Source organism: Cryptomeria japonica, chromosome 2 (genome assembly GCF_030272615.1).
Source record: "Cryptomeria japonica chromosome 2, Sugi_1.0, whole genome shotgun sequence".
Classification (NCBI taxonomy): domain Eukaryota; kingdom Viridiplantae; phylum Streptophyta; class Pinopsida; order Cupressales; family Cupressaceae; genus Cryptomeria; species Cryptomeria japonica.
In genome coordinates this window covers 674,021,644-674,310,001 of record NC_081406.1, presented here as the reverse complement: position 1 = coordinate 674,310,001, position 288,358 = coordinate 674,021,644, and the positions used below count along the sequence as shown (strand labels likewise).

The 288,358-nt window shown below is 36.4% G+C and overlaps 2 protein-coding genes across 4 annotated transcripts; both read right to left on the bottom strand.

Annotated features, from left to right (window-relative positions):
* Positions 1-70,209: 70,209 nt before the first annotated feature.
* On the bottom strand, positions 70,210-72,569 carry LOC131060606 (F-box protein At2g27310). The gene is made up of 2 exons (XM_057993906.2): positions 72,214-72,569; positions 70,210-71,786 (listed from the first exon to the last, which is right to left on the bottom strand). The coding sequence occupies exon 2, from the start codon at positions 71,517-71,519 to the stop codon at positions 70,428-70,430; it is 1,092 nt and encodes a 363-aa protein (XP_057849889.1). The 5' UTR covers positions 71,520-71,786; positions 72,214-72,569; the 3' UTR covers positions 70,210-70,427.
* Positions 72,570-125,261: 52,692 nt separating this feature from the next.
* On the bottom strand, positions 125,262-259,815 carry LOC131060607 (outer envelope protein 64, chloroplastic). Of its 3 annotated transcripts, XR_009110398.2 has the most exons (14): positions 259,431-259,815; positions 231,338-231,490; positions 224,620-224,744; positions 211,844-211,969; positions 193,534-193,716; positions 193,224-193,368; positions 185,239-185,407; positions 181,489-181,623; positions 181,086-181,286; positions 160,115-160,242; positions 159,961-160,012; positions 159,368-159,525; positions 126,962-127,031; positions 125,262-126,357 (listed from the first exon to the last, which is right to left on the bottom strand). XR_009110398.2 is itself a non-coding variant. In XM_057993907.2 (13 exons), the coding sequence occupies exons 1-13, from the start codon at positions 259,643-259,645 to the stop codon at positions 126,275-126,277; spliced, it is 1,785 nt and encodes a 594-aa protein (XP_057849890.1). In that variant the 5' UTR covers positions 259,646-259,810; the 3' UTR covers positions 125,262-126,274. The 3 variants fall into 3 exon arrangements, 2 of the variants coding, with proteins under 2 accessions (XP_057849890.1, XP_057849891.1); XM_057993907.2 differs by lacking the exon at positions 159,368-159,525 and having other exon boundaries at positions 259,431-259,810; XM_057993908.2 differs by lacking the exons at positions 125,262-126,357; positions 126,962-127,031; positions 159,368-159,525; positions 159,961-160,012; positions 160,115-160,242 and adding an exon at positions 172,484-172,513 and having other exon boundaries at positions 259,431-259,812.
* Between the last annotated feature and the right edge of the window lie 28,543 nt (positions 259,816-288,358).

Genomic DNA, 288,358 nt, shown 5'->3' with positions numbered 1-288,358 from the left:
TTCCAAATGAATATGTGCATTCAATAGATGCTTACAATGTTTAAAAAAATCATGTTCTAGAATGAAACCATCTCATGCAAACAAAACATTTTTAGGTGTCATTATATCCAAGTAATCAACCAAAATGTGAAATAACAACAAACTAAGTAAAAGATACCTAAATAAAATTCTAGAAAAACTACATGGATATCTATGAAGAGATTTTGAATACCTTTCCAACAACACACCAATTGCCATTAGAATATTAGATAATAAAAATGTCAACAATGGTAAGCACTTAAACAACTATGTATCAAGCACACATCAATCAAATGAGAAAGTACATAAACTAGAGCTCACAATATTACAAGTTGGGATCTAATACTAAAAATAATTCTAGGGTCTTCAAGTATTTTTAGGTCCCTTTGAGTACTCCATTTATTATCATGATAATTCTGTAGGGGATTGATACTCAATGACTATTTGTGGATTCAAATTGGGATTGATATGTTGACAACATGAGATCCAATAATGGATATGTTTTCACGATGTTTGGTGGTGCCATCAATTGGATGAGCAAGTGACATGTTGTGGTCGCTTTGTCTACTACAAAAGCAAAGCACATGGAATATACTCATGTTCATAAGGAATCCATTTAGTTTAAGCAATTGTGTTGAAATGTGGGACTAAGTCAAGGGGCTATTATAGTTCTATGTAATAGTGTCATATGTTTAGCAAAAAGTCTAACCTTTTATGCGAGGACAAAGCATATTGATATTCTACACAATTTTTTTCATGATGCGGTAGAGGATGGGAAGGTGATCCTGGGATAATTTGACACTTTGTAGAATGTTGTAGATGATTTGGCAAAGTAAATGAGTATAGAAATATTTAAATTATGTTACGATTCTAAGGGTTTCTTAGTTCCTACTAATTAGTTGATGATGTTGATACTCCATTTGCTCCTACAATGTGTTTAATAATTACACGATCTAATGTTAGAAAATATGTCTCAACCTTGCTCCTAATGTTAAGTATATTAAAAAAAAAAATGGGCTTTGAGACATAAAAAAACAATTTCAAAGCTATGAAGTTGGAATTGGGCCAAAATAAAAAATTCGGGTTGTTTGGCACCACTTCCATGGATGCCTATTACATCGATTTTTATTTATTTTTATCTAAATGCAATTTATGGGGAAAAAGACCCTAATGGTCTTCAAAAGTTGGACCTCCTACATTGAAATGTAAAACCATCTAGAACACAAAAAAGAGTTGTAATAGGGAGTTACACTTATTGAATGACTTATGATGAGTGTTATGACATATCATAACCTGATTTTTGAATGGAGATAATGGAGCCAAAATGGAATGCCCAATTGGTGAATAGATTATAAAAAGTGGAAGGAATAGACTATGACAAGTGGAAGGAAAATGAAAACCAAGTAGACTAACATTTTTGTTGCCTTCTTGCTCAAAGAAATCTCTTTAAGATTGACGTATAAGGTTCTTCCTCTTCTAGTTCACCTTCTAATAATTATACTTATGTATAGATTATCCATATTTTAATTCAAGTTGTGTCTTTTCTAGCTCTTTTATTGGATAGAGGATTTTCAACTTATGTATAGATTACTTTATGACATTTTATTCTTCTTTATTTTAGTGTTCCAAATCATATATGATTTTATACTTTCACCATACCCAATAAATATGTTTTTCTCTACTTTATGATCTAACTTAGTTGTATTTTCCTTTAGAATACAAACTTAAGCATTACAAAAAAAAAAATTAAGATGTTCAAGAAATGGCTTATTACCAATCCATGCTACTAAATATTTTATAAACAAGTGTTGATGTGGGTGATTGATTACAATTGTTAACCACGAGTAATATATGTGATCAATTATTAAATATTTATTACTTGATTAGATTTAATAACAAGGGCTAATGTAGGTGATTAATTGTTAAGTCTTTAAATTACCTTTGTGCAAAATGTTTTTTCTAAGCTAGTGCCTTTAAACATAATTCTTGATTCTTGCATCAAAATCTTATTCATTATCTCTATAACCATTAAATTTTGGTATATGTAGTGTTGTATTTTTCTTTGCTATTCTATGTAGTGTTGTATTTTTCTTTGCTATTCTATGTAGTGTTGTATTTTTCTTTTCTATTTTTTGTAGTGTTATATTTTTCTTTGCTATTCTATGTAGTGTTGCATTTTTCTTTGCTTATTGTATTTTAGTCTTGTAGTGATGTTTAACAACTATTGTTGATGCCAGGAATGGCGTGTGGGCCTCTGCTCCGATGGTGCCCTTTTCTGCTCACGTGCCCTTGTCCACAGATTTCCCCCCCTTCTTGGTGTAGGGGTTGCTAACGACCTTCCCGCGCCCTCCTGCTCTGTGTCGATTCTTCCTAGTTTAGCTTTTGTGGTTGATGGCTCTCCTAGCACAACTTTGGCTGGCTTTGGCCTTCCCCCTCCTCTCGTGGGAGCTGGGTTGGGGGTTCATCCCATTGCTGAGGGCGCTGCTGCAGGGTTTTCTTCGGCTACTGCTATTGCAAGTGGGGGTGTGGATGCCCAGGTCTTGGTCCCACCCATACCTCCTCCTCTTACTGGTGGAAGAAGTTATGCTCATGCGGCTAGGACTGCTACTATTAAGGGGGTTCGTCCCCTTCCCTGTGCCAAATCCTCCCCTGTTGTGATTTGTGGCCAAGATGTTGTGGATAATATTGACTTCTATCAGAGTAATGCATTGGTGTGCAAATTTTTTGGGCTTTGGCCTTCTCTTCTAGACCTCCATCGTTGGGTGAGTGACTCTTGGAAACCCCTAGTTTCTCACAACATAGAGCTCTTTCCTTGTGCGAAAGGTTTTTTCATTGCATCATTTACTTCTTCCTTGGATAAAAACTTGGTGTTGGACAAGTTGTGGGCTTGGGGAGATCACTCTATCTCTGTCAAGCCCTGGACAACCTCTTTTAATCCCCTTACTGAATCATTGTTTGTGTGTCCAATATGGGTCTACCTTCCTAATCTACCTCTCCATTTTTGGGAACTTTCTTGCTACGAGGCCATTGGCAACTCCATTGGTTGTTTCTTGAAGGTGGATGAGGCCACATCTTCTATGGGGCACTCTACCTTTGCTCACTTTTTAATTGGCATTTACATCTCCTCACTTCTCCCTAAGGATGTTGTTCTTATGGTTGGGGATAGGCCTTGGACTCAACCACTAGATTATGAGGGCCTGCCCTTCCTCTGTCAAAAATGCTTCTCAACAGGACATCTTGCTTCAGACTGTTCTCTCCCTCGTCACAGGTGTGCTGCTACTTGGTGGAAAGATGCCACCATTGACCATTTGACTATCAATGTGTTGGATTTTGCTATCTCCTCTCATGAGGATGATGTTTCCTCCCGTGATGAAGAGCCTCTCATTGTTGTTGAACCTTTTACTGATTCTCTCACTACTATTGTTGTTGTTTTGTAGCCCTGTTCTACTTCTGTTGAGCCTGCTTCTGGTACTGATCTGCCTCAACAACCTATTTCTGCATCTGCTCTTGATGTTGATACCTCTACTATCTATGCTCCTTTTGTTGTTCCCCTGTAGTAGTTTGTCGCAGTTTCACAACACCCTGTTGTGGTTCTACAACAACACTCTACAACTTCTTCTGATCACAACCCTACAAAATCACTCCCACTTGATCTCTCTTGGTCCTAATGAATGTATCACCTGGACTATGGTTCATTGCAAGTGGAAGGGGAGGTCCTCCCCCCTTGTCCAAACCTCTCCCTTTCAAGGCTTGGGTGTCTCTTCCCCTCCTTGAGTTGGGCCTAGTTAGTTTTTTGGTCTAACAAGCTTCCCTATTTGCCTGTTTGACCTTGTTGTTGGGGGGCTTGCTCCCTTGGTTAGTTTTTTCTTTTTGATAGTCTCTGAATATGTTAAGGGTCGACACCCTAGTTAACATTGCAATTTTAATAAAAAAACATGAAATCAATTGGTAGACCAAGTGTGGATGGTGATGCCATGGACCATGGTGTGGTTGTTGCTTTTGGGGTTGTCGTAGATACTACTTTCGAGCACTCTGCTCCTTGGGTGGATGGTGATTCTATTTTTCCCCGTGGGATTTTTTCTGGTGTAAACCCTTCTGCGCCCACACCCCCCTAGTTGTGGGTGATGTTGGGAATGTTGGTACTTGAGTTATTGGTGATTCCTCTCGACTGGGTGATGTTGTTGGAAAAATTACTATGGATGCTAATGTTCTACCTCGACCTTCCTTTGCTGGGAAGCGCAACTTTGCTCATGTGACCAGATCTATTGCCCAGCCCTCCAGAGGGGTTCATCCTCTTCCTTGTGCCAAGTCCTCCCTTGTGTTGGTTTGTGGACAAAGCGTTTTGGAAAACATTGGGTTTTACCAAAGCTATGCTTTGGTGTGTTTGGCCTTCTTTACTAGATCTTCATTCTTGGGTGAGTAACTCATGGAAGCCTTTGGTTGATCAGAATATTGAATTCTTTCCTTGTGCTAAAGATTTTTTCATTGCTTATTTTACATCTTCTTCTGATTGTGACCAGATTTTGGGCAAGATGTGAGCTTGGGGAGTTCATTCCCTCTTTGTTAATCCTTGGACTACCTTCTTCAATCTCCTTACTGAACTACTCAATGTGCGTCTCGTTTGGGTTCGACTTCCAAATCTTCCTCTCCACTTTTGGGAACAATCTTTCTATGAGGTCATTGACAACTCTATTGGTCATTTTTTTATGGTTGATGATGCGATAACTTCTATGGGTCATTCCACCTTTGATCGTATCTTGGTGGATATTGAAAATTCCTCACCCCTCCTTGGGGATGTGGTCCTTATGGTTGGGGACATGCCTTGGACCCAACCACTAGATTTTGAGGGCCTCCCCTTACGCTGCAGAAAATATTTTGCAACAAGTCATTAGCATGGGATTTATCCCTCTCATGTCACAAGGGGGTGGCTACTTGGTGGAAGAATGCCACCCTGAATCATTTGACTATTTATGCTATTGACTCGACTAATGAGCCACCCTCTGTTGATGATGATGTGATGGGGAGGTATACTCAAAGAGAGTCAATCCTTTATCAAAGGGAAGTCAAGTGTTATCTTAGTGGGCTCCCTTCATTATTCTCTGGTCTATCAATCAAATTAGGAATCCAAACTCTCTAGGAGTGCTCCTAATCAAGATGTGGTCACTGGTTGCTCAGGCATGGTTGAGATTCACAAGGGTAAATCCAACCTTACACTATCAAACTCCTAACAAATGCTTGCAGAGGTTGTAGTAGGTATTCGTGAGGTTTTCCAAGGCCAATAACTAGTTTTGATTTTGGGTTTGATCCATTTCCCCATTGCTCCTTCCTTTCCCCATTTTCTAGGCCTAGTAGCCCTAGAGCCCCAATCAGCCCTACCTAACCAGTTTTTGTGGATTTGCTCACAATTTCCCCAAAGACCCCAACAAACTCTTTGGTGATCTGAGTACCCTTTTGGAATTACTTCAAGATTTATGGATTGAGAAATCTCAGTCTGACTGTATAGGTATGAAACCCGAGAATGGCTTGTTTTAAGGGGTTTTAGGCTCTTTTTGGTCTTCTTTCAAGGGTTCGGTGTCTTCCCTGATCTGCCACACCTCCAAAATCACACATATGCTCTGCCACACCCCACTTGTTCATGCCAAACACTCTGCAACTCCAACCCTGCTCAACCATGCTCATCCCTGCAAGCATTGGCATAATTTCACTCATTTCTTAACCGGGCTATGACTGAGCTCGCCTAGGAAATGATGCTCATTGGCCTTTCAATGAACTCCAAATGAAAAAAAAGACTATGTACATTGTAAAAAGGTTACATGGCTTGAGTCCCAAGGGTTATTGAGAAGAACTCAAAGGACTTCAAGCTGGAACCATGTTTGGGCCTCTCAAACCCTTACTCAGGCCAAGAGCTTTCAAAATTAAGAACTCAATTCAAACCTGCAACAAAACTAACCAAAATTATTCTTGAGCATTACAAGAACATGGAAAAAAAAATGATCAAAGAACAGAAATGCAATCAATCCATGAAGTACAGACTATTGCTCTAATTTTTAGAAAACACAAGGTAAAAATTGAAAATGGTCTCCAAATTGTATTAAAAAATTCTCCAAGCGTTCACCAGCCTTACTACATTTATGCTCAGGGAATTTATATGCCATTTTTGGTCTAACTAACTCTCCATCGGTTTCCTAACCAACCCTTTGCTCAAAGTTGCAAAAAGTTGCTCAACGTTGCAAAAAGTTGTCAAACAACTTTGACAACTTTTGCCAAAAAGTGCATTTTTGCATTACATGCATTTTTTCCTTCTCCAAACCATCTAGGATGACTAAAAACCACTACCTTAACATGTCCCAATGCCAAACAAGGCTATTCAAGATATTTTACATCAAAATGCATGATTATGTCATTTTAGGCTTACAAGGGCTTACAAGCCAAAATTGAGCAAATGCATGGTCCTATGGACATTCAACCTACCAAAGCATATCACAAACATATGAGGACCTATGAGAAGACTCTTACTCACCATCCAAAACCAAGCAATGAACAAACACACCAAAATGAAGAAATTGCACTCTGTTGGTGTAAATAAATATTCATTTTGGATATTATTACACTTACTTAACTTAGGATAATGCATCTCTTCGTAGTTTGGATTTGAGACACTTAGGGAAGTGTGCACATAGGGATAAAGCTTGTAGGATAAATTCCACCTTTTGTGGTCTTATTTTGCTATTACACTCCACATTCGGTGGGTCATCCACCTCTTGTGGAATATTATATTATTTCTCCTACCTACCCCTAGTATTTCTTACCTACCCTTGTTTCTCATTGAGCCACATGTCATATTTGTGTGCTCATACATCCATATGGCCTTGCCTATATAAGCAGGCCTATATTCATTGTATTGGTTAATCCAGTTGATCATTTGCATATTGATGAGAATACAGTTTGTTCTTGTCATTCTATTGTCTCTTTTTATGCTTTTCATTGTGCCCTTGATCTTGGCAAAATCCTACATGGTATCAGAGCTATTGGGGCTTCATTGATTAGTTTTTTGGAGACATTTTGGAGGCTTCTATTTTCGGATTTGGGGATCTTCATTTTTTGGGGGTGTCGTACAACGATTTGGACATCACCGTTGAATTTGGGAGGCCGTTTCCATAAATTTCGACTATAAAGTCGACCTATTTTGGTGAGAAATTTTTTTTCCCCATTTTGGCTATTATCATTCGGATTTTGAAATTTTTTAATTATTTTTTGAAAAAAAAAATTAAAAAAAATCAAAAAATCAAAAAATCAAAATAAAATTAAAAAAATATATATATCAAAAATATTTTTTTTTTTGTTGGATTTGGGGGTCTGCAGACCCCCCGTACTCTGTAGTACTCTGCGTGTGTTGCAGGCGCTACAGATTGTACGCCGCCGCCCGTACTTGTCCTCGGGCCCCGCTCACCGACACCGGCGCCTAGTCCTCCCAGCTTCCACCGCACCCCGCTGCCACCGTGTCCATCTGCTGCTCACTGTTCTGCGACTCCCGCCGGCCGCCACGCTCCTGCCGCCGGCCACCTCGGCTCCTGTCCCGCCACCAGCCGCCTCGTTTCCAGGCCCGCCGCCGGCCCCCTCGGCTCTCGGCCCACTGGTATCTCCTTCTCCGGCGACGCCTTCCTCCCGCCGGCGTCCACTAAACTGACGAACCCGCGTCCGCCACGTGGCAGGCGACCACTGGCCCACGGTCAACATCGTACGCTTTGTCATTGTGCCACGTCATCCGTATGGTAGCCTAGACAACTGCACAGTCACCGCGCATAGTCAGCAGCCCGTACAGTACGGATGCCCAGTCAGCAGGGAGGCGAAGTTTTCATGACGGTCATATGGCCGTCAAATTTAAGATAGTAAACTATTGATGTCAGCGCCACATCAGTAGACTTTTGAAATTTTTTGACCCCCTCTCCATTGGGCTTTTCAGTTTTGCAGTCCAACTTTGAAAGGCCATATCTTGCTCATTTTTGCTCCTTTTTTGGTGCAATTTTTTTTGAAATGGGCTAAAATTTCGTGATCTTCGCAGTGGTGTGGTTATTTTCTGATTTTGGTGCATAGTTGTTTCAGAATTTTTGGATTCTCTTAGTTGTACCTGTCCAATCCTCAATTTTGCAACTTCAAAGGCCTCGTTTGAGCTCATACGACCTCCTTTTCAGGTGCCGTTTTTTTTTTAAAGTGCATTTTTTTTCATCTACTTTCATAATCTATGATAAGATTTCAGAGATTTTGAGTGGAAATTGTACTTTTAGACATTGGTCTTATTTGGCCTATTAGGTGCTTGTAATGTGCTTGGATCTTAGTTTAGATCTCTTGCATTATCAGTTTGAGTCTCTTTTGGCCTTATTGAGGCAATTGTAAAATTGTAATCAGAAGTCCACTTTGCCATTTTTTGCAAGTGGCCCATTGTATACGCACTAATTATAAAGTGCCAAATCATCACTTTTGGGGGGGTTTCTTTGATTGAGTGAATTTGGGGGGGTGTCTTGTGTTATTGTGCCTCTTTTTGTGCTCTTTCCATTTTTGTTGCAATGAGTCCTAATAAATTTCCACCTTTAACTCCACATAATTATGCATCATGGAAAATTAAAGTATGGAGTAAATTAATGGAAAAGGGTCTCACACATTACATAGATGGAACAATAACAACACCACCTGATCTTTAGGCTGATCCAAATTCTCAGTTAGAATGGCTCACAAAGAATTGCATGGCTCTTGGAACTTTGCGCAAGTATGTATCAAATGACCTCATTTTTCACATTGAGAAGTGTAAAACAATCAAAGAGGCTTGGGATATGTTTCAAAAATTGTATGGTCAAGTTGATGAAATCAGAGGCTATTAGATTGACAATGAGCTCACCAACTTGGATCCCAAGAGTTTTGATACAATCCAAGATTATGTCACCAAAGCAAATGAGCTAAGAGCAAAGCTTAAGGATTGTGGAATTGACAAAAAGGATGCTCAGTTGATATTCAATTTGTTGGACAAGCTTGCACCAGAATATGCAACATTTGTGTCTAGCTTCCAAACTCATCATTTGACAGTGGGGAGTTCTTATGTTATGCCTTCATTTGATGCTTTCACAGAAATGTTAATATTGGAACAATCTAAGTTGTTGAACATGGGGTTTCTCAAGTCTTCAAAGTCCAAGGCTTTGGTGGCTAATCAAGGGAATCAAGGAAGTCAAGGAAAAGATTCCAACAAAAAGAAGAAGCACTCTAAGTCTAAGCCACACCAGGAAAAAGGACAATCATCCTCTCCATCACAAGGCGATTTTTCATCCTATTCCAAGAAGGGGACACCACCTAAGAAGGATAAACCAACTTGTGCATATTGCAAGAAGTATGGTCATGATGAGCATCGATGCCACGCAAAGCAAGTTGATGAGTTAACTAATCTTCTCAAGAAAAACAACATCAACTTGCCATCTGCCTACACAAAGAAGGATTCATCTCCTTCCTCTTCCTCATAGTCTAAGGGAAAAGGGCAAGCATTTGTGGCTACAACAGGTTCTTCACAACAATGGATACTTGACTCGGGTGCCTCATATCACATGGGTTCTACAAAAGAGCAGTTTTCTTCATTGGAGCCATCTAACGTACCTCACATTTACATAAGTGATGATACACAAGTAGAGGTTGAAGGGAAAGGTTCAATTGACATGGATGATGGAACATTTGAGAATGTTCTCTATGTTCCTAACTTGTCTACCAACCTTCTCTCCATCTACCAAATCACTCACTATGGGAATGGGAAAAAGGTTGAGTTTACACCAGATTTAGTTGTGGTAAAGGAACTTGATGATGATGCCTTGGTAGCAGTGGGACAAGTCAATGACAACTCAAGGCTTTATTCATTCTCCCACTTTGTGCCAAGTTCACCTTCTAGGGCCTTGCTTACTCATTCAAATTCAGAAAGTAAGCTATGGCATGAGCGGTTTGGTCACCTCAACTACCGCTATCTTCAGAAGCTCAGCACTAAAGACATGGTCACAGGTCTACCTCAAATCAGTTTTTCAGAGGGCATATGTTCAGGTTGTTCCATGGGCAAGCATCCCGAAGAGAAGTTTGATAAGGGGAAAGCTTGGAGAGCTTTGGAAGTTCTTCAACTTGTTCACAGCGATGTAGCAGGTCCATTTCCAGCACCTTCATTTCGTAAGGCCCGCTATGTCCTCACCTTCATTGATGACTACTCCCGCTTCACTTGGGTCTACTTTCTTATTCATAAGAGCGAAGTATTTGATAGATTTCAAGACTTCAAGACTCGTGTGGAGAAGCAATTAGGGAAAGTGGACAAGATTCTTCGCACAGATAATGGAAGGGAATATGTGAACAAGAGACTTGAGGATTTTTGTACATTTGAGGGGATTGATCTTCAGCATTCTGTAGCATACACTCCATAGCAGAGCGGAGTTGCAGAACACAAGAATAGAACTCTCAAAGAAATGGCTAGTTGTATGATACATGCACGTTCTCTTGATCCCGCCTTTTGGGCAGAGGCTATCAGTTGTGCCACACACATCCAGAATCGGGTTCCTCACAAAGCTTTGCAAGGTATTACTCCTTTTGAAGCTTGGGCTGGTAAGAAACCGATTGTGAGACATTTCAGAGTCTTTGGGTGTCCAGCATGGGCTCGCATACCTCCGCAGAAACGCAAGGCATTGGAACCTCAGAGTCGGCCTTGCATATTTGTTGGATATCCTGAGGGTGTTAAGGCATATAGATTGATGGATCCTGAGACACATGAGGTGTTCATTGAGAGGAGTGTTCACTTTGAGGAAAGCTCTCCTAGCTTAGCCTCTCTACCTCCTCCACCTTCCTCCATTGTGGATAGTGATGTTGGTGATTCAGATGATGAGACTCCTTCAACTCTGACTCGCAAGGTTACACCTCCGCAGGGTCCACTTGCAGTTGAGGAGCCTCATTCTCCACCTCCACCTAGACCTCGTTGGGCTCGACAGACACTTGAGTCCACGGGTTCTCTTGTTGGGGATCCTTCAGATACATGGAGAACTCGATCACAACATCAGGATCTTCCACATGCATTCATTGCTACCGCTTCCGATCCATAGACATTTAGGGAAGCATCAGGGGTTCCTGAGTGGGACCAAGCTATGGAGGAAGAGTATAGTTCCTTGATGAGGAACAACACATGGGATCTAGTCCATCTCCCTAAGGGGAGAAAGATGGTTCGATGTAAGTGGATCTATCGGACCAAGTTTGCAGCGGATGGTAGTGTGGATAAGTATAAGGCTTAGCTTGTTGCGAAAGGTTTCTCTCAGGTTGTAGGTGTTGACTATACTGAGACCTTTGCACCCGTAGCCAAGATGAACTCCATTCGTTTGACACTTGCTATTACTGCAGCTCATGGTTGGGCTGTACATCAGATGGATGTGAAGAGTTCTTTTCTTCATGGTGATCTTGATGAGGAGATTTATATGGAGCAGCCACAGGGTTTCATCTAGGATACTTCTTTGGTTTGTAGACTAAGGAAATATCTCTATGGCCTTAAGCAGGCCCCCAGGGCTTGGTACGCCAAGATGGATTCCTTTGTTCTCTCCGCAGGGTTCACCAAGTGTCATTCCGATCCAAATGTCTACATTTTGCGACAGGATGACTCTCACTTGATACTTGTGCTCTATGTTGATGACTTGATCATTACAGGGAGTACTTCATCCATCATTAGCAGGGTCAAATCTACTTTGCATGACAAATTTGCTATGACTGACTTGGGTCTTTTGCACTACTTTCTCGGGATAGAGATTTCACAGTCACCTTTCGGGATTTCATTATCGCAGCCCAAGTATGCTCTTGATCTACTTGCATGCTTTCATATGGCTGATTGTAAGCCTGCCCTGACTCCCTTTCTTTCAAGAGTCAAGCTTGAGGCTCAGTGTTCTTCTCCACTAGTTGATGCCACTTTGTATTGTCAGCTTGTGGGTAGTCTCATCTACTTGACTCATACACGCCCTGATATTTCATTTGCAGTTGGCATGGTTTCCCGCTTCATGCAGGAACCACATGAGCTTCATTGGAAAGCCGCCAAACGCATCCTTCATTACATCCAGGGTACACATCACTATGGGATTCACTATGCAATAGGCACATGACTTCGCTTGGTTGGTTACACAGACTCCGATTGGGCTGGCGATCTTGTTGATCGTAAGTCTACTTCTGGTTATAGTTTTCACCTTGGTTTGGGCCCCATTTGTTGGTAGAGCAAGAAGCAACATGCTATTGCTCTCTCTTCGACTGAGGCTGAGTATCGAGGCGCTGTTAATGCAGCGACTAAGACCATTTGGCTCTAGCAGATTCTCACTGAGTTTGGGTTCACCACTCCACGGCCGACAGTTCTACATTGCGACAATCAGAGTGTTATTGCAATCTCGAAGAACCCGGTCCAGCACCAGTGGACCAAACACATCGAGATTCATATGCACTATATCCGAGAGTTCATCCAGGAGCAAGTCATTGATTTGCAGTATTGTCCTACAACAGAGCAGGTTGCTGACATATTCACCAAACCTTTCACCGAGAGTAAGTTCTAGCAGTTGCGAGCTCTCTTGGGGGTGCGGGATGTGTCATTAGTGGGGGTCAGCTGACTTCTCTTTCCTCTCTTATGGGGGGGACTTTTTCCTCTTTGAGGTTTTGTCCTTCTTCTTTGAGAATCTTTTGTACATTCATCTCTCTTTTGGGGGGGAGTTTTTTTCCCACAGGGTTTTCTCCCTTTCTTCATTTGTGAGAGATTGCATTGCATGGTTTTGCTTGCATTTGCATATTGTACATGGGCACCTATCATGGCCTAGTAGCCGAGACCCATCTTGCATTGTTGACTTGAGTCTTCATTCCCCTAAGTTGCACTTAAGGGGGGGTGTTGGTGTAAATAAATATTCATTTTGGACATTATTACACTTACTTAAGTTAACTTAGGATAATGCATCTCTTCGTAGTTTGGATTTGAGACACTTAGGGAAGTGTGCACATAGGGATAGAGCTTGTAGGAGAAATTCCACCTTTTGTGGTCTTATTTTGCTGTTACACTCCACATTCAGTGGGTCATCCACCTCTTGTGGAATATTATATTATTTCTCCTACCTACCCCTAGTATTTCTTACCTACCCTTGTTTCTCATTGAGCCACATGTCATATTTGTGTGCTCATACATCCATATGGCCTTGCCTATATAAGCAGGCCTATATTCATTGTATTGGTTAATCCAGTTGATCATTTGCATATTGATGAGAATACAGTTTGTTCTTGTCATTCTATTGTCTCTTTTTATGCTTTTCATTGTGCCCTTGATCTTGGCAAAATCCTACACACTCAAAACTAGGTGCTCCTGCACCATACTCCCTCAATGAGAAAGAAGTCAAGTGACTCCTTTAGGTACTAAATAAAGGGGAACTCCATGCTTAGAAAAGTCTACCTCAGGTATCCAAGTAGCCTCAGATGCTGGAAGGTTCTTCCATTTGATCAAGTGCTCCTTATAGGTGGTATGCCTTGTTTTCTTCAAAACTCTAGAATCTAACACCTTCTCGGCTTGGGGAATGGGGACAGCTGGTAAGGGCAGGTCTGAAAGTTCTTGAGAGACCTCTAAGAATCTACTATCTTCTTCTGGAAGGATGCCCTTATACTGCACCAAATCTGCCACATTGAAAATGGGAGATAAAGTCATATCATCGGGTAAGTCTATCTTGTATGCATTATTGCCATATTTGGCCAAAACTTTGCAAGGACCTATCCTCCTCATTTGAAGCTTACTAGGGACACCTTTTTGAAGCCTTGCCTTGTTTAAATGAACCCTCACCATGTCACCAACAACAAATTGGATATCCTTTCTTTTCTCATCTACTCTTGCCTTGATCCTTTGAGTAGTTTCCAATAGGGTTGTCCTAACCTGCTCATGAACCTCTTGCATTGATTGAGCCATGTCTAAGGCATGTCCACTCCGTTGTCCCATCTTTCCCACATCTCTAAGCTCCAAAAAAATTCTAGGATGAATACCATACACATTCTCAAAAGGGCTTTTACCGATGGACCTATTCACACTGTCATTATAAGAAAACTCAGCTTGATGGATGATTTGATCCCAAGCTTGCCCATACTCTTTTGTCAGGCGTCTAAGAAGATTTACAAGTGTTCTATTGACCACCTCAGTTTGGCCATTCGTTTGGGGATGATAGGCTAAACTAAAAGACAAATTATTACCTAATCTTTGCCACAAAGTCTTCCAAAAATGACCTATAAACTTTGCATCTCTATCTAACACAATGTTGATAGGCAAACCATGGATTCTAATAACCTCTTTGAAAAACAAGTGAGCAATGTGACTAGCATCATGAGTGACCTTACATGGAATAAAATGAGCCATCTTACTAAACCTATCTACCACAATATATATGCTATCAAAACCTGATTTGGTTTTAGCCAAACCAACAACAAAGTCCATACTTACACACTCCCATGGCCAGTTCGGAATAGGTAAAGGATGATAAAGACCAACATTGGAAGATGTACCCTTAGCTCTTTGGAAAATCACACATTTCTCCACATATCTCCTGATATCTCTTTTCATTTTAGGCCAATAGTAGAATCTTTGGACAAGTTCCAAAGTCTTGTTCAAACCAAAATGTCCACTCAAGCATCCATTGTGCTTCTCTTGCATCAAGTTTTCTCTCATAGACCCTTTAGGCACACATAGTTGTCCTCCTTTGAACAAAAGACCATCTTGAAAGGTGTAATCTGCATATTCACTGTGAAAATGTTTTCCAAACTCTTGGCAAACCTTGTAGGCAGCAGTGAAGTTTTCATCTTCTTCATACAAATTCTTGAAACTATCCACTCCAATGCTTTTGAGCTGCACTTCTTGCACTGTTAGTAACCTCCTAGTCAATGCATCAGCTACCTTATTGCATTGTCCTTTCTTGTGTTTAATGGTAAAGGTATATGACTGCAAGTACTCTACCCATTTAATATGCCTATGGTTTAACTTTTCTTGAGAATTAAGAAAGCTAAGAGCTTGATTATCAATGTAAACCATAAATTTCTTAGGCAACAAATAATGCCTCCATTTCCTAAGAGATTGGACAGGTGCATACGATTCCAAATCATAGGATGAATACCTTTTCTTTGCATCATTGAGCTTCTCACTAAAAAAGGCAACCGGTCTATTGTCTTGGCTTAAAACTGCTCCAACCATTATGTTGCGTGCATCACATTCAATGATGAAGAGCTTGTCAAATCTTGGTAGGATGAGTATCAGTTGAGTAGCCACCTTTGTCTTCAAGAGATCAAATCTTTTTACTTCCTTTTTCCATACAAACTTGGTTCTCATACCTCCCTTGATTCTTTCAAGAATGGGTGCACATATTTCACTAAACCCTCTAATGAACTTCCTATAAAACTGATCCAAGTCATAAAAAATTCTTACTTAACTTGTTGTCTTAGTTGTAGGCCAACTGATTATGGCTTCCACCTTAGAGGTATCCATCTTCAAATTACCTCTTGAGACTACAAACCCAAGATACACCAACTCCTGTTTCATAAACTCACATTTCTCCAAATTGATGGTTAGTTGCCCATCACTTAGTTTTTACTCAATACAATTTCTATATGCTTAATATGTTCATCTTTAAACTTGCTAAAAATTAAGATGTCATCTAAGTAAACAACAACAAATTTACCAATGTAGTCCTTGAGTACTTCATTCATGAGTCTCATGAATGTGCTAGGAGCATTTGTGAGCCCAAATGACATAACAAGCCATTCATAGAGTCCTTATGTGGTCTTGAAGGATGTCTTCCATTCTCACCGTCCTTTATTCTGATTTGGTGGTAACTACTCTTGAGATCTATCTTGGTGAAGTATTCAACACCTCCCAAACAATCTATCAAGTCTTCAATTCTTGGGATGGGAAATCTATACCTGATAGTAATCTGGTTTATGGCTCTAGAATCAGTGCAAAGTCTCCAACTACCTCCCTTCTTTGGAGCCAAAATGATGGGTACTGCACATGGGTTGATGCTCTTTCTGATTAGTCCATTGTCTATGAGTTCTTGTATTTGCTTGGCTATCTCCTTGTTCTTATCCAGTGTCATTTTATAAGATGCCTTATTGGGCAATGAAGCTCATGGTATAAAATCAATTTGGTGACTTATGGCATGTTGAGGAGGCAATGTAGCTGGTGTTCCATCACTAATGATGTCCTTAAACTGATTTAGGACCTGCTGCACTTCTTTAGGAATGCACACTTTCTTCTCTTTGTTGTCTTCTTTTGACTTTATAACTATGGCAAACCCCACTCCTTCTCCTTCCTTGAGTGTGTTGATGAACTCTTTCTCACCAACTAGCAACATGTTAGAACCTTTGGATCTGCCCTCTACTTGGTCTCCTATGGACTAGATTTTGTAGGTGGTTCCATCCTTTTGGAAGGTATAAGCATTCTTCTCTCCATGGTGTATTTCTTTTCTGTCAAACTGCTATGGTCTACTGTAAGTTGTGTTTAGAGTCGCCATATTATTTCAAAGGTCCCCCCACCTATCTTATTCGAGGTCTCCTCTTTATCATCTAAGTGTCTATCGTCTTTTGGATAAGTCGGTAAAGGTCGCAAGTTTCCACGGTCATTTGCTCCCCTCCCTTTGAATCGCTTTGAATCATTTCGAACCTCGGTTCGAAGTAGTTCAAAGTGATTCGACCAAATTTTTCATACTAACACTCTTTCTTTGGCAGGAAGTATCTTTATCACGGCGGCCCCTTTTGAAATACTTTGAACCGTTTTGAAGCTTGGTTCAAACCTATTCAAAGTAGTTTTTGGCAAGTACCGACGTCAGGAATTTATTTTTGGAGTATGTTGCGCCGCCTTTCTCTCAGAACAATCAATGATCCCTTCGGCATGTCAAATCAAAAGATTTTATTTCTTTTTCAAGGAAAAGGGCATCATTGTTATGAGTGTGAGTAGACCTTCGTTTCATGCAAGACTGGATATCACACGAAATAAATTATCATTAACTCATGCGGAAGGGTAAATCATTAATCGAGGCATTTATGCATCAACGCCTCGAGCATGTCAATCCTGATGTGAACTGATAAACTATCATTATCTGACCTTCCCATGTATAAATTTCCCCTGTGATAAATTTTCATTTAATTGCCTGGTAAGTTATCCGAAAACAAAGAAAAAGGATAAAGAAGAGGGGGTCCGATTTCGGAGAGAAGGAGCAGTTAGGGAAGCTAGAGGAGATTATTTGCTTTTCAATGGAAAACAGGTGAGAGTTTGGTAACCTTTGTTCTGTTCTGCAAAACTGTTATTTTCAAAGGTTTGTCTAAAAGAGGTCTTGCTTGTTTAAGTTAAGAATGAAGTCGGTTATGCATTTTCTCGGTAATGTTTCTAGCCTTGAATGTAAAAGACTAGTGATTTGTGATATCAATTTAGAAGGGGTAAATGTGGAAAATCTTCAAGCAACTTTTCTGGCGAATACGGAAGAGGTTAAGGGATGTATGGAAATATTAACGAGCGGGTTAATTGAAGCCGCTGCGTTTCCCCTTGCCTTCGTACACCCTGAACTCTTACAACTCTGCATTGACCATTATGATGTAAGAAGTAAGAGCATAGTAAGCAAAAATGGTAATGTCATACTTTCTGTCTCCAGAGAAACCATTTCTTCTGTTCTGAAATTAACAACAAGTACCTTTGCCGCTTTCTCACCCATCCAAGCTGAAGCTGAGTATCGGGAAAACCCTAGTGTGTACTGAAACACTCTTGCCAGGAAATGGACCAAGGTTAACTATGGAGGTGGGTCCAGACTTCCCAAGGTCATTACTAGAAGCCACATGAAACCCCACATACACGACCTGGTGGTATTATTACACAGGGTGAAAGGTTCAGCTGATGTATGTTTGTTCGAAGAATGGATGTATAGGTACATTGAAATTATCCTAAAAGGTGAACAATGGATAGATTGGGCAGAGATTATTGCCACTTCCCTGAGAAGCCAGCTCAAACGCGCCAAAGAATCTAGAGAAGATTTCCGTATGGCCTCATATTTGACTTATTGTATTGCCTGCACCTGTGATCTAGCCGCTCTTCCACATGAGGTATGGAATGAGGAAATGACCATTTTCCAATATTGCCCGTTGTTGCAAAAAGACAGAGTCCTGGAGGATTTCCGTAAAGTGCACGATATATTGTTTGAAAACATTTATTTGGCTCTAGAAGGTGTTCAAATGCCACGGCTCTCTTCTGAATCGCTGAAGCTGGTTCAACATTATGGGAGTTCTTTTATTCAGTTCCCCAGATTCACATATTTGAGAGTCGGAGGGTTTGAGGAAGAACCTGTGAAGTTGCCACGATATGCCCTTGATTGTTTCATTTTAGCTGAATTGTGCAGGCAACTTTCTGCTGTTATTAAGGATAACCTCCCTCAGGATAAATGGGAAACGGTCTTCCCTATTAAGCTGCACTCTCTGGTGTGTAATAACATGAATGACGCTTCTATCATCGGAAGCAATTTGCTGGGATTCAATCTTGGTTTCTACCGCAGCAGGAGAAACTTCGATAGTAAAGGATATGCAACTCTAACCCTCGGCCTTGAAATCAACTCAACAGTTGCTCCCCAGCTAGAAGATTTATGGGAAGATTGTGAAAATGAAGAATAAGTCTTGAAAAAGGACCATTCTAGACTCACCCTGCAGCAAATTAATTCTTTCAATTTGAAGTTCAAAACACAAGGGATCGTCGAGGATGGTTCATGTCTAGTTGAACCCGAATGGGAAGAATCAAATGAAACAAAATTCTTGATAGTTGATTGGAGCAAGGAGGAAGATGATGATATTAATTGGAGAGCCAGGTCCATATTAACTTATATGGATGATTGGCTGCAGAGGAAAAAGACTGGAAACATCACTGAGTCCTCTACTAAGGTGATTTCTCTCTCGGAACCGCTTCAATCTGACATTCCACTTTCTCATGTTGCAGGTGATTCATTGGCCTCAGATAAGAAAATAAAGTTCCCTTCCCAAGTCACGGCTCCTAGAACGAGATCCCATTCCAGGAACAAAGCTTTGAAGCAGCCTAGTTCCCAGAAGCAGAAAATGACATCACCAGAGCGGGATTCAAGTGACAAGTCTCCTTTTCGAGATGAAGCTGACAATGAAGTTCAGTTCATTGAAACACCAAAGGCAGATCAACCCAAGTTTTTGACTCCGACTAAAGACACTCAGATGGTATCAACCACCCCCACTGTTCTTTTATGGTTGTCAAATTCAATCAATAAGAAACGAAGTTTACAACCAGTGGCCTTGCCAGTAAAGGACATTGTCACTAGGTACGCGGCTAGAAGGTCTAAAGCAAAGAAAATGAAAACGGATGCTTGTCTCACTAAGGATCCGGTGACGGGGAAAATCACAGCGGAAGTGGCTACTTATAAGCAGAAAAGGGAGTCAGGGGAAATTGATGAGGAAGGATTCAAAGTCACTTCTATTGAACTAGGTACCCTTAACAGGAATACTGGCAATAATTTCTTTAAGTTTTCTGCTGACCACATGCTCACTCAATCAGAAAAAGATTCTAAGGAGAAGAAAGAATTGAAAACAATGGTGGTGACGATGGCCACATATATCAATTCGCTGACTAATTTAGGGCCTAACTCAATAATTCAGCTGTCCTAGCCATTCGACCCAAATTCTGTCGAAAGCCAGAAATTGATGAAACAAACGCAGAGGGGAAAATTGTTGTCTGACGCTGTGGTTAGTTGGGTAAATAACATATTAGAGCAAGGAAGCAAGTTTATTTCAGAGATTACTAGTATCTATTCCGAGGGTGAAGCATTGCTCGAGGAGATTCAAACTTTAATACCAGTATGGGAGACAGAATTGTCACGGTGTCAAACCATAGTTTCCTGGGTAATTGAGGTTGAAAAGTTTGGAGTTCTCAAATTCTTAGGTGAAAACTCCATGAAGGCCGTGGACCCGTGCACCTTATTTATCCTGAAAAGTAATATGAACTGGAAGGAGTCAATCTACCAAGAAGCCATCAAAGAAGTCCAGGGCATCAAGAATCAAATCACAGACATACATAAGGAACTGGTTAAGGACATGAAGACTGTCAACCCCACAGGCATCCTACAATTGGATGAAGGCAACATGGACATTGAAGTGTTAACTAAAAATTTCACCGAAGCAGTCGAGCGGATTAGGGACAAAGAAACGCCCAAGGTCGATGATTTCACTTCATTGGCAGGTATAGAATCCATGTTGCGCCTCAATGAGAAACTGATGCCATGTCAGAGCCTAAAGATGAAGGAATACAGGTGGCAGAAGGATGCATGTAGAGCCCGGCTGATGAGTTTAAAGAACCCGCACTCACAGGCCACGCAAGAATTCATGTCTTCTTTCCAGAGCTGGAAGCTGGTACGTCAGACCGTCGGAAATGAAGAAGAAGCCGGCGAATATAGCGGAAATTGAATCGTCACCTGTTGGCGTTCTATCTTTTTGTTAACTTCTTTTTAGTTTTATAACGGTTTCTTGTATTAATCCGATAGGGCTGAGTTTTACGGGAGGCCCTATCGAGATTTCAAAAGTAACTATAAATGCTGGGGCATTAAACTGTTTTAGGGGATTTTTTTTTAGCATATAGAACAGTGAGAAAGGATAGTGTATGCATGTTTTAGCTTTCAAAAACTTTGTGCATTGAAGTTGGATATACATATATGAAAGATTTCGAGTTATACTTTGAAACTTTGCGTTCTGAGTGTTGAATTGTTATCACTTTGTGGAGATAATTCAGCGATTTGAAATCTCCTTATTGCTGTTGGTTAGTTGTAAGTTCATCTTTTTCTTGTTTAGATATATGTGGAAAATCTAGCAGAAAATCCATTCTTTGAAATAGATTTTGTTGATTATATGTGTGTGAATTTTTCTATCTGTGATCTGTATTTTGTAATTACCTCATTACCTAGGAGTAGTTGAGAGAACCTTATGCACTTTCAGGAAAAAGTGTGATTGTTAAAAAAACAAAAACTGAATTCATTGTAAATCAGATAAGGGAGCTGTACCTTTAGAAAAATTCAGAGAGGAAGTTAAAGTGAAACTAATACTTTCTCAACTGTAGTGAAAGATTCTGTTCTCTTCATAACATTGGGCATAGAGTAAGTTAAGAGAAATTAAGTAAGAGGACAATCTGTTCACTAACAGATTTTTGGCGACTCTGCTGGGGAAAAAATCGAGTCCTTTGAAGGAAACTTAATCTTTAATGTAATGTATAACCATGGTCCTTCAACATAACGAGATATTTCCTGTATTACAACCCAATCTTCGATTTGAAGATACTCAAGAAGACATAATTTCAGACTTAGCGGCAACTGCTTGGCGAGAACGTAGAAGTGGTCAACACTATCAGTAAATATTAGTGGTCCTGGAAATAGAGGAAGAAAGAGCCGAGTTCTTGAGAGGAGTGCCGGAAGTTCAGGAGGTGGCTGTTGTGAATAGACTAGCCCAGGCACCTGCCAGACCTTGAACACATCAGTAGTTTAGAAACTGGCTACTCGTAGATACACAAGAGGGGAAAGAAAAAAGGGAATTCTTGATGAAAACTTTGAGTTGTTAGAAAACCTAAAACTTTTGCCAGATTTTAGCAACCCTAAAAAGAAGCACATCAAATCCCAAAGCAGGCCAAACTCACCACCAAAGCCTTCCCCCTTCTCACCTCTGGTTCAATCCTTGCTTCCATTGAGTGCCCTTGTTCCAGCCTGTATATCAGTTTCACCCTTGCAAGTTGTACCACCCAACATGGCTGTTAATCAACCTTGGGGACATAACATAGGTCCACTGAATTTAGGCGTGAATCCTGCACCACTTCCTAAAGGAGCTACTGAGGTTTTACCCAAGTTTAGTGGAGATGGCAAAGTCTCAACAGATGACCACTTAAGTGCTTTTCATTCTGCCTGTGCTGTTATAAGCGTCCCTACACAGGAAGTTGCTATGAGGTTGTTTGTGCGAACCTTGACTGATGCTGCTGCTGATTGGTTCAATCATTTGCCCCATCTTTCTATTACTAGTTGGGATGATATGAAAAATGCCTTTGAGAATAGATTTAAAACCCCTGAAAATGAATGTTCTCTATTTGCCCAACTCAGTCAAATGAAGAAAGATATGCATGAACCTATGAGAGAGTTTGTGGCCAAGTTCAATAGACTGGTTCAAAGAATTCCCACAACGTCAAGACCTAGTGAAGAAAATCAGAAATCATTTTTTATTAATGCCGTTCCAGGAGATATAAGTTTTCATCTTATTAAAGATGCTTGTGCTGATTTAGGCGCTGCTCAAAGGTTGGCCATTCAACTGGAGGATGCATTCATTAATGCCGGTAAATGGAAAAGAGAGGTACATACTCCCGGGACTGTTTCATCTGCTACCCCCACAGACCCAGTCTTACAAAAACTGATGAATGACATAGCAATGATGAAGAGGCAGCAGAATAAAACACATAATCAGTATCCTCCCCCTTATCAAGACATTCAAAGACGGCAGCAGTCTCAAAATTTTGGGAGAACTCCCCTATTAACTGCTCCTCAGCCGAGACTACAAATCGAAGAAGCCCCTAAAGAAACAATGCGTTCTTTCCACATGACTTCAGATCATGATGAACGAGAATGTCCTGACTGGCTAAATTATGTTCAGCTAGCAAAGAACGCTCTTATGGCAGAAGCGATAATTGAAAAAAAGGACATAGAAAAAGATGAGTCCAGTAGTTACTTCCTAGAATATGAATCTGATTCAGAGAGAGGAGGTGATGTTTTTACAACACTTCAAGAACCTGCCTACACAGTCATGACTAGAGGCCAAAGGAATCAAAAATTCTATCCTGGAAACACCCCAAACGTATCAAATTCTAAAGGTAAGGAGCATGTTCAGGCTGATACCATGGAACCTAAGATTTTGTTCAGGGCTGAAACGAAGGCTAGTGCCTCAGCTTTTGATATTGTAGAATTCTGTAAAACTTCTTCCATATCCATTTCACCAGCTGAATATTTAAAGCTTAATCCTAAGGAGTTAGATAAGTTGGTTCAATACGTGAAGGGAAGTTCAGTCACTAGCGCACATGTTACGGATAATGTTTTTGAGGATGTAGGAACTGCTGATAAACTCACTTTCGTATCCGAGAGATGCTCAAAGAATATTGAAGCCACTGCTAATTCAGTTCAGAAAGAAACGGAGGAGAAAAAGCCCAATCCGTTTTATATATCTTTGTTGTTAAACGGTCAAAGGCTTAGTAATTGTATTATCGATTCCGGAGCATCAGACAATATTATGCCACAGCCAGTTGCAAAAGCCCTTGGTTTGGAGCTCACAAAAACTTTTGGGTGTTGTTATGCTATGGATGGGAAGCAGGTACCCCTGGTTGGCCAAGTAAAAGATGTACAAGCGGTCCTTTACGCTTGTCCTGAAAAGAGAGTGAAGCTTACCATTCTGGTGGCTGATATTCCAGCTAGCTATGGGATGCTACTTAGCAGAACTTTTTGCAAGGATATAGGTGGAGAAATTAAAATGGACTGGTCCGAAGCATATATTCCCGTGGGAAAGAAGAAAATAAAGTTAGAACCTGAGCCGAAAAACAAATATACTGTGGTACCTTCTGACAATCCCAAAGCACAGATATTATATGAGGAGTGTCAATTCGGGAATTATATCATCTTACCCGAGAAGTCATGTGAAGAGAACACGGTAAGTGCTGAAGAAACCTTGTGGACTTTAGAATTTGATGGAAGCTGCTCGAACTCAGGCTCAGGTGCTGGTGTAGTACTCATATCACCTTCTGGAGAAATTTTCCCTTTCTCTTTCAAGCTGGATTTCCATAATACAAATAATACAGCAGAATACGAAGCGTTACTTCTAGGTTTACAAGAAGCAAGGGAAAAGGGAATACGGCAGCTAAAAGCAAAGGGGGATGCTGAACTCATTGTTAAGCAGGTAAGAAAACAATTCTCGGTAAAAAATGATCGACTGAGGCATTATAGAAATCTGGTTTGGGATGAAATTGAGTCATTTGAAGCCTTTTCTATTGAATTCATCCCTCGCGCTCAAAATACCAAAGCTGATTCTTTAGCTGTCTCTGCATCTTTATTATTGCCCCATCCCGAATTCAAAAACAATGCTTACAGGATTGAGGTGTTATATAGACCAAGAGTCCCAGATAATATTAATCATTGGCAGGTCTTTAATGATGATGAACAATTAAAAGAATTCATGGCTTGCGCGAGAGATTTCGCTGAAATCCTTTTTGAAGGATCTGAACATGGGGGAAAGCCAATCGGTGAAGAATCAACGGAAACAGGGGAAGTGATTCAACTTCAAGGAAATAGGATTCCCAAAGGCCTGGTTTCTTTGGAACATCTTTTTGGTAGAAAAGATGACAGTATTTTAAGGAAAGATGTTGGTTCTAATGAAAATAAAGGGGAACATGAGAAGATCAACATTGGAAGCGAAGAGGATCCTAAGCTGATCTCTATAGGCAAAACTTGTTCTGCAAGGGAAAAGAAGAACTTATCCGAGCTTTTAATCCAATATCGAGATGTTTTTGCATGGGGTTATGGCGACTTAAAAAATTTCAGAAATGGTGAATTCGTGCATCACATACCATTGAAACCAGGGGCTACCACCTTCAGACAAAAGCTTAGAAATTATAACCCTAAAGTCTCATAAGCCATTTTTAGAAAGGTGGAAAAGATGTTGAAGGCTCGTATAATTTACCCAATACATCATTCAACATGGGTGGCAAATATCGTTCCGGTGAGGAAAAAGAACGGCGAAATAAGGATTTGTGTAGACTTTAGGAATCTGAATCAAGCAAGCCTTAAAGATAACTATGCACTTCCTACCATGGATCATGTCTTGCAGTCAGTAGCTGGATCTGAAGTAATGTCGATGCTGGATGGTTACTCAGGATATAATCAGATTAGTGTCGCCCCAGAAGACCAGCATAAAATAGCCTTCATCACTCCCTGGGGTACTTTTGCTTACAACCGGATGCCTTTCGGTCTGATTAATGCTGGAGCTACTTTCCAGCGAGCGATGAATTCCTCTTTCAAAGACCTGCGGGATAAGATAATTGTTATATATCTTGATGATTTAACTGTCTATTCTAAAAGAAGGAAACATCATTTGAAGGACTTAGAGAAAGTGCTGGAAAGATGTAGACAGCATGGTATATCTTTGAATCCGAAGAAGTCTATTTTCTTCGTTGAAGAAGGTAAATTGCTCGGGCATATTGTCTCTAAAGAAGGTGTAAAAATCGATCCAGAGAGGGTAAAAGCAATACAGAAGCTGGTTCTGCCTACAAATAGAAGTGATTTGAAATCTTTCTTTGGTCAGATCAATTTCCTGAGAAGTTTTGTACCTGAATTTTCTGAAAAAGTGAGATACATGCTAGACATGATGAGCGAGAAACGTCCTTTCAGATGGCAAGAGGAGGGTAAGAAAGCTTTTGAAGACATCAAAACAGCTATTGCAAGTGCTCCAATGCTGGTAAGCCCTAATTTTGAGAGAGACTTCATTATTTATTGTTACGCTTCTGAGCATTCTCTATCTAGTATTTTAACCCAACCCAATGATGAAGGAAAAGAAGCTCCAATCGCCTTCATGAGTGTTCCATTAAAGAAGCATGAATTAAATTATAGTCCAACAGAAAAACATGCCTTTGCTGTAGTGAGGGCATTGAAACAATTCAGGTATTACATACTACACTCTCACTCTGTTGTATATGTGCCCGAGACCGCAGTCAAAAGTATCTTGACTCAGCAAGAAGTAGGAATGAATAAACGAGCGACTTGGGTAGCTAAAGTGCAAGAATATGATTTAACAATCAAACCTACTTCTCTGGTAAGGGGGCGTGGTTTGTGCAAAATGATAGCTGAGAATAGAGATGTATCTCCTGGTAAATCCGATGAAGCTCATACGGTTTTGCTGGTCAGTCTAATAGATCCTTGGTTCTCTGACATTGCATATTTTCTTTCATATGGTGAATGCCCATCGAATATGAATTATAAAGAAAGACGGAATCTCAGGCTGAAAGCCGCCAAATATGTAATTTCAAATGGTGTTCTATATAAGAGGGGAATTGATGGAACATTCTTAAGGTGCGTGGACACAGAGCAACAAGGAAAATTGTTAAAGGCGTACCATTCTGAGGCTTGCGGAGGGCACTTTTCATCCACTGTTACTACCTTTAAAATTCTCAGGAGTTGTTTTTACTGGCCAGGTATGTTCAAAGATGCTTATAAGTTTGTGAAAAACTGTGAAAAATGTCAACTTTTTACTGGACGTCCTCAATTAGCAGCATTACCTCTCAGACCTGTAGTGATTGATGAACCTTTTCAACAATGGGGCATTGACTTTATTGGGCCTATAAATCCTCCATCAAGCGCTGGACATATCTACATTCTAACAGCAACAGATTATTTCACTAAATGGGTGGAGGCGATCCCAACGAAGAAATCTAACTCTCAAGTGGTATGTGAATTTCTGATGGAGCAAATTTTCGTTAGATTCGGTGTACCTCAGAAAGTGGTTTCAGATAATGCCACTTATTTCTCATCAGAAGAAATATCACTTTTCTGTTATGAGCATGGGGTATCATTAGCACATTCATCAAATTATTTCCCACAGGGAAATGGACAGGCAGAGTCTAGCAATAAGAATCTAGTGGCCATCATGAAAAAATTGGTATCTGATAATTCCCGAGATTGGCACAAAAGGCTCTATGAAGCATTGTGGGCAGATCGGATCACACCAAAAAGAGCTATTGGGATGGCTCCGTTTGAATTAGTGTATGGGATTGGAGCTCAGGTATCTTTACCCCTGGAGTTATCGGCAGCTAAATTGCAATCAGTCATCGAGGATCAATTCTTTAAAAATTCATTGGAGAAGAGAGTCATGTACCTGCACAAGTTGGAAAATGAGAGGGACAGATTAGTCGATCACATCGCGGAACACCAGATGAATGTAAAGCGCATTTTTGACAGGAAAGCTCGACCAAGAAATTTCCTTAAGAATGATGAAGTGCTCCTGTGGGATAAGAGGAAAGAACCGAAAGGAACACACGGAAAATTTGAATCTCTTTGGAAAGGTCCGTTCTTCATTTCAGAAGTGGTTGGTCCTAACACTTTCCGTTTGAAGTACCCAGATGGAACAATTCTGCCTTTTACATACAACGGGCAGGATTTGAAGCTGGTCAAATTCTAAGTTTTGATGTCCCCTGCTGTGTACATAGTATTTTGTTGTGCCTAGTTTTCTCGTTCTTGTTGTTTTCTTTCTTGTCTGCTATTTTGTGTTCCATCTCTTGCTTCTGAGTTCTCTGTGTATTCCGCATACACAGCCCCCAGTCAGAGCCCCTGTAAGTTGTCTTTAGAGTCGCCATATTATTTCAAAGGTCCCCCCACCTATCTTATTTGAGGTCTCCTCTTTATCATCTAAGTGTCTATCGTCGTTTGGATAAGTCGGTAAAGGTCGCAAGTTTCCACGGTCATTTGCTCCCCTCCCTTTGAATCGCTTTGAATCATTTCGAACCTCGGTTCGAAGTAGTTCAAAGTGATTCGACCAAATTTTTCATACTAACACTCTTTCTTTGGCAGGAAGTATCTTTATCACGGCAGCCCCTTTTGAAATACTTTGAACCATTTTGAAGCTTGGTTCAAACCTATTCAAAGTAGTTTTTGGCAAGTACCGACGTCAGGAATTTATTTTTGGAGTACGTTGCGCCGCCTTTCTCTCAGAACAATCAATGATCCCTTCGGCATGTCAAATCAAAAGATTTTATTTCTTTTTCAAGGAAAAGGGCATCATTGTTATGAGTGTGAGTAGACCTTCGTTTCATGCAAGACTGGATATCGCACGAAATAAATTATCATTAACTCATGCGGAAGGGTAAATCATTAATCGAGGCATTTATGCATCAACGCCTCGAGCATGTCAATCCTGATGTGAACTGATAAACTATCATTATCTGACCTTCCCATGTATAAATTTCCCCTGTGATAAATTTTCATTTAGTTGCCTGGTAAGTTATCCGAAAACAAAGAAAAAGGATAAAAAAGAGGGGGTCCGATTTCGGAGAGAAGGAGCAGTTAGGGAAGCTAGAGGAGATTATTTGCTTTTCAATGGAAAACAGGTGAGAGTTTGGTAACCTTTGTTCTGTTATGCAAAACTGTTATCTTCAAAGGTTTGTCTAAAAGAGGTCTTGCTTGTTTAAGTTAAGAATAAAGTCGGTTATGCATTTTCTCGGTAATGTTTCTAGCCTTGAATGTAAAAGACCAGTGATTTGTGATATCAATTTACAAGGGGTAAATGTGGAAAATCTTCAAGCAAGTTTTTTGGCGAATACGGAAGAGGTTAAGGGATGTATGGAAATATTAACGAGCGGGTTAATTGAAGCCATTGCGTTTCCCCCTGCCTTCGTACACCCTGAACTCTTACAACTCTGCATTGACCATTATGATGTAAGAAGTAAGAGCATAGTAAGCAAAAATGGTAATGTCATACTTTCTGTCTCCAGAGAAACCATTTCTTCTGTTTTGAAATTAACAACAAGTACCTTTGCCGCTTTCTCACCCATCCAAGCTGAAGCTGAGTATCGGGAAAACCCTAGTGTGTACCGAAACACTCTTGCCAGGAAATGGACCAAGGTTAACTATGGAGGTGGGTCCAGACTTCCCAAGGTCATTACTAGAAGCCACATGAAACCCCACATACACGACCTGGTGGTATTATTACACAGGGTGAAAGGTTCAGCTGATGTATGTTTGTTCGAAGAATGGATGTATAGGTACATTGAAATTATCCTAAAAGGTGAACAATGGATAGATTGGGCGGAGATTATTGCCACTTCCCTGAGAAGCCAGCTCAAACGCGCCAAAGAATCTAGAGAAGATTTCCGTATGGCCTCATATTTGACTTATTGTATTGCCTGCACCTGTGATCTAGCCGCTCTTCCACATGAGGTATGGAATGAGGAAATGACCATTTTCCAATATTGCCCGTTGTTGCAAAAAGACAGAGTCCTGGAGGATTTCCGTAAAGTGCACGATATATTGTTTGAAAACATTTATTTGGCTCTAGAAGGTGTTCAAATGCCACAACTCTCTTCTGAATCGCTGAAGCTGGTTCAACATTATGGGAGTTCTTTTATTCAGTTCCCTAGATTCACATATTTGAGAGTCGGAGGGTTTGAGGAAGAACCTGTGAAGTTGCCACGATATGCCCTTGATTGTTTCATTTTAGCTGAATTGTGCAGGCAACTTTCTGCTGTTATTAAGGATAACCTCCCTCAGGATAAATGGGAAACGGTCTTCCCTATTAAGCTGCACTCTCTGGTGTGTAATAACATGAATGACGCTTCTATCATCGGAAGCAATTTGCTGGGATTCAATCTTGGTTTCTACCGCAGCAGGAGAAACTTCGATAGTAAAGGATATGCAACTCTAACCCTCGGCCTTGAAATCAACTCAACAGTTGCTCCCCAGCTAGAAGATTTATGGGAAGATTGTGAAAATGAAGAAGAAGTCTTGAAAAAGGACCATTCTAGACTCACCCTGCAGCAAATTAATTCTTTCAATTTGAAGTTCAAAACACAAGGGATCGTCGAGGATGGTTCATGTCTAGTTGAACCCGAATGGGAAGAATCAAATGAAACAAAATTCTTGACAGTTGATTGGAGCAAGGAGGAAGATGATGATATTAATTGGAGAGCCAGGTCCATATTAACTTATACGGATGATTGGCTGTAGAGGAAAAAGGCTGGAAACATCACTGAGTCCTCTACTAAGGTGATTTCTCTCTCGGAACCGCTTCAATCTGACATTCCACTTTCTCATGTTGCAGGTGATTCATTGGCCTCAGATAAGAAAATAAAGTTCCCTTCCCAAGTCACGGCTCCTAGAACGAGATCCCATTCCAAGAACAAAGCTTTGAAGCAGCCTAGTTCCCAGAAGCAGAAAATGACATCACCAGAGCGGGATTCAAGTGACAAGTCTCCTTTTCGAGATGAAGCTGACGATGAAGTTCAGTTCATTGAAACACCAAAGGCAGATCAACCCAAGTTTTTGACTCCGACTAAAGACACTCAGATGGTATCAACCACCCCCACTGTTCCTTTATGGTTGTTAAATTCAATCAATAAGAAACGGAGTTTACAACCAGTGGCCTCGCCAGTAAAGGACATTGTCACTAGGTACGCGGCTAGAAGGTCTAAAGCAAAGAAAATGAAAATGGATGCTTGTCTCACTAAGGATCCGGTGATGGGGAAAATCACAGCGGAAGTGGCTACTTATAAGCAGAAAAGGGAGTCAGGGGAAATTGATGAGGAAGGATTCAAAGTCACTTCTATTGAACTAGGTACCCTTAACAGGAATACTGGCAATAATTTCTTTAAGTTTTCTGCTGACCACATGCTCACTCAATCAGAAAAAGATTCTAAGGAGAAGAAAGAATTGAAAACAATGGTGGTGACGATGGCCACATATATCAATTCGCTGACTAATTTAGGGCCTAACTCAATAATTCAGCTGCCTCAGCCATTCGACCCAAATTCTGCCGAAAGCCAGAAATTGATGAAACAAACGCAGAGGGGAAAATTGCTGTCTGACGCTGTGGTTAGTTGGGTAAATAACATATTAGAGCAAGGAAGCAAGTTTATTTCAGAGATTACTAGTATCTATTCCGAGGGTGAAGCATTGCTCGAGGAGATTCAAACTTTAATACCAGTATGGGAGACAAAATTGTCACGGTGTCAAACCATAGTTTCCTGGGTAATTGAGGTTGAAAAGTTTGGAGTTCTCAAATTCTTAGGTGAAAACTCCATGAAGGCCGTGGACCCGTGCACCTTATTTATCCTGAAAAGTAATATGAACTGGAAGGAGTCAATCTACCAAGAAGCCATCAAAGAAGTCCAGGGCATCAAGAATCAAATCACAGACATACATAAGGAACTGGTTAAGGACATGAAGACTGTCAACCCCATAGGCATCCTACAATTGGATGAAGGCAACATGGACATTGAAGTGTTAACTAAAAATTTCACCGAAGCAGTCGAGCGGATTAGGGACAAAGAAACACCCAAGGTCGATGATTTCACTTCATTGGCAGGTATAGAATCCATGCTGCGCCTCAATGAGAAACTGATGCCATGTCAGAGCCTAAAGATGAAGGAATACAGGTGGCAGAAGGATGCATGTAGAGCCCGGCTGATGAGTTTAAAGAACCCGCACTCACAGGCCACGCAAGAATTCATGTCTTCTTTCCAGAGCTGGAAGCTGGTACGTCAGACCGTCGGAAATGAAGAAGAAGCCGGCGAATATAGCGGAAATTGAATCGTCACCTGCTGGCGTTCTATCTTTTTGTTAACTGCTTTTTAGTTTTATAACGGTTTCTTGTATTAATCCGATAGGGCTGAGTTTTACGGGAGGCCCTATCGAGATTTCAAAAGTAGCTATAAATGCTGGGGCATTAAACTGTTTTAGGGGATTTTTTTTTAGCATATAGAACAGTGAGGAAGGATAGTGTATGCATGTTTTAGCTTTCAAAGACTTTGTGCATTGAAGTTGGATATACATATATGAAAGATTTCGAGTTATACTTTGAAACTTTGCGTTCTGAGTGTTGAATTGTTATCACTTTGTGGAGATAATTCAGTGATTTGAAATCTCCTTATTGCTGTTGGTTAGTTGTAAGTTCATCTTTTTCTTGTTTAGATATATGTGGAAAATCTAGCAGAAAATCCATTCTTTGAAATAGATTTTGTTGATTATATGTGTGTGAATTTTTCTATCTGCGATTTGTATTTTGTAATTACCTCATTACCTAGGAGTAGTTGAGAGAACCTTATGCACTTTCAGGAAAAAGTGTGATTGTTAAAAAAACAAAAACTGAATTCATTGTAAATCAGATAAGGGAGCTGTACCTTTAGAAAAATTCAGAGAGGAAGTTAAAGTGAAACTAATACTTTCTCAACTGTAGTGAAAGATTCTGTTCTCTTCATAACATTGGGCATAGAGTAAGTTAAGAGAAATTAAGAGGACAATCTGTTCACTAACACCTACCTAGGAGTAGGTGAGAAGCATCCATGGGCAATATATCGCACAAGATTTTGTCCTTGTAGCCTCCTATAGTGAACTCTGCCCAAGTTTTTTCATTTACAAGAACATGTTGCCCCTTTTTGAGCCATGTAACTCTATAGGGATCACTATGTGGTATTCTTGGCAAACCGAGCTTACTCACTGGTTTCTTTGACACTATGTTGGTTGTGGATCCTGAATCCACCACCACTCTACATACCTTTCCCATGATCTTGCATTTTATTCTGAACAAGGATCTCCTTTGGATAGGTTCCTCCTTAACCAGTTCTTTAATCAAGACTCTTCTTATCATAAGGTTCTCTCCAACCTCTGAATCCAAACTCACTTCTGATGCTTTCATGTTTGCTGCATCCTCTTGAGCATAATTTACTCTTCTCTCACCTCCTTGGGATGAAGAAGACTTCTCAGGGCATCTATAGGCCGGGTGTCCAAGTTGATGGCAATTGTAGCACTTCATGGTGGCAAAATAGGACCCTCTTCTTGATCCACTAGACCTTCTTCTACTAGAGTTGCTATATCCCCTTCCTCTATAGCTGCTCTTGCTATTGGAATCCCCACTTTTCTCAACCAACTTGGATTACCCTTGGGATCTTTGGTCTACACTTCTTCCACCAAAGCTACCTCTCTAACCTCTGCCATCTCTTCCCCTACCTCTGCCTCTATTGCTTTTCTCTTGTTTCTTCTTGCTCTTTTCCTCCACCTTCAGTGCCAATTGATAGCACTTATGCACTGTATTAGGGCATAACAAACTCAATTCCTCTTGAATATTCCATCTTAAGCCATTCAAGTATTTGGTTACCTTGATGCTCTCATCCTCTACCACCTGGGATCTCAGACACAACTTCTAAAATTCCTCAGTGTAGCTGCTCACATCCAAGTCTCTTTGTCTCAAGTTTTGTCTCCTCTTGTGCAACTGGATCTCATAATCTTTGGGGATGTATAAATCTTTCACCTTGGCTAACATGCCTTTCCAAGTGGCTATTGGGTTCTTACCCTCTTTTTGCCTCTCTTCTTGGATAAATTTCTACCAAGTCAAGGTTGCTCCTCTCAATCTAGACTTGGCCACCTTCACCTTTTGTGCCTCACTGATTCCATCACATTCAAAGTGATTCTCCAATCCCTCTATCCATTCCAGGACTACTTCAGGCTCCATTTTTCTACAAAAAAGTGGCACTCCTTCTAGGGATTTTACTCCTAAGGCTTTGATTTCTTTAAGGAAATTTTTTTCAGGTAGAATAGGGTCTAGTTCAGGGGTCCTATCCTCTTCTACAACTTCTTTACCCTTCCCTTCATTGACCTTAATTGTCACTTTCTCAGTTTTGTCTTCAACTACTTCTAGTTTGCTCTCCAATTGTAATAATATTTCTCTGAGGAGCCTATTTTCTTCCTCTTAATCTTCTACCTTCTTGAATAACTTTGCATTGGTCACCATCCTTAGACTATTCTCTTCTATTGATTCAGTGTCTGTCATGTACTGACTTCTTCCCAAATCTTGGTTTCTCTGATACCACTATGATGGGGAGGTATACTCAAAGAGAGGCAATCCTTTATCAAAGGGAAGTCAAGTGTTGTCTTAGTGGGATCCCTTCATTGTTCTCTAGTCTATCAATCAAATTAGGAATCCAAACTCTCTAGGAGTGCTCCCAATCAAGATGTGCTCACTGGTTGCTCAGGCATGGTTGAGATTCATGAGAGTAAATCCAACCTTACACTATAAAACTCCTAACAAATGCTTGCAAAGGTTGTAGTAGGTGTTCATGAGGTTTTCCAAGGCCAATCAAGTGGTTTTGAGTTTGGTTTTGATCCATTTTCCCATCGCTCCTTCCTTTCCCTATTTTCTAGGCCTAATAGCCCTAGAGCCCCAATTAGCCCTACCTAACCGGTTTTTGCGGATTTTCTCACAATTTCCCCAAAGACCCCAACAAACTCTTTGGTGATATGAGTACCCTTTTGGAAGTAATTAAATATTTATGGATTTAGAAATCTCAGTGTGCTCGTACAAGTACGAAACCTGAGAATGACTTGTTTTAAGGGGTTTTGAGCTCTTTTTGGTCTTCTTTCAAGGGTTTGGTGTCTTCCCTGATCTTCCACACCTCCAAAATCACACATATGCTCTGCCACACCATTTTTTCATGCCAAACACTCTGAAACTCCAACCCTTCTCTTCCCTGCAAGCATTTGCATAATTTCACTCATTTCCTAATAGGGGTATGACTAAGCTTGCCTAGGAAATGATGCTCATTGGCCTTTCAATGACCTCCAAATGAAAACAAAGACTATATACACTATAAAAAGGTTCCATGGATCGAGTCCCAAGGTTTATTGAGAAGAAATCAAAGGACTTCAAGCTGGAACCATGTTTGGGCCTCTCAAACCCTTACTCAGGCCGAGAGCTTTCAAAATTAAGAACTCAATTCAAACATGCAACAAAACTAACCAAAATGATTCTTGAGCACTACAAGAACATGTACAAAACAATGATCAAATAATAGCAATGCAATCAATCCATGAAGTACAGATTGTTGCTCTTATTCTTAGAAAACACAAAGTAAAACTTGAAAATGGTCTCCAAATTGTATTAAAAAATGCTCGAGGTGTTCACCAACCTTAATACATTTATGCTCAGGGAATTTATATTCCATTTTTGGTCTAACTAACTCTCCATCGGTTTCGTAACCAACCCTTTGCTCAAAGTTGCAAAAAGTTGCTCAACGTTGCAAAAAGTTGTCAAGCAACTTTGACAACTTTTGCCAAAAAGTGCATTTTTTCATTACATACTTTGTTTCATTCTCCAAACCATTGAGGATGACTAAAAACCACTACCTTAACATGTCCCAATGCCAAACAAATCTATTCAAGACATTTTACATCAAAATGCATGATTATGCCATTTTAGGCTTACAAGAGCTTACAAGCCAAAATTGAGCAAATGCATGGTCCTATGGACATTCAACCTACCAAAGCATATCAAAAACATATGAGGACCTATGAGAAGACTCTTATTCACCATCCAAAACCAATCTATGAACAAACACACCAAAACGAAGAAATTGCACTCAAAACTAGGTGCTCCTACACCATGATGCTACTGATGTTACTATTGTCCATGAGGAATCAACCTATGTGGCTCCTAATTTGTATTCTAATCATGTCGCCTCTGACTTGCAACTCCTCTCTATTCCTACTACTTATTCTCATGATGCCACTCCTTTGCAGTAGCCAATTGTTGTACTGCAACAACACCCTATTGTTCTGCAACAACCAACTGTTGCCTTACAAATGCACTCTCCTAAATCTATTGTTGGTACTCTAGAAGGGACCTTACCGCTTGACCACTCTCTTGACGGTCCCAATGATAGTATTGCATGGATGGTTGTTTGTCGTAGGCGGAAGGGGAAGTTTTCACCGCTCCCCAAACCCCTCCTTGTCAAGGCTCGGGTACCCCTACCCCTCCTTGAGTTGGGCCTGAGTTGTTGATGGTTTCTAAGTTCTTTGTTATTGTGTTGGAGTTGTTGATAGTCTCTGACTATGTGTAAATGTTTTTTTGATAGTCTCTAACTATGTAAAGGGTCAACACCCTAGTTAATGTTGCTTCTTTAATCAAAAACATGAAATCAATTAAATTAATTTGAAAAATCTTTCCATTGTTAATTTTTCCTTAAAATAATAATCTTATTTTCTATTTGGTTAGAATTATTTGAATTTATTTTAAAAGCTTTTATTTATATTTGAAGAAAACATAACCACATGTTCGTAAAGAATCTCTATAAAAGAAACATAAAATAGAGACTTTCCTTATGATGAAACTATGATTAATTCAAACACATCATTATGTATTAACTATCAAATCATATCTACTCTAATCATTAGTGGTGAACTTTACCTAGTTTTGTTTAGTATTGCACATTTTTCAAACAAAAAATGTCAAGAATAATAAAATTTGTATTCAAGCATACATTTGGTGTAAAAATGTCAAAGACCTTTCTTTCCAATATTTTTCATTCCCACATGCCAAAGCATTGTCTTGTCCACAAGAAAGAAATGTGTTTTATTTAATACATTGTTAACCTTAGGATCAAGAGAGTTATTGCATCCATCACCCACAATGCTAATCCCAAGCTTAAATAGTGTTTCGATGTATATTTCTCTTGCTAAAACTATTGATTTGTGAACCATCTTGCAACTATATTTGGTAAATATTTTCCCACACACCTAAAATCACACATTTTATATACACATATTGTTACAAAAATTACAGTACAAAATTATGTAGAGAAAACAATAAACATATAAATTTACATGGAAAAATGTAATAAAATTATACTAAGAAAAAACCACGAGCAAAGATCTTTTGTATTATATTTCTCAAGAATTTTCACAATTACAACAATATTCAAAAGTATCTAAAAAACATGACTTCGCATAGTGTATGAGATCCAAGTTGTAGAGTCTTAATTGAAAAGAACTTTCAAAATATAACAATAAAATCGACTTCACATTCCAACACATATGTGATATCTAGCCAAACCTAGAATATGTAGAACCTATATGGAGGGTTTTAACATCTTTAATCATCAACTTAACATTTCAATGACCTAACCATATTCTTCGAGTCTTTGCCCATTGTGTTGTAGTTGGTGACTCCTACCTAGACCAGTTTGAAATCACCCTCCTTTGTGCTAGTGGTTAACCGTTATGTGGGATTCGGTAATGATGCCATGGGTGTTGGAGTTGTGGTCACTCTATTTGGTGTCGTTGCCTCCAAGTTGAAACATTCTACTGTGGGAGTCGATACTGATGTCCTGGGTGTTAGCATTGTGGCTGCTCCGTTTGGTGTCGTTGCCTCTGCTGCCAATGGTGATCCTGTTGCAGGTGCTAAGGTCCCTCCCAGACCTTCTTTTGTTGGTGGTGAAGCTTTGCTTGCGTGGCTATATCTGTTGCTCATCTCCCCAAGGGGATTTATCCTCTTCCTTGTGCCAAGACCTCCCTTGTAGTGGTCTGTGGTCAAGAGGTTGTGGAAAATGTTGATTTCTACCCATGCTATGTGTTGGCATGCAAATTTGTTGGGTTTTGACCTTCTCTCTCGGACCTCCATCACTGGGTGAGTGATTCTTGGAAGCCTTTGGTTGCTCATTAAATTGAGATTTGCCCTTGTGTTAAAGGCTTTTTCATTTCTTCCTTTGCTTCTTCTCATTATTGTGATTTGGTGCTGGGCAAGTTGTGTGTTTGGGGAGTTCTCTCTCTCTCTCTGTCAAACCCTGGACAACTTGTTTTAATCTTCTTACTCAACCACTTGATGTGTGTTTGGTATGGGTTCGCCTTCCTAATCTTCCCCTTCGTTTTTGAAAGCATTTTTTTTACAAGGCCATTGATAAATCTATTGGTCGATTTTTTAAGGTTGATGATTCCACATCTACCATGGGTCATTGTACCTTCGCCCGCATTTTAATCAATATTGACATCTCAACACCTCTCCCTGGAAATGTGGTTCTTATGGTTGGGGATAGGCCATGGACTCAATCGTTGGATTATGAGGGCCTCCCCTTTCATTGTCGGAGATTCTTCTTAATGGCTCACTTAACTTTGAATTATTATCTCTCACGTCATAGAGGTGTTGTTGCTTGGTGGAAGGATGCTACTGCTACTCACTTGATTGTCGAAGCTCCTGATTTTGATTTTGATGACTCCTCCTGGGATGAGGTTGTGACTCCTATTGTTTTTGAAGCTTATGTTGACCCTCTCGTTACTACTGAAGTTTCCTCTTCTAACCCCGAGGCTTCTACACTTGTTGCTCCTATTCTATAACATTGATTTTCTCCTGGTGAAGCTGCTCTGGATGTTGTTTTATAGCAGTCTACTGCTATTGCAAATAGAAATTTTGTGGGGACCTCCCTGCTTGATTCTTCTTTTGATGTCCCTAATAGTAGTATTACCTGGACTATTGTTTATCGCAGGTGGAAGGGGAAGTCCTCCCCACCCCCCCAAACCCCTCTGTGTCAAGTTTTGGGTGTTTCACCCCACTCTTGAGTTGGTTTTGGGTTGTTGTTGGTTTGGTAGGCGTTTAACCTTGATTTGTTTTGGGTCAATATCCTTGTTTTGGTTGTCTTTCTTTTGCCGCATACGAGCTATTGTAAAAGGGGCCAACACCCTTGTTTTGTTGCGTATTTTAATAAAAAAACATTTCAACGACCTTTGACCTTTTTTTTTGTGAAGATTTTACCTCCATCATATCTCTCATATTTACAAAACCATTCATTGTGGTGCTTCTTATGAAAGGAAGCACTTAAGCCAATCAACCATGCAACATGACATTAGTGTGTTCTTCTATTGACTACTATATATACCTTGCTTCTTTAGTAAAGTTATTTTCTTTTGTGGAAGAGCCATCATCAACTAATTTTTTTCTTCCTTTTTAAATTTGCATAATTCTTAAAATACCCACTTTTACTATAATTTTCAAATTTCTTCATAGATATTCCTAGATATTTATATTTACCCTTAAGCTTTGACTGTCCATCAACTATATTTAATTGGCATATGATTGTATCCTCAAGCTTTGATTTGGTTGTTGTACAACTTGAGTTGGCCTAGTGGTGGATAACTTGTGCTCTTGAAAGAGAAGTCACAAGTTCAAATCCCACAAGGGGGTAAGGTACGTATGCCTCGTTTGTAGTGCAATTAGGTACCTCTTGAAAGGAGTACGAAGTAGTCCCATATTGCTCTAACCCATCTATAGACCCATATATAGATTGTTGGCATCATGGACTATAAAAGATCCTTTCCTTTCCTTTCCCATGAATTTGGTACATAACATTACAAAATAAATATTTTTTATTCGTCATATCAACTTGGAATTAGGTCAATTACTCTATCATAGAGTCACCATCATGCATCCTAAGCACATAGAACGTCTTACATAGAGGAACTACTTTTAATACAAAGACACCAACTCATCCCATAGTTCCTTAGCAATTTCTTCTTCTTTGAAGCTCAACAATATTAGATATGTAAGGTCAAATTGAACTCTTCACCTTCATATCAATTTTCATCTAGTCTTCTATTGCTATACTCGATGGCTTCTTTCTTGCCACAACAATCCATTATCTCTATCCACAAGATGGTCTTCGATCATAAACTTCTAGAACCCATTGTTTTGGACATTAATTTCTCCACATTCATTCTTAATTGTTTGCCATTTTCATCCACACAAGAGATTCAACTACTCAAAGATCCTAATTAAGAAAATGTTTTACAAAGCCAAGATGTTATTGCTCCCAAATAATTAATTAAACTCTAGATTTGATTTAAAACATGAAGAGAAAATATCAATAACCTATGTGGGATAAATAATGCTAATCAAATATTATGTAATACAAAAAACTTATGGCACACTTATAATACAAGAACAAAATTTATTTTAGAATACCCTTTCAAAGAATATAATAATAAAAAAATAATACTCGGGTAAAGTACAGACCTGTGTCCCACTTTTGGCTAAGTGGGACACCGAAAATGAGTACCACTCGGCCAAATCCGCGTGGCTCCACGTGGAGCCTACGTGGAGGGAAGGTGGCAGGGGGCTTGACCGAGTCCTACTCGGCTAAGTACCACTCGGTTGTGCTCCCCCTTCGTATATACCCCTCGTGATCTCCTAGCCCCTCATTTCTACAACGAAAAACTTGGAGCGGGTGAGGGGCTAGGACAACCTTCGGCCGATTAAGGTAGGGCCGAGTACCCCTTTTTTTTTAAAAACAAAAAGGTTTTAAATGGTTTATATATATATATATATATATATATATATATATATATATATATATATATATATATATATATATATATATATATATAGAGAGAGAGAGAGAGAGAGAGAGAGAGAGAGAGTGAGTGATGTAAAATATAATTTTTTTTCATGTTTTGTCAAAAAAATTTATTCTCTACAATCATTTAAGTTAAAATTTACTTTTCTTTTGAATATGAGGAATAATTTAAAACTTCTTGAAAACTTAAAACTTCTGCAACAACTTTCCCATGATCAAATTATGCAAAACATAACTTGGATAGAATATGCATTTAAACCCCTTAATCTACCCCTTTGACCCCTAATAGGACTACTATGATATTAAGACCCCTTAATCTACCCCTTTGACCCCTAATGGGGCCTATTATCACATAATAGGTCGTATTACGACATAATAGGTCCTATTATGTGATACTAGGTCCTATTACGACATAATAGGATATATTATCACATAATAGGCCCTATTATGTCGTAATAGGTCCTAGTATCACATAATAGGCCCTATTATGTCGTAATAGGACCTATTATGATATTAAGACCCATGTTTGACCCCTTAAGACTACTAAGACCTCTTTGAACCCTCAAGACCACTATGACCCCCTAAGACCCCTATGACCGAGCTTAAGACCACTAAGACCTCTTTGACCTCAAGTAATAGGTCCTATTACTAGGACCTATTGTCACATAATAGGTCCTATTATGAAATAATAGGCCCTACTATTGTCGTGATAGGGCCTATTATGACATAATAGGCCCTATTATGTGGTAATAGGGCCTATTATGTGATAATAGGGCCTATTATGTGATAATAGGGCCTATTATGTGATAATAGGTCCTCTTACGACATAATAGGACCTATTATGTGATAATAGGTCTTATTATGTGATAATAGGTCTTATTATGTCGTAATAGGACCTATTATCACATAATAAGCCCTTTTATGTCGTAATAGGTCCTAGTATCACATAATAGGCCCCATTATGTGGTAATAGGACCTATTATGATATTAAGACCCAGGTTTGACCCCTTAAGACTACTAAGACCTCTTTGAACCCTCAAGACCACTATGACCTAGGTTAAGACCCCTATGACCGGGCTTAAGACCATTAAGACCTCTTTGACCCCAAGTAAGACCCCTTAAGACCCCTAATACGACCTATTATGTGATAATAGGTCCTATTATGACATAATAGGTCATATTACGATATAATAGGACCTATTATCACATAATAGGTCCTATTACGACATAATAGGTCTTATTATCACATAATAGGTCCTATTACAACATAAGAGGGCCTATTATGTGATACTGTGGTAATAGGACCTATTATGTGATACTAGGACCTATTATGACATAATAGGGCCTAATAATATAATATAATAGGCCCTATTATGTCGTAATAGGTCCTAGTATCACATAATAGGCTTATGTCATAATAGGACCTATTATCACATAATAGGTCATATTACGACATAATAGGACCTATTGTCACATAACAGGCCCTATTATGTCGTAATAGGTCCTAGTATCATACAATAGGCCCCATTATGTCGTAGTAGGGTCTATTATGTGTATTAGGACCTATTATGTGATAATAGGTCCTATTTCGATATTATAGGACCTATTATCACATAATAGGCCCTATTATGTCGTAATAGGACCTATTATCACATAATAGGCCCCATTATATCGTAAGACTCTTTAAGACCACTATGACCCCTTAAGACCACTAAGACCTCTTTGAACCCTTAAGACCAAGTTATGACCCCTTAAGACCACTAAGACCTCTTTGACCCCTTAAGACTGTGCTATGACCCCTTAAGACCACTAAGACCTCTTTGACCCCTTAAGACCGTGCTATGACCCCTTAAGACCCCTGTGACCGGGTGTAAGACCACTATGACCCCTTAAGACCAAGTTATGACCCCTTAAGAACCCTAATAGGACCCCTTAAGACCCCTTTGACCACTTAAGACCCCTTTGACCCCTTAGGATAAATGTTTACATGTATGGGTGCAATTTTTTCATTGTTTATATAACACATAATTCGTCTCAAGTTTAGAATGTTAAATAAACACGTGTATATGAAAATTGTAATTTTTTTCAATGTTTAGAATGTTTACATGTATAAATGTAATCTTTGCAATGTTTATTTAACAACATTTGATTCGTTTAAATGTTTAGTATATTTTTAAAGAAGATTTGTATAATGATTCATCTTGTTTGTAACATATCTATATGAGTTCTTGTTTTTTAATTTTATTTAATGTATGCACACATGCAGATTCATATATATATTCATACATTTGACATCATGGCTTCTAGTGGTTCTGATCATCATTCTTCCGAGCAGAGTGTGCATCCTGATCCTCAACAGACCCCACATAGGTCTGCAACTCCAGGCAGTACTCCCGAGGATAGGGAGAGTGTTTGTGCACAACTTATTGTCAGATTGCAGGCCGCTCTAGCGAAGCTAGAACGAAATTTGTAAAACAATCATGTCCTTCCCAATAGGGAAAAGTTAGTTTGTGTTCGAGATGAGCTTATGCGTATCATTGGCTTGCCCAATCATACAACCCATATGACAACCATCATATTGATCACTTTTATGCCTCTTTATCCCGCACTGTCTCTGACACTGCTAAATGGAGACAAGTAGATGGGGACGTATCCTCTACGAATGTCAAATCCATGTTCCCCTTTTACATGGATATGAGAGTCGTTAGAGGTTATCGAGTCACTAGGTGCGAGGATGATCTTGTCGCATTGTTCATATACCCGAGATGGTTGGTGGCACATCATATGTGGCCGCAAAAGGATGAGCTGCCATAGTATTTCTGCAAATAATTATTTGCAGAATTTCACCTAGGTTATGATGTTGACTACACTAATTATCCATAACATGTTGGCCAAGGTAAGGGGAGATTTGAAGACAAATTCAGACACCTTGATCTACCACAACCTCCTAGTAAGAGGGCAATAGTGGGTCAAAAAAATTTGGTTCTTCGAAAAGGTTTGGATTTTGCCACAGGTGGTGCAGGAGATATGGCAGTTGAGGACGCGCGAGTTGACATGTATTCTAGCATAGCCACCATTGCGACTCAGGTTGATGAGATGACCTTTAATCGCATTGGTAGATATATGATGCGTTCTCATACCACACCTACTGTTGATCCTTCAGATGGATTTTATGATCCTTATATCCGTCATGAGCTACTGTCGTCTGCGTAGATTGCACAGTTACCTGAGGATCATTTGCAAGAGATGAGCTCCTTTTTAGTGAGTGATCTTGTTGATTCATATCAGGCTTTTTCTACAGTACTTGTTATCCCTCCCCAAGAGATTCCAGAGTTTATTAGACGAGTACTCCACAGACCCTCCACTAGTAGCAACCATGGAGGTGGAGATGCATGGCCAGGTGGTAGTTCGAGGTAGGAGGATATTTTGATACCTCCTACAACTCCTCCACAATAGACATGTGTTGATCCATAACCTCCTTAGACTACAATTGATCCTACACCACAGACACCAGGAGTTCAGAGAGGAGGTTTTTCATCTCTTCTTATGGATGAGGGTATTGATCCAGATGCAGTGTCATTACACTCTTCTGAGATATCTGGCATCAGGCGTGCATTAGAGGAGATGAATAAGGTAAGAAACCAAATTTAGAATTTGATTTAATTGTATATATATTACAGTTTAGAATGACATATTTAGAATTTAGAATGACATATTTTTTGAATTTTTAATATATTACAGGATATTATGATGGTTCTGAGCTATAGAGATTTGCAGGCATTTGGTGATCCTATTCATCATGATACACAAGTAAATTTATATAAATATATTTAAATCTAAATTCATGTGTGTCTTATTTTTTTTCTTTTACATATATATTTAGTAAATAACTGTACATGTACACACATGTTTGTACACTATAATTTTTCAACATGGAAATTGTGTACAATGTAGGCACCTCGAGCAAGCGATGGATTAGATCAAGGATCGGGTCAAGGCACAATATAGAGATATATTGTTGTACATGCTCACTTGATATATTCCATATACATTTGTAGATCAGATGTTTCTATTACACATGTTGTGGACATTTCTCTAGATACATTGTGGAAATTTCAGTCATTTTTATGTACTTTTGTAGACTTATTTTAGACATTATATCTAGACATTTCATTTGTTACTCACATTTATTTTACGTTTATAAATCATGTTTTACGTAGAGTTTATATCCAGTCCTAGTTCAAATTAAACATGAGTTCAAACTCTAGTTCAAATATAAAAGTATGAGCTACAAAAACAAGTTAGATAGCCTAAGTTAGCTCCTGATACATATAGTTTGGATCCTCTATCTTTTATTATCTCCAAAAAAAATTCATGTTCTTCAAAAGGTAGCCTCCGCTTTTGGTTGTCACGTCCTTTTTTTGGCAATGTCTCAAATTGCAGCTTTGTCGCTATAACCAAGTGACTAATGTAGAACTGTTTTTCCAGGCATGTATTCAATAAATTGAACACCATTTTTGTCTATCTTAGTTTGCTGATAATAGGTGTCTTCTCTAACAACTGAACCAGTTGGATATGATTGTACATCACCGTCTACAGTTACTTTTGGCAATTTGAATTTTGCTTTCGTACATCTTAGTAGATAATAATCTACACCTTCCACATTGTCAAGATTTGCAACCACAACAAAAATATCACCTATGTATGTACATCCAGATGACACCATATAAATTTAAAACAAAAGTAAGATGTAGATAAAATTTGAACATCACTATGATCTAAATTAAAACTAAATTAAAAGAACATGTATGCACACACGCACCTGTAACGACTAAATCATAAACACGTTCATAATCAACTGAATATATAGGATCATGAATGGTCATTTTCATCATCTTCATAAGGAGGCATTCTGATTAACTCTTTCATATCCCATTGTGAGACATGTCTATTTGCAATATTCTCACATTGACTCATTGGATTGTCCTCAACACAATCAGCACAAAAGCATGATTTTTCTCTTACTTGAATCAATGGAGGCTTGTGGTGTCTTGTAGTCATCACTTGATGTAAACTTCTAATACCGAACAATTGTTTAACAATTGTAAGGATTAGATCGATCAATACATGTTACAAATATGAAATAAAATTTCCACATTTTTAGATCAACAACTTTAGGATAAAAGTGAAATGCAGTTGATGAAATTTTTTAAGAATTCTTGAGAACAAAAATATTTTACCTTTCGCTTCCCAAAAATAACATTTGTTGTATGGTGTGTCCCGACTAGCTAAATGACTTTGACACCATTCAACAATTTTGTTTGAATTCTCTATGCTATTATTTACATAAAAGAACTTAGAGATGTTGTTATGTGCACTTATTTTTAAATGAAATTATATTAAGAAATATATACAAACAAATTGAAAACAAAATTAACAGTACTTGCAAGTTCATGTTGGTGAAGTGCACGCTTCACTCATGCTCCTGCTCCATCGTGCTCTCCTTTTCCATGTCCACTTTCAAAAAAGTTCCACAGAAACTTAACATTGTGTCTAGCATGTTGCATGGATAGCCAATTAAAGGCTTTTGCATATTCAAATTGTCTTGCTCCATAAAGTTGTATGTCATGTACATGTACTATTGAACATTTAAAATAAAATTTATCAAATTGAAATCAAATACAAATTTACATATAAATGAAAATGAATTGAAACTTATGTACTCAGTTGCACAACCATCTAACCAAATCCAGTGTTGCGAAACATTTATCCCACAATTCACAAGATCTTCAAAAAAACATTGCAAAACAATGAGCTACATAGCTCCTATCATGAACCTTATCATCGTTGATATAGAAATGAACCTCTTTGATGATAATGTGTTCATTTGGATCAATATAGTTTTCTACCCCATCTAGATCAAATTGTGTGTGTCTATAGGTCACTTGCACAAATATTGCAACTTGATCAAGATGATAATATTGAGCTTGAATATGTGATTGAGGGGCAAATGTATAGTTCTCGGAGAAATCCACAATTGAAAGAATACAACCAAGTGGAAAACAATTTTTGGAATCACGAAATTGTTTAGCTTGCCATCATGCATCATGACAACGTTGGATATGTGGATAAATCATAGTACAAAATATGTTCATAAAATCAAGGTAGGGCAATTCACTCTCCTTCAATGCATTTTTTTTGGATTCATCTCCCGTCTTAGTTCGATATGTCTCATATTGAAATCTCTTCCACAAAACTGGCATTGAAACATCAATATTCTCAATTTGTAATGGAAATTTTTGCAAATCTCCACAATCAATGCATGTACTTTTTATACACCGTACATTGAAGTCGTCTAAATCTTCTGATTTATCACATAAAATTGATTTCACAAATTGTGTCGTACTTCCAAGGATGACCATATCTGGATTAAGTAATGCCATAACTTTTTTATATGACTCTAAGTATAGATGCAACTCAACATGTTTTTGATAGTAACAAGTTTCACATACCTTATTTATGCGTACAAAGCAAGGGCGCAACCTCTCAAACATTCTCTGACATATTTTCACATCTGAAAAATTCTTCCTTGAATGCTTCAAATAGTTCACTTTGTGTTGTATCTACAAAATGTTTAGGATGTGAAATCTTCATATCGGTCTCTTCATCTTTCATCTGTATAGTGTCCTTTCTATTGGAAGAAACACGAGAGTGGCTGGTCCAATATTCAATGACAAGTCTTCTTACATCTTCAGAAATTTTGTCTTTTCGAGGAAGTCTACAAATATTTACCCAATTCATTTCAATGTTTTCATCTAACATATTTCTCCTCCTAATATATATTTGAGCAGTTTTTCTAGATATATTCAGTAATTGTTTTAACTTGTCTTTTATGTGAGAACCTCTTACTAGAAATCGTAGTCATCAACGCTCTACATGCAACACTTGAATCAGCTACTCGACTTGTGGTATTAATAATGTTCAATGCATCTTGCAAATTTTCAACTATTGTTTCTTTTACATGACCTCCTGAGCTTTTCCTATTATCAACACCCAAGAACTCCAAAACATGAATCATTTATCTTTTCCTGAATAACTTGGCAAATAGTTATGCTCTCCCAACCACATATTTCTCTTCAAAAAATTCCTCCCACATGTTTTTGCAATGCAATTTAATTGTGTTTTCAGGTACCATGTGTTTAGATGTTTGACTGAAAAGAGAATCCTCATTCATCTCCATCAAATTTCTCATGGTAGAAGAAATATTTGTCCCTTGACTACTACTCGGTCGAGTCCTCCTATGTGGCATGCTAAGTGGTTGCCTACTCATCAAAAAATACACTTTTTAAGAACTTTCAACTTCTGCAATGAATTTCTCAATAAAAAAAAACAATCTAAGAAAACTGAAAATACCTTTTTGTAGAGCTCGAAGTCCGAAATATTTTCATATAACTTTTATAGTATTTCGATTAGAATTAGTATTGTATATGGTGAAAAGTGATGATAAACTATTGTAAAACCATAAAGATTCAACCACAAACAATCTAAGTCCTACAATGAAACATTCACCAATACCAATAGAGATACCTAATATCATGTAAATCAACAAAATAAAGCAATATTACCATTCACGTCTACTAGGGTTTCAATCTCCATTGTCTTCATATCTCCATTGATTTTGCTTAATATATTTGTTCTCAGATTTTATGTGTGCACAAGAGCTCAACAAAGAACGAAAATGTGGTTGATAGCTTGATCGCAAAAAGGCTTGATTGCATAGGATCGATTCAAGTATCCAATTAGATGCATTAGAAAATTCGAGTCGATAATGAAGAAGAGTATCCTCTTATATAGAAGACACTATAAGAAATGGAGGGATAAGATTAAGAGGCGTAAAAAATAAATGGTCAACTAGGATTAAAGGGTAGGTAAAAGAAATAATTAAATAATGAGAGGGTAGGTAGTGTAGGAATTAAGAGATGAATGACATGTGTCATGGGTAGAAAAGGCTAATTAATTAATTAAATAAATAAAGATTCATTTAAATTAATAGAGGAAATGGGATCAATTAAATAAATAAATAATATTTATTTAATTTAGGAGAATAACAATTTAAATAAATAAAAGTATTTATTTAAATGAGGAGAGGCTTATAAGAGGATAAATGAATTAATTAAATAAATAAAGCTTTATTTAATTAATAGAAGACTTAGGCTAAAATAATTAAATAAATAAAAATATTTATTTAATTAGACAGGACAATTTTAGGTGTCTACATTTTGCCCCTCTTTGAGACAATGCAGCTTGTCGTGTTGTTTCAAAGAAGATAAAATAAACTGATACAAAGTTGCCCCATGACGAGAATGATATGCCCCCTTGAGAGATTAGATGAAAATGTTTGAAAAGATCGCATACAATCTCTCGATAAGAAAGAAAGGTTAGAAAAGACTGACAAGATAGGGTGATAAGGTCATGTAGGAAAAAGTCTGACTCAAGAGGAATCAACAAAATCGTGTCTGTCTTAAAAGGCCAAAATTGATAGTTTTGTGATGAACATACGCTATCAATTGGATAAGCTACTGAGAGGATTCACTCAAACAGGTGCACTATGGAAGACAACTGAAAACAAGGCTAGAATTGACAATTTTGTGATAAACATACGTTGTCAATTGGATAAGCTGTTGAGAGGATTCACTCAACATGTACCCTAAAATAGGTAGGTTTGCTAAGTTGAATATATGATAAGCTATTGAATTGATAAAATATGGTACCAATACCAATAGAGATACCTAAGATCATGTAAATCAACAAAATAAAGCAATATTGGCATTCACATGTCTACTAGGGTTTCAATCTCCATTGTCTTCCTATCTCCATTGATCTTGTTTGATATATTTGCTCTCAGATTTTATGTGTGCACAAAAGCTCAACAAAGAACATAAATGTGGTTGATAGCTTGATTGCATAGGATTGATTCAACTATCCAATTAGACACGTTAGAATGCTCATTAGAAAATTCGGGCTGATAATAAAGGAGAGTATCCTCTTATATAGAAGACACTATAAGAAATAAAGGGATAAGATTAAGAGGTGTAAAAGATAAAAGGTCGACTAGGATTAAAGGGTAGGTAGAAGAAATAATTAAATAATGAGAGGGCAAGTAGTGTAGGAATTAAGAGATGATCGACACATGGATGATCGACAATCCATCACCACTGGAGTTTCCAACTTACCATCCAATGCCCAAAGAATCCAAAAAGTTTATGTCCTAAGTTCAATGTAAATGACATCAATCGGACAGCTAGAGATCACATCAAGATATTTGAAGACCTCCTATGTAATAGGCAAATTGAGTATGGAGATGCTGCATGTAGACTCTTCCCATACTCTCTTGGAGAAGAAGCATATTCGTTGTTAAGTGCATAAGCAGGAGGAGGAGGAGGTGGCACATTGTGAGCCATCGTGCTTCTTGAAGGTTGGAAACTTGATTGAGTACTTGATGAATTGACTTGACTGACTGACCGTGCAATTGCTTGGATACTTGTCTAAATTGCTACTTGGACTTGTTCTTGAAGGGATGGAGTTTGTGATGAATCAGACGTATCTTCTAACCTCAAATCAGGTTCTCTCGAAGTATTTCCTCTCAGCCCGCTTCGATCTTGAAGTGACCTATAATTCAGTCAACTCCTTTGTACCTGGTGTAGATCTCAACATCCTTTGATGCTTCTCAGGCGAGAAAGAACCAATACGCTCCAGCGTGAAGGTCTTACTTCTTGGGGATTACAATGGGTTCCTTTGGTTACAAAGTTCTCTGGTAACAACTCTTTGACGCTCTTCAGCCCTATCTACTTCTTGCTCCAACACAATTCTAACTCTAGTATACTCAACATCACTTCTCCTTAGGTTCCAAGCAACTGCAAGTATATTAAAATTACAAAATATTGCGAGTAGGTATACTAACATTCGAGAAGAGTCTGATTCGAAAAAACAAAAAAAATAGTAAATCATATCACTAAATTTTTAAAATTATATATAACACTAGAGGAGAGAGTCCTCTTCAAGAATATATAATTTGTTTTGGGATTGGTATAGATTTGATATGGAAAATATGGTGAGAGATGAAAACTGTCAATTTCAAATAAGTTCGACTTTGAATTGTTATAACGGTGAAAATATACATCGAAAACAAATCTTTCTTTTTTTCTACACTAGCTATGCATGTCGTCTAAAACATATTTCATAATCAGAGAAAAACAAGATTATTTACATATAGTTTTTTGGTGGGAGGTGAAACCCCTGATTTGCAGTATTTTTCAGCAATTTAAAAATGGACTTCAAAAATTTTATAAAAAAAAAAAAATCTTGTTCAAATTTTTTTAAAAAAAAATAGGCATAAACTTCATCTAGTTTTACACATTTCATCAGTTTACATCATCTTCAAATATGAAATAGAAATGTCGCTTTTGTGCCGGTGAAGTTAAACAGTTTTAGTGTTGTTAGTCTTTTCCTTTATAAAAGTGGGACACAAGTTTGTACTTTTACCCACTCATTTATTTGATTAATTCAATCATTTACAAAATACTAAGATATTTCACACCTTTGCTTAACCTTAATCCATATCCAAGTATTTGTTAAGACATTACAATGGGAAACCACTAGGTGGTACAATGCCTATAAAACCAAGTTTTAAATATATCCAACATTACCAAGCTCTCATTTGAAAATTGCTTTTTTGGAAGATAAAATGACAGTTGAAATTGGGGATTTACAATTTGGCTAATAGTGCAAACTGTAAAATGATTTATTCATCACATTTTTACAAAAAAAAATTCTCTGTTAAATTGTTAGAACATTTATTTTATTAAACTTTTAAACTCAAAAATTTGCCACAATATTCTATTAGATCATATTTGCCTAAAATTTATGATTGATAGTTGAAGATGAAATTAATTCACCAATAATATTATATAATTATTAGTTACTTTAGGGTCATATCACCAATTCTGAATAACAGCTATTGATTTTATTTATAATATAATTGTTGAGGTTGTATCCCATGAATTAAAATGTACTCACTAAGCTCCAAATCCCATTGATCATGAAATTGTATTTGGGTTGTTCAAGATTTATAATCTAATAACTGGGGTTAAATTCCATGGGCCAAAATAAATCCAAATTGTTAGATTATTAAAAAAATCTACGGTGGTGAAATATAATTTAGGACCAATTTAAAATATTCAATGTTTGATTTAAAATATTAAGGAATTAAGAAATTATAGACACGAGCACTCCACCTTAACACTTAAACTAGTCAAAAACTGCCACTTCAAGTCCTTACTTTTTCCAAAAGAATTTTTTTTAGGAAATATTTGCCACATGATAATTATTTTATTTATCTATTTTTCGTCAAGATTAGCCAAATTTTCTACAAATTTCTAATGATTCAAAAAAAAAAAAAAAAATTATTTTATTTTCATAAAAAATTCACCAATAATTTTTTTTTTTTAATATAAGATTTGCCAAGATTTTATATCTTTCTTTCATAGGGGTTTCTTAAAATTATTTCTAGTTTTCTCAAATATAAGCTATTGGAAAGGGGAGGCTGCCATTTGTTAGCTACAAAGGCCCTACTTATATAAGCTTCCATTTTGGGCATTCCCATGCATATAATGTTAATTGTCAAAATTTCCACTAAAATTTTAGAACATATTATTGTTTTATAAAGGAAGTAGAAGATAAATCTTAATAGCATTGCAAATAAGTATGTTTAATTATGAAATGGAGGATTAGGTTTATGAGGCAACCCTTAGGACCTACAATTTTGTGGAAAATATATTAAGATAAGGACATGTTATGGATCCAAAACTTTGAGATCTTAACACTTTTATGCTACCATGTTCTAGGAATTTTCAAAGATAGTGAGTTTACTTGAAATCCCAATGGTTATCACAGTATCAAAATCCCAGTTCTACATTCAAGAGCCAAATCCCCTCTTATCTTTTATTTGACCTAATAGTTGTCGTTAGCTCAGAAGGTTAACCTTCTATCCAAAATGCTGTTGGCCTTCCTCCATATCAGGCCCTCACACCAACTCTTTCTAACCCCAAAATACTTTCCTCTCTCGATCCTAAGGTTGATTGGAAGATGAGAGTTGGAACAGAGATTTTCTGATAAGATTCAGTAAGCTCCCCAGCATATCAAAATTAAGCTTTGATTTAAAATATTTCAAAAAATAAGCCTTTGATTATTTGATAAGATATAAGTAAGCTCCCCAGCATATCAAAATTAAAGCTTGTCCCAAGTAAAGGCCTAATCAGTATATCCTCCAATGGTATTTAATGCTTTCCAACCCTCTATCTAAATTCAAGTAAATTTTTGTCATTTTGTCTCAGTATATTGCATTTGAATCTCTCTACAAAATGTGTTCAGAAAAAATTGTTCATCATCACTCTCTACACAATGTGTTAAAAAGCTGTGTCTTCTTTTGCTCCCTGTTAATTGTATTTAAAAAACTGCATAAAAAACTTTGTTCCGCACTCTGTACAGGTTGTTCTTTAGAAATATCTTGAAAGTTTCTACTTCCATTTAATTGCATTCCTGCAAGCTATAGTTTTAAACTACCATAATTTAAAATGTTTTATGCAGAAAAGAACCAAGTTGCAGGAAAATAACAAATACAATCAACAAAGCTCTGAAAATAGTGTACAGAATTATTTCATTATTATGGATAACTTTGTGGCACCTTTACATGAGATTGTTGAGGGTATTCTCCACCTTTGTCTTGGCGAATGTTGCATTGACATCATTCAGCTTTTAGGAGCTCGACCATTTGCTGACTAGTATCTTCTCAAATCTCAATGAAAATACTGCGATAGAAGTTTAGAAAGATCTAATCAGACCATACAAGTTACCGAGGATGCCACTTGTAGAGTCTTCATTATAATACATTAGAAAGATGGCAAAGATTGATGCCAAATAATCCAATGGCTGAATCAAGTTAAATTACCTTTTGTTAGTGCAATAAAATCATGGAAGACTCTTGTTTGGAAAGCGCGCTCGCTAGGTCCCTTCAAAAATTCTATTAAGGTTTAGGGTTTAAACCAGACTTTTAAGGGGTCTATAACCCACAAGGAATCTTCCATGTGAGATAGCTCCATATAATTATCAGGCAATTAAGCACACAAGTAGACCAGAACGAGGAAGGTTAGTCAACAAAAAAACTTGAGAGATTTTATTGATGCTACAAGCATTAATACCCGAAGCTATTAATTGGAGGAACTTCTACCAAAAAGCTTCCAAAGCAAATGCAATGAATAAAGTTTCTCACAGGTGGAACAAATGCTTCATAACAGAAATAAAGTTGCTAGAAAATGAAACGTTGATATAGCATGAGATAGGACCTTGGAAAAATGTAAGGTTGATATGGATTTAGGGAACTTTTGGAGATAAAAAGAACTTTTGAAAGTTGGAACAAAGATTTCTTGAAAGATACCTCGGAAGGAGGCTCATCTGATGAAGAAGCTATAGGGGAAGTAACCCCGATGGACCCAGGTCTTGTTCAAACATATACAGTGTAGCCACTCTAATGCCAAACAAAAGGATACATGTGGCAGTGTAAGGACTAACTAACAAGGAATATAGTACCCACCAAAAATAGACTTAACCTAAGCAAGAAGGCGTCAAATCAGTTAGGATACCTAAAATTTTATAGCAAGCAGAAGCAGGTCTGTCATTTGTTACTTCAAGCTCAATCACATCTGTTACTGCAGCAACTCCAGCAGTCCACGTCCGGAGAGAAATATAAACACTGGGACTGAGACAAGTGGATCTGACCTCACAAATATTAATTTCACTATTTTGAGCCACCTACTCCACCCCTACAGGATCCCATGTCCAATCAGCAGCTCTCTCATTGCTTTAGGTTGGATCTTCCTCAGGTGTGCATATATGATGTTACCAACGTTATTTCTCATCCACAGGTCATGAATTTGGACTTTCAGTTTCCATTTGATGACATACTTTCGATGATTGCACACACACTGCAATGCAAAACTTCACTGTCTTAGCTGATCACAAAATGCTCACCACCAAGAACGGGTAAGTTGATGTCCCAGTCACATTTTGTGCAACATTTCCCCCATGGACAACACAAATTGGTGTAAATTGCTCTTAGTATAGTGGACGTGATGCGATAGTCAAATGGACACTGTATTTTATTATGTATTCTTAGAGTGTTCGTACACATTTCTATATCTGTATATAATACTAATTTTCATAAAAGATTCTTAGCATATCTTTTTCCTATCACAAGTTCTATTAGAAACTGCCTTCTACATCCTTTGTACTCTTTACAGATACATAACATAAAGTGTACAGCAGGGGCAATATCTTTGTGCACTTGCTTAATTTCTAATAGATCTTTATAGCTGCAGAGAATTGCTGCAAATGTGCTCATATCACTATCTTTGTAAACCAGACCTAACTTGCTAAAGGTTTTTCTCATTGACATCTCCAATATATATCTTCCATAAAATCTTGTTCTCATTCCAACCCATCACTGGCACACACCTTAGCTTTCTCAATAAAGTGAACATACTGTCTATGACCATACGGGCATTATTATTGTTACAGAGTATGATGATGAGACATAGTTATGTTTTTTATCCCTTTGCTGGAAAGACATTTTGCTTACCCTAGGCTTGGGCAGAATATTGATCACATACATCTGTATAGAATTTATACTCCCTTAGTGTGCATTTGCTGTTCATAAATAAGACTGGACGTTTGATTCTCTTTCATAGGTATTTGGCATAGTATTTATCATTTTCTTCGAATCTTCAGCATTACATCTATGATAGTCAATTACATTCACAGTGAAAGAAACATCTTTGCATTACAGATACATGGACATGTAGGTGACATCCCAATATGTTACTTATCCAGGAGCGATGAAGATTCTTCAAGACTCCTTCCCTTGGTCCACATCCTCATAATCTAAATCCATTATGCCCATTGACGTATGCTTATAAAGGTTAAGCCGGGGATTAAAAAGTCAATTTCAACATAGCTTCAGACTAACCCTTCCAAATTGCAGATTTATATAGTATGCTGAAATCTATATCGGTTCTTAAGAATAGATGGTCCTGAGCCCTTACAAGTAAAAGATTTATAAATTAAATTGGAGAATTGTTGTCAAGATTCCTCAGATAGAATTGGTGAAGTTAAACATAGAATTTTGTGGGATAAACCTGGATTTTTAAATAGGTTAACCAATTCTGGATAGTCATCCACCTTGTCGTATCCACCTTACATCTGTATAATTTAAGTATGCTCCTATCGGAGATTCATCATGGCTTTCCAAAATGCATTAGATTAATCGGTAATCCTTTTATAGGTTATACATTCTCAATATAAGAAACGGGTCCGTTTTCTTTTTTTGAAAAAAGAAAGAGTTCAGGTATCTATCTTGTAATATGGGTTTAACCTATGGTACAATTGGCTATATCTTTTTCTTAGATATACTAATTGTCAATTTAATTCTGGATGAAGATTACTTTCCAAAAATAGAGTCATACTTGTTCTACATGCTAGGCTTTTAAATTATCCTTCAGTGTAGGAAGTGGTCCAATGCAGGAGACTTGAAGATCTATAATTATAGAGCGACATGTCTTATAATATTAAGAAAAAAAGCTGGTAAAGGATAAATTGGAATCTTAATCTTAATAGAAGTCCTTATTTTGAGCTTCATATTTTCATGGGCTACTTGTGAGGTGGAGCTGGAAATAACCAGCACCAGCTTAGAGGAACGTCTAGTGTATTTTTTAGTAGCCACTCCTCAAATTGTATAGGAGTCTTTTGTGGACTTAGCAGTTCCATGAAATTTTATTTTTTCTATTTCTTTTAAAATGTTGTTAAATGAATGGCAGATATGTGTATTTATTTGTGTTGATATAGAAAATCTTGGTACTAAAATTTGGGGGGAAATGTAAAAGAAGAGAGAAGGAAATATGTGCAGCCATGTGGCATATTTTCCACTACACAGTGGCTGCATGTTTTCAGCTTCCCTATTTTTTCACTACTTATTTTCAATCTCTAAACTGTAGCAATTCCACCATTATAAAAGAATATGTCAAATACCTTATGCTATGAGACCATATATGCTGCTAAAATTTAAGTGGTAAACCAAAATAAACAGCTGCATGGGATCAACATATTAGGGATTTTTTATCCATGTGGCATCATTTGAAGGCATCCACTTAATTCTAGGTAATGTTTGGAAGAAATTCTTTCCTTTCTATATTTATGATGTCAGGATGCATTACTACAGTTTTTAAACAAATCATGGGACTACTAACTCCTAAAAACACAGCTAATTTTTTATGATAGGTACTAAAATTAAATTCAAGTGATGACCTGATTGTAGAAAGCTCCTAAATTTTCTTAGCAACGCCTACTGATAAATTTTAGATAGATCTCCTCCAGTGGACCATGACCTTACTGGATGTGGGCTTTCTAAGCTTCGATAACCAAAGAGCAATACACATATTAGTATTACTGGTATAGGTTTCCTAGGCATTAGTAACAGAACAATTATGAGTATCAAGTATATATTTCTTCAAGCATTAAAGATATACTATAAAATTAGCATTTTCAAGCAATCCTAATTTACAAGATATTCTTCAACTTCTAATCATAGGCCACTTCTTAAAAACTCACTTGAATTTCAAATTCTACTCTTAAGCCTTTTCTTCTTCTTTGAGCAAATATGTTGTTCATGTTGGTGTGAATGTATGTTACCTGACTAGTTTCATATTTAGTTTCATATTAGGTCATATTGTCACTTACATACTTAAGCATAATTAGGTCATTAACTTTTTGTGTCTCATATCATAGGATTAGGCCACTTCAATAGTTTCTTTATTGTATATTGTACCAAACTACCAGTTTCATTTTGGATCTAATAATTTCTCTGGTTTTATAGCATTTCCAATGCCTCTCTCTTGTGAGGAAGGTTGTTTTGGTTGCAGGTGATCCTTGGGTTACTGTACGGTTGATCAACAACTCTTACATGGTATTAGAACTCCAAATCTGCATTTCTCTTTTCCTTTTTTGGAGAATTTTGGCCAAGAGTTTTCATACAATGCATCCTAGTGAAAAGGATCTCACAATAGAGCACTCCAGGAACCTACAAATCCATATAAGGCATCATAATTTTGTAGAAAACTCCATATGAAATTGTACAATTATGCGCAGTCATACAATTATCGTACCCTTGTCTGCCATTTTTGCACAAACTGGAATCTCATAGGGAAAAAATTGTTTACAAAAATCGGTACAACAATGTAGGATTGGCGTTAGCACCCACACCAACCACTGGCACGAACACTAGCATGGTTGTGGGGTCCAACCCTCAGTCACACCCAGCCCCAAAGCGGCTAAATCAGTAAACCACCCAAGAATCTGCCCACCCACAGGATCTAGGTGCCTAGTCACATGGTGACTAGCACCCAGCCCATTTTGTGTTTTTTTTCATGCCCTAAAGGAACAATTTTACAAAAATGGCCATAACTTGGGCATACAGTGTTGATTTTTTGCAAATAAATAGACAATGGAAAGCTGGTTCCAAGTACTACACAACCATCCACTTGTTTTTTTCAAATCTTATCCAAATACCTATTATTTCAGTTTGAAGTCAAATTTTGTAATTTAATTTATCTTTTAGAAAATTTGGAAAAAGTGGGCTTTTTCCTTGTATGGTGAAGTTGATTGCTTGTACTATACAGGGTCTTGCTATTTTTTTCTTTCCATTTTTTTGTATTCTTGTGTATACATGATGGATCAAATCCAAATTACTCCTCTCACTCCATACAATTATTATGGGTGGAAAAAAGAAATGGAGATACAACTAAAGAAATTGAGGATATATCGAGTTACAATGGGTACAGAACTTGAACCAACAACTGCTGCAAGAAAAAGAAAGTGGTACAATAGGTGTGATGAAACCTATGGTGGATTATGCATGTTTATTTCTCTTTATCTCCTTTCTCACATTGACTCTTACACATCACCAGATCAATTTGGACAACATTAGAGAGTTTATTTGGGAAGCAAGATACTTTATGAGGGTTTCAATTGGAGAATGAGTTCATTGGTTTGAATCCTATTGACTTTGATATCCAAAACTTCTTCACTAAGCTTAAATCTCTAAAATTGTAGTTGAAACCATGTGGTATTAAGAAATATGACACCTAGTTGATTCTTTCTATCCTCACCAAAATTGCTCCTAATTATTCAATTTTTGTTTCTATATTTTATGCTACTAAGGAAGTTCCTGGTACTACATTCCATATACCTTCACTTGATAATTTTGCTACTTTTCTCACCAAGAAGAAAGCAAAACTAGTACATATGGGTGCTCTAAAAGCTCCAAAACAACAAGCTCTCGTTGCTAATCAAAGCACAAAAGACAAAAAGGCTTCAAATAACAAAGGAAAGAAACAAGAAAAATAAGGACTTGAAGAACAAAGAGTAAGCCAAGGAACCAACATCCCAAGTTACCCCTCAGTCCTCTTGCCCTTCTACAAGGGAACCACCTAAGAAGGAGAGAAACAAATGTGCATAGCGCAAAAAACTAAGACATGATAAGTCTCAATGTTATAAGTTGAAGCACCTTCTTCAAAAGAACAATATCAAATTGCCTTCAACAATGTCATCTAGTTCATCTTCTTCGACATCATCATCTACACAATCAAGGACAGCTAGAGTGGCTAATGGCATAGAAAAGATGAAAGCAAGACACTTTTTGCATCTACGAGTCTTGAGATGGTTTCTTGATTCTAAAGCTTCACATCATATGACTTCATCACAAGGTATGTTCTCTTCATTTGAGCCTTATACTTTACCACTCATCCTAATGGAAAACAAGTAAAACCACATATTTGAGTGTTCATGGGTAAGGATCTATTGATATTGGAGAAGACACTTTCAATGATGTACTATGTGTTCCTTCCTTATCAACCAATCTCATTTACATCTATCAGATTAAACATATTGGAGCAAGCAAGACCATTAAGTTCACACCAGATTCAATGATTGTTAGAGAGTTGAAGAGTAGTGAGATTGTTGTTGTTGGGATGGTTGATCATTCATCACACTTGTACACATTTTCACATTTTCCCCTGACAATCTTGCAGTTCCTTTGATTGATATTCACACACATGCATCTAGTGTGGATTGCATTCTTGAGGAGAAGTTTAGTCACTTGAATCTTTGTGGTTCTTTCATCTCTGTAGTGTCCCCAATTTATAAATACCCAAATTCTGCCCTAGGTCACAAATTCTAATTAAAACAAAACAGGGTTAGAGATACCTTTTACTTTCATGAAGATACTGCAAACAGTTAGAGATTGTTTCATAATCATGTTGACGTGTCTGAAATCGCATTGCTGCAAACTCCATACGGCCAACGCAGAATAGAATAGCCAACTGATTATCCTACTCTCTCTTGAGATAAGGAAGTCTTTAATGCTGTTTTCTAAGTTTGATCAAAGGAGACTACCTCAAGGTTTCTTTTGTCAAGTCTTGACTGCGGGATTTTTCAGTGGCTTGATGTGTTTATGCTGGAAACACAAGGGGGACTTACGTTGAACTGGCAATTTATAGATAGGTTCCCTGGAACTTTTATGATCTTTCTATCGGATGATTTCGGTTCATTTGATACTGTTTTAATAAGACTGCAGATTTTCTGAATAAAAAAAAAGGGGAAAAAAGAGGGAAGGATAAAGAGAGAGAGAGACATGAAATGTAAATTCTAACTAAAATAGCGAATTCAGTCAAGCAGACAGACACCTCCGGGAAACTAGATTAAACATCACCAGTTGCTCGAGCACAATGTTTGCATAAATCCAATGCAATCTTCAAAGGAGAAACTAGATTTTCATATTATCAAGTACAATATTAGAACTTCCACATTCATAGTATGTATTTGATAACCGAACTAAGCATGAAAGGTCCAGATTAACCATGCGGAAAGAAAGGCAATCAGCCGTTCCCTAATGGTGTGGACTGCAAGGATTCTATCAGATGCTTGATTGAAAAACGCTATGTAAAATAAATAGACATAACTGAAAGATTTCTAAATTAAGTGAAGAAGGAGGCCATGCACTCACAAGGAAACTTGAAAACAGTCTTAATTCTTTGCATTAATTCCTGTAAATTTCTCCAGAGCTTTCGCAACAATCCAAGAACTTCTTACAAAAAGAGGGAAAACCAGTCCCTTAAATAGACTTCAAAAAGGATGAATGGCCTAGAATTAATCTAAACAAGTGGCCTAGATTCATCCATAAAGCATGGCTGCCCATACCCATAAATGGGAAGCAAATATCAACAACCACCCCAAAATGGGCAATAACTACCCAAAAAGGGATAATTACAGCAATTTTGAAATAATCCAAAAAGGTGCATCAAATAAAGCTTTACATTTGTTGACCAAAAGTCAACTGTCACCTTTTTGTGCAAAAATGCACTTTTAAGATTTAGAGGGAAAAAAGCACTTTTGAGAAATTACTCTCTATTTCGGTCTCACACTCCTTTTCTAGAAATTGATCCTCGCCATGCAGGTATTCCCGCCATAAATCACGACCTAATGCCCGTTCCTCGCGAACGTATTCTTGGAACTTGATACACAACTGGAAGAGCAGACTGAATGGAGGCATGGGAGGATGGCGAATTTTGTATTGCATGCCCTCGAGATACTGGTCCACGTGCTTTAAACCATCCTTCCAGCTGGAGCGATTACGCTCAAAGCATAATATGTCTGAATGGAACTGACCAGCAAAAATCAAGTCTTTAGTGGAATAGGAAATCTTATCCGTCCCCAATCTTTCTTCCCAGTCCTGCTGGATTGCATTATCGGACAAGTCGTTTATCCATCTTGAAACCATTGATCGGAGGATGGTCTTACCTAGTTCTTGCATGTTTCCCAGAATCACTTCACATGCATCACTTTCTTTATCAATAATTTCTTTGGTGTCATTCTTCATGGTGATGGTCCAGTACCACTCCTTAAGAACACTAATGCTATGAGGATCTAGGATGGCGGATAATGTAGGAATTTGCGCGTGTGTCCAGAAAAGAGCTCTCATGAGGGGAAGGGTAGTGGCTGCCACTTTGTGCATGTGAAGGGATTCCTTCTTTACCTCCAATAACTTGACTAGAGTGAGCTCTCAATGGAGGGCCATTTCTTTTACTTCCTTAAGGATCTGCTCTCCCTTTTTCTTGATGTCTTGCATCCATTCCTTGATGGCCTTTGCGGTGTCCCGTACTCCTTCAAATTCAGTTGTGGTCCTTTGCGCCAATGCTATCGGGGGAATATGGGATTCGGAGGGATTGTGCAATGGCCTTAGGAGTTGATTGATGTATCCTTCGGCTTGCTCAGCACAGGCCCGATACATGTCCTTTTCAACTGTGATCTCTTCGAGCTGCCTGAGTACATTTTGCACTGAATCCTTAAATTCTTCCTTTTCTTGCTCTTTAGTGGCTCGTCCGATGGGGACAGTTGTGATGCTATAATCTGCCAGTGTTATCTGATCTGCTAGCTTGTCTACGGGCGGGGTGGCAATATGAAGAGTGCGGTTCCTTTGTTCGTCTTTACTCTAGAATATGCCCTGGGCTTTTTCTTCCCCTTAGCTTTTGCTTGATCTATACGCGAGAAGATATCCTCTAGATCAATGGGTGGTTTGGTGGCGGCCTTGCGCTGGGCTCTGGCAATCAACCACTCTTGAGGCACTGTTTGGGTTGATGATAAGGTTAAGTCCACATTTTGTTCTCTAATGTTCTCAACCGATTGACCACAGATTCGTAGCTGCCCTGCCACCGAAGGAGTGAAAGAGGTGTGAAGCCCTTTGCTTGCAGCTGAATTCTCCCCTATTTCGCTGAACAACTGCCTGACATCTTCATGTGATGGTCGTTCTTCAGCTCTTTCGAGCTCATGAGTCTCATCTATCCTTTGTTCTCCTTCGACGGTGGAGTCATCTTTGGCTGTATGTTGGAGCAGCAACTCGTGACGGCTCTGTTGAGTAGGTTCATGCACTTTGACCCCCTGGGTGGATGGAATTTCTCCTTCTTCTATTTGGTTACCCAGTTCGGTCAATTCGAGGGCTCTTAGCTCAGTGTCCAACACATCGGGCGTAGGAGGATCATTGGCTTCAAATGCATCGATGTCGCTCTAGGAAGGCGGAGCAGGTATACAATCCAATTCTACAGCATCGTCGGACGAACTGGGATCTTTTGAAGATGAAGTGACCTCTGGCCTCTTTATAGGAATCTTTTCCCTTCTTGTTCTTTTGGACGTCCGAGTCCCTCTGCAAGCCTTAGCCTTCTTCCTTTTCTCTGGTTTCTCAGTTCCTTCCCGGGGTGCACTAGATGTTCCTTCATCTTCTGAAGACTGAGAATCGAGGCTGCCCATTAAGTGGTAAGTGAACTAGACTCCCTCATGGATTAGCCTTTCGATCTGCTGATGCAACCACTGATCTGTGTACCTTGCTGGGGATGCCATGACTGCCTCAAAATCAGTGATTGGGTCCTGGGACCAATCAACGCCTGGCAAGAGATGCCTTACTACTTCAAATTCTCGAACCTGGAGGCAATTCCCTGAATCTGTGAGCTAATCTGGGACCCAATGGTATTCAAAGAGTCGCATCTGCTGCACACTCAGTCTAGAATATTCCCATTGCCTGACCTCGTAGTCATCATAGCAATTCTTCCAATAGTCTTCAACTGATTCCTTTTCTCTGTATCTTCTACCATAGGCTCTTTTTGCCAGATTATCATGATCGAAATATTTTCTTGGAAAATGGTCCTGTAGGCCATAAGAGGCCAGCTCTGCAAGGGACTCCTCTGCTAGGGTAGGGGTCTTCAAGTGGACATCATGGTTGCCTATGATCATAGGAAATGTGAATCCAGCCTGCTTGCTTTCTCGGAGTAAGATGTCGGTCGGGCGTGATTGCCTTGCAACCTCCATAAGAATCACTTTGTCGGTTGGGTACCGTGGAAGTCGGAGAGGGGCACCATCGAAGCCAGCTATTCGGATGTAGAAAAACCTTGGGAACTGAATGAACCAGGCTCCATACCTCTGTACTAAAGTAGTAGCTTGCTCTGAGAGCCTTATGTGTAACCCTCCCTGCATTAGCCTGACCAAGCGCATTGTGAAGGCGTCACTGACGCGTTCATACTGACCAACTGCATAAGCCGGGCTGTTCTTTTCCCTCTGAGCTATATCCTGGTAGTGCAGCTACGGGTAACAATCATAGACCTTCACCTGACCGGGCCCATTCCCGATTTCACCTTTCATTATCAATCCTAGCAGTGGCTGGTTCTTGGCGAACATATAGACCAAATAAGAGGTCATAGTGAAGTACTTCTTCGTTTCGAGCTCAATCAACTGAGTGTGGATGTTATCGCTTATGATCTTGGCCCAGTCAAACTTAGACTTTCTGGCGAAGACCTGCTCTGTAAAATAGAACATCCACTCTTCAAAGTAGTTGGACTTAGGAAGTCCCATGACTCGACTGAGTAAGGTGACCATATCCCCATGTTCATTATGAAAATCACTCCTGGGGGTCTTTTTCACAATTCTGGCGCTTGAAGGCCTTTTCTACTTGAACCATTCTTCGTTGATCAGTGCCTTGCATCGGGCCAGATTCATATCATATGCCCCTTGTGCTTCATCTATGGTTGTAGCTGTGGGATTGTTTGGAAAGGGGATGTCAAATGCATCACCAATGGCCTCATGGGAGAAGTCGACGATGGTCATATTCTCGAGGAGCACTAGTCTGGAATTCGGTTCATAATGTCGAGCAGCCTCTACTACTAATTCATAGTTCTATATTGCTGGAGGAAATCCCGCCGCTTGGGCAATGCCACTTTCCACCATCTGCCTAGGCCTGCCATATGCGTTGGGTGAGAAGACCCGATTCCTGAAGTCCTGAATATCGATATGGCCAAGGTCGGTATCACCAATGTTGTCCCAAACGGTCTGAACCTTCGACTCCCTCAATCCCCCCCTATGATATTGATACTTCATCCTTTCAACCTTACGCGGGATATCTGATTTGGATGCTCGTGAGGTCTCGGCTGCAGAGGGCGTTTTTGATGATTCCACCATCGATTTAGGCATTTATCCTGCACAGCCAAACGCGGATTACGAGGTGATACAAGAAAAGTAATGCGGGTTAGATAGCAAAATGCCCCAGCATGCCGAGATTAATTTAAAATTTAGATCAAATATGGGGCAACGTTTCTAGCTAAAAAGGACTTGATCAATTTTAACCACAGCATTCATGAAGATTTTTTATTGTGAATTTATACTTAACACTTTCAGGATTTTGAATTAATTTCAACAGAGACAAAGCATGAAAAGTTCTCCTAAGTTTGAAAAAAGAAGATGCAATTTCCGGTGAAGCCTTAGGAGTGAATTCTAGATTTCGAGTGCTTTGAACAACGTTTTTATGAGCGAAAGAGATGCAGATTTCAAGAATTCAAGCATTTTGATCAAATTTCACGCATTTGTCTATTCGATTTAAGCATTTTCAAATGATCATACGAGACAAAGCGTACTTACCTGATGAGAGCGGATGGCGAGAGATTGCCCGACCTCGCCGCGTGAAATGAACGGACGATCCTGCAAAGTTTTGAATTCCAACGGTTATCTCTTTAGTTCAAATTTTTTCGCGGTTGTTGGACGAGAGAGAATTTATCATTTTTAAATAGTTTTTTTACCCTGGGCAATTGGCAATTCAAACCTGGATGCTTTGGAAAAGTTTACACAACGCCTTACCTTGAATATGATTTACACAAAATGGCTCTATCTTCGTTTCAAATCTGTCGTGATCTCCTTCGCATGAAATGCAGCAGCATGGAGGGGGTTTATCAAATTTTGAATTTCCCAATCTGGGCCTGCGCGCAGCTATTTTGGAGAAATGGAGGATTTTAAAATTTCGAATGATTTCACCTTTCAACTTCGGACCTTGGAGAGTTTGGAGACCCCTTTGAAATTTAAATTTTGCCTTCCATTCAATCCCAAGGGCAAACTTCGGAGTTCAATAACGCTTTCTTCTTTGCAAGTTTCGCAAATTTCGCGTTTTACATTTCGCGATTTGCGGGCTTCTGGCGAATTTCAGAGGTCACCGCCTTGGCAAAAACTTCGGACCTAACACCTCTTCTTTTGCAATTTGGAAAGCTTGCGATTTTCACCTGCTGGGGCTTTGGGCGTTTGAAGGTTTTCGGAGCACTGGCACTGTTTGCAAGTAAAACTTTCGGACTTAAAAGATGATCCTGCAAATTTCGGAGCTTTGAATGCTTTCGCTACCTTGGAGATATTTTCGGATTTCAACGATTTCGCAAAAACTTCGAACCCCTAACTCGCTGTTGGCAACTTTGGACTAACCTCGAACCTCAACGCACTTCTAAATTTCGGAGCTTTGAATGAATTTAAACTCCCTTTCGCGATTTACAAATAAACATCGAAGTTCAACGCGCTTCTATTTATCGGAATTTCGGACCTCAACGCGCTTCTGGAGATTTATGGAGTTTTCGAGCCTGAGGTATACTTCGCGATTTCAACGCTATGGAGCCTTGGGCGCTTGAAGCGCATTTTGCAAACCTAAACTTGGAGCGTTTCGTGGAGAACTTCAGACCTAAATACCTTCTTTGCAAATTTGATGGGTTTTAAAATATCGCGGCTGGGGTTCGAAAATGGGTGCTTAAAGCGAACTTTGGACCTGGAGGGGTCTTTGCAAGATTTCGCACTTTATATCCTTTTCCGAAATTGCTCCAGGGTCCGAAAATGAGGCGCTTAAAGTGATTTCGGAGCTTAAGGCAGTTTTGGAATACTTTCGACACTTTATGTCCCTTTTTATAATATTCGCTCCAAGGTCCGAAAATAAGGATTTCAAGTGATTTCGGACCTTGAGCCCACTTTTGCAACATCTCGCACCTACACTTTTCGCCCTAGGGTCCGAAAATGGACGCCCAAGTGCTTTTCGGAGTTTGAAACACATTTTGCAAATTTTAAAGAAACTTCGAACCTAAACGTGGTTTCGAAACTTTTTACGTTTTTAGCTTACCCCCCCCCCAGGATCCGAAAATGAAAGCCTAAGGCGAATTTCGGGGCTTGACCCACTTTTGGTGAATTTCGGACCTCAACCATCCTCGTGCAACCTTTCACGTTTGCCATTTATTTCAAATTTCGGAGCTAGGGTCCGAAAATGGAGGTTTTAAGGCGTTTTTCGGACCTTGGAGGCCGCTTGGGAATACTTTGCGTTTTCACACTCTCCAGCTTTCGCCCCAAGGTCCGAATTTGGACATTCTTTAGTGATTTTTGGACCTGGAGCTACCTTTCACAACATTTAAAGGCCTTTCACATTATTTTCGGACCAAATGGGAAACATCAAATTCTGAAATTTTCGCCCTAAGGTCCGAAATTCGGCCCCCTGGGTGATTTTGGCAATTTTAACTTAGTGAAATTTTAACCCCTTTGGGCCAATGGGTCCGAAATTTGGCCTCTAAGGCAATTTTGAACACTTACGTGAAATTTCTGACCTCAGACCAGCCTTCGCTAGATTCCACAAATTTGGATTTTGGAGGCTTCGGAATCCTAAGGCATTCAGGCAAGCTACGCTTTGGTCAGGGAGTTTGATCCTTCATCAGCAAGTGAAAATCATCCTTCATTCAAATCCTTACAAACATTCGCGAGAATAAACCCCATGCAACCCGCTTCGTAGCCCTTGTGCGAAAAACGGCGACTTTGGTCTTCGTGCGACCTTTAGGCGCACTGCTCTTGCTTGGCGGGCTTCGCCAATTCCTACTACCTTACGCTTATCCAAGGCGATTTTTAAAACTTTGAACAAACTCTCGGCACTCACGCTCGAGGGCTAGACTAGCCAGGAGGATTCATCGGCTCACTTCCCTGACATCATCACTTTATGGACCAGTCGCGAACTCGCTCGAAAAGACGCGAAACACTCCACGCGAAACTTAGCAGGGCAAAGACGAAAAGCTCAAAATAGGAAGGGGGACCCTGTCGGCGACAGGGAGCGTGTGCAACGCACAACAAATCATAACTCATAAAAACTTCATTTGGGAAGTAACAACATCAATAAATAAATATATATATTAAAAGTATAAGTTCAACCAAAGATTGCCTAACATAATTTTGAGAAGGTTCAACCATTGGGAAACTAAGATAGGATGACTCGATAGGGTGCCCTGGAGACCCTCTATCCTGGGCCCAAGGGCAGACCTTGTCCCCCTTGGCCTCATGTGGCTCGTGCCATTCATATGAGGTGGCATACTTGGTGAGGCATCTATCACCGTTCCCCTCGATCTTGTCACTTGTATCCTACTTCCTATGGTTGCCTATTCTTTAAGATAGACATTCACCATGATAGAGATTGTGAGGATGGTTTACCATAGGGTGCCCAGAAAGTCCATCCTTCACAGACCCAAAGGCAGTACCCTTCATACCCCTTTGGTCTCATGGGACTCCCCAGTTGTATACCATGAGGTGGCGTGCCTGGAAGGTGACCCCAACACCATCCCCTACTGATAACTTCCTCATCCTCTATCATGGCTGAGAAGCACTCAGATTATAATTAGTTATACAAAAGTCTCAGGTAAAGCAACTTAACTACAGAATATCCATAATCAGATCTATGTTCACAACATATTAAACAATCTTATCAGAAGCCTATAATTTGTCATGAATATGCAGGAGTAGTAACATTATGCTATGTTGAATAATCATAAGCAGCAGTATATATTAATCAGGAGAATGCAGATATAAACATAGCAATTATGCATGTAAACCATACCACAACCAGAATATATGATCGCACAACTGTATGTTAATATCGCAGTAGTTATCCAGTCTCTATCCTCCGATGCTGTTTGTATGAGTGATTGATTGATTCAATGAATTCCTTTGATTGGATGATTTGAGGTATTGGTGAGTTGAGGACTGAGTGATTGTTGATTAGATGATTGATGAGTGAGTGAGTGATCCTTGAATGCTTGGAATGATTTTTCTCCCTTCCCTCTCTTCCTCAAATGAACCTTCTCCCCTTTATATATTCCCATGTGAGGGAGAGGTCACATCTCTTCATCATGCCTGCTCCTTGGCAAGAGACACAACCTATCACAATTTCCACCCTTGAAATAGTACAACCCTTCATAATTCTTGCCTTTTGAAAGGGACACAACCTTATCTACTTCCCATTCCTTCCTTCCTCCATTAATCCTTCCTTGATCCCCATGCTTCATTCCTTTTTCCTTGATCCCATGCTTCATTCCTTTCTTTCCTCCTCCTTCCCTTTCAAATAATCTCTTCTCCCTCTTATATCTCATTTTTGAGAGAGTCGCAACTCTTTATTCCATGCCTTTTGACCATTCATGAACTTAATTACATTTTAATTATATTATATTATATTTTTATTATTTTATGTTTTAATTTATTATTATTATTTATTATTAGATCCTATCTCAAAATAGGGACATTACAGCATGGTTCTTAAGACTTGTGCTAAGCTTCCATCTCCTCCCCCTCTTGCTTTTTCAAAGTTTACCGTTCCCATGGCTTCAAATACTTCAATTCTGCAAGATGTTTCCAGTTTCTATAATTCAACTTTGTGTGATGATTTTTTTATAGGTAACACAAGATGCTTTTGTGAGTCCTATCTTTGGAGGTTTGACAGACATACTTGAGATTATTCAATTCCTCTTTTGATGATAGTTACAACAAACTTGTTATCATGTTATCCTTGTCTTAGGAGATTGTTCTGCATGAGGCTTCACAGTTTTTTTGGACCATTGTGACATCCTTTGCTTCTAATATGTGAGCACGCGAGCAATTTTCAAAGGCACACATTTTGAGACTTCTTCCCTCATTTCTCTACTTGGAGTGTGAGTTTGTTTTTGCATACACCACTGAATTGTTTCTTCCTAAGGGAGAATTTTACCAAACTTAGATCATCTTCGAGCATTCACCATTAGCATTGGAGCTACTTCTTTGGGGGGAGTGGAGTGGAGGGGAGGGGAGAGGGGGTATACATGGCCTCTCTTTTCCTCTCCTACTGGAGGTATATCTATTGTATATTGGTGACATAAGTAATCTTTGGGGAGTCACGTTGAGTTCTCCTCCTTTCACTTGTACATGTTTGTTTGCACTCTCCTTTTTTGGAGAGGATTCTTCCCTACAAGTTCTTCTCTTTTACTCCACTTGTGAGAGATTTGTTTGTACATGGGTACTTAAAATGTCCTTGTAGTCAAGACCCTTCTTGTATCTTTGCATTCTTTCGTGCTCCCTAAGTTGCACTTAAGGAAGGGTGATGATGTGAACATGGTATATTGTCTAACTTGTTTCATATAAGACCCTATTCTCACTTACGTACTTAAGCTTACTTGGGTCATTTACTTTTTGTTCTCATATCATAGGATTAAGACACTTGTCATGATCTTAGCATGTCCTTGGGTTTCATCCTTGTCTTTAAAACAAGTGTTTCTTCATTGTATATTGTACCAATTCCATTTTGCATCTTAGAATTCCCTGGCTTCATAGCATTTCTATTGCTTCTCTCTTGTGTGCGAGGTTGTTTTGGTAGTAGGTGATCTTGGGCTACTATGGGGTTGATCAATAGTTCTTACAATTCATACTATTAGCCAAGTATAGTTTATTGCAATGATTGACCAGGGACTAAGTTCTTAATGGCAATGTCAATGATAAACTTCATAATCCATCTAACACATAATTCATTTGGCCTGAGCAAGAGCAAAGTGAGCTATATACATCCACTACTAAATATTGCCAGAATTCATATTTCTTCTTGGCTAGCATAACCTAAAATGGTTCAAATTCTTTCTCTTGATTAGTTACAAAACAAAATCAGGTATAATTGGGCCCTTTTAGCTTGCACCCAGAAAATTAAGTTTGCACTTTTCAAGTGTTTCATAATATACCGATCGTTCTTTTTAATGGACATACAAAGAAAAACTGAGCTTTGATAAATATTAAATTTCATGATTCTATGTTAGACTGAGATTAGTAAACAAAGTACATATGCACAGATACATCTGCCCAGGAATTTGATCATTAAGGGTAATTCCTTTATATTTAGATTGGGAAGGAAAAAGAATTAACTTAATTAATTTGAATATGAGCGGAGATTTACCTTTGACTATAAAGGACTGTGTATTTGAAAAAAAAGAGAAGAATCCATGCCTGTATAGCAACATCAGTTGATGAAGCCAAGGTAATACAAGATAGTAGTATAAATTGAAACATCAATGCGTGGAAATAAATTGATGAACTGTCACTGGACAAAGAATCCACTGACCCTGTACACGTTTACGACAGTCAAACAAAAATATAGCATTTAGAGATTTCCATCTCAGATGACAAGGAAACAGCAAATGGCAAATGCAGAAATGCCACCTAGAGCACAAAGTGTATCAATCAAGCCTTCATTCCATGTCTTCTCATCTTGCAGTTCATTCCGCACCTTCAAATATCGATGATAAGATTCTGAGACATTAGCATAGTTCATAGTTCTGCAGCAGCTCATAGCTCTTTTAAGGATGAGCAAACTATTCCGTCCATTCACATGGGCACCCTCTATATCTTCCAACTGCATGCCAAGCTCAGTCAGCTTCAAAGTATAAGAGCGTCCCTCAAGTCCATCAAGTGAAATTCTAAACTTCATCACAAGGATACACTGAACAACCCTAAAAGGCAAAATATTCTCAGCGGGAAGTATGGAACCAAATCTTATAAGGAAATCATTATCAGTAGGCCAATGCTTTTGCCCTCCAAGAGGGCTCCAACTTGCAAGGTTGACAGCTTGCTTTTTCCTTTTGTTTACAAGAATCCAACTAAGCCTTATATTCTTAGACAACTCTCCCCAGAGTTTCCCATCCTTCCTCTCACTCTCAATTGAGAAAATTGGTGGCAAACCATCCGCTGAAGAGATATTAACCAGGTCCCCGTCACCCCCAGCTCTGTCAGAAACCACATTGATACTGAAAGGGCAGTTAAAGAACCAACCATGAAGGTCATCTGCACCTGGGATGCCCCACAGTATTTTGGAATAGATTGCTCTGTTTCTGTAATGCACATCTACAATTGAAACAAAGTCAGAAGCTGAAGCAGCATTCAGATCTCCATCATCACTGTCGTAGCATTCCTGCCACCCCTCTTCCTCTTCAGGAAATACTGAACTCCATTCGGCAGCTGAAACCATCTCTTTGGTAAAAATCATAGGGTAGCAATCTGCATAAAACTTCCTAAAACCACCCAACGAAGAAATCAAACTTATTACTTCTTCATTTCTTGTAGAAGGCCACTGTGACCAGCACAGTTCCTCCCAAATGTGTTCTTCCGTTGTCACAGACTTAAAAACAGAGGATGCACATCCTACATTTGCAAGTGTCATGCCATCCACCCGCTTCAAGATTTCATAAATGAGGTCAACATTCAAAGACATGGTCTTCCTACAGAGGCCAGCTCTAGGATTTGATTCAAGATAAACCCAACTTAAACAAATCGGTCAAGACTCAACCACTTACTTGTTTAACCTTCTATCCATGTCTTCCACCTCCTTCAAATAAGAAATAACAGAAACAAGTTTCCAGCCAAAACCAAGCACTCTACCCGCTGATCAGTTTCTTAAAAAGACAATGAATTTGGTTTTGGTTCCAACCAGATACAAATCCTAATGACTCAAACAGGTGCCCCGAAACGGGTTCAAAGTCTAGCAAAGAAATGACAAATTATAGCATTAGTTATAAGTTAAAACTATCATTAGACACAATTAAAACCCTTTGTAAAATTTCAGAACCACAAATTCTACCAGTCTTCAAACTGAGCACTTTAGACGTAGCTCATGAATTTCACAGAGTCCATTCATCTTCATAAATTACCCAACACATTAAAAATGTCAGAAGACAACACCGACATACCCCATCCTTGGCACTACCATACCCAGAACTTACATTCAATTAACTGAACATTATTACCCTCAAAATCTTGCAGGTTAGATATTGACACAAACACGTTTCACACTTCATTTCTAAAGATTGGAATTCACAGGAAAGGTGTAATCTTTTTCATATTCTGAGCACAGAACCCATCAGTGAGACTGAAAGGGGAACTGAAATATTAAAAAGCACAATTCATACCTTGGATTCCAAACACACTATAATATCTTCTGATCCAAGAGTTTAGGGGTAGGATTTCCAGTTGGGCTCCGCATTTTCAAATTGGACCATGCATGGCGATCCAGTTGGGCCTTGTATAACTGTTTGTTTTTCCTTTCCTGTTTTTTCAATTTTCATTTTAACTCGAATTTGACCGTCAAATATAAGTACTATCCGGGGCCGTCAAATATAAGTACTAATATCTTTCTCTATAAGGGAAACTTTTCAGCAGGGGATAAGGCTCACACTTTAGGCAATTCACACCTTAGATGCAACTCATAAGCCTATAAAAAGAAGGCTCCAGTAACTCGGTACTCGGTAGAATGCCTTCTACTTGAATGTATACTCAGGTGGCCGCCTGTGCCCAAGGTAAAGCCTTTTGTAAATGATGATCATAAGGAGGACTCTTCTCAATTCCTTATCTTATGTCCCTATGCAGCTGCTTAAGTCTAGTTTTTGTTTATTTTAAGCAGTGAAGGTGTCCGCATGGGGCCTTGTCTTTAGGACGCATCTATTCTGGCTCCAAAAAGGCAGTACGGAGGGACTAACACGCATGTTAGTCGCGCGTTTTACACCGTTGATTTTTCATTTAATGGTCGCGATTGACTAACCTATCACTAACACGTTGTACGAAAGGTCTGTTTTGGAGCCAGAATAGTCGTGGCCTTGTCTTTAGAGGGTATATTTTAGTGGACCGGCAATGTGTGTCTATATAGAGAATGTGTTGAAAGATACCAAATCTAATGGGTAATAAAATAAAATAAAATTTAATATGAAATAATTAAATCTTTAAAATAGAAACATGTCCATTTTTTTTTTCTTTTTATAGTAGAAATAAAAAACAAACCAAATCCAATATAACATTAAATCTTCTAAAGGGAAACATGGAGTCCATGTTGTCTACAGTTGGCTTTTTGTTTTTCCTTGACTCAACTTTCCCAACTTTCTAGATAAATCTTTTTTCAAGGAAAATAAAGGTTAACTAAATAAATGAACAAATGATTAATTTAGATAGTGATAAGAGTTTGGATTCATAATTACAACATGTATAGAAAAAGTATATGATATTTATAGTGGTCTTAGTTTTAAAGTTAATGATGAAAAATTATTGTGTATGTTATGTTAAATCTATTTGTCACTGTCAAAAAATAATGGTTTTGATTTTTTCAAAATATTAATGTTTGTACAATCTCAAAAAATCATGTAGTTTAATCTAAAGTGATGTAGGGTTAATTGGAGCAATAAAAAATCAATAAGAAGCAACTGTGAATCTAATATCAACATGCATTTCAAAGTATATGGGCATTCTCAATCAAAGTGAAAAACAAATATTCAAATAGTTATAAAAGGATATTGTATCTAAAAAGGATACATTAATTCTTGTTACATTGATACTTCATCAAACTAATAAAATAACAAAAAAGATATGCAATGAATAGCTCCCACATCATAATCAAAATAAGCAAAAACTTCCAAGTAATTTCAACTATCTAAAAAAAAATGAGAAGAGGAGAGAGAATGGTTAGAAAATTCATGTGTAGAAAGTGATATGATAAAATATGCGTGATGTGATAATGCTAAAAATGATTTGTACAAGATGACCATGTGATAGAAACTCCATGCAATGAGGTAATATGATAGTGCTTTGTGTGATATACACATTGTGATAGTGCTCCACACAATGTAGGCAATTTGATCAACACTTTGTTTATGTAATACTATGATCAATCTCCATGTGTTGTGATGAATATTTATCCAATGTGGGAATGTGATAGATCTCTATGCAGTTTGGCAATATAATGTGATCAATCTCCATGTGATATGGAAATGTGATATATATGTGTACGATGTAAACATGGAATACGATAAATCTTTGCATGGTGAGATGGTGTAATTATCTTCAAGTCATATAAGCATATGACACAATAAATCTCCACGCAAAGTGGCAATGTGATAGATTTATGTGTTGCAATAATACGATCAACCTCTATCTAGATCTCTATCTAGCATAGATTGTTATATAAAATCTCAACCATAAAAGTGTTAGTGATAATATATGACTCCTTCAATTGGTTGCATATAATCGATGCAATGAATTAGAGGGGAGGAGAAACAATATTTTTTGATAATGATAAAAAAGTAACATGGTGGTTGAGTAAGATGAAAGCATGTAAGCACATATAGCATGTAAAAAATTATAATTGTACAATAAACATGTAAGATCATAAATTGGTGATAAGCATGAAGGCATAAAGTTGTGCCTAACATAGGCAAGTAATAAGAACAAAGATTGTCCTAAAGGATAGATAAGGTTCATGAAGCATATTTCAATTGTAATTAGTTTGAACCTTAAAACAACTTACTTATAATCCATTAAACTTAAACCAAAAATTAACTTATTTTTGCAAACATGAAACATGAAAGCACAAAGCACAACACACACAAGAACACTATACTTATGCGGAAAACCCAAGAAGAAAAAAACCACGATGAGAATCACACTCACAATATGAATAATTGATTACAATGTTTTAGGTTCAAGGCCGAGGAGCTCATTGCACCTAATTGAACTTGCAAACTAAGGTGCACAACCTTAGGGCAAGATATAAAGAGTTGCACAGGCTACCAAAGGACTCAATGTATTTCGACAAGTATAGGAAATAATGAATTGTAATGAATAAGATTTCTTGATCATGAAATTGTCCTTTAACCACTATTGCAATGCCTCTCCCTTGATTAGACTCGATGTAGCCTAGTTTGACTTAGGGTGACCTTTGTTGTGGTTTGCGTGGCTCTCTATGGTATATGCTTTATGGATCAATGATTATATATGTTGATGTGATTATATGTTGTTATTTATGTTCTAATAGTTAGATGTTTATTGAGATGGATTATATATGTGATGCTAGGATTTATTCATTTATTGATGTTTATTTGTTCTGACATGCTTTGTGATTTATCCTTGACGTGCTTGGGTGAAAGGAAAAAGTTTTTTTCACTGTATGATATTATATGGATTGTATGTGTATGTTCGACAATTTGTTTATGCAGCTCCAGGTACCGAGCATCGACTCCACCTAAATCTTCAAGTCTAAGTGTGCTCTATAACCCAATGATAAAGTAAAAATTGGAGTTATCAGTCAAACCTTTGTCATACCATTGTTCCTACGGGAACAATACCCTATTAGGTAACCTTGTTCATTGTTTGCCAGTCATGTTAGTGTAGGTCATGTTGGTACTTCGAGTGGTTAGTCTTCATCCCTTACCCTTGTGTTAGTGTAATGTGTTTATCAGTGAAAAAGTAGTAATATTAATACTTTTATAGGAAATTAAATATTAATGGTTAATTAATTAATATAGTTGAAATTGTGCATTGTTATATTCAGTTAATTACATTAGTAAGTGATTTAATCTAAGCTATTGTTTAGAAAATAATTTATTAAAAGGGAAATTAAATATTAATTATGGATCTTATGGTGTTAATGGAAATCAAAGGTAATGAATAATTAATTGTTTTCAAATTAAAAAACTTGCATGTGTGGGAGTTACAAGAAAATTAATTAATTAATTAATGAAATTTAAGTGGGGGGTCTTGCATGCTTTTTGGGGGAGTTATTTTAGGGGAAGAAAGGTTAATTTTTTGGAGTTGCTCGTGAAGTTTATTGTATGCAGGAATTTTCTGAAAAGGGGGTTTTGAAAAAGATTTTGTTTGGGAAATCTGCTTTGGGAAGAAGAAAATGGGGAAAATCAATGGAGATCAATTTTGAATTTTTGCAAGGAAATAGTGGAAGGGTTTAAATTATTTTGCTGAAGCTTCTGGATTTGTGTGCATGGCTCATTGTGTTCGGCTACCATGGATCTTCTTGAGGATTTTTGCTTCTGCTTTTGTGCTTGATTTCTAGATTTCCTTAAGAGGTAGGGTTCCAGATTACTTCTCTTGCATGTGGAATTTCTTTTAGTTTTGAATGGAATTTAGTCTGTTGTTTATCTGTAAAGAGAAAATTTAATGGATTGTCTGTTAAATGGGGGTTGTTGGGTTATCGAAGAATCATCAGTGAATCTTGTGATTCTGGAAAATTGTGGGTTTATGAATTTGAAAGTCTTTGAGATCCTTCCTGTAGAAATCTTTATGTGAAATCTTTGTTCTACGAATTCTAATTTTTTGCATTATTATTATGTGTTTTGTAGGGTGTCGTGTCTTACCCACGGTGGTGGGGATTAACCCCACCCACCATGGGCACCCAAGGTGGTGGGATCTCCACCACCACCATGGGGGTCCACGGTGGCAACACCCACCCCGCCCTCACGATATTTTCTCAACCCTTCTACCTGCAATTAATATGTTTAAAACAAAATGATAGTTTATTAAAAAGTTTGTGGATATTAATATTTTATGTGAACAAAATACATATTTATAGATGTAAATACATTTTTATATGTGTATTGTTGTTGATCAAATAAATAGATAAATAAATATATTTTAAACTTTGGATAATGTATATAGTATAATGGATTAAAATAGTTATATTTTGGTTAAATATAGCTAGGTTTGATAAAGATAGTTATAAAGGATTAAACTGGATGTATTTAGATTAATGTTGTTAGATTTGAGTATGGAATATTGTTTGTGAAATGTTAGTTTTATTGTGCTTTTTAATAGGAATTAAAATGAGCATAACAATTTAAATATGGGTTGTTGGAAATTAATGTTAATTTGTATTAATGGATGTATAGAAGTTTATTTAGGACCTTTTGGTGATATGTTAAGATTGGGTTCTTCTATGTTTGGCTTTATGAGACCCTGTGATTGCTTTGATTCTCATCCATTATTGTGGGATACTCGGTTATGTTATTAAATGCTTTTAGGTTCCAGAGGCTAGGACAATGTTGAGTTCCTTCTTTGCATATGGTTTACCATCATCATTTAAGGTGATGTGTTTGGTGGCCTACATGACTTGTATGTTAGTCATTCATTCCTTGTTGCATTGAACCATCTGGTTTGTAATTTTGTTTCTAGCAAGTCAGTCAACCTTGCTATGGTAGAGAGGTCTAGACTCTTGATGTTTTGGGGTGTTGTAGACCTAGCATTGAATTTTGAATTCCTAGGTGCAAGTCAAGGGGGAGTGGCTCTCATTGGGGGTCGGGACCCAAAGTGTTCTCTAGGGTAACTCAATGAGAGTTTTGTAATCAATTGATATCATAATTAATGAATCTTGGGTGGGTAGTTAGTTCACATTAATAAAGATTAATTGTTGTCTCTTTTACTTGCAAATGTTTGTTTAGGTTTGGGGTAAGTAGAGAAGGCCTGGAATAGCGTCCACCAATCTTGTCCCTTCGAAATATTGGTGTGGTCCACTAGTGTTTGTATGGGGGGCGAGGGTCAGGAGAGGTCACAGGGTAACCCAGGATGGGGGTCAGGACCTAGTGAAGACCTACCAGGGTAACTCATGACAACCTAGTGATGACACTCTTCCCTATTGCATACCTAGTGGTAACTTATGTCTTCAGTCCTCTTGTGGGTTGTTGGGGCCTCTGGAATGTGGTTGATTTGTTTGTGAGTCTAGATTATGGTTATAGCCTTGTGAGTCTCTCATGTGTCAACATTCTTCTGATCCTCTTGTGAGTACAGTCTTGTTGGTTCTCTTGTGAGTCATGATGGTACCCTTGTTTGCTTGTCTTCGTCTTGTGGATTTGACTGATACCTCCTAGCATGGGGGGTGGATCTTATGGAACCACATGGTTGGATGGAGTGCTATTCGCACCCATTAGGTTTTGGTTTGTCCTGCTTCATGTTCATGATGGTTCGTGGAAAGATTGAAGACTTTTATTATGTGCTAGATTTTTGTATCGACTCCATTGTTGTACTCATGGAGATTATATCCTTATGAATGCCCTATGATGTATCTGATGATCATATGTATATTCTCATGGCAATGTATTATGTTTCATGGACCTTTGTAAAGGACAGTGTTATCATATTTATGTGGTTTCCTATGCTCTTATATGTTTGGTTAATGTTATCCTTGGGTAACATCGTTGTGGGGCCTTGAGGACTTTTGCTATTTTATTCTTGTACATATTTTCCTTATCATGATGTTTCATGTATCCCAATGCAATGTATGGTACATCTTTAAAAAAAAATATTCACATTTTATTGTTGTTTATTTTGTTTAAGTCCTTTGGGCCTCATAGTGGGGCGTTACAACTATGTCAAAAAAATAATATCATGGCAATCTTCTTTGAATTCATTCACTATCTCAACACATTGTTGCACTAAAGATATGATCATCAAACCTCATCACAAACTAAATTTCACACTTCTACTACTTGCAAATCATTCAAATCTAATTCACAACAATCCATCCACCAAATCAAACATCCACACTTCCATTTATACAATATTACATATTGAAATCCTCAACTAGGTCGGCCACAAATAGAGTATACATGAATTACATAAAGTTAGATACCTAGACCAAAAATGCATAATGCGACCCACCCCAAGAGATAAAGGGGACCTAAACACATCACAACACATTTTCTTAAGTCGATTCCAATGAATAACACACACAAACACTTCACCCAAAGATGGCATCAACTATAATATGTAGAACAACAATGAAACATGTTAACCGGTTGGCCCAAATACATCACCTATTGCAAAATACTCAATGCGGATCTACACACGCCACTGTGAGACCTATATCACAACATTGTAACTCAACCTCCAATGCATATTTGGACCAAAAAGTATGATCCAAATAAGATACACCACCTAAGTTAGCCAGAGACTAACATAGCTGACAACACAAAACAACATAGCTTCACTTACTGATCAAACCAACACTAAAAATATGAACTACAACATTGCACAAACCATATAAACATGTCATTCAATCTGCAACACTTAAGTCACCATAGTGAAGTAATGCAATGAATTCTCCGGACCAGTCCTAACAGACAACCTCATTGTTAGCAAACCGCCACAACCAACTTCATCGACAAAGTAACTAAGGACCTGAAAACATGACAATGTAACATCTATTGAACATGGACATTATATCCAGAACCGTAGGCCATGAACATCAAGAACCAAAGGAATACAAATCATTCTTCCATGAAGACATTTAAATACTCTTTCATGCATATTGAAACTTCCACTAAACTATCCTTCTAGAAACACCTCATACTTACTCAACATCACCACTAGGCAGCATAACAACATATGAACACTCATTTTTAGACCATCTACAACATCTGCAAAACTAGACAATATCAATGACAACCCCACAAGTTTGACATCAATGACAACGCAAAACAAGTTTCCAACAATCTCCCCCTTTGTCATTGATTGCAATACATATACCACCAATTAGCAATAAAATCATTCCAACTGTATCTGCCTCTCCCTTTTTGACATTAAGGACAAAGGGCACAATACTACAAACATTAACTCTCTCCCCAATTGTAAAACTCTCAATCCCCCTTCCAAGTAAAAATTAGATGACCGCAATACTTCCTCTAATAGGGATCGCTACCTTCACTACTCCCCTTGAGAGTAATCACCACATAAATCCAGGAGACAAAATATAAACTGTAATTCTCTTCATGGAATGATGCACCACTTCTAAGCATCTAGTTTAAAGAAAGAGGGGCAATAACCCCTAAATTCTGCTTGATATACTCAAAGGTACCCTTTGCCAGTGCCCTGGTAAATATGTCTACAACTTGATCCTTTGTAGGCACATATTCCAATCTGACTTCCTTCTCTGCAACCTTCTCTCTTAAGAAATAATACTACATGGAAGTGTGTTTAGTCCTTGAATGCATTATCAGATTCTTTTAAATGTTAATTTCCTCCAAACCCTTGAAATTTCCTCAAATATTGACACTAGTTATCTTCTTGACAATTCTCCTTCTTTTGTCTCAAAAAAAAAACCTACAACTTATTTCTAAGCTTCCTCTTGGCTTCCTCCCTCCCCCTTTAACGTCAAGTAGAACTACCAATTGGTAAATTCTATCTAGTCCAAGTTCAACATTGACCTATGCATTTCAAATTGCTAGTGAGTAATAAAATTAGATTCCTTCAAAAGTAACCTCTCTCATACCCATTCTTACATCTTTTGAAACATGTTAAGAAAATTTTATAGGAATGTACAATTGTTTGACTCTATTTCCAAATTGTGTATAATGATCTCCTTTCCATCCTTGGTCACCCACTTGGTTGGAAAACTAATTTTCTAGGATTTGGCACTAATGTGTATCTTATTTTTGAGTCAATTAGACAAGTAATTTGTTAGGGTTTAGGAAGATATGGAGCAAATACGAATTAACAATTATATGCAGATACAAACACACAAAGATGAAGAAAAACACAACACGGAATAACACAGAGATTTAACGTGGTTCACCCAAAATGGGCTACATCCATAGAACACAGTTGTCCAATCTTTTCTTATTATCCAGTAAATCAATACAATACAATTATAATGCCTTATGCATTCCAGCCGCTTATAACATGCAATTTTAGGGCAACATACAAAGTCGGCTAACAAAGAATAACCCTAACCCTAAAGGAATATTCATGTAATCTTTTCCCCGTACTTGTATTCCCGTACTTATACTCGTACACGTATTCTTGTACTTGTACTCGTACTCGTATTGTCGTACATGTACTTGTATTATACATGTTAATTACTCATGTTCTCCTCTTGAAGTTGCGATCCAAAAACTTTTCCCTAGCATTAGTTTTTAGATTAATTCATTAAACCTTTTGTAGGAAACTCTCAAGGTCAACCATCAACTAGCACAAAAGATGTAACAAGTACATGAGTAGATTTACATGCTATAAGCCACTTAGGAAGGAATTACCAAACACATTGATTCCATCACTATTAAAACTTTGTCCTTGGCAACCACTAGTTCTAGGCTCCATGTCAAAACAAAATAAGTCACAACACCTTGAACTACACCCAAATCACTCCTTAGACTATGGAAAAAACTAACTTTAAGCTTAGCATAAACTATCCTACATAGCATAAACTATCCTACATCAAGTAATAAGGAATGGGGAAATATAATATCTTGATTTGCCACTATAAAACTCAGTCTTGAAGTTTTTTTTTTTAATCTCAAGAATCATCAACATATTTTCTCTTCAATATTTACAACAAAAATTATTCAATACACATCAAAACAACTTTTATTTTCAAATGACCCTTATTTTAAAGATAAACAACTCACACAGAACCCACCAAAAATTAAAAGTTTGTTGAATACAAGATTTGCAATCCTTTGTAATAATAAGATTAAAATCTTACCTATAAAACTTTAACATAATAGATACCCTCCCCTCAATTCTAGAGACTTTTACCAAACTAAAGAGACTATTCATGCCCCTATAACTCAAACTCTCATACTAACGTATTGCTAAAATGACTTGTGATTTTCCTATTCTCTAAGTTTCAACGACAAAATGGGTCAAAAAGTTAAGAGGATGGTCCACCATTGAGATCTCAATTTGACTTTTATTTTTAAATGTCTTGAGCTTTAATTTTATAGAGGCAATTTGTATGAAGGCAATTTGTCCCTTTTCATTTTTATAGCATTTATCAAAATTGTCAATGCCTACTAAATGTGGAGAAACAAACACACAGATTGATGTCTCTATCTAATAAAAAAAGTGAAGGCAATGGCTCACCAATAACATATAAAAATTGACCTCTGAAAGCCTTTCAATCTTTTTAAAATACATTTGAAAGTGTGTAAAAGTTCACCTTGTTTCTTGTTGATATTTCAAGTTACTTTCTTTTCTTTTCCTTTTTTGAGATTCCTTTAATAATTGCATTATTACAAATGTAATCATTATTGAATTATTGGATTGCTTGGATCATCAAAGTTGTCAAATTTGAAGTATATTATGAAGTGGTCTGATGTAGAATAAAAATATAAATTTAATAATGATTTTTGATATAAATTTAAGTTTTTTAAATAGAAATTTTAAGTTGGGTTATATATAGTTATTTTTTATATTTTCTATGTTTATTATGAGTGTAATAAAATAATATTTTTTAACTAGAGAAGGGGTTTTATAATCAAACAATTTTAAAAAGATAGTTACAATTAATATTATTATAATAATTAAATTATTAAACAATAAAATAAATTAAAAATTAAACATTTATAAAAATAGAGTCAATCAATTAAAAAATAATAAATAATAAATTATTTTTGAACAAATAGTAAAAAAATAGAACTTTACAGTTATTGATAAATCATAGTTCTTGTGTAGTGACTACTTTTACAATTATGGATTATAAGGTCCAAATTAATGACCACACTAGTTTCGATCTCAACTTGTGAGTACAATGTTAGACTTGTGTGAATATTGTCTTTGTTGTCATTGATGTCAAACCTGGTTATCCGATTAGGACTGGATGGTGTATGTTCTTGAAGCAGTTTTGGTACTGCAATTTTGGTATTGTTGTCGAGCATCAATGGAAGAAAAGGTATGAGATATGATGTAAGGCGTAGATAATCTGTTGGAGTTATTTTCAGAAGATCCTCATCTCTGAAATCCTGAGTTGTGCTTATTTTGGTTTGTACCCTATTCTGGTATCAACTATGTATTTGTTGTATCCATCATGGTTCGTGTTTAGGCATTTGTGGTATCTACATTTTGGAATTAGGAGTTGGAGTTTTGTGCTTATGGGTTCGAGTCTATGGGCCCAGTAGACCCTTGTTTTGTCCTAGTAATTAAGGTGTATGCGTCGGTAAATGAAATGAGTGAAGGAACCATGTAAGAGATAATGTGGAGGCCGACTTTGTTATCATGTTTTTAGTTAAGACTTTATTGGATAACGTGTTGATCTGAGTAGCATATTATTATGTAAATCATTTGTGTTTGGCCGACATATTATCTTGGTGTATGAGCTTACCAAAATATATATACATATAGAAGGTATGAAAGAAAATGAATAGAGAAGAGTGTGTGAAGAGTATGATATAGAAAGAAGAGTGTGTATAATAGATTAAGAAGTGTGCAGATGATAGAGTTGCAGTAAGAAAAGTAGTTGTATGAGCGAAGGAGTATATAGAAGAGTTAGAATGCAAATAGTATTATAGTAATCTTTTACAGGATGTGCTACAAGTAATTGGTTCGGCAGAGTAGTGCAGTAATCCCTTACTCGATTTGTTGCTAGTGATTGTGGGCAATGCAACAATAATCATTTACTAGATCTACCATGAGTTTTGTAAGTTGTTATCTGAGCTTAATCTGAAACTAACCCATGCATTAAGAGATTCAATTTTCCTCGGTTCACTATTTTCTATTGCAATGAGCATTCCGATAGTGAGCCACTTTTTGTAATCTGCCAGTGAGCCATCCAACAATGAGCCACCCCTTTTGTAAACACCATATAACTAGTTATATTATCTTGAGAGCTAACACTCTCCATGGTTTTTTTCATTTGGGTTTTCCACGTATAAAATATGGTGTTCTATTTGTGGTTGTTTTATTTGTTTAGTCTACAGTTTCCTATTTCATGTTGATGAGTTTAATTGATGAAATTAACATATCAATAAAAACTTAAAAATTATGGAAAGTTTAGATTTTGTGGGATTATTGATTCATCGCCCTCTCAGTATTCTGATCCATTCAACCAATTCAACAATTGGTATCAAAGCTTTGGTCCCTTGCTTGAAAGTTTAACTTCTTGAGGGAGATCCTTGTTGGTTGAATCATGGCACTGATGAGTATGATCGCATAATATCATTTGGATGAAGAATTGCAGATAGTTCTTGAAGATCTGGAAAGTGTTGAATCTAAGAATGAAGAATTGAAAGAGAATGTGAAGGTAGCGAATGAGTGTGTGCAGAAGCTAAGAGAACAAATCCAGAAGATCAAGCTGAGACATAAGGAAGTTAACAATCAGTTGAAGCAAGCAAATGAAATTGTTAAAGCTCTGATGCAAAAAATTGAGGAGAAGAACAAGACAGAGGAAATCTTGAAAGAATTAATCAAGCTGAAAATTGAAGAAAATGAGAAGTTAGAACAAGAAGTGAATAATTTTAAGACAAAAAGTAAGGTTCTTGATAGCAACAAACTTTTGGAAGATTTGATCAACATGCAAAAAGCTCATTTAGACAAGACTGGACTTGGATTTCAGACTGGTGAATGTTCAAAACAGAATAACAAAGACAAAAGCAAAGAGGTTGAGGCAAAAGCAGAGAGGAAATCAAAAGATGCATGCAATTCATATTTCAAATCATTCTTGGATATGTGGAGTGTCAGTCTGGTATCTCCTTCTACTAGTTCTGCTAGAGAAGGCTCTTCCTCCAGTAAGAGGAAAAGGAAAGAGTTTGTGTCTACCATTATCCCGGAATTTAAGAAGCAAAAGAAGGATTAGAAGGAGAAAGACATTGTTGTAATTGAGGATCCAGAATCTCATGTGGTTAAGAGAGAAGTGGTTGTTGCTGAGCAGAAAGCAAAAGCATCTGAATTTGATGATGAGTCTAATTTGTTGGAGATCATTGGTAGTACAAATGGGATAAGGAAGATAGGAAATATGTGGCTTACTTCTATTGAGGCAGATAGGATTGAGAATGTTCTAATAAATCATTTGCTCCGAAACAATATAAAGATTGAAGATGTCAGTGACGTGCTTTTGGAATCCCTGTCTAAGATTTTTAAAGAGAAATTGAGTGTGCAACCCGTTAATATAGAAGATTCAGAACAAGATGATGATGATATGCAGAGTATGATGGAGAAGTGCAATGATGCACAAAGGGCTCAATCCATATGCATAAATAAAATAAGATATTGCATCGACCGTGCTAGCAGAGTTTACGGGTACTGTCTTTCATGGTTGTTGCAATGAAGCGTAAAGCAAAAATTGATGTTGTTGAAGATGAGTTGTGTTCCTTGGGTAAGTCATTTGACTTTTTGAGTGACAAAGAAAAGAAAATATTATGTTGCAAAGGCAAAGAAAATATTATGTGAGTGTTTTTAGGAAGGTGAAGGAGATTGTTGAAGCAAAATTGTAACATTCTCAACATTGCTTAGTAGTACAATTGAGTATGAGTAGAATCCGTCTGCTCTGGAGAGTTTCTCCCATGTTGTTGATTTGTTGGTGGAATGTAGAAGTTTATCAATTAGTATTAAATTGGTTGTGCATTCTTAGGAGGTTCTTCTTCCGGAACTGAAGGAAAAATACAAGCAAATATTTCAGAAGAAGAGCAATTAAGGAACTTTTTTTCTTGCTTACATTTTTGGCTTTTTCTTTTTTGTTGGCATCCTTTGTCATTGTTGGAAAAGGGGGAGAGGAATAGAGATGGAGATATAGGTAGAGTATCAAAAGATATTAGTCATATGAGTAAGGGGGAGTTTCGAGTTTCATGTATTATTCTTTTTTATATGTTTTGCCATCAATGACAAAGGGGGAGATTGTTAGATGTGTGAATATTGTCATTGATGTCAAACCTGGTTATCCGGTTAGGACCAAATGGTGTATATTGTTGAAGTAATTTTGGTATTGTAGATTTGGTATTGTTGTCAAGCATCAATGGAAGTAAGGGTATGAGATATGATGTAAGGCGTAGATAATCTATTAGAGTTATTTTAGGAAGATCTTCATCTCCTGAATCCCAAGTTGTGCTTCTTTTGGTTTGTATCATGTTCTGGTATCGGCTATGTATCCATTGTATCCATCATGGTTCATGTTCTGGCATTTGTGGTATTTGCATTTTGGAATTAGGAATTGGAGTTTTGTGCTTATGGGTCAAGTCTATGGGTCCAGTAGTAGACTAAGTTTTGTCCTGGTAATTAAGGTGTATGCATCGATAAATGAAATGAGTGAAGGAAGCATGTATTAGACAATTCAGATAATTGGAAGACAACTGAGAGGGGGGGGGGGTGAATCAATTGTCACAGATTAAAGGAACGTTCAACAATTAAAACTTTAATACCGGAACCCAAAACAATAATACCGGAATAGCAATTAATCAATTAAGCATAAACAATAATCACAGAATAAAAGCCATCCACACAACACCAAGATTTGTAGGTGGAAAACCCGGTAAAGGGAAAAACAACGGTGGGAAGCCTACCCACAGTCAGATAATACTTCTGCGGTAATTATGTGAATTATAATGAAGGGGCATGCACTTGTAGGAAGGCCAACATCCTAGAGCACACTACTCATCACAAAAGGAGCCTCGCTGACTACATATAAATCTAGAATACAATTTGGAGAAGTGTTGAACTGCAAAAGATAGCATCTCCTATGCCTGAGTACAGTTCCGGTTAAGCTCAATACCAGAGGACTAAATCCTCTTATATAAACCCAATTCGATCTCCAATAATCGACTAGCTCCTCTGCCTGAATGATATTACATTATTCGCACATTACATTCCTTGACCATGACCTCTTACATTAACCATGATGATCTATAATGAGATCTTACATCTATATATACAAACCCTCGACCATAAACAATTAGGTCGGCCACCAACCAATAAACCAATTACATAATTACAAACCATGTCGATCTTAGACCAAACAACTAATATCAACACATAAGATATCCCAAAAATACATCAATAGGTCATATCCACATGTTATATTAAAGCCGATCCATAACCTAGATCAACTGGGACCAAGTATAGGTCCACACGCTTCAACAATGATCTCCATTCGCCAAGTCTCGATCATGATCACCAAAAACATGCTAAAACTCCATCAGAAGTTGCACCAACACCACTTATGCAATGCATCAAAGATCTCCACAAAAAGCTCTGTCGGTGAAACCCTCGCCAAAACCAGAAACCAATCTTCTAAGCAAGTAGGATAGCATCCAATCACCAAACCAAAACCAATTGACCAAATATGAGTATGAGTATCATGAACAAGCCAATTCCATCACCAGACTATACTGGAGCCTGTCGGATCATACCAGATCCAAGATAACGAGAAACCACTTAACCTACCGGGACCAGAAGGGTGACGGTAAAGCATCCAAACAACTAGTGTTGACATCAATGAAAAAACATCAATTTAAAACATAATCAATTCCACCAAATGGCCAACAATCTCCCCCTTTGGCATTGATGGTAACATTAGATGTGAAAAACATCTAAGTACCAAGAAATGCCAAACAAGTCTCCCCCTGTGGAAGACAGCCAACAATAACCTGCATATAGCTCTGAATATCTCTCCCATTTACTTTTCATGTCTCTCCCCCTTTGACTTTTTCATTTTCTTTATCTTCTTCACATCACTATCTCTCCTCCTTTGACATCAATGCTAGAAATCTGACAAAAATATCAAAGCAAAAACATAAGCCTCTAACTCACAAAGCTGACTACTCCCCTTGAGCAGTAGCATCCCACATCAGTGCCAGAATGAATAGTATCTCAGATAATGCATGTCGAAGTGATGCCAAACCACATCAATCAAGTCTCTACCAGAGGGGCAGAAACTCCTAATCTGTCTCTCAAGTACTCAAATGATTCCTTGGATAAAGGTTTAATGAAAATATCTGCAATCTACTCTTTAGTATTCACATAAACTAGTCTAACTTCATTTGCTTCCACCTTCTCCTTCAAAAAGTTATACTTGATAGATATGTGCTTTGTCTTAGAATGAAATACCGGATTCTTTGATATATCAATAGCAACAGAGTTATCACAGTGAATAACTACCGGTGCATCACAATCCACCTTTATATCCATCAACATTTGCTTCATCCATAAAACTTGTGTACAGTTAGTAGCAGCAACAACATACGCAGCTTCAACAGTAGATAAAGAAGTTCATGATTGTTTCTTGTTGATCCATGAAACCAACTTCTTTCCAAAAAAGAAGATCCACCCGAAGTACTTTTTTGGTCATCAACATCTCCAACCCAATGAACATCTGTATATGCACATAAAGTAAAGTTATCATCCTTAAGGTACCACAAGCCATATTCTGATGTACCTTGCAAGTATCTAAAAATCCTTTTCATCGCCATCTCATGATTTTCTCTAGGATCACTCTGAAATCTTGAAACAATACAAACAACATTCATAATGTCAGGCCTAGTCTGAGTCAAATAAAGCAGACCTCCAATCATAGATTTGTATCTTGTAAGATTTATCGGTGCACAAATATCTTTTCTTGTCAATTTCTCACTTGTAACCATAGGAGTACTTATCGGTTTAGAATCTTCCATACCAAATTTCTTCAAAAATTCCTTAGCATATTTAGTTTGACAAATGAAAATACCTTTGTCAGTCTGAGTAATCTGCAAACCTAAGAAAAAAAATCATCTCACCAATCATAGACATCTCAAATTCTTTCTCCATATTCTTAGAAAATTCTATGCATAATTTATCTTCACCTCCAAAAATAATGTTATCAACAAATACTTCAACAATCAGTATATCATCATCAGTGATTTTATAGTATAAATTACTATCAGCACTACCCTTAGTAAAACCAAGCTTCAAAAGATATTTATCCAACCTTGCATACCAAGCTCTAGGTGCTTGTTTTAGTCCATATAAAGCTTTCCTTAACCTACAAACCATATCTGTATCATCTGATAGTGAAAACCCATTAGGTTACTCAATATAAACTTCCTCATCAAGTTCCCCATTCAAAAATACACATTTAACATCCATCTGATAAACCTTGTAGTTTTTATAAGTAGCATAGGCAAGAAATAATCTTACAACTTCAATCCTAGCTACAAGTGCAAAAGTCTCTCCATAATCAACTCCTTCCTTCTGAGAATATCCTTTACAAACCAATATAGCCTTATTCCTTATAACTTGACCATCCTCATTCAATTTATTCTTAAAAACCCATTTATTTTCAATAACATTTTTATTTTTAGGCCGGGGAACCAAAGTCCATGTGTTATTTTTCTCAATCTGATCTAATTCTTCTTCCATAGCTTTCAACCAATGTGTTGGTTGAAAATTTTCTACACTTGGGGAAATAAACAAAATTGTGATTTCAACCACAGTGTGTGAGTAAAACCCTCCTAATTAAGGGAAGGTCCCCCCTATCTAAGTACAACTTTAAAAATAAAACTGGATGGGACAACAATCTTTCTTCTTCTTTCAAGAAAGACAATATCCTTTTCTCTTCATAGAAATGTGATAGCGATTTGATATAAAACAACAGTAACAACTTTTGAAATGAAATGAAAGAAAGGAAATGAAGTTTCCTGAAAGCTCAAAGACTTATGTCACTTCCTTCAATACGGGACAACAATATCAAGCTCAAAGTCTTGATTATATGAAGTCTTATCTACCCTTTTCTATATTAACGCTATCAAGAATAAATTATAACAGCTCAAAGACTGGAATATCTTATTTTTTTCTACTTAAAACAATGGGAAGTAGTATAAGCTCAAAGACTCACAAATATTTCTCACAAAATCTACTTCTAAACTCTCTTAAGAATAAGTGCAAGCACAAAGACTTACAACTCCTCTCAAAACAAAATTTATTCTAATTTATATTAACCTCAAATACTTGCAACACAAAGACTGCAAATCAAATTCGACTAAGTTCTTTGAAGAAAAACTTGCAAGAAAGATAATATAGAACACAAACTCAAGTATGTAGCACAAAGACTCAAAGCTTGAGCAATTTCCTTCTATTCCATTCAATTCTTGAATTCACACATGAAAGCTCAAAGACTTCTTTGCTGTAAATTTGGCAGAGTTTTTGCTTTCTTTCTAAAATATTAAAATTACAATAGACCCCTCAAGTATATAAAAATTAGAAGAGGAGTCTTGAGAAAAAGGTGGGAGGATCCCAACTAACTTGAGAAATTCTCTCAACCACCAAGACTTATTCAATAACTAACTATGACTTATTCCAACTACAGTCCTAACTGAACTCAAACTGTAATTGCCTTACATGTAATTACAAAAGTGCAAGTAATGACTTATCTTGCATTTTACGAAAAGGCTTTTACATGTAACTTGTCAAAAGAAAAACTACAACTAAAAGATTACAAATCTGGAAAAATACAACTAAGTGTTGAAAAACACTTAAGTTGCGGCACGTGAAGACATGAATCCTTCAAATTTATGGATGATCATTCATAGTTCATCAGGATCTGGTTCATGGGTGTTCTTGGAAACAACCATGGTCTTCACAATGGTATCATGGCATCGGAGGAGCATAGAGTTGTTCTTCTCCAAGATGGACTTAATTTCATGCAAAAAGATTTGGTGTTTCATCAAAATTTGAATTGAAGCAACTGAGAATTGTTCGCTCCTCCATTCATTATGAATCCTCGTCTATAAATCTGCAAGAACTTCTTCTTCTAGTATCATCTCTCCATCCTAACTTATTATGTTGCAAGAGGCCTTTTCACAATGAGAAACAATATCTTGAAAAATTTCACCCCGTAATCTCATTGCATCATCAATCTCCCCAATGAGGGATTTAAGAACAAGAGCCTTATTTTCCAGAAGCTCTTCAAATTCCAAGTACATGACCCTAGAAGGGATAATGGCATGCTCCTGTAGAATACTCAATTGTTGTTGGGGCATGGTGCGCCAAATTGTAAAACTACCTTCAACACTTTCCAAATTCTTTTTAAAAGCGTCAGAGGTATGACTCAATTTCTCTTCAATAGTCTCTAACTTAGACATCATTTGAAAAATGTCTTTCAACACTTGTGCACATAAATCATGAAGTTGACCAACCCAGGAATCCAATGCTTGTACTTTCTAAGTAGCCCTTTCAACTCCACGAATTGATTCTCGTGTCTCGATAAAACTTGAAGGATTACTCACTTCACCAGTATGTTTTGTGATTTTACAAAGAGCTGCAACAAGTTGTTGGTTATCCTCTTCTAGCTTGTCTTTCTTAGCTAAAAGTTCATCGCACTGCTGTACTAGTGAAGCTACAGAAAATTGGGCATCATGTTTAATCATCTCATGTGTTTGCTTACCCAATTCTACCCTTGTAACTTTGTAATTAGGTGTTGACATCTCTTCAAGTGGCTTATCTGCAAGAGGTTCAACAATTTCAGCTACCTTCATCTTGTTGTGTCAATAGTTACTCTGGAGATAGTCTTGGCCTTTTTAGCAACCTTGGGCCTAGACTGTTTCAGTTGCTGATAATCAAAGGCATCAGGTGAGATTTCTTGCTTCTTCCTTTTTGGGGTAAAAGAACTAAGCCATGGAGGTAAAGCCATTAATTCTCCTTCAGTAACAACTGTAAGCAAAGGAGAAACAGTTTATGTTTGAACAATTCTGGTCATCCTAGGAGGAGTATCTATTTGGATGGCGAGCACGGTTTTCTCAGTAACCAATGGGCATGAAGATTGTCTCATAAATTCTTAAAAGCTAGAAGTGGAGGTATCAATCTTTGACAGCTGGATACATGCAGGAGTATCTTCAAGAACTTCCAACACACTCTCTTGTTGATGATCAGGAGGTGGCTCATATGTTGAAATAGGAATGACATTATGAGGATACTCTTCCACCATTAAGTCAGGAGGAGAAAGGGGCATCTCAATGGAAACTGAGAAAGGGATCTCATGAGGTGAGTCTGAAGCTGGAGACTTAGGAGGATCAACAAATTGCTGCCCTTCTTTTGGATTATCAAGATCGATCACCTAAACATGAAAATGTGACTTTTCCTTTCCACGAACTGTCGCCTCCTCAGGAGGAAGCACTACTGCCCGAATAAATCGCAATTTGATCTTGGTGCCAGAAGATGAAGCGCCTTCCTTGTTGTCAACCTGAATCTTTGAATTACATCCAAGAGGCCCCGTAGAATCATCTTCTTTTCCAACCTTAATTTTGATGAGTCTGACACCATTACTTTTTAGCCAAGTGTTGGTGTTAGCCAAGATAGGCTAAAATCTCTCAAGAATGGATATGCACTCCTTGTGTGACCATTGGATTAAAGGAAGTGGAGCTTCCTCAACCCTTTATGAAATATATTCAGGATCAAGTACATGCCCATCATCAATCATCCCTTGTGGAATATCCACCAAGTTCAAATCAACAACTTGCTCAACTGTAATCCTGCAGTAATCCATCTTCAGAATTTCCACTTCTGTACGGAGATCTACCCAAATATCCTCAATACGATGCACATGCACGAAGGACTTTTTGATCTTTTCCTTCATACCCCGGTAATCAAAATTAGCTCTGGATTTAAACCTTTTGAGCTTAATTTCCTACATCTTAGTCTCCATAGCCTTGGCTTTGACGGATGTGACAAGAGAATACCAACCAATTTCAATGGGTTTGTTGTAGAAATCTCCATTCCGACCTTATGTCTGATAGACTGATGGGTGTGCACAGCCATGATCTGTCTTCCCAACTCCATAAGTATGATCTTATTAGTCGGGTATCTAAGGAGCATGTATGGCTGCCCACTATAGCATTCGACTCTCATATAGGTAAAGGTCAGGAATTGAAGAAACAAGCACCCATACTCATTCACTCTTTCCCATGCCTCATCTGATACCCTTTTGTTCTTCAAAGTTCTGTCAAACTGACACATGAAGTAATCGAAAAATGCATCTTGAACTCTTCTGAAATGCAATCTGCTGGGTCTCAAAGGCAGTTGATCATAATATTTCCATATCGGTATAAGCGAGCTGTCACCCTTGGTAGAAAGACCAAGGAAATGTCTGAGTGACGCTGCCAAATACACTAAGTATGAATTCATATAGAAAGTCATGGTGGAAGGGACTGATGCAAGTTGATCGCACAAGGTATCACTGGTGACTTCTCCCCATGATATATGATGGGACTACCTTATGAACATGACGAACTGGTACATCCAGGGCTCAAAAACATTCGAATGTTCAAGACCTATCATCCTACTGAGGAGAGTTATGATGTCTCCAATCTCCCATTTGAAATCATAGCGCTACAAATTAGCCCACCTTGAGAAGGCAGCTCATGGCTCATTAATCCACCTGTTAATATGATGTTTACAATCCTTTTCCCTTTTTACATAGTACTCAGCTGCACTATCTTTGGAAATTTCCATATAAACAGGTGCAGGTTGTATTCTTAAGACTTTCTCAATTGTGTCTGCGTCAAGGTAGATTATTGCTTCACCATCATCATTTTTAATGGTTCTTGTCTCCTTGTCAAAGTGATGGCTGCAAGCGAGAACAAATTCAGGTTCTAGGGCAGACACTGGAAAAGAAGATGCGTGATGGATATGGTTGTCCAACAACTGCTGCATATTGCTATCCTGTGGATCCTCTACCCTCTTGACAAATTTTGACATGTCCACATGCCCTATCTCTGTATCTTTTATGCGATCCAAAGGAGAAGAGACTTGAGAAGGTGACACGTCATTTTGGTACTTATCACATTTATACTTCATCTTCTTTGGAATTGGAGATGACATCAAATTTGACATTGAAGGACAACCTAGTATACTGCAATGAAGACTTAAAAGTGTTAAGGCAACATCATAATTAGTTGCAACTGACATTTTTCCTTCTTCAAATGGGAAGAACTCTAACCCTTGCACTTCACGATTTTATGAGAGAAAGAGGGGAAATAAATGAGAAATGCCAGGAATCTTGACTTTGACCAATTTCGGATCTTGGGGAAAATTTTACAAGTATACAAGTTTGGAAGAGCGCACATACAATCGGATTTTTAAAACCCGAATGCAAGTATACGTGTAAAACAATAAATGGAGAAATGAGTGAAAAATGAGAATTAGACTTGCGGGAAATGACGTGAACAAAAAGTATGGATATAGGCATTATGGATGGATAAAAATGGGAATATTTTGGGAATGTTATTCTCATGAAAATGGGAAAAAATTTGAACATGCAATCTGGTTGAAAGCCCCCGATTTTGGAAGGATGGGCATTATTCATCTTTGCAACTTGGAATTCCAACAAAAGATGGTTAAAAAATTTAACCGTAAGGGAAGAACAATGATTTTCATCCAACATGTATTCGGGATTTAAAATCCCGACTACAAATAAAGAGAGAAAATGGGGAAGATCAATGCAATTCAAAAATTGCTTTTCAAGGGGGAAAATATCTCTCACAAAACTGATTTTTGGGGCAAGAACAACATATATACAAGTCTACAACTAGAAAGGAAAAATAAGAAAACAAGAAAATGACACAAGAAAAGAAAAGAAAGCATACCTTGTTTCAAACTGAAAATGCCTCTCCAAAAGATGATCATTCTTTGGAAGAGAGAAGAATAGCTCTTAAATAGAGATAAACCGTAATCTGAAACCCTAGCCACGTTTTTATTAAAACACCATAAGCAGCAAAATGTGGCATCAAATGCAAGTTTGAAGAGCCAAAATGCCAAAGAGGAATCACACCTAAGAGTCCCAAAGCAAAACGCCTAAGAGAGAGAAGAAAACATGGCATCAAAACCCTCCAAAACGCAACCTTTGAAGGATCGTGTGGAAAAAACATGGCATCATATGCATCTAAAATGGCACAAGAAGTCACCAAATCTCCTTCTAACTTCAACGCCTAGGTATGAAAGGCAAAAACGCCTTAGGAGATTGCAAGTTTATGGAGTTAAAATCCCCCAAAATGTGGATTCAAGGAACCATGTGGTAAACCATTTTTTACAGAAAACAAGGGTAAATTATCACAAAAACAGCAGCAACGTGTTCTTCAACTCACATAAATTGCTTTGCTACAAAATCGCTTCCTTACTCCTTGAATTCTCCACAAAATTTGCTTCAAATCTCCAACAAAAACGTTTTATCTTGGCTGGTCGGGTTTTTTGGATGAAATAGCAAGTTCAAAATTGCATGTATTTGTGAAAATCGGGTTTCTTGAACGAAATAGCAAGTTTAAAATGCCACTTTTTCATGAACAAGGCAAAATCGGGTTTTAAAAATACAATTACAAGTTTAAAATCCTTCAATTTGCACTTTATGGAGAAAATCGGGTTTTTTGAGCAAAATAACAAATTTAAAATGTCACTTTATTTCATTCCTAGGCAAAATCGGGTTTTGGAGAGAGATGTGCAATTTACAAATTACTTGTAAAGGGAAAATAAAATCCCTACAACAAGTTTTAATAACTTGCACACATGTAATAGGGGTTTAAAAACCCTATTACAAGCAAAAGACATTAAAGTAGGGGTTTTACAAAAGAATTACAAATGACCTTTAAATATGTAATTTAAAATTAACTTGTAACTTGTTCAAAAAATCCCTACAAAGACTAAAAAAGCCAAAAAGCATCAAGGGGGAAATAAAAAGCAAATTATAAGTTCTTATTTCAATAAAGTGCACTTGTATTTAGCCAAAAATTTCCCTACAAACACCAAAACAAAGGAAATCATTAAAACTTGTAATTCAAGGAAAATTTCCCACCTGCAGTCAGGGAGAAAAAACCCAAAATTGAAAGAAAGACATAGAAAACGAACCCAGGATGCGACTAAATTCGAAACGTGGTTCGAGGATGGACTGAGGATTAAGCCAGTCCAAGGATTAGGCAAAATTCTACCTCGAGAAGCGTTCCATAGAGTAAATTTTTCATTTTTTGACAAAAATTTCATGTAATGGTCCTTCATTTTTGAAAACAAAAATGAGGACAACACAATGTTCATCTTTACATGCTTCAATTACTGATACCAGTTTAATTTATGAAATTAAATATACCTCATTAGTTGCCAATCTTCTTCTTGTCATCGCTCCATTGCTCTTATCCCCGATGATTTGATCTTCAAAATGATTCAATCTCACATACCTAGGAGTCTTCTGACATTCTGATCCTCTTCCGTGTTCTTCAGTTACTGTAGAATTCTCTGATGTTGTCGGAGTAACTGGTTCAATTCTCTGTTCCGGTAAAGGTGCTACCGGTTCAGATATAATCATTTCCACTGCCTGTTCCTTCTCATAAACTCTAATTTGACTTATGTTCAGCTCATCTACTTTGACATTAGCACTTTCCACAATTCTCTGCAATCACTTGTTATAACATCTATATGCTTTTCTTTCATTAGAATAACCAAGAATTATGCCTTCATCACATCTAGGATCAAATTTCCCAATAGTATCATCTTTCCTGATATAACATTTACTACCAAAAATTCTGAAATACTTAACTGTAGGTGTATTGCCAAACCATAATTCATAAGGTGTCTTACTAGTTTCCCCTTTAATATGTACTCTGTTGAATGTATAAATCATTGTACTCACTGCTTCTCTCCAGTAGATATGAGGTAGATTAGCTTCCATCATCATTGTTGTAGCAGCATCCAAGATAGTTTTCTTCTTCCTTTCCACAACTCCATTATGTTGAGGTGTTCGGGGAGCAGAAAATTATCTTCTTATACCATGCTTATCAAAAAAATTATTAAACTCACCGGATGTGAATTCTCCACCATGATCTGATCTCAAACATTTAATCTTCAATCATGTCTCAATTTCCACTTTATCCTTAAAGTTTTTAAAATTTTCAAATGCTTCAGATTTTTCTCTCAAAAAAGTAACCCACATCATTCTAGAATAATCATGAATGATTAGCATGAAATATCTATCACCATGAAAACTTTTAACTCTAGCAGGGCCACATAAATCAGTATGAATAAGATCAAGAACATCATTTGATTTATCTTGTATACTCCTAAAAGAGGTTCTGACATGTTTACCCATTTGACATTCTTTACATACCGGATTATAGGGCTTCATAATCTTAGGTATATCCCTAACTGCCTTAGTTGCACTGATCTTCACAATGCAATCAAAATTCACATGACACAACCTTCTATGTCATAGCCAACTCTCATCAATCAGTGTAATCAAACATGTCTTCTCACGGCAGTTCAAATGAAATATATTACCTTTTGTCTGTGTACCGGTTGCAATCTCCAAGCCAAATTTGTTAATGTGTTTGCATTTTCCGTCCTTGAATTGTAATTTTAATTCATTATCTACCAATTGTCCTACATTCAAAAGATTATGCTTCAAACTTTCAACATAATAAACATTGTCAGTATTGTTCTTACCATCCAATGATATAGTTCCTTTTCCTTTCATCATACATGCCTTGTCATCTCCAAATCTAACTAGTCCACCATCAAATTCTTGCAAAGACAAAAACTTCCATTTACCTCCAATCATATGATGTTAACAACCACTGCCAATTACCCATTCATCCTTGTCTTCAATTTTAGCAGCAAGTGCCTTCTCTTCAAGTACATTCTCTTCCAATGCCGGATCATCTTCCTTGATAGCCAGGAACACCCATTCCTTCCCATTGTCGGATCCACTAGCAGAGTCTTCTATCAGAAAATTACAACATTCTGCAACAAACAAACACTTCATGGGTAGTTGATCAATAGTTTATTTTGATGCCTTGCACATCTAGCACATAAACGGGCCATTGAAACCCATTTTGGCTAATCTTTCACCTGTAAGAGGAGCTTATGAGGCCAAGAGGCTTCCCTCATCTCTTCTTCCAACAATTGATAACCCACTTTAATTGAATATTTCCCATTTTTTGCCCCGCACCAAAAAATATCATCTTTTCCACCTATGAAAATGATTTTCTAGTTTGCAAGATGTTGTTTCAACATTGCCTCTTACTGTGAAGACAAATTCAGATCTCTAGTCTCTTTCCATTTCCATTTTATTTCTCCTTCCTCAGGAAGGAAGTTTACATAATCCTTCACATTCCTACCCCATTTATCTATAGTTTCACTCTTTATCTGGTCCCATTCAAGGACATCACCCATATGTTTATATCCTTCCCATGAATCCATCTATAAATCTTCACTTTTGCCATTACCCATCTACCATGAGATGTGATTTGTTATCAAGTGTCTACATGAAATTATAAAGTTCCAAATAGCCGACCCATTTGGTGGATTTTGAATAGTCAAAATTTGGTCATCTCTATCATTATCTAAATACTTCCTCTTCAAAATTTGTGTCCACTTCTAATTTGGCTTCGAATATACATTCCATACTAATTTAGCTCACATTGCTTCATTCATTAAACTCCAATTTCTAAGACTAGCACCTCCCATTTCTTTTGATTTACATATAGCATCCCATGCAAGGAGTGGAATTTTATCTTGCTCATTCTTTCTATTCCAGAAAAACTACCACATTTTCTGATTTATAGTTTTAACGACCTTGCATGGGATTTCGAAACACATCATTGAATAAATTGGAATTGCATAAACTATTGCTTTTAGCATCAAAATTATTTCAGTAGCTCCATCAACCATTTGCTTTTCCACCCCTCTAACTTTTTTAGACAACTATCCACTAGACTATTCTACAAAGTTGCTTTGTTATCTCCTGAGAATGAAGGGGTCCCAAAAAATCTTCCTTGAAGCTTACTTGATTTAATCTCAAAAATTCTCAAAATTTCCCTTTGCTTGTTTATATTTGTATTAAAGAAAAAGACATTTGATTTCTATCAATTCACTTTTTTTCCCAAGACATGATGATATTTGTCCAAAGATTGCTTGATGCATCTAGCTTCCCATAAGGAAGACTCCCCAAAGAGTAATGTGTCATAAAAAAATTGTTGATGCCTGGTGCTTACCATGCTTGGTGATATGCTAATACCTCCCCATTTTCCCTCAATTCTAAGCTATGTAATCAATCTTCCCAACACTTCAACCATTATTATAAATAATAGTGAGGAGAGGGGATCACCTTGCCTCAACCCTCTGTTTGTTATGGAAAAATCCTTGAGGACTACCATTTACAAGAATGGAGAACTTCGGTGTGATAATGCAACTTCTCACCTAAGCAGTCCAACCTTCACAAAACCCAAATCTCCTTAGAACCTCCAAAAGAAAATGTTTGTCCACCCTATCATAAGTTTTTTGAATGTCAAGTTTGATGATCATTCTATCACCTTTGGCCCATTTGATGGTGTGTATCACTTCATGGGAAACAATAATTCCTTCAACTATTGATCTCTGGGAAAAAATCCCCTTTGCTCCTCTGAATTGATTTTGCCAATAAATTTCTTCAATCTATTTTCCATCACCTTTGCAAAGACTTTGTAAACAATATTATGCAAAGATATAGGTCTATAATCGTCAAAATATTTTGATTTCTCCTTCTTTGATATCAAAGCTATAAAGGTGTTGTTTAGATCCCTAGAGCAATAGAAGTTTCATTCCTAGACTCTTCCACCAACAACCATAGATCATTTGCAATAATGTGCCAAAAAAATTGATAAAAAAGGGCAGGGAATCCATTTGGTCCAGGCACCTTATCTCCATTCATTGAGAATATTGTGTTCCTCACTTCCTCAGTCATCGACAAGCAGAGAGTCTCATTTTGTTGTGCAATTATTCTATTTGGGATGTCCCTAATCATCTCCTCCATTAGGTTAGCATTAGCTTGTTACCCATCCGATAATATTTCTTTAAAAAACCTTAATGCTTCCTTACAAATTTCCTCTTCCTTGGATAAAATTACCCCCTCATTGCTTTTAATTTATGAAATTCTATTTTATGAATCTCTTTGCTCTCACTAAATTGTGGAAGAATTTTATGTTTCTATCTCCTTCCCTAAGCCAACACTCCCTAGATTTTTGCGTCCAAAATATCTCCTCTCTAGCAAGGATTTTTGCATACTCTGCATTCAAAGGTTTCTCCTCAACTTAGTCTTTTACCTCCATACTTTACTGAATAATCTTCTTATTTAACTCCTCCATCCCCTTATCTTAAAAAATATTTATAAAACTAAGTTTGTTCCACTCTTTCAATTTTTGTTTCACATACTGTAGTCTCTTACAAAATCCATACACATGTTTCCCTTCCATCAAAGGAGCCTTAATTCCACCACTTATCAACCAAACAACTAATCAATGGGTCTCTTAACCACATTCTTTCAAATTTGGATGGGCATTATATAAGTACCAAATCCATTTGTATAATAATAGAGATGGGAAAATGATCTGGACCCGAGAAAGGAATAATATTTGTTTAAAAAATCAGAGACCTCTTTGCCTATGGACCTAGAACAAAGAACCTATCTAATTTCTTTGTGCTGTGAGCCGAGTCAAACCTCCTATACGATCACGTGAAAGACCCATTTTTGGGTGTTATTTCTAGCAAACCATTCAGAATAATGAAATTCTAAAACTCTTTCTACACTGTTCCAATCCCACCTCTACCCCCTCTTTTGTTTGCAATTTCAAGAGTGGCACTAAAGTCCCCCCCCCCCCCATGATAACCACCCTCTAGTTGAGCTACTACAACACATCTAAAACTTGGCTCCAACATATTTTCTTGTCATTGAGGTTTGCTAGACCATAGAAATTGAATAAGTTGCACTCACTTCCATCCGATAAAGATGTAGCATTAACAACGTGCCAATTAGATGTTTGAATCACATTGGACACAAGCATTGTAAACAAATTCCACATAATTCCCAAACCCCCAACAACACCAGATGCTTTCTCCATAATACCATTCCATTTTCCCCTAATTTTGAATAGGCTACTCTCATATTTCCCTAGTTTTGTCTCTTGCATCATCAAAAAATGTGTTCTCGATTGGTCAACGCATCTTTCGATCAATCTTCTCTTGTCAGGGGCATTGCAGCCCCTGACATTCCAGGTTAAGACTTTCATTGTCCCTTGAGAAGGGAGTTACCCTTCTCGCAATTATTTTTTTGTCCCTTAGTGCACCTTGCTACTTCCAGTTTCACTTTATTTGGCTTCCTACCTCTAGCTTTCTTCTCTCCTACTTTATAAGTTTCAATCCCCAAATTAGATTTAGATATTGTTCTTTTTTTCTTTGATGGCAATATCATCATCGAGGCCTCATATCTCCTCCTCCTCTGACCCTTCCCATGTCAAGTCTTCTTCTAATTCTTCTTCACCGCCCCTTTGGTCACCAACACTTTCCACTGAGTCTCTCCCTTTATCCTTTGTTGGTGACACGGGAATGTCCTTGACCACATCCTCAAAATGTTTTGTTTTGACCCGATCAAACTCTTCCTGAGACATGTTAAAGGCTTACATTTTCACTCCTTCCTTTTTAAGAGCCTTAAGGGCCCCTTCAACTTTTGCCAAAGCTTCCTTTACCAGGTTTGTAACAATATTATTACAATCCCCTTCTTCCCTTGTCTCCACCTCCTTCATTGGGCTTTCCATTTCCTTGCTTGGTGTTGTTGCACTCTCCCTTCTCCATGAAATTTGAGCAACCCGTTGTGGAAGGTTTGACTCTATAAGCATTAATCTCTCCCTGATATTTACCACCCCTGCAAACCTGCTTATTCCCCTCATTGAACAAATTTTGGATATCTTTCTTCATAATGTTTAGGTTGGACGAGAGGTTTTGCAATACTATTCACAACCCTAGGTTGATGATCCTTGACTGAAACCAGTTTTCCTTCCTCCTGCATAGTCCCATATTTACCCTTATCATCCTCTGTGGCCTCTAATAATTTGTTAACTTGTGCATCTAAAGTTGTACATTTATCTTTCCTTATCAAACATTGTCCCTCAACATGGCCCACCCCTTTGCAAGCTTGACAATGTTCCAAAATGTCTTCCACTTCAACTTTTTGGATCCATATTTTGACATTATTTTTTATTTTGATAGTGCTTGGCAAGAGGCATGTAGTTTGATCCTTACGTACATGCTAAAGTCTTTCTCTTCAATAGTCTCATTTGCCTTAATGAAAAGCCCTATTTTCTTTCCAATCCTCTAAAGTGTATCCATATCCCAGTATTCCCTAAAGAGATTCTATAATCTAAGCCAAATCAAAATTTCCTCCATTGAAACCATCATTGGGTCAAAGTTTGGCTCCCATTTTTTAACAAAGAGTCCTCTTCCACCCATAAAGAAAGGGCCATTATCTAGGACCCATTTTTTGAGCTTAACATCTTCTCCACTAACCATGTAGAAGTTATTCGTCATAGTTTTCAGATCACATGGAATTTTCTATTTATCTGCACACCATTGTTTTACCCTACTAAAGGCCGGCCAATCTCAAGCCCACTTGATGAAATAAACATTTTCTCTAAAACATGATACTAAGTTGTTCCATGCTTGAGAATCTAAAGAGAGTTAAATAACCTTATCCTGAGTCGACGAGGGACATAACTTCTTAGTTTTGTCTGATTTCACGCTAGTTTTGGGTTTCCACTCCTTGGAGAATATCCGCTTGTTGTCTTCCTTCACCTCCTCCATTGTTCATGTAGTACCCAGGGCTCCAAGGTGTTATGCCTCTTTTGGGTCAAACTTGTCTTTGCATATCTTGGAAGTTTTCTCGTCTGGGGAAAAAGGTTTTTCTGCCTTTCTTCTGACCCTCCCAAGCCCAACCAAGAGCCTTCCACTCTTATTGTCTGCCTTGGACAAAATTTCCTACAACACTTTGACCTCCATGGCATCTAGATTGATTTGGCCGCTTGTGAAGCCCCAACACTCTCCTCTGCATTCTCGAAGCTTACCAAGATAATTCTAAAGCAAGTGAGAACGAACCAAAATGTTGAACTCATGCAAGTGCCTCCATTGCTCTTCTCCTTCTTGTGTAGTGTATGGTGGCTCTCAGAATCATAGCGTAATTTTGACAAAGTATGGTAGCCAAAAAAATATAAAGATTGTGATATCTTATTTACTACAAATTGTTATCTTATTTTTACTACTTCTAGAGTGGGGTAGTTGTATTCTGACAGTATGATAGCTCTCCAAAGATACAACTACCCCACTCTAGAAGTAGTAAAAAAATCTAGAAACCATAAGCCCCATAATTTCATGCAAAAAGATTTGGTGTTTCATCAAAATTTGAATTGAAGCAGTTGAGAATTGTTCGCTCCTCCATTCATTATGAATCCTCATCTGTAAATCTGCAAGAACTTCTTCTTCTGGTATCAACTCTCTATCCTGACTTATTATGTTGCAAGAGGCCTTTTCACAATGAGAAACAATATTTTGGAAAATTTCACCCCGTAATCTCATTGCATCATCAATCTCCTCAATGAGGGATTTAAGAACAAGAGCCTTATTTTCCAGAAGCTCTTCAAATTCCAAGTACATGACCCTAGAAGGGATAATGGCATGCTCATGTAGAACACTCAATTGTTGTTGGGGTATGGTGCACTAGATTGTCAAACTACCTTCAACACTTTCCAGATTCTTTTTAAAAGCGTCAGAGGTATGACTCAATTTCTCTTCAATAGTCTCTAACTTAGACATCATCTGAAAAATGTCTTTCAACACTTGTGCACATAAATCACGAAGTTGACTAACCTAGGAATCCAATTCTTGTACTTTCTAAGTAGCCCTTTCAACTCCACGAATTGATTCTCGTGTCTCCATAAAACTTGAAGGATTACTCACTTCACCAATATGTTTTGTGATTTTACAAACAATTGCAATAAGTTGTCGGTTGTCCTCTTCTAGCTTGTCTTTCTTAGCTAAAAGTTCATCGCACTACTGTACTAGTGAAGCTACAGAAAATTGGGCGTCATGTTTAATCATCTCATGTGTTTGCTTACCCAATTCTACACTTGTAACTTTGTAATCAGGAGCTGACATCTCTTCAAGTGGCTTATCTGCAAGAGGTTCAACAATTTTAGATACCTTCATCTTGTTGTTGTCAACAGTTACTCTGGAGATAGTCTTGGCCTTTTTAGCAACCTTGGGCCTAGACTGTTTCAGTTGCTAATAATCAAAGGCATCAGGTGAGATTTCTTGCTTCTTCCTTTTTGGGGTAAAAGAACTAAGCCATGGAGGTAAAGCCATTAATTCTCCTTTAGTAACAACTGTAAGCAAAGGAGAAGCAGTTTCTGTTTGAACAATTGTGGTCATCCTAGGAGGAGTATCTATTTTGATGGCGACCACGGTTTTCTCAGTAACCAATGGGCATGAAGATTGCCTCATAAATTCTTAAAAGCCAAAAGTGGAGGTATCAATCTTTGACAGCTGGATACATGCAGGAGTATCTTCAAGAACTTCCAGCACACTCTCTTGTTGATGATCAGGAGGCGGCTCGTATGTTGAAATAGGAACGACATTATGAGGATACTCTTCCACCATTAAGTTAGGAGGAGAAAGGGGCATCTCAATGGAAACTGAGGAAGGGATCTCATGAGGTGAGTCTGAAGCTGGAGACATAGGAGCATCATCAAATTGCTTCCCTTCTTCGGTATTATCAAGATCAATCACCTGAATATGAAAACGTGAATTTTCCTTTCCATGAACTGTCGCCTCCTCAAAAGGAAGCACTACTGCCCAAATAACTTGCAATTTGATCCTGGTGCCAGAAGATGGGGCGCCTTCCTTGTTGTCAACCTGAATCTTTGAATTACATCCAAGAGGCCCCATAGAATCATCTTCTTTTCCAACCTTGATTTTGATGAGTCTGACACCATTACTTTTTATCCAAGTGTTGGTGTTAGCCAAGATAGGCTGAAATCTCTCAACAATGGATATGCACTCCTTGTGTGACCATTGGATTAAAGGAAGTGGAGCTTCCTCAACCCTTTATGAAATATATTTAGGATCAAGCACATGCCCATCATCAATCATCCCTTGTGGAATATCCACCAAGTTCAAATCAACAACTTTCTCAACTGTAAGCCTGCAGTAATCCATCTTCAGAATTTCCACTTCTGTACGAAGATCTACCCAGATATCCTCAATACGATGCACATGCACGAAGGAATTTTTGATCTTTTCCTCCATACCCCGGTAATCAAAATTAGCTTTGGATTTAAACCTTTTGAGCTTAATTTCCTACATCTTACTCTCCATAGCCTTGGCTTTGATGGATGTGACAAGAGAATACCGACCAATTTCAATTGGTTTGTTGTAGAAATCTCCATTTCGACCTTATGTCTGACACACTCATGGGTGTGCACAGCCATGATCTGTCTTCCCAACTCCATAAGTATGATCTTATCAGTCGGGTACGTAAGGAGCATGTATGGCTGTCCACTATAGCATTCGACTCTCATATAGGTAAAGGTCGGGAATTGAAGAAACAAATACCCATACTCATTCACTCTTTCCCATGCCTCATCTGATACCCTTATGTTCTTCAGAATTCTATCAAACTGACACATGAAGTAATCAAAGAATGCATCTTGAACTCTTCTGAAATGCGATCTGCTGGGTCTCAAAGGCAGTTGATCATAGTATTTCCATATCGGTATAAGCGAGCGGTCACCCTTGGTAGAAAGACCAAGGAAATGTCTGAGTGACACTGCCAAATACACTAAGTATGAATTCATATAGAAAGTCATGGTGGAAGGGACTGATGCAAGTTGATCGCACAAGGTATCACTGGTGACTTCTCCCCATGCTATATGATGGGACTGCCTTATGAACATGACGAACTGGAACATCCAAGGCTCAAAAACATTCGAATGTTCAAGACCTATCATCCTACTGAGGAGAGTTATGATGTCTCCAATCTCCCATTCGAAATCACAGCGGTACAACTTATCCCACCTTGAGAAGGCAGCACATGGCTCATTAATCAACCTGTTAATATGACGTTTATAGTCCTTTTCCCTTTTTACATAGTACTCAACTGCACTATCTTTGGAGATTTCCATATAAACAGGTGCAAGTGGTATTCTTAAGACTTTCTCAATTGTGTCTGCATCAAGGCAGATTATTGCTTCACCATCATCATTTTTAATGGTTCTTGTCTCCTTGTCAAAGTGATGGGTGCAAGCGAAAACAAATTCTGGTTCTAGGGCAGACACTGGAAATGAAGATGTGTGATGGATATGGTTGTCCAACAACTGCTGCATATTGCTATCCTGTGGATCCTCTACCCTCTTGACAAATTTTGACATGTCCACATGCCCTATCTCTGTATCTTTTATGCGATCCAAAGGAGAAGAGACTTGAGAAGGTGAAACCTCATTTTGGTACTTATCACATTTATACTTCATCTTCTTTGGAATTGCAGATGACAGTAAATCTGACAATGAAGGACAACCTAGTATACTGCGATGAAGACTTAAAAGTGTTAAGGCAACATCATAATCAGCTGCAACTCACATTTTTCCTTCTTCAAATGGGAAGAACTCTAACCCTTGCGCTTCACGATTTTATGATAGAAAGATGGGAAATAAATTGGAAATACCAGGAATATTGACTTTGACCAATTTCGGATCTTGGGGAAAATTTTACAAGTATACAAGTTTGGAAGAGCACACATACAATCGGATTTTTAAAACCCGAATGCAAGTATACGTGTAAAACAATAAATGGAGAAATGAGTGAAAAATGAGAATTACACTTGCGGGAAATGACATGAACAAAAAGTACGGATATAGGCGTTATGGATGGATAAAAATGGGAATATTTTGGGAATGTTATTCTCATGAAAATGGGAAAAACTTTGAACATGCAATCCGGTTCAAAACCCCTGATTTTGGAAGGATCGGCATTATTAATCTTTGCAACTTGGAATTCCAACAAAAGATGGTTAAAAAATTTAACCGTAAGGGAAGAACAATGATTTTCATCCAACTTGTAATCGGGATTTAAAATCCCGAATACAAATAAAGAGAGAAAATGGGGAAGATCAATGCAATTCAAAAATTGCTTTTCAAGGGGGAAAATCTCTCTCACAAAACCGATTTTTGGGGCAAGAACAACATATATACAAATCTACAACTAGAAAGGAAAAATAAGAAAACAAGAAAACAAGAAAATGAAACAAGAAAAGAAAAGAAAGCATACCTTGTTTCAATCTGAAAATGCCTCTCCAAAAGATGATCATTCTTTGGAAGAGAGAAGAATAGCTCCTAAAAAGAGATAAACTGCAATCCAAAACCCTAGCCACGTTTTTATTAAAACGCCATAAGCAGCAAAACGTGGCATCAAATGCAAGTTTGAAGAGCCAAAATGCCAAAGAGGAATCATGCCTAAGAGTCACAAAGCAAAATGCCTAAGAGAGAGATGAAAACATGGCATCGAAACCCTCCAAAACGCAACCTTTGAAGGATCACGTGGAAAAACCATGGCATCAAATGCATCTAAAATGGCACAAGAAGTCACCAAATCTCCTTCTAACTTCAACGCCTAGGTATGAAAGGCAAAAATGCCTTAGGAGATTTGCAAGTTTATAGAATTAAAATCCCCCAAAATGTGGATTTAAGGAACCACGTGGTAAACCATTTTTTACAGAAAACAAGGGTAAATTATCACAAAAACAACAACAACGTGTTCTTCAACTCATATAAATTGCTTTGCTACAAAATCGCTTCCTTACTCCTTGAATTCTCCACAAAATTTGCTTCAAATATCCAACAAAAACGTTTTATCTTGGTTGGTCGGGTTTTTTGGATGAAATAGCAAGTTCAAAATTGCATGTATTTGTGAAAATTGGGTTTCTTGAATGAAATAGCAAGTTTAAAATGTCACTTTTTCATGAACAAGGCAAAATCGGGTTTTAAAAATACAATTACAAGTTTAAAATCCTTCAATTTGCACTTTATGGAGAAAATTGGGTTTTTGGAGCAAAATAACAAGTTTAAAATGTCACTTTATTTCATTCCTATGCAAAATCGGGTTTTGGAGAGAGATGTGCAATTTACAAATTACTTGTAAAGGGAAAATAAAATCCCTAAAACAAGTTTTAATAACTTGCACACATGTAATAGGGGTTTAAAATCCCTATTACAAGCAAAAGACATTAAAGTAGGGGTTTTACAAAAGAATTACAAGTGACCTTTAAATATGTAATTTAAAATTAACTTGTAACTTGTTCAAAAAATCCCTACAAAGACTAAAAAAGACAAAAAGCATCAAGTGGGAAATAAAAAGCAAATTATAAGTTCTTATTTCAATAAAGTGCACTTGTATTTAGCCAAAAATTTCCCTACAAACACCAAAACAAAGGAAATCATTAAAGCTTGCAATTCAAGGAAAATTTCCCACCTACAGTCAGGGAGAAAAAACCCAAAATTGAAGGAAAGACATAGAAAACGAACCCAAGATGCGACGAAATTTGAAACGTGGTTCGAGGATGGACTGAGGATTAAGCCAATCCAAGGATTAGGCAAAATTATACCTCGAGAAGTGTTCCATAGAGTAAAATTTTCATTTTTTGACAAAAATTTCATGTAATGGTCCTTCATTTTTGAAAACAAAAATGAGGACAACACAATGTTCATCTTTACATGCTTCAATTACTGATACTGGTTCAATTTGTGAAATTAAATATACCTCATTAGTTGCCAATCTTCTTCTTGTCATCTCTTCATTGCTCTTATCCCCGATGATTTGATCTTCAGAATGATTCAATCTCACATACCTAGGAGTCTTCTGACATTCTGATCCTCTTTTGTGTTCTTCAGTTACTGTAGAATTCTCTAATGTTGTCGGAGTAACTGGTTCAACTCTCTGTTCTGGTAAAGGTGCTACCGGTTCAGATATAATCATTTCCACTGCCTGTTCCTTCTCATAAACTCTGATTTGACTTTTGCTCAGCTCATCTACTTTGACATTAGGACTTTCCACAATTCTCTGCAATCACTTGTTATAACATCTATATGCTTTTCTTTCATTAGAATAACCAAGAATTATGCCTTCATCACATCTAGGATCAAATTTCCCAATAGTATCATCTTTCCTGATATAACATTTACTACGAAAAATTCTGAAATACTTAACTGTAGGTGTATTGCCAAACCATAATTCATAAGGTGTCTTGCCGGTTTCCCCTTTAATATGTACTCTGTTGAATGTATAAATCGTTGTACTCATTGCTTCTCTCCAGTAGATATGAGGTAGATTAGCTTCCATCATCATTGTTGTAGCAGCATCCAAGATAGTTTTCTTCTTCCTTTCCACAACTCCATTATGTTGAGGTGTCCGGGGAGCATAAAATTGTCTTCTTATACCATGCTTGTCACAAAAGTTATTAAACTCACCGGATGTGAATTCTCCACCATGATCTGATCTCAAACATTTAATCTTTAATCATGTCTCAATTTCCACTTTATCCTTAAAGATTTTAAAATTTTCAAATGCTTTAGATTTTTCTCTCAAAAAAGTAACCACATCATTCTAGAATAATCATCAATGATTAGCATGAAATATCTATCACCATGAAAACTTTTAACTCTAGTAGGGCCACATAAATCAGTATGAAAAAGATCAAGAACATTATTTGATTTATCTTGTATACTCCTAAAAGAGGTTCTGACATGTTTACCCATTTGACATTCTTTACATACCGGATTATAGGGCTTCATAATCTTAGGTATATCCCTAACTGCCTTAGTTGAACTGATCTTCACAATGCAATCAAAATTCACATGACACAACCTTTTATGTCATAGCCAACTCTCATCAATCTGTGTAATTAAACATGTCTTCTCACAGGAGTTCAAATGAAATATATTACCTTTTGTCTGTGTACCGGTTGCAATCTCCAAGCCAAATTTGTTAATGTGTTTGCATTTTCCATCCTTGAATTGTAATTTTAATTCCTTATCTACCAATTGTCTTACACTCAAAAGATTATGCTTCAAACTTTCAACATAATAAACATTGTCAGTATTGTTCTTACCATCCAATGATATAGTTCCTTTTCCTTTCATCATACATGCCTTGTCATCTCCAAATCTAACTAGTCCACCATCAAATTCTTGCAAAGACAAAAACTTCCCTTTATCTCCAGTCATATGATGTGAACAACCACTGCCAATTACCCATTCATCCTTGTCTTCAATTTTAGCATCAAGTGCCTTCTCTTCAAGTACATTCTCTTCCAATGTCGTATCATCTTCCTTGATAGCCAGGAACACCCATTCCTTCCCATTGTCGGATCCACTAGCAGAGTCTTCTATCGGTTTTTCATCTAATTCAGTAATGCCTTCCTCATCTGCTATGTAGAATGATTTGTCTCTATTTTTCTTATATTTATATTTGTTCTAATATCCAGGGTTAGGCTTAAATGATCTTTTAACTCTTTCTTCAAATCTTGGATTTCTTTCAAGACATCTAGATGCAAAATGACAGATCTTATTACATGCAAAACATTTAAAAGGTGTTTTTCCTTCATACTTACTTCCTACCGGTCCTTTAGGTACTCTTGTAGAAAATAGTGCTTCAAGTTGCTGAAACTCATCATCTTCTATCTTCATATCTTCTAATTCTTTTGCATATAAACCTTTCTGGTCTTGCTTACCGGTTGCAGATGTAGATGCATGAAAAGCAGGTTCAGTCTTCACAACTCCAGAAGGTCCAAATTCCTCAAGCTCAAAAGCAGATAATTTCCCAACCAAAGTATCTCTGTTGACAGATGTATTAGCCATTGTTCTCAATTCATTAATAGCAGTAGCCTTCATTTTGTAAGTTGGTGGTAGGGCTCTCAGGAATTTAGAAACAATTTCATCTCCGCTCAGAGTTCCACCACAACATTGAATTCCCATAACAATCTCATTTACCCTTTCCATGAATGCAGTAATCCTTTCATCTTCTTCCATCTTCAAGTTTTCATATCTCACCCGGTAACCATCAAGTTTAGCAATCTTCAGTGTAGGGTCACCTTCATTAAGAGTCTCCAACTTATCCCATATAGCCTTTCTAGATGATTTGTCAGTTAATCTCACTATTTGCTGATCAGAAAGTGCGCACAAGAGGGCTTCTCTTGCTGAATAATCATTCTCAAGCTCCTTGTTCAGGTTTGTCGGAAGAAGATTTCCATATCTTGGATTATAGGGTGTGACACCATTCTATGTGATCTCCCAAATCTCTTTGCCAAGACATCTCAGATGAGTCTCCATCCGAATCTTCCATACTGTGTAGTTTGTTCCATCAAGCCTCGGAATATCCCTTCGAAAGATATCTCCAAAAGAATTGGATGAACTTGAATTGTTAGTCACCATAGGATCTTCCTCAAGCAGTTAAGCTTTCTACAGAGAGGACCAAAGCTCTGATACTAATTGTTAGACAGTTCAGATAATTGGAAGACAACTGAGAGGAGGGGGGCGGGTGAATCAGTTGTCACAGATTACAGGAACATTCAACAATTAAAACTTTAATACCAGAACCCAAAACAATAATACCGGAATAACAGTTAATCAATTAAGCATAAACAATAATCACAGAATAAAAGCCATCCACACAACACAAAGATTTGTACATGGAAAACCCGGTAAAGGAAAAAACCACGGTGGGAAGCCTACCCACAGTCAAATAATACTTTTGTAGTAAGTATGTGAATTACAATGAAGGGGCCTACACTTGCAGGAAGGCCAACAGCCTAGAGCACACTACTCATCACAAAAGGAGCCTCACTGACTACATATAAATCCATACTACAATCCGGAGAAGTGTTGAACTACAAAAGATAGCATCTCCTATGCCTGAGTACAGTTCCGGTTAAGCTCAATACCGGATGACTAAATCCTCTTATATCAACCCAATTCGATCACCAATGATCGACCAACTCCTCTGCCTAAATGATATTACATTATTCGTACATTACATTCCTTGACCATGACCTCTTACATTAACCATGATTATCTACAATGAGATCTTACATCTATATATACAAACCCTCAACCATAAACAATCAGGTCGGCCACTAGAGAATAAACCAATTACATAATTACAAACCATGTTGGCCTTAGACCAAACAAGTAATATCAACACATAAGACATCCTGAAAATACATCAATAGGTCATATCCACACGTTACATTAAAGTCGGTCCATAACCTAGATCAACCAGGACCAAGTATAGGTCCACACGCTTCAGCAATGATCATTCGCCAAGTCTCGAACATGATCACCAATAGCATCTTGAAACTTAATCAAAAGCTGCACCAACACCACTTATGCAATGCATCAAAGATCTCCACAAAAAGCTCTGCTGGTGAAACCCTCGCCAAAACCAGAAACCAATCTTCTAAGCAATTAGGATAGCATCCAATCACCAGACCAAAACCAACTGACTAAATATGGGTATAAGTATCATGAACAAGCCAATTCCATCACCAGACTATACCGGATCATACCGGATCCAATTTAATCATAAACCAATTAACCTACCGAGACAAGAAGGGTCTCAGTAAAGCATCCAAACAACTAGTGTTGACATCAATGAAAAAAAATCAATGCAACACATAATCAATTCCACCAAATGGCCAACAACATGTAGAAGATCATGTGGAGGCCGACTTTGTTACCATGTTTTCAGTTAAGGCTTTATTGGATAACGTGTTGATCCGAGAAGCATATTATTATGTAAATCATTTATGTTTGGCCGACATATTATTTTTTTGTTACGCACTTTGCTATTTCATGTTGATGAGGCTAATTTATGAAATTAACATATCAGTAAAAGCTTAAAAAATGTGAAAAGTTTTAGATTATGTGGGAATACTGATTCACCTTCCCTCTCAATATTTCGGTCCATTCAACCAATTCAATGTAAAATAAATGGAAAAAAGTGAGAGAACATGAAAATCTTGACTTGGAAGCTCAAAAGAAGACCAACCACAAAATATTCTAAAATTAATCAAATGGATCGTTTGTCTTGGTTTTTGTTCTTTCATCATCTAACACTGCATTTCACTCTTTCCTTGGTTTTTGAATTTGACACAAATGCATTAATAATCCCTTCCAACATTGTTTTTGTGCTAACCATAATCCCCTCCTCTCCTCCAAAAACTCTTGAGGTAACACTCAACTCTTACCATCATTTGCCTCAATTGTATAAGGTGGTATATTGGGTGATTTGCTCCTTGGTAAAAAAACAACCACCAAAGCTCCATTGCCTCTAGGCCAATTGCTAATGAACCCCTTATTAGGATTACAATGCCATCAACCTTGTAAACAGTATATGTCTCCAACACTTTTGGAAGGTGTACTTCGAAGCTTAGGATGTAATTGAAGAAATTATTTTTAATTTATATTTCCTTAGAATCTTGGTATGTGTCATACATAATCATGAGGGAAGTAGATCACTATGATGATATTCACATTTGACTTTGGACTTATGATATATTCCTATTTTTAGGCACTAAGATTGGGGAGTGGAGAATCTTTTCACAATAAATTGGACCCACAAGAGTTAGTGAAATCCAAATGGAGCATTACACTTGAGACTGTGAGGCATCAAGGAGTTAAAGGTCAAATATTCTTTTGAATTTATATTTCATATTTGAGGATTCAATTGATTGAGCCCATGTGAAGTTATTCATTGATTTTTCTATTTTCATAAGATGTTCTCCAAGGTTGACATGGGGTTTTTGCATTATACTTTGGTTTTGGTATCCATTATTTTCGTGAAACTATTTATGATTTTGGCCTCTCTATTTACCTATATATTGGAGGTATGAGATAGTATTTTTATATCATTATTTATAGGTACTTAGGTGCTCTCAAAAAAATGTTAGAGTGTAGAGTGGTGGTATTGTATCATGTACATGTAAGACTAGTACATTTCTTTTTTCTTTAGTGGAAATGTTTTTCTACAAGGTTTTATCTGCGTAAATCTTGTGTTACTATTATTTGCTAATTTTATTCTTGTTGTTGATTTGTGCACCTTTACATACTAGTTTATGGTACTCTAATATTAAGAAACTAATTTTAGACTTGCCTACAATTTGAAAAATATTGTATTGTAGTAGTTTCACCTTGTTTCTCAACACACCTTTCACACTAATGGCTCTAGTAAAGGTAAAGATGTCTCATTTGACATCCCTAATGATATTATTGATGTTATTCGAGACTAAAAAATTAGATCCATTATTTAGTTATTTCTTAATGGCTCTCCAATAAAAAAGAATTTTAAACATCAACACATGTTAAGGGGGAAAACATGGATACTAAAATGTTTTAGAGGATTAGGGAGGGGATATGCTTCATGAACATTCATTGAACCTAATCACACATGAGTTACTTTATAGCATGGTTCTCAAATTATTTATTGGCATATGTGGTGTGTTCATTCCTAGAATCTATACTTCCACCTAGAAACCATCTCCATATCAAAGTATCCTATATAGATGGAATTACCATTCCTTAATTTGGAACTTTACCCACTTTTGCATGATACTACTGCCCAACTAGTAATAGTTATTTGGTATAAAAAATAAAGATCAATGGTTAAATCTCTATGGTCAAATTTTATATATGTGAAATGGATCTAATGCAACCCCTTCTCAAATCCATTATGATCAATACCCAACTTTTGATTTTAACCAATGAATTAAATATTGACGTAAATTGAATACTTGTCTCTACTACTAAAAATAAGGGCACCATAACCATGACTTCCCCATCCATAAAATTTTTCATTTATCTGAATCCTCTAATGCTATGCCCCTTTCCAACTATATTTCTATCGTAGACACCATGAAAACCCTCGATTTTATATATCCCCAATGGTCTAATCTTATAAAACCTTCCTTAACATTTATTCCTAACAAACCTTCCTCTCCTTACCTTGATAATCCTTATTTATCTCACTATCCCCACTCTCCCTATGAATTTCTTTCATGTAAATATGTTGTTGCTAAACATAGAATCCTTGAAATACATAAATAATACCTTATCTTCCTTGTTTCTAACCCAAATGGTCATTACTTTTCTTTTTAACCCTCAATATTGATGACGAGCTATACTTTTTATTCCTTAATAGAACATCTTCCCCAAGATGTAAGCATGGATTCTCCCATATTCACCTCAAAATATTAGTCCAATGCACTTTAGTCAGACTAAGATTCATTTCTTACCCTTCCACGATTTGGTCAAACTAAGATTCCTTTCTCACCCTTCCCTAATGAAGTGCAAATGCAAATCATAGAATTTTAGGGGCCTTTCCATCCCCTCCAATTAGTATCAAGTTAGAAACTCCATTTAAAATAATACCATATATAGTCGTATGCTTTAATAAGTGAAAATCCTATTTGACATTATGTCCAATTTCTCTACACTAATCACGTTATGGGTTGTTATGGTGTTATATTGGTCCTTTCCCCTTGGATTACAAAATATCTATTTACTTCTATAATTGACCCTTACAACTATTGTGTGTGGAGAAATGTGCTATATATAACAGAATACTTGGAGTTTTCTTTATGTATGCTTCTAATCCTTCAAGATGAAATTAAGTAGGGCACACAAAAAGTATTCCTTCACTAATATGCCAAGGAGAGCATTGTGAAAATTTTAATCTTTTAACAGCAACAAAAAGAATAAATAATAAATAATAAACACATACATGAGGAAAACCATGTAGGGTGAAAATACTCAAACTCCAAAGTATCTCAATCTATTATTTAGTAAACCAAAATTACAATACACTTGCAGAGAAAGCCTCCATACGAATATCACCAACCAAATTTTCAAAGGAATTCTTACAACTTTAAAATATCTACAAACATAGATAACTCCAACTTCCATCTCAAGCACCTAATTATAGAAATACAAAATTCAAAACCCATGAGCTCAAACCACCAAAAAATCTAGTGTCTAAATTATCCCCAATAAAACATGCCTTATGATGTGTTAAAATGCACATCATAAGTTGGTAAATATGTGTAACTCCTCTTTATAGCTCTTTTATGCATCCAATAATTTCTTTCATTTTCTTTTCAAAGTTTTAGAGGCCATAACTTTTGATTTATTGGGTCGATTGGACCCCTTTTTCAAAAACTAAACCACTTTAAGAGATCTACACAACATGCACCATTGTAGATGGTGTCGAGAAATCAAGAATATTTTCTTTAGCAAAAAACTAACCATACAGCCTATAAATTGATTTTTTAATTTTATACCAAAAAATTGCATCTTTTGTACTATTAACTTAGTCTAACTTATTCTTATTGCACATTTTCATTTTAGTCCTATCTTAGTCTCCTATAAGAGGATTAAATGCGGTTTCACCTAATCAAGATGTTTGTTGATCAGGTGTCTCTTGTTAGGGGCATTGATGCCCCTAACATTCCATGTTAATATTTTCATAGCAACTCAAGAAAGGCCAAGCCTTTCTTTGATCTCAACTTCTTTTGACCTTTGGTGTTACCTACCAATTCAAATTTCACCATATTTGACTTCATCCCTGCTGCCTTCTTTCCCCCAGCTTAACCTTGTAGACTGTAGGTAGACTTTGTTTTAAAGATATTTCAACCAAAATCGCTTCCTCGTCATCATCTACCATAGGGGAAGAGCATTAGTTACTGCCCACATTCAAATAATTGTTCACTCCTTGCACGACCAACACCCTAATTACTAACTTTAAAGAAACCAAAAGAAAAATAACTAAAAGTCATTAATAAATTTCACATGTACCAATAGCGACCCATTTTTTACCATAATTGGCCCATTTGTGCACCATTATGGGTACCAATAGTGTATATTGGGGAATTTGTCCATAAAGTATTAACAATTTTAAGTGCACAATTATTGGGGCATCTTTAAGCAGGTATCAGGTGACACTTTGAAATGTGTACTTTCTTACCCTTGCATGCATAATGGATTGCACAATGCACATAGTTATTACCTAGAAGTCAGAACAATAGCTATAAGCAATTAAGTCACATAAGGAGACTAAAAAAAACCATCAAAATATGATGTACCATTTAGAATATGTTGGTGTGCAAATTTAGCTATAACGACTTCTCACGTGCTTCCCTACTATGTGAGTCCTCAAAAGATGCAAAAAGAACCTTCTCTAATAGGTGGATTATTTTCCTTGAAATCCTCCCTTAACACTATGGTGCAGTCACCGGTTAGGAGGGACCTCAAAGAGATTAATCTGGACCGGTCAAGAAGAGTAAACACAACGTGGAAACACAAGGATATGATGGAGGCAATGCAGAACTGAATGAATTATATCATGAAGACTGTGTACAATCAACCAGTAACAATTGGGTTATAGAAACCGACTCACTAGCCTGCTAAATACATGCTTAATTACAGAACATGTCACAATCGAGACCTCAAATCTTTATATCTATCTTCTATGTTCTATCTCTTAATTGATCTCTATTCTAATGCTCAATTACAATGATTTATGCGATCCACGGGGATTCGATCGACCCAAAAAAGGATCAAATGTCGAAGAACAAGACCTAACGTGTAAAAACAACAAGATCAGCCTTCGCCAAAGAAATTCCTCCAAAAAATCCAAAGGATGAAATGTAGATCAAAGGGAAGGTCAGCCACATGTTAAGGAACATTAGAATCAATGCTCGGAGCTCTGCAAGCTACGGAAGGGATCCAGTAGATTCCATTAGATTACAAATGCAAATAGGTACAGGCAACCAATACCAGAAAACTGTTTCGGAAATCGATAGCGATAACTTGCCAGAAAATTATCCAAATGCTCTGAGGTTTGGGAATAAGGTACATGATCAAGTCCTCAAGAAAAAATCCATCTCCTCGAGATCCGGTGAGCCAATGCCATAAAATGCAGAATGAAATGCTGAAACTGCAAAACAGAAAGCAAAACGGAAAGGAAATATTTTTGGTTGATGAAAGATTGCCAAGAACCGGGGATGCTCCTACATCAAACATTCGAGGTTGTTGAAAAAAAGCATCTCACTTTGCTGGGGTCAGAGGAAAACCAAGGTGGTCTACCTCTGCCTGAGAAATCCAAGATGAATCTTCAACTGGTATGTCCTTCCACTTTACAAGATACTCCTTATACTGACTGCTTCGGGTACTATGCCCAATCCTACTGCCCAATCCTACTGCCCAAAATGTCTTCAATCTGATCTAGTTCCTTCCGGGGCAACTATTTCTCCAAGTCTGCAATACTGTCCTCGCTGAATTCTGGTTCATGATATTGATGTAGATCTGCAATGTTGAATATAGGTGAAATACTCAGACTATCTGGTAACTCCACTTCATATGCATTTCTTGCACTGAACTTTCTCAAAATCTTGCAAGGTCGAAACTTCCTCATCTGCAACTTATTATAAGTTCCAATCGGGAATCTCTCTTTTCTCAAATACACCATCACTTCATCACCAACTTCAAATTTCTTATGTCTCCTCTTCTCATTTGCTTTCTCCTTATACTTGTTGTTCATGTCCTCCAAATGTTGCTTAAATTGAATATGTAAGTCCTTTATGTGATCTGCAAACTCTTATGCTTTTGCACTTCTCCGGTCTTCACTGCTAATATCTCTTAGTTCAGATATACCTCTGGGGCGTGCTCCGATAACAATCTCAAAAGGTCTCCTTCTAGTACTCATGTTTACTGAATTATTGTAGGCAAACTCTGCTTGTGCAAGAATCAAATCCCAACTTCCGGTTTTGTCTCCAACTAAGCATCTTAACAAATTTCCCAAGCTCCGATCAACTACTTCTGTTTGTCCATCAGTCTGTGGGTGAAAAGTAGAACTGAACTTCAAATCTGTCTTCATCTTCTTCCAAAGTGTTCTCCAAAAGTAACCAACAAACATAGTATCTCTGTCTGAAACAATGCTCTTAGGCAATCCATGCAATCTCACCACTTCGTTGAAAAATAGGTCTACTATATGCATTGCATCTGATGTCTTCTTACAAGGTATGAAATGAGCCATCTTCGAGAATCTATCCACTACCACAAATATAGAATCATTCCCTCTCTGTGTTTTAGGCAATCCAAGTATGAAATCCATGTTGATATCTTCCCAAGCTCTCTTTGGTACTGTCAAAGGTTTATACAATCCCACATTCTAACTACTACCTTTTGCAACTTGACAAACTCTACAACTTTGCACATATTTCCTAACATCCTTATGAATATGGGGCCAAAAGTAATGCTCACTCACCACAGCTACTATTTTATCAACACCAAAGTGTCTGGCTAATCCTCCACTATGTTTCTCCTTTATTAAATTCTCCCGCATAGAACTCTTAGGTATGCACAACAGAACTCCCATGAATAACATCCCATCCTGAATGAATTAATCCAACCACTTGCTTCTATCTACCATAACTGTTTTGAAAACTGATAGCGATAATTTGTCGGAAAATTATCCAAATTCTTCGCGGTTTGGGAATAAGTAGATGATCAAGTCCTCAAGCAAAAATCCAACTCCTCGAGATCCGGCGAGCCAATGCCAGAAAATGCATATTGAAATGTTGAAACTGCAAAACAGAAAGCAAAACGGAAAGGAAATATTTTTGGTTGATGCAAGAATGCCAAGAACCGGGGATGCTCCTGCATCACACTACTTGTTTGTCACTTGCCCTTGTTGGGCTGGAGGTTGCCCAAATAGGTGGAGCACTTTCTTATAAATCCTTTATTCCCACTACTCATTTGTCACTTGCCCATGTAGGGCTGGAAATTGCCCAAAATCACTCCCCACCTAAATCTGCATCTTCCATCAAACCAGATTCATTTGTTCTCACCTTTGAACCTCCTTGCAAACTATAATCCATATCTCTCTTCCCCATACTACCATTTATATCTACCCCTCTATCTTCCTTTGTTCTTAACGATTGACCTACCACTTACTACTCAAAAATAGGGTTTATTGGAATCTCCTCCATTGGTGTTCCTAATCTGCAAACATTTCTCGCATGGCCCTATTTCTAACAAATCTCACAAACTTCCACTACTTCCTTGATTTCAATCTTTTGTCTCCATAGCCCATGATCTGAATGCAATTCTATTTCTATTGGAAGTGGGGGTGAGGAAATTAATTTATTATATAACCGAGCATAAATATAAAATCTCAAGTACCAATCTTCTCTAGTACATGTTCAAAGGAGCCCAATCGATCTCTAATACATTTCAATATTTCCTAGTCCCAATATTCAGTAGTTAAATTATTGAACCCGATCAGTGTAGGCATCTCCCTTATTTATTCCTTTAGGGGATTAAAGTTCAGGGACTAGTCTCTAGTAAAAAACCCTAACCCACACATAAGAAAAAGGGTAATTGTTGAGGATACAAGTTTTACTTTTGTTTATGGCACAAACAACCAAAAAAAACACATTTGTGAGAGTATTAAGTTACACATCTTATCTTCATTGTTTTTCATCGCCTTCACACCACACATCAAAAGAATATTTAATGGGGTCATTCAAAATGGGTTTCCAACAAATTGGACAACTAGTGTTGTCATCCCTTTGCTCAAAAGTGTTGATATTAACAACCCTTCAAATTACCACACTATAATTATCTTTACCCTAAAGAGAAAGAAGATTCATAGGGAATTTATCTTTGATGACAGCCCCTTGCAAGCAATCAATGATTATAATTACCTTGGCCTTGATTTTCACAATAAACTCAACTAGGAAACATGTAGAGCAAAAAGGATACAAGGGGGATGGAAAGCCTTATACTCATTACATAATAGATGCAAAAGACTTGAATTATGGGACTCAAAAACTAAGAACTCTTTTTGGGTTGCTAGTGGTTCTGGTGGTACTTCATGGATGTGAATTTTGGGGCAGCAACACTTACGAGATCATCTTGGTGGAAGTTCGGGCCTTTCTGGTTGAAGCATCAACTATGATTTGATTGCTAACCTACCTAAGAAGATCAAAGAACATGGAGCTACATCAATGGCCCAAGATGGCAACAACAAAGGAATTAGACAAAAGGAAGAGCATGGATGAAACAAAACAAGTGGATGAATAAGTGTGCTATTAACATAAAAGAGTGCACCAATAACAAAGGGGAAATAAAAAAAAGTGTGTGCAAGGAAAATTTAAAGAAAATACGTGGATAGAACAAATTGAGAGGAAAATAGCATCCTTTGTCAAACATTTTAATCCCACATTCAACCCTACTCAAAAGAACTACATAGGAACGAAAATAAAATGGAAAACAAAAATGTTAATGGCTCAATTGAGAACTAGTTCACACCAACTTAGATGTGAAACCGAAAGAAGAATGGATAGATAGAAAATATTGTTATTGCACCCAAAAAGTGGTGGAGACGAAATGGCATTACATCATGAAGTGTTCAACATACAACGATATTCAGATCAATTCTATTGAGACACTAAATGTCAAGGATAACCAAAGTTGCTACCTTCCTAATTAAGATACATGGTAGAAGATCCAAAATGCAAAAAGAAAAAGAAATTAAGTGTACATGGATTGTTGGTCTCTTCTTCGTGGTCCTTTTGTGCTTATTCGATTTGTTGGTTATCTGGGGTCCCATAGGTTGTTTGGCCTCGTGGATGTCATTAAAAATGTTCATTTACTCATCTTGCAATCTCTTCACACTCCCATTCAAACTATTACTACCAACAGCTAGAGCAATGCATCTATTAATGTTGGGTTTAATAGGGATCACATTAGCACTTGTAGCTTTGGGGATCATGCTTTGGCGTCCATACCATTTTTTTGCATTTGACACTTTTGCCTTCTCATTCTCACTCCCATGGTCTTGATCGTGTCCCAACTCCTCCAACAAGACTTGGTACCACTCCGTTATTCCCATCTTTTCAGAGGAGGTATTAACTCAATATTACTAATAATAAAAATTAAAGCTAAAAATGTTTGAATTAAGTGTAATCACGATTTCTTATAGCTTGGGTTAAAAACAATAAAAATTAATTGAAATGAATGACTTGAATGACTTGAATTTTTTTAATAATGTTTATGAGACTAGAGAAGTCTATAGGACCAAGAGCAACAACAAAAGAGTATCACTCTTCTTGATAAGGTTTATAAGGTTTGTAAAATCATCTTGATGTTTGATCTTCTTCAATGGATCTTATTCAAAAAGTGTTTGAGATTTATCCAACCTTGCCTCCTCAAATAAGGTGTTTAGATTATCTTTTTGTGATGTCTTTATAGTTGATACATATGTTGTAGCGTGATGTATCATTCTATCTCCACCGTACCTTTGTCAAAAAATATGCATGTTCTCTTTTTCCACTCCTTAGGTATCAACCATCTATTGGTTTCACACCTAAGACAACGTGAAAGTCCTCAATCCAACGATCAACATTTTTACATATTAAACTTATTATCAACTACTATGTTAAAAAACTCATAATGGTATCACGTGGAGTTTAACTTCTTGGAAATAGTAAGATTTCTTTCAACCAAAATGCTTTGTCCATATGGTAGTCTTGAATTTTTCTTACACATCTTTTATTTCTTTATTGGTATTTGGACATGTTTTTTATTTCTTTATTGGTATTTGGCCATTCCTACAAATTAATGTCCAATTTATTTATCCACTTGGCATTCCAATTCATCCATGCTCTTTTTCTTCCATCTAGCTCTTCCTCAATGACCAATCTAGGCGAGCAATGATTTTCCATATTTTGAGTCTTATTTAGGGAGCTTAACAACTAAGCAATCACCAATGCTAAAGGAAAAGTACATGTTTCAACTATAAAATATCATAAGAAGCTAAAGCCTTAGTTTTGAGATTGCCTATTAAATATCTCTAAATTCTCTCCACCAACCTCCATTTCTAATTTGAAGTATCCCAAATTTCACACCCATAAAGGATCATTAAAGTGAAAAGCAAACCAAATAGAATTCCCTTGGTTTTCATATTCCACAATTGTGCACTTTCACATCTATTTTCTTAAAATATTATTTTTACCATCACCCTTGACTTATTTTTACTCTACATGTTTCCCAACTAAACTTCTTGTAGAAATCAAGCCCACAATACTTGTATTTATCCACTATTTCTAGTAGGCTACCTTCAAATAGAAAGTTAATTTGTTTGTTTTTACTTCATAATGAAAAGATAATGACTTTGATTTTACTACTGTTTAGACACATCTCAACCTAATAAGAAAAGAGTTTTAGAGCTCTCAAGTGCTCTCTCAAATTATGAGTTGTTTTTGCAATTAAGACAAGATAATCACATAGAAGAGTGGTAATTTGACAATTTATTGATATCACAACTTTAAGAGAGGGGTCCAATCCTCTAGAAATCCTCTTGGATGACATTACTGAAAATGCATTTTATATGAGGTGTAAGGACCTCTACACTTCATTTTAAATATTTTGCTTGCCGCTCATCTACATCCCATAATTTTCCTTTGGTAAGTCTTTTTATGTCTTTTGATATCTTCAATAGAGAATAGCTCAATAATTACATTTATCACTAAGACATTGTGTTTACCTTGAGCATGCCCGTATAACAACCTTGCATATACAAGCTATTAAGAATCTATGATATTGTTTCTATTTGCTTTCTCTTTTGTTTTTGCTGTTCCTTACAAGCTCTTGGAGGCATATTTTCCAAGAGCAAATAGCTCCTCCTTTCTTGTGTTCAAGTACCTTTCTTTCTCACATTGTAACGATTTTTCATACTCCTTATTTTCTTTGTCCATCTTGTATTCTCTTTGGTTTCTTTTTGCCTATTTGCAGCACTCATTCAACTAAGGGTTTTTAAAAAAAAGTATTTTTTTTTTATTCCCTTTAGGTCTAGCTCTTATACTCTTTATTCAGGCTGCATTTCCCTTAAATTTACAATAAAAAAATGTTTAAGGGCAACTTTTAAGAATTCTTAATTCCCTCAAGTCGTGAAGGTTTTATCCTTTGAAGGCACCTTTTCATTAAAATAGACTTGTTTATCTCATTGCTTGATTATGCAAATATCAAATTTTACACATTAGAATATGATCTTAGTTTGATCTCTATAGGTCACTCCCAAAAACTTCCATCAATCTAGTCTACACTTTTAATTGTGACCTAGGCTTCTCTCTATAAGGCACTCCTAACCACTAACTACTAACTCCATCAATCTTGCTATACAGTTTTGTAAGTCGATAGCATAGTCATCTCCACTTTGATCATTGTAAGTTTTACAAATGATACTGCTCAACTTTGCCTATATTCTCATACCATTCCAACAACTGTGTTTTATAAACTTCATAACCCCAATTATTCTGCCTTGCAATGTATAGCATTTCCCTTACCACCCTATGAAATTCTTTTGCTAAGTTGATCACTCTCTTCCTCAAACATAATGGATTAATGTTATCTTCTTATTGGTGAAAGTATTAAACTTGTTATTCCACATTGATGTTACTAGTCGAATATTCATGTAAACAATAGACACTTGACATTTGTGGCACTTCAACTTACTTGGATGTAAGAAAAGAATTCAGTTTGTTAGGCAAACATTCCATTCTAAACTTTATTAGATTTTAATTTTCATGAAATATTTACTGTTTATGTTCGAGGACATCTTTTGCAACACAAATTTGTAAGAGAAGTCATCTTTTAACCTTATTCTCTCCCATGTTTTGATAAACGGGAGGCTTGCACAACACACAAGCACACCTCAAAATGGTGCTTAATACAAAAGAGAGATACACAAACACATCAACTCGAGCTTTCACCTCAAACCCTATTATGAATTACTCAAGTTTTCTTCTGTTGAGTTAAAATTAAAAAGATAGCCCTATAGAATTTAAATTTGAACTTCAAAATGATAATATATAATAATACGAAATACAAAAAAGTGCTTTTTATATTGCCCGTTAGCAAAATTAGTCAGAATAGTCTCAAAAGAAACTATTCTTGCCTTTCAGTGAGGATTTATATTTTAAAATGAATTGAATTATTACAAATGGTAATCTTCAGTGGAACAAGTTGCTTTTATAGTCATCTCAAAGCTTACAACGGCACTTCAAACTAATGATGCAAAGATTGAAACCTGTACCTATGAGCTTTGGTAACAATAGTTCCATAAACTCAAAATCCCCAAGTTTTGCAGGCGTTGTTCAGCTTCGTGGTTTCTTCAGCTGCTAAAGGCATTTTAAAGACCTGTACCATAAAAAAATTTAAGGTTTCTTAAGCAGGATAGTAATGTAAAGTTGTAGTTTATGTTATAAGTTGGCTCGTTAGACAGTTTTATATTACCAAATTTAAGGTTTAAAACTTGATTGCTTTCTTTACTCTAGAACAGGAATCCCTTTTGGATAATCTTCAAATTTATTCTGATTTCTAAAAAATGTTTATTCCAAGAAAATGCCTAGTTCAGTCATTCCAAAGGCTATTACTGGAAATCTTTTTGCAACAAGAAAACTCCAAAACCGGTCAGTTAACCTTGGCCCACAACAAACCTGGCAAACATTTATAACCTTGTTTGTCAACAATCGAACTTTTATCTTGCTTCCAAATCACCTAAGCCCAATGCTCCAGAGCAATTTAAGGCCTTATGGCAAACATTAATGTTAGTTATTCATATGGGTCATTACATAATATACATTGTAAAGGGGGAAAACGAATTTGTCCAAAAGCAACAGCTTTAGTTCGAGATATATGCCTTTCATATAAAGTACTTAAAATCGTGTCCAGTAAAAACAAAATGCCTGCTTTAAAAAATATCTGTTAAGTGAAATATAATTATATCCTTGTTAAAGTGGACAATACATCTGGAATTAAGGAAACTTCTCTACTCAAAAATGGTTTTTTCCTTTGTAATAACCATTAAATTATTCACAAGGCTCCAATTGAATACCATGGTGAAAGGAAAAATAAGCGTATCAGGCTGAACCTTCAAATTCCACATGGATGTTGCGATGACCATATACTATGGCATTACATTACAGTGAATGAATTTCCCATTCTTCAATGCAAATATTCCCAATACAAAAAATGATGATAGCAACAATTCTATAACCACTGAATGCCATTTGTGAATTTGAACCTTCACTCATGGCAAGTCGAAAAGATTTACCATAAACAAAACTGCTTCTCTGATGTACACACTGAATCTTCCTGGCAGCCCTCATATCACCCTGATGTTCAGTTTTATCAGAAAAACTAGATCCTTGTGAGGTAGGTTGAATAAATCACCTATGTCAATCTACCATTCCCTTTAACACAGCTTAAGTTCACTAGGAATGATGTGACCAAAACTACAATGAAATCCTTGTAGTATGTGTCAAGTAGCTTATTTAAACTGTATCCTGAGCCAATTGTTCTATTGTACCAGTTAAACAACTGCATTCCCTCTATAGTGTGCACCAATAAATCAAAAATAGAGACATCTACAAGGTACAAGAAGTGAAATTATAATTGTCTGGCCGCCGGGCTTCATCACCTTAATCACTAGAACTGAAATTTAATAAACCTGAAAGAATCTAACATTCTGCCTTAGCAACCCTCAATCATCCCTGACTTGAAGTTACTTTCATGAGAGCAAAAAATTCAAAGTCTATAAAACAAACTTCTTTAATCTCTCTAACGCGGTGCTTGCTGTTTTGTTGGTTGGCTCAAGCACAAGAGCAAACTTGAAATCTGCATCAAAAACAAAGCATAATAAAGACGTCAAAATTTACAGATTAAAGCGATATATATCACACAAGTAATAATCACTGACCAATCAATTGCATGAATCATACAATATAGACATGTATCTATGTAGCGTCCATCTGATTTCGGGGTGATCAATATTGTAGAAGCTTATTTGGATAGTATCAGAGCATACCTACATCTTTGAAATTCTTTGGCCAAAGATAAGATCATATGATAAACAAAAATAATTCTGAAAGAATATGTCCATCTTCATTGACTAAACAAAATCCAAATTGATTTAAAATTTCCAAATTGCCACTGATTTATTTCAACTTCCACTGAAACTAGTGCCTTTTCTTCCATACTCTGTTCTACACCTTTCTAAGAAAATGTTACAAAACTCAAATTTATTATTCTCAATTAAATGTGCTCTAAAAGTGGCTACACACAGCCCATCAGGCACTCAGATTATACTTGACACAGCCTTTTGACAGTGTTGACAATAGAATCTAACCATAGCAATGCAGTCATTATATGTTAAAAAGAATCACAAAATTTCAAAACAATTGACACAAATTTTAGACAAAAGAAAAAGTCCCAACTATACCTTCAATCGCATCCTTAATGTAAGAAAGCATCTCCCTTGCCGTGCCTCTTCTTAAATACGCTTTAACATTCTGTTGGAAGCAGAGAAACATGTTAGATAATATATAATAAGACGTCAAATGAGATGACTTCTGCAGCACAGAATAACCCATACCAGTTTTGTGGTTTAAAATTAAAATCAAAAAATGATTATAGGTCAAATAATTATCATGACGTTTAATACTAAGCAAAATTTACTCATGCAATCAAAGTGTATGCATAGATGGCATGAAGAATTGTTATATGAATTATCCATAGTAGAAATGTCCCACTTATTACCAAGACCTCCAACTCATGTACATGGATTTTAGGAAATAATAGATGCTCTAGTTAATGATATTAACTCTTTTAGCATAATCAAAATACTCAATCACCTAAAATCTATACGTGTCTACGAAATAGTTCAAAGGATATTCCAAAAAAACTTCCAAGCAGCCAAAAGAGCATAAGACAGAAACAATGCTAAGAACAAACTACAACAAGAACCTAAGTTGCCATATCCGGTTTGGGCTCAGGTTAAGGTTTGAGATTCAGGTTCACGGGTTCGGCCAAAATTGTTTTTGGGGTTTTGGGTTCATCAATACAAAAACATATAAAAATAAAAAATATATGCATATTTGCAGCAGTAGTTGAGTTCAAAATACACCACTATGCTAATAGTCAAATAACATAGCAAAATACACCATCATATATTAAAGTTTTAGTTCAAATGATATAACAAAACAGTAAATACACCACAATATTAATGATTTAGTTCAAAAATAATAATGAAAAGCTACAACAATCAGCCATCACTGATTAAAAAAACGAAGTTCAGCAATGAAGCAAAGAAGTTATGTTTTTCATTCTATGGTGCAAAACTGAAGTAGGTTTTACCTTTTTAGTGTTTTAAGAAATCAAATTAGGGTTGGGGGGTCGAATTTTCCTTTTTGGCGTTAAAAAAAGTCAACAAAAATTGTCTTTTCTACCAAATTCCTCACGGGTTCTACAAAATCCGTTGAAATTCTTCTCAGGTTCTTCTGGGTTCGGTAGGAACAAACCCACAGGGTTTAAGCCAGACCCTGTCTTGACCCAAGGAGAACTGAACCCAGACCCGGACCCGGATCAGGGGAAACCAAACCAAGACCCAGGGGGTCCTAGTGGAGAAGCCAACAACTTAGACAAGAACCAACTAGAACCCCAATCATACAAAAATCTTTGCATAAACTCAGCTAATTGAGAGATCATGACATTGTGAGTGGATAACTCGGAGTTAGATATGGAATAGGTGGAAATAGAAGAAAGTCTGCAGCTGACAATTTTGAGCCCACTCAAAATCATTCCCCTTTTCTTTGCAAAGACTAGGATATCCTAGGGATACTCCCTCACCATGGGGAATGTCTCCCTGGACATCTTGACAAAATGTTCGGTGTGTGTTTGTGTCCATGCGTGTCCATGTGTGTGTGTTTGTGTGTGCGCACGTGCATGCGGGTGTCCCTGTGTGTGCGTGTGCATGTGTGTTTGTGTGTCTGTGATGGTGCACATATGTGCATGCAAAACTTCCCCATGACAAATAACAGTCTAACCAAAAACAATCAATCAAGGTAATACTTCAAGTTCACAACAAAACCTTTACAAATAAGGCCAACAGATCCCAATAGAAACTCAATGAAATGATTGAGATCTCACTAGAACCCCAAGCCAAACTGAGAGCATCTAACCTTTTGCTTTGATTTGTTGGCAAATTCTACAACCTTGCACAACATTTTTCACATCCACACTCATCTTTGCTAATAGTAACTCACATAGTTGTGTCAATTTTTTTCCACTTCAAATTGAACAGCAGAGCCCTTTAAACGAAATAATCTAACCATGGAGTTCTATCCCTGCCAATTAGGTTCATAGATGCTGTCCAAGCTTCTATAAAATTCACATCATTCTCATACAACTTGCTCATGGAGTGAAATCCAATAACCTCTACTCTGCAACAAAAGACATCTAGTAAATGCATCAACGACCCTATTCTATTTACCACTTCTAAGTTTCAAAACAAATTAGTAACTATGTAGAACTCATCCCATGTCATGTGTTTTTGGCTGAACTTCCTTGGTTGTTAATAAACTACAGTGCATGATAGTCCATGAATTGAACAAATTCCCTAGACAGCTAATAGTGTGTCCGCTTCTTCAATGCTTGAATAATCAAATAAAACTCTTGATCATGTTATGCAATAGGCATACCTTATTGACTCAAAACTCCACCAATTTAAAGAACTTGAATGGACTTATTTCTAGGTGAGATCAAGGATCAACATCCAACATGAGGTATGCATGTTCAGAGCTACTTCTATATCTGATTCTTCTGTCCTGGCATGCAGATAAATAAAACAGAGGATCTTTTTGATGTAAATCAAATTCAAAGTCGGCAAGATGTGACAATGGTTTCCTTGTTAGGAAAATTAATGTTTACATTATATTTGAGGTGTTAGTAACTATGTAAATGTAGAAAGGTAATTACTATTGCAATAGGATGTTGTTAATAAGCAACTCGCTAATATAGGTTTGGATGGTTAGTCGTATATATTGTTGAAATAACAATATATCACAATAGTTAGTGGTTAATGTGTTATACCCGTGAATGATATTCCGGGATATTTGTTATAACACCTCCCTATTAAATAGGAGGTTGTTTGGATATGTAAGTGGCTATATATTAGCCATGTATTGAGCGTTGAAATAGATAGCATGGTATTATTTTGTGTGTTTAATTTTAAAGCTTCTTTCTCTGTCCATATTACAATATGGTATCAGAGCGGGTCTCTATGCCTATTGTTTAGTGATAAGGAGAGAATATATGTGCCTATTATGCTGATGATTATTTCATATCAAACTTACATTTATTGGTACTGAGAATGCCTGCAAATCCTTTGTATTACGTAGCGAAGGTAGAATATTTGTGAAGGAGAGCATGGTAACTATTAGAGGACAGGTAATAGTTTCACAGCCTTTTGAGCTCCAGCATCAAACATCATTTTGCGTGATTGAAAGATCTTAGAGACTGATCCACTGCAAGCACCTTTCAATTATTATTGACTGTCACCCCGTGTCGCATGCTCAGTATCTGAAGAGTGCATGATAGACTGTTCTTTTGTTTTGTTGGTCCTGTTTTTTTTGGCAAATCCCCCACGCAGAAGGCACTTCACATTTTGGATCCTGATCCCTGCACCCATTGGTCCACCGCCACCAACACTAAAGAGTGGATTTTGCTCGAATTAGAGGAAACGTGCTTGATATCCCACATAAGGATCCACAATAAGTCAGTACCTGGAGTGGGAAATTGCTGTTACGATATTTGCTTTGGTCTTTACATTCAGAACGGCTCTGCATCTTTGAGGTACTGCTCATGTATTGAATAAATCCAAGTAGCTGCATAATACTCCATATGCACTTGTTATGTTGATTTACAGCTTCATATTGTATTTTGTTTGTCACTGCTGAGTCTTGAAATCCCTAACCACGCCCTCCTCCAAGCCTGTTGAGGTGACTTTAGATGAGTGAGGAGCAAATCAAAGCCTAGCAACCTGAAGATCTCCTTCACAGTTGCTACATGAAAAGATCAACTGTTTATCCAGCTTGTTCATGGTGGCTAAAATTATTCTTTTTATAGAGTCAATATTTAAAGTTGTGTTTTAATACACTTAATTTCTAATTATAGTTTCTAACTATGTTAGAAATTAAAATAAAATTTTAATAGTCTTCTAGTGGTATTGTTGTTGGAAAATCAGTTGTCTTTGTGTCAAAGTGCTATAGTCAAGGTGCATTATCGGTTGAGGCCGACACCTTTGATTAAAAGAGTAATCATGGACAAATTAACTCATTGAGAAATTTGAAGGAAGAGTCTTTCATACTTGGCAGATACAGATGCAGTTACACTTGATAGAAAAGGATCTCTGGGATGTTGTCAAACCAAACTCAGTCATACCAACTGATGCAAATGAACTTGCGAAGTGGAATGTCAAAAATCAGAAAGCTTTGGGAACTATTGGTCTCGGTTTATCAAAAGCATATTTACACCATGTGGATTTTGCAAAATCAGCAAAAGAGATTTGGGAATAATTAAACAAGCTCTTTGGATCTGAAGCAAAAAGTGCCAAGACAACATTGAAGCAGAGATTGTATGGATTGAAGATGGACAAAGGTACAAAAATGGCAGATCACATCAGTAAGTTTCATTCTCTCTTAAATCAGCTAGCTGGGATTAATGAGAAAGTAAAAGATGATGAAGCTAAAGCAATCCTTCTGAATAGTTTGCCTAAACATATGTCTGGAATGGTGTTCACATTAAGCAAGGTAACTATTAGCCTTGAAAGGGTCATATCTACTCTACTTGACCATAATGAAGACTCAGAATCCGAAGAGGTCTTATTTGTACATAGCAAAGCAAGAAAAGGCAAGTACAAATCCAAGCATATTCCTTCAAAAGGAAAAGTCAAATGCTTCTATTGCAATGAAATAGGACATGTAATTTTGAATTGTAAGAAGAGGGCACAAGATCTACTAGATGATAAACTGGATCATCATGCTTCCTTAGCTGAAGAAACTGATTGGGAAAACCATGCCCATGATGAAGAGTTATCATGTCCTAGTAATGAAGAATATGTGTTTTAGATAAGTTCAAGAATGGAGGTAGGAGGCATCGGAGGTTGGAGGACATTCAACGTCCTCTCGTCAGTCAGCAACGACGGGGCCACTTATTAGCTTTGGTGGCACTTTATTTTCTAGTATGCAACATGATATGTTTTGTTTTTCAGTGTTCCTGGTTGTGTGAATAAGTGGAATTTCACATTGTGGGGGGGGGAATATAACCAATGTTCCATTCCCATTTGTGATATGTATGGTGTTTTCTATATAACTTCGCTGATGTGCAAGGATAGTGGCGAACAAAAGCACCAAAGTAAGTCAGTTCATGGATCTTGAAAGGATTTGTGGGAGGATCCAGAAAACCACACAAGGGGAATAGGTGAGTGGATGTTACTGTTCATGTCAAGGTTTGTGGTGAGCCTGTTTAAAACCATGGGAGGAGAGAACCTTTCTTTTGGATCAAGGTCATGAGTCACATAATTGGACATGCCACAAGGGTGAGCATACTGCAGAAGAGCGTGTGAATGTTTTTCTGCCATGTAAACATTGAGGAGGGGGAATGTTAGGAAAAGTAATGTTTACATTATATTTGAGGTGTTAGTAATTATGTAAATGTAGAAAGGTAATTACTATTGTAATAGTGATGTTGTTAATAAACAACTCGCTAATATAGGTTTGGATGGTTAGTCGTATATATTGTTGAAATAACAATATATCACAATAGTTAGTGGTTAATGTGTTATACCTGTGAATGATATTCCGGGATATTTGTTATAACACCTCCCTATTAAATAGGAGGTTGTTTGGATATGTAAGTGGCTATATATTAGCCATGTATTGAGTGTTGAAATAGATAGCATGGTGTTATTTTGTGGTTTAATTTTTAAGCTTCTTTCTCTGTCCATATTACAATATTCCTTATATCTAGAACAACAATAATTCATTTGGTACCAATGACTGTGCACAAAATAAGAAAAAGGCTCTCACTATCATACAGACAAATTTTATAGAAAAACTACAGCAACACAAACCATTTCTTGTCAAGCACTTCCTGGTATTAGCACCCCACAACCTCTCAAGGTAGTGGTTTGTTTGAAGGAGAATCATAGTGTTGATAGATTCATGAAGCATTCAAAAGTTCATCAACAAAAAGTTAGATGCTCATCTGAATTGCTTTATCTATCCAACTCCAAAAGTTCAGGTCATGACTGCAGATGGGGGCACTATCAATCATATTTTGGATAGGTAGTTGGACCTTGCAAATCAAAAATTATGACGCGACAACTTGAAAAATAATTAAATTTCTTAAAAAAACACAATTCTATGCAAACTTCAATTACAAAATGTGTCACCATCCACAAAAAATCAACTGAGTTTTTTCTATTAGATTTTAATACATAAAAAGTACAAAATCACATCATTATGCAAAAACAATAGCTAGTTAATAATAATAAGTGATAACTATTATGAATTTATAATGATTGTCTTTGAAAAGAATCATTATAAATTGCATATCTAAGCAAATTACATATTACAAAATTTTACAATTTCCCCTTCCCCGTTCTAGTGAAAAATTAGGGGGGCACAAGTTCTATTCCTTGTACTCAGTTGTAGCTCATCACTCTACCTAGAAGGTTGCACCTCTGACTCCACTTTACCATTAGATGCCAATGACTCCTCTGCCACATCAATGTCATCCAATGACCATCCAATCTCTCCTACTTCTATTGCAACCACATCTTCCATAGCCAACATTTCAAAATCAGCAATCTCATTCTATAAACAAGGAGAGCACATTATCATGTGTGGTCCAATCACTATAGGGATCAATCTCATCAAAATCAATAAGCTCTTGTGATTTGTCCTCCAACTTTATTGTGAGAACCTGACAGTTTATTACACAAAAACCAGATAATTGAGGCATTATTAAGTCAACCTTTTGCACTTCTTTATGTGAATGGTATTAAACTCCTGTTTGTAATATCCCCTTCCCAAATTGCACTAACTTCTACCTAGATACGTAAATTACAAAAATTACTAATTAGGGTTAGGGTTTGAACTTTCCAATCAATCAACTTGTTAAACAAAATGAACTCGTGTGTAAATCCTGCATGTAAAGAATAAGAACAAATACAAATACATATTCATCTTATGGCTAGGGTTAGGTCAAATACTAAGATTAAAATACATAAAGTTGGAGAGAAAGAGACATGAAGGTTTGCTTGGAGCCATTTCTACACAAGCCCAAGAAAGGTTGCCTTCTACAACCTTCTTAATTCACTCGGCGGCTCGCACTTGCTTGCCATTCAAGTCCGCTTCTCCCATGCTATCATGTATTGTGGGGAAATGGGTAGAGAATGCAACCGGGTTCCTTGACTACTCCATGTAAAGACCATCCTAGGATGGCCTACTTACGAGCCCCTCGTTACCCCTCCATCACATTCCATACCCTTCCTCCACAAGGGTGTATTCTTATGTTACTACATTATTTGAATATTATCTAAAGAAACATATTTTATATTTATAATAAATGATGCATAACTTGATATATTATTCATACTTAATCATGATTGGTTCCCAATAAGATATGATTAGTTTAATTCTGATAAGTTTAGTCTTTTTTCCTAAGCTATCACATCCTTTAGACTGCTGTGAAAGGAATAGAATGGAATGCTGCAATAAAGTAATGCATTTTAATATACTACCAATAGGAACAGTAGAGATGCATCCAAATGATACAGCATACCCGGGTTACTAATGACTGGCTGCTTTCTTGTTCGCTTCTACAATCGCTGTCATCAGACCTGTGATTTCTTCTCGTTTATTTCTTGGCTTAATGTGTGATGCCTCCAATGAATGATAGGCTGGTCTTATAACTGCGTCCTGGAATGAGGGGTTGCATTGTATAAGACATATCTCATGTCTTTTGGCAATCGCACCCTTCCTAAACCGTTCTAATTGCTGCATATACAATAATCAATCTCCCACTTATAATCGCATCCCTTCCATATTGATGCATCACATCCTTTGGTGTGCATTCAAGTCATTAATTGGAGATTGTTAGTTAAGGTCTTAACTGATATGCATTATGGATTCTTTACTACTAAATCAACTCCTCCTTAACCAGTGGTGAGGAGACTATGTAAATCATATTTGATGATAAACTACCATTTGGATAACTAACCAATGGAATGGTTAGTTATCTTAATCGTACTGGTGGTTATATACTTCGAATTCCTTCAGCGATTGACATCATTTTTAGTTGTATTGATCACAATCAGATTTATGGGAATCGATAATCTTTCTGCCTCCTTATTGTAAGTATCAATTAATCTCTTTGTTAATTTGCAGATTAATAACATTTAATGTATTTTAACTCAATCGATCATGATGAGTAAATAAACAATTAATAATCCAAATATTTATACTGTTGTTTTGTTAACAAATGACATGTTCTACTAATAAAACAAAATTAATTAAAGAGGATCAGTCTTATTAAACAGAAACATATTATTACAATATAAAGGATCCATTATACTTGATCAAAGGGAACGGGGCATGACACAATTGCACTCACAAACAAAAGCACTTCAAGATTGAAACAAAATTCAAAAGGCTAACTTTTGGAGATTTGGAGCATTTACACCCTAATTGTACAACCAAGAACCTACAAATAAGATATTTTATTAATAATTGTAATTTGTAACTTGTAAGATACCCAGTGTATGGGTGTATCTTCCTCAAATGGTTGGCTACAAATAAAAGAGCTTCCTTCTAACTTGCTTACAATTCTAGAATAATGAGGTCTCACAGCTCAACTGCAATGTCATCCTCTTGATGCATGTTGAAAGTCCCTCCATAACCTCCCCATTAGTATCTATGAAACTATCAGAAAAGAAAAACTTGGTGATAAGGTTGCACCCCCTCTACATGAATAGATTGAAATTTATTGTTCAACCTACAATCAATGATTCCCAAATAGGGGCAAATATGCTTGTATCCCCCTTGTAATAGTTTTGGATCTTCTTTGGCCCTATCCATGGCATTGTCCCCATCCATCATGCGAACAATCCTCACCAAAGACTTCAACACCCATAAAGTACAAACTTACAAGTTACAATGAAACTAAATAATTTTGAAAATTACAAATTAAGGATTCTATTTGAAATTTAAATTGAAGTTTGAAGCTAACTTCGCAATCTCTATAGCTCTCTAGGAAAAGACATCATGAATAAAACTAACTTTCTTTTTGATGTGCTCTCCATCAATATTTCTTGAATATGTTGTAACTCAAACATCTCCTTCAAGGATGTCAATGAATTAGAAATGCTTTACACCATTAGAATATTAGTTGCAAACCTTGTGACACTAAATCGCACAAGCTCTTTCCCCTTGGTGTGAACTCTTATCAATTGAGAGCCCAAGGGTGATTATAAATATGTTTTGTTATATTCCTTGCACATTCTACAACTAGTCTCACCCAATCAATTTTACCAATGTCCTCTAAAAGAAGACCAAGGAAATAGAAAGCTCAAGTTGTCCAAAAGACTGCCAAATGCCTCTCTTGAAGCAATCTTTCAACTGTCGCATATGCCATTGCATCGTCAATGACAACTTGCACAACATTTTGTATGCCCACCTACAAAACAATCTCCTCCAACCGAGCTCAAAGTTTACCATACTTTATTTTGTTGATGGCATCATCTGACTTTAAGAAATCTGCTCACCTTTTAAAGCCACCAAAAAATTGATTAAGGTACAATTCCTTCCACTTGTCCACCCATTTGTAAAACTTGTACATCCTAACTTTCCCCACTACTTCTTATGATCTTCCACAATAATTATTGCATCTATAATAGCATTTTGGAGCAACCTCTAGCTTAACTTTTTTGAAGAGTGCATTGTACCCTTTCCCTACAACTACTAATGTAGTCACCAAACATTCCAAATATGGACTCTTTGCCATGTTTAAGGGAAAGTTGTTACAATACCAAAAGTTTATGCATGTATTATTTGCTTCTTTGTATGCCTTTGATCTTGTACCTTGCAATGAACGTTGTGCTCTAGCTATGTTTCTAGGAACAAAAAAATCTGACTAAGCTCTACTCAAGCAAGATGAAGTGGATGTGCCACATATAGTTTTTTTTCTTTCAAATCAAGAGCAATGGCTACTTCTATGGTTGTGAAAGCCTTTGACCTCTCCAATTTCTTCTCATCCAATAATGCAAGTTCTCTCATCATTCATTCCACCTCTTTTGGGGCTTTCTAACACAACTAGGTATCAATTTTAGGAATGCCATCATTATGGTGTTTGAGTTGATTAATGCCTACATTATGCTTTATTTGAACCCCAGGTACAAATCACACTCCCTACTACTGGTTCCATGATTGCATATTTCCAAGCAAGGCTTCAACTTACAAGGGGTTTACTTCCAATAGGGTGGCTTCCACTTGTTGAGTTGAAAACTAATGCAAAGTAGGATGACATTGTAAATTAACCTATAACATATATAAAAACACAATTTAGCACTTAAAAAATATAACACTTTGAACATCTTTTGTACAAATCATGTAAAATTTAGATGCATTTGAAAAATTGAAACATAATGCGATAATATGGCAATTGATTAGCAATCAAATTAATGAATTTGAAAAAAAAAACATATTTTTCCCTAAAATGTAACCTTATATTCTAAAGAAGAAAAAATTAGAACTAAAAAAATGATTCACCTAAACTTTTGAAATCAGCAATAAAAATTGTAAATATCAATTTACATGATAGAAAATTAGAAATATTTTATATGCTCGAGGAAAAAAGCAACTAACTTACAAATTCAAAATTTCACAAAATTGATCTTCGATTGCAATTTTCCCTACAATGTTGTAATACTTATTTGTTTCTCCAACATGAGTTAATAGAGCTTAGAAAGCCACACAAACAAAATTTCTAATGTCAAAATTGCCTTTTTAGTGCATTTATCCTAGGTTCCCTTGTGGCACAAATGACAAGGTCAAACTCATTTAGCACTTGACCAAAAACCCAAATACTATGAAAACTCAACATCTCGACTTGGCAAGAAAATTCTATAAAAGCTGAGAAAACAAAGTGACATGTACTCATTTAATAGTCAAGGTTATTCAAGATAATACCATAGCACTAATTATCTATGGGAGAACATAAACTTGATTGCCACATATTCACTCTCTATGGGTGCAACAAACATTGTGTTGGGAATCCAATGGCTTCTACATTGGGGGACAATTAAAATGAGCTTCCAAGTGCTATTCATGCATTTTTACTTAGAGGGAACATAATGAACTAAGAGGATCACATGCAAGGGTAATATCTTATGAAATGCAAAAGATGCTTAGCACGGAGGAGATGGCTTTGTGGCTTAATTGTTTTCAATATAAGCATAGTAATCAAAAGCTTCTGCAACACCAAATTTACAAGAAAATAGTTTTTGGAGAGATGGTGAGATGATTGTCTCCTAAACAAATCATGATCATGCCATTCAACTAGTAACAAGGAGACAACTGCTGAACATTGGGCCCTATAGATATCCATATGTACAAAAAAGTGATGACAAGAAGATAGTGCAAGAGATGCTAGAGGAAGATATTGCCAAGCACAATAAGAGTGCTTACTCCTCTCTTGTGGTAATGGTGTGCAAGTAAGACAACATTTGGAAGATGTGTCCTAATTACAAAGAGCTCAAGAAGTAGACATAATAAATAAGTTTCCCATTCCAATAATTGATGATTTATTGCATGAGCTATGGTGTTGCTTATTATACCAAACTTTATCCTCGTTCTAGTTCTTATCAAATCAGAATTAGACATGAAGATGTACATAAGACAACTTTTTGAACCCATGAGGGCCACTATGAATTATGGGAAATGTCTTTTGGACTCACAAATGCACCATCTACATTTCATAGTTTTATGAGCTCTTATCTTCAAACCATTTCTCTGTGAAAAAGGATTGGTAATTTTTTTGACACTTCAATATATAGAAAAACCTAGGAGGAACAATTACAACATTACTCATGCAAGAAGGAAGACCAATAACATTTGAAAGCCATCAATTTAAAGGTAAAAAATCATTGAAGCAAATTTATGATAAACAAATGTTGGTGTCCTGTATGTAGCCAAAAAATGGAGACCTTATGTAATGGAAAGGCACTTCAAGGTAAAGACAGGTCAAGATAGTCTCAAACATTTTTTGAAGCAAACGTCATGATCTGAGCAACGAAAATGGGTCACAAAGATATTGGGATCTGACTTTATACATGGGTACTAGACACTATCAATCAACTCTCCATTGTGGACACACCCAAAGGTTCCAATAGTTGCAGAACACATTCGACATCAGGTAGAAACTTGCTAGTCTCAAGGAAAACTTAGCAATGAAGAAAACACTTTTGAAGTGGGAAATCTAGTCTTTGGTGAGATTACAGCCACATAAGCAAATCTCACTAAAATAATAGCAAAAAGACTACAAGCTTACACCCAAGTAGCATACTCCTTATAAGGTGTTGCATAGGACTAGCAATGTAGCATACAAATAGGAGTTACCTATGTCGACAAAAATATATCCAATTCTCATGTTTCATGTTTGAAGAAGATTATCAAACAAAAAATTGCAACACAAGGTGAGACAGTTGCAACATAAAGTGACTTACTAGAGCTTGATGGGAAGACAAAAATAATTTTGGATCCTACAGGGATTCTTCAAACAAGCACCATGAGGTTGTGGACAAGATCAATCACAAAGCATATGATCAAATAGAAGAACTGTCCAATCAAAGATGCTACGTCAAAAAATTTCACTTTTGTGCAAAAGCATCCAAAATTGATCAACATTGAGGACAACACTTATGTGAAGAGGGAGACATGCTATGCCCTTAATCCAATGGTGTGCATAGTGTTACAACTACGAGTAATCAACTTTTAGCTTCTTTAACTCTTAATTAAGTTATATTATCATTAATATAATCTTTTATGGGTATTTAAGTTGGCATGGGTTGCATCCAAGGCATAAGTATGGTCTATGTAAGAGCTAGTGGTTAGTTTACGATCATATTGCGAATGGTGTTCTTCTTGGAGACTTTTGGATGCTAATCCACTTGAAGTGGCATAATATTCTCAAGTATTATCTATAGCATATTTCCTATTATTCTTTTATGCAAGTTATTTCATTACACCCATCTTCACAATAGCCCTCGAAAATCTGCTTTGAAGTTCATCTATCATGCTCACTACTTCAAGCTCTTTGTCATCAACTTCTTCACCACCACTTACATCCTCAACATGTGTTCTCTTCTTTTTGTTGTAATACCATTCGATGTAGTCTAGGTAGGAGGTCAAATGAAAGATATCCTAACCTAGCAGCTGAAACATTTCTCAAATAACGATCTACACCAATGAAGACAACATCACCATCACATCAAGTTTGATTATAATACTTAAGATCTCTACCATATTTACAACTTTAGGAGCCCTTGGTCTATCCCTATGTGCCATGACTTCTCACAACTTTCTATAGGCCTTTCTCACACCTACAACAAATCCTCTAAAGCCTTTCAAGACATAACTCTACAAGGAAAGCCATCATATGATACTATTTAATGCAATCTAGATAGTGAGTTCCAATGGAAAAAAACCTAACTTAGCAGCCTAAATAGTTATTAGTTGGCATTCTATGCCAAATAGAAACATCACGTGAATTAATACCAAAAATTAGCATTTCAAATCGTTTACAATCATGCCAATAAATAACCTAAACTCTACCTCACAGAAAAGAAAAAAAATACCTTATAGGCCTTTTCTATGAATTGAGATGGATGATAATCTAACTACTTTGTTCTACTAGTTAATCTATGCCTTTCCTATTTTCTAGAATGTCTCTTACTCTGCATGGTTGGCCTTCTCTATTACACCCCCATTTTGTCGTTTTCCTTTTCTTGCTAGCATTTTACCTTTTGCCAATTTACGACACATTTAAGTTTAAGGATGACTTGCTTGTATCTTTGCCTCTACACTTTTGATCTTTGCAGCCATTTGTCTTCATCTTTTAGGCCCCAAATGCCTTTATGGATGACTCAATCATGATCCCCAATCATCAAAGACTAACTATTCATCTTCCAAGAAAATTTGTCTACAAGATAAGACTATAATTAAACAAGATTACTAGAGTTTCAAATTCCTATTTCTTTCTAGACAACCTTTCCACGCCATTTGGGATAAAACTCCCCAACTCCATCTGCTTCATTCCAAATGAAATGGCTTAAGGACTTCATGTCTCAACTGTTAGAAAAAGGCTTAAAAGAATAAATGCAACCAAGAACAAGTGTGCAACAACAAGGATCGTACACATCAACCTAAGAAGCAACAAGTATATCTGGCAAAACATCTAAAGGCGATGCAAATCAAATCAAAATTATTGTGCAACAACTAAAAAAATATTATGCAATCGTTGGAAATCTCGGCACAAAAGTAACCTAGAACAATTATTTGCCTCTTAGTTTCATCCATTTATACTATCCCTTTGGAAATTCATACACAGAATCAAAATTCTTCTACCTGTCTTTATTTGTTTTGGGATGATGCAAGATTGCTTGTGAACCCAAATGCTCCTACCTTACAACCATACAATCAATAATCTACATCTCACTCTCCACTAAAAGCATCAAAGTCCTCACTTAGTTTTGTTGGACATATGTTGTCACTGATGTCAAAGTAACGTTGTCACTGAGGGGGTTTATTGGACATAAGTTATCTGTTGAGTTTCAAACATGTTGCTTATTTCTGTGGAATCTGGAAGGTTGAAGAAAGTATTTTATTGTCTTGTCATGTCAGAGCATTTTGGGTTGCAGCAGTACTCTAAATTTGTATGACTGTGGATTCAATTGGGATATGCCTATTCATGTAGATGGAAGTGTTTCAGAAAGTCTTATTCGAAGTGATTCAGGTATGTAACCCAGATAGTGAGCCTAGTCTAGTAACCTATTGTGACCCACATTCCCTCGTGCTTAGGAGTTATGTCCTGCAATTTGAAAGGAATGTATCTCTACACATATTTTATTAGTATCCAAAGATTCCAGAGTTGTGGTGCAGTTGAACATAATGCTTGTTTTGTCAATGTGGTTATTGTGTTGTTGACAAACCAGGTTCGTGTTTTGGAATGATGAGGCAATGGTTTGATGCTCGTGCTATTAGAGATTGACGTTAGATGTCCTTTGGGACCAGATAGATCCTCAATAGGATTGTGAAGACGTTTTCCCTTGTGTGGAACCGTGTATGAGCTTTTTAGCTCAAATATATTACACATTTGACATGGCTGACTTGTAGATAAATCGGAGGGTGTGTATCCACCGGAGATTGCACGTGGACAACCTTAAGGACCAGATTTAGCTGCCCTGTGAAGCATGTGACACGTTCTTTTGTTTTGAGTAGCACGTGTGCTAATTGGACCTCGCCTATTACACGTTTAGCAAACAAGGTTTTGTGTGGCTGACCTGGAAATGATTAGATATGTATTGGGCCAAATTATGGATGTAATTGTAATTGTAACACATATATAAAGGTGCCTTAGATTCATTTCTAAGAGTAAATCTGAGGTTATAAGTTCATATCATGCAAATTTGAGAATGATGTTGTGTAATATCCGATTTATGTATGTCGTTATCAAAATATCACATGTTGTGTAGGAGAGTGTTTTGAGGTTGATCAAATCAAATGCAAATTGTGTGTTGAAGTTGAAAGTCCTCAATTCATATCATTCTTATTATTGAGACTGAAGTCCTCATTGTCGAGTTGATGCTCAGATCTAGGCATAGAGGATTGGTGTCTCCAATGGGTTGGTGCTCACAAATACATTAGGAGATTGGTGTCTCCTAATGAGGCTGGATTTGGGCAATAGATCCAAGCAGCAATTCTCACTATAGTTTTTCCTATCTTTGTTTTCCACGTATATCTGGTGTTTATTGTGTGAATGTGAATGTATGTTTGTTTATATCCTTTAATTGCTGCATCATTAAGAAATTTGAATTAAGCTGGTTTGTTGATTTCTGCTCATTACCTGGAGATGTTATTAATGGTAATTAATGTTTAATTTGAGTGGAAATTAATGTTTAATGGTCCTTCAATTGAAAGTTGAAATAGGAGAAGCAAAGAGGATTGAAGAAGTGTTGACAAAGAAGCTGCTAAACATAGATAAGGAGTATGAGAAACTAGAGGTAGAGATTGTTGCATTCAGAAACAATCTTGACAAAGCAAAAAATCAGCTGTAGATAAAATTTAGAAAGTGTATAGCAAGATTGGATCAGATTATTGGAAGTCGGAGGTCACTGACTCACTATATATAAAAAACGATAGTGGTTTTACTGAAGAACAAAAAGGAAAGAGTGCAGAAAAATCTTTGAAGTCAAAAGCAATGAATCCGAAAGAAAAAGGATTCAGAAGTTCAAAGTTAGAAGTAGTTGCAACAACTAAAAAGAGTAGAAAGACGAATGATGGTTTTACTTAGGTCAAGAGGCAAAACAGGAGATTCGAAAGGCAAGCACCAAGAGGACAAGGATTAAATACTAGATTCAATCATTCTTTTTTTGTTACTATTCTAATTGCAATCATTTTGGTCATAAGGTTGTAGATTGTACGAAAGGTCCAATTAGAAGAAATAACTTCGTTATCAAAAATGTGTTTGCTCCATTATTTGATTTTAATAACAACGGTCATATTGCAAGAAACTATAGAAGCAATTTTGTGAGTTCATCCGTGTTGGAAATCAAACGAGCAACTCTATTAGTCAAAACAATGACTCAGAAAAGGTTTGGAAGAAGAAACCGGAAGAGCAAAAAATTGAGAAGCCTTTGGTGGCTCAAACAACACTTCATGCCTAAGAGGAGAAGAATTTGTGCATCATTAATAGCGGATGTTGAAGTCACAAATATAAGAGTAAGTTCATGAATTTCAAAAAGTTTGATGGTTGAGATGTTACACTAGGTAACAATTATGTTTCTAGGATTGCCAGAAAGGGTACCTTGAGTCTTAATGGTGGTGTTGACATGTTTTTTATGACAACGTCCAACAGAGAATAAAGTTTTCCAATGATCACTTTACTCTCTCTTGATCAAAGTTTAATTGTATGCTAAGATTGCAATAAGTTCAAACAATTGACTCCAAGGTTTTGATTATGCAACGGACGTGACTTAGTTGGTTGATGTGATATACTGGTAATCCAAGGGGCCTTACGTACACTCAAAGAAGATTAAACAATTTTGCAACTTTCAAGGAATTTACTTGCAAATGATTTAGCTTTGAATGCCCCGTTTTTAGAATTTTTTGGGTTTAGGATATGCAGAAAGTAAATGGGAAGGATTTAGAGATGCTATCCTAATCTAATCTAAATCTAAGAACAAGGAGACCGGGATTGCTCAAGTGAAACCAAACCACACTTTGCTTCGCCACTAGAAGACAACTACACAAAGGCGGTGCAATCTTCAAGGGTTGTGCAGTAATTTTTCACACCACCAATGGACACCATCATAGAACAATATCCACCCAATGATTGAAGTTAGGTTCACACATATAAAAGGCTCAGACTAACCTTGCAAAGTTAATAACAATCAACTACTAACCAAAGGTATGAGAAAGGGTTTGCACTATAAACAATCTCATCAAATCCCATTCATCTAACAAAATGAAGGCAAATCTATTCTAAGTGAAGAGAGCGAGACATGCAGGTCATAAAACAGAACAAGAATACACCATCAAATTGAACAATGTATTAAGTTTGCTACTTCACAACTTATCACAACAATCTCAAAATCAATCTCTCCTCCCTTACAAATGAGGGGGGTGACCCCTTTATATAGGCTTCATGCCTTGGCTATATGCAAACCCTAATTAGGGTTTTTCCCTAAAATATTCCCCACACAAGATGCAACAAGGTGGGAATCTACAATAAATACCCATGATGCTCATACACAATTAATTCCAGCCCATCCAAAATGCATTAAATGCAGCATTCTCTACTAAATATGCCTAACATGCAATGAATATACCCTCCATGCAAAGTTGCCCATAATGTTGTAAATGCTCCGCCATCTTCACATGCAAAAGGAATTTGTCATAATGTCATAAATGCAGCGGCTACATGCAGAAGATGTTTTATTTATGCGTTGACTCGCCTAATACTTGCTCAAAATATTCTAGCAATAAGTATGCCACTACGTCACTCAGTTAAAAGATCCTCATCCAAAAATGGACAACCATTATCTCGTTCATTTATGGCATACGCAATAAATTTGGCGATGACAGCCTCTAATTCTCCTACAGAGACACTTGGCATGCTCTCTATCTAAAACTCCATCAAAGCAATTTCTTCTTCACTCTTGGATAGAATACTTTCCCATTCTGCCACCATCTCATGTGTCCTCCACATTGTGTTGGAAAAGAAAGAAACATTCTCAAAGTGGACCTTGCAAAACGATCCCACGAAGAAGAATTCATGCAATTGAGCCCTTAAGAAATTCACTATCACACTCCGCCTTCATTCAACCTTTTTGCAAACAAGGCCTCAACTGCGTTGATGATCTCCTCTTGTACCCTCCTGATTGAGTCTTTCAAAGCTAAAGACTCCATGTTGAATTTCTCAAAGGCCTCCCTTCAAGTGCAAACAACACAAACCATTGCGAGAAGTCATAAACTTCGTTCTCCTGAATCACCTTCTCGTCAATCAGTGTCTGCTTTGGGACTTTCATTATGGCTCTGAGTCGTGGAATGATCAAGTCCTGATAAACGTGAACATCTTCCCATACACCGTCCGCAACTTCCAGCTGGTTCAAGAGGGCAATAAGTCTACAATGTAGGCTAGCCAAGTATTCAATGAATGTCCCGACTTGGTGAAAACATCCTCAATCCACTCCATGGAATATTGGGCAATTTTCCTAACCTCTTTAGCATCATTAATGGACTCCTTAGGAAGAGGAGGAATAAAAGACGGATCCTCCTCCCTGAGTGGGTGTTTGAAACTCTTTACATACTCGCACAAGGCCCTATTTTCACTCTTCAGCTTTTTGCACTTTGCCTTCATTTTTTGCATCTTTTTTGTCATAGCGAAGGATGACCCTTCAAAGTCTTCCATCACCTACACTGTAGAAGCACCCCCCAAATCAATTTCTCTGATTACATAGTCATCTGGCGTGATCTCATTCTTGTCCTTATCTGTTGCAGGCTCAACTATATGCAAAGTTCGAGATCCGCACTCATCTCTTATGACCTTGGAGAACTTCCGAGCAGCCTTCTTCTCTACGGGTGTATCCATTCTTTTTACAAGATCTTCCAACTCTTGTGTCGGATCTACTCCCCTCTCTAGTTCTTTCCTTAATCTGTCAATCAGCCAATCTGGAGCGGTTGTCGACTAATCCTGAATTTCCATAAGTCCCTGCTCTTGTGAAGCCTCCTCCATCTCTCCAAGGATTGTTTCTACGAAACTATCCTAATGTGGTTCCTCTGAACGAGGAGGAAGTTCTTGCCTATGCTCTCCTAGCTTAGTAGGCCTATGTGTAGCATTGATGCTAAGAACATCCTGCGCAAGTGCATTATCTTGAGGTTGACTTCCTTAAGTCCCTTGTGCAAACATTTCCACTTCTCGTACACTGGAAGAACTGGTTGGGGATTGGGCTTCTTCCACCCTTGCTCTTTTCTGCTATGGTTCCTCCTAGTGGACTTCCTGCTGAACAACTGGCTAAATTTCTAGTTGACTACTTGGCTGAGCGTCTTTCCTTTTCTTTGTCCTATGTCTCTTTGGAGCGCTCTTTCCTTCACTAAGTCATTCTTTTCCTTGCTGAATTTCTCCTTCTTCAACTTGAACCTGTGACGATTCTTCTGTAGCCTCACTATGGGAATCCAAATTTCCCATTAACCGGTAGCTCAAGCTAACATTCTTTTCCTTCAACACCCACACATGCTAATCAACCCATTGCATGGTGAGCTTTAGAACTAGCCTGGCTAAAATATCTAAGTCATCAACCTCAGGTTCTAACCAATTCAGCAATTGGATGGGTTGGTCCATGATCTTTCCAAACTCCAGTTGCACCACGTTTGTACCTTCCTTCACCTGATCTGGAACTTGTACTATTTCACCGATCCTAAAAATGTTGAGGGGCAGTCTACGAAACATTCTCTTTCTAACCTCAAGGTTGTCCCCAACACTAGCCCAAAAATCTTCCAAGTGAAACTTGTGCAAAAACTTCACTCCAACAACTTTCTTGATTTTACGATATGGATCATAGCAAGACCTGGGTGTGTAGAATGTCAATTCCTCCACTGCCTTTTCAGTTGCTGCCAGGTTGGGACACAATTCTGCATAGTCACCAAGGACGACAGGGAATTCGATGGACATCTTTCTTTTCTTTTTCTGCATTTGATCGTAGGCTGTCAACTGTCTCATAAGTTCCAATAACACCAGCTTATCTGGTGGATATCTTGGCAGCTTATATGGCTGGTAGGAAAATCCATGTGTCCTGATGTAAGTAAACTTTGGAAACTGCAAGAAAATGGCTCCAAACTTTTGCACCAATGCCCTGGCTTCGGGTGACACTCTTGTATAAAGCTGATTTTGCATCAACTTGGTTAAATACATGGTAAAGGTATCATTCACCAACTTTAATGAACTAGTATTGTGTAGGTGCAACTGAGGATAGCACTCATGGACTTTCAGTTGTGCCAGTTCGCATCCCATGGGCCGATTTCCCGGCAAACCATCGAAGCCACCCATCCTTGCAAGTGAATAAATCACATAAGAGCTCATACAGAAAAATTGGGTCTTCTTTTCCTTTAGATCTTTAAGTTGATCGTGCACATAGCGGCTGATTAATCTGGCCCAATCCACTAGTCCATTGGCATTCATGACTTCGCCAATGAAGAGAAACATCCACTTCTCAAAATTGATGGTATGTGAACACCTCATAATTCTGCTCAACATCCTCATCAAGTCCACATACTCTTGCTTGAATTCAAAAATGGTGAGTTGCTTGGGCATCTTGGAGATGTGAGGCCTTGGCTTCTGCAACCAGCTCTTGTTGATGATTTCCGCACATCTATCAGGACCTGCATTGTATACAGCCTTAGCTCTCTCCATAGTCATGTAAGTCATGGAATGATGAGATGGAATCCCAAATGTTTCACCAATAGCTTCCCAAGTCAGGTTAGCCAAAAGTTTGCCATTCTCTGCTGAAATAGTTCTTCTCTCCAAGTTGTAGTAATTTACGCAATCCAGGATCAACTCCGATATTGAATAGGAGGAAAGCCTGCTGCTGCAACAATTACGCTTTTAACAATCCTAGCAGCGATAGGTGATGGATTATGTCCAGCTGTCCCAAACATCGTGATCCAGAAAGCAGCCAAGTTCAAAGTCCCTAAATTTGTGTCGCTGATTTCTTTCCACCTAGACACCATTTTGGATTCCAGAAGGAAACCTTTCATCTAAACCTTGATTTGTGCCTGTCTGAAAATAGTCGTTGCTTTACTTGACTTCGCCATTCTTCCGCAATCAACTTTTGAAGAAGGAATAAAAAAATTCTTCGAGCCCGATTCTTGCTACTTCTCTCCAACTTTAACTCTCTCCAAGTTCGCATGTTAGAAATGAATTGCTCTTGCACGTTTATATAGAATTTCTCCAACATGCTACTAGGTTGACAAAGGTTAATTTTGGTAATTATTTTAATGATCCATCATACTTTCCTCTCCAAGACGCCATGCAAATGGGTCCCGCCTTCATAGATAAATTTCAAAATGGAATTTTCCATAAATGCCTTGAGTTATGCATCATAACTTGGAATATTCTCTTCTTTGTTGCCAACTTGCTGATTTTTCCATTTTTGAATTTTAGAAGGATATTTGAAAGAATTACTTAAGATTTTTTACTTTTATCCAATTGGCAAAAAACCCTAGGAGAGAGAAAACTTTAGGAGAGAAAATTTGATTCATGAAGAATTTTCTCGAAATTTAGAATTTTCGTTGCTCTGGAAGAGAAATTTCACCGATTTTCCATATCTCCTATGTTTTAGGAACCTTCCAAAATTAGGGTTCTAGGGTCCAGGACTGAGAAAATTCTCTCACGAATCCAAATCTGAAAAAAATTTAAAATTTGAATGAGTTTTGATGCCTAAAAATGGATTTTTTTTTTATAAAATTCCGAGGGGAATTTTTCTTTTCTCGGTTCTTCCTTGACCTTTGAATTTTTTGCCTTGGAATTTTTTCTTTTCAATGCTAAGTGAAGGAATTTTCACTTCTTGTTTTTCCTTGACCCCTTGGGATTGGTGCCACTGCATCTCCTTAGGCACTAATTCTCTATAGAGAAGGAATTTTGACCTTTGCACATTTCCATGACCCTATCTCTCTAGCGCTGCCAACCTGACTTGGGCGCTAAAACCCTAAGCAAGGAATTTTGGAGTTTTTCAATTTTCCATAGCAACCATATTTTGGTGCCCCATGACTGACGTAGGCGCCATTTCACCCCAATGGAGGAATTCATCCTTTGAATGCTTTTCTCTGATGCCTTGGTTTCAACGCCCAACCTTCGACTAGGGTGCTAATTCACCTTGATGAAGGAATTATGTGTTTGAGGGAAGAAATCCATGACCTACCTTCTCCAGTGCCCTGACATGGACTTAGGCAATAAATTGCCATTGAGGAGGATTTTTTTTATTTTGAACATTTTCCATGATCTCCTCATTTTAGCGCCCATCACTTGACTTGGGTGTCAATTCATGCTTGTGATGAAATTTTCAAATTGAGCATTTTCTCCTTAGTCTATATCTCCATTTGGCGCCTTGCCCAGGACTTGGGTGCTAAAACACCATGGTGAAGGATATTTCAACTTTTTCGTTTTTCCATGGCACCATCATTTTGGTGCCCACCACTCTCCTTGGGCACTAATTCGCTTGGGTGAAGGAATTTCCATTTTTTCAACTTTCCTTGACTCCTTCCTTTCAGCGCCCATACCTAACTTTGGGCGCTATTTCTTCTTGAGCAAGGAATTTGACTTGCTTCTTTCCAGACTTGGTCGATTTTTTAAACATTTCCGAATCGGGATGCCATATCTAGAATTGAGGAGATTCGTTTGCCAGACTTAGAAGATGTTCATGCTTTGCACTTTTGGAATGGATGCTCCATACTTAGCCATTTTTTGATCCATTAGCCTACTTTTTCGAATTTTTCGGATTTAGAAATGATTAGGAATGCTCAGTCTTCAATGTTTGCCTATGAAGAGCCTGCCAAAATAGACTTTTACAAAAATAGAAAGTGTTTCAAAATGTTAGGATTAGGGCAAAACAGGATGCAAGGACGCTTAATAAAAATAGAAACTTACTAAAAATGGAAACTACTAAAAAAAGAAAGATTTATTTTTGGCAAATTAGACCAATCCAGGAGGCAGTGAAATCCCTAAAAAATAGGAACTTTCTAATAATAGAAAGGTGCTCAAAATTTGCTCAAATTTCACGTGCAGGTTCCCTAAAGGCCCCGATTCCAATGTAACACTCTGTTTTTCCAAAACCCTAAAGGAAAGGCCCCAAATTCAAGTCTGAAGGTCAAAACCCTAAAACAAACAAAACATGCACTAGACTTACCCAAATGGACAGAACTGTTACATCATACAGAGAGATGAGAGTTGGCTTTAGCACATAAGGTTGGCACATATCACAATTTTGATGATCTTGTGAGAATTACCTCAAAAGCAATGGTGAGAAACATGCCTAAGATCAAGAAGCCTCCACCTACCAGTTGCAACAATGTCATGAAGGAAAACATACAAAGACCAAATTCCCTACAAAGGAGTATTCTACCACAAAGTCATTAGACTTTATCCATGTTGCTCTATGTGGTTCTCTGAGGAGAAAGAACTTACAAGGTGATATGTATTTTATTATGCTTACTAATTATTACTCAAGGATGTCTTGGATTAGTTTTCAAAAAAAGACACCAGATGCTATTGAGAAGTTTAAAGCTTTTAAGGCTTTGATTGAGAATGAAACCAATAGAACAATCAAGTGTTTAAGCTCAAACATAGGAGGAGAGTTTAAGCCCAGATTATGTTTGTAGATTGAAGAAGGCTTTATATGGACTCAAGCAAGCTCCGAGAGCTTGCTATTCCGGGCAGACTAAGTATTTGGCAATTTGCAGCAGCAAGGCTTCAAGAGAGGTTGTGCAGACGACTATTTGTATATAAAATCAAATTGTGATCAATTGTTGATTGTTTTGGTTTATGTTGATAATATCATCTTTGGAGGAAGAAGTGATGATATGTGTGGGTAGTTTCGCGATGCAATGCAAGGCAAGTTATCTTTCTTTCTTGGTTTACATATTTCCCAATCAACAAAAGGTATATTCACTACTCAAACCAAGTATATAAACGAAATGTTGAGCAAGTTCAAGATGGAAGACTGCAAACTAGTAGGTACACCTATGGTTACCAAGTGTAAGTTGAATAAGGATGATGATTTTGCTTTGGCAAATCAGACATTCTACAAATCAATGATTAGTAGTTTGTTGTATGTAACCGCATCTAGACCAAGCATCATGCAAGCAGTTGGAATGGTTGCTAGCTTTCAAGCAATACATAAGGAAACTCATGTAAGGTTGTGAAGAGGATTTTTCAGTACTTGAAAGCTACAATACATTTTGGTTTATAGTATCCTAAGAGTGATAGATTTTGCTTTATGGTATCCTAAGAGTGAGAAGTTCAATTCGATTGCATACGCGGATGCAGATTGGGCTAGATGTATTGATGATTGGTATTAGAATATTTAATTATATTTTAGTCACCTATATTTAGTTCCTTGTTTAATGGTCATTTAGCTTTTTAGTTAATTGGCTTTTAAGCTTTATTTAGCATTTAGCTTTTTCTTTTTAGTTAATTAGCTTTTAAGCTTTATTTAGCGTTTGGCTTTTTAGTAGTTCACTTTAAACGACTTGTTCTTAATTTAGAACGTCGTCCTTGTCATCTCTTTATATACGCTTGTATATTGTCGAATAGATTATCCGATTATTGAATCATTCATTCAATTTATTTTTCATGGTATCCAAGCGGGCCGATGGGATTCTTTAAAGTTTGGCAAAATTTTTATTAAAAATTCATGGCCTTCTTTCTGGAATATTTTCCAGATTTTATTATTGTTTTTTTATAAAAAAACAATTTTGCTTTTTTGAAGGCTTTTTGAGGGTTTATGGTTCGTAGGCGAATTTCTTTGTGCTAGGCAGCAGTTCATGTTTTTTTTAGGGTTCTAGAGATTTCCGGGCTGCAACCTGGAGGTTTTTTTTTGCAGATAGAAAATTTTCCTAAGATTTCTGCAATTTTCGACTAGGGTTTTGACCCTTCAATTCAAGTCGAAATTTTATTCTGGTTGCAGATTCTTGGCGGGTTCTTCGAGACCTCAATTGGGTCGTTGTCAGATTTTTGAGTTGTCAGATCTGCATTCTGATTTCAGATTCTTGGTGGGTTTTTCGAGAGCTTTTCTGGGTTGGTCTCAAATTTTTCTAGGTGCCTTGTTTTCCGTGCCTCAAATTTTGTGTTAGCGAATTTGCCTTGGAATTTAAAAACAGTTAGCGATTTTTGCTAATTTTGTGGACGTCAGGAATTTTGGTTTATGTTGTACATCCGGCCTAAGGTTTTTAAGTTTGCAAAAAATTTTAATTTCTGGGTTTCTTCCAAACCTCAAAATTTGTACCTTGGAATTCGTGCCAAAATTCTCCTCCAAAGTTTTATGTTTTTTCAATAGCTGCTTCTATTCTATTTCCGTGATGGCATCTTTGACCAGCATCATGTTGGAACACAGACAGAAGTTCAACGGCTGCCACAACACCTGAAAACAGTGCATGTTCAAGAAATCTAAATATCGTTGCCTTGATTAGATTGATTTAGGCCAGACCTCGTCCTACAGGTCCTAGGGCTTTCACATTTTTTTTCCTCTAAATTTGTTCGCAAGGTTTAGAATTTTTTTCTTAAAAATTATTATCTATCATCTATAAGATTGCGTGGGTTTTCTGATTTTTCACCATAAAAAATCATGGGAGGGTTTTTTGCTTGATTTTTTTCTCAAAAATCAGGGTTTTACCACATGATGTTGTCTAGTGTTTTCCAGCATGATGTCCAATGTTTTACCACGTGATGTTTGGTGTCTTACCACGTGGTGTTTTGGGTCTTGCCATGCGAAGTTTCAGGATTTTGTTCAATTTTTTCCACAAATATTGTTTCAAGGGTTTTTACCATTTTTTTCCACAAAAATGATGATTTGTATCTTCAGTTTTGGAGGGTTTGCCAATTTTTCATCAAAATCATGGTTTCAAGTTTCAGTTTGGTTACCCAACGTCGGGTTGGATGGATTCTTGTATTCTTGGTCATTAACACTTTTCAGATCCAAGGAGGGTCTCCACCGCAGCAAAGTGTTCTTTTCATTTGTGATCAAAAGACTACAATGTCTTTTGTAGTGTAGTTAGTAGATAGAATGACCATTAAGGGTAGAATATTTAATTATATTTTAGTCACCTATATTTAGTTCCTTGTTTAATGGTCATTTAGCTTTTTAGTTAATTAGCTTTTAAGCTTTATTTAGCATTTAGCTTTTTCTTTTTTAGTTAATTAGCTTTTAAGCTTTATTTAGCGTTTATCTTTTTAGTAGTTCACATTAAACGACTTGTTCTTAATTTAGAACGTCGTCCTTGTAATCTCTTTATATACGCTTGTATATTGTTGAATAGATTATCCGATTATTGAATCATTCATTCAATTTGTTTTTCATTGGAAGAGTACAAGTGGAGGAACATTCTTTCTTGCTAATAGTCTGGTGTCATGGTTGAGCAACCAACAAGATTCGATGTCCCTGTCTACTGCAGAAGAAGAGTACATTGTAGCAATTTCCTATTGCACCTGGGTATTATGGATGAAGCAGAATCAAAAGGAGATGAAGGTAGAATTTGGTGAGCCCATTTCAATTATTTGTGACAATACAAGTGCTATCAATATATCAAAGAATCTAGTAATGCATTCAAGTACAAAACACATTACAATTAAGTATGAGTTTTTGAGAAAAAAGGTTGTAGACAAAGAGGTGAAATTGGAGTATGTCGAGACAAAGCAACAAATTGCAAATATTTTCACAAAAGCCCTTTCTAAGGATACTTTGAGTGCCTTCGAAAGAAGTTGGGAGTTGTTTCTCCCTCCCCTTGAATAAAGAGGAAGTACAAGTTGAGGGGGGGTGTTGACTCCCTTCCACAAGAAAGCTTGCCAATCTTCTGGAGTGTTTCAAAAATGCTTGTGCTAAAAACAAACATATCAGAAGGATCGTTGATCTATGGACTAACGGAGAGTACCCAAAAGATAGTTTTCTAGATTAAGCAATCAGCTAGTATCAAAAGGGAGAAATGGACAATTGGCCTTTGCCATTGATGTCAAAGGGGAAGAAATGGACTCAAAATACTAACAATTCTATGAGGCAATTATTTCACTTAGGGGGAACTCCCGATCCTAACATCTTGGATTTATCAAATTTGTGTTGATGTTCCACCAACATTTTCTTGTTTGCCATCAATGACAAAGGGGGAGATTGTTGGACATATGTTGCCATTGGTGTCAAAGGAATGCTGTCACCAAGGGAGTTTGTTGGACATATGTTATCCATTGAGTTTCAAACATGCTACTTATTTATGTAGAATCTGGAAGGTTGAAGAAAGTATATTACTACCTTGTCATGTCAAAGCATTTTAAGTTCTGGTAGTATTATGGATTGATATGATTGCGGATTCAATTGGGGTATGTTTGTAATATCATGATGCATCAATTCATGTAGATGGAAGTGTTTCAGAAGTCTTACCTAAAGTGATTGAGGTATGTTACCTAGACAATGAGCCTAGTCTGTTAAACCTATTGTGATCTACATTTCCTCATGCTTGAGAGTTATGTCCTACAGTTTGAAAGGAGAGTATGTCTATACATATTTTATCAATAAACAGAGTTTTAAGAGTTGTGGTACAGCAAAACATAATGCTTGTTTTGTCAGTGTGTTTACTATGTTCTTGGCCAACCTAGTCAGTGTTTTGGAATGATGTGGCAGGGATTGATGCCTGTGCTGTCAGAGATTAAGGTTGGATGTCCTTTGGGACCAAACAGATCTTCAGTAGGATCTGCAAGACGTTATCCCTTGTGTGGAACGGTGTATGATCTTTTCAGGTCAGATCTATTACATGTTTGATATGACCAACTTGCAGATGAGTTGTAGCAGGTGCGTCCATCAGAGATTGTGCATGGACAACCCTTGGGACCAAATTAAGCTACCTTGTGAAGCGTGTAGCATGTTCTTTTGTTTCAAGTAGCATGTGGGCTAATTGGACCTGGCCTATTACATGTTTGCTGAAGAAGGTTTTGTGTGGCCAACCTGAAAATGATTAAATATGTATTGGGCTGACTTATGGTTGTAATTGTGATTGTAAAACATACATATAAATGTCTTCGATTCATTTATAGTTACTTCAGAGGTCACAAGTTCATATCATGCAGATTTGAGAATGATGTTGTGTAACATCTTGATTTATATACACCATTATCAGAATATCATATGTTGTATAGCAGAGTATTTGGAGAATGATCAGATCAAATTCAAACTGTGTTGAAGTTGAAGGTCCTGAATTGATATCATTCTTATTGTTGAGATTGAAGTGCTAGTCATTGACTTGATGCTCAAATCCGGGTATAGGGGATTGGTGTCTCCACTGGGTTGGTGATCACAAATACATTAGGGGATTGGTGTCTTCACTAGGTTGGTGCCTACTCAATTAATTTAAGTGATTCATTATTTTGTAAGGCTAGATATGGGCAGTAGATCCAAGCAGTTATTCTCACAATGGTTTTTCCCATCTTGGGTTTCCACATATATCTGTTGTTTAATGTGTGAATGTATATTTGTTTCTGTTGTTAAATTGCTGCATCATTAAGGAATTTGAATTAAGTTGGTTTGGTGATTTATGATCATTACTTGGAGAAGTTATTAATGGTAATTAATGTTCAATTTGAGTGGAAATTGGATATACTTATTCACCTCCCCCTCCCCTCTCAGTATACCATGTGTCCTTAAGATTAATAAACCACAAGCAACCACGGTGACACTCCCAGTAGTTACATCTTGTGTGCAAGCCTCCTCATTCTCTAAAGTCACTATGGCATGTCATGCAACAAAAGCATCCAAATCAGCACAGTCAAAGGTTACATCCCAATTCTTCATCATCCCTTGTTTATAGTCAACTTATTTGGCAAGATGCACAAATTGCAATATACATAGACCAAAACTTCTATTTTTTTGTAGCCAACCAATTGCATTTACGAAGTGGATAAAAAAGCATGTAATATACTTTCACTCAACAAAAGAACTCGCCATTAATTCAAATTGGAGATTGTAAATACAACATTTGCCATTATAATACATTATATATATCTACAAAAGAATAGTAAGAATCTTTAAAAATTAAAATGCTTATTTGCGATCGAATTTGATTATAGAAGTAGCAGGAAAACGAAACCTTGCCAATAGAGGTTGTTTCGTCCTTGTATGTGTCTCAGAGAGACGTAAGATTGAGATATTGCGGTGAATGAAGCTACCAAACTCATTCATAACAGCATTCTCCAATTTTAGATAATGAGAAGATTAATTGGAATGCAGCCTTGTAACCTTCAATGACTTCGTCCTCTCTATATGGTCCCTCTCCTATGCAACAGAAGTATATTGTGTTATAATATCTGGGAGATAATACATACACAAGAAGATGCAAGGATGTGATTTTGTTCCAATGCTCAATAATGTTTTTTACGCCTTATTATAAAATGCTTTTATGGATTCATTCTCTTTATTTGTTATTATGACCCTTATTTTTTAATCATGGAGTCCATGCCATAATATATTTCATACAAATAAACCAGCTTGTACTAACAAACCTAATAATAGTCATGATCAGCTTAATGAAAGTCAAAGGATATTCCACATGATCCCACTATGTGTCATCTAGGATGAATTGCTTGAACTTCTAGGCCCTCTATGAATTTGCCTACCCCCACACTCCATTGGTTGCTAATTGCCCATTGCCTCGTTTACCTTCACAAGTCATTTCAAGATGATTGTACATGATGCGAATTGATTCTTCGCAGCCTAATATAGCGTAAAAAATAAAAAATAAAAATCTAAAAAATTGTCATAAATCTACAATTAAAATTTGATTACAAAATTTTAAAAATATTCAAAATAAATATTGAAATTTCATAAACCCAACTTTAACATTTCCAAATTGGATAAAGTCCTAAATATGCCTTATGACATCCAATGGTTTGTCACAAATTTAAACCTCCTCACCCTCTGTGTATATTTCTTTCATAAAACCTTGTTACAATCTTCACCCAATTGATGGATTGGACTTTTAGATGTTGTTCAAAAAATGTGTGCATCTTTCCTCAATTCTAACATCTTCACCTCTACAATTATTTGCATTGTCCATTATGACTAGTATAATGTTTTCAACAACCACAATTCTCTATGGGCACAATGAAGATTTTGGAAATGAAATTCGCATCCCTTGCACCTCACAATCAACCACCTTCAAAAACATTGTCCCTTTAGGAAGCTATGCAATGATATTACTTAAGCATCTAGTTTCTACAATCCTTTCATCCAGCAGAAATGATGGTCACTCCTATTTCATCCCATGAACCCATGTTTGTTTTTAGTGGTGTATCTACACATGTTTTTATTTTACCAATAAAATAATGTGCACCTTTTCATACCCAAGATATATGTAACCAAGCATGTTTGACTAATTATCATCACAATTTCCCTCTAGTATGGTGATCTCACTAGGTTGAAAGGAAGCTCTGAGGCATAAATGCGATGTGCAATAAGTTCACATGCATTATTCCTTGCCTAATTATGGAATGTCTTCTCCAATGGGCCTCTTTTGCAAGAAAGATTGTGATTGTCTTCATGGAAAGATGATTTCACAAACAAAGGATGTGGGCCAGCCACAACTAGAAATGTCCCTATAGGTGTCTTACATAATCTTTTGTTCGCAAGAGGATGACGTCTTGATTTTTCTCTCATTTATACCATAAATTTCTTCTTGCTCTCTATCATATAACATTATCTATTCCTTTGGCAACCCCTTTTTATTTGGCCCTTACAAAAACTCTAGCACCTTTGCCAATCGTAGCACGTAGGAGAACTTTCACTCAACTATACAATAGTAACTACAATGCCAAAGGAAAACCCTGTCTCCTATATATTGATCAATCATCCTAACATATTTTCATAGAGATAACGATTGATCATATTTTAAGAATATATCTATCCCTCAGCCAATAAACTAAAACTAGCAACCATTCTATATAGATTCCTATTTTAAGGAAAACTGATTTTTGTAAATGTAAATCTAACCCTAAAGTACGTTCAACTTCAGAAAAAAACTTGAACAGAACCTTACAATACATTTGCAAGTAATGAAAATGATTAAAACTTCAAAAAAAACATTTTAAAAAAATATTATAACTAAAAAAACTTAAAAGAAAATCTGAAAAACCTCACAAAAATTCTAAAAAAAATGAAAACGTCTCAAAATAAACTTACCTTTGACTTTGTGCAGCGAAGTTCCCTCTCATAACACTTAGTAAAAATACCCTATGCCTTCACAAAACTTGATCTTCCAAAAAGAAACCAAAAATCTTCCAAAATGGAAAATTGCAACTTGGAATAATATTGGAGGTTTTTGTGTCTTTTGTTTGTCAACTTGACTATTTTAAGTTTTTAACCATGTTTTAGGGTTTCAAAAAAAAATTAGATTCACTTTATGACAAAAAAAAACAAGTTTTGTTTTTAAAATGTCATTCTTTTATATGTCTGGGCACCTTTCACGAGTATAGCCATGGCATAAGCTTAGCTAAACCCAAGCCTCATCCCATCCCACTCCCAAACTTGTTCCTTAAGACATACCCAAAAGATGAAAGTAAGCAGGGTATATGGGAATGCTTCCTATATCAAATTAATAAGTAATGCACAAATATTAATCTTTACAACTCTAGAAAGTAGAAACACATACAAACATAAAATAAATAATATGGAATAACACAAGGTATAAATAAGGCAAACATTTTTAGCAGAACCCCCACACCCCAAAGCAATCCAATGTATTATTCGGTAAATTCATGTATTACAATACGCTTGTCGAGAAAGCCTTCACATGGAGTACCACCAACATAAAAATTTGAAATGATTTCAACAATAATACCTATAAATTACCCATACAAACTCCAAGCACCAAATGAATAGGCAAGAGTTCAAACTAGAAACCATAGATGGTTTGAAAAAACCATTATGGCACCCAAAACAAGGCACCAAATTCAAATGCCCTCCTTGCTAAAAGATCCCTTGATTAATTTGGGCAATATTACTTACAACATGTTATTGTCAAAATTTGTCATATTTGCCCACCCAGACTTGGGCAACCCAAGTGTCCTCAATCAACTTAATCAATGATATTCAATGACAAGTGTTTGTACCTATCATAATATTGGTCAAGATACCAAAGTAACTTTTCTTGCATGCTCTTACACCTCATAGAATCTATCATATGCAACTACCTTCATGCTGACCTTAGACACACCACAAGATGTCGACACACAATCAAACCATGCCACCTCAAACTGGAATGTCTACCTCATGTGAAGACCAAACTCACTAAAAGACAATGTGGGACCCCCGCTTCCAAAAAAATCCCTGAATTTCTGAGATGGGAACATTTCTGAGATGCAGGGACTTGGGGGAAATGTCCCTTTGCCACACCACCACCTCTGTTGAGTTTTATATGGTTTTGCCTGTAGGAAACCATGCCAAATTGAATATGCAAAAGAATAAGTATAATTCTACCAAAAATAAGCATGAATCACTTTAAAAAAATAAATCAAGTTCACCATAAACTAAGAATAATTCAAAATGCAGGGCATAAGACTTTACCACATGCATCTGTAGACGACATATAAACTATAAAGAATGGTATTTGTTCTTGACATCAAAACAATTGAAGTACCAAAAAATTATCTTTGGGTTTTAAAATACTTTAAACCAATGTAGTTGTGAAAAAATGCATTAAAATTTTGAGTATCGTTCATAACCACCCAAACTAATATATACAATTTATTAACAAACGTCTAATTTTCAGTAATCTCTTCAATCAGTTGACTAACGAAAACTTGATAAGAAAAATTTAGACAAAGATACACAAATTAAACAAGATATTCTTTTGACATCACCTTTCTGTCAATCTCAATAGCTTTACTACAGTCTTCTTCAGCTTGCTGAAACCTGTCAAAGAAATAAAATGAACACTCCACTCAGTAAAAGCAATACAGTTAAAAATCACGGCTATATATAAGAGTCTAAAACTATCCCATATAAATGTGATACCTTCCCAATTCTAAACATGCTGCTGCTCGATTGCTATAGTAAGTAGCATTTGTATCATTTAATTTGATTGCCTCAGAATAGAAATTAACAGCTTTATGGAATTGTTTTCCCTTATAAGCAGCATTTCCCTGAAAAGTGCCAAAAAGAATAGATGTACCACAATTACATATAAAGAAAAGGTACATGTTTAAATCTATAATAAAATGCACGTGATCTAATAAAATGCACGTGATCTTGTTAAAAGCTATTAGAAATTATGGATTAAAAAAACCAAATATATCTGGCTTATTATATAAGAACAAATCCTGCTAGACAAAACAACTAAAAGTGAACTTGCAGGTGTTATGAAACAATAAAAGGCTCCTCCTGCAGGTGTGATGAAACTAAATTTTAATAGTGTGGCAAAGGGAAATCTGAGTATTGGGGGATGCGGTTTTGTCATTAGAGAATATAGTGGTTCACTAATTTATGGAGGATCTCTTTTTCTCAGTATTGGCACTAATAATGAATCTGAATGTAATGACCCCTACCTGATTAACATAATTAATCTGTTTCAATATACTAAAATTGATTGAGAGACTAATCACGAAACCAGTCATTGATATTCTTCAATTTATTAGTTATTAACAAGTGCTTATTTATTTTCCTCATTAGATGATTAATTTCATTATTCATAGTTCTTAATATAGATATCAGACCCTGCTACTACTTCAGTTTTAAGGGAGAATGGCCTATGTATGTTACCAACGCGCTTAGAGACCAAATACAATAGGTTCCCTCAAAGTTTACAAAACCAAGCCCTTACCTATCTTGGGTCTATTCCCTCAAGGCTTATGGGTCACTGATCCCCACCCTATCTTAGGACTTAACCTGTTGCTTGAATTTAGATTGCCCATCTTTGGAACACCTCATCCCCATCTTCTTAAATACTGACAATAATAACAAGAACTATATATAAACATATTCTTCTTACTGTTATTAACTTAAGAGTTCTTTCTAATTTACATTCTAATATTGTTATTTGTCTGATCAAACATTATATATATATATATAAACCATTCTTATCATTACTTTCTGAATCTTTTTTCCCTCTTACTCCTATTCTCTATCTTAATTTATATTTTTTTTTTCTTCTACAAGTTATACCCATTGGAAAAGATACCTCTTTAGAACAGACGTGTCTTTTTTTTCTAAACACTGCCTGTTTACATAGACAGTTGTCTCTTTAAAATAATAACTAATGAAATTGAACCTTTTGGGGAATAATTCCGTTAAAAAAATAAATCCTTCAATCGCACCTCTTGCACTTTATTATTTATGTCTATACAATTCCATTAATTAATCGCATCTTTTGGAAACTGCTTATTCGCATCTCTTGCACTTTATTATTTATGTCTATACAATTCCATTAATTAATCGCATCTCTTGGAAACTGCCTATTTGCACCATTTGCAAATCTTAATATAACTGATGTTATTAGTATTCGCTTATTTTTAAACAAATGACTTCTTGAATATTAGTAATTAGTTTCCCAAACTAATTGCTACTCTTTATAGTCGCTGCGTTCTATTATTAATCACTGTGCTTTGTCAAACTTGTTAGCAGATCGTTGTCTTTTAATTCATGTATTGATGCAATGGCAGACAAATCTGACATGCGTCAGATCTGGTCTGCCACTGTGTTTACTCCCTAATCTAAATTATTGTTTATTAATGTTTTATCATACATCATCTCTGTCTTATTAACACTATTGCTGCCTTATAATTACTGTGTAAATAAGAAGATTAATAATATGTTATACTTAATGAATATGTAATGAATCTGATTATATAATACTAAAGAGGTTCATTCATAAAATCATAATTAAATAATTGATGCATAAGTATATTAGATATAAATTATTATTATTTGACAATATGGCTCTATCCTCTGGTTTGGGCAGTTTTCCATAAGAGCAGATTATGCAAAGGTGTTGACAGATTTGTGGAGGCAATTGTTACTATTGTGGGCCTACTGTGAGGATGTTAGTAAAGCATCTGCAGGGTACAGCATTCACCATCACCGTGATAAGATGGAGGTTGGTTGCAATTTTTCCATCCCATTTTTTTCTGGGACAACGATGAATAGGCCCACGCACAGTTGAGACATATGTTTTGGTGTGAGATTTCTTGTGCTTGCTGAGAATAGGTGTGGTTGCCAAGCGAACTCAGGTGACAACTGGATTAAAAAATTCCAGCGAATGTCATGACACCCCTACTCCACAAGAGTGCTGGAGAGACAGTTGATCCTTTTGATTTATAGGTTTCAGCTAGGGAAAGTCTTATATGTGTTTTCTCATGTTAATGCAAAGTTTTAATAGGGTTCTACAGTTATGGTGAGTGTTATGTATAAGCGTATGCTTCTAAGTTGCCCGTTTTATGTAATATTTGAATCTCTTGTTTCTTCAAGGGTGGGGCCCCCTATAGAACCCCTTCTATATTTCCTATGAAGAAAATTAAATAAAAAAGTAACTAAAACAAACTATTTCTAATCCAGCAAAAACTTCAACAAGGATAACTCATTCTTGCTATCAGACATAATAACAACTAGTAATATAGACATTACATATTTGTTTCCTTTATATAAATACATACTATAAACACTTTTTCCTAAGTGGTCCAGTTATGTAACATCCGTATACTAGTTGACAAAGGCAAAAACTTAAACTGTGAACTCAAATCAACACTAACCTCTGAAAATAAAACATTGAAGAAGAATATCTCCATTATAATAAGACTAGAGCATAAGAAGTCCATCATGCTTGTTTTGACAAGTAGTGCTCAATATGTTTTGGGTCTATTGGTAACAAGAAAACAAGTTCAAGTAGCCATAATATAAAATGTTAAGTTATTTTTAATTCAGCTAAAAAAATGCAAAGCCCTTTGTTCCCATAATAATATTTAGTTCTTTTAGGATAATTGAGCATAATAACATAGTTTTATGGTGTGTTACCAAGATCTTCTCCTGAAGGTCGAGTGCGAGTGCGGGTGTGGGTGTGAGTATGGTGCAGGTTAGCATAGGGCACCACCCGGGCGCTTGGGCTATACCATGGGCAAACCCAAGAGTACCCAAAACAAAATCAACCCAGAAAGTAATGTTTAAACAAAAAAACATTTATTAATTCTTTCATACCCCTCAATGATCGATATCGCCCTAAACTACCTCTATTTGGTGTTTGTAACTCATTTCACAAACACAAAACACCAAGAAAAAATGCAAATGAGAACCAACAAATCAAATAGTCTTGCACATCCTCTTGCCAAAAAAAGCTCGCAGAAACCTCCTAGTGGCTACACACAACCAGCTAGCCCACATCCTTTCATGCCAATGCCACCATCTTCTAAAGAAGAGAATGTTTCAATTTCATGAAAAAGAGGCCCAGTGGACAAGGCCTTAAAAAATGAAATCAAAGAGGTTGCAAATTAGAGCTTTTCTCATTGCATTGATGGCAATGGGCTTCCTTTCAACATTGTTAGATCACCTTATTGATGGGGAATGGTGAATACCCTTTGCAATACACCTCCTGATTATGTTAGTCGTGCACATGAAAAGTGCAACTGCAAACCAACTTAGTCACAAAGGAGAAAGCATCAATAGAGACATCACTGAGTGATCAAGGATACATGGCCCAAAACAGCTGTGTCAACCATTTTTTATGGATGAAAAGATTGCAAAAATAGACCATTAATCAATGTTATAGCAGTGTCCCATAAAGGAACTAAGCGGAATTGGAGTACATACTCCTTCATCCACTCGGCCAAGTGCAACCGTTTGGATGCAAAAAAAGTAGAGGATTGGATCTTATTAGAATATTTAATTATTATTTACTTAGTATTTTAATGGTCATTAGTGTAAGTTTTGCTTTATTTAGTTTTCTATTTTTGGCTTCTATTTTTAGAAGCAATTGTTTCTTTTTAGAAACATCACCGCTTGTAATCACCTATTTAAACAGCTCTTTGATTGAATAAAGAACACATCGATTATTGGAGCAATTAATTTTTCATGGTATCAGAGTGGGTCGATGGGTTTTTTTAGAGTTTGGTGAATTTTTTAATGAAAACTCATAAGCCTCTACCTGGAATTTATTTCCAGAAATTTTTTAATCAATTTTTTTATGAAAAAATTGTTGGGCTTTTTTGAAGGCAGATTTGTTCGAGGGTTTTGCAAGGTTCGTGGTTTTTCTGCAAATTTTCATGCAGGTTTTTGAAGGATTTTTGGGCGAAAATTGTTTTTGTTGGGTCGTGAGGGTTTTTGGTTCACGTTTTTAGGGCGGTTTTTCTGGACCTGTTTTCAGCGCCGCAGTTTTCGTGGGTTTCCGGCCAGGATTTCTCATATTTTTTCCGAAATTTTCTGTAAGGTCGGAAATCTTTATTTCACGATTTTTTGGAAGGATTTTTTTCCCAACCAGTCTTCTACTCACGAATTTCAAGAGTCTTTTCTTTGAGCGCGCGATTTGCAGAACTCGCAATTGCACGATTTTCACGACTTCTCCTAGGCTACTAAGTTTTTGAATTTTCGCAATTTCTGCAGATTATTTGGGCGTGACGACGGTGTTTTTTATTCCGCGTTTTTTTTTTCTTGCGATTTTCGCACAAAAGGGTTCGCGATTTTCATGAATTTCTGGGCGATTTTCGGTGTTTTCCAGAACCTCCAATCTCTACAGTTTTTGTTCGACAGGATTTTTTTTTTCGCTCCACTATTTTCTGGGCAAAAGGATTTTTCTGACGGTGACGGATTTCATGATTTTCTGCAGGCGGCGGTTCTACAGCAAGAATTCCTTTCTGGAGTTCGTGATTTGTGGCTACTTGAGCTTGTAGTTGTGTCGTCTATCGTCGGTATTTTGTTTCAACCTGCATGTTTGTGAATGTTTTGCCCGGATTTTTTTAAATCGTGGGATTCGGGTTTTTATGAATTTTTCCCTTTAAAAATAAATTATTTTTGGGTTTTTAATAATATTTTTGTCCTTAAAAAATTATCTTTGGGTTTAATAATTTTTATCCATAAAAAATTATTTCTTGGGTTTTAATAGTTTTTTCCACAAAAGTTATTTTTTTGGGTTTTACCATATTTTTACAAAAACGATGATTTGTATATCTAACTTTTAGGGTTTTCACGATTTTTCCCTGAAAAATTGTCTGTAGGTTTTCTAATTTTTCGCCATAAAAAAATCATGGGAGGGTTTTGCTTGATTTTTTCCTCAAAAATCAGGGTTTTACCACGTGATGTCTCATACTTTACCACGTGATGTTGTCTAGTGTTTTACCGCGTGATGTCTGATGTTTTACCATGTGATGTCTGATGTCTTACCACGTGATGTTTTGGGTCTTGCCATGCAATGTTTAAGGGTTTTGTTCTATTTTTCCTCAAAAATCGTTTTAGGGTTTTTTACCATTTTTTCCATGAAAATGATGATTTTTATCTTCACTTTTGGAGGGTTTGCCGATTTTTTCCTCAAAATAGTGGTTTCAGGTTTCTGTTTTACCCAACATCAAGTTGGATTGATTCTGGTATTCTTGGTCATTAACACTTTGCAGATCCAGGGAGGGTTTCCGTCATAGTAGAGTGTTCTTTCCTTTTGATCTAATATTTAATTAGTATTTTAATGGTCATTAGTGTAAGTTTTGCTTTATTTAGTTTTCTATTTTTGGCTTCTATTTTTAGAAGCAGTTGTTTCTTTTTAGAAACATCACCACTTGTAATCGCCTATTTAAACGGCTCTTTGATTGAATAAAGAACACATCGATTATTGGAGCAATTAATTTTTCAGATCTACATACACTCCAATATTCGGTTCTTGTCACATAAGAAACCTAAGTACAATAAGGGTGTGACAAAGAATTGGGATCTAGCCCTTGAGTGTGTTGATTTAGATGCTACAATTACACAGCTTGCCCAAGACTCTATAGATGAAGCAATTCCTACACTTGACACAGCGAGTGGGAGTGGCAATCCAATGGAATGGTTCAAATGAAAATAAACCAAATGTTTACCTTGATGCTTTTTATGAATAAGGATTTGAATATTAAATATTGATTGTAGTTTTATTTTCATTGTGTAAAGACATTTTAAGACTTGAGTATTATCATTTTTGCAAATTATAATATGATATTGTGAGGTATTTTAAAATTCTATTTATTGGTGATTATGGATTCACGAGTATCAATCTTCTTATAATTTATAATTTTGAACACACACTTTGTCATACCTATACCCAAGGAAAAAAATTGTGTTTTACCGTTTGTAATGTCCCCATTTTAGCAAACATGGATTTTTGGATGATTAGCCTATTATCCTGACCCTCGTAGGCTAATGAGGATGGTTAGAGTGTCTTTTTGAGGCTTGTATCATCTCCAGTGTTCAGTGGTTAGCAGTTTTGGCTTTCGTTTGAGGTCTCCAGGACTCTGTATGCATCACTTACTATTTATAGTAAGTCAAAGTTAAATAGAGGGGGGCCCTTTCTATTTTTAGTAAGGCAGTTGCACGTACAGAGGATAAAATGGTTAACTTCCAAGTACAGACAAAATTGAGAAATAATGATTATTTGGGGAGTTATGATTATTTAATTATTAATAAAGTGAACACTTTATTAATAATTAATTATCATAAGGCATTTAATGTTATATTATAAAATTATGAATATTTCATTAAGGGTTCTTTGCATCATTAAAAAGGGGCCAATTGATTATTTAAGTGATGTGCCTAGGCCAAGGGGGTGAAATTAAGTTATTATGCCAATAATAAAAATGTTTAATGAGTTAAAATTGTGCTTTTTAGGAGAAATTTGACCCCCTTCATGGAGAATATATAAAAGCCTTTGGAAATCGAACCAAGGCATCATTATTGCATTGTCTTCATGAATTTCTCTCCACAAGCGAAAGCCAGGGTTTTCAGCGTGCAAGCAGCCATTGGAGAACAGATAATCTTCAGTGTGCAACCATTTGAGAGAGTGAATATCTTCTGAATTTGGTCTACAGGAGGGCTTCACATCAGGAGTCCAAATTGTGCTTAAATTGCAAGGGATTTCTTCAGGAGTACATCGATTTAAGGAGAAGAAAGTATTGAATCATTAGCAGATACAGAAGATTCAGAATAAGAGAATTTGTCATCATTCACAGCTGCTGCAGGTCATAAAAAAATTCCTCAGCCCAGCCATACTCTTCCTTCAGCCGTACAACTAGGGCTTGGGCGATTTTGTCCTTAGAGGCATCTAAAATTCTGAATAAAATTAAGGGAGCATCGTGGGTGACAAGACAATTGGGTGCCATAATCTTGTTGGCAAGGGCTTTGCATTTGAGGAGAATCAAACCAATATCTCAAGGCACCCATTGAAATTCCAGGTTTTCTATCTACGGTCAGTGTAATAGATAATCATTACTTCATTGCATCATTTGCTGTTATGATAATATCATGAAGTACTTGGAGGTTGCATATGTTTAATGGAGATATAAGTTGCATATTCCGCATTCATTGTAACATTCAACATTGATCAGCCACTTAGCTTTCATGCCAACTGTTTGCTGAAATGACAGTTGTAGGTGCATGTTTTCAAGTAGATAATCATATATGTACATTGTAATTGATCATGAGGAGTCATTTAGGCATCTAGATGATAATTTATGCATTAAAGTGTTGATTCTCAAGCATTGGAAGCATTCTGGAATTTTTTTTAAAAGAATATATCAGACTTATAACACAAACCAGCAAGCAGGAAGTTTGCAAATGAATTGTTTGACAATATTCCTCGAGCTATAAACTGCAAGTTTATATCAGATTAGGCAAGGGATATCTCACTGTTGTATCAATCTCTGATTCTCGTACCCCAATCGGCAACTTGGTTTTTATGTTTCAATTGCTACTATACAAGGGCTTGCATCAGGTAATAACTTTAAAGATTTTGAGATCTGCCCAATAAGTTGTTAGGGTAAGTTGTTAGATAGGTATCTTCTTATACGGAAGCCAAAAGTACAAGATTGATATTCACAACAATGTTACCTTGCCTTCATGTCCTCTAATTTTCATTTCAAGTTGCATTGTTTTAAATTTTTACAATTTCAATTGTCTAGATATCAATTATCCTAAAATTTGATATGTTTTTAATTTCTCATTGCTTCTTATTTATTTCTATACACAAATTTCAAAATTCAATAAATCATTCAATATTGATTTTAGGTATATGACACATATATATAGTCATCAAATAGGCAGTCTTATCAATGTGTCAAATTATGTGATCTTTTATCAAGATTCAACACCATATTTGAGTTGATCTCATTTGACACATATATGGCCAATGAATTAATCCTATTGTCAAAATATATATGTGATGCCAATTCACATTCTCTCTCGGAGATTTGTACAAAAAGGAATCATTGTATGATAAGACATAAGGCACCAAAGGGTTGTTCTTAGCATGCAATGTACCCCTCAACAACAAACTAATGGATAGGGGAGGGACCCTGCTTCATTTCATTAGTAAGCATCACACAAATCAATGGGGTGATTCCAAGACAAGAAGGTTTTAGGGTGAAGGAAGTGATGATAATGACATTTTTTGGTTAAATGACAAATAAACTAAGTTGCCAATTCTGGTACTACTTTGGGGAATCTGTTCGCGCATTCAGCTAGGAAAAAATTTAGGTTGGGTCGTTTATACAAGAAATATTTAAAAAACACATATATATGCAACTTAGAAGCAAAAATTAAGATTAGAATCTCACATAGCATCAATCTAAACAACAAAACCACCATCAACTTGATTGTCATTTAAATTTAAAAACATGTGTGATAAATATCCATCGTTCAAACTTCAAGTTCAATATTAAAATGATAATATCAACTTCAAAAATTACTTTTAACTTTTAATCATCAACTGGATTTTCAAAATCATCATCATTATTGACATTAGTTGATGTAGAACATTAGATGAACAACCAGCAAATGTCAGTACCACTTGCACTAAAAGTGTGCTCACTTTTGAACTCCTCAAATGCAATATGCTTAGAAGTGGAAGCAACCAACCCAATATGCTCTAGCTCTATATCCCACAACTGACATTAGTTGATGTAGAACATTAGATGAACATGAACAACCAGCAAATGTCAGTACCACTTGCACTAAAAGTGTGCTCACTTTTGAACTCCTCAAATGCAATATGCTTAGAAGTGGAAGCAACCAACCCAATATGCTCTAGCTCTATATCCCACAACTGTCTCCCCTTCCTTATAGTTATGTTGTTTGTGTGAAAGGAGACACAAGTTGGAATGCATGTATACTAAGAACATATACTAAGTTCTCTGCTCTTTTTGAGTGCAGATTATTGTGCTTTATTGACTGGATGAAAGAATATGTACTCCAAATCGTCTCAGATGCAAATGAATTAACAACCTATGAAGATAAAGTAAACAACTAAAGTTATACATTATAAAATAAAAAACTATAAATGAAAATTTAAAAGTTGGCAATCAGACTCAATTGGCAAGAGTCGTTTGATCCAATCTCCCTCAGCTCATGCATTATTGTCGCGCTAATGTCATTGATCACATTAAAAAGTTTACCCGACGCATTACAGTTAGTTTTTTTGTGCGTGTGTGTGGGGGGGTGGGTGGGGGGGGGGGGGGGGGGGGCGGGGGCGGTGGGGTTCTATTGCAAGTGTTGGAAGACATGTCCATGCAAGTGCCACGAACCACAACCATCCTTTAAGGAACCTATAACAAAGAGCCTGATTAATTTGACCATTTTAGTGCACAAAATCAATGAACTCACTTGTGACTACATCTCGCAATTCATCAAGGAAGAGTCTATGGAATGCCACCTTGTACCCTTCAGACACTTCAAAATCTCTATATGGGGGATACCTTCCTAGCACAAAAAGAATCTGACTTCAAAGTATTTTGGACTCAATGCCAAGGAAAGATGTAATGCGGAGGTCATTTTGTTCCATCTTTCTTCAGCAATTGTTTGAAAAAAGTCTTTTTGGGGTCTTTCTCTTTCACATTTATGATGAACTTCATCTTCTCAAGCATTCAATCAATGTCATAATATATCTCTCCAACACAAGGCCTATCCATGTCAGTATGGTGAAACATGTTCATAATAGGCTTGATGAGACAAAGGGGATACTCAACACAATCCCACTGAGTCATCTAGTCATCTAAAATCCTCTACTTAATTTTTGTTGCGCTATAAGTTTTGCATTACCTCCATATAGACCAGTTTTGGCAAATCACCATGTTAGAAAGTGCCACTCTAACTTTTACAAGTCACATCTCAAGACAATTGTGTTAGAGGCCTCTGCAATCTATCACAAATTAATTAAAAAATGATTTAAAATTTAAAACAAACTTTAAAGAATAATTAGAATACACAAATAAATTTTGAAAATATAAATTTTATACTCCACTTCCTTAAATAGCTCCAATTTTGAAAATGATCTACAAATTCCTCAAGACATGTGCTGGTTGGTAATGAACATTTGGATGTCCTCACCTTTGCATACACCTCTTTGATCCAATGGACTTCATTCCCAATCTTTTGTAGCATAAGATTGAGAGACCGCACAAGGTGGCCAAAAAATATGTTGATATCATTCCTCAACCAACAACCTAGCAGCTCTAAAATTCTTTGCATTGTCCATTATGACTTGAACAATGTTACAGGATCTCACTGCCTCAATGGCTGCGATGAGAATGTCAGCAATAAATTGTCCATCTTTTAGCTGCCCCTCAAAATTTGTGGCTCTCAAAAATATTGCCTGTTTAGGGGACACCAATATGACATTGATCAAGGGATGATTTTTTGAATCTTCCCACCCGTCCAAAAAAATGGACACACTTGTCTCAATCCATGAATCACTTATGAGCTTCAATGAATCTTCAATCACCTTGACCTCTTTTTCCAATAAAGTGTCACACACCTTCTCATAAACTAGGCGCTTGTACCCTTTTGGAGCTACATTAACTTTTTTCAACATCTCTTTCCAATATGGTGAGCGAACAACATTGAAAGTCAGCCCATTTGCATAAATACATATTGCTACATGTATGTTAGTAGGATATAGAGGGTTGTGAGGCTCCACAGATGTCATTTTGGTCATTCCTAGACCCATATTCCATTATATACCACTCAAATAGCCTTAAAAATCCACATACCAAAATAAGCTATAAAAGTATAAAATATTCTAGGAGGGGCAAATTCATGGAACTAAAATAATCAAGTCTTATTATGAAAGAATATGATGGAAAGGCCTAATAAAGATATATAAAGAGGGAAAAGAGAGATATAAGTGTGGAACAAGATGGAAACACGTGGAATAATATGAATTAAATATATGTGAGAATAAGGAAGTGTGAAAGATATATGTGATATATATGGATGAATTATGACATATGTAAGCCATTAAATTATATTAAATTACTAATATATGATATTAAGGATGTTATATATATGAATCTATGTAATTTATTATACTTTGGTCTCATACTTATTGCATATATAACTTCTCCCTTTCTATTACATCACACAAAGGTTTACAACATATAACAAAATATTAAACCTTAGACTTCGATCAAGGTTTTTTGTCAACAATTGGCAATGTCTCAACTCTCATTTTGAAATGTGGTTCCCAAAGGTCCCTTTGATCTTTTGACCATAGTGGGTTGTTCACTTATATGATCAAAAATGGGTTTTTCTCTACCAAAATATCAAGATTAGATGGGGGTTGCATTGCCTTTGATCTTTTTTTAAGGGGTGATTTAATTTACGGGCTTCTTGTTCATCTACTTCTTGCTCCATAACATATCATATCAGTCTCTAATGACACAAGTACACCATTCTTTCTAGGGCAAACTTTGATGCCCTTTCCAAGTGTTCCACGCAAATGAGCTATAACTTAAAAAATGAACTAGAACATTGTTTATCACATCCATTGCATTTCGAAATATAGCCCCCACCACCTAGAATCGGTTGTGTCATTTCAATATTTCCATAGAGGAGAATTTGGATCTGTTTTGAATTTCAGTTGAGATGTGGAGGTAGAACTAGCTGCCATTGTGATTCTTATGGCAACAAAATTTGTGAACACATTCAAAACAAAAATAAAATTGAACACAAAAAATAGATATAGAAACAATAGCTCCTTTGAATCTTTGATACATTCATTAAAGAATAGAAAAAACATGGATAAACAAAGCAAATAATTTGTTTCATGTGTGAAACACAAATGGAGGAAAAAAAAAATTGAAAAAAAATTACCTCTGCGCAAAAATACTTCTATAATCTTCTTAGCAGCCAATGAAGAGTTGTGAATGCATAGGAATGACAATGTGATTGTTGTTGAAGCTTCAAAGATCAATCTTCAGCTCCCTATGTTGATCCAACAAGCAAAAACCTATGCTCAGCCTCTTGGAATGAAAGTTGTTGTTTGCAAAAGAAATGAACATAAATGAAGTTGTTTTGGTGTTTTAAGTGTTTTAGAGGTCACTTTTAGGGTTGACGAGGACACCCAATCAAAGTCAAACTCAAAAAATATTAAAAAAATGCAAAAAAAAAGTTTGTTGGGTGTTTGGGTTCGGATTGGATTCAGGTTGGGTTTGAGTTGGGCTCTCCCAGGTTCAATCTAGGTTCGCTCGAGTTCACCTCAGACAAACTTGGGCAAACCAAGCACCTTTTTGCAGCACCCTGCCATGATCCACAGGCACATTGATCCGGGTGCAAACTGGACCAAATCCGGCTACCCAAATGGCAAAACCAGCCATGTAGCAAATAAATAACCTGTCATATCCCAAATCTTAATGGCAATCAGATATGTAGACTTGGACAGTCCTAACCTTGTAGATATATATTAGTTGATTTGACAACATGCTTAGCCAAAATAAGGTTGCTCAACAAAGAGAACCCTCACGTTGCAATTCTACAATGAACACTTTTATTCTATAATTCAATTGTGGTGAAAGCAGTTGAAAACTCCTTTGCATGTGGCTGCCTATGCACTGAACCCAAAGTGGTACATGGAGAGGTTTAATAGACTTCTCCTTGTAGATGACAAGGAGATGATAACAGGTTTCATGAAGACCATATGGAAGATGTACAATACAAAGGATGCCACATTAATTTGACACAGCTGGACCAGGTTTTTCCAAGCTAAGAGGTTTCATGAAGACCATTTGGAAGATACACGACACAGATGACGCCACACTAATTTGACACTACTAGACCAGATTTGCCAAACGAAAAAGCTACATAAGTTCAACAATTATGAATAGAAAAACTTTAGCACGGGAGAAAGAAATGAGTTGGTGGTGGTTATACAGCCCTCCACGATTGATGTGTGCACTTCCCATTCAACTCTTATCATAGGTTTGTAATTCCTTTGCTGCCAAGGGGAATTAACCTAGACAAAGTGCCACATCTCACAAATCGCAAGACAATTGAACATAAGATCAGTCCACCAACATGTTTCGATGTAAAGCCTGAGATGCCAATGCAAATTGATGAGGATGAAACTGCACATGCAAGATTCAGTAAGGTCCTGTTGCAAGAGCCGGGTTAGTCTGGCAATATTGATGATGAGTATGCAATGAAATTTGCCTTTGATAATGAGTTAGAAATTAGCATCTTGAACATGATTAATACAAATATTATGCCATAAAAGCTTGCAGTTGATCATTGGATCAGTTAATAACTTAATTGTCAAATTGTCACTGTAACTTCAGCACTTTGTACAAATTTCAGCTTCTTTTACTCATTATGTTTACATAGATAATAAATTTTAGCTACTTTCACTTTTTCTTTGGTATTATTTTTCCAAAAACTACTTTTTGTCTCTACCAATAAGACAAAAAAATGCCAACCAACACATTATGATTTTGGGAGAGGGGGTCGGAGAGTTATTGGCCTTTCTCATAGGTGTTAGATAACTTCCCTCATCTGATATTTGTCTTAAATAAGCTAGTAATAAGAAGGGTGCTTAATGAATTGATGCTGACTGCTTAATCTCAAACCGATTCCCTTATATAGGCATTCAACTATAACACATAATAAATCCCTCATACATCAATTTGCAGTCACAGTAACTTTAGTTATATGTTTGCACTAATGATCCGCAGTCCTTCCAGAGAAAAAATAGATGTTCAATTTGATGCTTTTGGTTTACTTCTCATTTATCAGGTTTAGTTCTACACAACTTATAACTCGCTTGCTTACTGGTTGGAAGGGATACCAACCAGAAAAAGCTCTAGAGTTTAAATCCTAGCTGGTTTAATGCCCCTTGTAAACCGCTCTGGAAAAAAACAGGCTGGGTAAGTCCCCGTGTTATCGGAGTTCTAATATGCTGCTAATGCTCCTGAACGTAAAACTTGTCTCTAGCCTTTAACAATTACCCAAGATGTAGGATCCTTATTTCCTTGTAATTGGATGTTTACATCTCAATACATTTCCACAACAAACAAACCCATTTTTTATTATCATGTGTAAACCATATTTCAGTGATATTGTCACCTTGCTAAACATTTAGGATTTCTTGACAATAAAAGCCCAAAGCATCAAACTCAACCTGCATCTATTCCAAGTTCTGTCCATAAGCTGGTTTAAGATTACATTTACTTTTATCTACTCAGGAACATTTTTCTCTTAATTATGATTGGCTACTGATACACTTGATTAAAAACTGGAACATGACAGGAAAAGTGGAAAATAGCATAAAAGAGAGAAAGCGTAGTAGAGAGCTTGTACGTCTCCTGGAATAGTCAATTTCAACGAGGATGAGATGTAGGTAGCCGTGTGTCCATGTATATTCATACATACATCTATGCACCAAATGAATTTGTCTTGAAAAGGTATTGTGGCTCTACTTCCTATTAGTGTCTGTTTTATTATCTACCAAACATTAGAATAAAGTACCCAAAGACAATTTATCCTCTCTTGAAAAATCACCGCTTATGCTAAGATTGCTAGAAGATCATATGGTGATTCCAAGGTTTCTTTTGTCAGGTCTTGACATGTGGATAAGCTCAATGGGCGTTGTGATTTGCTGGTAATACACAAAGGGACTTACGCCTGGATTGCTCAATTCACAATGAAGATTTAGACAATGAAGCTCTATCATTTGGGACTTGGATCATGGAAAAACTGAAAAGGAGACAAGGGTTTAGAAGTTCTAATCAATTCCTAGAAATTCAAGAGATAGTATTGGTTTGATGACCTCAATAAACCACACTTTGCTTCGCCTCATTCACGACAACTACACAAAGTGGGTGTAATCTTCAAAGGACATGCTTATGATTTGGAGGTTAAACATGCACAAAGGAAAGCTCAAACTAACTTTGCATAGTGAATGAAAATCATCCATTCACCAAAAGTATGAGCGGAGATACACCATAAACCAATACTTATTAGATCTTTCATTCATCTAACAACATAAAATAAATTTTAAACTATTGTGTTGAAGAAATTGAAAACCTCGCCAATCATTCAAATAATAGAGATTACAAAGCCTTAAGAGAAAGCACATAAGTAGTATATTATTTGAAAATGACCTTCTCGTGACAATGTTTCAAAAACCTCACTCTCCAAATGAGAGGAGGCAACCTTATATAGGAGTCCAAAAATTTTGAACGGCCGAGATCGAACAATGATCGAGGGCTCAAATTAAAATTTCAAAACCCTAATTAGGATTTCCCAAAACTAACTACCCTTTGACCAATGAGAAAATTACATTTGGGAACACTTGTCCTTCTTGCTAAATATGAACCAACAATAAAAATAGAAAGTTGTTGCATTGTGAAGTGTGCCCTCTAGAAGCTTATGTGGATAAGTCAAGTTCATTGAACCTGGACATGCTGACTTGGAACAATCTGATTGGTTGGAAGATGACGAGGCACCACCTCAGCGTGTTGGATGTCTTCTCTGAATTCTCTAATTTGTGTGAAGAAAGTGTCTAAGTATGGAAATTTGATTCTTCTTGTCACCATCTGATTCTGATTGGGAGCTTGTTTTTTAATTTCTCAAGAGATGAAATCCTTCAAGAAGTTGTCCTAATTGCTTCCATAGGTATGGGATTGTAGATAAAATTCCCCAAGAAGTCTGAAATTCTTTTCTATATTTTCACCAAGTCTGAGAACTTTTCTTTCTTGATGCCTTGAGATTCTTTCAAGTGCCTTGAATTTAAGAAGAATCCCTTCGTGAAGTATTTCTCATACTTAGCCAAATTTTGGCTATCTCCATGCTTGGATGAACCTTGCTCATGGACTTGTCTTCAATTCTGAATTTGGCTTGAAACTCCATTTGTGTTTTCTGCAATGATCTCGCCTTAGCTCTCATCCAAAACCTGCAAAACCAAAAGAAATTAAGTTAGAATCCTCATTTTGAGCGTGAATTTTGATGGTTTGATAGCTAAGTATATCATGATTTTCACTCTTTCTCCAATACTTAGCCTTAAAATGGGGCTTTTCAACACTTGGATATTCTGGAAATCTCAAGAAAATCCCTTGAATATAACCAAACTCGGGAAGCTGCATGTCTGATTTCAATTGAAAAACAGAACTAAGTCCAAGACAACTTGATTGAGATCATACTGACTTGTTCACAAGGCAGAAAATGAGAAAGAAGAGAAGGATAATCTGTTGGATTCATTCTTTCTTTTTAAAACTTTGAAGAAAACCAGGTTGAGAACCCAATACTCTGCCCATAGAATCCATTTTCACCTTTGGAAGAATGAGGAAGAAGGGAAAAGAAGCTTCCAAGGAGGTAAAATCAGAAGTTTAACTCAGAAAATTAATGAATTTGCCCTCCAATCAATCAAGGTTCTTCCAAAATCTGTGTGCAAACTCGTGGAAAATGGTTGAAAACTAAGACTTATACTTGAAATTCTCTTGAAATCTTTTTTCAGCCTGCAAAACTCTTAAAAATTCTCTCAAAATGTCTTTTGCCTGCATAAAACCTCTTCGAAACTCTCTCCACTTGCTATCCAAAACTCGAACTTCATGTGAGAAAATGAAAGAAAGAATTGTATTTGTATTGGAGTTCGAATTCTTCACAGAAGGTCTTCTAAAATTTGTTTCTAATTTGTCCTTCATACATCGAACTTGGACATTCAGTTAATGAGCTCGATTTGAAACACTTAAAAAGTTTCCAATTTAGATGCTCAGTTGAACTCGGTCCTTTAAAGGCAACTTTTGTCTTCATTTTGAGTCTGACTTGATCCCTTAAGAAACTTTCTATTTTGAATTTTGAGTTGAGTTGAATCACTTAAGAAAGTTCTGATTTCTAAAATGAAAGTTTCTATTTTGAATTTTAGTCTGCAAATCAAACTCAATCTTCAAATTTCCATGTTGAAAAACTTTCTAAATTTGCCTTAGTTCAAATTTGATCAAGATCTTTGCTGACATCATATGGGAATATTCCTTTATTCCAAATTTAATAAGTTCCTCATGAGGGCGGACTTCATTGATTTCATTCTCCAAACTTGGGCGGACTTGGTGAGAATTGTGCTATATCTCCATAGGTGGGGTTCATCCAATTCATGCATCTCAGTTCAACCAAGGGCAAACTTTGCAGTTCTTAGGCACCAAGTGTATGCTGATATAGGGCAGACTTTATTGACTTCATGCCACATTGCTTGTTTGCTAGGCGGACTTGCCTTGGGTTGTGCACCATTCTTCATGTTTCAGGAGGACTTTATCAACTTGTTGCACTTCAGCTTGTAGGGGAAGGGCGGACTTCAAGAAACTTAAGAACCTTTGCCTATTATCATTCCTTACTTCAAGTCGGACTTCATTAGCATGCTTCCCATCGTGTTGACTAGTTCTAGGCGGACTTCCTTCAGCTCATGCACTTGGATTTGTAGGAGGGCGGACTTGGTGAATTTGCTGATCAGATTTATCGATGTAGAGCGGACTTAGTCAATCCTTTGCACCTCTTTGCTTGTTGCCTCCTTAACCATTGGGCGGACTTGAATTGCTCCTCTCCTTTTCAACCTTATACATGGCGGACTATGTGAGTTTCTTTCTCTATCATGGGGCGGACTTCATCAAACCTGTGCACTGTGTGTACCTCTTCAAGGCAGACTTTGCTTGACTTGGGCACCATCTTCATATTGATCAAGGGCAGACTTTACTTGGCTTAGGCACCATCTTCATATCCTTGGGCGGATTTTGTGATTATTAGGAACCAAGGATAAGCGGACTTCAAGAATCTTGAGCACCAAGGTAAGGGCGGAGTTCAAAATTTTGATGACCCACCTCACCTTTTCCAAGGCGAACTTGGTGGATCTCAGGAACCACAACCTTTATTGACTTCATGCCACATTGCTTGTTTGCTAGGCGGACTTGCCTTGGGTTGTGCACCATTCTTCATGTTTCAGGAGGACTTTATCAACTTGTTGCACTTCAGCTTGTAGGGGAAGGGCGGACTTCAAGAAACTTAAGAACCTTTGCCTATTATCATTCCTTACTTCAAGTCGGACTTCATTAGCATGCTTCCCATCGTGTTGACTAGTTCTAGGCGGACTTCCTTCAGCTCATGCACTTGGATTTGTAGGAGGGCGGACTTGGTGAATTTGCTGATCAGATTTATCGATGTAGAGCGGACTTAGTCAATCCTTTGCACCTCTTTGCTTGTTGCCTCCTTAACCATTGGGCGGACTTGAATTGCTCCTCTCCTTTTCAACCTTATACATGGCGGACTATGTGAGTTTCTTTCTCTATCATGGGGCGGACTTCATCAAACCTGTGCACTGTGTGTACCTCTTCAAGGCAGACTTTGCTTGACTTGGGCACCATCTTCATATTGATCAAGGGCAGACTTTACTTGGCTTAGGCACCATCTTCATATCCTTGGGCGGATTTTGTGATTATTAGGAACCAAGGATAAGCGGACTTCAAGAATCTTGAGCACCAAGGTAAGGGCGGAGTTCAAAATTTTGATGACCCACCTCACCTTTTCCAAGGCGAACTTGGTGGATCTCAGGAACCACAACCTTTATTGACTTCATGCCACATTGCTTGTTTGCTAGGCGGACTTGCCTTGGGTTGTGCACCATTCTTCATGTTTCAGGAGGACTTTATCAACTTGTTGCACTTCAGCTTGTAGGGGAAGGGCGGACTTCAAGAAACTTAAGAACCTTTGCCTATTATCATTCCTTACTTCAAGTCGGACTTCATTAGCATGCTTCCCATCGTGTTGACTAGTTCTAGGCGGACTTCCTTCAGCTCATGCACTTGGATTTGTAGGAGGGCGGACTTGGTGAATTTGCTGATCAGATTTATCGATGTAGAGCGGACTTAGTCAATCCTTTGCACCTCTTTGCTTGTTGCCTCCTTAACCATTGGGCGGACTTGAATTGCTCCTCTCCTTTTCAACCTTATACATGGCGGACTATGTGAGTTTCTTTCTCTATCATGGGGCGGACTTCATCAAACCTGTGCACTGTGTGTACCTCTTCAAGGCAGACTTTGCTTGACTTGGGCACCATCTTCATATTGATCAAGGGCAGACTTTACTTGGCTTAGGCACCATCTTCATATCCTTGGGCGGATTTTGTGATTATTAGGAACCAAGGATAAGCGGACTTCAAGAATCTTGAGCACCAAGGTAAGGGCGGAGTTCAAAATTTTGATGACCCACCTCACCTTTTCCAAGGCGAACTTGGTGGATCTCAGGAACCACAACCTTAACCAAGGGTAGACTTCATCATTGTCAAGAACCCCTTCATCATGTTCAAGGCGAACTTCATGGATTCCACAACCTTGACCAAGGGTGGACTTCATGAACTTCAGGAACCACATGATCAAAACTTGAAATCTCCATAACTTGTGCAATTTTTTCCAGATTTGCTTGAAATTTGAAATTTGTACATCTTTCATCCATTGAATTCCTCAGGACCCCTAAAATCAGGGAAATTGGCTTTTTGGGTCAAAACTTGGATTTTAGGAGGAATTTGACAATTGTTTTCAGTGCATCTCAGTGTCGGTAGTGCAAACCCTAGATCCCCTTTCCAAAAATAGAAAAAAGCAAGGTTCCCTAAAAAATAGGAAAAAGCAAAAGTTTCCAAAAATAGAAAAAAGCAAGGTTCCCTAAAAAATAGGAAAAAGCAAAACTTTCCAAAAATAGAAAGTTGTCCAAATTGACCCAAATCAATTGCAATCTTCGTCCTTCGGACTTTCTAGGCACTTTGACAATGTCTAGGCTCTGTTCTACCCTTTGCTTGCACAAACTGACTCATGACTTCCAAAACTCGGACCATTCAAAACTGACAATATTGGCAATACTTACGCGGGAAGGTCAAAAGGCTTTAACAAAAACCCTAGAAAGCAGGAAAAAAGGAGGGTCCCCATTTGCAATGGGGCGATGTGTGAAAAAGGTCACAATACTTCCCAAACATGTCTCTCAGCTTTGTCCTACTAGATACACAGTAAAAATGTAATGTCCTTACAAAATTGAATATTAAATAGGATCTAGAATATTAGATAGGTGAGTATGAATAATAGGTTGAGAGACATACTTGGGTAGTAAAGCCATGGTACCTTTTTAAGGTAGATTTATTTGGTATATATATAGTACTGTCAAACTAGGTACAAAGTAAAAAATGTAATATACTTACATATTGATAATTACATATAATCTAGAATATTAGATAGGTGAGTAATAAGTACGAATGACAGAATGATAGAAAACATATACAATCCAAGGGAAATGCATGATAGGTCATGTCCCTCAAATGCCATTGGCTTTTTATATTCATAGCAGCCTTAAATAATTAATTATGAATCACTTAGGTGCAAAACAGGCCTTCATCTCTGAATCACTAATAAAGTTTCAATTTATTGGACGTGCGGGAAAAAAATAATTTTCTCTATGTGTCTTCACAGTTTCATTCAATGAATTGATTGTACTTTTAGATGCAAATATATCAACAAAAATGAACTGCTAGCTAGACTACCTTTTCTTTATAATTCTCTGCAGCATCTATTTGACAATCATCAGAAATTGAGGGCTGTGTATTTGATGCAATCTCAGCTTGTTTCTGAAGAGAAGGATGCAGGTCCAGAATGGTATCTAGTAAAAACCTATCTGCTCCATGCCTAGCCATCAATGACACTGCCAAAGGACACCCTTCATGCATCCCCAAAGGTATGCTGACCTGCAACCATATCCAGATTAAAAATACATCAGCATTTTGTAGTTCAATTAAGTCTTTGACATTGGCATATTGAAATTAAATGAAACCTCCAATACACAATAACTGATTCATAAAATATAATATTAATTACTTAAGGCTAGCATACAGATATTTTCTGCATGTGTTCTGAATGTGTTCAGTTTATTCTTCATTAGAATTTTACCTGACAGCACCCAGACATGCCAGAAATGCTCAAAACTGAGAACGCCCTTGAATAAAACTCCTCCAATTGTCTTTTCTTTGACCTGAGGTTGGGAGGTAAGATTGGGACTGTGGGAATTACCAATATTCCATCATCCTGCAAAATGAATATTAGTCATCACCTTAAGATGTAAGAGTAATTCCATGTGATTTTAAAATTCCTAAAACTGTAAACAAAAGAAAATTGGATCATATAAACTGCAACACTTAGGGCACAAGCAAACGGTACAGTTTTGATTTATCGTGGAACAAGTTGACAATGCCTAAAAAGAACGCTTCAGTATGCCTTTTCCTTAAAGTGTATAATTCGATATCTCAAATTCAAATGTAGTCAACATTTCACCAAATCTTAACTGAATATTAATTGAACATAATAGAAAAGTGACAATAAATTGCACAATAAACATTTGAAATATTAAAAAAATAGAGCATACATGCATAAACTGTAACATAGATTATATAATATTTAAACATGCTATGAAAACGATACCAAAAGAATAAGTTTTGAGTTTTCATTGTAAACTATGTTACTGAGTACTTGAGGCAGGGGCCGAAAACAGGTGCAGGTTCGACACAGATCCAGGTGTGGCCCCGGGTCTGCCTAGGGTACCGCCCGAGTGCTGAGGCAGTCCAATGGGCGAACCCAAGGGTACCCGCCAAGTCCACTGGTGTTTGGCTTTGCAACTTTGAATGAAACATATATACCCATATGAAGGAAAAGACAAGAAAATTCGTCACCATGGAAGGGTGGGATGCCCCTCACAAACCTCGGTGAACCACTCCTCCTCTCTTGGCTGCCATGCTACCCCATCAACCTCCTGAACTCGAGCAAAAAAAAGGAGAATGCATAAACAGAAAGGGGGATCAATAAGTCAAGAGGAGATTAGGGTTTAGGGAAAACAATTTCAATTCCTTAACTAATTTAACCATCCTATAGGTTAGAAATTGTTTGTTAAAAACCTAAATTACTAATGTTAGAGTATATCATTATAAAGTCTAAAATTTAAATGTTATTTAATTTTTTTTAAATTGTTAGGAAATTAAATTGGGGTTACTAGTTCACCTACTAAATAGGGGTTTAAAATTAGAATGATAATTCTTTATCTATAAAAGTTGGGAATTTAAGATATTGTAAATTACGAATCAATTCCTTAACTAATTTAACCATCCTATAGATTAGAAATTGTTTGTTAAAAACCTAAATTACTAATGTAGGAGTATATCATTTTTAAGTCTAAAGTTTAAATGTTATTTAATTTTTTTTATAGTGTTAGGAAATTAAATTGGGGTTACTAGTTCACCTACTAAATAGGGGTTTAAAATTAGAATGATAATTCTTTATCTATAAAAGTTGGGAATTTAAAATATTGTAAATTATGAATATGATATTATTAAATATTTAAAAATTCTATTTATTAGCAATTATGGATTAATGAGTATCACTTTCCTTATTATTTATAATTTTGAATCTCTCTCTCTCTCTCTCTCTCTCTCTCTCTCTCTCTCTCTCTCTCTCTCTCTCTCTCTCTCTCTCTGTAGTCCTAGACGCACCCAAGGAAAAAGAATTGTCATACCACTGTGCCTGCACCATGTATCTCATACCAGAATCGGCAACTTAGATTGTAAATAATGTGAAGAAAACTATAACAAACTTTGTCAAAAAGGATTGCATGAACCTCATATTTCAAGACTCCTAATCCAAGCACCATTCACAACAGAAGATATCAAATGAATATTATTGTCTCCATAGTGGCACAAATGCAATAACTATATATAGATTATATATTACTTAATCATGCTCTGAAAATGAAACCAAATGAATAAGTTTTTATCTTTAGTTTTAAACAATTAGAAGAAAACTATAATGAACTTTGTCAGAAAATACTGAGTGAACCTCGTATGATAAGAATTATATTCGAGGCACCTAATCACAACAGAAGAAATCAAATGAATATTCCTATCTCTAAATCAAAGTCAGTTAGACTGTCAAAAGAATATAATAACAAATAAAGATTAATTGTTAGAATTTTAAGAGAATAAAATAAGTCAAATAGGAAAATATGGTTAAAAGATTAGCATCAATCCACAAGATAGGGGCACAACAGAAAAAGCCTTGGATCAAAACTCTATGGATCTCCTATAGAGCATGTATCCGACTACATCCAAGACTGGATCCTGTGTCTTCCATTGGGAGCTATCTTTGTGATCTTCACTACCAAAAATAGCTCTGGCGACATATCGATAAATGCATGAAAAACTATTCATGGTTAATGCCATACTGAACCAGGAAACGGGATGCAATAAGCTTCTGCTAACCTGTGTAGATGTATCTTTAATGAGCCTTTGTCTGTAACATTTAACAGGAAAAACAGGCAAGGATTCCTGGTACAACAACCATTGATTGAATTGTGATCCAAAAATAGAAAGTTCCACAAAAGAATGTTGTTCGGTGAAAAAAGTCATATATACAAAGCAAGACAACAGAAAGGTTTAAGGTATTATTTATTGCGTTACATGGGATGGGAATTTTATTGTCATTATTTTTTAAAAGCATCTTCTGCAAAGCTAGGATATTTGTATGTTTTTTAGTGCATCTCATCCTTCTATCAAGAGTGTTCCTCCATAGATGAATCCAGCCTAAACAAAACACTTAGAACTCACCTTCTCAAATTTATCTATAAAAAACTATAAATTGTTAAATTGTTCTATTAATTCCTAAAACAGATCCTATATAGCATTATTCCCCTAGAGTAATTCTCAACACTCTCAGATGGTTCTTGGTTTGCAAAAACATAAATACTAAATCCTTTTTAACAGATTTTTACAACGCAACTAAGTATTTAACATAAATGGTTCTACCAACAAAACAGGAACTCGGAACACTATCAATTTGCACAAAGTTCAAGTACTAACCAGTGTACCATGAAGACATATCCCCCTCCCTTGAGGCTGTCCTGGACATTTTGGAGATGCTGAGAAGATGTCCTCCCACCACCTCCTTTTAGAATCTTTCCTCACATCCTAGGGTCATTTTGAGATTTTTGAGGTCCTTTTTGTAGATCTTCTATGAAGACCCCGGGAAATTTTGGGGTTTTACCAGGTCCCTTAGACATTTTACCTCTTCGGAGTTTACCTAAGGATATCCATATGTGCCCCATCTGCTGGGGAGGTACTGGATACATCCTAACAACCCTATGTCAATAGATGTTTTAAAAACAAAATTCTATATTTTATAAAATTAAAAAAAAGAAAACATTTCAGGATCATCAATAATATCACAATCAAACATTCATTGTATAATTTCATATTGAAATTTGACTGGTTTTCAATTTTGTATTTCATTTTTTAATACCCAGTGTTGGATGTTGAATGTTTCTTTGTTCAATGTCATACATGTTATTATTATTTGAATCTCAGCTACTCAGAATGTTTAATGATAGTTAGTTATTTGACTATAAAGTTGAAAATGTATAAATAAATATAATATTAACACTATACCCCCTTCATGCCCACCCTGCAATCATTATAAAATACATAAAAAAATTATCATTCCCAAATATCCCCCAAAGGTTAGGTAATCTTCCACCATCCTCAAAATTTGTGCTACCATATCCCCATCCAACTATCTCAGAAACATTGGTACCAACTTCAGAGCTTTAAAATTTCCAGTAAATCAAATTACTCACATGTGAATACTTTGAGAAATAAGTACCTTCAAAAGATTGCAGAGAGCTTCTCGCATTTCATTCCTGGCTTTAAGGCAAGACTGAATTTTTTCTTCAGTACTCTCTAGAGCTGCACGCACCCGTACCGATATTTCATATCCCAAATGAGGTTTGACTGTACTAACCCACTCTTCATGATTCATTTTGAATTCATATCTGTGTTTCCAAAGCACATTAAAATTGCATAGAAGATAAAACGTTATGAATATGATAATAGTTAAAATAGCATGACCAGATTCCATAAATTATTAGGCACAAAACAAATTTATTTTGCTAAGAATCTATGTTTTATGTTTCACTTGGATAAATTACAGCAAATACTACCTACAGAGAAAATTATTATGTACCATAATAAAACTCAAAGCACAGCCATTTACCTATTCTGAAACTCTGGATTCCTTCCTACAGGAGCACAATATATGCTAAATGTACAATTCACATCTGACATTCTTGTGCTTCTGTACATTGACAATATCTGGTGCCTTGTTCCTGAAAGTAACATTGGATGCACACTAAGGGAAAAAAAATTGGAACCTTGTTAACCTAAGATGGACCATACGAAGAATGCACTGCATTCTATGTTTTAGACAATAAGTATAGTCAAATGCACACATATACCGCTACTTTAAACTCCCCCACGTTACATAATACCTCTTATGATACATTATACAAATGGTCAACTGTAATTGGATGGCAGATATGCCCAAACAAGTGGCTGAAAGCTTCCAATGCTACTTGCTACTCAGGCCTCTCTTGGCATCATTTAAAAATTGTACCAAACGCCAAAAAAGATCATCACCCACAAGCTTTACCAAATGTAAGCATTAGATTTTGGTACTACATCGAAAGTGCATGCGTTATAGAGAAAATTATTGTGGGCTCTAAAGAATCCCTGTGGATGTTGAATTTCATACTGTAAGACATTGAATGAGCAAATTTTGTCTTGCAGAGATTATGTTTAGCAGATTAACTGTGTATCCTATAGCTTAAATCTAAGTTGCCTGATTCTGGTTCAGGTGAGGCAATTTGCCATTCTTTTTAAACCCATATTAGTATGACTTGGTACAGCTGCATTATTTCAAGTAAGATTAGGTTCCTTACTATTTTTTTATTGTTTCCTGCAAAAAAGTGTTTTTATCAGTGTTGCCGGGAGATTTGCAGGGAGATGTGTACCAGAAATGGGTATGGAGACATCATGAAAAGCAGGAGACTTCCTGCCCATATTTTCTTCCATATAACCTTAAAAAGGCCCTAAATCACGGCATGTCAGCCACAAAAATGAAAAACAAAGGGAAAAAAAAAACAATTTTTAAATGTGTCACAATATTATTTTCATCACCGTTTGCACTACAATTTTACATTTCTGTCAAGTGATATTATTTTACAATGCATCCAACTACTGTTGTGATGTGAACAACAAAATTCATTTTTATTCCTACCCTAATACTCACACGAGCATATGTGTTGAACTTTGCAACACAAGTCTACAAGATAAAACAGAAAACTAGAACACCTTCCACAAACGAGAGTAGCAAGAAAAAGATGCCATATTCCTCAAAAGCAAATATTATAGAATGAATTATAATTGCACAATGAGGTGCTTATAAAGAAAGCACAAAGATGCCCTAAGCTAAATTTAGAACAACCACGAGGAGCTAAAAAAATAACAACTCTAGCGAAACTAGATGAACAACTTAGAGAGCTTAAGCAATTAGAAGCACAACTAAGTGAAATTAAGAAAAAAAAGCATAGCTAGTTGTTAAAATGCTCTAACACCCCTCCTTAAGTCAAACTTAGGGTGAAGTAAAAACACCTCTAAATGCATGAATGCAAAAATGGGTCCCCGCAACTAAAGGCCTGATTAGGTACCCATGTACAAACCGATGAAGTCTCACAAAGCGAAGAAAAGGAGAAAAACCACATGGGAAAAAACCCCTCTCCAAAAGCAAGAGATGCAATGCATGAAAAGAAACATGAACAGCTAAAAAGGAAGGGCCAGATAAACCCCCCAATGACAACTTCCTTCACAAAAGTAAGATCAAAATTCCCCCATAGGAGAGAAAAGGTGAGATGATGGATCCACCCCCATAAGAGAGAAGCTCCAATGCCAAAGATTAAGGCTCGAGGACAAAAGTTAAAGATGATCCAAGGGTGGCGAACCAGATGTCTCCCCTTAGGAAGAAAAAAATCCACTGGCCAAGCCTGAAGCAAAGCCATGAAAGGAGATGGAAGGAATAATCTCAGGATGTCTGCCATGGAAGACTATTCAACCATCCACATGTCTAAATAATGATGTGCCAAATCAATTGAAACAAATCCAAATAACTATGAAGATACCTGATGCACAACCTTTGAAGGCATTGAAAATGGGATGACAGAAATGCTCAAACTACCATCAAAGGGTAAGTGAAGATCCTCGAATATGTCCCCAATGTCTACAATGTGTGACATAACAAATAGCCTTGCAATATCTAGCAAGAAGTTATCCCACAAAGCTGAAATTGGAAGGGAACAATCAACCTATTGAACTGAATCAATAGGAACTATGCATGACCCAATAACAATCTGATTAGGAACAACAAAAGATGATGAAGACTGAGATAGTGTCTCAATATGAGGAGTGACATCTGAGATACAAGACTTGGATCCATCACGACATAAAAGATTTGTGATATACTCAAGCATCTCAAAAGTGCCATAATCATAGGGTATGCAATCTACATGTGCAAGGGAAATAACACAATCTGCTAAAAGATCCTCTGGAAATGGAGAGATATAGGGTCTCCATAGATCTCCCAAAGGCAAGTCCAAAGTGCACAGGGACATTTAATGTCCAATAAAAGCACACAGTGTCAAGATGAACTCTAGAACAATTCACTCCTACAACATGGTCATTAATGATCCTCCAAGCATACTAACCCCTCTTTGAATCTGGTTGAGAGACGAGTACATATAGATAGGGTGAAAGATCAAGCCACCTAAGATGTGTCAAGATGCCCTTTTGACAAGACTCATCATTGCCCTTTACCAGGTTGATAACAAAACGATGGACTGAAAAACCCTTTGTTTAGAAGAGACAAGGTGCACAAAGAGATCAAAGGAAAATTAGATAATGTTGCAAAGGAAAAGGAAGAAAATGAGATTATGTTTAACATGCAACTTCACTCCCACTTTCATGACCCCGGCTATAGCACATTAATCATTGCTATTCTATTAAATCAATCCAAAAAATTGTAAGACTTCACAATTTTATGAGTAACGGCCAGCCAAACATTCGATTCATTAATCAACATACTATTAATAAACATCTTCCTAGGAGGAAAGGATCGAGCAAAGGAAGGCAAGTAGACTTCAATGTTGGTAATACTTGTCATGTAATCAACAATTTGTTAAGGAGAATAACTAAAGCAAAGTAACAACATGTAATCAACAATTTGTTAAGGAGAATAACTAAAGCAAAGTAACAAGTTAGCAACCATTGGAAGAGGCACGGGACAATGTGAAAGGTCACAACCTTGGGAACAATTGTGCATATTGAATAAGACATGACTCTTCATTACATTTGAAGAGGTATACGAGGCAAATCGGTATTGGCATCAAAGGGGGCACAAAATGAGTGTGGGAAATCAAGCGATCATTTTGGAGAAGAACATCATCGGCTTCCAGCAATTACAGCAATCCATAAAGAAAATAATATCCAAATCAGACATGTGTGGGCAGCAAATACACAATCAAGATTAGACCTCTAAATGATCCATTTCAGATTTGTTATACCAAGCATCTAATAGTCTTAACAATGAATCTTGTGGTTTTCAATCAAGGCTCATCTGGTTTGAAAGAGATGTTTTACTTGTTAACGATAAACCCTAACACTAATTCATCACTTACTCTATTGAAATTGTGATTCTAGGGCAAATTCTAAGGTAATCCCAATAGGGGACATTATGCCCACACAAAACGTAGAGCAGAATCTTACTATTGCTGCCTATTTTGGTGTTTAGCATCATGTTTATAGGGTCCCATAAGTAGGGCAAAATCTATTTCTGATTGCAAGTATTAGGGAGACAATAGATTCGAAAGTTGTACTTGCATTGTCGCACCCTTGTTGATAGTCATGCTTTTTATCCCTTTGAAATTTCGGTAAGACTCCCGTATGCCGAATTAACCAATCAAAAAAAATATTATTATTATAAAAATTTAAATAACAATTTTTAAAATTGTATTAGTTTTATTCTTTTATAATTAAGAAAATATCAAATAAAGAAACACAAGGTACTTGCATGATACACAAGGAACCTAAGGCTTGGGCACTGCACCTAAAGCTTAGGCTGCACCAATTCAATTGGGCTGAAGACCCTTGCCTTGTAAGGGGTGTGGGGTGTGGCTTGGCCACCCACAACAACTTCTATTTTTTTACCATTAAAACTTGTTTTTTTTAATTAAAAACTATGCTGTACCTTTTATACATCAGCCTACGTGGCCTGATCCGCCACTTTTAGTTGTCTTGTTGACAATTCCTCCAAACTCTAGTGGCCCTCAACTAAACGTAGCAATGTTCTAAACAAATTGACAAAGCTTCTATCTTCAGAACCTCTAAATTTGGTGACAATTTTGCTAAATTCAATGAAAGTGTAATTTCCACTTCCTAATTTGCCCTAGAATCACAATTGCAACAAATTAGGGTTAGGGTTACATCTTACCTAATAAATATCCCTTTAACAATGCGATCTTGGATTTGAATCCTGCAATCATAACATAAACAACATATACATACATACATATATATATATATCAAGCATATTAAGGTTTGGCGGAAGAGACATGATGAGTCCGCCTAAAGCCATTTCTACACTAAGCCCAAGAGTGGATGTCTACCACAGCCCTCTTGCTTGCTTAGCGGCTTGTACCTACTTTCCCCATCAATGTCTCATCTCCCTACAGACAAGTGCCATCTTGCGGAGTTGGGCAGAGGTCATAAGTGGGTTCCTGGGCTTTTCTACGTAAGTGCTCTTTGGTCCTAGGAGCCAATCATGGTCAACTCTAGGATGGCCTACTTACTTAGCCCTCTCAAACCCCTTTTGCTTACACCTCAGGCCCTTTCCTCTGAGATGGATTTCAAACAAGTATGCATCTCATATATTCTCTCATATAAACATATACTTAAGCATTCTCTATTATGCAATGATCCACATGTATACACATATTTATCTAATTATTATGATTAACAAGGATATAAATGCAATAGATATACCACAGAATATTAATTTTGACAACAATAATCTGAGATACTTAGAGATCTGCTATAATCCAAATTCTGGAACTGGTATTTGCTTCTGCTTTGATTGCTGCTCTCAATTTCATGGAATTAATTCTTCTTGTTATTCGATTTGATTGTGTTTGTGCTGATCAATGATGTATCTATCGCCTGAATCTGTAATGCCTTTCAGATTTTCTTTAAAGCCCCCGTCTTCCAACAACGCCCCTCCTTAAGTATCCTTCTTTTGTTGCTGAAGAATTGTACCTCTTTAGGCGATCACCCTTCCCTCAAGAGTGGTGTCCCTCACACTCCTTAACTAATCTAAAGATCTATTTGATCGCCGCCTGTGACTAAATTATTAAGTGTTATTTACTTTATTAAATCCTTCCCTACAGTCATGCCATTTTAACAAAGACCTGCGGCTAGTATAATTGCACTTCCTTAATACGTCAATAAAATATACTCCTAACCATTATCATTGATATGTATTTATGTATCAATGTTACGTTAGGTAGCTGATGAATTCCTTCGGGTGTCACAATCAAAATTGAAATTACTACAGCATTAATAATAATGAGGTCGCTACCTTAGTGGATAATAAGATAACAATTATAAGGCCTCAATTGCTGTGTATCTATCATTCATAGGGCCAGATTGATGTTGGGGTTCGATTAAGAGTTTCAGAAAATTGTGAAGCCTTGAAAAAAAACAATTTTCTATTATTTGATATTGTGCGAGTATGGTTATCATGGTGGGGACATGACAAAGTATTTTTCAATGCATTTTTTTGATTTGGCATACAATGTTGCTCTCTTTACACTGGTGTGATTATTTTTTGCTCAAGTGAGCTTGCTTTTCCATAAAAATAGTTTATCATCAGATCTGATAGGTGGTCACAGTTTCTTGAACTTCATACATCTATAACTTTCACATAAGACCTCGGATTGAGATGATTCTAGTTTTGAAAGTGGATATACTTTTGAGCAATATAAACCAGTGCTATTTGGAGGTTCTCATTTTGAGATCATATTGTACTTTCAATATTTGAGTCCTTTTTTGACATTGTAGAGTTCTGGAAAACAACTTCAATATTGTAAGCACACTTCATATAAAGTGTCAAATTAATTTTTGTTGTGGCGGATTCTTGATTGAGTGAAAAGGGGGGTTCTCTTGGTGTTCTTTTTTTATCAATTTGTTGAATATGGTGTTGTCATTGATGAAAACATGGTCTTACTCCTACAATAACATGTTGATGTTAGGACCGAGCTGACTACATGTTTTACATTGGTTGATTGAAAGAATTTATCCTTGGCCGACTTGTGAACTTTGAAATTAGAACCTAGGCTAAAATAAATATATAAATAATATTGGAATGCATATATAATGCCGATCAGTTCCATTCCAATGTGTAGTTGTTGTCAAGAGTGTGAGAGCTAAGATGCATATCTTATATACACTATAAGAATGTTTTGAATTAGATCAGTTCAGACAAATGATGAAGATTAAGTTTAAAAGGTTTGCATGACATATGTTTTGTATTTCCTTCATCTAATTTGTATTTGAGATTGGTGCCTAATAATCTGAGTTGGTGCTCAGCTCTTTGGATTAGAGGATTGGTGTCTCCTGTAGGTTGGTGCAAGAAAATCAGTTTGGGGATTGGTGTCTCTATCTTATAACTTGAAACTCATGTGAATTGGCACCTACAAACTCATTGTAAATTATTTATTATTCTGTGAGGTTGGATTTGTGCAGTAAATCCAAGCAGCTTTTCTCAACATGGTTTTTCCCTTCTAGGTTTCCACATAAATCTGGTCTTCTCTTGTGTTGATGTGTGAATATGCTTATCTCTTGATATTTGTTTTGATGATAATGTGAGATGCAATAATGGTATTAATGTTGCTCTAAGTTTTGAAGTTGAAATTTGTATATACTGAAATTCAATGAAAGTATTTTTCAATGCAATTTTTTGATTTCGCGTACAATGTTGCGCTCTTCGCAATGGTGTGATTATTTTTTGCTCAAGTGAACCTGCTATTCCAAAAAAATAGTTTTCTCATCAGATCTGATAAGCAGTCACAGTTTCTTGAACTTCAAACGGCTTCAAGGATTTGAATTTGAATACAATATAAACAAATATATGGGGGTCTCAAGTATCAAATTATAATAGTTCTAATAAGTTGGTCCACATATAAAGGTGGTGTTAGTGACCTGACTTAAAAACAAAATGTTTATTAGAGGACTTTATGCAATAGTGGACCCAAACAATATAGAGATGAAAATACATGGATGTCAATTGAATTATTTACAAAAGTTGTTCCAAGAAAATTAAATAGTTAAGGTCTTCTATAGTTATCTTGATATTTTCTTTTACAGCTCTTTAAATTATGTTTAATAAACCCACTTGATATTGTCCCCTCCTCATCCTGATGATGGATCACCAAGTGTGGTCCAAAATATTGGTACAAAAAACTCCTATACAGTTATAATCCAGAAGCTTTCAAATTCATTAGAATACACTGTGGAAATATTATCTCATTGATTGTAACTTGTGGGGTAGAAATGATGACAGATCTTGCTCAAGTCCAATGGCTGCTATACAAATATAGAAATTACAAAAGCAGCGTTCCATGGCATATTGGGTATGCAAGGTACCATATAAAAATATTAAAGCATCCTTCTTCAAAACAAGAATTGAAATCTCCAAATTATCTTTACCTTTGAAGTAACTCAAATGCATTGCTTAGATCCTTCAAGGCTGATTTCCCTTCTCCATTCCTGCTTTCTTCATTTCTAAAAATCTTGAGACTCGGAACTTTGGATGTGATATATTGCCCCAGGTTCACATGATTCACAACTTGGCCTGCCACATTAACACACATATAATAGGCAAAGAAAAGAAAAAAAGTCAACAAAAGCCAAGCATCTTCCAAGAATATTTCTTCTGCATGTCAACAAATTATTCATAACAGGTTAAAGTAGATAATTATGTCCATGACGCACTGAAACAATCTTATTTTTTACTTACGCCCAGGAAGATCTTGAATAGATCTAACAACAACATCAACAATCTTCTCTTTTGGGGTACTTGAAAGCTCAAAACAGTCATCGGCAATTAATATACGCCTTGGTCGTCTTAAGTCAACCATTGGTAACTGTAGTAGGACATGACCAACACGACGAAGAACATTTGCATCCCTTGCAAACCACCCTGACCAGTATCACCTTGGCACGTCAATCGTTTAGTAAACTGAAACCAATTATCCAAACAGAAACAAGTGAAATGGAAAACATTAAGTATAAAGTGTATAACTTTCATTTTGTGGCTGTGTTTATCATCATTAAGAGCATCTGCCATACTGTTCAATTTTAACCAACATTGGACCAGTTATTGTTACAACATTGATGGCACTGCTGCAAATTCCACACTTTCTTTTTTGTGATTGAACTAGGATGCAGACACAACAGGATTTTATCACCTTCCATGTATCCTACAGTCAAGTCTACTCAATTTGATCACTTAACCGATTAAACATGAAACATACAAAAAATATATATATAACAAATCTGTTCACACACATCTAACACGTTTGCAAATCCTTTTCAAAAATGAAGTATTTTAGAAAAAAATGAACAATATTGTCTAACAAAGGAACATCTAGAAGACGCCACTTTTTCACAGCTTGGATATAACCAATGTTCTTTACCTCAAAGACCACGCTAAATAGCATCTAGCTGAGTAAATAATAGAGATCTAAAAATATTGACTCGTGCCACAATCTCATTCAAATAGTGAACACATGTTTGTTTCTTGTCAATAACAATTACCAACTAATCGTGGTAATGAAACCACTTGAAATGAACCGGGCTTCCTTGTAGATATTTCATACACTTTGTATCATAAACATATATTTTTTTATGCTTTCCAGACAAAACTTATATCAGCTCAAATTCTCACATTTGTGTTTTGGGATTGGTTAAGCAAATTTACTCGAAGAGTTAGTCCAATTATACAGTGCTTACAATGCTTCCTTTTGAAGTTCAACAAGGCCTTCAACAACTTGGTAGGCTAAATCTGGCCTTAAATGTTTTAATCCAAGGCAACCACAAAGCACCAAGTCTAACATAGCTATTTTAACCATTCCTAAAATTCAAACAAGGATCTGCTATAGAAAGACCTAACAGTTCCTAGCATGCAGATTCCTATCACGGAACTTCCAAGGGTTCTTATCAAGAAAGGGTCCTCACTGAGCTGGAATTCAAATAATATAAACATAAACTTTCTTGCTGAATATGGAACAGTGATCAAACTTTGCATTCTAAGATTCAAGGGTTCAAATTAATCCCATCCGGAACAAAAGACAAGAAGGTAGAGAATCATGTGAAATTGCTTATTATTTTACAACAAATCTGGTTAATAATTTACCTCTATCACTTTGTTTATCTATTTGAAATAGTTTAAGCTCCAAATAGCAAGTTGCAAATAATAGAAAGGCTAACCGAAATAGAACACTTTAGATGAAATAGTTTAAGCTACCACAACCCTTCCCTTTGCTATCACTATATCTATATGTATGAAAAAGTTTAATCTCCAAATGGCAAGTTGCACATGCATAGGGTTGTACATCAATTTTTATTTAATATCAACTGTATCCCTAATCTCAATATAGCCTGCGTCCATGTTATTCAGTGCTTTTTGAATGATTTCCTTAAAACGACCCAGGCTTTCATAAAGTATACTGAGACAGGGGATGTCACCATCAAATATGCAAAGCAACTCAACAACTACTCTGCACAGTGCACATCCATGGGGTTGTGCAACAAATTTCATCTAATATCAATTGCATCTCTAATCTCAATATAGTCTGCTTCGACATTATTGAATGTTTTTTGAATGGTTTCCTTAAAATGATCCATGCTTTCATAAAGCATACTAAGACAAGGGATGCCATCATCAAATTTGCAAAGCGCTTCAACAACTAATCAGTACAGTACACATTTAAAACATTTATTGCATTTTGTAAGAATTGCATAGAATAACCTGCTCGATGTTCTTTCATTTAGCACCTTTAAGAAGAAGAATTTGCCCAATCAGTGGAACAAATAGTAAACATTAAAGTTGTTTTTCTCTTCAACCATGCCTTTCAAAGTGATATAAAATGGGGTAAACATTATTCAACATGACCTCAACAACTCATTACATGAATGCTGCTTATAGCTACTCAATGTGGGGTGGTTATTGCTTATAAATTTGCATTCTCTATGAATTGCTTCATGCACCCTTGGGAATTTGGCCAATCCATAAAAGCCCAAATCCGGACAATGGGTTGAACATAGGGTCCAATAGATTTGTGGGTACCTCTCTATAAACAGCTTCCCAACTCCCACACGATTTGCAGCACTATTAATAAACAATTGAACCACAATGTGTATCCCCTTTCAAGAATGACTTCCTCTAATATCATAAAAATATACTAACAGATTTTCTTGTTGTTCATTGTGTCAATCACCTTCAAGAACATTAGCATTAATCAAAAAATCTGACCATCCATCAATAAATATGATGCATCCTGTTACACTCAAAAGAATTGTCTTTTTAAAAATGTGGACTCCTGTCTATATTGAATGTAATGGTACTTGAATAATACATATCATTTAATGCATCATCCACATGTTGTTTCTCTTTCAGTTTCTATAAGTTGTTCGATGTTCCACATCATGTTGGCCCACCTATTCTGGCCTTGGGCATATTGGAAGAGAAAAACACAAAATATTCCCTGAGTCTAGACATCTCCCCTTTGATAACCTATTTCTTCTGTATAGATTTCATCTTTCATACAATCAAAGAAGCTTTATCTTTCACTGGAGCAGTTCTGATCTCTAAAATCACGACATTGCATGCAATAACACCGCCTCCACAACCACCTAAAACTGTTAGGTAGGTGGCCCACTACCCTTATTAAATTCCCAATAAACGGAGAACTGCACAAGCAACATTTCACATTATTATCAATATGTTTCCATCCTACAGCATTTAATTTTAGGGTGTCGTGGAGTTACAATCTGCATATTTTAGAAGACAAATAATAACATTGAATATTTACAATGATAGATTTAAAATATTAACGATCACATCAATAAACATGACACGTGACAATTTTTTTTTAATTACATTCAGAATACTAACAAACAACAATCACACCATTCAAATTTCCAATCACTTAGAAGAAATAGCGTTTTCATACATTACAATTAGAATTTAAGAAATGTTGATTTTTAATAGTTTTTATTATGACTTCAAATACAAATATATTGATAGCATGTATTAATATTTTTTCAAATAACATTATTTATACTTCAAAATTACAAACTTTACTAATAATCTATAAGTCAAAATTTAACATTTTGAATATACTGACTTTTAAAATATTAAAAATTTAAATATAATTATATTTTATTCAATAATATTGAAATTTAAAAATATTATATCAAATTGTAAAATATTAAAATTTATATGTAATTAAAATTAAAATCTAAACCATTAAGGGCACAATGCAATGCCTAAAATGTGGTAGTGTTATTGTAGCCACCAAGCCTCAAATCTTCATTGGATCGTAAAGCCCACAACCCTCATGCCTTTGTTGGGTTGTTGTGCTTGGAGATTGACTATTAACATTAACGTGGAGGACAAAATCCCTTGTATGTAGCATCAAACAGGTTGTGCCACACTAAAACTTCATGAGACTAACCAATAAAAAAACAATTAATCTAAATATTATAAATATATTAAATTTAAAGACACTAAAATATTTCCTTGTTAATGTAGCAATCAATAATCAAATCAAGCTTTCAGTTGCTTTCTAGAATCCTCCTACTAAAGATTTCTTAAATCTGAATTTTGATGGTGTAGCTAAAGAAAACCCAAAGTTGGTTGGACAAGTCTTGTGATTCGCTCTAGAGTTCTTTCCTTTGAAGTCGTTCTTTCTTTCACGGAACCAAATCAACAATAAAGTGAATGTGAATGTTTCCTAAAGAGAATTAAATTGGCTTCTTCCTCATGGCACAAAAGAATGATTGTTAAAGGGGATTTTCGAGTGATCATCTCCTACTTGTCTAAGGGATCTATGAAAGATTGGAATCTTAATAGCATCCTTTCAATAATATTATTTTGTAAGAGGTTTTGGAGAAATCATTTTTATTTACGGTTATAAGGAATGTAACCATGTGGTTGATTTTTTGGCAAACACTTAAAAGAGTACAACTATCCTTCTCTACAAAGGTCAACGATCTTCTAGACGAATGGGAGAATCTCTCATCTCTTCTCCAAGTAGATCCTCTCCCTCTTGTTCAAGCTTGTTCTTGCCCTAACTATTCACCCATTTATTGTTCATGGAACAATAAAGGTATTATTAGCCTTAACTGAATACATGTACTTCAATAGCCATATTATGTGTGTTATGCTTGATTTTTATGTTGCACCCAAACCATGTTTTTCATCTTGTGTCTTGTTTCAAGCAATGATCTTACAGCTTCTCCTTGATACGTCATATTTGAGTCCTTGATCCAAATGGTTGTCAATGGTGTTGTTGTTTATAGCTAACACCTTTGCATAAGGAAATAAGTTATACAATGCATCAAGTAAGCTAAAGATAGAACTTTGGCAATAAGGGGATAATAACAACATTCCAAGGTGGAGAAATTGTCATTATGGTTTCCGAAATATGGCTTGACAAAGAATAAAAACTTTTCATACTTACAAGATAGGAAACGATGCATAAGTGATGTGGTGCATGCCTAGGAGGAAGAACAATGAATTTCAATGACAAAATCAATGAAAAACATCTCTTGGATGCCAATATGCATGTCTGTGCAAAGAAATGCCACATTAAGAGAATTTCAAGTAGAATAATAGCTTTACAAATCAAAATGAGTGCTTTTGAGCGTGAAAACCATTCCAATATGTCAAAAGGCACACTTAAGGACTATAGCAAGTCAACTTCAAATTAGAAGAACATGACACTTAATGAAATTTCAAACATGAAAATGTGCTTGAGTGAAAAAGTCAACTTCAAATCAGAACAAAAAGGGAGTTAAAACAGAAAAAGTGCAATGTCAATGACATATTAGAACATGAAATCAGTTCAATAACTCAAAATTGCACTTTTTCAATTAAGTAGCAAACATATCAAATTAGAAGGAAACAATGCCATCCTTATCACCTTGTTAATAATCAATTATGGTAGAGTTTGGAAAGATACAATAGGGTGTCCTGCATGTCCATCCCCTCTAAGTCCAAGAGTAGTGGACTCTGTCTTACACCCCCTTGGCCTCATGGGACCATCGGTCAACTACCATGAGGTGGTCTACCTAGAGGAGGACCTCATCACTATTCTCCCTCCTTCTACTTCCTTAGATTACTATCATGGCAGTTTGCTCAATAAATTCATCATGGATTACCTATACATTTCATTGTTGTGTAATTTTAAGAAAAGTTTTCTCTCTTCCTCCCCTACTCATTGCTGTTGGAGCTAATTAGATTTTGTAGATCTTGGGGTGTATGGGCTTATGATCACTAAATTTGTTCTTCCACAAATCTCCATTTGTTTACTGTCTCGTCCTCTTTCGGTTGAAGAGATTTAAGACTTCCTTCATCGTATCTTATTTTCTTGCAAGGGTTTTGCCCTTCCTCCCTATTCGTTCCTTTATTGGATATAACTTCAATATAATAGGCTTCACCTTTTCTCTCACACTTATGTCCTGGCTCCCAATTTTCTTTGCATTTGTAGTACAAGTTTTTATTCTTATGATTGCTTCAGCTGCAAGCATGCCCCTCCTCCCAGGGGTCTTTACACTTGTAACACAACTTTTCCTCTTGATGTCCTTTAGTATAAACATGCCCATGCTTTTCCATGGATCTTTACATTTGAAGCATAGACTTTTCTTTCTAAGTTCTCCTCAAGTACCTTGAGAAAGAAATATTCCCTCATGCCCGTCCTCTTTATGAGAATACTTAGGTGCAAGGTTTTTGGATTTTTCTTTTAATGGAGTGTCAAATTTTAGGGCCTTTGAATGGCTTCTTCCAAGTTTATCGGTTCCATGGCACTTACTATGCTTCTAATTGATTCCTTTAATCCTTCCACAAAGAGGTGAGTCTCTCTTGAAATATTTTTGATACCATGATGGTGGTGGCAAACTCCTCTATTGTCTCTTGTTTAAGTTGAGTTAATTCTTTGAAATACCACTGTGGATGCTTTTGGTCAGATCTTTTGATGAGCTTTTGTGTAAATTCATTATAAGTGGTTATGTATTGATGACCTTGGGTGATAAGACCATGGTGCCACCATTCGTGGGCAGTTCCTGTCAAGTGCAACACTGCAAATTTAATTGCATTTTCCTCTATCATGGGACTTAGTGATAGGTAAGTGTCTAGCTTTTGGACCCATGAACGTGCTGAAAATTTTCCGGATCCATCAAAGCTAGGGAGAGTTATTTTACTTATTCTTTCTTTAAGATCCTTGTCAGATTGTCTTTCTCTTTTCACATTGGGGATGGCCTTCATTTTGCAATCACAATAATCTCTAAAAGACATGTTTCCCTTTAATTCAGGGTCAAGTCTAGAATATGCTTCTAGGATTTCATCCATATTATCCACAGGTCGGGTGTTTGCTTCTTCTCCCTCTTCCCCCTGGTCCTCTCTAGGTCAGAAAGAGGGTCTTGTTGGCCTAGGGTTGGATCTTCTTGGGGAGATGTTATCATTATGATTCTCAGAATGGTTGGAATGTATGTCCCTCCCCTTGACTTGGTTGGATCTAGAATGGTTATTACTTATGTTTTGCATGGTTTGGAGGAAGCATTGGTTGGTTTTCTCATCTTGTTCTAGGACGGCTTGGGTGGTTTTGGCGGCTTTCTCTATGAAGGCCCTTATCTCATTGCTCAATTGTTCACTCATGTCGTTTCCCCTTCTTTTATAGGTTTGCATTTACTATATTTCACAGGATGGTAGGAAAGATGCTCTGATACCACTTGTAATGTCCCTTGTTGTACTAACTTAAGTTCGCCTTAATTTTAATGATTAAGTGTCTAATATTGCAAATGAATTAAGTGATCTCTAAAGAATTGTATGGCTTGGTAAAGGAATCGGGAAATTCAATCAGTATTACTGCCAAATGATCTTATGATGACAAGATCTGATTTTATTATAGATTCTGCAATTCTGCTCCAAGTAAGAAATCTGATATGTATATCGAACTAAGAAATGAAGGAAGATTGTCTGATATAACTACAAAACAATGCTTCTTTAATGCAAATACCATAGAGTGGTTGGAAATGTATATTTATAAATGAACGAATGTATGCGGTATAAAGATAGTCGCTATCTCAGTTTAATATCAATGTAATCACAAGAGTATTCGCATATGAGAGACAAATGTTAGTCTGACCTCGAGTGTGATTAGAATCCTTTGTTTTGCGGGAATGTTCAATGCCCCTTCTTCTTTCTGTTCCTTCATGCATTTATATCTTTATTTTTTTATTTGAAGGGAGACATCCGCTTGGAATGAAGACAATCCCTTTCCAAAAGACACAACTCTTCTTAAATATGGATCGCTGTCCTCCCTTTGTAATGCTCAATCGCTGCCTCATTAATAGCTGGCTTTGTAATAGTTAATCAATGTGTATTAATTTATTTTACATAGTCGCTACCTTAGGAGTCTTATAATATTTATGTATTAAGAATTTAAGACGTAATAATTGCTTTCCCTTCGATCATCAACAAATGCATCACCAACTCTACGATTTGCTTTTATTCTGGCCTTAGTCGATATTAACAGATTAATATGAAATTAAAAGCATTCAAGGGAAAGATTCATGTGCCACCTTAGCAGAAATAAACCTCCATATATTTGATACATCCAAATATTTAATGATTCCGCAATTTGACCATAGTCCAAGGCAAGCATGAAGCGACAGCTCCTCCTTTGCCCATGATTATATTAAAGTTTATGATCTGTAATGTCTGTATCAAAACGTCCTTTATGAAGTCCTTAATTTATACATTAACCTTTAGAATTTTTATATTATTATATATCTTTTGATATAATTCAGATGGCCGATAATATTTGTCACATGCACTATTTTCTTCCTACGTTGCATATGCTTTTGATGTTTGTAATGAGTCGCTGCATTGTCTAGGCATTAACCACATAAGCTACTTGGTCATAGTATCTTAGGAAATGCTGTTCCATCATTGCTGTCCCTGAATCGTGGATTAATTACTGTTTCCTAAGTCACCATTGTATTTGTTCTTGTCTTCATCTGTAATCGGTTTGAGCATAATTACTTCACTGTTTGACTTCTGATCATTGAAATCGAAGAAGACATATGAATTTGTTGTCTTCCTTATTATCCCATGTCTGATACTAGTCATCTTTTCTTCAAAGCTAATTGTCCACGTAGGTGGCCCTAAATATCATCTCTTAATTGCACCAACGAAATCTTCCTTTGTATTAGAATTTGGATGGCAACATCACATATAATTTCTTATTAGAAATCTATTTGAATATTTCTAATTTTAGTTTATGTATTTAAAGACAACTTTGTATTGAGTTTGCATGATATGGAAGCAAACTATTCATAGCTTAAGAGCACAATTGTTTTTAATTTATTTACCATGCAAAGTCAATGTAAGAACTAAATAAGTTTTTTTAGCACTTAGATTAATAGAATGGTAATTTTTATGCCTAATTGCAATTGACATTGTTGTTCCAACTCACTTATATGTTATTATGATATTGTGATTCAGTGACTTGAAAATTGTTTGATCATTATTGCAGTCTTTATATTGCAATAGCTATTAAGCTGGACTTTCATAGCTTTGCATACAAATCTTTGTATTCAATTCATTACACCTTGTGTGTTTATTCCAATTCAGTCAGTCTATTGTACTCAAACTCTTAATCTCTACTTTTTTCTAGAAAGTGTGAGTGCATATTAGCCATTTTGGTTGTTTGCTTTAAGATAAATGACTTAATAATCTCCCATTTTGTGTAAAAGCATTGAAAAGCCTTGTGCCCCCACCCGAAACCAAAAGCATGGGCATCTATTTTAAGTTTGTTTGTACTTTTATAAGAGAGCTTCCCCTTCTAATTCAAGAAAAGGTTTACCTTACTCACTGCTCCATTTTGTGTTGTCCTAGTAGAGGTGAATCAAAACACATTCATGTTACAAAAATCTTTCGAATAAAAACTATATTGTTTGAGTGAAGGAATTATTTTTCTTTTTGTGAATTCAAAGATGGAGTTCATGAAGAAGGTGCCAAACTTGCCCCTACGCCAACAACAGAGGTGAGGGAGTTACAAAGAAAAATTCAAACCATCTCAAACGAGAAAACCAAAGTTTGCCATATTTTATCAAGATATATTGCAATATATTGACACTTGCATGTTATCTTCTGAGATGGAACCTTGGAAGAATCTAGTCTCTTCAACCTTCGTAAATAATCTAGATAAGGCATTATTAATGCTAAGAAAAGGACATTACTTGAGCCTAGGGCCTAGGTGGGTTTGAGAGATGATTTGCCAGCAAATCAAGTCCCCTCAATATGAGTAGTTAATGGAGCCTTTTTTTCTTGTTGATTGTCCATGTATAGCTTCTTTTTGTTAGGGATGAGTATTTCAATCTTCTATGTGACAATTTTTTGTTCTTTGTGGGAATGCCCCCCTAGATATCAATGTTTTGTCCTATAATGCCAAGTTTTTGCATACATGGTATTAGCTGAGTTTCTTCACTTTCTTTTATCTCCAAGTTTTACAAATTCTTCAAATTGAATCTCAAAGAAGCAATGAACAATTTCATCATGGAAAGGCAATCAATATATACAAGAGACTAATCAGTTTGAAAGAGGAAACTGGTTAACCACCTAACCAGCTACTTTACGTTAATATATTGTGTGATTATTATTATTAACATATTTATAAGATGATGTACTATTACACTGATATAATATTATTACATTCAACCACCCCCCTTTATTACATCATTTTCTCGAGAGAACAAATCAAAAAGTATGAGAAGCTTTGAACTTCATTGCTGCAAGATATTTAGTTAAGGTGTCAACATGTTACTCTTGAATGGAACAATATAGCAGTTGAATATTTTGTTGTTGGACATGTTTGCAGATGTAGCGGCACTAAGCCTCGATGTGTAGTGTATCCATGAAAAATGCTATTGTAAACAAGAACTAGCACACACTGATTATCGCAGAACAGAACTGTAGGATGTGTCTCAAGAACACCAAGCTTGTCAGAAAGTAAAATAAAATTCACAAACAGTTTCACTCAATAACATCAAAATGGATTGCTTTCTGCTCCCCCATGATATTAAACAAAATCTGAAAAAGATAATAAAAACTGAAATAGACATCCTATCATCCAAGAAACCTACATGGTCCATATCCATGTATCATGGCCCCCAATGAAATTAAACCAAACCACAAAAAGAAAAAGAAAAAAACTAAGTAGACTTCCTATTATTCAAGGAACCCACATAGTCTACATCCATGTATGCTTGCAAAGAAAAATATTCAATCTATTTGTATACCAAGCCATACTCCATTGTGCCATCAATGTATCTTAATACACGTCTTGTTGCTTTCTAATCTGAAACCTTTGCTTCCTACATAAACCTCAAAAGAAGACGAGACTCCCAATCAATTGACGATAAATAGTAAAAACTTAGCTAATATATGGCTTAGTGTAAGTGAAGTAAATGAGACTCCAAATAAATTGACGATAAATAGTAGAATTCACTTGAGGTGATAGATCGTAGAAAGTTGCAATTTTGCCTCCTAAGTATTTCATCTAAAGATAAAAAAAATCTAATTTTTTGTTTACCTCATTTCAAGTCCAAGACACAATGCAAGAGCTCAAGATTTGTCATGTTGAACAATCATTTGACATAAATCTTTGTAGCTGCAATTGTCTATTAAGAACTCCTCCGAATGACATAATAATCAACATATAAAATTAAAATCACAATCTCCATCACTTGCTATTTGAGGTAGAGATAGGGATCAAATGAATTCCTAGTGAACCCATGCTGAAAGATATGTGCATAGATCTTGATATACCAAGATCAACAATCCTACATTAGACCATAGAAGGATTTCATAATTTACACACTTTTTGTTGTTTTTCAGGTGCAATATACACCTCAAGTTAAGTCATTAAGACTTTTTTCAGATCTCCATTGTAATGATTTCTTTCAAGATTTGTCATGTCACACAATCATTTGACATCAATCTTTGTTGCTGCAATCATCTATGAAGAATTCCTTGTGATGACAAGATCATCAACATATACAATTAAAATCACAATTTTTATCCCTTGCTATTTGAAGGAGGAGATTGGAATCATATGAATTCCCAGTGAATCCATTTTGAAAGAGATGTGCATGGATCTTGATATGCAAGGCTCAACAATCCTAAATTAGACCATAGAGGAATTTCACAACTCTACACAATTTTTGTTGTTTTTTAGGTGCAATATACACCTCAACTGGAGTCATACAGACCTCTTTGAGATCTCTATTGAAAAAAAAAACTATTCACATCCATTTAATGAGTTTGCCAACAAAATTGTGCTACCATTGCCAAAACCATTTGGATCCTTCTCTTTCAGCATAGCCCTTAGCCACCAGGCAAACTTTGATCTTACCAAGGCTAATATCAGCCTTGTATTTGATTGTGAAGCCTCATTTGCATCCAATAGCTTTCTTCCTTGAAAGATCAACAAGTTTCCAATTGGTGTTCCTCAATAATGCCTGATATTTTGCATTTATGGCATCTTTCCAAGGTGGTAACTCAAGAGCTTGCTTCACCATTTCTCATTTGGAATTTTAAATAGCTATGCACATAACAGCCAAGTTTACTTCTTCTTGAGACTTGCTTCCCATCTTTAGCCCAAATGCAAATTTATCTATAACTACATCAATCTTTGCTCATCCATTGTGGTAAAATACCACATAGAGCCTCTTTGGTGCACAAGGGATAAGAACCAAGGTAGAGATAGAGGTGGAAATTAATCCATTGGAAATAAAGTCTCTTCTTCATGTGTCTGAATAGATCAGTGTGTATCAAATCCAAGGGACCATAGCCTCGTGTTACTACAACAAGAAAAGGAGCCCATTGTTGCTTCTCAACAACACAATCAAAGTAAGGAAATTATATTTTCTTCATGAAGGGAAGTCCTTACACAATGCGCTTTTACTCAATGCAAAAAGGTAGCCCAAATTGAGATTACTAATCTTCGATACCAAAAAATAGTTAACAAATTGGTTTTTTACTATAAGGGCCTTGTCTTGATGAGTGACATCAACCAATTAACATATTTTTTTCAACACCTAAGGCACAAGCAACAACTTTCCAATTCCAACTCGTCTCAAATGAGACAAATTTTCTCATGATTATGTCAATCAAACTCAACCTTGAAGTTGTGCTCTAGCAATTGACTTATTGATAAGGGGAAGATATAGAACCTTTGTAAGTAAACAGTTATGAGTGTTGGGTAGGAAAGAAATATCTCTAATACCCTACACATCATATAGGATGTATTATACTCGAGAAAAATGTGCCCATATGAAGTTGATGGGGTGCGATTGTAGAACCACTCTTACTATCGTGTCATATGTCTAGATGCACCAAAATCAACATGCCAAATAGGATTTTCAAAAGTGGATGACTAAGTCTCTACACCATATAAAAAAATGTTCTTCACTAGAATCACATGTGGAATCAACATTCCCATGTTGCTTGTTGTGCCTCTTCTTGTTAAACCAAATTCACCAACTTGTCAAAAGATGGCTTTCTATGAACTGCATTAAGACGTGATAAACACACTAAAACTAGCAGGCAATGCTCACAAGACAATGGGTACAAGAGAGTCATCTAACACAATTTCCCCCCATGCTTGCAATGATGACTTGATCTCCACAACTTTTCTAAAACAGTGCTCCAACTTTTCACCATTTTACATTTGCAAGCAATGAAGTTGACACTGTAATGGAGAATTTGATTCTAAGTTTTGTATTCATCCATTATCTTCAACCAAATTCAAGCTTAGAAAGCATTATTTTTTAACCATTAGATTTTCTAGAATGTGGGGGTCCTCCTCTCCAAAAATAAAATGCTCGCCCTTATATCTTTCAAACAATTTATAGGGTCAATGCCACAAACGTCGTTGTTGTCACTTTTTTAGGCATTGGATGCAATAATTCAACACGATGCCATTACCCATAAATCAGAATAAAAATCACCATTTACATCAAATGTTGCAATTGTTGTTACAAAACATAAAAAAGTCATGGTTTATATTTATTTTGAATATTTTGCTCCAAAAAGATTGATATTCTAAGTGCAATAAATCAAATTAATATAGTTTACTTTATTTAAATCATATTAATATGCACTTTTTCATTAACAACTTTAGGATGAAAAGAAGTAAAATGTTAGATATTTTAGATTACCTTTATATTGGGTTACCTTTTCCAGTTGTTTTTTCGCAACAAATACTTTCTTATGCTTGTAAATGATACCTATTTTACTAATATATGTTCAAGCTTTTGCCTTCTATATAAAAAAAATATTATTATTCTCAACATAATGCAATGCTTCCTTGTTCAACATTATATCTGCATTGCAACTTAACGAAAGTGGGAAAAAATATAAATAATGCACCTTATTCATGCCTAGGCCTCTCCTCATGCCAAAAGATGTTGTTTTAACATTCTATGACATGTTTTTTCTCTGTATGCAACAGTAGCAATGTCAAAATCATAGAGGCTTCATGCACAACAAAGCAAATCTTGGTAATGAATCCCATGTGGTCCTTTTCTCATGACAAAAATTTGCCTAGAATTCAAAGTATTCCTTATTGTGGACACTTTTTCACAATTTTGAACTCACAATTCATAATTCTTCTTCCATAATTATAGGTTTGAATTTCCTATTGTGACAATGCTAGAAATCCATATAATATTCCCTCACATGTTGTTTTCATGTACTTTCTTCTAGTGTCTAAATAGCCTTCTTTCAACCTCATTGTAATCAATGCTCTCGTACTCAGCAGCAAGGATTTTGGATGCTTTTCTACGTCATTTCTTCCACACACAGTCACATGTACTTCTCTCTTCTTCAAAACAACACAAGAGCAAGATTGATGTGCTCTTATACCATATTGAATGTTAGAGAAGCAAAGAGCAATTTCATTATGGAGAGGCAATCAATATATACAAGAGAATAATTGGTTTGAAAGAGGAAACCACAATACCATATAACCACCCAGCCCACTACTTTATGTTAATACTAATGTGTGATTATTATTATTATAGAGATATTTATTGCATTGATGTAATGTTAAAATAATATAACATTAATATATTCTAACACTTCAAATGTATTTACTTATCATTTTTCACAAACGAGGACCCCATTTGACCCTCAATTTACATATCAAAAAAAATGCAATTTTAATATTATATTAAATTTAAATCTATTTATATATTTTGATATCCTGATTAAGAGTTCTAATGGGGCCAAGAAAGGCCAAGAAGGCTGGACAGTACATACAACTTGTGGATCTAAAACAACAACAATAACATTGGCTAGAAGAACCACACCTGACAATTAACATCATACAAATTATAAAACAACATAAAACCATCACACCAAGAAGAGGAAATCAACATGACAATCTTAACTCTAGGAAAGAGAAGCAATGGGCACAAAGACTCCATTATTCAAAATTATCAATAAGGTGTATACGCTTGAAGCCTCAAGGATTTCATACTCAAGAACAATACAAAGATTACCTATATATAGGTCCAAGTCTTGACAATCTAAAGATGCATGTTTTTGGAAAGACTAATAAATACAATTTAAATCTTCAATTTCCTACCTATTGCATCAACATAGGGGATTTCCTCCATTGAAGTTTTCCAAGCTTAGAACAATCACCAAGTAAAATAAGATCATCGTTAAGAATAATACAGCTAAGAATATATCTCCTAGTAGCTTCATTAGGAGTTTGAGACTTAGTGACAGTAAAAAATTTCAATTATGGATGCCCCAATACACATAGTTCAAGTATTACTCTCAGCCTCCATCCCCCAAAATCAATTGAAAAAGTTGAAAATGGTTGCCTTAGAAATGCAAAAGCTAGTATGAAGGCAACAATCATAGACCACCATAACCTCAACTTGCCCCCAATAAGGAGAATCTCCAAACAGCATCACTTTTCATATTGCAACGTTTGAAATCTTGCAACTTGCAAACGCAAAAGAACAAAAAAAACTGAAATAAGGTGGCTTGACCACCATAAAGCAAATGCCAATTTAAGCAATTGGTCACACAATTTCACCATAATTGCATACAAAAACCGTAATGATAATAACAAGCCAAAAGAAAGCATATGTGGGAACACTGATGCACTCAAGGCTAATGACTACAAATAATGAAAATTAAGGACCATCCAATTTTTTAATGGTGGAGGGCAATCAAAAGAATGATAAACCTAATTAGTGTAAGGGAATCCTTCCTAAGCAAAAAGAAATAAGCTTCCATTCATCAAGGAGGTTACAAAATTTAGCCAAAAATGAGATTTGGTCAATGCAAGTATTACCTAAATGATCACCAACCCTATTAGAATTTCTAAGACAATGCCCAAACAAAACATTCTCTAAGTTTTAAGCTAAAAACCTCACAGCTTCTATGAAATCCACGATATCTAGCCTTATAGAGGGTTATTTCTCAACCACCAATTAACTATCATTGTCGCCATTTACTTCCATTTTTTAATTTATAGTCATCTCGAGACATTAAATTGCCATAACCTCAACTTCATTATTCAATTTGGAATAAAAGATTAGTTCAAAAAAGCCAACATCAAGTGGTTTCCAACAAACAACATTTTTCTTTGAATAATTAGCATTGCCCAATTAACATGGGATTAACCTAAATATTTCATTGTATTATAAAACAATTAAGTATATTAAAAATTAAAAACTAAATTAAATATTTTACATATATAAATTTAAATTAATCACGAGTTTAAAATATTAAATTTTGAATATATTAATTTAGCTAAAGATATTAAATTTTAAACATACTTAAAAATTAAAATATAATAAAAATATTTTAAATATGTAATTATAATTTTAACTTGACAATATAATAATCTTTAAGTATTAAAAATAATTTTAAATATATTAATTTAGCTAAAGATATTAAATTTTAAACATACTTAAAATTTAAAATATAATAAAAATATTTTAAATATGTAATTATAATTTTAACTTGACAATATGATAATCTTTAAGTAATAAAAATAATTTATAAGTTAAAGCCTAAAATTAAAACATATAAATCCTGCTAAACAAAAAATTAAAGAGAAAAAGTAGCAAAGCTTAACTCAAGTGAGCATCATTGACTCCCAACAAGACACTACACAAGAATGGGAAGCCCTTCGAGTTTGAAAGTACCACAAAACTCTATAATTGGAAGGAAATTGAAAGCCCTAAATTACATACAAGAACCATATGATAGCATGCACAACGCACTAGACAACAATCTCCACTAAAAGCAAACAAGATTAGGAGATAAGTGGGAGGGGAGGGGTGTGTTTTTGCAATCTGTTTGGATGCTTTCTAGACGGAAATGAAGATTCCTAATTCAAAATGCACTATTTCAACATAATTTATATTTTTTTTTCTTCAAAGAATCATTCGCTATCTTGTGGATAAAGTAGTAGTGAATTGAAATGAAGTTTCAGGTTTTCTCATATTTTCCAAATTTTTATAAGTTGAATAGAAATTGAGGATTGTAGTCAATCCATCCATGCAGATATCTCCAAATATTGATTTAGTTTTGCTTGTGTGCACATGTAAACAGGCTTGCAGCCATAATCTTAGGAAGTTCTATAACACAGTTGAGATGGTGTAGACTGAAATAATGCTTGTGATAGAGACTCCAATAGTGCTTTGGGACTTAAATTACAGAATCTAATAATATTATAATGGGACTTAGAGCTTCCAAAAAAATAAGATAGATATGTTCTTTTCTTATTTAATAATTGTTACAATTGTTTTAAAATTTTGGGTTATACTTTTTTAAGTCTTCAGAAAATATGTTATGTTATATATACCATATTACATATTTCTTTATTTTCAGGTTTTCTTGTGTTTTCAAAATTTTGGATTTCCAGGACAAAATCCAGCGAACTCTATGATTTGAATAGAAATCGAGGACTTTAGCCAATTCATTCATTCAGACTTCCAAATCTTGATTTAGTTTTGCTCGTGTGCTCATGTAAACAGGCTTATAGCCATGATCTTAGAAAGTTCTAAAACACAGATGGGATGGTGTAAGCTGAAATAATGTTTGTGATAGAGATTCTAACAACGCTTTAGAGTTTTACAGATTCTATGTTATGCATGCAAGTCATATGATATTACATAGGTGCTTTCTTCACCATATGCAACGCTCATCTTTTGAATCCTCAAGTATGGAATCACATAGTAAAAGGTGGATAATGCATGGAACTGATTAGAATAATATTAAATGATAATTAGAAGATAAGGCTTACTTTTGTGACAAAGTCACCTTAGTGACTTAAGAAAGTTTGCTATTTTTAGTTAAGTATTTTTAGAGTTGAGTGTGAGTTGTGTCATGTTTAACCAGTTGCATAGTTATTTGGTTTCATACCCAAACTCTATATAAGGAGATGAACCTCATTGTAATCTGTATCCAGATTTCTAATAGAATAATAATATTTTGGGTTCTATTGGTTTTTACAACAGAACAGGCCTCTTAAAAATATGGTGTGCCTTATGGTGAACGGAATACAAAATGAGACATATAACAAGATAGTATATCGATAAAAAGAACTCATCTTCACACAATGTTTTTACAATTTTGTAGAATAAATATAGAAGTACCTATTTTCTACTTTATTTCTTTAGCTTTTGCCTTTTACATATTGTACTTAATTAAAGGTTGTTTGTTTAAAAATTACAGAGTGATATCTAAATAAGTACATATAGCTGTTTTAAAAATATATACCCTGGTAGATTGAAAGATAATAAATATCGAAAAAAAAATCAAATCTCTACCAATGAATAGTAGCATCTGAGTCAATGCAACAATTTAAAGTATTAACAAAGTTAAAATTCCATCAGTTCTTCAGAGTGAGCAACTCTGAACAGTAAATTACTAAATTACAACCACCAATGTCAATGTCAAAATTTTACTTGATGACAAACATGCTTATATCATTCTATATGGCCCTTACCTACAGTGTCAAAACTCTGCGCCATTGGCACAACACCAAAAGTAGAAACAGAACCATGTGAAGGACGGAATCCCAAAATGCCACAGAATGCAGCTGGAATTCTTACACTTCCATCTGTATCAATACCTGCAACAAATTGATAGATATTAAAATGTGATACGAAAGCATAAAGATGCATTAATTGTGTGCTAATAATGTTGAGTGGTAAATCACCAAAAAGCTAATATTATAAAGCAATAAAACATAACTCAAAGAAACATAATCCCATACTAAAAAATCATGAATATACCCAACGTGGACAACCAAACAAAATGGTAATCACACAAAGGCAACACTTCATCTTTTCTACCTCACATTGCAAAGACATGTAACTTTTAAAAATGCAATTAAAACACAATCTAAGGTGCACAAGTAGCAACACTAACAAATGACCTGTAACAATTTCAACCCTACAAAAAGGAATATACCAAGCATATTTTTCAAGCAGAGACATGGGGAAAATGAGCAGTAAGTGTCATTTTGAAACAACAAAAAGTGGGAACCTGAACGAAGGGAAGAGGGATGATGAGCATGCAGATGATGGAAGATTTGTAGAAGGGGAACCAAAGGATGACAGGAACAACTCTGGTGATTAGGAATATGAAAAGAGGGGTATGAACCTTGGGTTTGGAGCTTGTCATGTCTCTAGCATGTACTCTATAGGGGTAAACATTTCTTGATAAGCTCATATAATATTCCTATGTGCCTATGAACCCAATATGGCAATGTCTACCATGGGTGTTCTCAAGAGTTCTACAAGGGTTGGCTTATACGAATAAGGACTAAAGCTTGGCTTTCAACTACCTACGGCTAGGTTTGTCTGCTCTCCTAAAGAACCAAAAAATGGTCTGGGCTTTGCTCCTTTGTTGGTTGAGGAGTTGCCTAAATCTTATGATTTGAATGCCCTCTCACCCCCTTCTCCATATTCTCCTTTGAACATTGTTGTTGGTTTAAATCATAAGGTGGGCTCACTGAAGATTTCTACCAATTGCTCAAAGCCTTGGCCAATGATGGAGCTCGTCCATCGTTTGAGGTAATTGTTTTAGCAGTTGATAGACTAATCCAATTTTCGGTGGATATTGTCAAAGGCTTGGTCGCCTCCCCTTCAGCTCCATCTATAGCTCTGGTTATGGATGGTGTGTAGTATCCCCTTTAAAAAGAAATTTATTTTACACAAATTCACCAAATAGTAGACGAACCTCTCAACAAGTGAATTCCTAGGTGAGGGCACTCGAATAGTAGATTAACCCCTCAACAAGTAAAATCCTAGGTGAGGGTGCTCAATACTAAATAGTATATGAACCCCTATGGATTTTGACCCATAAGACTAGAATCTCAGTTCCAAACTATCCTCAAATTCACCTTCAAATCTGCCTTCCAACTGCCAAAAGTCATCAGAGTTTATAGCAGCATTATATCCCAAAAAGGTTGGTGCACTTTCCACTTGGATGGCTTCCCAAATTGCCTCAAAACTACTGCCTTCCACTACCAAACTGGTAAGGCCTATTGGAGAATGAATAAGCACTGAATTCAATGTTGGAATCGCTCTCCAACATGCCCAAAATTGCCACATTCTATCTTGCAAGATCATTCCAGCCAAATCCTAGATTTGGTGCTCCAATTTAACGAATAAATCATTGATCGCAATCTTAAATTAGATCAATTATGCCCAGTGGGGATCTCTATGTGAAACCACTCCAAGGAACTGTGGGTTTTCGTCCTCTGATTCCAAACTTAGAGGGTATTAATACTCTAGTTAAATTGAACTGAAGTTCAATGCTCCATTAAGGTGTACAAATCAGAAAATAAAATGGTTGATCAATATGTCACCTCCTCCTACTTGACCTCTCTTAAATAGAGTTTTCCTCCAAAAGACGTCTCTTCAAGTTTCCTCAATTACCATTGGTTGATATTCAAGAGGAATTATTCAAAATAAATTTTAATTATAAGAGACCTTATTTTATAGTTTCACTTTCCTTGAGGCCCTCTTTATAAAAATAATTACATTTTATAACAAGAGATGCATTTGCATCAAGTTCTTACCATAATGCTTTTGTATTGAAGTTGGAACTTTTGAAATTTGTAGTAATAATATTAAGATTTTGACATCTTTAATAATGATTGCAGTAATAATATAGTAAATCTTCTGACAAATAGCATTGAGGAAAGTTTAGCATATTTAAATGTTGAACCATAAAATGCTTTTCCTTAGTAAGTAAACAAAAGAAGCATTGCAAATAGTTCCTGTCAATCAGTAAAATCTGTAACATGTTGCTTAGTTAAACAACATTATAACAATAATGATTTATGCATGTGACCAAAATTAGATATGTATAGTAGAGGTTTTGCAAAAAAATAAAGTGTGAAATTAGAATTAAAGCTCCAATGTACAATAATTTTAAATCATTAATTTAAAATTAATTAATATATATAATTCTAATAGCTATACAGTTATTATTGTTAATTAATTAATTAAATATAATAATAAGTATGATAAGTAATATCATGTATAATTATACATGTAATTATTAATCTATATAATAACAATAATATACATATAATTATTTATTATAATAATTATTATTATTAATAAACAACTATTATTATTCATTATAATTATTGTATTATTTATTATTAATGACTATATATAGTAATAAGTATTAGTTATTTAATTATGTTTAATTTATAAATAATTAATGTATTATAATTATTTCCAAGGACTCCCCCAACCTAAGCCGTGCGTTTTCGAGACAGGGACGAGGGGTCCCCACACCGTCCCACTATGGCCACCAAGACGCTCAGAGAAGACCAGGCATCTCCGGGATGTCTTGGATATGCCCAGGCGTCCCTCGAGCGTCTTAGGGACGTTTAGAGGTCTATTGTCCCCATATGTGTATAAAGTGCATTTATTTGAAAAAGTTGTTTTTTTATGCTTTTCGGAGTCCAGTAGTTCGAGTGATGAGGAGTTTGGGGATGATTAGAGCCCTCCCTTCACTACATTTTGACATTATCATCTTTACGATATTTTTGTGCTACTCATTGTAATCATCTTTATGATATATTTGATATAGTAGAACTCTCCAATTTGACAATTTCATTTGTCAAATTTTATTTAGAATTCAAGAAATCTTAGTATTTGCAATTTTTGCTATTTTACTAATTTGTCGAAGTTTCATTTGAAATGTAATTCTTATACATCTTTTCATAACTAGTATTTCAATTACTATATGTATATCAGCACCCCCCCACCCTCTCGCTGTCGTCCTCAAACTTAGGCCCCTTGTCCCCCCGTCCCAAACCTCTGTGGAACACTAATTATTTCATTAATATATAAATATATTATATTACATTATTATATATTAATTATTAGATATTATAATTATATAGTATTATATAAGAAATTACCTTATCATTATATAAATGGGTTGATTAAAGCTATACATTTAACTTTTTTATATGTTTGATATTTATAATTTTATGTATGTTTTAAATATTATTTTAAAAAATCAAATGGCTTTATCACCCATTGCATTGTCAAAAGAAATAGGACAAAACTAGTTACTATTATGTAATAGTGACATTATTGTAAAATACTATTGTATGAAAATGCAAGCAAAAAAATTGAAGAATAGCCAAATGCTGACATCAACCTAATAAGATTGTAGAGTACCATTAACCAATAAAATAATAGATAAAGCAATGTGTGTATTTTGAAATAAATTTGAAAAAATATAAACATTAGGAGATTTGGTCAATCAATTTTAATTCTTTTTTCTCATTGGTTGATACATTGAAATTTAATAGATTTGGGTGAATGCATGAGTATTCTTGCCTATGGCAGGAACTAAAGTGGTCCCTTTTACGACATTATGATCCACTTGGTTTATTACTATTCTCCATTTTCCAAGAGTGAAATCCCCAAGGCCCACAGGAAATGAATGATGGGCATTTGGGTTCAAAATGGCTTCATTTCAAAAAGGGGACATAACATGGTAAAAAAACATCTTAGGATCACTTATTGGAGAAGAGCAGTGTCTAGGTTTGTCTTAGGATCAAAAAGGGGACATTCTATTGGTGAAGAGCAGTGTCTAGGTTTGTGCATTCACTTATTGGAAAATATTTGGGAACTAGATTGAAAATTGATGTGTTTAAAAGGTGGGATCGATGGAAATGAAATCCCATAAGCCATTTGGATATTTTTGCAAAGAAGGGCTTCTTTTTTATTTATCTATCAAACCATGATGATTGCATGCGAATCCTCTCAAATAGACCATTTGAAGATTTTTACGAGAAAAGGTTTATTTTTTATTTATTTTTAGAGACATGATGATTGCATATGGAACCTCTCAAATGGGCCATGGTTCCTTGGTAAAATAGGTTTATTCTTCAAGAAATGGGCTTTAGGCTTTGATCCTAAAGGAAGAGTCAACAAAATTCCTTTTTAGATCAAGCTTCAAGCTTCTTGTGTTGTTGTTGGAATTCAAGGAGGAGGTCTTGCCAAGCATTGCTAATTCAATTAGTCATCTTTGGGTGGTGGATGTGGTTACTGAATCCAAGAAACAATTGCTTTTAGCTAGACTCTATGTTATTATGGAATTGGACAAGGTTCTCCCCTCTAAGATCTCTCTATTCTCCAAATTGGGTAATTGGGTGCAACCTATTTTATTCAAGGATTCATTGTAGTTTGTAACAATTTCCTCAAAGTCGATCATGTTGCAACATAGTGCTCAAGCAATGGTACTTGCATCCTATTTGGGGGAAAAAATTGCATTAATTTTCTTGTCATCTTGTTACAATGTTTAGTAAATCCCTTTCAAAAGAGTTGTCAAAGGAGGATTGAAGGGAGATGGATGTAGCATAATGTAGAGTGTCAAGGAAACCAAATTGTAAACAGCCTTTTGAATGCTAAGTGGGGTTCACCCAAATCAAGTAAAGAAAGAAGGGTGATTGAATCAGGAGAGATGCCTCGTCCTTTTGCCGCTTTCTGAATTTAGAGAAGCTACTAAAATCGGTAGTCCAGTAAGGAATGGAATTTGTCTTAAGGATCCATTGGAAGGGGTTGTTCAATGAACCCTAAATCGTTTGATTTTAAACCGCTTTGATATGGTTGATCTTTTGAGGTCCACGGGCTGTATGCCCTTTGTTTCTTGTGTTCAGCTCCTTGGGTAGTGATGATAAGGGCTTGTTGACATTTTTCTGCTTGTTCCTTGTTGTTTATCCTTGTTGTCAATTGGGCTTCAATGACCTATCTTTCTGGCTGTGCACAAAGGGGTTAGGACCCTTTCAAAAACTCTTCTTTTACCCTTAATCAAAAAAATTACACCAGGAAATAAATCACAACACACAAAAGGATGAAGCTTCCTGGTATAGAGAACTGGAAACAACAATAATTCTACACGTGTAGACATTTCAAACATACATATATACATAAATGTACGTGTGTGTGTTTATAATTTATATTATATATATATACAAAACTGATCTTTCCTTGGTGTAAAATGTGGAGCATATATTACAGGGAAAAAGTGAGGAAAAACCGCCAGACACAACAACATAAAATGTCGATAGTTTAGGTAAGCATTAGAAAACCAATTAAAGTGCCTTATTACAAGATATATTATACGCTGGCAAGCATTAGAAAACCAATTGAAGTGCCTTGACACATGCACCAATATTAAATGGTATTTTTTTTACTGCAGAAGCAGGATGCATTAGCAAAAAACACAAGAGCAGAGAACATAAAAACAAACTACCAATAGATAGTTATATTGTGCAATCTTCACTAAAAAATTAATTCTACACCAATTGTTTGAAGTTCGATGAGCTCAACTGTGGGACTTTGACATTGATATCACGTATAGTGCATGAGTTTAAGTTTGAAAAGAACATGTCATACTTGCCTAATCTTGTTACACTATAGTACCATCAGAGAATTCTTTTACAAACATTCAATGAAAAAAGGAATTTGCAATAAATCTAAACAACATACAAGCATCAACAAGGTTTCTCCTCAAACATAAGAGAACACATTAATAACAAAGAAATATGAAGCATCTTCAAACAGGCTACTCATTCAATGTTAAATTTAACACTATACTAACATCAGAGAATTCATTCTTGAATTCAACTATAGCACCGTCAAAGAATTCTTTTACAAACATTCAATGAAAATAGAAAATGCAATAAATTTATACAACATACAAGCATCAACAAGGTTTGTACTCGACCACAAGAGAACTTGTTAAGAATAAAGATCAACCGCGTTACTCATTAATTGTTGAATTCGACACCATAATAAGCTTCTTTACAGTTTTGAAATATAGCTCAAAATATTTTGATATATGATTATAATATGGATTAAAAGGATAAGTCTAGACAAAAACAAAATATAATGTCCACAAACTATAGATGGCTTAAATTATAGTTAAGAGCGAGAATCGTATTGTTTCATTACAAATTTGGATGCTCTTAAATTGCACAATCACATGAAACGTTATAAGATTCTATAGATTATAAAAAATATGACTTGAGTTCCTTGAAATGTGCCCCAGCTATCAATAAGCTAAGTTTATAGCAGAAACAGCACACGGTACCAAAGACTGACAAATATAGAAGACCATCCACTCTCTCTATCTACCAATCAATTGCCTTACCTGCTTTAATACGGATTGGGTGGATAGGGCTCTGTTGTGACCATTTCACACATCGCCCCATTGCAAATTGGGACCCCTATTTTTTGCTTTCTAGGGTTTGTTCTTTAGGTCTTTTAGGATTTTGTCTGTTAGCCTTTGCAAGATGAGTGCTGTCGGGGAGATCAATAGGATAGCAGGTCCTACTGGAGTGAAGTCCTGATCCTGAAATTTGGCTAAGTCTGAAAGTCCTGATCCTGAAATTTGGCTAAGTCTGGAAACTGAAAAACCTCCAAAAACTAGATTTTGCAATATGGCTCCTGGAGGTCTGAAACCACTCTCAAACATCCTGAAAGTATATATGGAATATAACTTAAAGTATAAGAAACTTATACTTAAATGTTATATTCCATAAAATTATCCTGACAGAGAGTTCAAAAAGTCAAATTTCGCTCCTGACCCTCAGAGAGGGCCCACAACGAAAAATCGCTCCTGACCCTCAGAGAGGGTCCACAGTGAGATTTTGATTTCCTTCATTTTGCAATGAAAAGAGACCAAGTTTTGATCATGAAGGGGAAATGAATAACTTTCTCCACCCACCTGAAGAAGTTTTGACTTGAAATAATGAAGGACCTTGCTGAAAACAGAAAAATCGCTCCTGACCCTCAGAGAGGGCCCACAGCGAAAAATCGCTCCTGACCCTCAGAGAGGGCCCAGAGCGAAATTATTGAAAATCCTCGTTTTACCTTGCAACAACAAAGCAAATTTGGATGGAGTAGATAAAGGAAGGATGTTGCTTAATGACGAATGAAGTTTCAATGAAAAATGATGAAGAATCAAGCCTAAAATCAAAAAATTGCTACGGACCCTCAGAGAGGGCCCATAGCGATTTTCCAGTTTTCTCTCCTTTGTTTGAGGAATTGAGACCAAATCTTGTGTGGATAGGAAGAAGAGATGATATTTTATGTCTTGGAAGCAATTTGGAATCCAAAAGATGAAGGATTAAGAGCAAGATTGAAAAATCGCTCCTGACCTTCACTGAAGGTCCAGGGCGAAATTGGTGATATCCTTCATTTTTACATTATTGAGCGTTGATATTCCTTAAAATTCACCAAGTTGCTAACTTTGAGGCCTTTGGAAAGGCTAAATCAAATTCGCATTAAATTAAAGGCATTTTAATTTAATAAATTAATTTGGTACCTTGAAATAATCAAAATAAGCATCTTAGAGGTATTAAAATTAATTTAAATAAATTAAAAATTTACAAGTTGAGCGCTCAAATACATTTATTTGCTTTTACAAGCAAGTCGGCCTTCTTTTAAGGAGGATTTTATTTCATTTTCATTTCCCTTTTGGCAAGTCGGCCTTGGAGAGAAGAGAGGTGAGCGCTCTATATATTGGAGGGGTTTGTTTCATATTTCAAATCATTCATTCATCCTTTTTCAAGTGCAAAGTTGAAGTGTGAATTGGAGGAGCGAAATCTGGCTAGAGTGGAGCGAATTTCTACTAAGTGTTGAAGGTTAAAGGGGTGGAGTCTATTCTTTTTCAAGCTAAAGGAGGCGCAATACACTTTGCGAGAAGGCTTTGATCTACACTTTGCGAGAAGGCTTTGATCTACACTTTGCCTAGTGAAATTCATCTATTTTTACATCATTTCTTAGAGTTTAATACTCAAGAGGAGGTATGGCAAAATCATCTTGACACCATTGTTGAAGATTTGAATTTTGAACATTTGTTTTGAAAAATCCAAGTTTTGCATGGTTAATTAGGAAATGATAACTCAAGATTTATCATGAAGTTTCCTAATTAAAATCTTAAATCTTCCTTTTAAGTTTAATTTCTAGACTGCAAGATATATTACTAATTTTGAAATGTTGTGTAGGTATCAAGATGGCGACTCCAAAGTCCGGAGGATCTACAAGTCGGCAGGTTCTCATCAAAGAAGATCCGGTCCAGGACAAAGATGATCTCCTCCAGCTCAGTATCATCAAAGAAGATCAAGCAAGGATAAGGGCGACCTCCTCCAGTCTAGCATCGACAAGGACGGCCTTCTTCGGTCAAGCATCATCAGGAATAACTTCTTCCAATCCAGCATTTCAAGGCGAGGTACATCAATCATCCTGCACATCAAAGACAAAAGAAGTTAAAGCAAGGGTTCGTTGAAGAAGTAGATAGTTTCAGAAGAGTTAATTAAAGCTAGCTTCTCAGCAACATCAAATTGGCATCAACCAAGTGTCAGATGAGGTGGCATCCCAGTCATCACTTATCCAGTCAGTGTGGTCCACCTCAGCATGTCCAGATTCAATGTACCTAACTCATGGAAGGTGGCACAAACTTCGATGTACCTACCCCAGCTATCCATTGGTCGAATTTTCCAGAGAAGACATGTGTCCTTAAAATGTAATTTTATCATTGGTCAAGCATTAAATGTTATGTAATGGTTGTAACAAACCCTAATTAGGGTTTTCATTATTGAATCTTGGCCATTGATCTCAAATTGATCTTAGCCATCGAATTGTATTATGGGCACTATATAAGCCTCGACTCTTCATTTTGTAAAGGGAGTTAGAAAGCAGTTAGAGGGGAGTAGTTAGAAGGTGAATAATCAATTGATAGAGTAGCAATTAGAGTAGAATAGGAGGACAAGGCAAGAAATTGTCGCCATTGATTGTAAACAAACTACATTTTCATTGAAGTAATGGTGAAGTGTGTCGTTTCTTGCAATATGCATGGTTTCTTGTTGAATCTTCAATTCTAGATGGTAGATGATTAGATCAAATGAAGGAAATTGTTGAATGCACCTGTGTGGAATCCGTTTAATCCATACCACTAGCCTCTTGTTGATGGAAAGTGCGCCTTGCGTGGTCAACTGGAATGAAATGAGCTTAATCATAAGTCGTTACACGTCTATTGTTTCATGCATTTTCTTGAATGGTGATCATTGTCAAATGGTGTACGATTTAAACATATTAGAAGCATCCCTTAGAAGATCGCACTGAGTTGGTGTTGAATTGTTCAGCTTGATGGTGAGACCCAGCCCAGTAGGAATCCACCTAGTCATTCATCCATCTTCTTGCATTCTAGGTAGTAGAGTAGACTTCCTGAACCTTGCATCTTTTGCCATTTGTTTGTCTTCCAGTTAGTTAGTAGGACTTGTGATTCCAGCGAATCAGACCCCTTGTGATTCCAGCAAATCACATCATACCACAGAGAGCTTATCCACACGTAGAGACCCTACATACAAGAACCTTGAAGTTTCTCCGATTGATCCTTTTCGCGATATCTTCAGCATTCGGAAACTTTACTCAAGAGAGGATAAGGTACCTTTAGGTATTTTATTCCGTGTTCACATGTGCGTAAAAAACACATCAACGGGCTCCATATTGATCCCCTCTCCCAACACCTCATCAGGTCAATTGAGTATTTGTATATTGGATCTCGTTGATGTCATGGGTATAGCTTTTCTTGATACCTTTGGTACTTGCTTTTTGCCTCTTTTGGACTACCAAGTTGTCAAGTTCATAACGTAGTCTCCTCATTTTCTATATAAATTTGATCATTTGCATGGAGTGGTGTTTCATTCATTGTTCCTCCTCTATGACTTGAAGGTGACCTCCCTTTCTGAAGCTCTTTACTTTGCTGCCTTGCTACGACCCTCTCTTGCTCCTCCTCAATGACTTTAAGGCGACCTATCTTTTCGGAAGCTCTTTGAGGTGATGACATGCTACGTCCCTCTCTTGCTGCCTCATGCCTATTATTTGGTGTCACCCTAAGGCTTGAGGTATTCCAAAAAAGTATACAAGGCAGAATTTTATCTTAGTTGGCTGAATTTGATGCGACGGTGGTCTGGAGTTCTTCACCTTGGAATATTCTCTTGCTTGGACTGCATTAGACCTGTCTCCAACCTAATGCATATCATCAACAAACCCCATTCTTTCCTCTACCTGATAGGGATTGAGGAATTCTTGGCCATCTTTGCCAAGTTCCTTGCCATTGTATCTCATCTCCTCCAAAAGCTTGAGACCAATTACTGCAGTATGTTCTTCAAATTCACTAAGAGACTTGTTACACTTCTAGGATGATTTGATGATCGGTGAGGTGTTTGCTTGTCTTCTTCACAATTTGTTGCTCTTTATTGTAAAGATGACCTTGGAAGACAGCCATTCTCCTCCTTTGTCTTGTCATGCATTTCTAGGAGCATTGCTCAGATTTCTTCTTTTGCAAACATCCTTTGCTGCATTTTTTCCATGGTTTGGAGATTCCTTGATTCTAATTTGCCTATCTCACAAGCAACGGACTCAGTTAATGCAGCATTTGGATTCTTAAGTTCTCCATTTTCTCTCTACAATCAATAAGAGTATTGACAACCGTGGAAATATTATCTATTGGGAATTGCTTAGTTAGAGAAAATATTCCATAGACCCTATTTTTTTTGTCCTCTACAAATCATTGGAATCAACAATTATGAAACTGCCTCTTTATTACAAAACTGCCACTTTAAGCAAACTGTTGGCTATGTACCAGCACTGGCAAATGCATAACTGCCACGTAAGTGTAAAAAGTCCCTCAACTAGCAGAAAGACATAACTTCTGCATACATACTTGAAAATAGGTGTCTTTTATTAAAGTGCATGATTTTAAGACAGATCCAAATATACAATTAGAATTGACTTTTGAGGAACCATAGCCTATGTTGTACCTTATTGATGTAGAAAAGTTTTTTCAGTTGTAACAATGTATAACATCGTCACTCTTCAACTTTCTTCAATTTTATTGATCCTGCCATGTCCTTAGAGCCTATGGAGTCATGTATATGACTTCCTTTGGTCCCTCATGGACCATTACTATTGGAGCGAGTACTCCTTATGGTTCCATCATGAATCTGAACAATTTCATATTGCATCATGAATAACTTAATGTTGATTAAATAACAAATTTTAATATAAGTATGTGACATTTCAAGTAGGAAAGGAGATCATGCATGAATGAGGATTAATTGCAAGGTGATCAAATCTATCAAGACCTTGCAGAGAATGAAGATATAGCATATATTAAATGCCCTCATTTGTAATCAACACAAAGCTTCCCTTGTGCAACTGTATTCCCTGATGCTCAATTTATTTAGCAATTTACTTTAGTTATAGCAAATCCATAACAAATGAAAAAAGATCTGTTAAATATAAATGATCAAGATATCAGGGTAACATAATTTCGAAACTTGTAATATGTTCTACAAAAATCCAATCTAAAGGAAAAAAGATCTGTAATGTATTCTGTCAACAAAAAATAAGTAGTTTGAAACCCAATAGAAGAAAATGAAGCTATAAATAATTTTGTGTGCCATCGTTTGTAATCAACAAGAAGCTTCTCTTGAGCAGAAACAAACCCGATGCAAATATTATTGTTTTGCGAATTGCTTTGGTTGTGGCAAAATCCATAACAAATGCAACCTTACTGTTAAACTTCAATGCTTAAAATTTCAATGTAATTCAAATTTAGAGAAGTATAATGTTCAAGTAAAACCTAATCTATAAGGAAAAAAGATCTGTAATGCAAATATTATTTTTTGCAAATTGCTTTGGTTATGGCAAAATCCATAACAAATGTAGCCTTACTGTTAAAGTTCAATGCTCAAAATTTCAAAGCAAATCAAATTTAGAAAAGTATAATTTTCAAGTAAAATCTAATCTATAAGTAAAAAAAAAAATCTGTAATATGTTCTTTTAACAAAAAGAAGTGATTTAAAAACCAATTGCACAGAATGAACCTACAAAAATTTTCATGTGCCGTCATTTGTAATCAACATGAGGCTTCTATTGGGCAGAAATAATCCCCAAAGCTCATATTTTTTTAGCAAATTACTTTCAATATAGCACATACATAACAAATATAAACTAAATGTTAAAGCTCCACACTCAAAAATTTCAAGCTAATACAATTTGAGAAATGCATAATATTCAAGTAAAATGAAAATCTAATCGACAACAGAAAAGATCTATAATATTTTCTATGAATAAAGAAAGTGATCTAGAATCCAAAAGTATCTTATAAATAGTGACCTATGAGTTTCAGTTTTCTGAAAATTATATTCTATTCTAAGACTCTCACCAAGAGCGAAGTCCACAAGCTTAGCTGCAACAGCTACAGCAGAACCACTTGCAGATCCCCCAGGGATTCGTGAAGCTATAGCTGGGTTTGTTGGAGTTCCATAATGTCTGTTTTCCCCTGTTATGCTGCACATGGAAATAAGTTGAGTTGAATCAACCGCCTACCATTTCTTAAACACAAACACATTAAAGTAAAATATATCGACAGAAGTAAACTCAGAGACCAGCTCCAAATATCAAAGCAGGATTGTAAAGGAGGCTAAGAGAAACTATACTTATAAATATAATATTAAAATGCAAACAAAAATAGTATAGGATAAAGATATAAAATATAAAATGTTCTGAAAATAAAATGCAATATTGAGAATTTACATTTACTGATGCCTTGCCAATTCAAGATATAATAAGTCAACAATTCTGATCATAAAAGTTATTAAACCTACAAATTTGATCTGCAGATTCAGGTTCAAGTACACAGTTTACCAAAAAAAATTACCTGAGTTCAGTATCAATGGGTACCTCCATACAATAAATATACACAAATTGAATACTGAACATGCCTGATAATTGATAATTCAATGTGCACTAATAAAAACAGTTTAGATTACTGCAACTACATGTAGAAAATCAATACAAATCATCGTATTGATCTTGATCAAGAACATCAACATCATCAGTTTCTTAATTAGAACCACAAGCAGCACCAGTGCCACTCCCACTAGTTGCACTATGCATATCTTCTTTAGCAGCCTCATGCCCCTTATCATCAATCGAAATGAAAGAAACTTGTGTAACGAAAGAATAAAAGTTAGGATGCTCTAGGATTATAATTATATCCCAATGCCTTGTCATCCCTATATTGTACTCTACTAATATAACTAAAGACTAACTCCTCTCTTTTTCATTGCCAACCAGTCGTGCGTAACTGAGTGAAAAAAAAAGTATGTACTCCAATTCAACTCAATGGAGAAAGAAATCACAACAATTTTAAAATTCGAGACAAAGTCAACATAAAATTAATGATAACAATTGTTGTTATAAATCCATACATTAACAAAGGAGATTAAACTCCTTAAATAGAGATTTCACAAGACAAGAATAGAAACACGAAAGACAACTAAGATGACCATCATAGAAACATTACATTATTTTAATACCCTCCCTTAATGGTCATCATTCTAACTACCCTACTGAAGACTTACATAATCTGCACATCTTTTGGTCATGAATGCATAGAAGGCTGCCCCGTTCTCTTCAAAATGCTCTGCAACATGAGCCTATTGCTGAGACCCTCCCTGGTTCTACAAAACTTTTGGATATGACCAAGATAATCACAATCCTTCCAACCTGATGTTGGGTAACAAAGCTTTCCCTTCCTGTAGCTAGAGACATCGAAATCAGCTTCTCAAACTGAAACCATGATTTTGAAGAAAAATCACCTAACCCTCCACTGCTTCAGAAAAACAGCCATGATCTTGTTCAAAAAATCATCAAAAACTTTTGCAAATGAGCACTACGACCCAAAATAGACTGCAAGAAACCATGATTTTTGTAGAAAAAATCAACAAAAACTTGATATAATGCTGAGAAACACTTGATGTGATGCTAAGATCACCCATGATTATTGTGGAAAAATCGACAGACACTTGATGTGATGATTTTTTTGGAAAAAATTAGAAAACCCAGACACGATTTTTTAGGAGAATCAAAAAAAACCCGACAATAATTTTTGTTTTAAGAAAAAATTATAAAACCCAACAACAATTTTTTTTAGGAAAAAATTAAAAAAACCCAGAACATCAGTTATGATTTTTTGTGGAAAAATCAAAAAATCCTCTTGCAAAGAAAGAACCAAACAATTTTTGTGTGAAAAATCAGGCAAAAAACGAAAAAATGCATGACCACGATTTTTTAGGAAAAAATCATGCAAAAACCCTCCAGACTTCAACAGCAAAATAATAGAGACATTGCACAACAAAAACAATGTCAGGAAATTGCACAAACCCTAGTCGAACACAGGAAAATAAAGCCCTAGCCGGAGAAGAACAGAACCACCCGTGTCCCAACGCAACATAAAAACATCGAACATAGACCCGTTGCGTTGGAGAGGAGCTCTCAATTTTTCTGCTCAAAAGGTGCGATTTGAAAAAACTCACATGAGTTTATTTGTGCACTTTCACCAAGCAAAAATCAACCAAACCCATTACCGTGATTTTGCACCCTTCTGCAAGCACAAACAGATTGTGCGAAATGAACAAAACCTAGAAGAAAAAAATATTGCGAAAACCCTTGCTCAAGCCAAAAAAAAAAGCCGAAGTCACATGTGGGCAGAAAAACTTTCACGTGCAGTAAAACTAGACAAATTTGTCACGCAGGAACAACAACCAAGTCACAGGCAAACTGAAAAAAACATGATAAAAGGCTCTAGTTTGTGGTAAGAAGAGACAAAAACCCGTCATGAAATATCACCAGTAGAAGACCAGAGCTGACACACGAGAAAAAACACTGTGATTTCCAAATAAATAAACGGCACAATTTAGAGCAGGATGCCCGCAGATTTGCCCTCACTGTGTCACAAAACAAACAGAGAACCCACACGATTTGTACTGAGAAAACCCACAAAAACCCTCAAAATATTGCTCTAATGATTTTTTCATGAAAAAATCAATTAAGAGTTTCTGGAAAAAATTCCAGGCGAATTTTTTTTTTTTAAATTTGCCAAAACTTAAAAAACCCCATCGACCCACTCTAATACCATGTTGTTATAAATCAATATATTAACAAAGAAGATTAAACTCCTTAAAAAAAGATTTTACAAGACGAGAATATAAACACGAAAGACAACTAACTAAAATGACTATTATAGAAACATTACATTATTTTAATAACAGTTACCAATTTTACTAAACCATATGCTTAATTAGCATATAGTCTATATTTAGGGATATCCTGGGGATAATGGTACCTATTTACCAAATTGAAGATTCCAAATGACAAAGCCCCAACATTAATGTCAAATATCCAAAAATCAGAACTGACTACACAAATAGGAAAAGGATAACATATGCTTTATGTTTGAGTTGACAATACATGGATAAACTACTTGGTGTCAAGTTTATATAATGCCATGGAGATGACATATTTTACCATGAGGATGTCTTGTAGACCATAAGAAAGCCCTGAAGACCACAGCAACATACTATTTGGCAATAGGGATGTCTTGTTTGGACTCAAGGACTCACGATGTGGAATTGTCGATCAGAAAGTGAGAAGACTCCAAAGGAAACAAAATTCAAGAAAACATTAGCCGTACCACAAATATATTCACTTCTATTGAAGGGGAGGGTTTTTGGGGCTAGTCTCTCCATGGAAAAGACAACAAAGGATGAGAGGAGCAGGGGCAACAAAGGAAGAGCTTATAAGACTCCATACTGGGGGGCAATAGCCATTCCATGCTCCAAAAGAGCAAAATATCTATATTTACATGTATAACAAGATATACGAATATGCTACTATCTCTTCATGGAGTTCTTCTATCCCAAGAGAATTTTTCCCCATATACATTTGGCCCCTCATTCATGTGAGGTTTTATTTTTCGTTGATGTTCGTCTCCATAAATTGCTGGAGAGAGAGAATGGTATTTGAGCATATCCATTTACAATATTGATAGTCATAGCTACATAAATATTAATAACATCTATATTTTTCTAACAATTTTAGTTTTAGTTTGATGTTTTTAAGGCACAAGAAATGCTACTGTTTCCTCTTCCTGATGATAATAGAAAGAGCGTGATTTTATACATGAACCACTCTTACTTATTATAATCTAACTGGGTAAATATCATGTCTTTAATTAAATAGAAGCTAATTTCAGTAGCAAAGCAAAGGAACAAGCAATTAACAAAAACAAGCATCCATGTACAAAATTCTCTCAATTAATAAAAACAAGCATCCATGTACTTATTTGGATCCAACATCAAAGAAATCAATTTTGATCTGTCAACTGTTGAGTTTGAATTCTGCCCACGTAAATTTTGAATGCGTTGTACCACTGTGTCTATCTGCATTGCATACGTACATATGAATATTTGGTACTTCATTTTCGTCACTTTATGTCTACTTTGATCGCCATAAAATGGATTTGTTTTTGAAAATTTGAATGCCTTAAAACTTTAACCAGTTTGTCAAGCTTTTTGCCAAAAAACTATGTGGCAAATTGAACCAATACTTTGGATTGTCAAAATGTTGCCAAGCCAGAGCAACACTTAATCTATGTAGAGAAGGTAGAAATTTACCATTAATTGGGACTAACTTCAGCTCATGTCATTCTGGGAGACTCTAATCTGTAAATTAAATGGCCTTCTGCTGAATGTCATGAAACCTATAGACAGTTTAGCACAACAATCCTCCATTTTCGGAGTTTAAAATCATACAGGATCCGTTGGAAATATCATGTAAACTTTTATCAGTAAGCTGGACAAAACATGATAGTTTGAGAACAAATTTTAGCTTCCTCAACTCCAAATAATGTTTTACATCAGAAAAAGGTCACATTCAGATGTGGCAAAAGCTATGAATATCGTCTTATGGAAAGTCTGTCAGAATATGAGCTTTTGGGTACATCCACCATAAGAACTAGTTGGAACCTTAACATAAGCTGGAGTTTTGAAAAGGAAGAAATACTCATGGAAAAAGCTAATTCAAGGTTACTTGAAGATCATCTGAACCTACATCAGTTCATACAATTGTGAAGTGTAAGAATCCTGAGGTATGAAAATTTAGAATATAGCATTTGGAATGAAAGAAAGTTTTGGTCTTCTGCAGATATACAAGAACCTCTGTTGTTTTAGGAGCATTGTAGAAGTTATAAAGTTATATACTTACATGCAGGTTTATTAGCTATATAGGTAATACCAACTTTAGTTGTGATTTTCAAAAGGTGTGAAATGGCCCTTTGAGTTATTTGACTTGGAGGCCTAATAGAATTCACCATCCTGAACCATATGTCTGTGCTTGTGTGAGAAGAAACTCCTATCTCAAGTAGAAAAGCATTATCCATGTCTCAGTTTGAAAATTAATCAGTCGATGGAACAATTCAAGAAAGTACAGTTTAAAATTCTTTGTTTTGGAGAATGGGAGGCCAAAAGACGACAGTTAGATGGCATAATTGCAGCAGTCACAAATAGCTACATTTGTTCAAAGACTAAACCTACACCAGGCCTATTTCCAAATTATCTGCTTTATTCAAGAAATGAGTCAAAATAGCTAAAAAACAATCATAACTACATCAGCAAACCTATATTCATCACACTGTCTCTGTTCTTGTTCCAGACGCAAGTAACAATTGGCAACATGTGATTCCATGTATTCAAGGAGAAATGCTGACAACTGGTAGAAAAGAAACATCATTTCACCCGCACTACCATCTGGATCTCAGAAATAAGTTAGAGACAAGAGGTGCTTCAGTTGTGCATCTTCTGCAAAGACTGGTGTGGTTAAAGTCCTAGTTTCTATTTAATAATTTATTGTAATTGGTTTTGGTTCGGTGGTCCTGGTTTACTTGGCAGATAGGACCCAAAGTTAGAATTTACAGGAACATCTTATTGCCTAGGTGTTAATTGAATTATTTAGTCAAGGCTGCATCCGTGGCTTTCAGACACACTATTTCAAATTTTTCAGGCCCATTTTTTAAATTCACTGATTCATTAATAAAAAGATGTCTGCTTCCATGATGAACTGCCCCTGAGACCTTTGCCAGTGGTGTTATTCTCTGTACCATTTACTGGAATGTCTTATTGCCTAGGTATTACTTAAATTATTTGGTGACGGCAGCTTGCAGGGCTTTCAGACATGCTCTTTCTGATTGCTCAGGTCTCTTTTTGAATTTGACTAATAAACTAATAAAAATAGACTTTTTCTTCCATGATGAACTGCTCATGAGACCTTTTGCAGGTGTTTTAAGCTGGGTTATGCCTCATCATACTGTCAAAAGTTAAAACATATCAGCCTACAAAAAATGAAATCATTCATGAAAGCAAAACCATCGTTCTCAAAGGGCTTTCCTGCCCAAAAACTGGCTAACCTTAGTAAATTTACCATGCTACATTATGGTGCAGATAGATAGATATTGGCATTGATGTGGAACTAAATCCTCAATCAAGGATATTCCAATAAATTTAAACTAGCTTGGATTTTCAAAACTTCATTAGCTATTAGCAAAAAATCACAAGGCAATTGAACCCATAAAGCACACATGAACTGATAAATTCGGGACATGCATACCAAAGCCTTGCTTCCCAATTGAAAAAGCTTTTAGCGCATTTACTGCCTTAAAATCATGCAATGTCTAACATTTGTTATCAAGGTAAGTTAAACTCACAAAATTGGGATTTAGACTTTTAGTCAGTACTCAGTAATGGAATCACTGGAATTGAAAAAACATAATAGTAACCTAATTAATGATAGCACTTAAAATAGCTCGTCTTTTCTAGATACAACTTTTTTAAAATAATGTAATGACTAGACCCTAAAAAGCCATCAATCTCCAACATACAATATAATCTATCTGTGACATACAGTACAATCTACAGAAACAAATTGCACTACAGATAATCATTATGGTTAGATTAACAAAATGAATAAATAATGTCACTCAACTAATTACATTCCATTCCATATTTTAACATAATTTCTAACAAAATTAATTAACTGAAGCTAACCTGTATGCAAGCTCATCCATGACAGTTTTGCCAACACATGTGGCACCATGAGCCACAACAAGTGAGACGGAACCAGCTGTTTTAGCTGCAGGGTCATGCGTTCTGAGCCAATCAGGGTTGCCAAAACCAGTGACATATCCCTCCACATCAAAGCTGTAACAAAATAAAGGAAGGAAGTTTGACGTAAGGTAATGAAATGCAATACATCACAAGCTAAAAAAATGTTCAAAACATCTACAATCATCAGCTCCAATATATTAGCCCTTACTTTTTAGATTTTATATAATATCAGCTTACTCTTGGCACTAATAAATATCCCTTATTTTTTATATTTACTATTTATTTTTACAGTACTACCTATATATATTTTCTTATAATTTAGGATGTCAAAGTCTTCTGATAATTTACAATCTCTATGATAATTATGCTTGAAGGTGGCTTACTATTATAATTTTATTTGCTTGTTTGGGTTGCAGATTCCTAGAAGATGCAGTTGGCAATTTGAGTCTACTGTGGTTGATGGGTGTAGATGTCTTCTGGCTGCATTGTCTTTGTGTCTCTGTTAAGATGGCAGGTGGAGAATCCTCTCAGGACCCACTTAGGCATGGACTTGTGTTACATCCTGTTGATGTGTTTTTTAGGCACATGCGAACACAGAATAAAATACCCAAAAGCTAAGTCACAAGGTTCGAGTTCGAGTTCGAGTTCGGCGGCTATGGAGTTCGGATGAAGTTCGGCAAGGGCAAAAAGTTCGGAAAAAAAATTCGGCATCAAATTCGCCTTATATAATTTTATTTTTTTAAATTAGTAATATATCCAACAAATTATCAATATACTTAAGATTGCAGAATAGATTCAAAATCATTATAGAAAGATGCAACATTCTTAATATAAACCATGGGAAACATGTGATATCATGATTGTCAAGTTTTTTTTTATCAAAAAGATACAATCAAACGTCAAGACTTTAGAACTTCAAAAAAGCTACAAGCCTACAAGTCATCAAGACTGTGAAGATGTTTTTAGTCAAAAAGGTATAATCAAAATTCAAGACTATAGAGCTTCAAAAAAGCTCCAGGTCGTCAAGAGCACATGGCTGAGTTGCTGCTGTAGCATCATCATCATCATCAGTATCACTGCCCAATTCATCATCCACAAAGTCATCCTCAGGCTCATCTGCAACTCCAGTTACCATGCCTTCTGAAATTCGTTGTTGTGAAGAAGATGTGGAGTCATTTGCTGATCTATTCATGAACAATTTTAAATTGCTCCGAATGTAGACAAGATCTCCCAACTTTCTGGACAGCAACTTGTTCCTCTTTTTGGAATGGATGTGGTCAAAGCAACTCCAGTTCCTCTCACAAGCTGATGAACTGGCTCCCTGACTCAATATTCGAATGGCAAAGTGTTGTAGTTCAGGATTTTGTGCTCCATAGCTCATCCACCATCTATAGCCAGGTACCTCATCTCATGTCATATCATCTCGGGCTGCTTCTATTCCAAATAACCCTTCTGCTCTCTTGTATTTCCAACTTTGGTCTCTAATTAGACCTGCAATTGTTCTATCTTGTTCAAACCTGCTAATGGCTTCATAAAACCCTAGCATGATTTCAAGATCAGCTTGTCTATCAATATGAAATAACTTAGGCTCCAAATAGCATGCTGTTGCATGCAAAGGTGTGTGCATCATCTTCAATCTGGAATCAACTATCTCCCAAATCTCCATGTACTCTGCTTCTACATTATTTAGTGCTCGCTGAATAGATTCCTTACAACGGTCCATGCTTTCATAAAGCATGCCAAGGCAAGGTGTGTCACCATCCACCATACGAAGAACATCAACAATTGGTCCACATATATTCAAAACTTTTGCTCCACTCTCCCAAAAGTTACTGCTCAAAATGATTTGCTCTATGTTCTTCCCCTTAGCACTTTTAGAAAGTGCTGAACTTTCCCACTCATTGGAACAAACAACCAATCTCAAAGCTGCTTTCTCTTCAATCACTCTTTTCAAAGTGATATAAAATGAAGCAAACCTTGTGTCACAAGGCCTCAACAACTCCCTAGATGCATGTTGCCTGTATAGACTCAATGTGAGACGGTGGTTTCTAATGAAATTTGCCACTGCTCTTCCTCTATGGATTGCTTCATGTATCCATGGGAATTTTGCCAAGTCATGAAGTAGCAAATCTAGACAATGGGCTGCACATGGGCTCCAATATATCTGTGGGTACTTCTCTACAATCAGCTTCCCAGCACCCACACAATTCGCTGCACTATCAGTAACCACCTGAACCACATTTTCCACCCCTACTTCAAGAATGGCTTCATCTAGTATCTGAAAAATATATTCTGAAGTTTTCTTCTGGTTCATGGTGTCAATCACTTTCAAGAAGACAACACCTTCAGGGCAAGCTACTAAAACATTAATCAATGGCCTTTGACATATATCTAACCATCCATCACTCAATATAGTGCAACCTATTACTTTCCAAGAAGCTTTGACCTCAGCTAACTTTTCTGTCACTCTATCTTTTGACCTCTCTAAAAGAGTTGTTATGAAAGCCTCTGAAGTTGGAGGTGTGTACCCTTTGCCAAACTCTGCAACTTTCTGAATTGCATTACGAAAATGAGGATTTCTTGCCACGTTGAATGGAATGGCACTTGCATAAAACAAATCAGCCAATGCATCATCCACTTGTTGTTTCTCTACCGGTTTCCAAAAGCTTTTCAATGTTCCGCTTCCTTCTGATGCACCTGTGGCCTTGGGTAAACTGGAAGAGGAAGTGATAGATGTGAACCTGGACACATCCTCTTGAATTCTTTGTTTTTTTTGTGTCGTCTTGAGCATTCCTACAATCGAAGAGGATTGTTCTCTTTCTAAACCAGCTCTCATTTCTGCAATCACTTTTGGACATGCAGTAACACCTCCTCCTGCACCCCCACTGATTCCAAGTAAGTGGTCTCTTACCCTTGTTAAACTTCCTTTGAAAGGTTTCTTACATTCCTTACAAAAGAGCTCATTACCATCACGTGTCACATATTTCCATACTAGAGAATCTAATTTTTTAGGAGGCATTTTGTTACAATCTATAATGTTTCAAAAGAAAAACAATATTTAGTATTTAAATTATTTACATTCTATTTAAAACACATCAAAACTAAATATATGAAATTTTTACTTTTGACTCTAAAAAGGAAAAGTAATATTAAATTTTTATTATTAAATCTGAATATATCTTCTAAAACATGTTTTATCTTTTTATGTAAAACATAAAACATAAAATATAAAAACATCTATTTAAAATATAAATTAGAAAACATAAAATTTATCTAAAATACAAATTATTATAAAATATTAAATTTATCTTAATATCTAATAAAACATAAAAATATAAAAACATTTATATAAAAGATTGGAGAATATCTTAATATCTAATAAATATAAAATATAAACACATTTAGATATAAATATAGAATATCTTAATATCTTAATATAAATATAAAATATCTTAATATCTTAATATAAATATAAAATATCTTAATATAAATATAAAATATAAAAACATTTAAATCTAAATATAGAATATCTTAATATAATAATTATTAATATCTAATAAATTATTATAAAATATTTTTAAAAAAAGTGGGAAGAAATAATGGCCTACCTGAACACGCAGGCCGAATGGCACGAACACACAGGCACGCAGGCGCCAACACGCACAAGCACGAACAGGGCGAAAAGGGAGATCATGCAGGGCGCGAACACGCACAGCCGCATAGGCATGAACACGCACAGGCACCCGCACGAACACGGCACGCACAGGCACGAACACGACGCGAGCAGAAAAACAAACAAAAAACCCTACTCCGCACGGTGCGAACTAATTATTTTTTACACGAAATGGGCATCATATTTATTTTTTTTAAATGATGTAAACCCTAAAAAGCGCCCACAAAAAAATGCTTTGAAAACCGAGACAGTGACGTGGAAACCCTACGAACTTTAGGCATATTTTTACAATTTTTTTGCAGTGTTTATGGGTTCGCCGAATTCCAAACTCCAAGCCAAAAGTTCGATGAACTCTGTGACTTAGCCCAAAAGTATGTTATCCTCTCTTGAACAAAATCTCTCAAATGCTGAAGATTAGCTTAAGGATCACTTGAGAAGACTCCAAGGTTCATGAATGTAGGGTCACTACGTGTGGATAAGCTTTGTTGGTCGTTGTGATTGTTGTTTCATCTAGGGGTATTTAGAGTTCGAAAAGATTTCATGAAATGATTTGCAGATGATATGCAATGAAGTTCCTTCTTAACACTATCGAATGATTATCAAAAAATGGCAAAAGATAGGGGGGTTTAGAGAAGTTCTAAGCTATCCTAAGAATGAATGGATGAAGAACGACATAAGTGAAACTCAACTAGTTGTAGCATCGCCATACACAAACAACTCCACTAGAACTACTAGAATCTTCTAAGGATGTTTGGATATTTTCAAATCACTACTAATCATAGACACTATAAGTTGAACTCATATTAATGATTGAGCAATAATCGAACTTAAGCAATTTCAAAGATTCCAGTTGACCACACAAGGCTCACTTACAATCAGCAAGAGAGCTAGTGGTATGGATAACGAGTTTCACAATACATCAAGTGCAACATGCCATCATTCAATCTAAACACTAAAACTAGAATCAAAAATTGACTTAAGAAGATAAAAGAACCATGCAATAGGCTTCAAGGATTGAGCAAAAAAAACACCATAACTTGAATGTTTTATTGATCCAATAGCCAAACAACAACAATTCTTCAAGTCTTTCTCTTGCCTCTACTCTAGCACTATTATTCTACTCTCTTCTATTCTCATCTTATTCTATTGCTATTCTTATTTCTATTAACCATTACAAATGAAATGAGCGGAGTTTATATAAGACTCCCAAATACAATGAAGGGCCGAGATCGAGTGACAATCAAGGGCCAAGATTTTGCCACCTAAACCCTAATTAGGGTTTGATACAAATGAAAACCCTATCAAGATAATCATCATCATGAATCAACCAATGAGAAGATAGCATGTGCCGACACGGAGATCGAGGAAGCATTCTACAATAGGAAAATGAAATGCCGAGTGGGATCATAACAAACTTTCTTCTAGAACTTTGTTCTCTTTCTCCTTTTCTTTTCTGGCATATTCAATGAATCTGGACGTCATACTTTCAACTACAGAAATAGGAATCTTAGGTAGATTCTTCATTCGTTCTTCTAGGTGGATTACTTCATCAAAAGCTGCAAGAAGTGTTATCTCCCATCCATGCTCAAGTTCCTTTGTCTTATCAATAAGGAACATAGTGGTATACATATAATCCAACTATTTTTACGTGATCAGTCCACCTTCTCCCTGAAAAATGACTTTTATTCTGTCCTCCAATTCTTGAATGTCCACGTTTGTTTCAACTTCTGCCTTTTTGTAACAAATTAGGAGTTGATTCCTTTCTAATTACCCCTTCTTGTGCCAATATCTGTCTAGGTGCCTTCCTTATTGCTTGCAATACTAGGATGGTGACATCTTTAGTATGAGTGAAGGCATCAACTGACACAATGAGGTTATGAAATATCTCAAGAACACGCATGGCTCTACCAAGTATTTTCATCATATTTCTCACAAACTCATTAGTCATTGTGAAAGATTTATTGACCCATGCATCTAGAAGTTGCGCTGAGTTTGCTATCTTCTCCATACGATTTACCAATTCATGAGGAAGCATTAGTGGAGGTGTGTTTGTTGGGCCATGTTGCCTTAGTGGTTCCTTGAACTGATGAAAATAGCTCTTCCATGCATTTATCTCCTTTTCTAACCTTTTGTTCTTCTCTATTTCAGCCTTTAGCTTCTCATTGACCGCCTTCACTGCATCAGTTGCTTCATCCAGTGGACCTAAGTCAAATGTCTCCAAATCATATTCATCTGCCATAATCTCATCCTCATACTTATCTACTACCGGAGTAGCAATTTGTACCTTACTAGAGCATGTATCGTCTCTTATTACTTTAGACATCTTTGAAGCTTTCTTCTTTTCAATGACTTCCTGAGGTCCATTTAGAAGACTCTCCAAATCAAATGCTTGTTCTTCTTCTTCCACTATTACCTCCTTGGCAAGTCTTTCCTTGAGCCAGTCAAGGATAGAAGATCTTCCTTCTTTTACTTGCACTTCTTCAGGCAATGGCTCATTTCTGGGAGGGGAAGTTGCTTCATTATTATCTCCATGTTCCTCCTCATCACAAATTTGGATATGAAGGGCTGGATTTGATGACTCTTGTGGCATTTTTCCTTTATCTTGTCTATCATTCCTATCATTTTGTATTGTAGACTCTATTGATTAATCCACCTCATGGACCATACTTTCATCTATCCTTTGATCTTTGCCTTGATTTATTTCTCTCTCATGCCTAGAAGAAGCGCTAGGAGGCTAATCAGAATTTGTCTTCTGCTTCTTGGATGTCTCTTTCTTTCCCTGTTCATTCTTCCTCTTTGATCCTTTAGAATGAGAAGTCCTCTCACTTGCACTTTCCCTTTCTTCTTCTTTTGTCCTTGTCTCCAAATTGAATGTCGTTGTTACATCTTGCTCCTTCAATTTCTGATTCTGAATATCTACCCATCTGCGTGTGCAAGTTAAGACTTGATTCATCAATTCCCTCAAATCCGTGACTTCCTTTTCATCCCAATTAATCTTTATTCCTTTATCTTCCATCTCATAGGTAGATTAGATATATCTACCACTCTCGTCTGCTTGATCGACCACTCTATAAACTTTGCATTTCCTGATGAGATCAAGAGGCAGTCGGGAGTGCAGCTTCTTCTTTATCTCTAAGTCATCTTGTGCGTTCATCCAAAAATCTTCTACTTGAAACATATGCTTATGTTTTCTTCCAGCCATTTCTTCTATATTACCATAGGGATCAAAGTTATCTCTAGAAGCAAATGGTGTAAACGAATAGAGAGATAACTATTGCTCGGCACTTTCAGTTAATTAAAGGGAAGGACGGACTTCTATTGAATTTCCAAGTGAAATGGAATTAGTGATGACAACTCCATATTTGTGCCTTAATGACTTGGTACATGATAACAATTGTCTTGCCACCTCAAGTAGTAATATCCTGTCTATTGGATATCGTGGCAACATATATAATGTCCCCTTATGGTAATACTCAGGAAATAAGCAAACAATTGACTCGTAAATCGCTTGCAAAAGACTTCTTTCTATTAAAGCTCAATTGCAAGAGACTTCCTTTGAAGATAGACTACACTCACACTTAGAATAATAATAATTGATGCTGTTTAAGAATGATAGATTGTGATAAATGATTGATATCACTCATAATAGAACGATATTAGAATCAATATCAATATTATCTCTGATTTAACACTTAAATGTATGCCAAATGATCTTGATCTAAATATCTGTACTTAGTGTAATGCAATCAATGTCAAGGATGGTCTAGAGTATCTCTGCTGTCTCTGATAAAACCTATAATAATTGTGCAAGGGTGATCTCTGATCTGCAAAGGGTGGAGTTTAGTCCGCTATCTCTGATATGACAGTGCATATTATGCCGCAAGTAACCTCTCAACTCCTTGTAGCCTTTCCTGATATATCGATGTCAATGTGCTGTGTGTTCTTTCCTCGATCGCTTATACCAATGATGCAGGTTTGCTGTTCTGATTAGAGTCTGGAAGTATGCAATGATCTCATTAATATCGCTTATATCAATATTGTGATTGCTATGACTGATTTGGCTATATCAATATGTAATATACTTTGTATTGGTCAATTCAGACCCTCAGTCTATATGTGAATGCTTGTCTGATATCTATGATTATATAGCAGTAGCGATTACATATGAACTTCAGAAACGGATGCTTGCCGGATTTAACTTGTGAATTATAGTAATTCCAAAGGCGCTATTTCTAATATTTATCGCTAGAAAATATATGGCCAAAGCCAAGGGCTGGTTGCTTAATAAGAGTGAATAAGTTACCCGATAATTCTCATGGGTGTATTCTGATTCGTATATGATTCGCTTGCTGGAAAAACGATTGTCTTATTTTTCTTATTCCCTCATTTCTATCTCCGATTTATAATGAAAACATGTAATCAATGTCCTTTGCTTATAGCAATGCTACGGTATCTGGTATATCAATGAAATTAAGAAATGGAACGTACTTGCTTGAAGCGATTAGCGCAGTGTCTAGTTATCATTAAATACTTGCACTTCAATGGATGCTCTATCTGATGCACAATCTAGAGTGTATGATCCCTTAGATGTCGTCTCTAATATATACTGTGTACTTGCACCAATAAAGTCGATAGGCTATTGACTCGAAACAGAGCGTATCCAAAGGATGGGAAGAGAAGAGGTAATATTTTATTTTATTTTTTCTTATGATCTGAATAAGTGAAGGAGTCCGCCTTCTTATATGATGTGTTTGGAATGATAAACCCCTTGGTAAGAGACATGTCCCATGTCCCTTAATACTTTTCTTTATACAACTATTAGTCGCATCCCTTGGGACATCGTTAAGACTTGTAATGGTAACAATTATGTATTTCCTTATTAAATTAATAGTTATGGTAACCATTGTTGACTTACTAATCATTGTGTTTCTCCAAGACGGTAACATGTTGGGGTATTGTAATCGATTCTTATCCAAATATAAACGGGGACTATTATTGCAATTAGTCGTTCATTATTATTGCCGATATGATTACGATGAGAATTATCCATTTGATCTTTAGAATATGGATGATGGACTGGTAAGGATCTCAATGGTTCTTTGATATCGTGTATTGTTCTTTTAATAATAAGTTTAAATCTTTAATTAAAGCTTATTCAATCATATACTGAATCTTATTAACCTTAGGTCTTGAATGGGGACATGACAGTCTCCCCCTCTTGAATTTGCTTGTCCTCAAGCAATTCCACAATCTTGTGATGAAGATCATAAACTTGTAAAATAGATGTTTCCTCCGTGATGAGTGCGAGAGGCCCTTTATCTAGATTGATCTTTTGTAGCGTTCCTTTTTGGAGGGTTACATATAAATATCTCCTTAGTAATGCAGTCTTGGTTTTGAATCAAACAATATCTTGTAAGTAGATCCTGCACAATATAAGAACATATACAAAGACACATAGATGCATATTTGTCTTGGGGTTAGACAAAGAAATACTAATCAAATGTCGAGCATAAATTACCTGAATACTATGTTCAAACTTCTACTTCTTCAATCCACTCGTATGGTTCCTTCCTCCTTCCCTTCATTTTTTTTGAAGAACTTGCACATAGATTAGTAGTACCAAATATATAAATCAAAGTAATGATAAATGTTAGAAAGATTACTATTTAGTTTCTATTGCATATATTGCAACTTGAAGGGATTGGCTTCATTGAGCCATTTGCCCAACTTGAGAGAGACTAGCTTCCTTGAGCCATCTTTGTTCAACTTAGGAGGGACAAGCTTCATTTAGCTATTTTGCCCAATGTGAGAGAGACTGACTTCCTTGAGCCATCTTTGTCTAACTTAAGAGGGACTAGCTTCCTTGAGCCAATTAACCCAATCTTGAGAGAGACTGACTTCCTTGAGCCATCTCTATCCAACTTGGGAGGGACTAGCTTTCTTTGAGTCATTCACCCCCATTGGCTTCCTTGAGCACTTATACTTGGATAGAATCGCCCTTCTTTGTGTCATCCTACTCATCTAGGGTGTTGGCTTCCTTGAGCCATGCCGCCCCATATTGGCTTCCTTGAGCCCTTATACTTAGAGAGGATTGACCTTCTTTGTGTCATCCTACTCATCTAGGTAGGGTGTTGGCTTCCTTGAGCCATGTCGCCCCCCCTCATGCTTCCTTGAGCCTTTATACTTAGAGAGGATTGACCTTCTTTGTGTCATCCTACTCATCTAAGCATGGTGTTGGCTTCCTTGAGCCATGTCGCCCCCCTCATGGGCTTCCTTGAGCCTTTATACTTAGATAGGATTGACCTTCTTTGTGTCATCCTACTCATCGAGGCAAGGTGTTGGCTTCCTTGAGCCATGTCACCCCCTCATGAGCTTCCTTGAGCCTTTTCTTCCCCAAGTATCTACTTGGCAGCCATTAGCTTGACCTCCATTCTCACTTCCCTCTTTCTTGGTTATTGTAACCACATTGCTTTCCTCCTTAGAATGTCCCCTCAGGGATTTGCCTTAACTTAGTCCTGAGACAACAATTTTAGCTTAGAGAGAGAGTTGTAATATACATAATTTTATCAGAACTAAATACATATCATTATACTATTTAACTTAGAATTTAAATAATAGTTCAAAGAATAGAACTTATCTTGATAAATTTCTCTAGGTTGTATACTTGAAAATTATAACTTAATGTCATTAATTGCTATTGCTCAACTGAGCCTTCGGATTAAAGTAAAATAGATTTTTCACAAATGAGCTTTAATTTTTTTCATTTCTTCTATTCGTTCTTTCTTCCTTTCAGTCTTCTCAAAATCCTTCTATATGTATCTTTTCTGGAAGAATGCAATGCGCTAGATCATTGTATATGACAGGAATTCTCTCCACAAGAATGCTTCTATCCGTTGTTGTCTTGTCATGAAGATGTTGTTGTTGCCCTGTGTAAAATTACGGAAGCAATGTAGGAATTCTCGATTTGCTAATAATTCCGTACGACTTCTATACAAGCAGTTTCTTTTCTTCAGTATAGACTTGAGATTACAATCTCTTTTTCTAGGTTGACAATAGCTAATCTTTTTCTTTGGATGCTGAAATTTTTGGTTAGGTTTCATGGTTGATCTTTAGAGTGTTATTTCTTCCACAGGTTCGCAGGATTATGCTCTGATACCACTGTAATGTCCCCTTATGGTAATACTCAGGAAATAAGAAAACAATTGACTCGTAAATCGCTTGCAAAAGACTTCTTTCTATTAAAGCTCAAATGCAAGAGACTTCCCTTTCAAGATAGACTCCACTAACACTTAGAATAATAACAATTAATGCTGTTTAAGAATGATAGATTGTGATAAATGATTGATATCACTCATAAAAGAAGGATATTAGAATCAATATCACTATTATCTCTGATTTAACACTTAAATGTATGCCAAATGATCCTGATCTATATCTGTACTTAGTGTAATGCAAAAGGATGGTCTAGAGTATCTCTGCTGTCTCTGATAAAACCTATAATAATTGTGCAAGGGTGATCTCTGATCTGCAAAGCGTGGAGTTTACTCCGCTATCTCTGATATGACAATGCATATTATGCCGCAAGTAACCTCTCAACTCCTTGTAGCCTTTCCTGATATATCAATGTCAATGTGCTGTGTTCTCTTTCCTCAATCGCTTATAGCAATGATGCAGGTTTGCTGTTCTGATTAGAGTCTTGAAGTATGCAATGATCTCATTAATATCGCTTATATCAATATTGTGATTGTTATGACTGATTTGGCTATATCAATATGTAATATACTTTGTATTGGTCAATTCAGACCCTCAGTCTATATATGAATGCTTGTCTGATATGTATGATTATATAGCAGTAGCAATTACATATGAACTTCAGAAACGGATGCTTGCTGGATTTAACTTGTGAACTATAGTAATTCCAAAGGTGCTATTTCTAATATTTATCACTGGAAAATATATGTCCAAAGCCAAGGGCTGGTTGCTTAATAAGAGTGAATAAGTTACCCGATAATTCTCATGAGTGTATTCTGATTCGTATATGATTTGCTTGTTGGAAAAACGATTGTCTTATTTTTCTTATTCCCTCATTTCTATCTCCGATTTATAATGGAAACATGTAATCAATGTCCTTTGCTTATAGCAATGCTACGGTATCTGGTATATCAATGAAATTAAGAAATGGAACGTACTTGCTTGAAGCGATTAGCGCAGTGTCTAGTTATCAATAAATACTTGCACTTCAATGGATGCTCTATCTGATGCACAATCAAGAGTGTATGATCCCTTAGATGCCGCCTATAATATATACTATGTGTACTTGCACCAATAAAGCCGATAGGCTATTGACTCGAAACAGAGCGTATCCAAAGGATGGGAAGAGAAGAGGTAATATTTTATTTTTATTTTTCTTATGATCCGAATGAGTGAAGGGGTCCGCCTTCTTATATAATGTGTTTGGAATGATGAGCCCCTTGGTAAGAGACATGTCCCGTGTCCCTTAATACTTTTCTTTATACAACTATTAGTCGCATCCCTTGGGACATCGTTAAGACTTGTAATGGTAACAATTATGTATTTCCTTATTAAATTAATAGTTATGGTAACCATTGTTGACTTACTAATCATTGTGTTTCTCCAAGACGGTAACATGTTAGGGTATTGTAATCGATTCTTATCCAAATATAAACGGGGACTATTATTGCAATTAGTCGTTCATTATTATTGCCGATATGGTTACGATGAGAATTATCCGTTTGATCTTTAGAATATGGATGATGGACTGGTAAGGATCTCAATGGTTCTTTGATATTGTGTATTGTTCTTTTAATAATAAGTTTAAATCTTTAATTAAAACTTATTCAATCATATATTGAATCTTATTAAACTTAGGTCTTGAATGGGGACATGACAACATATAAGGAGGAGAAGGACTGGTTAGAATATGGATGATGGACTGGTAAGGATCTCAATGGTTCTTTGATATCGTGTATTGTTCTTCTAATAATAAGTTCAAATCTTTAATTAAAACTTATTCAATCATATATTGAATCTTATTAACCTTAGGTCTTGAATGGGGGCATGACAACATATAAGGAGGAGAAGGACATCCTTGGATCCTTATGTATGTGAATTTGGGAAATTGAATGAATCATGCACCATATTGTTTGATAAGTGCTTGTGCCTCCAGAGACAATCTCTGATGGATTCCACCTTGTAGAGTCCTAGTGATGTGCATAGTGAAAGTATCATTGATCGTTCTATAGTGCTGCTTAGGTTGGTGATGCAATATTTCATAGGAATCAGAAACCCTTATCTCTTCGGGCCTCCTTTCAACTCTGCCTCTGTGGTAGTCCCGCATATTCATAATTCCTTGCTAGAGAATATATGACATATGAGCTCATGTAGAATGACTTGGTGGGAACTAACCTTCTCAGTTGTACATCTAGGCTATTACTAATGATTCTTGCCCAATTGATCATTCCTTTCCCTTGGATGATTATTTGTATGAAGAACATCCATTTATCAAAACAAAAGGCTTGAGAAGCACCTAGAACTCGGCTAAGCATGGTGATCAAATCCCTGAATTCTTCTTTGAAGTCAATTCGGTGTGGCCCATTAGGTATCTTATCAGGCGAGGTCTACTCTTTTGCAACCAATCCCTATTGATGATTGCTAGGCATGCATCAGGATCATCTTCATAAATTGATTTAGCTCCTTCCAAGCTTCTATAGATCATGTCCCTTTGTTCCGGTAGGTGGAAAGCTTCACTTATAGCTGTTTCTGATAGGTAAGCAAGAATGGTTCCATCCTCTGCCACAATTCTCCTTGAGTGTGAATCATAGTGTTTGGCACACTCAATCATTAGTTCATGACATCTATCTGCATGAGGGAAGCCGGCTGCCTTGATGATGCCGCTTTCTATTATCCTCTTGGCTATAGGTGATGATTTGCCAATATATGGTGCCTCACGAAACTTCTTCACATTGAAGTTCCCAAGGTTTGTACCTCCAATGTTGCTCCACCGGGATGTGATTTGAGCCTCTAAGTCATCATTCTTTTGATCTTCTTTGATGAGAGCCTGTTGGGAGGTAGATCCACTTGCCTTGGGCGCTGCCATCATTCACCTATTAAAGATGTTCAAGTTAGGGTCTCGACAAGGTTATGAAATTATTGACTTCAGGCTTGCAAAACCTTAGAATGAAGATGAAATACTGATTTAAACCAGTCCTACACTCTAATGATTCTAATCAAATGCTTAATAAGACTGATCTAACTCTATACATGCATCCTAACTTGAATGAATTATGATTTTCTGCCTCTAATCAGACCTGATTTTTTATTTTAAATGCAGTCCTTACCTCTGATTTTGATGATTTCCTTTCAATCAAAGGACTGATATTAATTAATGAATTCACTGTTTGGAATGCAATTCTAACAACTAAAGGCAAATCTGGGCTGTTTCAAGATGAATTCGCTATCTGATAGGCTTCTTTGCTGAGCAAATTCGCTGCTTTTTGATGCTTAACTGATGAATTCTCCTGCTTCAAAAGATCAGACCTACATGTCTAATGATGAAATTCGCCTTTTATGCTGATGAAATTCGCTATTGCTTGATGAGGTTCGCCAATATTCTGATGGAATTCGCTGACCTGCTGCTGATGGATTCGGTGCTAGAGAGGAATTGTGTTTTGAATTGATGCTAAAATGATTAATTTGATCCTCCTTATATATGTGCTTAGGGCAAAGGATGTGTCTTTTGGGTAAAGGGCCAACTTGTTTAGACAAAAACAAAATAATAAATTGCCTTCCTTAATGCTAGCCGACTTAACATATTAGAGCCCTCCCTTTTAGCAATTCGAATTTTAAATGGAATTTTGGCGCCAAAATGCTTGCCTTTGGAGAATTCACTCTAGGACCTTAGCAAGGACATGATCTTGATAGAAAAATTCGCTCTAATGTCCTTCGGAAGGTACATGACCTTGATAAAAATTCGCTCTATGTCCTTCGGAAGGTACATGACCTTGATAAAAATCCGCTCTATGTGCTTCGGAAGGTACATGACCTTGATAAAAATTCGCTCTATGTCCTTCGGAAGGTACACGACCTTGATAAAAATTCGCTCTATGTCCTCTCTAAGGTACATCAATTCATAATTCGCTCCAGGACCTTTGGGAGGTATACAACCTTGGTGAAATTTTCACTCTAGGACCTTAGCAAGGACATGAATCTTGATAAAAAAATTTGCTCTAGGACCTCTCCAAGGACATAATCTTGATAAAAAAATTCACGCTATGTCCTTCGGAAGGTACAAGACTTACTAGGAAAGTTTGATCTCAAATCTCAACAAGGTACATGCTTTAACAAATTCACCCTAAAACCTCTCCAAGACTTCAAAAAAATTCACTATCGATCTTCATTTGGATAAATTCGCTCTTGATCCCTTGCAAGGTACACATCTTGGCAAAAATTCGCTTTGGACCCTTAGGAAGGTACATGTCCTTGTGAAGAAATTCGCTCTATGACCTCAGCAAGGTACATGAAAATTTCGCTCTAGATCCTTTGGAAGGTACATGACTTCAACATCTTCTTTCACTTGGTTGGTTTTGACCTTAAGTTTTCCAATATTTCCACATGAAAGCATCATCAATTCAACAAATTTGCTCTGTGACCTTTGGAAGGTACATGCCCTTGGTGAAATTTTCCTTCCAGGACCTTAGCAAGGTACATGATCTCAAAAATTCGCTTTAGGACCTTCGAAAGGTACGCAACTTGGTGAAAAAATTTCGCTCTCAAGTTAGGACCAGGTACGCAACCTTATGAATAGCTCCACTTAGCTCTTTCACCTGACTTTGCTTGGTTTGTTCAATCCTCAAGTCCTTCATCTATGAATCATTCTTGCAACGCTTGATGACCTACTCCACTCCATTCACTAGAAAAGAGCATAGAGAGACTACTCCTAGAGAAGGCAAAATCCTAAAAAAAGGGGGGTCCCCATCTTGATGGGGTGATGTGTGATGTGGTCACAACACATCCCACTTGTGCCCTAGTTGTTAATTTGGACTGTTTACGCCATGATACATGTTTTCCCTGGTGCATTTATGCTATACTTGCAAGATGTTTAACATGCACTAGTTTTCATGTTTAAATGGAATGAATGTGCCTACTGTTTCATGTTTTAAATTGAATGAATATGTTAAGATGTTCAGGCTTATTTGAATGATGTCAACTATGCTTATAATGATGATTTGATGAATTGATAGTTAACATTGTGACATGATGTCTTACCTTTGTCAATGAATTATGAAATGTCCGAACAGGACAAGATTTTGGATCTAACTAATTTAATTGGCCAAGTGTGTGTAGGAGATCGTTGTCCTCCGCGAAGGGAGGGAAAGTATCATCAGGTCGGGAGGTAAAGGAAAGAAAGAACTCTATGCCGTCTAGAACCCTAACCTGAGCCAAGTAGACTTTTCAGTGACCTTGTCAAACCTTGTCAGTCGTCACGTCAAGTAACCTTAGATGGCCCGTGCAAGGATTTTAGGGTTCATAACCCTAGGTTATGTTTGCGTTTCGAGGTAACTTGTTATTATCATTTTAAGGAATTTTTAATTAATTGTTTAATTAATTATTATTTTAAATGCCTCGGAAGCTCATGAGTAATCACACATAAATAGCATGGATATGAGAGTACGTATACCCGACAGTATACGTGCCCTCATAGGCATGCCTACCCAAGGCGTATATATTCATATATGTAAATATATGAATATATTATGCAAAATTATTGAAAGGTTAAGTAACCTTAAAAATAAAAGGAATGGAAAAAACCTTATTATTTATTTTTAAAAAATAATAAATAAGAAACACTTCCTAATTGTCGCTAAAGTATTAGTGACTTAAAATAATAAGGATATTAAACAATTAAAGCACCCTATTCTTAGCACTATGCTCATATACACCACTATTATTTTATGAGCAAGATATAATTTTATCGGGCAAGTGAATGAAGGAAATTAATATATATTTCAAACACTTTATTATATTTATTTATTTTCGGTAATTGGCCGAAGCCTGAATAGCTTTTGACTGGAGCTATGAACCAGTGGGGACACAGTAGGGGGCCCCATCCCCATTACATATCTTTGAATTATTATTATTATTATGTTTGATTAGATTGATCCCAAGACCTTCTCCATCCTATGGAAGGCCAAGAGTCACAACTTAGAATTCCACTTCATATGTCCCTATTGGGAATTGAAATTGGGTCTCCACAGTGAGAACCCAATGTTTTAACCAGTTAAGCTCAACCCCTTTGACCAAACACTTCATTATATTATCGAGATGAAGGAAAATATTTTGAGCGGACATTTTGGTAGTCGAGAACATTCATTTGGCATGATATGTCAAACCTTCCCCAGGAAGCTTGAGACGGGAAAATAACGTGAAGAAAATGTAATGCTTTTTGCGTGACTCTTGGGGGTGGGTTTTGAATTCAGCCCGGTATTAGGGCGAAAGGAGGATGAAAACATGTTTTTGTGAATACATAAGCGAATATGAAAAGAAAACGATTCATTCTGATCTTTTGTCCCGAAAAATAGAAAGGTTTCTGCTCTGCGTTTTATCATCTTTGGCTCTGCAATTCTCATCTTCTTGCCACGGTTTTCCAGTTACTGCTCTACATATTCAAGAGCAGAGGGTTTGACAAGAGAAAGGTTGCAAGAATTCATTTCAGACGTTTTTCTTCCTCATTCAGGTCATGTATTCTGGGCAAACCCTACGATTTTGTTCTGCATTCCATTCATTGTCTCTTAGGCTTTGAATTATAGTGTTATGTTTAAAAAACCAGAGATATATCGGTTATGTGCAATTTGTTTTAAGATTTCTAAAAACCCCATGATATATCGGGTTATTATAAAGTATGAAAAACTGAAACAAGTATAGAGATGTACTTTGGGAATTATTTTGAGCTAAACCATTCTACAGTTTTAAAGGTTATACATACTGCATCTGCTACATTCTGTATAAAACCAGTTTTAATACTGTTTTGGTCTTAAAATGAAATACGTACTATTTTTGCAATATTCTGTATAAAACCAGTTTTATTACTGCTTGGGAATTTAAGGAGGGTTTGTAAGTTGTCGAACCAGTTTCCCTGTGTGTACGCTTAAGTAATATATATTCATATATTTTTGTGTATATACATATATATATATATATGTCTCTTGATTTCATATATAATGATATGCCGAGAATTTCTATATTGTTGAAATACCGTTGAAAAATCATACCAGTTAGGGTGTTTTAATTTTTCAGCTGTTATGATTCTTCAATTTAAATAAAGCATACTTCATGTTCAGGTAGTTTGCTGTTGCAGACCTTTTCCACTACCAAAATCTATGTATCATTATGAACTAGTGGGTTGCTGGAACTATTTGAGTTTTCAAAATTAATTTCTATTCATTACATACTTTTATACTTGTTGAGGAATTATTTCACTGCTTAAAACCCAATACTGCATTAGCAGTCTTTTGATGTCTAAGAGAATTTAAACAACTGACAATACTTAACATGTATGTGAAGGTAATTTATATTTGTGTATACCTGTCTACGTGCATTAACATATACTGGTAAGTGTATATCAGTATGCTTATTACTGGTAATTAGCTAGATGAAGCAACTGATAATACTCAACATATATGTGAATGTATATATATTTGTGTATACTTGTATATAAACTCAAACATACCCCTGTAAGTGTATTTCAGTATGGTTTATAACTGCATATTAGAAGAGATAACCAGTAAGGTTTCCAAACCATACCTCTCACATTAGAGAGGGTGCTCTTTCTTAGACTTGAAATAAGAAGATTTCTTATCTCTTGAATGAGCATTTTCAGATTTGTCTAAGTCTGATATAATATCAAACAGCAGCAACAGACAACCTATCTAATTGAGATTATCATCTCAAGGCTATAAAATAAACTAATACCCTAGCCTAGGTGTTAAATTGGTGATCAGATTGGACAGACAAAAACAATAATATGTCTTCACAAATAATGCTTCACTGTGTGAAACTGGATTATTAATAAATGTGGTTCAGACTTCGAAAGAATGACACAGGTTCAGTCTGCCTTAATGTAAGATTCAATTTGCTGATGAAGAATCCAATGTGCAGATGGTAATACACGAATTGCTGAAGGAGGATACACAATATGCTGTAGAAAACAATGAATGAACTGCTGAAGTAATAACACGAACTGCTGTAGTTATTAGATGATTCGATTTGCTTGTGTCTTCTAATACAATCCTTTGGAAGAGTGAAGGAACGGGTCTATATATCCATTTAAGGGTGGTGCCAAGCAACACGACTTATACACAAGTCAGTTCATCTTTAATTAACACGTCTTCTCAAGGGATTAACCAATGTTAACTAACACGTCTCCCAAGGTGGTAGTTATAATTAGTTAATATACATTTGCAACCGGTTTTCATAAAGTTGCTAAACTAAGAACATAAGAAATCACCAAGAGCGTGAGATTTAAATCGGAGAACATAAATGTCTAAGGCCGATAGGCCACTAGGCATTTATGTCGGTCTGAAGGATCTAACAAACACTACATACATCAACACTCCCTCTTAGCTAGGGAGGAATCCTTCTAGATGTTTATAAGTCACGTCACCTCATTGTGATGTTTGACCACAATGGCTACTTCCATATGTGGAAAGGAAAGATATCATCTCATCGTGATATCAACCATCATGGCTTATCCATAGATATCAACCATCATGGCTTATCCATAGATATCACCTCACGTGATATCCACCATTATGGCTTATCCATAGATATCAACCACTATTGTGAGATCGTCACCTTACAATGATGGTAAGATGCACAAGTGTTCATCATTGTGAGATCGTCACCTCGCAATGATATTCACCATGGCTCATCCAGAGGGTAAACACACAAGTACAAGAAGATCACCACGGGCTCTCTCACGTGGTGTTGTCATGGCGTCACACACGACATCCACCATGAACCATATCAGAGGTTGGAGATAAGGGCTTACACCTCAAGCCTCTCTCAAGGAGAAATGCATTAACAAGAGTTTACACTTTAAACATCTTTTGAAGATAAGAATACATTAGTATATATATAAACAAATCAATGAAGCTGAGACTCAATCTCAGCTAGGACTTCATTCTCCACCATACCGAGCTTACCTCGAAAGTACACAAACTTTATTCGAGAGAGGGGCTTGGTGAGAATGTTTGTCGTTTGCTCATCAATACTAATGTATCTCAACTGAATAGCATTCCTTTCCACCATGTCTCTAACATAGTGATACTTGATCACTAGAGAAACCATCTTGACATGGTCCACTCCCTCTGAACCAATATGACCAAGATCCTCGGATATCAATCGAAGCACATCCTCTTAGTTGTTCCCTTTGTCACGGAAGCATCCCCGACTCACATGGTCCCAATCATGGAAGATATCTTGCTTCGGGAGACTCTCATCATCTGGTATGATCCTCATACGGCTGGAAGTGCTAGATCCAAAGCCACCATGAATCTACTGTCATAAGATCGAGCCCTAGGCAGGAATATGACCATCCTGAGATTTAGAACAAAACCCCCTTGCAGTACACTCCCTCTCACTGGAAGAGCCTTCTTGTCTCAACTTACTTCGTAACCGTAGATGCTATCATCATCTGCACAAATGTCTCTATGGCTTTAACAAGTGAATTGTTGCACTTCTGCAGGTAAATACTTGTTTTATAAAAATTTGGAAATGCAAAATCTCAGAATCTCCACTAAAGTCCTCTACATATTCTTCCTAAATTTCAATCTCTTCATCACAAATAGAACTTCAAAACTCTATAACCTGAAAAGCGGCTGTCATTTTAAAGATGTCATGTATGTAAGGGACAAGTTTCTCATAGTAAATTGAAGAAATTTTAAAAAACAAGATATCCAAATGCAACTTGTCGTAAGCGAACATCTGTTGACAATGTTGTTTCACAAATAATACGCATAATGTAATTGCATGACTTAATAACTACATATTTCATGAACATTATTCAACCATAAAACTTTTCTCTTTCAAATCAGAATATGAATCCATCTACATCCTTTTGTGGAAGAGTCTCACCAACATCCGCAATGGAAGCTTGAGGCATAGTTCTAGTTGGACATTTCATTGCGTAGTGACCATATTTGTCACATCTAAAGCATCGGATTTCTGAAATATCCTTCCTTCTTTTGAAGTGTCATTTCTTACCTTTCTTCTTTGAGGAGTGAGAGGCAAGAACGTGAATATCTTCATTTGTAAAACTTTGACCAATGCCTCTTGTGACCAATCTTGACTCTTCTTGAATGCAGTCTATCTTCAATCAATCAAACTTAGGAAGTTTTGATCTTGCGCTTATCCCTTGAATAAATGATTCCCAAGATGAAGGGAGACCATTGAGTGCCAACATGGTTAACTCTTTGCCCTCTATAGTGTGTCCAATGGTACAAAGTTGATCTCTCAATTCAGTAATCTTCATGAAGTATGAGGTGATGGATTCTTCTTTCGTCATTTTGATGTGGTGAAGTTGTTGCTTTAATGCAAGGGCTCGACTTGTGTTGTTGATCTCATACATTTCCTCAAATGCTTTGAACATGTCATATGCCATCTCCAACTTGGAAATAATTAGCACAATGTGATCTTTCATTGAGTCAACCAACATCTTCATTGCTTTGTGGTTCTTTCTCTTCCATTGAAGCTTCTCAACCTCTTTGGTTGGTTCCGGTATGGCTTTCTTCACGAATTCATCTAATTCGTTTTCACCCAAGGCAAGCATAATTCTAAACTTCCAAGATACGAAGTTTGATGCTTCCTCAAGTCTGTCTTCAACTCTAATTCCATTCACCATCTTGACATTTGATAGGAGTAGTCGAACTTGAAGACAATAGTGGAAGATGACCTTGCTTCTATAAATCTGATTTGATCTTTCCTTAAGCCTGCTCTGATACCATGTTAAATAGGTGATAAAATTGGACAGACAAAAACAATAATATGCCTTCACAAATAATGCTTCACATTGTGAAACTGGATTATTAATAAATGCGGTTCAGACTTCTAAAGAATGACATAGGTTCAATCTGCTTTAATGTAAGAGTCAATTTGTTGATGGAGAATCCAATGTGCAGGTGGTAATACACGAATTGCTGAAGGAGGATACACGATATGTTGTAGATAACAATGAATGAACTGCTGAAGTAATAATACGAACTGTTGTAGTTATTAGATGATTCGATTCGCTTGTGTCTTCTAATACGATCCCTTGGAAGAGTGAAGGAACGGGTCTATATACCCATTCAAGGGCGGCGCCAAGCAACACGACTTATACACAAGTCGATTCATCTTTAATCAACATGTCTTCTCAAGGGATTAACCAATGTTAACTAACACGTCTCCCAAGGTGGTAGTTATAATTAGTTAATATACATTTGCCACCGGTTTTCATAAAGCCGCTAAACTAAGAACATAAGAAATCGCAAAGAGCATGAGATTTAAATCGGAGAACATAAATGTCTAAGGCCAATAGGCCACTAGGCATTTATGTCGGTCTGAAGGATTCAATAGACGCTACATACATCAACACTAGGAAGGTAGTTGGTAGAAGGGGAGGTTGTACTTCGACGCAAATAGCATCACCATTGAGAGATTACTCTCAAGATGCCTGGACAGCAGAGTCATGTGAGGCATGGGTTATATTCCATACTTATGAGTTGGATGTACAGCTAGTAGCTCTTATGCCCCCTATTTTCCCATGCCAGGGATTTAGTTGAACCATCACAAATCATTGCAATCTTTAATGAGAAGAAATAAACAATAACTTTAAGTGTACTATAGCTGATAACAAATGAAAATTTAAACATACATATGGTCATAGTTCCTATATGAGTTCAATCGAACCCATTTGACCTTAAATCCATGCCAAAGGGTATGATCATTGACAGCGCATTAATTCGTGCGTGCAGTGTTAAACCTTCGCCAAGGTGGTGTTGCGTAATGCATGCAATCGTCTGATCATTAGTACCAGATACACCTCTAGTCAAGGGCGTCATACTAGTAGGGAGTTACCCTTAGTGTATGACCGACTAATGCGTGTAGGTCCTAACACCAAGTCTCAGATGGCATTGAGTTCCACTTCCCATTACCTCCCTGCGAAGGGTCGGGCCAATCCAGTTGGATATAGCACGAGGGGCTAGATAGTCCGTGGTTGGGCGGAAAAGCGCCCTGATGATACTTTCCCTCCTCACTGGTATTAATGCATCAGATGAAATGTACTTTCTAAACCCTCTCTCTTTCAATTAATGCAATGTTATTTAATTTCTTATCTTACGTTTATGTTTGATTTAGATCAATGTAATTACTTTCAGATATTGCTAACTCAAAAAAAAAAATCTCTTCCTTTACATGCTAAGTTGTAATTGATCATGTTAACGGCTATTTTCGTTTCAGTAAGTTACATTATATTTAAATGCTTCATATAAATTCTTGCTTGTTACAACTTGTCTGCAACAATAATTGAAAGAGGATTTTTAACTGTGATAAAATGGTACTAATGCAGTTGGTAAAGGTTATACTAGGACCTGAGGGCTTGACAAATATAGGATGCTTTTGGTGACATGCTTTGACTCTTGCACTTTTTAACAAGAATCTATCTAAATCTGTTGTGAATAAGAAAGTAAGGGAGTGCCCACTGGAGATCCTTAAAAGGGTAATAATGAGGAAATAGTAAATAGAGGTGATATTTTTTAGGATGAGCCAAGATATATCCTAGGTGCAAAGCATAGGCAACCCTCAAGTATTCAGATTGAAACTTCCATTTCTCAGTTGAAGAATGAATTGAATGAGGTAAGGGCGGATAGTAAGGTTATAGAGGAATTCTGCTAGAATCTTCACTTGGCTATAAGACACATGATCATTTCATTCCATAATGACACCCTGGAGTTGACCAATGGTTTTATGATGCTCATGTTGGATAATAGTTTGTTAACTAGGGTGTAATGTCCCCATTTTTCCTATGAGATCACTCAGTTGCATAGTTTTGCCTGTTAGCCATCTCCGCAGGCAATTACAGAAGTTAGGGGATGATTGGCTTTACCAAGAGGAGTCTATACTTGGTCACTTTTTGGCCTTGTGAGCTTAAGTTACATAGACTTTATAATAATTCAAAGTTACTTTTTCTATAATTAGAAAAATTATAAAGTAATTTTATTAAAAAGGAGATTAATAAAAGTTAATGATGAATTATAAAATGGCCCCTTGGCACATTTCCCTAGAAATTATAACTTAAAGGTTATAACATAATAATATGGCCACTTTTAATGAGGAATTAGACCCTCAATGGGTCAAACCACTTAGGGGAAGTTTTTTTTTAATAAAAAGAAACATTTTCGCATGTTTTATGATGCCAAAAGCCCAACCCTAACCCCAAATTCGAATTAGGGTTCGAGGAATGTTAAAAGAGCATTTGGGAGTTCATTTGTAGACTATGTTTTGTGAATTTTTGGAGAATCCTTTAATTTCAGCAGGTCTGCAGCAAATTGGCAGAATTCTGGAGCAGATTTGAAGACGAAAACCTTCAAATTGTAGATGTAGGACGAAAACCCTTCCACCTATCAGCATATTGATCTTCATTGGAGGCTCTTTTCAGGTCATTCGGGTCAAATTTCAGAGCACATCAGAGAAATTCAGCTTCACAGGGGAATAAATTTCAGAGCACATCAGAGAGTTCTCAATTCCCAGCAAGTTTGTAACCCCAAACAGCAGATTGTACCTTTCCCAAGCTAGTCGTACCACCAAATCTTGCCTGGAGTTTTCAATAAAATAAAATAAGGGATTTTACAGCAGTAGTTCAAATTTCATTGTTAGCATCTAATAAGAAGAATTCCAATGGTTATTTGGTGAAATTAGTTCATACTGGAGCTACAGGAGCAAATCAGTGGGTAGAAAGCACACCAAATTGGAGTCTCTCCTGGGGGAAGTTCAGGAATTCCATTGGAATCAGGATTTCTTCACAAATTTGTTTTAGATAATTATTCAGTAGGTGAATAAAGCTCATTGGAGCCATTTGTTGCAGCTGGATATACTTCATTCAATCTTTCCACCTGTTCAGGCAAATAAATCACCTTCAATCCCAACACTGGACTCCTGGTAGGCCATTATTGGCTTGGGTTGTTGAAAATAATCATTTATTTTCATTTGTTCATTGCTGATAAATAAAATCAGAAGTCTGAGATTCATTTTCAGTCAATTATTTTATGTATTGCATTTGTTATTCATTTTGCATTGTCAAATTCCAAAAGTCAATAACATGCAAGTTATCCTCAAAACCTCAAACTGCATTAAAAAACCAAAATTCCAACCGCAGGTCAAAGAAATCACACTCAGAAAAACATATCAGATTGTTCCAATTAGCATTTGGCATCTTTCATAGGGTAACGTGAAGAACAGAGATAATTAAAGAATTGAAGGTCCATGGTGCAGTGCCTGTTTCAGGTGAATTTACATCTAGATTGAAATTTACTCTGGTTTCTGGTAATGGTGTGTTTAGTCATGTCTCGCCATGGTGGAAGATGGTAGCACCTGGAAGTGGTCGTGCTCATGAGCCTATGCAGTTCCATTGTCCATGGTTGGAGGTTTCGGGTGGCATTGTTCTCTTTGCTTTTGTGGTGATGTGGAATTATTGTCGAACCTGTAGGGCTCTAGTTGGTAGTATATTATCTATCAAGTGGTCTGTTTGTAGATGCAGTTCATGCTTAGGTTTTCTGGTACTCTGTTTTGTTCGTTACAAGTCATATGAAGTTTTGTAAGTTCTGACAATTACATGTAGACTTTTGTTTTTGATATAGTAAAGGTGGGACCCCTTAATCGATCCCTAAAATTACATCAAAAAAATTTCTACTTCTACAATACTGCTTAATTATGGGGCTCTTGGCTCATTGGATCCCGAATTTAGTAACCCCTGTTCAGCCAATCAACAAAGCCCAATGGACAAGTTGTCAAATTTCATATATAAGACTCTAATGGGTATATTGATGTAGAAGTTGTAGATAAAAATATAAAAATAAATCTCCATATCCTTGCACAGCAATATGTCTTAGGTGTGTGGATAATCAACAAAGCCCAATGGACAAGTTGTCAAATTTCATATATAAGACTCTAATGGGTATATTGATGTAGAAGTTGTAGATAAAAATATAAAAATAAATCTCCATATCCTTGCACAGCAATATGTCTTAGGTGTGTGGATTCTAAATATAGTCGCTTATTAGTTTTCTAATTGACTGCTCCTTTTACACTACTATGTCTATTTATAATATTCCTTGGCTCCGTAAGATTATCCTTGTGTTTTTAGACGCAATATCCTTTTACATTATCACCTCTATTTTTATTAGCATACTGATGTACAGTTTCTATATTTACTATAGTTCTATTTCTTTTCAATTGCCACATCTACTTTGAACAGTATACTGGTATAAGATACCACTACAATATCTCTTATTCTTGCAATCATAAGTATTATCGCATATTTATCAAACTTATTAGTCATTAAGTATTAACAATGGATCTTTCCTTCTAATTAATTAGATCATAAGTATTATCGCATATTTATCAAACTTATTAGTCATTAAGTATTAACAATGGATCTTTCCTTCTAATTAATTAGGTCAAGCTTTTGCTCTAGTAATTAAGAGGTTCGCCATCCATTGGGGCTTGAAACAAGCCATGCCTCCTCTCAAAGAGTCAACCCATCCCAGTGGACAGGACTTCCATTAATCGGTATACCAGCATAAAAGTTATAAAAAAAAAGTCCCGGTTGCAACTCCTCAATATTATCCCTCAGCTTTTAAATTTATTATTCTCCTTCCATTGCTACCTCTATTTTAAATTTTTAATCTATTATAGCGACGTTAAAACTTAAAACTGTTAAAAGTTTCTATTGTCACATACCCTAGAAATTAAGACTTAGATTTCAAATTTTGCATTCCTTAGGATAGGTCCCCATGCAGCTGTGTAGCTTATTTTGGTTAGCAGCCACTGCTCAATTTTAAATGGATTTATTAATAATAATTTTTGAAGGTAAAATTTAGAGAAAAAATGGAGGCAAATACAAAGGAAGGAAACAAATTTGTGGAGCCGCGTGTCATTTTTCCCAATAGGTAGTTGCTGCTTATTTCCAGCCCCCACCTCCCCTTCTGCAAAGCTTATTTTCAATTCTTAAGCAGTAGCTGCTTTACTAAAATAGAAAAAGATCCCAATTTATCCTTTTCCCATAATTAAAAATTTGTATGGGAAACTCCAACTGCTTAAATTTGAACAGCAATTGCACTTAAACAAGCTGCATGGGACATAAGATCACTCATTAATGTCTCTATTTTTATCGGTAACACCAGTGCCAAAGCTGTATATAACTTATCTTATTCTTGCAGCTAGTAAATATTATGCCTGCACAACAACCAATATTGTATTGATCCAATATTGTATTGATTGCACGCAGTATTTGCCATAGCATAGGTTTTAAAGCAGTAAATAATAATTGGCCCTGCATTGATTAATAAAAGTGCAAAATCCGTTAAAAACAATACAAGTTTTATTGATTGAAAAGAGCATTTAACATAATACCAGTTTCAGAGTTGTAAAGAAGTAGATAACTTCTCTCATTCTGGCCACTCCTAGATTACATCCCTTTGTTTTCAAATTTACCATTCCTTTTCCAATTACCATATCATATTCATTTTTCAAGTAGTATTCACAATAGTACTGGTGTTAAAGTCGTATTTAAGAATAAACACTGTATTGATTACACATAATATTTACCATGGCACATATGTAAAATCTGTGTAAAAAAAATTAACCCCGTATCGATTGACACTATTTACCATAATGTCAGTGCCAAAGCAGGAATATAAATATTATTATTCGTTATTCCATTACTCTGTTCATTGCTATAAGTAACACTGATGTTAAACCTTAAATGACAAATACGGCTGTGTCGATTGCCATAATGCCGGTAACAAAGCCAAAAATAACAATTAGCCATATATTGATTGTACATGATCTTACCAGAGTAACCTTGCATGAAGAAGCATCCCTGCCTCTAAAATAACAATTAACGCTGTATCAATTCTCAATATATCGATGTTTCTATTTTCATCAGCAGTGTTGAAGCCCTAAACAACAAGTAATCCTATACTGACTGCCCTAAAACTGGCGATGAAACCGTCGATAACAATTAAACCTGTGTCGATTGCACGGAGCATATACCGGCAATAAAAAGAAAGAAGAAGAAGGCGGACTTACATGTCTTGGAGTGCAAAGGTGAGGTCAGTAAGAATGTGACGGGCAACAGGGGGAGCCGGCTGAGGAGGCGGAAGGAGTTCAAGGCGTTCGATGAAGGCGCCAAAGTCTTCTTTCCTCTTCTTCTGTCTCTTCTTCTTCTCCCATTGCCTGCTAACAATGATAAGCCCCGCTATGCCAAGGCCCACCAGCACGCAGACCTTGGCCATCGACGACATCTTTAACTTCTCCAGCGTGTGGAAGCTTGGGCGAGACTCGAACTCGCAACCTCAAATGCCCATAAAATGCAGCGTACACAGAATGAGAACGACAAACCGCCTGGGTATTTCTTTGTTTGCTAAACCCTGCGTTATGATTCTCGTGACCGTCGATCACTTTTCTAACACTCATCGGACGGTTCGGGTTGTTTTTTTTTTTATTTCCTTTTATTTTGTGGCACACTTTTGTGATTTAAGGCGGATGCATATTTAAATTGAAAAGCGTTATTTGTATTAAGGAAGGAATAGCTTATCTACAAACCTCTCTAAGATTAAAGGCAGCAAAGAAAATGGTCATTCAAAATGGGCTTCCAACAAATTGGACAAAGTTGTCATCCCTTTGTTCAAAAGTGGAGGCTTCGACAACCCCTCAAATTATTGTATTATAATGATCAATTCTCTTTTTCATAAACTTTTTGGGAGCATGATACAAAGACTAATCATTACTTGGCTTGAAAAGGAGGGAAAGAGAACAAAAGGGTAAATAGAGTTTAGGCCAAAGCATTCTACCATCGACCATTACATCACACACTGACATTTGATTGAGAAGGTTTGGGACAAACAGGGAGGGGAGGTTTTTTGCTACTTCATTCCATTACATCACACATTGACATTTGATTGAGAAGGTTTGGGACAAACAGGGAGGGGAGGTTTTTTGCTACTTCATTGATTTTAAGAAAGCTTTTGACATGGTACCTAGAAGCGAATTGTGGAGTAGAATGGAAGAATTGAAAATTTCATAATATTATAGGATTGTTGTTCACAGATTGTATGGCCAAGTCTAGACCAAAATCCAAACCAAACAAGGATTGTCAAAATGCTTTGGAAGTGGCATTGGGGTCAAGCAAGGTTGCCCATTATTTCAGATGTTGTAATGATGCAAATTTAGAAATTAGGGTTTCAATGATAAAACCACAAACAATCCCATTGAGGAAGGGTTGATAATTCTTATTAGATTCACCTGGATTGGGGTTTGACTTCATATTTCCAAGGATTGAATTTAATTTATTGAAGTCAGGGTAAAATAGGTGATAATTGAAGTGATTTGACAGAAACAGTAAGCTACAGATGTCCCACAAAGCCACCAACCTCGATCTGAGCAAAATAAGATGTCTAGAATATGTTCTCAAAAGTTCGGCTTGATTTTTTAAGACCGAGTAGTATCAATTTGCCATGGTCCTCTAAATTTTTCGCTGTCGAAAGTTGAACTCGTTTGTCCCTGTGAACTCTGTCTATCCCCCCCCCAATACAACTTCGCACATGTTTCCTACACATTAAAAGAAAAGGAAAGATGTTGGGGATAGGGGTTTACCTAAGTCAAACCCCGGTTTAGGAATCAACCTTGAACGAAATGATGAAAATACTGAAATAAATGTTGAATAAGTATACCTCACATCTGCAATTGTTGATGGCAATGTACTAGGCTCTTTGAATGTAATCACAAATGTTGTATGTAATGGCATGACAAACACATGAACGTGAAAAACCCTAATCACACACACATGCTTGCACAAGATTGATGTAGCTTTGCTCCACAAAGGTCAAATGATGAATATGCAACCTTGAAGATCTCTGAAAATGCTTGATGATGGATTATTCACAGATGCACTAATATTAGGGATAGGTAATGGATGGAGTCTTCTAGGTCTAAAATGAATTGATAGGATGTCTTTATATAAGATTCCCTAGGTAATTTACTGATTAGGCCGAACTCCAATGGTCATGTGTAGCCATGAGCATCAATTTCCATCTGGGAGATATAGCACCTGCCCCAATCCAAATTAGGGCCCCGTTGAGAGGGACCTTGGTGTTTTAGGGTGCCATGGTCCAAACCAAGGTGTTCCACGCCCCGGTTCCTCTACAAAGAAGACCAAGATATGGCACGAGAGGGAAGGGTACCTCACCATGGGACCCACTAATGGGTATTCATGACCTCAAAGCTAGAGAATGGGATCAAATCAGACCTAGAGAGGGTATGGGGTAGGACAAGCTACAGTGGGAGCACAAACATGAGGTGTAAATTGGATCAGTGACAATTTGTGATGCTACAAATGTACATTGACAAATTAGAGGAATGGATATACAAATTTGGTGGTGGCGGATTACACTTGACCAATTATGTGATAAAGTTGCTTTTATATGTTGATGATCTTATTTTAATGGCAAAAACAACACAAGATTTGAAGGAACACTTAAAGGCTCTAGAAAATTTTTGCCATGAGATGGGGATGCAAGTCAACACTAGAAAAACTAAGGTCATGATATTTACCTTGAAAATAAAGAAGGTTCATAGAGAATTTTCTTTTGAAGGCAATACCATACAAATGATCAATGAATATAAATACCTTGGTCTTAACTTCAACAAGAAACTCAGCTGGGAAACATGTAGAGCAAAAAGGATTCAAGGGAGATGAAAATCTATATACTCGTTACAAAATAGATGTAGAAGAGTTGAATTATGGGACTAGAAAACTAAGAAAACTCTTTTTGGGCTTCTTGTAGTTCCAGTGGTATTGTACGAATGTAAAGTATGGGGTAGCAACACTCCAACAAGCAAGTGGAGACAAAGAGAGAGGTCACAAAAACATGTAATCACAAATAGCCTCAGGATTAAATCATCTATTCCATACATGATTGTCCTCGCAAAGGCGAGGGATTTTCCTATTGAGGCATCGTCTATGTTTCGGTTGTTAAGTTATCTAAGAAGACTAGAAAACATGGAGATATATTGTTGGCCAAAAACAACAGTGGAAGAGAAACTAGACAGAAGGAAAAGCACATGGGTGAAGCAAAAAATTAAATGGATGAATAAGTGGGATATTAGTATAAGAGATTTCCCAAATAACAATAGAGAAATAAAAAAAGTACGTACAAGAACAATTCAAAGAAAGCATGTGGATAGGATGTCTAAGGAGGAAAAAAGAATGTTATATCAAACATTTCAATCCCACACATGACCATACACAAAAGAACTACATAGGTATGGAAATAAAAAATGGAAAGCAAAAATGTTAATTGCTCGAATAAGAACCAACTCACATCAACTTAGAGGTGAAACTGGAAGATAGATGGTACCTATAGAGGAGTGGGCAAATAGAAGATGTAGATATTACACTCAAGGAGTGGTAGAGACAAAATGGCATTATATCATGGAATGTGCAGCTTATAAGGATATTCGGATCAACTATATTGAGACACTAAAGGTAAACACCTTGAGTAATCTCTTCGAAGAAGAAAGGATAACAAGAGTTGTAGATTTCTTAATCAAGATACACAGTAAAAAATCCAAGATGCAGAAGGAAAGGGAGGTTTAGTAGGCATAATATTTTGGAATCTACATGATATGCTTTGGTGGCTACCCGTGGGTCCCATAGGTTGTTTGTTCTCATGGACGTTATTAAAAATACATTCATTAAGAAATTTACATAGAAGATTTTTTGAAGAAAGATATATGTTTTGAGATCAAAGCTCCTTAGAGTCTTAGGAATGAACTAGGATAAATAAGTACTTATGCATTTGAAACCTTTTTCTATTTTAGGAGTTAATGAACATCCCTAAGTGCTTGATAGTCTCTTCACGCAATAGATTGTGACAATGTACGATTATCATATTGTTGGCATATTTGTTTTTTATCTCCTTGAAGGCATCACATTTCATAACAAAGTGTTTTCTTATTCCACTATCTCGGAAGTGCAAAAAATACACACTCTTACTTGTCATGTTTCTTTGGGTCTTTTCCACCATCCTATTTCACAACGAGTTGATAAGGCTTAATTCTTAATTGAGCAATAAGAATCTTGGCTCTCCATGGAATAATAGCCATTATGTATGATTTTTGTTGGCGATCACACGTGGGGTCGAACTCATCAAGATAATAACTCTTCTTTCTACCTAGAACTTTACCCCATACATGCTTGCATAACTTATCCAAAATAAAAGTCATTGTCACTTGGTTATTTACTAGACATACATTCAAGCAATGTCTTCTTTCTTTTGCTTGTGATGTCATTAAAAATAACATTAGACCATCTACCTACTTCCATTTGTTCAATTCTTTTTAAATGTCTTATGAGACACACCATAGCAATTATTTTTATAGGAGTTGTCCCTAATTTGCAAACTATTCAAGGGCATATATGTGTTATCGCAACTCATGAGCCAATTAAGCAATCAAAATGAGGTCATATGCATATAAGAGAAGTTTTATCACAAACTCTCTCAAACGAACACTATTTCCCCCTCCCCAATTCAACTAATCTTCAAATTTGTCAATATATACACAGAAGAGTGTATGGGATTGGAGACTCCCTTCTTTGACCCCCATATCACTCTTAAAACTGTCTAAAATGCTTGTCAAAGTTCTGATTTTGACTTTTACTTCTTCGTAAAGTCTATGGGTAGTTGCTCTTAAATGCAAAAGAATCCCAAGTTCTTCTATTCTACACCATAGCTTATCCTTGAGGACTATGTCAAAATCCTTTTTAAAGTCAACAAAACGACAAAAAACATCTCTCTTTCTTCCCATTTTTTTCAATGATGTGCCTCAAAGTGATTTTGTCATCAACCATGGAGTGCTTAGGCGTAAAACTTGTTTGACCTTTTGCTCATCTTTCTTTTTCATGTACCCATTTGTTGGGTTTTGTTTTCACCATACTACCAAATAATTTTGCAAACAAAGGGTTGATCATTATGGTCCTATAATCAAAAGGGTTAATAAAATCACCACTCCAAAAAAGAGGTATCACTAGGCTAGTTGTTCGATCTCTTTGGAACCCTTGATGGACAATGATGTTGAATATTCTCGTAATGTGCAACACAATAGCTCTCACCCCCCATAATAAATACTTTTCTTGAAGTTCAACTAGGTCATTTGCGTGTCTTCCACCTAATTTCTTAATATGAGTCTCAATCTCTTGCAAGGTGAAAAGTTTTGTTATGTTGTGAAATAGTAGATGAGAAATAAAAAGAAAAATGAGAAGAGTGGATATGTGTTTTTTGAAAGTCATGACAATTGAACTATGTAAATACTTTATTCTAGAGTGTGAAATTTATAATGTTGGACTTTTGAATGGGAGAGTTGACAAAACAAAGTTCGTTATCAAAACCAATACCAAAAGAGTAGCAATTTAGAAAGCTAAAAGATTGGGTATGATATTACATGGGTTGTCTTTACCCTTGTGGACATTAAAAACCTTTTGAGATTTATTATATTGAGATAGATTAGTGGATTTTTTCTTCATTCTATTCATTTATAATTGGTTTTTTTAATTTTTTTTCTTTTTGTGTGAATTCGAGAAGTGAGATTTGGTTACACGAGTTATAAAGTAATACTTATTACAGTTTTTAATGAGTGCTCTTGAAAGCATATATAGTCTTTCCTTTCCTCCTTTTTTTATTTTTTTACTTTTTGGCGATACACTTTTTGAGGTTTTGAAATATTTTATTGTGTCATTTGTATAATCTTGGATAGGCACATGAATTATCACCTCTTTCAACTTATGGTTAACATTTGGGGAATGCCCACGTCATTACCACCTCTTTTGCCTTAAATCGAAGTATAAGATGTATCCCTTCCACTACTAATAGACCAAGGACCACTTGACACCAAAAATTATTGATCTTAATTTCAAGTCATGCTAATAACTCCCCAGTAAATTAGGCCTCAACAAAACTATAATAAACTAATGAATTTTGATGATGTGATTTTTATTAAAAGATGGAAATTATAGAATATTGTATCTAACACGTGATGGGATCAAGTACATGAATTATTACCTCATTTTACTAGGAGACAATACTTAAGGGACATTTAGGCCACCAAATTCACCCGTGGTGTGGTCCTAACCTAGTTAATTTAAAACAACAAACCTTTGTATTTAGTTGGATTTGATACTCAGTGAGCTCTTTGTGAATCATTTGACTTCATCGATGGACTAAGGGGAACTTGACTTTAATATTGTGATTAGCTTTGACTAAGGGGAACTTGACTTTAATATTGTGATTAGCTTTGAAAGTTTTGTATTTTGGATATTCAAGGGAAATAAGTAAACTCTGTATATTACTATAATTTAAAGATAAAATTTAATTGGATTAAACCTTGTTATTTTTAAAATGAGTTAAGCTTGAAATAAAAAGAGATCTAGATACACTAAGAAAGAATAGTTAAAATGACTCAGAAGAGATGTAATGCTTATGTAATTAATGTTGTCATTCCAATACAAAAATATCAAATAGACTTTGCTATTATAGTAACAAGAAAAAAACCTAAGGTATAAATGATTGGTAATGTATGATAAGAGTAAGATGTTCTCACAATTTTTCCTTGGACACTTTGCTTCTTTATAATCCTACCCACTTTTGAATTTATCCCTCGAGAACTACAAAACATGCTCACATGTGGTTTTATCTATGTCTAAGAACTAGTGGTCTTGGAAATTGCCTTTGAGGACCTTCTATTGACAAACAAACTATAGCATGATAAAAAAAAACATGTGAGGCAAATAATGTGAGGATTGAAATACAAATAAGGCATATAAAAAATTAGGTTGATACTAGATTAAGACTCACTATTTGTGACTATGTATAAATGCAATTTTATAATAATGAACGATTAAATTCACCTAAGCTAGTAGCCTCAAACACAAGTCCCAGACAAACGTCTCAAAAAATCTAACATTTAAGTCAATAAGTGTGTAGGGGAAAAAGTGACACTAAGCAAACATGCCCTAATCTCACTTTCAACCACACACTTGTGGAATACGAAAGAGCCTAGAGGTATCACACAATTGGCTACTTCTTCTTGTGGAAGAGAGAGCCACGGGCTACCTATTAGGATTTCTATTCCTTTGTTGTAATTGAAAGATAAAATGATGCAAGTTCAATCCCTAACCCCAAAGTGCAAGTATGAACTAATAACAAGATTACAGAATTGAACTTAAATGATGGAAAGCTGTAAACACAAGGACAGGATAAGAATGTAAATGCGTACCTGGAGTTAAAATCTGACTGAAAATGTTCGGGACGGGGGCGCGAGCGCCACTGTCCTGATTCTGCCCCTGAAACTGCTCCGGAAACTGCTGTTTTGCACTCTGGAAAAGCTGTCAAAAATGCTGAAAATGCTGTCTGTCAGGAGGACCAGGGCGCCCAGCGCCCCTGTCCTGGTCTTTTGCTCTGAAATTTGGTGGGAAGGTCGGTCTCAGTCTGCTTCTCCCGGATCTGCAACCTGCGGCGTCGTCCGAGTCCCGAAACCTGCACTTATATCTGAAAAGGTGTTTGGGCGGCTATATAGGGTTTTGCCTTAGTCAAACCCCCGCTTCGGTGATTTCCACCTCCACGAATAGCCAAGTTGTATTGTAAAATGTATTGTGTGTGCAAGGTCCTTAAATGCAAGAAAGCAAACTAGAGCAACCTAGAAAGTAAACCCTAATTGCTCATAAATGATAATGTAAATGCTCTAAATCAAGATGCAAAGTGATCTAAAGCATGAATAAAGGATATGTTGAAGCTTATGCAAAGACATGAAAACAACATGAAATCATACCCAACCCTCAAGGGAGGAGTACAAGCCAATCTTCAGTCGGTAATCTCCTATTGTTCTTCAATGTCTTCCAAGCCCTAAATGAATGAATGAAATTGATGAATGCTTGATAGATGGATGTTGAATGTTGTTGAAGTCTTCAAAGATCTGCTCTTTCGCTGCATATGAGGTCCTAGAAATCAAAAATCGGATCCTCTCAAATGAAGAAAGAGAGCTCTTATGTATGAAACCCTAGGTCGTAATTCCGTCTTTTGGCCGACCTAGAGATTGAATATCCCGCCAATTTCTTGGGGTTAAGCTTTATTTTATGATTGGATCGTGCTCCCAAAATTTCGGGAAAAATGTCCGGGACCATGTGCACCGGGCGCCACGGTCCCAACAACTTTTCACCAAATTTTCAGGGCCGTCGGATATGATGATTTTAGAGAGAATCCCGAAGTTACAGGTGATTTCGAGATGTTTTGACCCCGAAATCAAGCCCCCAAGTTCGAAATAGGACTTAATTAGGGTTTTTGATTAAGTGATGTATTGGAGGAATAAAATGGAAAGGGCACACTTTAATGAAAGGGGCCCAACTTTATGATATGGGAGATGATAAAATAGGACCTTAGACCTAATTAATTTAATTAATTAAGTGCTTAAGGAGAAATGCAATGCATAATGTAAAATGCACTAAGGCGGGTGCTAAACTAGGTGTGAAATTGTACCACCCTAGCAAGTGCGTACAATTTACGACGCTACAATAAGTAATATTCATGTTCTTTAAAACTCAACCTAGGAAAAGAAGAAGTTTTAATTTCAAATTTGAAATAGACCTTGGACACAATTTTGTCTAATATACAAAACTATGGAAGCATTATCGAAATCAGAGACAAAATAATGAAAAATTATGTTACGAGTAACATAATTTTAAGATGAAATTCATTACTATGAATGAGGCTTTTATAAAGCCATCTTCAACCATTCCCATGAACCACCTCAGAAACTACCAAATTATCAAACTAACATAAACATGGAACATTGGACAACAATATGAACTAATTCCTAAAATTACTTTTTTTATGAAAAAAACTTTGGATCACATGAAGCATGACAAGATTCCTTTGATTTTAAGGGGAAACAATGATTTTGGAGCTTCTAGTATGTAAATTCTCAGTCCTCTATAATTGGTGATGGTCTATTGGCATTTGGCATTTGGCATTATAACAGACAAGGAGATATTGTTGGCATTTCAATAAGGATATTAAGAAGGTTGTTGATGATTATGGATATAATTGATTAAGGATGTTTACTGTCTTAATATTATTATTTTGTCATTGATGTCAAGAAATTGATTTTCTAATTCATTATGATGTTGCCATATCTTGAGAGGTATGATTTGATGAGTATAAAGATGTCAGTAAAAGACACAGAAAGAATATGATGGATAAGGGGAGAAATAAGTTATTCAATGGGCAACTATTATCGAGTTAGACAATGATGAGATCATGATGATTAGATTGTTTTGATATCCAACATATGTTATTGGGTGAAAGGTTAATACTATACTATGTTACCGAGCAAAGAACCTAGTCGGTAAACCCTAAGGAACCTAGTCAGTAAACCCTAAGGTTATCGCTATCGGTTAATGAAGGCAGAATATCTACCGAGTGAAGTTTAGTATTTACTGAGTTGTAACCAAGTTGTAACCGAGCTGTAACAAAATACATTAAATGATTACATGCATTATTTAATGAAGGAAGCTGATGAGTTGACTATGATTAAATGATTGGTATGCCGTGAATGAAGTTTGTTAAAGAATCTATGGCAAAGGAAAATTGGCAAGAAGATCCACAACTTAGATTGAACCGCAATACCCTAGCACAAGTTCCAAGAAATGTATGCTAGTTCTAAGGCAGGGTAAAATGTTTTCAGATTGAAGGATACATTGAACCTGGAAAAAGTTTGAAGATCTGATGGCTATGATTGATCATGGGAAATGTGATCAAGGAGATTAAGCGGTTGATGAATTGTTTATAAATAGGGAACTATTGATAAACAATGCATGCGGGCAAGTGTATGCACAGGGATGCTACGTAGTGATTACCGAGCACAGAAGCTTGGAGATCTGTTTTGAATAACAGAGTATAGAGCCCAGCAGATGGACAAGATTAGTTCTATGTCTATATTGTATTGAGCAAATAAGAATCTGCTTTAGCATTTTAGATGTGAAGTTGCAGATAGATTTTTATTACTGTTATTTTATGAAAGTGACAGAAAATCTCTTAACCGAGTGGACTTAACAGTCTTATTTGTAAAACCCTCTGGCAAGGTGACATTCTAATTGAGTGTTTGAAATCCTTTAACAAGGTCACTTCTAACAAGGTGAAGATCCTAACAGATCTGAGGGAAATCCCTTAACCGGGTCACATCTAGCAATGTGTTTTGTAATCTTTAACAGGATTTGCTTTTAACCAAGCATACTCTAGAAGAGTATATTTCTTTGTGGGTCCAAAATCCCACAGTGATTTTTCCCTATTTGGGTTTCCACATTAAATCTGGTGTTATGAGTGTTATGATGTTTATATGCTTTTGAGTTTGCATGTTTAGCAGTTTTGGTTATATTACTGAAGTATATGTTACCGAGGTTGAATCTGATGTTTTTATGAATTATTAAGTTTGTATAATTCACCCCCCCCTCTCATCTTATTAGCTAGGCATCTGTACTTATCTTTAAGTATCAGAACTATCATGGTCAACATGAACCTTTCATCCCAACATAATCATGTTGAATAAATATTGAATTAATATCCCTCTAGCAATCTATATAATTTTGATATAGTATAGAAAAATACAACTAAATCATTCCAAAGTTACGCATTCCAATATTACACAACTTTAACAAAAATATTCTCTCTCTACTCAACAAAGAAAGAGTAAAATAATATTGAAAAATTTATAAATACTTCTCAACTTAAAAACTGATATTATTCATTTTACTAAAACATGAAAGAAAATGATAAAGTGTTGTCTACTAGAATTTGAGAAATAATTTATAGAAGAGAGTTTAAGAGTAGAAAATAGGATAGAGAAACGAACCTAGCACCAAATGTTTGAGTTCATTGTCTAAGATGTCAATGTGTCACATTAACATTTGCACTTCATGTTGTCATATGTGTGACCAAAGATGCAAAATAACTTATAGGAAATTCACTTAATTAGTTTGATAGCTCACCCAAGCTATTTAATCAAATATGCAAACATACTAGCAAAATTCAAATGAAAAAATAAATGAATAAAAAGAACTGATTGCTTTTAATGAATAAATAAATGATAAAATATAAGTGAAAGCACTTGCACACATCGTTGTGTGCAAATGGTTTCGAGATACTTGCAAACACAAGGAAAGGGAAAAGTATTTGGGGTCATTTTGGAGCTTGCATTTATATCAAGCCTGTATTTTTGTCTTTTAACCTTCAAGAATAGCCAAATACGAGAAATGACAGAAACACACATGCTCTTATCCTATGTACATATAGAAATTAAGAGAGCAAAAAAAATTGAAACTATGAGTATCAACATTGATATATGAGGAACACTACCATGCTGGGTGAAATTAATCAAATAGGTAGGGATCTACACCAAAGAGATTTGTCAAAAGATAATAGAAGATGCAATACAAACACAAGAAGATATTATTAAAACAAATGAAAGTAATACTACCACAAATTAAGAGCCTCTTGAGGATTTGGAAAATGTGCAAGTATAGGAATCTTATGGGAGGTTCAATCAATTGTGCAAAGAAAGAGAATGTAGTAAAAACGAATTCCTTCATCCTTCACTGGGATTTTTTGTAGATTGTCTACAAGAAAGCTAATATAGAGATAAAGGAGATGTACAAAGAGTCAAAAGATTGTTTTTCTAAGAGGGAATGAAATTTTTATTTTTTGTAGTCAAGTACGCAAGCATAAGGTGTTATATTGCCAAGCAAATGGTACGACAAGTGTTAATAGGAACCGAACTATAAAATTGAAATGAAAAATACTATAATGAACTAATCCAGGAGCAATTGTTGTAAGGATTGAATTACTATTAAATATTAAAAACAATTTATCCTTGTGAGCATGCACACAAAATATCCAAGAAGGAGACACAAGATTTTTTAAAGGGGAAAGCAAAGAAAAAACCCCCAATATTATGAAGATGGAATATAGCCTAAGAATGTGTGTGTGTGTGTGTGTGTGTGTGAGAGAGAGAGAGAGAGAGAGAGAGAGAGAGAGAGAGAGAGAGAGAGAGAGAGAGAGAGAGAGAGAGAGAGAGAGAGAGAGAGAGAGAGAGAGAGAGAGAGAGAGAGAGAGAGAGAGAGAGAGAGAGAGAGCATAGATTCTTTTATGTCAATAATGAGAGAAGAACCTAAAATAGAGTTGAGGGAAGAATTGTGAATTTAACTCCCAAGTCTACACATGACACCTATCATCTTATGCGTGTACAAAGTGTCGAGATCCTCATAAGGAGGAATCTACACCTAAGCTCTAATATTCCACATATTAGGAATAATAAAAAGAGTTATTGTCACACATGTGTGCCAACACAATTAAGACAAAAGACTTGTTAGGAAAATTCCTACGAGTAACTAAGTAAATATTAACTACTAGCACCCCCACTTAAGCTTTTCTTGGGGAGTTTACATCAAACCTTTCAATGGGTTATAATCCAAGATTAATACAATGGTGGAGAAATTTATATTTACAAAGTGGTATGGTGAGAATATCAACAACCTAATCTTCACCTTTACAATACAGAAGTGATATTTCTTTGTCTTCAATTTTTTCTCCAATGAAGTGATGTTGAAGAGCAATGTGTTTGGTTCTTGCATAAAATATTGGATTCTTTGTGATGCACATGAAAGGGGACAATCAAACAAGAGCCCAAAGAGTTAGTGTTGTTAGTCTCAACCAAAAACCAAATAAACACAACAAACTCTAAAAACCCTCAAATGCATATTAAAGGAGATGAAAAGCAAACAAAAGAAGCATAAACAAGTGAAAGAAGAGTAAGAGGACTCCCTAAGATACTCCCATTGTGCTCTTGATAGCTCTCCCTTGTTCTTCTCCGAGCTCCAAGATCCAAATGCTTGCTTGAGTTTAGTTCTCAATTTTAGCATGTAGCCATGGATGCCAAATAAAGGATTGAATGGTTGAAAATGAACTCCTATTGCTATGCAAATGCACAAATGGAATTACTATAAAAAAAAATAAATGTTAGTATCTATGCCAACATGATAACAATGCTTAAGAATGCTTCCTCCTTTACTTGAGGATCAGGGTTCCTTTTATAGGCCAAATGGGCAATTGGATGGTCAAGATTGATTTGGCTTAGCAAGGGCTAGGATTGCATGAGAGAGGCATGATCCTCAATCCATGTTTGCAACTTCCACCAATACAATGGTGACAAGTGGCATCTTGAGTAGGCTTGAGAGGAAAGGGAAGAAGCATTAAATGCTTGTTGGAGGACATGGTGGTTACCCTAGGGGGCTTGGTTAGGGTTAGGTTAGTGGAAAAATCTTCTATCCAAGGGATAAATGAATGTGAAAGAGCTAAAGGTAACCATGGTCAAAGAATTGAATGCTTGAAGAGACTTGAGGGTTAGATGGATGGTTGAGTTAGATGAAAAGTCTCTAATCAAGGGTCAAAGGTGGGTTACTTGGATTAAAGCCTTTAAGGCTTAAGAAGACTTTGGGGGTTAACTTGTGGAAGGGAGAAATATTTTAATGCTTTTGAGAAGTGTCTACTTACTAATCCCTTAGTTAGGAATGTGCAAATGCTTAGAAGGGAATTAGGCTAATTTAGAAGAGTTTAGAAGAAAATTAGTGAGCAAGTGGGTATTGTAGGAGAATGCAAGTGGGTGAGGATAAATAGTATTTAAATAAATGTTTATTTATTTAAATGTGCATGTGAATTTTGGATTTATTTAAATGGGGAAAAGGGGAATAAAGCATCTTGAAAACTTGAAGGAAGTCATTAAAGGACTAAGAGGACTTTAGAAGGAAGTTATTAAAGGCTTGAAGACTTTGAGGGAAACCATCAAAGACTTGAGAAGACTCTAGAATGAAACCATTAAAGGCTTGAAGACTTTAATTGAAGCCATTAAATGTTTGAAGACTCTATGAGAAAACCATTAAAGACTCAAAGACTTTAAAGGAAACCATTAAAGGTTTGAGTTAATGGGTTTTGGGTTAACCTTTGGTTTAGGAATGTGCAAACCATTAAAGGGTGATTAGGCTAATAATAGGGGTTTGGACCTGATTAGGATGAAGGTTAACGTGCAACTTGCATTTTCTAGAAAGTGCAAGTGGGGGAGGGATTTTAGGAATTTAAATAAATATTAATTTATTTAAATGTGAGAAAGGGGATTTTAGGGATTTAACTAAACATTAATTTATTTAAACGCGAGAGATGGGCTTTGGGGATTTTAAATAAATATTAATTTATTTAAATGTGGAGGGGGATTTTAATTAAACAAATATGATTTATTTATTTAATTAATGGTTTGAATTTGGTTAAGTGAATTAAATCAAATAAATTGACCAATTTATTTAATTAACAGGAGAAGAGGGTTTAGATGAATTAATTAAATATTCATTTAATTAATTGTTTATCGATGGTTAAATAATCAAATAAATACTAAGTATTCATTTAATTAAGTGGATAGATTTGGGTGTCTACGTTTGCCCCTCTCTGAGACAGTGTGGTTTATCGCATTGTTTCAAAGAAAAACAAGCATGGTACATGCCCTAGAGTGCACTAGGTTGGTAGTTAGGTATGCCCCCATGAGAGATGGGACGAAATTTAAAAAATTCAAGTGATCTCTCAAAAAATTTAAGAAAAATAGGCATGGGAGAATGGGGGATTTTGGATGGAATGAGGGTGAATGGCGAGTGATAGAGAATAATGGGAAGCTAGTAAGTATCCTTAGGTCATGCAGAAGATATGATGCAAATGCAGTATGGTAGTGTATTTGATTGATGTTGTTCAATTGATCAATATTGTTTGGACGGTCTAGTGCAATTAGGTGAATTGCCCTGGTTTTAGTCAAAGCATGACAATGGATGTCAGTTGTTCGCTCGAACAGGATAAAGTTTGAGTAATTGAGTCAAAGTGACTTGTTGCAACTTGGACAATTGATGTAATTTCCCGATGAAGTCGAGGTATCTGAGTCAAATTGCCCATTGAGACTTAGACAATTGATGTAATTGTTCATTTAGATTGTGGTTGATAGGTTGACCAAGTGACAGTTGGGCCTATAGGATGACCTAGATGACATAGGCTACGCAACACCTCCTATTAGAGGTTGACTACAATGTGCTTGGCTTGATTAGCTTGCGGAACATGATATAGGGTATGTGATGTTGATGATTTGGATGGGGAGGGCAAAGGGGGGTTAGTTGTAGAGTGAAGGGTTGGAGACCTAGTATCCAGTTCTTTAGATTGAGGCTATCTTTGAAGAGGATCAAATAAAGTATTGATTGACATGAATGGGGTGTATATCACTGTACTCAGTCATGATTTTAGGGATAGACTTCTCATAGTCAATTCCATTCTCTATGTATGCATGCACACATTATATTTATAATTTATGAATGATCAAAGCAATGAAATGTAATATATACAGACGAGATGAAATGGGCGATCCATGGGCTATTCATAAAGCTTTAATTTCTCATCAAGCATGGTAGTATCGATCTTGGCCAAGGTATTAGAAACCAAGGTTGACCACTCCACCTGTAAACAAACATCATAGACAAGGAAGTTTCCCCTCCATTCGGGTTCATATACACATGGTCGATGTATACATTGTAGTCAGTAAGCCATAGTGATCCATGACTGTACATTTTTGCATAGGATCTCGTAGCTTAGTGAACTTCCCGCGTAGACACCATTAGTATTTGCCCCACAACTTCATCAGAACAATCCGCAGACAAAAAATAAAGAAAAAGATATCATGAACCATCCTGGCCAATCTAATCACTTGTGGATATATTGGAGTAGCATAGGAAACTAATATAAAAAGTAGTAATTTGACCAAATAGAATCTTCTTGTCAAAGAGATACGTCATCATGTCTTGTTGTAAGGAAAGATGTATCTTTGTTAAGACGATTGTGTGTATGCTTTGCTCAGATGTGTGATTGTTTGTTGATATGATAGTTGGTCATCTTTTAGGTAGCTTAAATGTTGTTTTGTGTTTGGCTCGATGTTAAGGAACAATGTTATTGCAACTTTTTTTATTGATTTTGATGGTTTTCGTGTGTTTTTGGATTTTTAAATGTTTCAAATATTTTTGGTATTTTAAAAAATTTACGAGTATTTTTGGATTATTTCGGGACTTTTTTCTGAATGAGTGTCTCACTGAATCACCAGTATTGAGAATCTACTTCCATCATTAGATTAAATAGGTTGCCCCTAGTTAGGTGTCAGTGTGAAAGCATGATGCGGGACAAATGAGGCAATAACCCTGATTGCAGATCAATAACAAGCCATGGTAGATATGATATATAAGTGGATGCAATGGATGTGATTGTAATAAGTCTGAAAGACAATGGAGCCATAGCCTTCATGGATGGCACTTATTTGCCAGGTTTTCACCACCGTACTTATCTAAGGCGTCACCGAAGTGGTTTTCACCGTTTGGAAGAATGATTTTTCTTTACTATTTTCTTGATTTTTACTTTTTTTTGTTTGTACTTTTTTTGAATGTTTTAGGTTTTTTTGAGATTCTACAAGCCTTATGCTTTACACATCTTATGTATGGAAGTTTTCGAGATGCTTTTTTTTAATTGGAACTACCAGTGGTTCCCCTTCTGAAGTTGCTAACTGATATGCCCCAAACCTGAAGACGGTTGTGATGACATATGGACCCAGCCAATTGGATTCAAATTTGCCTCGATGTTCTCTATTTGGTTGATTGTGAGGATTCTCTCTAAGAACAAGATCTCCTACCTCAAATGTATGAGGTATGACCCTATAATTATAAGTTTTGCTCATGTGTTGCTGATATGCTTTAAGGTGATTGTAGGCGACCTGTCGCTTCTCATCAAGCAGTTCCAAGTCCTAAAGATGGGAGACTCGATATTTTTCATCATTAATCAGATTGTGCGAGAAGACCCATAGGGATGGTAATTCAACCTCAATAGGCAAGATAGCTTCTACTCCATAAACAAGTGAGTATGGGGTTGCGCCTACAGGGGTCCGAATGGTAGTTTGATATGCCCATAGTGCGGGATTCAGACGAATGTGCCAATCATAACTGGCATCATTGACTGTCTTCTTTAAGATCCTAAGTATTTTCTTGTTTGAGGCTTTTGATTGACCGTTTCCTTTTGGGTAATATGGGGTGGAGAAATAGTGATGGATATGAAACTTCTCATAGAGTTCTCGGACATCCTGATTTTTTAAGGGAAACTCGTTGTCTATGATGATGGACATGGGTACACCATACTAGCAAATGATGTAATTTAGGATGAATGAGGCGATATGCTTGCCGATGACTTGGGTGAGTTGAACAACTTCAATCCACTTTGTGAAGTACTCAGTGGCGATAATGATTAATTTATAACCAGCAAATGAAGATGGATGGATTTTACCCACAAAGTCAAGTCCCTATTGACAAAAGAGCCATGGTGTTGCGATGGGTTGCAATTCTTGTGCAGGTGCATGTATCAAATATTTGTGTACTTGGCACTTCCTTACACTTTCAAACAAAATAGTAAGTCTTTCTCCATTATAGACCAGTAGTATCCTATCCTTGTGATCTTTTTAGCCAATGAAGGGGCACTTGAGTGGGTCCCACAGATACCTTGGGCACCAAAATGATGCACATGAAAGGGGACAAGCAAGCAAGAGCCCAAAAAGTTAGTATTGTTAGTCTCAACCAAAAACCAAATAAGCATGACAAACTCTAAAAACCTTCAAATGCATATCAAAGGGGATGAAAAATAAATAAAAGAAGCATAAACAAGTGAAAGAAGAGTAAGAAGACTCCCTAAGATGCTCCCATTGTGCTCTTGATAGCTCTCCCTTGAATTTCTCCTCTCCATGATCCAAATGCTTGCTTGAGTGTAGCTCTTAGTTTTAGCATGTAGCCATGGATGAAAAATGAAGGATTGAATGGTTGAAAATGAACTCCTATTGCTATGCAAGTGCACAAATGAAATTACTATGAGAAAACTAAATGTGAGTATCTATGCCAACATAATAACAATGCTTAAAAATGCTTCCTCCTTTACTTGAGGATGAGGGTTCCTTTTATAGGTCAAATGGGAAATTGGATGGTCAATATTGATTTGGCTTAGCAAGGGCGAGGATTGCATAAGAGAGGCATGATCCTCATGTTACAAGCGCGGTTGTCGTTGCACCAAAATATTGACCTGTTAATGCCCGAAATAACCATTAGACTTATAGAATCCATAGGAGGCGATTAAACCATGTCACAAACCTGAGTGTCATTCTACATAACACAAGGAGACCAAGGGCACACACCTTGCAATAATCCCCCCAACGCAAGCAATGGGTTTGAACATGTGACCAAGTTGTGATACCACTTGTTACAAGTGTGGTTGCCATTGCACCAAAAGATCGACATATTAATGGACGATACAACTACTAGACTTATAAAATCCACAAGAGGTCATTAAGCCATGTCACAAACTTGAGCATTGCATTGCACAACACAAGAAGACCAAGGACACGCACCTTGCAACACCTCAATCCATGTTTGCAACTTCCACCAATGCAATAGTGACAAGTGGCATCATGAGAGATCTTGAGAGGAAAGGGATGAAGCATTAAATGCTTGAGAAGACATGGTGGTTACCCTAGGGGGTTTGCTTAGGGTTAGGTTAGTGGATAAAGCTTTTATCCAAGGGATAAATGAATGTGCAAGAGTTAAAGGGTAACCATGGTCAAAGCATTGAATGTTTGAAGAGACTTGATGGCGATGGATGTTGAGTTAGAGGAAACGTCTCTAACCAAGGGTCAAAGGTGGGTTAGTTAGATTAAAGCCTTTAAGGCTTAAGAAGACTTTGGGGGTTAACTTGTGGAAGGGAGAAATATTTTAATGCTTTTGAGAAGTGACTCTTTACTAATCTGATGTAGGAGCATCCTCGGTCTATGAGAAATCTTGCATCAACAAAAAACATTTCCTTTCAGTTTAGTTCTTGTTCAGTTCAGTGTGCAGTTTTCTGTGTTCCTACCGATAGTGGCTTGCTTTTAATTGCAGATCCTATTTTCGGTTTTTAGGCTTGTTCATGTGCTTGATTCCAAATTTTCAATCCATCTGGATTCTTTTTCGGCTAGTTATCGCTCCCGGTTGACTGTTTCTAGGTTCTAGGACAGTTCTTGTGCTTATCAGTTTGACGGCTAGATGGATGTTGAGTTAGAGGAAACGTCTCTAACCAAGGGTCAAAGGTGGGTTAGTTAGATTAAAGCCTTTAAGGCTTAAGAAGACTTTGGGGGTTAACTTGTGGAAGGGAGAAATATTTTAACGCTTTTGAGAAGTGACTCCTTACTAATATGATGTAGGAGCATCCTCGGTCTATGAGAAATCTTGCATCAACAAAAAATATTTCCTTTCAGTTTAGTTCTTGTTCAGTTCAGTGTGCAGTTTTCTGTGTTCCTACCGATAGTGGCTTGCTTTTCATTGCAGATCCTATTTTCGGTTTTCAGGCTTGTTCATGTGCTTAATTCCAGATTTTCAATCCATCTGGATTCTTTTCCGGCTAGTTCTCGCTCCCGGTTGACTGTTTCTAGGTTCTGGGACAGTTCTTGTGCTTATCAGTTGGTCTTCCTTCATTTATGGAGCGGTTTCTTGGCGTGTGGATCTATTTGGGGTCTTGTCTGATGTTCTTTGGCATGTGGCTGACCTTCTTGCTGATCCATACTTCTTGATTGTTATTTTCTGAAAGAATTTGTTTCATTCTTAGAGCCGACCTAGTTACACGTTTTATTTTCCTGCATTGGTAAATGTAATCTTTTGTGGCTGACCCGGATATGTTCCAGAGGGTATATATAGGGTATTATTTAATCATTTGTGATGCTTTGCAAAATGGGAGATGTTAGACAAAACCTGTGGTGGTATAACACATAAGAGAAACAATAAGAAACAAAGAATTGTTAGTGTTAATCAACCAAAGACTAGTCTAAGCAGACATACCAAGAGAGACACTAAAAACATAATAAAGCATTTGACAATGAAAGTGAATACAATAAGGCATCTCCAAATGCCTTCCACCATGCTTGTAGCACCTCCTCCCTTGTTCCTCTCCTCTCCAAGTTCCAAATTAGTGTAGCTCTTAGCAGCTTTTTGCACTATGGATGCCTTATGGAGGTTCAAGATTGAATAATGATTAATCTAATGCTATGCAAGTGTGAAAAAAGCTAAAATAAGAGATTATCTAATTAGCTAGTGTTAATTTTAAACCAAAAGAGTGAATATGAATGATTTATACTAAATGCTCTCTAACAATGACTATAATGTAAATGCATACAAGTTTTCAGGATCTGGAATATGAAGAAATGGGCTCTATTTATAGGAAAAATGGAGCAATGGATGGTTGAGATTGAGTAATCTCAACAAGGGTCAGTATTGAAGGGTTTAAGATCCATGTGAGGACTTTCAACCCAATCCTAGGATGACAAATGTCAACATGAGATGGGTTGAGAGGAGAGGGAAGAAGCATTAAATGCTTGACATGACCTGAGGGTTAACTTGGGAGGTAAGGTTAATGTTGAGTTGAGTGAATAAATTCATTATTCAAAAAATAATGTTTTTATCCAATGGATAAACTCTTGTGCAAGAGTTAGTGGGGATAACCACGTCAAAGCAATAAATGCTTGAGAAGACACATGGGTCACATGAGGGTTGAGTTAGGGGTCAAAGTCCCTAACCGTGGGTGCAAGTGGATTTAACCATAAATGGTCATGTAAGAGCCATTAGTGGTTTGGAAGACTCTAGAGGTTAAATTGTTGAACACATAAAGCATTTAATGATTTTCAAAGACTTTGGAGTCTTTGAGAAGTGGCTCCAAGCTGTTTAGGAATGTGACAATAATTAGGGAATGGATTAGGCTAATTAGGAAGGGGTTAGAAGAATCTAGAAGGGGTTTGGGATTGCAAGTGAGTTTGGTGGGTGAGGGAAAATAAGATTTTTATTAAAATAAAATTCATTTATTTCAACAAATAGGTGCAAGTTGCATTTTTAGGAGAATGCAAGTGGGGGGGATTTAATGATTTAAATAAATATTTTATTTAAAAGAAGGAAGGGGGTTAAATGAAATAAATAGGATTTATTCATTTAATTGATTGTGAATTTGGTTTAATGAATGAATTAAAATAAATTGAATAATTTATTTAATTAATAGGAGAATGTTTGAAGATGAATTAATTAAATGTTAATTTAATTAACTGATGGCTAGTGGATTTTTAATCAAATAAATAGCAAATATTCATTTAATTAAATTGGACAGATTTATGTGACTACATTTGTCTCTCTTTGAGATGGTGTGGTTTATCACGTCGTTTCAAAGAAAGAAAAATAGGTGTGAAGAAATATGCCCCATAAAATGTTAATTTAATGGGTGGTATGCCCCCTCGAGAGATGAGTCAAAATTTTTGAAAAATTAGGCGCTCTCGAAAAAGAAGAAAAAATGGCAGGGTGGTAGAAGAGAAGAATTTAGCAATACTGGTGAAAAAATAGAAGAAATCGGAGATAAAATGGAGAAATGGGAGGCTTTGGAAGTTCATGGGGACCACGACAGTGAGCGAGGTAAAATTAGGGTTATGACGAAGGGTATATATGGGGGGAAAGGGGTGAAAATAGGTTCATTTGCATTCGTCTTCATAGTGATTTCAAAGCTCTGAGAGTGACCTTTTTGAAAGAGCAAGCAACATTCAGGATGCCGATACCAATAGCAGATCATCGACTAGAGTGAGTTTGTCGATTCCAGCGGCCATATGACTACGAACCAGTGGTATGTGAATTTGAAATTTTGTTTTTCATGCATTTTTTATATGTTTTTTAGCTTGTCCAAGTTGAGTCAAAACAATAGCGCTAAAACTGTGTTTTGGTGTTGTTGTCAATTTTTTTAGCGCTATTGTGCCGCTGTAGTGCTTTTGCTTGTTTAGCGCATATGCATAGTTGTTTTAGCGCTTTTGCAGGTTTAGCTCTATTGAGTCCTTCTTGTAGTGTTGTTGCTTTTAAATGGTGCTTTTGCATAGTGTTTGTAGCGCTATTATGTAGTTGGTTTAGCGCGATTGTCAGCATATTAGCGCGATTATTTATAGAGTAACGCTATTGTTGGGAAAATAGATGCCCTAGTGTTTTAAAAAAGAATCTCTTGATGCCAATGATGGATGGATGAAGAGGGGAGTTGTTTTGAACCATAGCATCCCTATTGAGACTAGGTCAGTAGGATAAATGCATGTTGTAGTCTAGGTGTGCCATTTTGCTTACCTGTTGAGACCCGAGGATACTGGATCAAAGTATTTGTTGATAGTCTAGGTTTAAACTTAAGAAAGTTTGAAACAAAAAAACTTATGATGATGGTTCATGCACGTGTGTAGGAGGATTTTTGTGTCTTACAGATGCGGGAGAGACATCTAGCCACACAGGTGTTGCGAGATCGATTGACAGAGCCTGAGGTTGATTGCATTACAGTGACAGGCCTGTATGATTGTTAGGCCCAATATGGAAAGCTAATGTACTGAGAGGGGAGGGGTGAATCAGTACTTCAAATCCTTTTATCAACAATATCTTTACTGTTATGCATAAACCACAAACTATTGTAACATGACATAAAGCTAAAACAAATAAATAACAAACATACATGATTCACTCCATAACACATATATTTTGGTTACGCAAAAACTCTTGGTTAGAGAGAAAAACTGCGATGGGGATGGCACCCACAACTTCACTACTGCAATAATAAAGGTTGCTCGATTAGAGCTACATGTTCAGCTATTTCTGATAGCTTACCCTGTTAGGAGTATCAAGATCGTTAGATCTACCTTGCTAAAGGATTTTACAACACTTAAACTAAATGCTGCACCTGGTTAAAGGCTTTACAATTTATAGACTTTGTTATAGTCTTTTACCCTGTTAAAGGTTTCTCTTACAACTTCAAAATATTGCAATAAAATCTTTACAAATATCTGCAACTTTACATCTGTAATGTGATAGCAGATTCTATGTGCTCAAAGTGAGATTACCTTGCTTATAGCATGCCTCGGTAACCCATAGAATAACTCGATAAACCCTTCTGTTTACTCTGTTATTTGACTGTTCTCTAAAATCCTTCTCGGTGACCTCTATGTCTCTGTAACAGTCATAACATTTAGTGCTTTCTTATGTATCACACATGTCTTGCTTCATACACCTCTATGTATCTCTATCTAATCTCAATCCATGTTGTATAAATAGATCTCTTATGTCGGTGATCAGGTTCATTGCTTCGATCTTACAAACATGATTTATCGAATGAATAACTATACAAAATATTTCATTGGTTAGATGACCTCAAAATCATACGTAATATTTAAGTGCAATTTCCAATGTGATAACGGTTCTATGTTCCTCGATCTTGTAACACATTTTCCCATGTGTGTCTAGATTCAATGAATCTGGTAACACGTTTCACTCGGTGTATCATTGTTTCTGCTCGGTAGACATGGAATGTTACTTGGTAGACAGCTCGGTGAATACTGGGCTCTGTGACTACTTTCTTCTATAACCGACTGTTGTATGCATACCGACTGAATGTTTCAGAAGTAGTAACCGACTAGAGTATATAGAATGAATTTGGATATAAAACTAATGGCAACTATAATAAGTAGTAACAAATGCTCGTGTGTAGGAGGAGTTTCACGTCTTACAGATGCGGGAGAGGCATCCAACTACACAGGTGTTGCGAGATCGATTGATAGAGGCCGAGGTTGATTGCATTATAGTGACAGGCCTGTACGATGTGATGTATATGCCTGTGATTCAGACGAATCGCAGTTTGATTACAACATTGGCAGAGCGGTGGCATAGTGAGACGTGTACATTTCACTTAGCGTAGGGGGAGATGATGGTTACACTGGAGGATGTATGGTGCATCCTACACATTCCTATTCAAGGAGAGCTGGTGACATATGATCGAGCTTGGGGGACATCAGCAGTGCAGGGATTTTTTGATGAGGATGTGTTCATTGACGATGACTCAGTAGCATGGGAGGATATAGCTGCTTTGTATGAGCCACTACCAGCTGTGTTATCAAGGATTGTTGGGGGACTGCTATACCCAAATCGGTGATCATATGGACTGGTCGTTGGTTGGGGCCAGGTCATAGAGCAGATGATGACTGAGGGGACCCACTTTGCATGGGGACCGTGCGTTCTGTCGCACTTATATTGGTAGCTGCATGAGGTAGTATATCGAGAGGTGAGCTCACTGGGAATGGGGATCACTCTTCTTCATATTTGGGCATGGGAGCACCTACCTGTGACTCGACCAGTGAGTTTGAGATTTAGGGCAGTAGAACAACCCTATGCATATATGTATGGCGGTATGATGAGTCAGCCCCACCTGGGGAAGTTAGAGTGGTGGCGATGGGTGCTTGACGATTTAGATACAATGATCTGGAGGCCGTATATTGAGTGTGAGCCCTGGGAGGATGATGCAGAGGCCTTGTCGTATGTGTTTATGACACGATACCTCATTGGTAGGACAACCTACAATGTGGAGAGACAGGTACCTGGGACAGTGCTGAGATAGTTTGGACGGAGGTAGGGATTGCCGAGTGATTCTGGAGAGTATGCACGGGTGGTCTGAGAGAGGTTCCAGTGGGGGCTAGTATTACCCTATGATCAGGCTTTGGCAGAGTTTCAAACTCTATAGGCAAGACCATGACAGATGAGGCTGGGGATGGTAGATGCAGGGGTGTGAGATGAGTACACCCAGTATATTGCGACACATCTGATTCCTCGAATATCAGATCCAATAGAGCCTATTCCATCCTTCGAGGAGGAGAGGAGGTCGTGGAGTGGTAGTAGGTGGATGAGGGAGAGGGGATGGAGGTGGTGGAGATGGAGGAGGAGGTGATGGAGGAGGCGGAGGAGGGGTGGTGGTTTTGGAGGGGGTGGTGGATTCAGAGGTGGAGATGGGGGTGGTGGATGGTTACAATAGAGAGGGAGAGGTGGTCAGCCATTACGGCTATCACAGGGACCTTTGATGCAGGGAGGCGTGAGATTAGGTGCCAGGGATGCGGGGGAGGAAGAGACACCTATGGATATAGGGGAGGGAGCCACTGGAGAGGGAGCCACCAGAGAGGCACCTATGGATATGGGGGAGGGAGCTATAGGGGGTGGAGATCTGCGGGATCATATGATATTAGTTTTGTAGATGCGGCTAGAGGATATGGAGGCGGAGGTGGCAGCTAGAGATGTGTAGTTGTTTGCATGAGATTCAGAGTAAACTGTAGTGTTGTGGGAGAGAGATTGGGCCGTTGACAGGGTGATCTAGTTATAGGAGAGAGTTTGAGCCTTGGAGGGAGTACAGGGACATGAGTCGTCGACTGATTCCCTAGCGAGAGAGTTACGAAGAGCAGGTGCAGAGGTTGATTACTGGCGGGGTCTATATGAGCAGGAGGTGCCATCTAGTCGGCGGGCACTAAGTTATTCACAAATGCGTCAGGAGAGATCAGAGCAGTCTCAGAGGATGCAGAGTAGTGGTGGTGTGATGGGTCCTCCATGGTGAGGTAGTGCAGGTGGTGCAGGGGGTAGTGGGGGAGTAGGTGGTGATGGTGGTGCAACATCTGGTCTGAGTGGCATTTGAGAGAGCATTTATGTATTGTATTTCATTGTCATTTTGGACTGTATCTTGGATGGCTCTTGGTAGCCGATATTTTGGACTTCATTGTACTCTGATATATGTATGTTGTTGTGATATGATATGATGTGATATATGAGGAGATCCCATATTTTGTGATGATATGCATGTTGATGATATGTATGGATTTATGCAGGGTGATGATCTATGATGTATGCTTAGATGGATATTTGTACTTGTTATATGTAGGTGTGGATGAGATGATTCCTATATGTATTTTATGTTTGATTTATATGATATCTATATGCATGTTTTATGAATGTGATGCTAACATGTGGATGTAGGGTTATATGTATGCATGATGTGTTGGTGAAATACTTTATGTATGTGTGAAATATCGTGATGATGATGCATGCATAATGAAATGATACTAACGATGATATAGATAGTACTTGTGCTTTATGTTGATGAGATGATGATATGCAGTTGTGTGGATTATGATGAAATGCAATAAATCAAAATGACTTATGTAGATGCATATAGATGGTTAAAATGAATGCAATATGGATAAAGTACCAATGTTTAAGTAATGATTTCTAAATGAATGTATGTGTAAAATGTATAAACCAATATTGAGACAAATGGTTTTTGTTATGATTCTAAAATGTTGATAAAACATGATTTAAGTGAAATGATAGTGTGATGATAATGCAACTTATGAGTAATGAACAACTGCATCGTAATGCAATTAAAAAGGATAATGAATGCATTTTAATGAATCCTAAATGAAATCATTGTAAGATGAAAATGAATGAGTATATTCGTTATTCTAGATGGATAGATGAATGCACTTTTAACTAATGGATAGATAAATAAATGTATGCAACTAAGGACATCTAAACAAACACATGGTAATCAAATGTAAATGATGGTGAATGATGAGTTTAAATGATACTAAATGAATACATAGTAATGGCTAATAATGATAATATGTAATAATGAGAAATGTATACAAATGAATGTAAATGTCATGATTTTTGTAATGATTAAATGATACTAATGCAAGCCACTGAGAATGAATTTTATGTATGCAAATGCAACTGAATGATATGAAATGCCTTTTAATGAATATCTAAGAATGAAGTTAATAAAACCTATATGTACGTACATGATAATGAACTAGGTTTATTCAAATGCAACTAAATGTAATGAAATGATGATGCAATGTGCTCATGATAGATGAATGCAAGGTTGTTTAGACTTTGCATGATGCACTGATGATGTATCAGAGAACTCTGTCGTGATTGTATCCAAGACCAATTCATTTTTCAAATAACTTTTCATATTAATCTTGTTCACGCTTGCATACAAAACCATGCATATGAATAATGAATGATTAAATGGATGGGTGATATGCAACAGAATGCAATATAAACAGATGAGATGGAATGACGATCCATAGTGCTTTATTTTTATCATTGAGCATGGTAGTATCAATCTTGGCCGAGGCAGTAGGAACCAAGGATGGAGTATTGTACCTGCAAACAAGCAGCATAAATAAATAATAAAGAATATGGACCCTCCATAATGGTTCATGCTCATATGGTCGAGGTATACGATGTAGTCAGTAAGCCATAGTGATACATGACTGGATTTTGCATATGATCACGTAGCTTAGTGAACTTCCCACGTAGACACCATTAGTACATGCCCCAGAACTTCATTGGAATAATTCACAGAACATAAACATACAAAATGATACTTAGGAACCATCCCGACCACTCTTATCACTTGTGGATATCCCGGAGTAGCGTAGGAACCTGATATAAATGAATAAATAACCTACAAACCAACCAAGTACTTGATAGCTTAAACAAAATTTTCTTGTCAAAGAAAAAAAATGTCATCTTGTCTTTGTTTTGGTAAGGAAGGATGCATCCTTGTTAAGATAGTTTGCATGTCGATGTTGATTGTTTGGTTGATGCGATAAGTGGTCATCGTTTAGAGTATCCCAAAATGTGTGTTTGGCATCTTCTTGGATGCGTACATACCAAGGTGGTTCCATGTTTTTGATTGATTTTTGATGTTTTATCATTTTTTGGATTTTGTGATTGTTTTTGAATGTTTTTGGTATTTTGTGAGATAGTTTTGAATGAAGAACTCAATGAATCTTAAGTAATGCAGAATCCACTTCCATCAATAGGTTAAGAGCATTGCCTCCAGTTTAGACATGACTATGAAAAAGCGAGATGCAAGACGCATGAAGTACTATCCTTGATTGCAGATCAATAACAAGCCATTAAATCATTAAAGGCTTGAAGACTTGAAGGAAATCATTAAAGGCTTAAGAGGACTCTAGAAGGAAGGCATTAAATGCTTGAATAATTTGAGGGAACCATCAAAGTCTTCAGAAGATTCAAATGAAACCATTAAAGGCTTGAAGAATTTAAAGGAAGCCATTAAAGGTTTGAGTTGATGGGTTTTGGGTTAACCTTTGGTTTAGGAATGTGCAAACCATTAAAGGGTCATTAGGCTAATAATAGAGGTTTAGACCTGATTAGGAGGAAGGTTAACTTGCAACTTGCATTTTCTAGAAAGTGCAAGTGGAGGAGGAATTTTAGGAATTTAAATAAATATTATTTTATTTAAATGTGAGAAAGGGGATTTTAGGGATATAAGATTTTAGGGATTTAAATAAACATTAATTTATTTAAATGTGATTTGGGGATTTTAAATAAATATTAATTTATTTAAATGTGAAGGAAGATTTAATTAAACAAATATGATTTATTTATTTAATTAATGGTTTGAATTTGGTTAAGTAAATCAAATCAAATAAATTAAATAATTTATTTAATTAATAGGTGAAGAGGGTTAAGATGAATTAATTAAATATTAATTTAATTAATTATTGATCGATGGTTAAATAATCAAATAAATACTAAGTATTCATTTGATTAAGTGGACATATTTGGGTGTCTACAGTTGCCCCTATTTGAGACGGTGTCTCAAAATTATTTTGAGATGTGGAAGCTGAAGATGGAGGATTTGGTAATAGATCGAGATCTGTGAGATGTTAGATCCTACTGTGGCTGCTCAGTATGATGTTATGGACCATAAAACCAAGGGTCTAATCAGATTGTGCTTGGTAGAGTCTTTTCTAATCAATGTCCATGAAGAGACCTCTGCAAAGAAGCTATGGACTAAGCTTGGTGAAATGTATCGAGCCAAATCTTTAATGAATCAAATTTTCTCGAGGAATAAATTGCATTCCTTGATAATGGAAGAGGGTGG

Excerpts from the sequence above, each read along its gene's own strand:
- LOC131060606 (XM_057993906.2), bottom strand. The coding sequence starts at position 71,519 with ATGTCTTTGAATGTTGACCTCATTTATGAAATCTTGAAGCGGGTGGAT.
- LOC131060607 (XM_057993907.2), bottom strand. The coding sequence starts at position 259,645 with ATGTCGTCGATGGCCAAGGTCTGCGTGCTGGTGGGCCTTGGCATAGCG. Across the intron at positions 224,745-231,337 it reads ATGGATGAGCTTGCATACAG|CATAACAGGGGAAAACAGAC; the intron begins GTTAGCTTCAGT and ends TTCCATGTGCAG. Across the intron at positions 181,624-185,238 it reads CTCTCTGCAATCTTTTGAAG|GATGATGGAATATTGGTAAT; the intron begins GTACTTATTTCT and ends TTCATTTTGCAG.